General features: G+C 37.3%; 3 protein-coding genes and 1 non-coding gene across 34 annotated transcripts; 3 read left to right on the top strand and 1 right to left on the bottom strand.

Annotated features, from left to right (window-relative positions):
* Positions 1 to 5,373: 5,373 nt before the first annotated feature.
* POLK (DNA polymerase kappa) lies at positions 5,374 to 93,657 on the bottom strand. Of its 22 annotated transcripts, none has more exons than XR_012413751.1 (17): positions 93,627 to 93,657; positions 85,612 to 85,726; positions 64,743 to 64,892; positions 63,759 to 63,906; positions 52,156 to 52,275; positions 34,922 to 35,074; positions 30,660 to 30,791; positions 27,288 to 27,441; positions 22,757 to 22,996; positions 20,497 to 20,621; positions 18,983 to 19,149; positions 16,855 to 16,887; positions 13,223 to 13,319; positions 9,593 to 9,676; positions 6,249 to 7,208; positions 5,629 to 5,671; positions 5,374 to 5,484 (listed from the first exon to the last, which is right to left on the bottom strand). XR_012413751.1 is itself a non-coding variant. In XM_073993626.1 (17 exons), the coding sequence occupies exons 4-17, from the start codon at positions 63,891 to 63,893 to the stop codon at positions 5,403 to 5,405; spliced, it is 2,613 nt and encodes an 870-aa protein (XP_073849727.1). In that variant the 5' UTR covers positions 63,894 to 63,906; positions 64,743 to 64,892; positions 85,612 to 85,726; positions 93,627 to 93,657; the 3' UTR covers positions 5,374 to 5,402. The 22 variants fall into 22 exon arrangements, 14 of the variants coding, with proteins under 14 accessions (XP_073849727.1, XP_045249805.2, XP_065402457.1 ...); XM_073993626.1 differs by having other exon boundaries at positions 9,593 to 9,764; XR_012413750.1 differs by lacking the exon at positions 64,743 to 64,892.
* On the top strand, positions 31,483 to 31,854 carry LOC102128966 (large ribosomal subunit protein eL39-like). The gene has a single exon (XM_045393891.3). The coding sequence runs from the start codon at positions 31,506 to 31,508 to the stop codon at positions 31,659 to 31,661; it is 156 nt and encodes a 51-aa protein (XP_045249826.1). The 5' UTR covers positions 31,483 to 31,505; the 3' UTR covers positions 31,662 to 31,854.
* Positions 72,737 to 72,797, top strand: LOC123574257 (U7 small nuclear RNA). Its single transcript, XR_006699143.1, has one exon. It is a non-coding gene; the product is annotated as a U7 small nuclear RNA (small nuclear RNA).
* Positions 93,658 to 93,694: 37 nt separating the features above from the next.
* Positions 93,695 to 241,909, top strand: CERT1 (ceramide transporter 1). 10 transcript variants are annotated; one of them, XM_005557184.5, is made up of 19 exons: positions 93,695 to 93,782; positions 94,036 to 94,429; positions 99,413 to 99,547; positions 151,229 to 151,345; positions 181,822 to 181,929; positions 182,791 to 182,929; positions 191,337 to 191,420; positions 193,523 to 193,680; positions 199,434 to 199,526; positions 207,094 to 207,180; positions 209,841 to 209,933; positions 210,754 to 210,831; positions 221,102 to 221,197; positions 224,129 to 224,261; positions 225,442 to 225,512; positions 228,084 to 228,212; positions 228,962 to 229,091; positions 230,705 to 230,841; positions 236,214 to 239,294. In XM_005557184.5, exons 1-18 carry the CDS (start codon positions 93,697 to 93,699, stop codon positions 230,830 to 230,832), a joined length of 2,259 nt encoding a protein of 752 aa, XP_005557241.3. In that variant the 5' UTR covers positions 93,695 to 93,696; the 3' UTR covers positions 230,833 to 230,841; positions 236,214 to 239,294. The 10 variants fall into 10 exon arrangements, with proteins under 10 accessions (XP_005557241.3, XP_015307099.1, XP_045249809.1 ...); XM_015451613.3 differs by lacking the exons at positions 93,695 to 93,782; positions 236,214 to 239,294 and adding an exon at positions 241,739 to 241,909 and having other exon boundaries at positions 93,924 to 94,429; XM_045393874.2 differs by lacking the exons at positions 93,695 to 93,782; positions 210,754 to 210,831; positions 236,214 to 239,294 and adding an exon at positions 241,739 to 241,909 and having other exon boundaries at positions 93,924 to 94,429.
* Positions 241,910 to 245,502: the final 3,593 nt, after the last annotated feature.

The raw sequence follows: 245,502 nt of genomic DNA, 5'->3' as shown, positions 1-245,502 counted from the left end.
ACCCACGGTGATGCTGAAACTTCTTCCTCTAGAAGGTCACTTCTTCAGTGGGGACATTGACCTTGCGGATACTGCAATTCCCATGCTAACTTTAAAATAAAGCACTTCTGGGGGAGTGAATTAATTTATAAATACTTCTTATAATGTTACTTTTCCTACTATCACATAAGATTGAGGAAAGGTATATAGCTCTATATTACAGGGACAATGTAAAGACTGATATTAAAAAAGAGACCTTTGAACTACACTGAAGAGAGGATTATACACATGCAAAGAAATTATGTCATTTGTTGTTTTATACTCTAATATGCATACATTCCAAATGCATAGCCCATCCTCCTTGAGACCTCCTAAACATGTTATGAATTTGAAGTGTCTCTGCATTATTCAAGTGAGGCAGGAAAAAGTTACTCTAAGTGATCTTTCTTTTTTATATTTTATTTGAATACAATTCTAATAATTCGACATTTATGCAGTAAAGGGTTAACCCCGCAGCCTCAGGTTACTCAAGCCTTGCACTTTTCAAAGAGAGGTGTCTTCAGGTACTGGCCCTTCCTTAACTAGCTCCTGGGAAATGACCTGAGCCCTTGGAATTTCCAGTTTGATAATAGTGTTCTAGTATGCCTGAGGCCTTGGGCTGCATTTTGTTAGTTTGATGAGATAGTTTATGCTAACAGTATGACTCATGGTGAATGTCTGTTTTTGAATGGCTGAAGCCCTGGGCCATGAGGTATCACTACACCTCTGGGGTCTTGAGACTTAATAGGTAAGGTCAGTCACATGTGTGATGCGTGTCTGTGTGACTGACTTCCAGTAAAAACCTTGGACACCAAGGATTGGTTGAGCTTCCCTGGTTGGCAATATTTTACACATGCTGTCACACATTTCTGGGAGAATTAAGCATGTCCCCATGTGACTCAACGAGGAAGAGGCACCAGGAAACTTGTGACTGAACTGATAAAGTAATAGGGTACTGCAAATAACAAAGCCTAATATAACGAATTGACTTAGGGTTGGGGAGAAGACTTCAGGGAGTCGGGACACAAATATCACAGACTGGAAAACTGGTGACTTGTTTGGTGGTGTATTAGGGTTCTCTAGAGGGGCAGAACTAATAAGACAGATGTATATATGAAGGGGAGTTTCTTAGGAAAACTGACTCACACAATCACAAGGTGAAGTCCCATACAGGCTGTCTGCAAGCTGAGGAGCCAGGAAGCCAGTCTGAGTTCCAAAACTTCAAAAGTAGAGAAGCAGACAGTGCAGCCCTTCAGTCTGTGGCTGAAGGCCTCATAGTCCCTGGCAAGTCCAAGAGTCCAAAAGCTGAAGAACTTGAAGTGTGATGTTCCAGGGCAGAAAACATGCAGCACAGGAGAAAGATGGAGGCCAGAAGACTTAGCCAGTGTAGTCCTTCCACGTTCCTCTGCCTGCTTTTATCCTAGGTATGCTGGCAGCTGATCAGATGAGTGCCCAACTAGACTGAGGGTGGATCTGCCTCTTGAGCCCGCCGACTCAAATGTTAATCTTCTTTGGCAATACCCTCATAGACACACCCAGGAACAATATTTTGCATTATTTATTTTTTTTTTTTGAGACAGAGTCTTGCTCTGTCGCCCAGGCTGGGGTGCAGCGGCCGGATCTCAGCTCACTGCAAGCTCCGCCTCCCGGGTTTAGACCATTCTCCTGCCTCAGCCTCCCGAGTAGCTGGGACTACAGGTGCCCGCCACCTCGCCCGGCTAGTTTTTTGTATTTTTTAGTAGAGACGGGGTTTCACCGTGTTAGCCAGGATGGTCTCGATCTCCTGACCTCGTGATCCGCCCGTCTCGGCCTCCCAAAGTGCTGGGATTACAGGCTTGAGCCACCGCGCCCGGCCATATTTTGCATTATTTAATCCAATCAAGTTGACACTCAATATTAACCATCACAAGCGGTAACAAAATATTTGGTCAAACTGTCTACAGCTGTCTTTGGAAAGAAGACCAAATGCTGATTGAGGCGGTAGCCTTAGGGGAAATGCTAGGAGAAAAATTAAAAATTTGGCATGGGATGGCTCTTTCTTGCTGTGTTCAGCAAGGTCCTGGAAGAAAGAAATGTATTTTTTTCTTGACTGAAACTAGCTTGCAGAGATGGAGGAAAATATCATCTTGTTAATGAAAACACTTGCTTTTCTTTACAGTTTTATCACCCTTAAAACAATATAGTTGTTCAGTTTTTACTGTTTTAAACTTTATACAAATGGAATCATGTTGATGGCATCCCTCTGTGATTCGCTTCTTTTGCTCTATGCTATGTCTGTGATATTCATCCATGTTGTGGTTAGCTATTTCCTTCATTTTCACCATTGTGTAGAATTCTATTGTTTCAACACAAATGCCATGGTAGAATTTAACCATTCTACCATTGCTGAATAATTGGTTCATTTCTAACTTTTGGATATTGCAGTGCTGCTATGAACACTAAAAAATTTTTTTCTAGGCCACCTTCCTGACTGGGCAGAACTTTCTTGTACATGCTTTCTAGGATACATGTTCAGTAGTTTTCCCAAGGCATTGTATTAGTTAGGGTCGTGACAGGGCAAAAAATAACTGTAATGAAAGACAGCCTGCAAAGATGTATACTTCAGAGTGCAATTGCTGGGTTTTGAGCACGTTTATCTTTATTTACTGAAGGACAAATTTTTCCAGTGATTGTTTTCAATGTAAGAGCTGACATCATCACCAAAATTTAGTATCATTAGATCATTTCATTTTTGTAAATAAGGTAGAGATGTAATGATACCTCCTTGTAGTTTTATTTTTTACTTCCCAAATATTAATATGGCTGGGAATATTTTCATGTTTCTTGGTCATCTGGATTTCCTTTCATTTGAAATGCCATATAAAGTCTTTTGTACAAATTTCTATTGACTGTCTTTTTCTTAGTGATTCATAGGGATCATTTATATACTCTGGACACTAGTTTTTCACCAGTTATATATATTGCAAATATGGTGGTTCTTTATATTAGGTTTATATTAGGTTCACTAAGTAGGTAAAATTATGCATGCTTATTACCAGTCCTTGTAGTTTTGCTGTATTTTCTTCAAATGCCCCAAATCAAAATTATAATAAAAAGAAAATGGGTTGGATATAATAGACAAAACAGGTAGTAACGAATGTGAAGAAAATTCTGGGCAGAGAAAATAAAAATGAAGGCATAAGAGGGAGGAAGAGTGGGCCGGGCGCGGTGGCTCAAGCCTATAATCCCAGCACTTTGGGAGGCCGAGGCGGGTGGATCACGAGGTCAGGAGATCGAGACTATCCTGGCTAACATGGTGAAACCCCGTCTCTACTAAAAATACAAAAAACTAGCCGGGCGTGGTGGCGGGCGCCTGTAGTCTCAGCTACTTGGGAGGCTGAGGCGGGAGAATGGCGTGAACCCGGGAGGCGGAGCTTGCAGTGAGCCGAGATCAGGCCACTGCACTCCAGCCTGGGAGACACAGTGAGACTCCGTCTCAAAAAAAAAAAAAAAAAAAAAAAAAAAAAAAAAAAAAAAAAAAAGAGGGAGGAAGAGTGGAAAAGTAAGGAAACCATCTCTATTAGATCTATAAAAGTTTTAAATTTGATTTCAAATGATTATTAAATATTACTAAATGATTAACATTCAACTAAATAAATCCTTAAATGAAAATAATTTAGCATTTAATCTAATATTGAAGATAATAAAAATAAACTTAAGGCAAGACAGAAAATAATTCAATATGGTATTATTTACCTTTCAGTATATTAAATATTTCACTGAACTTAAATTTGTACAGAATTTACATAAGTAAATCACACGATCAAGAACCATAACACTACAACTTTGTATTTGCCACAGTGTATAATAACATCAGTCATGGGATTGGATTGGCATGCTAACAGGCATTAAGCCTAATTTAAACAATCTAGTAATTAAAAGTCCAGTTACCACTTTGCCAAAGTCTATGAGTTCTTAATTAAGCTATTCCTAAAATATTATAATATATAAAATATATATTTAGATCATAAGCTAAAATATGAAAAGCAAGAGGAGAGAAAACAAAAATATAAGAGAACAAAAGATTTAGCTCCTTAAAGAAGTAACATAAAATGGCTTCCAACTTCATGTTACAATTAAATAGTAATAATAACTATTATTATATTATTGAGACAGGGTCTTGCTCTTCATCCAGGCTGCAGTGTAGTGGCAAGATCTTGGCTGACTGCAGCCTCGACCTCCCAGGTTCAAGAGGTTCTCCTGCCTCAGCCATCTGAGTAGCTGGGATTACAGGCATGTGCCACCAAGCCTGGCTAATTTTTTTTTTTTTTTCGTTTTAGTAGAGATAGGGTCTTATCATGTTGGCCAGGCTGGTCTCAAACTCCTGACCTCAAGTGATCTGCCCACCTCAGCCTCCCAAAGTGCTGTCCTTACAGGTATGAGCCATTGTGCCTGGCCTAAATAATTATTTTTTGAGAAGAACTCATAGATAGCACAAAAGTATTTGGAGAAAATACTTAAGCTAACTACTATTAAGCTCTCTTCTTTCACAAATATTAATAAAAATGTTGATAGAAATGTAACTAAGATATGTAATGTGTTTTAATACACATTAATCTTTTGAATTACACATTTTCTCTTGAAGATTATTAAAAAATGACTGTACAATTCATCCTTCTTTATAGATTTGTGGAGAGTACCAACATAATTGACAAGAAATGAAATACTGCCATTTAAAGGTCCTGTATTAAAATAAAACTACTTTGAATCATCTTAAGACTAAATATTTTAAAAAGTGATTCAAGTGCTTATTCATAAGATAACGGAATTCTAAATAAGAAAAGTCAGATTAAAAATTGTATTTTAGGCAAAAACCATTTTAATGCAGATAATAACTGTGATATTTATTTTCCTGAAGAAAACCACTTGTACTAGTTATGTTAATACTCTTCACAGAACTTAAGATAAATTTTAATTATGAATGCTCATGAAGTATTTAGATACTAGGATCAATGCCAACAAAGTAGTTAAGTGCTGAAAAATTCTTATGATAATATAGGTTTGTGTAAATCTTTGAGAGCCCTTACAAATATGTTTTTATATTCAGTATAAAAATAATAAAAAAACACCACCTTCTTATCTCATTCCTAATTTCCCTTTTAAAAATTATCTCATAACAGGATTAATTTCCAATTGATGTATAATGGAAGTAAAATTCTCATGGTTATAAAAAAGATATACGGAATCAATATATATATATCTTAGAAAAGTAAACATCATCTGAGGAAGGATTATTGCACTTGCCTTCACTAAATAAATCTGCAAACTTAAAATCAGAAAGAACAAATTCATTGATTATAAAATAACAAGTTTCAATTTAAAGTTAATGATAAAATGTTCAATGTTTACTTAAAAAATATATCAAGGGTATGTTTGGGATTGTTTGGTTTTATTTTCTTTGATGAGTACTTTGTCATCAATCCTGGCCTAGAATTAAAAGGAACACACAATTAAAATGCAGGAAGAGATTCTAGAAAATAATTCATTTCTAACATTGATTACTTAATAATTTATAAAATGATTGAATTTTCATATTGTAGCCAGCTTTATTAAAGCTCTAATTAGCCATACCTTTTTGTTTTTGTTACAGCCTTCTGTACTCCACTTGAGCTACCTTTAGAGGAAAGAAAAGTCAAGAAATTCCATAATGAATAATATGAAATAATTTAAAAGTTGTACAAAAATTTAAAAAGTTAAAACTTATTGATTAAAGATAATAACTTTCGTGGTACTATATAGTTCATATGGAAACACACCAAAAACTATAATTTCTTTGTAATTTACTAATTTTATTAGCATTACACTTAATTTTATTGGTGAAATTTGGGTAGAGTCAGCACTACCAAAAAATAAGTTAAAGAGGCTTTCTGGTTATGCAGTTATAGTTAATTTACCACTGTGTCTTCGCAGATACTCTCTGAAGGAATTTCTTTTTTGATTAGATCACTCAGCTCCTTAAACCTTTGAGTTCATTCTGTGCTAAATCAAGATCAAACCAAAGTTTTCCCCAAATTCACAATCTATAGGCTTGAGTTAATTCTAACCTATGGCAAGGTAACCAACATTTCCCTAAATGGTGGCATACACAAACTACCCATTTAATAGTATATATTTCAGATTTAACAATCTCATTAATTTTAATAAAACATATTCCTAGAAAATCATGCAGTTTAAAACGACTACACACTCACCAGTACTTCTGGAGCTTTCTTTGGGTTGATTAACTGGGTTAACTTTGTCGTTTCTTAATTCTTGGATAAAACTTTTATTTAAGCAAACATCCACATGCACATTGAACAGGGTTAGATCTGAAGTCTTTTGTTCTACATTACAAACAGGACAAACTAGAGCTTGGCCTGTTATCACTTCACATAAGTAAGGCTGGCAGGATTCTTGTCTGCTTAATAATCCAACATCTTCGTTTTCCAACGAAACAGTGCAAGAAGAATTCTGATGACAGTGTTCAATATTAAAAGACTTGCCTGGGAGATTAGAACATTCTCCCTTGATATGCTTATTACTTAAAGCATCTATGCTTTCTGCTTTAGATGAGTTATCTATAGTATCTACTAAAGCTACACAATCTACTGAAGACACTTCTTTAATTTTTGGATGGGCTTCATAATCTTGCTTCTCACAAAGTGAAGAAGCAGGAACATTTTCTTTCTTGTTAACTCTGGTAGCAGAAACATGTGAACACGAGAACACTTTAGAGTTTTCACTGATTGAAGATCCATCAAGACATGCATCTACATGTTTATTAAAGGCTTCCAGACTGATGCACCCTTGTGCCCTAAAGCAAACAGGACAGGTAAATATCTGACAGTTATCTGAATTCTCTGATATTTCCAAATTCTCACTCATCTTCTTCTTTAAAACTTGGAATGGTTGTGATGTCTGGAAACTTTGTTTATTCACAGTTTCACATTTAAATGTATCTTGGTGACTCCATTTCCTTTCTGATCGTTTTTTATCAAAGAAACTCTTCTTATGAGACATTTCTAGAGGTTTTACAAACTGATCTTTGTCTGTTTTCTCTAGTATACACCCAGTGGCTGACAGGGCTTGGTTTCCAGCCTGTAAAAAGCCAATAATGCTCCTTTGTTGGTGTTTCCTGTCTTCTTCATTGGGAAAACTAGATATCCGAACACCTAAATTAAACCAATCACAATCAATTTCATATTGAACAAAGCCAATTCACTCATAATGCATAAAAACATTTTGTCTAGTGCTATGACATATGCAAAAGGTTGGCTAGAGAGAAAAAATAAGTCACATTTCAAAGCTGTTATTATAAGTACAAATTTACCTTCCTTTATAAAAGAATATCATTAAATATTAACTATCTATTTGGAGTTAGCATAATGATGTAGGATTTTAATTCATATATGACACATACCATTACATTAATACCAGTAACTAACCGGAGTCAACTATACAGACTCTTTAGCTCTTTTTTTTCTAATAAACTTTATTTTTTAGAGAAATTTTAGGTTCACAGCAAAATTGAGCAGAAGGTACAATGAGTTCCCATAGATTCCCTTCCCCTACACAAGCATACCCCTCCACCCCAACTATCAACATGTGGCACCAGAGTGGTACATTTGTTACAATCTACAAACCTACATTGCCACAACATTGTCATTCAAAGTCCATAGCTTACATAGGGTTCACCCTTGGAATACATTCTGTGTGCCTGGACAAATTTATAATGACGTGTCATTATAGAATCATACAGAATCATTTCATTGCCCTAAAATTCCTGTGTTTTTGCCTATTCATCTCTTCTTCTCCTCTTAACTCCTGACAATCAATTATTTTTTATGGTACTCATATTTGCCTTTTCCAGAATCTCATATGGTTGGAATCATACAGTATTTAGTTTTTTCAGATTGGCTTCTTTTTTTTTTTTTTTTTTTTGAGACGGAGTCTCGCTGTGTCTCCCAGGCTGGAGTGCAGTGGCGTGATCTCGGCTCACTGCAAGCTCCGCCTCCCGGGTTCACGCCATTCTCCCGCCTCAGCCTCCCAAGTAGCTGAGACTACAGGCGCCCGCCACCACGCCCGGCTAGTTTTTTGTATTTTTAGTAGAGACGGGGTTTCACCATGTTAGCCAGGATAGTCTCGATCTCCTGACCTTGTGATCCACCCGCCTCGGCCTCCCAAAGTGCTGGGATTACAGGCTTGAGCCACCGCGCCCGGCCCAGATTGGCTTCTTTTACTTAACATTATGCAGTTAAGTTTCATTCATGTCTTTTCATGAATTGATAATTCACTTCTTTTCTGTGCTGAATATTATTCCACTGTCTGTATGTACCACAGTTTATTTATCCATTCATGTACCGAAGGACATTTTGCCCAGGCTGGAGTGCAATGGTGTGATCTCAGCTCACTGCAACCTCCACTTCCCAGGTTCAAGCGATTCTCCTGCCTCTGCCTCTCGAGCAGCTGGGATTACAGGTGCCCACCACCGTGTCCAGCTAATTTTTTGTAGTTTTAGTACAGATGGGGTTTCACTATGTTGGCCAGGCTGGTCTCAAACTCCTGACCTCAGGCGATCCACCTGCCTTGGCCTCCCAAAGTGTTGGGATTACAGGTGTGAGACACCACGCCTGGCCTGGCTCTTTGAATTAACACTTTATTCAGTAGATTTCAGTGTGTGCTATATCTTTCATAAATGAAAGTATGGCTAGTGACCCACTCCTTACTAGTAAAATGTGCATTTGGAGTGCTGATCCATATACATACTTTCAACCAGTTCACTTTGGAAACATGGCTTGTTAGTTTTTACCATGTAATGGCTTGGAGATGTGATTTCACAATGTCACAATCCTTTATCTGTAATTCCAAAATCCAAAAAGTTCTGAAAATTGTAAGCAACAAGTGATACTTGATGACTAAATTAAAGTCATCAGTCTTTACAGTCTCTGAATATTTTGTTTTGCTATAGAAATATTAATATGTTTGAATAGGGGGTGTTGCCCCAGATCCACAAAGAAGTATTACAACATAATATACTCTACATGCACTGAATTTGCTTTCCAAAATCTGAAAAGTTTTGAATTTTGAAAGATACCTGGCCACAAGAATTTCATTAAGTTATGAGGAAAAGAACAACTTTAATTGGCTCTTACTGCAATTAAACTAATGATCATGGCTTCACACATCAGGGTCTAATAATTAAGATAAATGGCAGCAGCAAAGGAAGAACTTCCTAAACAGATTTAAGAAATAAAATGAAGGCGAGAATACAGGTGCTCATTGACTTACAATAGGATTGTATCCAGATAAACCCACTGTAAATTGAAAACATAATAAGTCAACTTACAATACTTTCAATTTATGACAGGTTTATCAGGATGTAACCACACTGTAAGTCAAAAGTGTACTGAAAGCATACAACTTTCCCACCATCGCAAAGTTGAAAAATCATTAAGTTGAACCATTGTTAAGTTGGGGGCCCCCTGTATTCCCAAAGTGAATTATTTAGGAAAACCTAGCAGATTTAAGGAAAAACAAAAAAATAAAAAAGTCATACCCATAAGTCTTAATCTCAAGGGATGCGGAAAATCAGCTTCAATTTCTGTTTTTAGCAATTCCTTAGCAATGGCAAATATTTCTTCTGCAGTAGAAACAACAGATGAAACTGTAGATGCACGAGTTTTTACTTCAAAATTCACATTCTTCAACTTAATGGTAACAGTTCTACCCTATAACATATACAATATGTTATTTATTTATTTATGAGACAGAGTCTCTCTCTGTTGTCCACGCTGGAGTGCGCTGGCACAGCTGTAGCTCACTGCAGCCTTCAACTTCTGGGCTCAAGTGATCCTCTTGCCTCAGCCTCCTGAGTAGCTAAGATTACAAGTGCATGTCACTACACCAGCTAATTTTTTATTTTTTGTAGAGATGGAGTCTCACTACGTTACCTAGGCTAGTCTCAAATTCCTGGCCTCAAGCGATCCTGGCCTTGCAAAGTGTTGCAATTATAGGCATGAGCTACTGCACCCACCAGAATACATTATTCTGTATGACTTCCTAACTTCTAGAAAAAAGTCATTTACATGTTAGAAAAATTCAGAAAGGTTTATGGACATAAGATTATGGAAGTATAACCAATTATTTATAAAACATGGTGATAAAAATACCACAAAGAATAAGAGGCCGGGCGTGGTGGCTCGCACCTGTAATCCCAGCACTTTGGGAGGCCGAGGCGGGCGGATCACGAGGTCAGGAGTTCAAGACCAGCCTGGCCAATATGGTGAAACCCTGTCTCTACTAAAAATACAAAAATTAGCTGGGCATGATGGCAGGCGCCTTTAATCCCAGTGACTGGGGAGACTGAGGCAGGAGAACAGTTTGAAGCTGGGAGGCAGAGGTTGCATTGAGCCGAGATCATACCATTGCACTCCAGCCTGGGTGACAGGGCAAGACTCCACCTCAAAAAAAAAAAAAAAAAAATTAAAACACCATTTCAGCCAAAAACTTTTACTCCCCTTTCCAAACACAAGCTGAAATCCCATTTTATTTTGTTTTTGAGATGGGGGTCTCGCTCTATTGCCCAGGCTGGAGTACAGTGGCATGATCATGGCTCACTGCAGCTTCGACCTCCCAGGCTCATGTTATCCTCCTGCCTCAGCCTCCCAAGTAGCTGGGACTACACGCTCGTGCCACCACGTCCAGCTAATTTTAAAATTTTTTTTGTAGAGACGTGATTTCACTGGGTTGTCCAGGCTGGTCTTGAACTCGTGGGCTCAAGCAATCTCTTGCCTCAGCTTCCTAATGTGCTGAGATTACAGCCATGAGCCACTATGCCTAACCTAAAATCCCATTTTAGCCAGTAATTATTATTCCCCTTCCCAACTGAATTTTTTTGTTTGTTTTTTGTTTTAGACAGAGTCTCACTCTGTTGCCCAGGCTGGAGTGCAGTGGTGGGATCTCGGCTCACTGCAGCCTCTGCCTTCCAGGTTCCAATGGTTCTCCTGCCTTAGCCTCCAGAGTAGCTGGGATTACAGGTGCCCGCCACCATTTTTAGTAGGGATGGGGTTTCACCATGTTGGCCAGGCTGATCTCAAACTCCTGACCTCAGGTGATCCACCCACCTCAGCCTCCCAAAAAGCTGGGATTACAGGAATGAGCCACTGTGCCTGGCCCCACAACTGAATTTTTATGAAAGGCCATTACATTAAGGGAAAGGTTAAATGATCACTTTTACTTTTACTGAATCTCTTTTGGAGGTTGATTCATTATCTACAAAGGAAGGAAAAAAATATTTCTAAAAGTGTCTCACTGAAAAGGACTTATGAATAGCTCACACTTATTGTGTGCCTTCTGCATTGTCAGATGCTATGCCAAACAATTTAAATGTAAGAATTCCTTTTACAGTTAAGTGTTTTATGAGTGCAGGGTTTCAGTGGAGACAATGAAACAGTTCTAGAGATGGGTGGTGGTGATGGTTATAAAACAGTATGAACTGTACACTCAAAAATGGTTAAAATGGTAAATTTTATGTTATGTATATTTTAGTATCCCCTGGAGGAGGAAGTTAATTCCTGCTCTCTCTCATCTCAGGGTAGATTAGATTTACTGACTTACTTCCAAAGGGAAAAACACTAACTTCACAGTGGAGAAGCCTAGCAAACAGTAACCAAGTAAGGAAAGTTAATATCATCCATGACATCATGTGGCTATTATATACCCCATGATAGGATGTTATGAGAAGGGCACTTCCTCTTTGTGATATTCTTTCTAAAAATCCATAACCCTGATCTAATTATGAGAAAATGATCAGACAAACCCAGATTGGGCGACATTCTGCAGAATACCTGTATGGTAATACCCAAGATTGTCGAGGTCATGAAAAAGAAGGAAAAACTAAGAACTATCACAGACCAGGAAACCGGAGAGACATGACAGCTAAATGCAATGTAGTCCCCTGGATTGAACTCTAGAAGGCAGGGAGGATATTAATGGAAAAATTAGTAAACTCCAAATAAAGTCTAGGGTTGACTTAATAATTGGCAATGAATGAAATATCAGTTTCTTACTTTTGACAAATGTACTCTGGTAATATGTTAATAATGGAGGAAACCAGGTGAGGAGTATGCTGAAATTCTATTATTTTTGTGACTTTTCTGGAAACCTAAAATGATCATAAAATTCAATGTTTATTAAACATTTTTTAAAAAGAAAATTATTTAAACTCAAGGTATGATAGAGAAGGACTATGAGAAAAATACTCATAAGATATCCCACTCTTGGTACTAATTTTTTTAAAACAAATTTTTCACTGATTAGCGTAATAGTTTTACTGATGCATTATATGAACATAGTAAGTTATCACATGTACCTCATAGTTTTGATCTTTGTAAAGATCAAATAAGTGTACTTGGGATATCTACCACCTTAAATATTTGCATTTTCTTTATGCTAGAAACATGCAAATTGTTCTCTTCTAGCTATTCTGATATGTAAAATAGATTACTGTACACTATAATCACTTTACTGATCTATTGAACACTAGGTCTCATTTCTTCTATCAAACCAGGTATTTGTACCTGTGTAGCAATTTAAAAATACCTTTTTATTACGCTTTGTACTGATTCTGCCTCTGGTTTGAGAGTGTTGGGAATACTCTAAATATAAATTGTTGTGAGTGAAGATTATAAAATAGCAAGTTCAAAGTCTTATAGGTTTTGTTGTCCTGTGTTAAGCAACCTGGATTACAAGCTTGAAACAAAATGGCTATTTTAGAAAGTCATTGTCTAAGTAAGAAAAACATTAAAGGATGATTGGAAAGACATTTGTAATATGTGAATACAATTCTCTGCAAATTCTTTCTTCTGCCTTATTCTCTAATGCCAGTGTAACTCTGGTTTTAACTTATTCAAATGTACTCCTGAGGTACAGAAGTAAAGTCCTCTGAATTATACTGAACCACACTATCCTCACAAGTTGCTTCTTCATAGAATCACCCCATCACAGACTCCAGATATAGGTCAGAATTGGATTTGTATCTGACTGTTGGTGATAGGACTGCACTATTCTGACATTTATTAATTTGTATTCACCTTTAAGAATAATGTGTAATCTAACTCTAGCTTTAAGGTAGCATTTTATTATTAAAAAACTTAAAAACTAAGGACACCATATCAAAATAAAGCACCTTAAGTCCTTCTTTCTGTAGATCTCGAGCAAGTTCACTGCAAAGTTCTTCACATAGGCTGTATTGTTCTTCCGCTTTATTTATCTCACTGAATGTCCTACAAAGATAAGAATAATTTTGGTGCACAAAGTAAACTATAATCCAGGATAATTTGGAAATGGTATGCATGTTTATATGGCTAGCATGAAGTTATATTTTCTGCAGTACAAAATAAAGTTTTCAAATGAACTAAAATTTAATTAAGTAAAAACATCTAAGATCTATATAAATAATGGAAACCCACTTAAACAGGAAAGCTTGAGTAGCAAAGAAACAATTTTATGCTGTTGCTCTATTATATCACAAAAAAGATAATTAAAATTACCAACAGATAACGGTAATGCCTCCAGAACTTAAAACAGATTAGGGTATATGTATATATAGACTTTGTTACAGAGGATTATGTTAAGAAAGTCCAAATGAGAACATCATTCCAATTACTGTACATGGATTTTCTGGATGAGAAACACCTTTAAGTAGATTTAAGGTGTTGGCTCATGGAACCTAGGCAGAGTTGTTTAATAGACAGCTGAAAATAGAAGGCTGATAAGACTAAATGTAGGTATTTTGAATTCATCTACAAAAGAGTGTTGAAATAAGTTGACAAGTGATATTAACATAAAAGAGGATAATACAAAGAGACCAGAATGATGAGTATGGACCCTGAGCAAGTAACTCTTCAGTAAAGAGTCCCCTTTCTACTTCTAACCTTAACCTCAGCTACTCAGTTCTCTTTCCTAGTGGCAACCAATGTGTCAGCTTCTTATTCTTATGAATTCCTTAGAAATATTCCACGTATACGGGCGCCTGTAGTCCCAGCTACTCGGGAGGCTGAGGCAGGAGAAGGGCGAGAACCCGGGAGGCGAAGCTTGCAGTGAGCTAAGATCATGCCACTGCACTCCAGCCTGGGCAACAGAGACTCCGTCTCAAAAAAAAAAAAAAAGAAATATTCCAAGTATATATATATATATATAAAATAAGCAAACCATTAGACATTTTCCTCTCATGTTTTACATAAACAGTAGAATTTTAGATACATTGTTTAATACCCTGCTTTTCTCAATTTATCATGGTGAGAGTTCCCCATGAGTAAATGATTTCCTCATTTTTATATAGCAGCATAATATTCTAATTTAATGATGTAAGGTAATTTAACCAATTCTCTTTTTTTTTTTTGAGACGGAGTCTCGCTCTGTCACCCAGGCTGGATTGCAGTGGCCCGATCTCAGCTCACTGTAAGCTCCGCCTCCCGGGTTCACGCCATTCTCCTGCCTCAGCCTCCCGAGTAGCTGGGACTACAGGCGCCTGCCACCTCGCCCGGCTAAGTTTTTGTATTTTTAGTAGAGACGGGGTTTCACTGTGTTACCCAGGATGGTCTCGATCTCCTGACCTCGTGATCCGCCCGTCTCGGCCTCCCAAAGTGCTGGGATTACAGGCTTGAGCCACCGCGCCCGGCCAATTTAACCAATTCTCTATTCATGGATATTACAGTTTTTTTCTATCATAAAAAATGCAATAAGTAACCCTGGATATATGTAAAATGACATGTGACTACATCTCTGGAATTAATTCTTAATAAAAGAATTATGGCATCAAATACATGTATCTGTGATTTTGACACATATTATCAAATTTCTTACCCCCTGTGGTAGGCTAGATAATGGTCCCTAAAAACGTCCACATCCTAATCCCTGAAATCTGTGAACCTAGTATCTTATATGACAAAAGGGACTTAGTAGATGTGATTAAATTCTGACTGAGGATTATTCTGGAATGTTCAGCTTTGCCCAATGTAATCCCAAGGGTCCTTATAAGAAGGAGGCAGGAGGGTTACAGTCAGAGAAAGAAGTTGCTGAGGCTATGAGCCAAAGCTTCTATGGCCTCTAGAACCTTTTCATAAAGAAATGGACTCTCTCCCAGAGCTTCTAGAAGAAATGGAGCTCTACCAATACATTAACTTTAGAACCACTGACTTTCAGAATGATAGAGAATAAATCTGTGTTGTTTTAAGCCACTAAATTTGTAGAAACTTGTTTTAATAGCAATAAAAAAAACCTAATGTACTCCCTCTAAAGTTTACACATTTTCATTCCTACAGTTTTGCCAACAGAGTATGTTAGAATCTTTGCCAACCTGATTAGTGAAAGAAGGGTATCTGAGAGAACTTTCAATCTGTATTTCTTTAATTATAAATGAAAATGGTAATATTTTCACTTGTTTTAAGAGCCATTTGTATTTCCTTTTCTGTTAATTAATTAGACCTTTGTTCATTTTTTCTGTTGGCTTACTGTCCCTTTTTTTATTGATTATAAGAGTTCCTTCTGTATTAGAGAAGTTAGTTTGTGATATAAATTGCAACCTCCTTTCCCCCAACTTCATACCAAATTTGATGTTATACTGCCCATTTTAAAAAGCCAAGAGGAGACAGTTTCCAGAAAAAAAAAAGTGGCGAACACATTCCTGTACATCAAATAGTGCTCCCAATAACAGAGAAAATGGCAGAGAAATTTATCAAATAGGGCAATACTATTTTGCTTTTGGATGCTTTTTTTAAAATCTCTCTTTGCTTGCTTTCATATGGACCAAAACCTAAAATAGCAATTTTTATCAAAGCCATTTATTATGCTGTCCTGTAAAAGTTATTCAGCTTTTCTGACCACAAATAACATATGTGGAATATGAACACAACCTTGTACTAGGTCAGTGTTTTGTTTTGTCTTGTTTTGATTTTGAGACAGAGTCTTACTCTGTCGCACAGGCTGCAGTGGAGTGGTGCCATCTCAGCTTACTGCAAACTCCGCCTCCCGGGTTCAAGCAATTCTCTTGCCTCAGCCACCCAAGTAGCTGACATTAAAGGTGTAAGCCACCATGCTGGGCTGATTTTTGTATTTTTAGTAGAGACAGGGTTTTGCCATGTTGGCCAGGCTCATCTAGAACTCCTGGCCTCAAGTGATCTGCCCACCTCAGCCTCCCAAAGTGCTGGGATTACAGGTGTGAGCCACCTTGCCGGGCCCTAGGTCATTGTTTCTTAAATGTCTCAGTGGAACCTTGCTGCTTTGAGGAGATAATTGAAGGACGTTTCAAACAATGACTTATTTCCCCAAACAGTAAGTTTCCATCATTATTTCGTTTGGTTTTCAAACAAGATTGTAAACCACTAAACTAGATCATCTTTAAGCTCTCTTTCATCAGTAATATTTTACTGTTTAAGCTTCTGCTTAATCATCAATATTGAAATAATTTTAGGAAGAATTCCAATTGTTACTTCTTAAATTTCTGAAGTAAATACTCAATTGTCCTTATAAACAAGCTAGAAATTAAGATATGAAATTCTAAAATGCTTGGTTTTCACTAGGTAGGATTAAAACCAACATTAAAAAATAGCTGAAGTTAATTTCTGAGATTATAGCAACTGAAAATAATAGTCTTATACCAAGGCATTTACTGCAGGGAGTGTAAACTACTAAAAATTGTTATAGTAATTTGCTAATAGATTTCTTATTTCAGTGATATTTACTAAAAATTAATTCAATATTAGTTTAAAATAACATGAATTATGCACAATTAAAAATAATTAATAAATAAAACATTACCTCTCAACGCTCATACTCTTCCTCTCTCCATCCCTTGAAATGAAAAAAAAAGACTTTATTTTTCAAAGACTGAGTTGTTTTTAGTTAACGAAGAGGATTTAACATATCAATTACCTTTTAGAGATCTCAAATTTTTTATTAAAATTTATACATCATGAAAAACAGATTTTTATCTAAAAATAAATCAGCAAAGAACATAGACAGGTAAGATGCTAATATGATTATGAATCAAGTCTATATCTATTGAAAAGAACAAACTTGAAAATAGGTAGATATTAGAAATTGCTTCTATTAAAAATCTGACTATCAAAAACCACAACTTATAAAAACAAATAGGAAGTGATAGTGTAATATCTTCCAGTTATAAAATATAATTGAATTTTAAATAATTTAAAATCAGTTATCTAGTTTTTGGCTTAGTATATTAACTTCTTTCTCCCACAGCCTATTCATTATTCATTTATACCACTATATAGAACCTCAGTCAGAATTTAGTACACAGCTATAGGATGAAGATTGGGAATCTGAACCACCTAGTTTGGCTGTATTCTAGCTGCTCTGACAGGATTAGTTAAAACCAAAAAGTTGAAATGACATGTAGAGTACTCATTTTCCAAATATTTAGTGAACCTATTATGATTCAAGCACTGTTCTAGAACTTGAGGATTCAGTAATGAAGGAAACAGACCAAGTACTTGCCCTTAGGAAATGTATATATCCCATTGGAGAGAGACAGATAAACAAATATAGTAGTAAATATGGAACGGGTTAGAAGGGGAGAAGTACTCTGATTAAAAAGCAAAGCAGAATAGGCGAATAGAGAATATGGGCAGAGGGAAAGGCAGGCTTTGTATTTTTTATTATAAATTACCTATGAATTTCATGTAAAAGCCTTACCTGCATCTCTAAATACCACAAGTTAATATATGTTATGTTACATCAGAACTATATTGTTTTCAAGCACTATGGAAATAAAAAAAATTTTGGATTAAAAATGAAGTTTTATTTCCTGCTATCTTCAAATATAATTATTTATGGTGCTGTGATATCTTTATCTTTCATTATGTCCACTGAAGATTAAAGTCAGCTAACTGTGGACTCAAAAGATTGAAGAGCAGGAAGAGACGAGAAAAGCAATACAACAAGCCTTGCACTCTCTGTAAAATTTAGTAGGCTTAATTGGTCCATCAATTTTACATGCATCCTCATTGATTTTTATTGTTGTCCTTCAGTTTAAATACAAGAATATAAAGGAGTCATTTTGAGGACAGGCTGACAAGGTGATGACAAAATTGTAAAAACAGTGCCCAGTGTTGACTTCCATGATTCCCAGTCTTTTAAAATTTCCTTCTTTTCACCTACTATCCCACAACAATTTACCTTCTACCTCTAGGGTTCCTCTTTTTAAGACCTACATGAAAGAGTGGCAGGGAAGAAAACCCAGGGTATTTCCTCCAGCTGTTCCCTCTTCTAGCCTTTGCATGGCAGGCTCCCTCAGGTCTCTCTGCCTTTGGATGATGGTTGCTAACCCTTCACACTTACTCCCCAGTCATTTTCTATGCCCTCACTCTGCTTTACAATTATTTTCTATCGCTCACACTAGTCTGTAAACTCCATGAGGGCAGGAATTTGTCCTATTCGCTGCTGTTATCCACAGTGCCTAGAATAGTACCTAACACAAAGTAAAGTACTCAGTACTAAATGAATGAATCATTTACAAATCTGGAAAAGAAAAGAAATGTAGTTTAAAGCTTTCAAAGAATCATTACATCTCCTTCCTTAAAGGGTGAATTACAGAATATGGCCATCTTTCTTTTCACAACAACCTGACTACTGGCATTTCTTAGGTTCTGAACAAAGAACAAGGTAGGGATAAAAAAGAAAGTAGCTATTATTCCTCTTGTCTCTCTACCCAATTGCTGACGCCACAACCTAGGAGTGATTCTTTATTCTTCTTTTCCTTTCCTCCTACATCCAATCTGTTGACTCTAATTCAAACATTATATTTTGAATTAAACTAGCCTGAAAGAATTTTAAAACATGTTATCCAGATAGCCTCATCTCAATGGTTAAAACTGATATTGCAGCAAACGTTAAGAAAAAGCAGAATGACAATACATACAGATACCTTGTCAGGTATGTTGAACCTAGACCCAAGGAGATATGAAGGAAATAATGCCAAGATGTTTCAGAGAAAAGGAGAGAAAGCAATGCCCTCTGTTGGTAAAGTTCCGTACATGTAATAATTCCAAGGGCCTTTAACATTTTCTCTGTAACTTTTCCTATTCCAGAAACCTAGAAAAGAATCAATATTTATTATTAATAGATTTTAAAGTTAAGCTAAAAATTGAGATTACAATCTCATTACACTTTTTTTTTTTTTTGGGCGGGGGAATTGGAGTCTCGGTCTTGTTGCCCAGGCTGGAGTGCAGTGGCGCCACGTCGGCAACCTCCGCCTCCTGGGTTGTTCAAGCGATTCTCCTGCCTTAGCCTCCTGAGTAGCTGGGATTGCAGACATGCGCCACCATACCCGGCTAATTTTGTATTTTTAGTAGAGATGGGGTTTCTCCATGTTGGTCAGGCTGGTCTCGAACTCCTGACCTCAGGTGATCCGCCCACCCTGGCTTCCCAAAGTGCTCATTTTATCTTTTATAATCGATAAAAGGTATGAATAATGTGACTATCTTCACAAGTCATGCAGGAAAACTGCTTTAATTACTTTTTGACCACATTTACTAAACTAGGGCTTCATGTAAGTTCAAAAGGCATTAAAAAAGGAGTGCTGTGTTCATATAAACTTGGGGAATGGTGGGATTAACAAATTTAAGTGAAACTTTTTATTCCAAGATTTATGAATCTTTAATATATTAATATGCATAGTGACACATCAAGAGTAGTACACTCCAAAGGTATTTGAACCCAGAACCTTTTTAAAGGGAATACCTATTCATACTTGAAAAACATTGGAAAACACGGCTTTGCAGCTACACCTTACATATACTAGTCAGTAATCACTATATATTACATACTGAGCACTGAAAAATATTTAAATTCATTCATGTACATTATGTTGAATGAGAAAAGAAAGTCCTAGATCATATACAGTAGTGTATGGTGCAATTATTGAAAAAAAAGTATATATATGCAGAAAAATCTAGAAGCTCCAAAAAATAATAAAGTATACACTTTCTGGAACCCCTGAGGGATAATTTTACCATTTTTAAAATGGCAAAATATTTTGGTTTATTCTTTGTCAAAAACAATTAAAATTCTAAATCTCTTTGAAGCATCATGCCCATTAATCTAGCAGCAATCTAGACTTTAGAACTAAGATAGCACTAAGTTACAGATGAAGGGACTGTTGGAAATATTCTTTTAATTTCTCTTCTCCTTGGCAGGAATTCACTTAAAAATCTGTGATTATTACTTTCTTAAAAGTTTACAGCAAATAAGCTAAATCTCACTTTCAGGGTTTCACAGAAAGGTTTCTTCAAGTTCAAATTCTATCACCCATTATAGTTCTTGCTTGTTATCTATTGTTTTAAAACATTTTAGCAAAGAATGATTAACTATTGACCTACATAGTATCTCTTCAGAATTCAGAGGACATATACAAAAATAAACTGTATGTAAAAATCTTACCTTTCTAATGGGTAAATCCTTGATGAAGTCCACCACAGCTTGTCTATTGGGAAGAATTTGGTATTGTCCATTTGGTTTATTCTTATCACTGCATACTTTTGCTAACATTGTATTTGGGGCAATGCCTTAAAAGAAGAATACTCTGATGACTCAAAGAAGTTGATATGTGTGACTTTTAAAAATGCAATAACAAAACAGAAAAAAATGTTAATTGCAAAAAATCTCAAATGATATATAACGGTACTTTAAAAATAACAATTGATTACCATCTATGTCCCCAGGGCTTGCTATGGTCTTAGGAAAAGAAATTGTACTAGTTATTGTGGCAGCAAAAATGAGAAATATTTAATTCTCCATGATATTTTAAAATGTAAGAGTAATTTCTGAGCTAAGTAATATTAAGTGTAATTATTAGTTTACTTACTACCTTTAGTAGGAATACAGAATTTTTTATTTTTCCAGATGGAGGCTTGCTCTGTCACCCAGGCTGGAGGCAGCGGCGCAATCTTGGCTCACTGTAACCTCCACCTCCTGGGTTCAAGTTATTCTCCTGTCTCAGCCTCCCAAGTAGCTGGGATTAGAGGCATGCACCACCACGCCTGGGTAATTTTTGTATTTTCAGTAGAGACGGGGGTTTCACCATATTGGTCACGCTGGTCTCGAACTCCTGACCTCAAGTGGTCCACCAGCTTTAGCCTCCCAAAGTGCTGGGATTACAGGCGTGAGCCATCATGCCCAGCCCAGATTGTTTTTATAGTGGTTCTATATCTACCTCTCAGAAAAGATCCAGAATATAATTTAGGGTGGATGTTTACTCTTCGAAAAGGTCTTTTGCATAGATTATCCACATAAAGCAAAAAATCGAAGATTCTGGTTATAGTATATTTAAAATAATAATTAGATTGGTGTATCCTTTTTATGTTATTCACAGAACAGATTACTAGTTTTCAGAAAGATGTTTTACAATTTCTAGGAATCCTGATTAAGATAATTTGAAATAGGTATATTCAAATAGATTCATTAAACAGTTCATGTCAATTGTTATATAGATCTTCCTAAAATGCATTATTCATTCTCATGTTTTGGTGTAGAAAGAAAAGATTTACCTAATCACAGTTTGGCTTTTACAAGATAGTTCAGGGTCCTCATGATGAAAAATAGTTATTATGCTAAGAGACAGTGATGGCCTCATGGGTTAACAACATATGTCAATTTGTTTTAACTTTACCAGATGATCCTGGATTGCTATGTTGCTAGTTAGTATTCCTTTTGTCTCCTACCTTGTGGCCATCCGGGTTCTCTCCTGCAATGTAATCTTGGACATCCCAAGGAAAAACTAATTATCAAGTATTACATGCAAAAACAATAAAAATATATTTTGTGCTAGAAAAAGATAGCTATATGAAATTTATGGGTCAGGCATGGTGGCTCACACCCGTAATCCAGCAGTTTGGGAGGCCAAGGTGGGTGGATCACGAGGTCAGGCGATCAAGACCATCCTGGCTAACATGGTGAAACCCCGTCTCTATTGAAAATACAAAAAATTAGCCGGGGCCGGGCGCGGTGGCTCAAGCCTGTAATCCCAGCACTTTGGGAGGCCGAGACGGGCGGATCACAAGGTCAGGAGATCGAGACCATCCTGGCTAACACAGTGAAACCCCGTCTCTACTAAAAAAAATACAAAAAACTAGCCGGGCGAGGTGGCGGACGCCTGTAGTCCCAGCTACTCGGGAGGCTGAGGCAGGAGAATGGCGTGAACCCGGGAGGTGGAGCTTGCAGTGAGCTGAGATCCGGCCACTGCACTCCAGCTTGGGTGACAGAGCGAGACTCCGTCTCAAAAAAAAAAAAAAAAAAAAAAAAATTAGCCGGGCATGGCGGCATGCGCCTATAGTCCCAGCTACTCAGGAGGCTGAGGCAGGAGAATTGCTTGAATCCAGGAGGCAGAGGCTGCAATAAGCTGAATGAGATTGCCCCACTGCACTCCAACCTGGGCGACAGAGCAAGACTCCATCTCAAAAAGAAAAAAAAAAAGAAAGAAATTTATAATCTCTTTTTTCTTCAGGCTCATAGTCTGCTTAACTCCAATTTACTTACTAGGTTCACAGCTATTCTGAATAGGTAAAGTCATTAGAAGTTGAATCAAAGACTAGATAAGTAAAATGTTACTAAATACTTTATAATGAGAAACTACTAATATTACACTTGAATTAGCCAGTCTGAAAATTATAACTATAGTGGCCACCAATACCCTTTTAAATACCTGCACTGGCTGTCAATGTTGTTTTTTGCTCGATTCTGAAACGAATTTCCTTTACCACTTCCTCGGCTGATGTTCCAAAAACAATTGAGTTTTGGAGTATTTGAGGACTGTTTTGTTCTTCAAAGTTCACTTGGAAAGGATCTCCTGGGGGCAGCAAATCAGAAGGACTCTCTTCAAAAAGTAGTGGAGAGATGGATCGTTCATGGTCACTCAGTTTATTAACTTCCTTTCCTGGATTATCTAAATCATAAACAGGAACAATAACTCACGTTTATTTTAAGAAGTATATACTTCATAAGTTAGGTTTCCCTACATTATTTCTGAAGACAAAAAAAAAAAAAAAATCTAGTTTAGCTTAGTTTCTAGGATCCAAGATCAGAAATGCCATCATTTATCATTTGCTGTTTTATAACTGTTAAAGAGAACACTGATTATGAATTTTTCCTAACAAGACTATTATCCATTTCCACAACATAAATATTAAAAGAAAATATTCTGTGTAAAACTCTTTAATGTTCGTACCTAAATTAATTGAAATTCAGAATTGGGTTTCAGTTCACATTACCTTTTCCTTAAAAAAGAAAAAAAAAAAAAAAGGAAATCTTTTCTTTATTCTCCTTTAGGAAGAAAAAGAATCTTCTAAAATTAGAATTTAGGAATGAGGAAAAAGGCATTTAAGCAATATATAATAATTACACCTGAAAATAAAGTTTTGTTTTTAGAAGGAAAAACACTTAACTTTTCTTCATTCATGGAAGAAAACTTTTAGATTTTAAAATAATCTGAATTTTCTTCTTTCAAATGCTGATTTTAATTTTGATTTGCTTGTTTATGAAGTATCACTTTGATTAAGGGCACATTTGTAATAAATAGAAATTACCTCTGAAAGTTATGCTTTGAATATACAAATTCTTAAGGTCTGATTGGATGGTCCAAGTTTAAGAAAAAGAGACGTTATTATTAATAGGCTATAAACTATTATTACAAAGTAAAGTAAAAATACCAATCTGGTTATTACCTCCTTATATTTATATTTTTCATAAATGGACTCTAAAATATACTTAAATCTATACTGATACTAAAAATGTCTCCATGAACAAATCTATTAAAGCCTATTTTCTGGGCTTAATGTAGAAGAAATACAATTTAAATGCATTTGTAACAACCAAGGTTAGCAAAAAAGCTTTCTGATCCCATCTCATAATTTTATTACATATAAATATTTTCCAAATTAAGGTAAATGCAGAAGCAAAAATTAAATTTCTAGTTTTAAGACACATATGAATGTATATTACTTGAAAAATGAACTTGGCTGTTTAGGAAAAAAATTTAAAAATAATATAAAATAAATATGACAGACATCTGATAAATTTAAAAATTTAAAATATGTAGTGTGAATTAAGTCATAGATGTTAATTCAGTCAGATGTTTTCCAAATCTGAATTCCCAGGGCACATACACAATAAGCCAATTTTCTTTCTCTCCATTTTTTTTTTTTTTTTTTTGAGACAGGGTCTCCCTCTTGCCCAGGCTGAAGTGTAGCTGGGACTACAGGCGCAAGCCAACACACCTAGTTAATTTTATACTTTTTTGGTAAAGATAGGGTTTCACAATCTTGCCCAGGGTGGTCTCCAACTCCTGGGCTCAACTGATCCTCCCACCTCAGCCTCCTAAAGTGCTAGGATTATAAATGTGAACCAACTTGCCTCGCCAATAAGCCTTATTTTCAAACTTACATTAGCTGATATTTATGTGCTTCAGTTCCTGTCACTTTTTAATATTCTGGTTTTAAAATGTAGAGCAATTCAGAGGGGAAACAGGCCAGGCACGGTGGCTCACGTCTGTAATCCCAGCACTTTGGGAGGCTGAGGCGAGCGGATCACCTGAGGTCAGGAGTTCAAGATCAGCCTGGCTAAGATGGCGAAACCCCATCTCTACTAAAAATACAAAAATGAGCCAGGCATGGTGGCGCACAGCTACTCAGGAGGCTGGAGCAGGAGAATTACTTCAACCCAGAAGGCAGAGGTTGCAGTGAGCTGAGACCATGCCACTGTACTCCAGCCTGGGTGACAGAGTGAGACTCCATCTCACAAAAAAAAAAAAAAAAAAAAAAAAAAAGACTGTGAAACAGTTGAAATGGTATCTACCTGGAGACCTTTTCCTCATCTGGATGGGTAGAAGTAAAGGTAAAGAGAGCTACAGAAAAACTGCAAACCAAATGAGTTATCTGTCACATTCATAAGTCCCTTCTGCCGAGTTTTTTATGCCATGTTTTGTACCTCATGCCTCAACCACCCAGCCCTCAGGTGAGTCACTGTGAGAGCAGAATTATACAGCAGGAAGCAAAGAATGCTGCCTTCTAGTACATTATCAGAGCTGCTGCAGAATGCTCAGGTATCTTTTCAATCTGAACTACATTCTACTTTTCTGTGAGGCCTGGTTGTGCAACCAACAGTTGGACTAGTTTCTTACTTGCTTTGTGTCAGAAACATCTTTATAATCCCCATAACTGAGGTAATCAGAATGTAACACTAGGATTAAAGCATTTCATTTGAACGACAAGCACTAAAAAGTGAATGGCATTTCAGTTTCTTTTATTATCTGGCACTCACCATCCAGATTTAGATGGGAGAGTAAACATTTAAAAATTTTATTTGTATGTAGAGATGGTAGTTAGCAATATATTTCCAAAGACAAACACCTTTTAGAAAATGGGGAAACAGCAAAAAAATGTCTTGGACTTTAGAGGAAGATATATCAATTGCCTGCCACAGTCAGTGCACTATTGACAATTTCCCATGGCATGATGTGAGATGAGACATGCCTGAAAGTCCAGCCCACAGGTATTTATACATGAGAAGAAAATTTAAACTATTCCAATTGCTTAGGAATATGAAAATACATGAAGAGGGCGCTGTACAAGTAAATATGTTAAAAGCAATAGATATTAAAAACTCACATACTCATAGTGAGTTTGGACATTATAAGAAATGAAAAGAACATTAGTAGGCCGGGCGTGGTGGCTCACGCCTGTAATCCTAGCACTTTGGGAGACTGAGGCGGGCAGATCACCTGAGGTCAGGAGTTTGAGACCAGCCTGGCCAACATGGTGAAACTCCGCCTCTACTAAAAATACAAAAAACTAGCCAGGTGTGGTGGCAGGCACCTCTAATTCCAGATACTCAGGAGGCTGAAGCAGGAGAACTGCTTGAATCCAGGAGGCAGAGACTGCAGTGAGCTGCGACCATGCCACTGCACTCCAGCCTGGGCAACAGAGTGAGACTCTATCTCAAAAAAAAAAAAAAATTAGTAGAAAATGAAAATATTTACTTTAATCCCAATGTAAAAATTTTAAAACATATCATGCAAGTAATTGTTATGGGAGGCCCTCAGGGGATGCTTTGACATAATTATTTAATGATATTCCCTCATTCTCTTGTGAAAGTAAGGAATTAGTAAAGTAAGATTTTATACAAAGTGACATCAGGCTTTATGTACCACATCCTCAAACAATAAAGTTAGACGAAATAAGGAAAACCTTTTGCTCTATGCCTCTGTGTCCAGAAATGATGATTATTATTTAATGTTCCTATAAAAGAAAAGAGAGACCAATCCCTTAGGGCTTTAAATAAGGTAATGAAGTTGTGACTTGGTGCCCATATTAAACTTGCTCCAAATGATGTGAGTCACAAACAATGTGAGAGAGTTAGATTAATGTCATTGGGGATCTACCATTTTTGCTTCAGGGAAAGTTACAAACAGGTCTCCCCAGCACTGTCTGGCCCGTCTGAAGCAGAGTTGTGCACATGAAATGTTCCTGTGGGTTGTGAGCAAACCCTTCTGTGTCACTTTTTCATCCAGGTGAACTTTGTTCAGGGGTCCAGGACATCTCAGATATAATCATACCTTTGACAAAATGTTGAAAGCAGTATATGTAATATCTGCATGTTTCTTGGCATTGCTTTTGGATAGGTAATAAAGGGATTTAAAAAAAAAAAACAAACCCTGGAGTCTTGAAATTATACAGTGTAAGGCAAAGAAGGGAGTGAGAAGTCATTAATTTTGGCAGAGTTAAAAACGTTATAATTGCTATAATAATTAGATTATTAGGAAAATTAGGAAAATGAAGAAAAATAGAATCATCCAATGTTTTGATATGCTTGAGGCTAGTCTTTTCTAACAACAACAAAAGGCCACTTTAAACAGATAACTTCCTCAGCTTCAATGCCATCCAAACTCTTAAGTTAGTTAGACCTTAGGAAAATAACTGCTATAAAATTACTTTGTTCAGGGATTCTGCAGACTCTTAAGCTTAGAGATTTAACAATCACATTTCGTTTATATGTGATATTCTACATGTTTAATGCAGAAAACCCACGGTATTTTTTAAATTTTCTGATTTTACATTTTTATAAAGGTACATCTATGCCTTCTACCTATACAGGCTAATAAATTAATTGGATCAATTCAAAGAGTTGTGGGTTTTTTTTTTCACTGCTTCTTGGTTTGATAGTCTTAATAAGTTGCTTACCATTTTCTACAGAGTTTCCCATTTTGATGAAATACTTTCTTTTATCCTCAGGCCAATTTTGTCTTTCTTCTAAGTGTTTTGTTATATTCAAGTAGGCTTCATCAAGACTCATGGCCATAAAATTGGGATCATAATCAGCAAGTATTTCCTTAACCTTCAAAGGAAACAAAAAGAAGTTTAAATTTTGCTGTGATAGCAAATTTCTTCTGTCATATGTAGCTGATAAGAAACGTTAATATTCTTAGTTTGCAACTACAGTAACAATCCTGCAGTCAATAGCTCATGGATTTAAGGAATAAATAATCCACTACCAGGGAATATTTTCTTTTTCTTTTTTTTTTTTTTTTGAGACGGAGTCTCGCTCTGTCACCCAGGCTGGAGTGCAGTGGCCCGATCTCAGCTCACTGCAAGCTCCACCTCCCGGGTTTATGCCATTCTCCTGCCTCAGCCTCCCGAGTAGCTGGGACTACAGGCGCCTGCCACCTCGCCCGGTTAAGTTTTTGTATTTTTAGTAGAGACGGGGTTTCACTGTGTTAGCCAGGATGGTCTCGATATCCTGACCTCGTGATCCGCCTGTCTCGGCCTCCCAAAGTGCTGGGATTACAGGCTTGAGCCACCGCGCCCGGCCTACCAGGGAATATTTTCAAAATTTCTTTTTGTATTAAAATAGACCATGAAGGCAGAAGACCACAAAATAGCTTCATTTGATACAATCTCTATTTAGCTACCTATATCTAGTGATAATAAGCAATTCAAATAAATCTCAGACAACATTATCTGGTAGGCACATATAAAAAAACGGTTAAGGTTAAATTTAGGTAGCTCGTCAGAAGCTGAAGTGGGAATGATAGGATTCTATTCCCTCCTGCCTTTTGTGATTTATTGTTTTTGGTTCATTTTAAAAAGGAATAATCTTATATAAAGGTACTATGTTGCTTTAGAAAATATTTCAATTAATTATAACATGCACATAAAAGTCCACTTAACATTAATTAATGCATTAATCCATACAGGAAAATGAATGTTCTCTATTTCCTGTTACTTATTAAGATCTGGAATGGAAAAAAATGACAAATCTATAGTGTACTTCCATGATTACCTTAAATGATGGGGAAAAGTCTGGAGTTACATCTTAGGATAAAAGAAATACATATAAAGATTAGAATTATAGTTGCTATAATTCAGAAACGCCTTTTATATAAGATAGTGTTCTTACATAAAACTATGACTTTTTTTTCTAACCACTTAAGTATTAGCTATAATTAGAGGCAATGGTTGTCAATATAATATGCATATTTTCCAGATTGGGTGACTGAGTGACACCGTGCCTCAAAAAAAAAATGTGTATTAGAAAATATATTTGCTGAATTATGCTATGCTTCCATTTAGCTTTTAAAACTGTCTACTGTATCACAAGAAAACTGTTTCTTGTTTTATAAAAAGAAAGCTTTTTAGCTTAATATAATTATGAACAGCTGAGTCAAAGGGAATTTTAGAAAATGGTGATATAAACTTGGCCAAGTTTTACTCAGAGAGTGCCTTAATTAGCTTTGTTCTTGTTATAATGTGCTCAAATAGAATCTTTCCAATGAAAATGAAACCCTGTGAAGTCTATAACTGGCAGCCAACTAAGATTCTGAATGAGAAGTACTCCCTAGAGACACTGTTGAGTATTTATTAACTTCCTTTACATAGGATATTGCTATAAGAATTAAAAGAGACATGTTCCAGTAAAAATCAAGCACTTAAAGCTCCAATATCTTGGATAAAACAAAAATGGCTAGCTGGGCATGGTGGCTCATGCCTGTAATCCCAGCACTTTGGGAGGCCTGGGCAAGATAATTTTCTGAGGCCAGGAGTTTAAACCTAGCCTGAGCAACATAGCGAAACCCTATCTCTGCAAAAAAATTTTAAAATTAGGAGGGTGTGGTGATGCATGCCTGTCATTCTAGCTACTCAGGAGGATAAGGCCAGAGGATTGCTTAATTCAAGAGTTTAAGGTTACAGTGAGGTATGATCGAGTCACAGCATTGAGCCTGGGCTATGGGGTGAGACCCTGTCTCAAAAAATAGGGAGGGCTTTTTCTTAAACTTTCTAACCAAGTCATGAATATTAATGTATCCATAGGCAGTGATGAATTTGTTCTATAGTTCATTTACACATAAGAACTCATTTGTTATCTGCAAATAAACTAGCTAGATTCGGCTCAAATTTGAAGAGTTCTCTGACTTACATAAGTAACCAGACTAAAATAACTAAAAACACTTTGGTTTTCACTGGCATACTGCCAGAAGTATTGCTGAGTTAAAGCACGACTTTAAAAAATGCCTTCTCTTACTAAATTTTTGTAGGATTTTTAAAACTTCTTAAAACGCTATATTTATGATTAGTATTTTATCTCTTTTTAATTAGGAATACAATGAAAGAGATAAACAGTAACCAAATGTGAGTGTGCTCCCCTCTCCTACACTGCCTTTTCAGAGGTATACACAAAGCACTTGCTGTCACAGACCGCCTTGGACAGAAAAAAAAACAAACCTGTGTTTAAACTTGGAATAGTGTCATTTCTCGGGAAAATGAGGTGGAATAAAAATAAGAGGGGTGAATTTAAAGACCCCTGGCATAACAAAAGAGTAATAAGTATTAGGCCACAGTTTTTTAAGTGTTTCCATTCAGACAGTAGTCTTAAACACATTTTACTACAGCAGTCTAAAAGTATTTGATATAGCAGTCTAAAATTTTATTCCAGCACTGCATGATAAACCACTTGTCATAAAAAATAGAAAAAAATGAAAATTTTCACATATGACAGTTTGGCAATTTTAGTAAATAATCAAATCTACTTCAAAGATTCTTTTCAAAGCAATGGATTACTCTCTTTTCAATTATCAGTCTTAGACAGTAAATGATTATAGGGCAAGAAAAGTAGGCTAATCAAAATACATGAATTTTGTCACTGTTTAACAACATTAACAAATAATTATTCAGATAATAGGTTGACATTAATGATGAGTAGATTCTGTAAGTTATTAATAAAATGTGGTTCTAGAAAAAATGTATATTGTATGTTAAGAAAAAAAAGCTAAATTTAATTTTATATTATCATTAAGGCAGTTCAAAGTTGGAGGAAATGGGAAGAGTTTTCTAAGCAAATGAAAACTGCATGGAAAGGCAAATAATTGGGAAAAAGAATGATGTATTCTGGATACTATATGCAGCTCAGTATTCAATATACAAGCTGAAGAAGTGATAGGAGGCTCGACTGAAAGCGTAAGCTAAGACCAAATCCTATGTGCTAAGGCACTCAGACTTGAGTCTGCAGGTGACAGGAAATCAGTGAAAGCCTAAAGTAGGGGTGAGACATTAACTTACCTCTTTACTCACAGCTCGGTATTTGTCAAAGTTTGGAGGCACTATTATAAGTTGTGGGCAGAGTCTCTTAGCAATAAATCCTGGCATGGCTGCACGAACACCAAACCTCCTTGCATGGTAATTTGAAGTAGACTGAAAGATATTGGACCACATGGAAAAAAATATACAAACCTAAATGGACATATTGATCAATGCATTCATAGGAAATACATTAATATGTGCCTTTTCAATTCAAGGACATTTCATTTATAGGCCTCTGTTTTAATCCAAGTTTTGACTTATTCTGTCACAGTATTTTGATACCATGACCCTCTCCCATTACTATCCCTATATTTATAATGCGATACCAGATATAAACAAGACTGTGCTAATAAAAAGATTTTTTTAAATTTCTACTAACTAAACGTCATTGGTTTGAAGGCATACTTGTTATAGAATGAATATCAAAGTTTGAATGATGGTGAGTTATGCTACATGAAAGTAATAATATACTAAGTTGTACAGAATAGTCATAAAATAATAGTATACAAATAGTAAAGACGTTACATTATAGAAAGTAATAGTATATTATACTATTATAGTATAGTATAATAGTAAACTTTTGGAATTTGCTCTATTTGGGATTTTGGAAACTTCATCTAGAACAAAAATAAAAGGTCTACTATGTGGTCAGCCAAATTAAGTCTCCAAAATGAAGTGATTAAAGCTTAAAATAAGTTTAGAAATTAAGGGTTTTTTCTTAAGGCTTAATTATCTTTTTTGCTGAAAACATTTTGACTAGGAGATGGAACTACAAAAGTATGAGAGTAAAAAGGAGAATATTGGTTCTTGCCTCCACTTCTCGCCATGTCTTCTCACAAGACTTTCAGGATTAAGCGATTCCTGGCCAAGAAACAAAAGCAAAATCGTCCCATTCCCCAGTGGATTCGGATGAAAACTGGAAATAAAATAAGGTACAACTCCAAAAGGAGACACTGGGGAAGAACCAAGCTGGGTCTATAAGGAATTGCACATGAGATGGCACATATATTTGTGCTGTCTGAAGGTCACGATCATATTACCATATCAAACTGAAAATGTCACCACTCTCTGGAGAGTTCGACATATTTTCCTCTCTGAATCTATTATGAATGCGTTGGTTAGCTGGGTTCAGTAATAAATATGTGAGGCCTTTCATTTCAAAAAAAAAAAAAAAGGAGAATATTGCTTATTAAATCCTGTTGATGATGATATCTGATGAAAGTCTATGTGAATGTGGTAGACTGTAGGACTATTTATAAAACAAATTCTATCACAAATTAAATCCTTATTTGGAATCTCAAGTGAAATTTCAAAGAAATGCAAAACAGAATCAAATGAAGGAATTATTTCACGATAATATGAATTTTCCTCTAATGATTTTCAAATGGCACTTAAAACATCTTGATAGTACTCAGAACTATACTAATCCTTAGTCAGTGTTCTGAAACAGAAAATGTAGATAGCACTAGAAACAAAACCAATGCTTTAGTAAATAAGTTTAATAGAATCGACATAAAAGCTAGATCTATAGTAGAGGAGAAACAAACTTTTAAATAAGAATTTCTCTAACTTTTAAATTTGTGGTATATTGTACATCACAGCCACAACACTTTACAGTTACTCTTATCAAAAGTGAGTTCTAGTTCCTCATGCCATGTGACTTGCCTTGTGACTTGGTTAGATGAAAATAATGTGAGGGAAGTGACACTGTGTTCCGAAACCTAAGTTTTTGCTTTTAGTAATCCAGCAACTATTGTAAATATTTCGGGGTAGATTACTCAATGTTGAAGCAACAATGGAGAGGAGAAAGTTCTGAAGCTGGAATCCATTCCGATCTCCTCAGTCCAAGTGCCAGACATGTGAATGAAGCCATCTTGGATTTTTTAACCTCAGTTAAATTGCCCTAGCCAAATCCAGGTAGAGCAGGGTTGAGCCATCGCCATTGCACTCTGCTCAAATTACAGAATCATGAGCTAATAAATTTTGGCTATCCACTAAATACTGCGGGAAGCTGTTATGCAGCAATAGATAACTGCTACACGATCTCAGTTGCAACTCTCAGTGCCAAGTTAGAACATTTCAAAAATCCATCAAATTCACCAAAAAAGAATTCTATCAGTAGGAATAATGAAACGACTCCCATTAATTTGTAGATATACTTTTATATGTTTAATAGGACAAAAAGTTATGCTTATTAGAAGGGAAACCGCCGGGCGCGGTGGCTCAAGCCTGTAATCCCAGCACTTTGGGAGGCCGAGACGGGCGGATCACGAGGTCAGGAGATCGAGACCATCCTGGGTAACACGGTGAAACCCCGTCTCTACTAAAAAATACAAAAAACTAGCCGGGCGAGGTGGCGGGCGCCTGTAGTCCCAGCTACACGGGAGGCTGAGGCAGGAGACTGGCGTAAACCCGGGAGGCGGAGCTTGCAGTGAGCCGAGATCGGGCCACTGCACTCCAGCCTGGGCGACAGAGCAAGACTCCGTCTCAAAAAAAAAAAAAAAAAGAAGGGAAACCTATTTGTTCAACATACAAAGGGAGTAATCTTTGTTTAAATATAACAAATAGTAATTTTGAATTTAGAAACAATAACTGATTTTTAGGAGGACAGAAACTGTAGGAAAGAAAATATTTTGTAGATTTCAAAAGCAGTCGGTTTAGCTTTAACATGGCTACAGCAAGTTTGTATGTATACACATACATAAACATACATATATTTATGGTGTTACATCTTAATAAAAGTAAATATATATTTTTGAAATATTTATTGATGATTTGTAGGAAAGGGGAGTTTCCTTTCAAAAAACAGTGGTTTGGAAACAGTTATCAGTTGCCTGCATACTCACAGAGGCAGAGATAAAAAACAAACAGATTATAGTTTTATAATAAAATAATCACTCAGTAAGAATTAGTTTTGTAGCTATCTAAGGCATGGGAAGGAGTTAGGAACAGAGAAGAACTCTTCTTGTTTATCTAATACTTTTTAAGTACCAAAGCCCATCTATTTCAGTTGCTACTTTTAATTCCCAACACACTTTCAGCCACACATAGCTATCCTGGTCATTTTTACCTTCTAAAGTTAGAGTGTAAAAAGGAACAGCAACACAGTAATCAGAAAAGCAAAGTTCTAAGTCATGGGAGAAACAATTTAACTGCATTCTAAATGTACTCTATTAATGAAATATGTTATTCCAGAACTAGGGTTGGCAAATCTTTTCTTTTCTGTGAAAGTCCAGATAGTAATCATTTTAGGCTTTGCAGATCATTGAATTATTGAACTCTGCTCTTTTAGTGCAACAATAGTAATAAATAAATGGGTGTGACTTTGCTCCAATAAAAAGCTGGATTTGGCCTGCAGACCAGTTTGAAAATCTCTATTAATACCTTATAATAACATTTCCTTTGCTTTCTTATTCAACTCTCTTTAACTAGAATGGTTACTTATGGAAAAATTTAATTTGCCATGGAAGTTACTAGGTTTGTAACTTTGGGCAAGTTATTAAGCATCTCTCTGAGTTTTCTTTTTTGCCAAATGGAAATAAAAACTAGTACCTTAAAGCAGCAGTTCCTAACCTTTTTGGCACCAGAGACTGGTTTTGTGGAAGACAATTTTTCCACGGACTGGTGGGGCGATGGTTTCGCGATGATTCAAGCATGTTACATTTATTGTGCACTTTATTCCTATTATAATTACATTGTAATATATAATGAAATAATTATACAACTCACCATGATATAGAATCAATTGGAGCCCTGAGCTTGTTTTCCTGCAATTAGACAATCCCATCTGGGGGTGATGGGAGACAGTGACAGATCATCAGGCATTTGATTCTCATAATGAGTATGTAACCTGGATCCCTCGCATGCGCAGTTCACAACAGGGTTTGTGCTCCTATGAGAATCCAGTGCCACAACTGATCTGACCGAGTTCGGGCATACTGCAAGTGATGGGAAATGGTTGTAAATACAGATGAAGCTTCGTTCGCTTGTCTGACGCTCACCTTCTGTTGCGAGGTCCAGTTTCCAACAGGCCATGGACCAATACCAATCTGTGAACCAGGGGCAGGAGTCCCCTGCCTTAAAGTATGTTGAAAGGATTCAGTAATTGAGTCATATATAAGGCACCCAGAAAAATACTCAGCAAACTGGTAGACCTCAATAAAGAATTCCCCCTTCGTGAAACAGTAAAGCTTACTTGAATATGTTATAAAATTTCCTTTTTGTGTTTGATCTTTACTTACCAGCATACTCATTGATCCTACAGCAATAGGTTTATCCTTCAATTCTGGATTGTCCCTCATTTCTACAGCTGCATAGAAAGCATCCATGTCAATGTGCACTATGGTATTGCTCAAATTTCGGCTCTGTTCTAATTCCATTGCAAATCTGTCAACCTTAATTTTTTAAAGAAGTTAACATACTTTTAGACAACATAATATTGAAACACCATTAACTACAACATTAATCTTAATTTATTAAGTGTCTATCAGTCTCTGTCCACACACCCATTCATCCATCCATCCATCCACCCATCCATTTACTTTTATGGGTGTGTATTTTGTTGTTCATGAGTGTTTACGGGTTTATATTTTATTACTATTTATAAGTGTTTATCTATGTATATTTTATTTTTAAATTAAAATTGGTAATTGCTTTTATTTTCATAGAGACAGCCTATCCTCAAATATCATTCCCTACCAACTCCTTCATCTCTCCATACCCTCAGGCACATAACAGGAACTTAATATTTAATGAATGAATGAGCTAATCCAACTGATTTTATTAAATGATTCTACTGCTTTATAAATTTGGAGTTCAATTCACTATAACTAAAAGCTTCAATGTAGGTAAAATAAACAACTGCCATTTGATTCATAATAATAATGTCTTTAAAAATCAACAAAGGAAATATACAACAAAAGATTATACCTCTTTGGCATATGATGTTTATGCTGAACAGTAAGGTACAACTGAAGATACTGAAGCATAATGTAAATGTTCCCTCTGTAGAATTGCTTTTATAATGCTAAAATTTGATGTTAATCTATACAAGTAAAATTTAAAACCCAAGCTGTAATTTATTCTTCATGAACTTTTATATGTCAAATATAATAGTGAAGATCCTTAATCTTTAAAGAATTTTAGTTTCTTCAGAGAAAAAGAGTTAGATTTACAAGAAAGAAATGAAAGAGGATAGACTAAACAAAGGAAGCAAGTAAGAAAAGTGATTATGTAGCAGACATACTCATTTCTAACTTCCATTTTTGTGGCCGGCCTCTACTATCAAGGCAAGAAAGGCTAAATACTCACTTACCCAGCTTACCCTGCAGCTGGGGGTGGCTGTGTAATAGCTGTGATCTATGCAACACAGGGAAGTTACCAAGACCATTAAAGTAAAATCGTAAGAGAAGAAAGCTATTAAATAAGCTGGAAAACATACAGAACATAGAACAGTACCTGGTACATGGCACAAGTTCAATAAATGCATCTATCACTAAAAGGATCAATGGATAGCTGCATAATAAAACATCAAAAACTGAGAGAAAAACAGCCAGCAATGAGCAACTGGGGTGATCTATGGAATGGAAATAACTTCTGTCATGTGGAGTTCCCTCTAGCAAGTTTTCTCAAAGGTGGAGAGCTATAGGTGTATATGTTTTTTCCCTCATGTTGGACTCCAGCTTTGCCTCCATTCTGCAGAACATTTTTTATGTCCTTCCTTCTTAGTGTTATAGAGACACCAGCTGCACACTAGTCGCAGGTTAAACCTATAACTCCTCTTTTAGAAGCAATCACCCTGACTCATGTTTGTCTCCAGGAGGTACAGTGAAATCTGTAGAAGGCTCCCCCTTGTTTAGGCTACAGCTCACTGAATGACCTGGGTTGCTCTATGCCTTCCTCAGGCTGTTCCTCTGTCTACATTGCCTTTCCGAGCTCTGTCACAAGCCTTCAAGGATCAGCTGAAATATATCTTGGTATCTTAATAGAATGTCTGTCCTCTGTGCCACAGAATTTAATATTCCTTGTTTCCCTGCTCTTGCATGGCATTATTGTGTTAGATACTAAATTGTCAGTTCCTTCAGAAGAAAGACCTTATCTGACTTCAAATTATTTTCTCACAAGAGAGATGGGGAGGGGAGACTAGAAGGAGAAAAATTATGAATTTACAGCAGTATATTAAAGTTGGTTTAAAAAGTGAAAGCAGTACTAGTAGAAAAATCTTGAAGAAGACTAACTTCCTACAGTAAAATCCCATACGTAATAAATGGAACCTTTCAACATTACTATAATTTAACATGCTAATTAAAACCTACTTCTTTTAGTACCTCAATTCTGAACCAGAGAATAGCATCATGACCACATGTAAACAAATTATGGAGATTAATAAAAACAAATGTAAACTAAAAACTACTCTATTTTAATCCAGAAAATATACCTAAGATATAACAGTCACATGAGAATAAGAAAGTGGCATCTGAAATACCTTGACATGGAATCATCTAGAAAAGAAAAAGATGATGAATAGAAAGCAAGTCAAATGGGAAAAAATTCTCCTCAGACTCATATATTAATGCTATAAAAATGTCTTCAGCAAGCTATTCTCTTTTTTTGTGTGCTTAAAGCAAGAGTAGTTGCCAAAAGGAAATCTCCCCACTGCATGACTCATACATTCTACTTTCCTTTTACTATCTCTCATTAGTCACCTTTGTCTGAACTCTTCTCTTTCTACATCAACCAGATGCATGCCACTACTGCTTTTAAAAGTTTCTTCAACTGAAATCCCCATTCATATTGTCCTTTCTTCCATTTTCCAATGACTTTCAAGTTCTTATCTGAGTCTCCAACACGTACATTGTTCTTTTTGCTACTGCTCAAAACTAGTGTGTGTCACACTGGTTAAGAGTAACGGCTTTTGGGATTCCCGGGCAAGATGGTCGAATAGGAACAGTTCCTGTCTGCAGCTCCCAGTGAGACCAAGGCAGAAGGTGGGTGATTTCTGCATTTCCACCTGAGGTATTCGGCTCATCTTATTGGGACTGATTAGAAAGTGGATGCAGGCCAAGAAAGGTTAGGAGAAGCAAGGTGGGATGTTGACCCACCCAGGAACCATGAGGGGTCTGGGAACTCCCTCCCCTAGCCAAGGGAAACCATGAGGGACTGTGCTGTTAGTGAGGGATGGTGCTATCCGGCCTAGATATTACGCTTTTCCCACTGTCTTCACAACCTGGAGACCAGGAGATTCCACTGGGTGCCTACACAACCAGGGCCCTGGGTTTCAAGCACAAAACTGGGTGGCCATTTGGGCAGACACTGAGCTAGCTGCAGGAGATTTCTTTCATACCCCAGTGGTGCTGGAACGCCAGAGAGAGAGAACTGTTCATTCCCCAGGAAACGGGGCTGAAGCCAGGGAGCCGAGTGGTCTAGCTCAGTGGATCCCATGCCCACAGAGCCCAGCAAGCTAAGATCCACTGGCTTGAAATTCTCGCTGCTGGCACAGCAGACTGAAGTCGACCTGGGATGCTCCAGCTTGGTGAAGGGAGGAGCATCTGCCATTACTGAGGCTTGTGTAGGAGGTTTTCCCCTCACAGCGTAAACAAAGCCAGCGGGAAGTTCGAACTGGGTGGAACCCACCACAGCTTGGCAAGGCCACTGTAGCCTGACTGCCTTTCTAGATTCCTCCTCTCTGGGCAGGGCATCTCTGAAAGAAAGGCAGCAACCCGTCAGGGGCTTATTGATAAAATTCCCATCTCCCTGGGACAGAGCACCTGGGGAAAGGGGCAGCTGTGGCGCAGTTTCAGCAGACTTAAACGTTCCTGCCTGCTGGTTCTGAAGACAGCAGCAGATTGCCCAGCAGAGCGCTCAAGCTCTGCTAAGGAACAGACTGCCTCCTCAAGTGGGTCCCTGATTCCAATGCTTCCTGATGGTAGGGGTCAACAGACACCTCATACAGGAGAGGTCCAGCTGGCATCTGGTGGTACCCCTCTGGGACAAAGCTTCCAGAGGAAGGAACAGGTAGCAATCTTTGCTGTTCTGCAGCCTCTGCTGGTGACACCCAGGCAAACAGGGTCTGGAGTAGACCTCCAGCAAACTCCAGCAGAACTTCAGAAGAGGGTCCTGCTAGAAGGAAAACTAAAAAACAGAAAGCAACAGCATCAACATCAACAAAGAGGATGACTACGCAAAAGCCCCATCCAAAGGTTACCAACATCGAAGACTAAAGGTGGATAAATCCACAAAGACGAGGAAAAAACAGTGCAAAAAGGCTGAAAATTCCAAAAAACAGAACATATCTTTTCCTCCAAAGGATCACAACTCCATGCCAGCAAGGAAATAAAACTGGATGGAGAATGAGTTTGACAAATTGACAGAAGTAGGCTTCAGAAGGTGGGTAATAACAGAGTCCTCCGAGCTAAAGGAGCATGTTCTAACCCAATGCAAGGAAGCTAAGAACCTTGATAAAAGGTTACAGGAACTGCTAACTAGAATAACCAGTTTTGAGAAGAATATAAATGACCTGATAGAGCTGAAAAACACAGCACAAAAACTTCGAGAAGCATACACAAGTATCAATAGCTGAATTGATGAGCGAAAGAAACGGTATCAGAGATTGAAGATCAATTTAATGAAATACAGTGTGAAGACAAGATTAGAGAAAAAGCATAAAAAGAACGAACAAAGCCTCAAGAAATATGGGACTATGTGAAAAGACCAAACCTACATTTGATTGGTGTACCTGAAAGTGATGGGGAGAATGGAACGAAGTTGGAAAACACTCTTCAGGATATTATCCAGGAGAACTTCCCCAACCTAGCAAGACAGGCCAACATTCAAAAGAAAACCGCAAAGATACTCCTTGAGAAGAGCAACCCCAAGACACATAATCATCAGATTCACCAAGGTTGAAATGAAGGAAAAAATGTTAAGGGTAGGCCAGAGACAAAGGTCGGGTTACAAAGAGAAGCCCATCAGAATAACAGCAGATCTCTTTACAGAAACCCTACAAGCCAGAAGAGAGTGGGGGCCAACATTCAACATTCTTAAAGAATTTTCAACCCAGAATTTCATATCCAGCCAAACTAAGCTTTATAAGTGAAGAAGAAACACAATTCTTTACAGACAAGCACCAGGCCTGCCTTACAAGAGCTCCTGAAGGAAGCACTAAATATGGAAAGGAAAAACTGATACCAGTCACTGCAAAAGCATACCAAAATGTAAAGACCACTGACACTTGAAGAACCTGTATCAACTAATGGGCAAAATAACCAGTTAGCATCATAATGACAGGATCAAAATAAATGCCCCAATTAAAAGACAAAGACTGGCAAATTGGATAAAGAGTCAAGACCCATCAGTGTGCTCTATTCAGGAGACCCATCCCACATGCAGAGACACACATAGGCTCAAAATAAAGAGATGGAGGAAGATTTACCAAGCAAATAGGAGGAAGAAGAGGAGGAGGAGGAGGAGGAGGAGGAGGAGGAGGAGGAGGAGGAGGAGAAGAAGAAGAAGAAGAAGAAGAAGAAGAAGAAGAAGAAGAAGAAGAAGAAGAAGAAGAAGAAGAAGAAAGAAGAAAGAAGAAAGAAGAAAGAAGAAAGAAGAAAGAAGAAAGAAGAAAGAAGAAAGAAGAAAGAAAGAAGGAAGAAGGAAGAAGGAAGAAGGAAGAAGGAAGAAGAAGAAAGAAGAAAGAAGAAGAAGAAGGAGGAGGAGGAGGAGGAGGAGGAAGAAGGAAGAAGAAGAAAGAAGAAGAAGAAGAAGAAGAAGAAGAAGGAGGAGGAGGAGGATGAGGAGGAGGAGGAGGAGGAAGAAGGAAGAAGGAAGAAGGAAGAAGGAAGAAGGAAGAAGAAGAAGAAGAAGAGGAGGAGGAAGGCAGGCATTGCAATCCCAGTCTCTGATTCTCTGATAAAACAGATTTTAAACCAACAAAGATGAAAAGAGACAAAGAAGGGCATTACATAATGGTAAAGGGATCGATGCAACAAGAAGAGCTAACTATCCTAAACATATATGTACCCAATACAATACCACCCAGATTCATAAAGCAAGTTCTCAGAGACCTACAAAGAGACTTAGACTCCCACACAATAACAGTGGGAGACTTTAACACTCCACTGACAATATTAGACAGACCATTGAGACAGAAAATTAACAAGGATATTCAGGACTTGAACTAAGCTCTGGACCAAGCAGACCTAATAGATATCTACAGAACTTTCCACCCAAATCAACATAATATACATTCTTCTCAGCACCACATCACAATTATTCTAAAATTGACCACATTATTGGAAGTAAAACACTCCTCAGCAAATGCAAAAGAACGGAAATCATAACAGTCTCTCAGACCACAATGCAATCAAATTAGAACTCAGGATTAAGAAACTCTCTCAGAATAGCACAACTACATGGAAACTGAACAATCTGCTCCTGAATGACTCCTGGATAAACACGAAATTAAGGCAGAAATAAGTAAGTTCTTTGAAATCAAAGATAACAAAGACACAACGTACCAGAATCTCCAGGACACAGCTAAAGCAGTGTTTAGAGGTAAATTTATAGCACTAAATGGCCACAGGAGAACACAGGAATGACCTAAAATTGACACCCTAACAATACAATTAAAATAACTAGAAAAGCAAGAGCAAACAAATTCAAAAGCTAGCAGAAGACAAGAAATAACTGAGATCACAGCAGAACTGAAGGAGATAGAGACACAAAAATCTCTTAAAATAATCAGTGAGTTCAGGAGCTAGTTTTTTGAAAAGATAAACAAAATAGGCAGACTGCTAGCCAGACTATGAACCAAAAAAGTCCAGGACCAGACAGATTCACAGCCAGGCATGGTGGCTCACGTGTGAAATCCCAGCACTTTGGGAGGCTGAAGTGGGCAGATCACCTGTGGTCGGGAGTTCAAGACCAGCCTGATCAACACGGAGAAACCCCATCTGTACAAAAATTCACAGCTGAATTCTACTAGAGGTTCAAAGAGGAGCTGGTACCACTCCTTCTAAAACTATTCCAAACAACAGAAAAAGACAGACTCCTCCCTAACTCATTTATGAGGCCAGCATCATCCTGATACCAAAAAAACCTGAGAGACACACAACAACAAAAAAATTTCAAGCCAATATCCCTGATGAACAAACATCAATGTGAAAATCCTCAATAAAATACTGGCAAACCGAATCCAGCAGTACATTAAAAAGCTTAACCACCACAATCAAGTCAGCTTCATCCCTGGGATGCAAGGGTGGTTCAACACATGCAATTCAATAAATGAAATCCATCACATAAACAGAACCAAAGACAAAAACCGCATGATTATCTCAATAGATGCAGAAAAGGCCTTCGAAAAAATTCAACATCCCTTCATGCTAAAAACTCTCACTAAACTAGGTATCGATGGAAGGTATCTCAAAATAAGAACTATTTATGACAAACCCACAGCCAATATCATACTGAATGGACAAAAGCTGGAAGCATTCCCTCTGAAAATCAGCACTAGACAAGGACGTCCTCTCTCACCACTCCTATTCAACACAGTATTGGAAGTTCTGGCCAGGGCAACCAGGCAAGAGAAAGAAATAAAGAGTATTCAATTAGGAAGACAGGGAGTCAAATTATCTCTGTTTGCAGATAACATGATTGTATATTTAGATAACCCCACTGTCTCAGCCCAAAATCTCCTTAAGCTGCTAAGCAACTTCAGCAAAGTCTCAGGATACAAAATCAATGTGCAAAAATCACAAACTTTCCTATACACCAATAGACAAACAGAGAGCCAAACCATGAGTGAACTCTCATTCACGATTGCTACAAAGAGAATAAATAAAATACCTAGGAATACAACTTACAAGGGATGTGAAGGACCTCTTCAAGGAGAGCTACAAACCACTGCTCAAGCAAATAAGAGAGGACACAAACAAATGGAAAAACATTCTATGCTCATGGATAGGAAGAATCAATATGGTAAAAATGGCCATACTGCCCAAAGTAATTTATAGATTCAATGCTATTCCCATTAAGGTACCACTGACTTTCTTCACAGAGTTAGAAAAAAATACTTTAAATTTCATATAGAACCAAAAAAAGAGCTTGTATAGCCAAGACAATCCTAAGCAAAAAGAACAAAGCTGAAGCCGTCATGCTACCTGGCTTCAAACTATACCACAAGGCTATAGTAACCAAAACAGCATGGTACAGGTAACAAAACAGATATATAGACCAATGAAACAGAACAGAGGCCTCAGAAATAACACCACACATCTACAACCATTTGATCTTTGACAAACCTGACAAAAACAAACAATGGGGAAAGGATTCTCTATTTAATAAATGGTGTTGGGAAAACTGGCTAGTCATATGCAGAAAACTGAAACTGGACCCCTTCCTTACACCTTATACAAAAATTAACTCAAGATAGATTAAAGACTTAAATATAAGACCTAAAACCATAAAAACCCTGGAGGAAAACTTAGGCAATACCATTCAGGACACAGGCATGGGCAAAGACTTCATGACTAAAACACTGAAAGCAATTGCAACAAAAGCCAAATTTGACAAATGGAATCTAATTAAACTAAAGAGCTTCTACACAGCAAAAGAAACTATCAGCAGAGTGAACAGGCAACCTACAGAATGGGAGAGAATTTTTGCAATCTATCCATGTGACAGAGAGCTAATATCCAGAATCTACAAGGAACTTAAACAAATCTACAAGAGAAAAACAACCCCATCAAAAGTGGGCAAAGGATATGAACAGACACTTTTCAAAAGAAGACCTTTATGTAGCCAACAAACAAAAAAGCACATCATCAATGGTCATTAGAGAAATGCAAATCAAAACCACAATGAGATACCATCTCATGCCAGCTAGAATGGTGATCATTAAAAAGTCAGGAAACAACAGATGCGGAGAGGATGTGGAGAAATAGGAACGCGTTTACACTGTTGGTGTGAGTGTAAATTAGTTCAACCATTGTGGAAGACAGTGTGGCAATTCCTCAAGGATCTAGAACCAGAAATACCATTTGACCCAGTAATGCCATTACTGGGTAGATACCCAAAGGATTATAAATCATTCTACTAATAAAGACACATGTACATGTATGTTTATTACAGCACTATTCACAATATCAGACTTGGAACCAACCCAAATGCCCATCAGTGACAGACTGGATAAAGAAAATGTGGCACATATATACCACGGAATACTATGCAGCCATAAAAAATGAATTCATGTCCTTTGCAGGGACATGGATGAAGCTGGAAAGCATCATTCTCAGCAAACACACACAGGAACAGAAAACCAAACACTGCATGTTCTCACTCATAAATAGGAGTTGAACAATGAGAACATATGGGCACAGGGAGGGGAATATCACACGTCAAGGCCCGTTGTGGGGTGGGGGACAAGGGAAGGGATAGCATTAGTAGAAATACCTAATGTAGATGATGGGTTGATGGGTGCAGCAGACCACCACGGCACATGTATACCTATGTAACAAACCTGCACATTCTACACATGTATCCCAGAACTTAAAGTATAATAATAATAATAGATTCTTTTAAAGAAACAAAAAACAGAATAACAGGTTTGGTTTGGGTCCTAGCACTGCAATTTAACTACATTAGTTACAGGACAGGGAGCAATTTAACCCCTTTCATGCTTACTTTCCTTATTTGTAAAGTGGTACTAAACCAACCTCAATAGGTTATTGAAAGAATTAAAAGACACACCCATATAATGCACCTATCTAGGGATACAATAAGGGCTTAATTATCTATAATTATAAAAGTAGAAGTTACATTTATTGAGTATATGTGTCATATAATATGCTAAGTGCTTTCTAAGTTAAATCATTTACTGGTCGTAATTCTGAGATCATAATTATTGTTCCCATTTTATAGATGAAACTAAAGCTCAGTAAGAGTAAGTAATTTGCCCTAAGTCATACAGCTAGTAAATGTTAGCACTAAACAGTGAAACCAAGTTACTCTGAAGTCTGTTTTTGATTATGTTATGATGCTTCCCTACAATAGATTTTTTAAAGTCTGTAATGTTGAAATACACTCAAATTGAACTGTAATGGTGTATTTTCTATCCATATTATGTCTTATTTTCTTTAAAAATCCCCCATTTCTATTACATTGAGAGACTCAGAAATAATGTGGTTTTTGTTGTTGTTGTTGTTTTCTTAAGTTAGTATTTCCCCAAGACTATTGAATAAATTTGAGTTAATAAAATCAATTGTTGGCCAGCCCCAGTGACTCATGCCTGTAACCCCTTTGGGACGCTTAAGTGGAAGGGTAGCTTGAGGCCAGGAGTTTGAGACTAGCCTGGGCAACATAGCGAGATCCCGTCTCTACAAAAAATTTAAAAAATTAACTGGGCATGAAAGTGTACACCTATAGTCCCACCTACTTGGGAGGCTGAGGCAGGAGGATTGTTTGAGCCCAGTAGTTGGAGGTTGTAGTGAGCCATGATGGCACCACTGCACTCCAGCCTGGGTGACAGAGAGAGATCCTGTCTCTTAAAAAAAAAAAAAAAACCCAAATCAATAAATTGCGAAAATGGTCAAAATGCACTGATTTGCTGTATAGCTGTCATGCAATGTAACATGAACATTTGTCTACTTGATTTACGAACCGATGTTCTTATACAACAATTTGTCAGTTACAAAAAAGAAAAAAAAAAGATTGTGCCTTTAAGAAGTCCACTGAGGTTGAGAAAGGGTGAAGTATACTTAAGAGAGGTTCTGAACACCCTGGGGGTTCATGCCTGTAGAAGTTGCTTACCTCAGCTCAACTAGCAATAGTTCATACTATCATATCACACATAATAAAATTAAGTACTTGGAAATTTTAAGACTCTAAAATAGAAACACATTTCCTATGGAAACAACTCTGTTCTCTCAGGCCTTCTTGATTCAAACTTCCTCAATCCCCTCCCATTTATACAACTTCTTTTGGAGGAAGCTCAACAAATGAAACAATTAAACAATCAACATAAAACACATTTCCTGCCATTCCTGTTGCAAAAGATGCCAGAGAGCCTCTGATGAAATAGTCAACCAACACTGGAACAAAATCTTATATTCTGCTACACAATGGAAGATACTTTCTATTCCTTCAGATTATTAGTATATTTAAGGATATGAACTTTAAAAATAGTATGAATAGCTAACAGTTGTTAGCATCACTTATATACTGTATCATTAAAACTGTTAAATATATTTGTAGGTTATAGATCAATAAAATGAAAACGTCCAGAAAGTACATTGCTTAAGGATTAATATCAATTTAAAAATAATACTATTATGGATAGAACTGATTTTTTTTAAAACCTTGATAAAATGATGCCTAAGTTTATTTGAAAGAAACATGCATGAGAAAAAAAAAATTTAAAGAAGCATTACAAGGGAGAATATTAAACTATATTCCTGCTGTTCAATAACTAAAACTGTATGTTACTGATACAAGAAAAGACTGAACTTATTAGAAGACAGTCCAGAAATAAATCAAAGAAAATTGAGAATTTTTTTATTTGGAAGTGCCTCATTTCAACTCAGTGAAGAAAGGATTCATGATTCAATAAATGGAGTTGGGACAAGTGAATCACCATTTCGGGAAAATAATACTATGTAGGGAAAATATAACACCATTTAAGAAAAACATACTTCACACCTTACATCAAAACAAATTCCAAATTGACTAAAGATATGAGTATGCCAAGAGCTATAAAAAAAATACTAAAAGAAGACACAGGCATGGCTGTGAGGAATAATCTTCCAAGTACAATACCAAGACCAAAAATTAAAAACAAAAAAACAAAAAAACAAAAAAACCATTATAAGAATACCGTTTCTGGAACCAGTAAGTGATAATAATCAGTTACAAGATATAAGGTTAATATACAAAAGTCAGTCACTTTCCTATATGCCACCAATGAACAAGTAAAATTTAAAATTTAAAACACATTAGAGGCCAAACATGGTGGCTCACACCTGTAATCCCAGCACTTTCAGAGGCTGAGGCGGGTGGATCACTTGAACTCAGGAGTTCAAGACCAGCCTGGCCAACATGGTGAAACCCTGTCTCAACCAAAAATACAAAAACTAGCTAGGCATGGTGGTGGGCACCTGTAATCGCAGCTACTTGGGAAGTGGAGGCAAGAGAATCGCTTAAACCCAGGAAGAGGAGGATGCAGTGAGCTGAGGTCATCCCACTGCACTGCAGCCTGGGTGACAGAGGCAGTCTCAAAAACAAAACAAAACAAAAAACACATTACGATTTATATTAAAACATCCAAAAATGAAATACTTAGGTACAAATGTAACAAAATAGGTACAAGATCAACATGAGGAAAACTACAAAGTCTGAAAAAAAGCAAAGAAGAACTAAATACAGTCTCTGGCCTATGATGGTTCAACTTAAGATTTTTCAGCTTTATGAAGGGTTTTTATCTGGACATAATCCCACCATTAAGTCAGGGAATATCTAGACTTATGATGGTTTGACTTACAATTTTTCAACTTTATAATGGGTTTATCCAAATGTAACTCCATTGTAAGCCAAGGAGCATCCTTAAATGGAGAGATATTCCATGTTCATGAAGGGGAAGACTCTATGATCAAATGCCAGTCAGTTCTTCCCAACTTCATCTATACACTCAATGCAATCCTAGTCAAAATCCCAGCAACTTATTTTGTGGATGTCAACAAACTGATTCTAAAATGTATATGGTGAGGCAAAAGATCCAATTAGCCAACACAATATTGAAGAACAAGAACAAAACTGAAGGACTGAAACTACTTGACTTCAAGACTTACTATAAAGTTACAGTAATTAAGATAGTGTGGTATTGGCAAAAGAACAGACAAATAGATCAATGAAACAGAATACAGAGCCCAGAAATAGACTCACATAAATACAGACAATTGGTCTTTGAAAAAGGAGCAATGACTCAGTAACACGGATAAGAGTTTCTTTTTTTTTTTTCTTTTTTCTTTTCTGGAGACTCATGCTGTTGCCCAGGCAGGAGTGCAATCATGGCTCACTGCCACCTCGACCTCCCAGGCGCAAACAATCTTCCCACCTTGGCCTCCCGAACAGCTAGGACCATGGGCCTGTGCCACCACTCCCAGTTATTTTTTTCTATTTTTTGTAGAAGCAGGGTTTTGCTATGTTGCCTAGACTGGTCTTGAACCCCTGGGCTCAAGTGATCTTCCCACCTTGGCCTCCCAAAGTGCTGGGATTACAGGCGTGAGCCGCCACACCTAGCAAGAAAAGTTTTTTTTTTTTTTAACAAATTGTGCTGGAACAATTGGATATCCACATGTTAAAAAAAAAAAAAAAAAAAAAGAGATGAACTTATATCCTCCACAAAAATGAACTCAAATGAATCACAGACCTAACTGTAAAGTGCAAAACTATAAAATTCCTAGAAGATAACACAAGAGAAAATATAGATGGACTTGGATTTAATGATGACTATTTAGATACAATACCAAAGGCACAATCCATGAAAGAAATAATTGATAAACTAGACTTCATTAAAATTAAAAATTTCCGCTCTGTGAAAGATACTGTCAATAGAATAAAAAGAAAAGCCACAGGTTGGGAAACAATATTTGCAAAAGACATATCTGATACAGGTCTGCTGTCCAAAATACACAAAGAACTCTTAAGAACCAAAAATAAGAAGGCAGACAACTTGATTATAAATGGTCAAGGACCTTAACAGACACCTCAACAAAGAAGATAAACAGATGGCAAATAAGCACATGAAAAGATGCTCCACATCATATGTCATCAGGGAAATGCAAATTAAAACAACAATGAGATACCACTATACATATATTAGAATAGCCAAAATTCACAATAGTGATAACACCAAATGATGGCAATGATATTCAGCAACAGGAATTCTCATTCATTGTTGGTGGGAAGACAAAATGGTATGGTCATTTTCGAAGACAGTTTGGCAGCTTCTTATAAAGCTAAACATAATTTAATTTTACCATATTATCCAGCGATTGCACTCCTTAGTATTTACCCAAAGGAGTTGAAAACTTATGTCCATACATAAGCCTGGCCATGGATATTTACAGCAGCTTTATTCATAATTCCCAAAACTTAGAAGCAACCAAAGTAACCTTCAGTAGGTAAATGGACAAATAGCTTGATAGCTCATTTATTTTATGTGCTGAATATTATTCAATTGTCTATGGTATGGCTCATACCTGTAATCCCAGAACTTTGGAAGGCTGAGGCGGGCGGATTACATGAGGCCAGGAGTTGGAGACCAGATTGGCCAACATGGTGAAACCCTGTCTCTACTAAAAAATGCAAAAATTAGCTAGGCATGGAGGTGGGCACTGGTTATCCCAGCTACTCGGGAGGCCAAGGGAGGAGAAAAGCTTGAACCTGGGAGGAGGAGGTTGCAGTGAGCCAAAATTGCACCACTGCACTCCAGCCTGGGCAACAAAGTGAGAGAGACTCCATCTCAAAAAAAAAAAAAAAAATTGTCTGTGGTACATCCAGACAATTGAATAACATTCAGTACATAAAATAAATGAACTATTAAGCTATGAAAAGACATGAAGGAAATGTAAATGTATGCATTTACACTGCATAAGTAAAAACAGTCAGTCTGAAAAGGCTATATCCTGTATGATTCTAATATATGACATTTAGAAAAGGGAAAACTATGGAGATAGTAAAAAGGTCAGTGATTGCCAGGGGTTACTGGGGGAGGGAGGGATGAATAGATGGAGCACCGAGTATTTTTTTAGGGCAGTGAAACTACTCTTTATGATACTATAATGGTGGATGCACCTCACTGTACATTTGTCGAAACCCACAGAATGTACACCACCAATATTGAACCCTAATGTAAACTATCAACTTTGGGTGATAAGGTGGTGTCAACGTAGGTTCATCAACTGTAACAAATGTACCCCTCTGGTGGGGGATGATGATAGCGGGGGAGGTTATGCCTGTGGGGAGAAAGGAGTATATGGAATATCTTTGTACCTTTTGTTCAATTTTGCTGTGAACCTAAAACCGCTTTGAAAAATATGGTCTTTTTATACATGCTTGTGTTTGTTCACTGCAGCACAATTCACAACAGCAAAGACACGGAATCAATCTAAATGCTCATCAATGATAGACTGGATAAAGAAAATTTTATACATATACACCATGGAATACCGTGCGGCAATAAAAAAGAATGAAATCATGTCTTTTGCAAGGACATGGATGGAGCTGGAGGCCATTATCCCTAGTAACTAACAAAGGAACAGAAACCACATACGGCATGTTCTCACTTGTAAGTGGGAGCTAAATCATGAAACCACATGGACACATAGAGGGGAACAACATACACTGGGGCCTACTGGAGGGTGGACCATGGGAGGAGGGAGAGGATCAGGAAGAATAACTAATGGGTAGTACTAGGCTTAATGCCTGGGTGACAAAATAATCTGTACAACAAACCCCCATGACACCAGTTTACTTATATAACAAACCTGCACATGTACCCCAAACTTAAAAGTTAAAAAAAATAAATTTTGAAGTGAAAGGAAGATATATACATATATATATATACAATTTTTTTTAAAGTCACTGGCTTTGATTACATAAATATTAAAAATTATATGGGAAAAACTGCAAAATTAAAAGATAATATATTGGAAAAATATTCAAAACAAATGGCAAGAAAAAATCTCTAATATATTAAGACCCTATAAATCAAGATAGATATAAACTCCCCTAAAAATGTGGGCAAAAAACATTGCTTCAGGCTGCTACTTGAATCCCAAAATCCATTCTTCCTTCCTTCCATAGTAATGAATTTTCAGCTGGGCACATGGGCACCCAGCTAAAGTTATAGCTTCTCTTGCAGTTAGGTGTGGCCATGTAACTTAAATTCTTGCCAAATAATGTCAGCTGAAGTAATGTGTGCAACTTCTTTTGCACTTGTTTAATAGCAAATTACTGTACTTGCCTTCAATTATTTCCCTTTCTTTCTTCCTTAACCAGGAGATGGAATATGGATGGAAAATAATTCAGTTTTGCTAATTCAGGTAAGGATAACACCAGGGGATGATGGAACAGCATGATTTAAAGAACCTGGGTCTCTAAATGATAATCAGAGTCACTCACCAGCTAGAACTACTCACTTATGTGAGAAAGAAAGCAGCTCTTATTTAAAATATTACATTTTTGGTTTCTTGTGCTAGCAACTTAGCATATATCCTCACAAATAGAATAAAAGAGGAAATTCTCACAATAAGGAAATATTAATGGCTTACAATTATGTGAGAAAATCAATACTCTCATGCTGAAAATGTAAAATGATACCATCTTTGATCAAAATAACAGCACTAGAGTACAAAGGTAAGAAGGATAATCACAGGGTTGTGTATGAAACAAAAACCTGAAATCAAGGTGGGATATGGTAAATAAATTATGGTACCTCCATACAGTGGAATGCTGTGAAGCATTAAAAATGATGATATGACAAATAGATCATCTTTCATCATAATAGAAGACCATGTAAAAATTATCTTGTGCTCTGAGAAGGCATATGTATCAAAAAATGACACATTATATAGTTTGGTAAAGAAAGCATAAAATTTATGATCTTTGAACTCTGTCACAAGAGAAGGATTTTGTAACATATTAGATTAATCTAATTTTACTGTTACCTTATAGACTAGAGCTTTGTTAACATTGGATCAGATTTTGATAAAGGGTAAACGCCTCTTGCCATGACTTGTTTTACTATCAGAAATTTGACTGCTTTGAGTTGTCAGTCTACCACACAGTGCCCTGCAACTTGGATATTCCCAAACTTTTCTCCTGAAATAACTTTTAATAGAAGAGGAAACTGAGTATTTACTTCCCGAGATCCTGGAGAAGGCAAAAACCTTCCAAGATTTTAGAAGTCTTGTGTTTTATCTTAAAAGTTCATGTACATTTGGCATTCTAATCTATAGTGTGACTTTTTATTTTACTATAACATGGTTATGTTTTAAGTTACTTTCCAATTTAATTAGTTAACATATTCCTCAAATATATTTTGCAACATCAGTATTGCAGAAACATGCCACATTTATCCTGTGGCCTTTTTCTAGCTGCGAAGTATGTATACAATAAAAAGAACACAGGCTTTGGATTAAATCCTCGTTTTGCCAACTACTTGTCCTATCAAGCTGGGCAAGTTACTCAACCTAATTAAGACTTCATTTATTCATCTGTATAACAGAGGTGACAATGTCTAGGTGTGGAGTCTTTATGTAAATGAGCAGAGCAACACTCAGAAAAGTATGTTCATTTGCTGAATATGTATGCTTTACAATATACTGAACATTTACATTTCATCTTGTTTTCAGTTATGACTTGATAATACATTTTAACTGTCAATTACTATTCTACCAGCTTCCACTTTATTTAACAATTTAACTAATACCTGTAATTGTGCTTTTCTTAGCTGTTGGCTGGTGATTTCAGCTTTTTGTTGCATCATATTTTCAATTCGTTGGTTGACCTGCTTTTCTTTCTTGAGTTCATTTCCATAAAATCTGGAGCCCTATGGAGGAAAACAAAACAAAACATAAGAAAAATATCTGAAAGAAAGCATCACTGTAGTATAACCTGGTGGCTAAGAGCACATACTCGGGAAACAGAAGATTAAATTTAAAACTTAGCTCTACTACTTACTAGATTGGTGACCCTAAAATTATTTAATCTTTCTACATCTCAGTTTATTTGTAAGATGAATTTATTAGTAGTTAATTAAATTACAGGATTGTTGTGAGGCAGTACTTAGCATAGTACAAGCTCTCTGAGATGAATTCAGATTTGCATTCAGAAAAGAACAGTATGTCCTAGGTAGGATCCACAGGGCATATAAAAGGCCTTAATGGGTTGGGTCATCAGTTATCTCTTGCATTAAAAAATACTCCTTACAAAGTATTTTCAAATATTTAATGTTAAGTCATTAAAGAAAATGTAGAAAATAATTTTAAAAACTGCCCATCATTTCATCACTGAACATAGTGTCCATCCATTTATCTGGTTGATAGACATTTAGCTTATTTTCACTTTTTGGCTACAGTGAAAAATGCTATCGTAAACATTTGTGGACAAGTTTTCATGTGGACATCCGTTGTCATTTCTCTCAGGTATGTACCTAGGAGTGGGGTTTCTGTGTCATATGGTACCTCTATACTCAACCTTTTGAGGAAATGCCAGTCCGTTTTCCAAAGTGGTTGAACCATTTTATAATCCCATCAGCAATGCAGGAAGGTTCCAATTTCTCCACATCCTTGCCAACATTTGTTACTGTGTCTTACTTATTATAGCTATTCTAAGCAATACTAGTATGAATGGCATCTCTTTGTGGTTTTTAAATTTGTATTTGCCTGATGACTAATGATACTGAGCATCTTTTCATGTGCCTAGAGCCATTTGTATATCTTCTTTACTTAAATGTTTATTCACATCTTTTGACCATTTTTTGATTCGGTTGCTTGTCTTATTGAGTTGTAGACCTTTTCTGTATATTCTGGATATAAGTCTTTTGTCACATATGTGTTTTACAAATATTTTACCCAAGGCACACTGATCTTTTTCTTTCTTTTTTTTTTTTTTTAAGAGATGGGAGGTCTCATTATGTTGCCCAGGATGGTCTCAAACTCCTGATCCTCCCACCTCAGCCTTCCAAAGTGTTAGGATTACAGGCATGAGCCACCACACCTGACCTTTTTATTTTTATTGCTGTCTTTTGAAGCGTAAACATTTTAAATTTTGATGAGGACCAATTCATCAACTTTCTTTTATTGACTGTGCTTTTAGTATCACATCTAAATTTCTGCCTAACTGAAGGTCTTAGAGGCTTTCTCAAATTTTCTCCTAAAAGTTGTATTGTTTTGGCTTTTTAAGTCTATTTTGAGTTAATTTTGTGTATGGTATAAGGGGTTTATTATTATTATTATTATACTTTAAGTTCTAGGGTACATGTGCATAACGTGCAGGTTTGTTACATATGTATACTTGTGCCATGTTGGCGTGCTGCACCCATCAACTCGTCAGCACCCATCAACTTGTCATTTACATCAGGTATAACTCCCAATGAATTCCCTCCCCTCTCCCCCCTCCCCATGATAGGCCCCTGTGTCTGATGTTCCCCTTCCTGAGTCCAGGTGATCTCATTGTTCAGTTCCCACCTATGAGTGAGAACATGTGGTGTTTGGTTTTCTGATCTTGCGATAGTTTGTTGAGAATGATGGTTTCCATCTGCATCCATGTCCCTACAAAGGACACGAACTCATCCTTTTTTATGGTTGCATAGTATTCCATGGTGTATATGTGCCACATTTTCTTAATCCAGTCTGTCACTGATGGACATTTGGGTTGATTCCAAGTCTTTGCTATTGTGAATAGTGCCACAATAAACATATGCGTGCATGTGTCTTTATAGCAGCATGATTTATAATCCTTTGGGTATATACTCAGTAATGGGATGGCTGGGTCATATGGTACTTCTAGTTCTAGATCCTTGAGGAATCGCCATACTGTTTTCCATAATGGTTGAACTAGTTTGCAATCCCAACATCAGTGTAAAAGTGTTCCTATTTCTCTACATCCTCTCCAGCACTTGTTGTTTCCTGACTTTTTAATGATTGCCATTCTAACTGGTGTGAGATGGTATCACATTGTGGTTTTGATTTGCATTTCTCTGATGGCGAGTGATGATGAGCATTTTTTCATCTGTCTGTTGGCTGTATGAATGTTTTCTTCTGAGAAATGTCTGTTCATATCCTTTGCCCACTTTTTGATGGGGTTGTTGTTTTTCTTGTAAATTTGCTTGAGTTCTTTGTAGGTTCTGGATATTAGCCCTTTGTCAGATGAGTAGATTGCAAAAATTTTCTCCCATTCTGTAGGTTGCCTGTTCACTCTGATGGTAGTTTATTTTGCTGTGCAGAAGCTCTTTAGTTTAATTAGATCCCATTTGTCAATTTTGGCTTTTGTTGCCGTTGCTTTTGCTGTTTTAGACATGAAGTCCTTGCCCATGCCTATGTCCTGAATGGTATTACCTAGGTTTTCTTCCAGGGTTTTTATGGTATTAGGTCTAACATTTAAGTCTCTAATCCATCTTGAATTAATTTTCGTATAAGGAGTAAGGAAAGGATCCAGTTTCAGCTTTCTACTTATGGCTAGCCAATTTTCCCAGCACCATTTATTAAATAGGGAATCCTTTCCCCATTTCTTGTTTTTCTCAGGTTTGTCAAAGATCAGATGGCTGTAGATGTGTGGTATTATTTCTGAGGACTCTGTTCTGTTCCATTGGTCGATATCTCTGTTTTGGTACCAGTACCATGCTGTTTTGGTTACTGTAGCCTTGTAGTATAGTTTGAAGTCAGGTAGTATGATGCCTCCAGCTTTGTTCTTTTGACTTAGGATTGTTTTGGCAATGTGGGCTCTTTTTTCATTCCATATGAAGTTTAAAGTAGTTTTTTCCAATTCTGTGAAGAATTTCATTGGTAGCTTGATGGGGATGGCATTGAATCTATAAATTACCTTGGGCAGTATGGCCATTTTCACAATATTGATTCTTCCTATCCATGAGCATGGTATGTTCTTCCATTTGTTTGTGTCCTCTTTTATTTCACTGAGCAGTGGTTTGTAGTTCTCCTTGAAGAGGTCCTTTACATCCCTTGTAAGTTGGATTCCTAGGTATTTTATTCTCTTTGAAGCAATTGTGAATGGAAGTTCATTCATGATTTGGCTCTCTGTCTGTTACTGGTGTATAAGAATGCTTGTGATTTTTGCACATTAATTTTATATCCTGAGACTTTGCTGAAGTTTCTTATCAGCTTAAGGAGATTTTGGGCTGAGACAATGTGGTTTTCTAAATATACAATCATGTCATCTGCAAACAGGGACAATTTGACTTCTTCTTTTCCTAACTGAATACCCTTGATTTCTTTCTCTTGCCTGATTGCCCTAGCCAGAACTTCCAACACTATGTTGAATAGGAGTGGTGAGAGAGGGCATCCCTGTCTTGTGCCAGTTTTCAAAGGGAATTTTTCCAGTTTTTGCCCATTCAGTATGATATTGCCTGTGGGTCTGTCATAAACAGCTCTTATTATTTTGAGATACGTTCCATCAATACCGAATTTATTGATAGTTTTTAGCATGAAGGGCTGTTGAATTTTGTCAAAGGCATTTTCTGCATCTATTGACATAATCATGTGGTTTTTGTCTTTGGTTCTGTTTATATGCTGGATTACATTTATTGATTTGCGTATGCTGAACCAGCCTTGCATCCCAGGGATGAAGCCCACTTGATCATGGTGGATAAGCTTTTTGATGTGCTGTTGGATCCGGTTTGCCAATATTTTATTGAGGATTTTTGCATCGATGTTCATCAGGGATATTGGTCTAAAACTCTCTTTTTTTGTTGTGTCTCTGCCAGGCTTTGGTATCAGGATGATGTTGGCCTCATAAAGTGAGTTAGGGAGGATTCTCTCTTTTTCTATTGATTGGAATAGTTTCAGAAGGAATGGTACCAGCTCCTCCTTGTACCTCTGGTAGAATTCAGCTGTGAATCCATCTGGTCCTGGACTTTTTTTGGTTGGTAGGCTATTAATTATTGCCTCAATTTCAGAGCCTGCTATTGGTCTATTCAGGGATTCAGCTTCTTCCTGGTTTAGTCTTGGGAGAGTGTAAGTGTCCAGGAAATTATCCATTTCTTCTAGGTTTTCTAGTTTATTTGTGTAGAGGTGTTTATAGTATTCTCTGATGGTAGTTTGTATTTCTCTGGGGTCAGTGGTGATATCCCGTTTATCATTTTTTATTGTATCTATTTGATTCTTCTCTCTTTTCTTCTTTATTAGTCTTGCTAGAGGTCTATCAATTTTGTTGATCTTTTCAAAAAACCAACTCCTGGATTCATTGATTTTTTGAAGGGTTTTTTGTGTCTCTATCTCCTTCAGTTCTGCTCTGATCTTAGTTATTTCTTGCCTTCTGCTAGCTTTTGAATGTGTTTGCTCTTGCTTCTCTAGTTCTTTTAATTGTGATGTTAGAGTGTCAATTTTAGATCTTTCCAGCTTTCTCTTGTGGGCATTTAGTGCTATAAATTTCCCTCTACACACTGCTTTAAATGTGTCCCAGAGATTCTGGTATGTTGTATCTTTGTTCTCATTGGTTTCAAAGAATATCTTTATTTCTGCCTTCATTTCGTTATGTACCCAGTAGTCATTCAGGAGCAGGTTATTCAGTTTCCATGTAGTTGAGCGGTTTTGATTGAGTTTCTAAATCCTGAGTTCTATTTTGATTGCACTGTGGTCTGAGAGACAGTTTGTTATAATTTCCATTCTTGTATATTTGCTGAGGAGTGCTTTACTTCCAATTATGTAGTCTATTTTGGAATGAGTGTGAAGTGGTGCTGAGAAGAATGTATATTCTGTTGATTTGGGGGGGAGAGTTCTGTAGATGTCTATTAGGTCCGCTTGGTGCAGAGATGAGTTCAGTTCCTGGATATCCTTGTTAATTTTCTGTCTTGTTGATCCGTCTAATGTTGACAGTGGGGTGTTGAAGTCTCCCATTATTATTGTATGAGAGTCTAAGTCTCTTTGTAAGTCTCCAAGGACTTGTTTTATGAATCTGGGTGCTCCTGTATTGGGTGCATATATATTTAGGATAGTTAGCTCTTCCTGTTGAATTGATCCCTTTACCATTATGTAATGGCCTTCTTTGTCTCTTTTGATCTTTGATGGTTTAAAGTCTGTTTTATCAGAGACTAGTATTGCAACCCCTGCTTTTTTTTGTTCTCCATTTGCTTGGTAGATCTTCTTCCATCCCTTTATTTTGAGCCTATGTATGTCTCTGCATGTGAGATGGGTCTCCTGAATACAGCAAACTGATGGGTCTTGACTCTTTATCCAGTTTCCCAGTCTGTGTCTTTTAATTGGAGCATTTAGTCCATTTACATTTAAAGTTAATATTGTTATGTGTGAACTTGATCCTGCCATTATGATATTAACTGGTTATTTTGCTCATTAGTTGATGCAGTTTCTTCCTAGCCTTGATGGTCTTTACATTTTGGCATGTTTTTGCAATGGCTGGTACCTGTTGTTCCTGTCCATGTTTAGTGCTTCCTTCAGGGTCTCTTGTAAGGCAGGCCTAGTGGTGACAAAATCTCTAAGCATTTGCTTATCTGTAAAGGATTTTATTTCTCCTTCACTTATGAAACTTAGTTTGGCTGGATATGAAATTCTGGGTTGAAAATTCTTTTCTTTAAGAATGTTGAATATTGGCCCCCACTCTCTTCTGGCTTGGAGAGTTTCTGCCGAGAGATCTGCTGTTAGTCTGATGGGCTTCCCTTTGTGGGTAACCCGACCTTTCTCTCTGGCTGCCCTTAACAGTTTTTCCTTCATTTCAACTTTGGTGAATCTGACAACTATGTGTCTTGCAGTTGCTCTTCTCAAGGAGTATCTTTGTGGCGTTCTCTGTATTTCCTGAATTTGAATGTTGGCCTGCCCTACTAGGTTGGGGAAGTTCTCCTGGATGATATCCTGAAGAGTGTTATCCAACTTGGTTCCATTTCCCCCCTCACTTTCAGGCACCCCAATCAGACGTAGATTTGGTCTTTTTACATAATCCCATACTTCTTGCAGGCTTTGTTCATTTCTTTTTCTTCTTTTTTCTTTAGATTTCTCTTCTCGCTTCATTTCATCCATTTGATCCTCAATCACTGATACTCTTTCTTCTAGTTGATCGAGTCGGTTACTGAAACTTGTGCATTTGTCACGTAATTCTCGTGTCATGGTTTTCATCTCTGTCAGTTCATTTATGGCCTTCTCTGCATTGATTATTCTAGTTATCAATTCTTCCACTCTTTTTTCAAGGTTTTTAGTTTCTTTGTGCTGGGTACGTAATTCCTCCTTTAGCTCTGAGAAGTTTGATGGACTGAAGCCTTCTTCTCTCATCTCGTCAAAGTCATTCTCCGTCCAGCTTTGATCCATTGCTGGCGATGAGCTGCGTTCCTTTCCAGGGGGAGATGTGCTCTTATTTTTTGAATTTCCAGCTTTTCTGCCCTGCTTTTTCCCCATCTTTGTGGTTTTATCTGCCTCTGGTCTTTGATGATGGTGATGTACTGATGGGGTTTTGGTGTGGGTGTCCTTCCTGTTTGTTAGTTTTCCTTCTAACAGTCAGGACCCTCAGCTGTAGGTCTGTTGGAGATTGTTTGAGGTCCACTCCAGACCCTGTTTGCCCGGGTATCAGCAGCAGAGTCTGCAGAAGATAGAATATTGCTGAACAGCGAGTGTACCTGTCTGATTCTTGCTTTGGAAGCTTCCTCTCAGGGGTGTACTCCACCGTGTGAGGTGTGCGGTGTCAGTCTGCTCCTAGTGGTGGATGTCTCCCAGTTAGGCTACTCAGGGGTCAGGGGCCCACTTGAGCAGGCAGTCTGTCCGTTCTCAGATCTCAGCCTCCGTGTTGGGAGATCCACTGCTCACTTCCAAGCTGTCAGACAGAGTCGTTTGCATCTGCAGAGGTTTCTGCTACTTTTGTTGTTGTTGTTGTTGTTGTTGTTGTTTAGCTGTGCCCTGTCCCCAGAGGTGGAGTCCACAGAGACTGACAGGCCTCCTTGAGCTGCTGTGAGCTCCACCCAGTTCCAGCGTCCCAGCAGCTTTGTTTACCCACTTAAGCCTCAGCAATGGCTGGCGCCCCTCCCCCAGCCTCACTGCTGCCTTGCCGTTAGATCGCAGACTGCTGTGCTAGCAATGAGGGAGGCTCCCTGGGCGTGGGACCCTCCCGGCCAAGTGTGGGATATAGTCTCCTGGTGTGCCCGTTTGCTAAGACCCTTGGTAAAGCACAGTATTGGGGTGGGAGTTACCCGATTTTCCAGGTGTTGTGTGTCTCAGTTCCCCTGGCTAGGAAAAGGGATTCCTTTCCCCCTTGCGCTTCCCAGGTGAGGCGATGCCTCGCCCTGCTTCAGCTCTCGCTGGTCGGGCTGCAGCAGCTGACCTACACCGGTGGCTGGCAATCCCTAGTGAGATGAACCCAGTACCTTGGTTGAAAATGCCGAAATCACCTGTCTTCTGTGTCGCTCGCGCTGGGAGCTGGAGACTGGAGCCGTTCCTATTTGGCCGTCTTGCTCCGCCCCCTTGTTTTGTTTTTAAAGACAGGGTCTCACTATGTTGCCCAGGCTGGTCTCAAACTCCTGGGCTCAAGTGATCCTCCTATCTCGGACTACCAAAGTGCTGGGATTACAGGTGTGAGTCACTGCACCTGGCCTTTTTCTTTATTTTTATTGTCTCACTGCACTGGTTAGAACTGTTAGGACTATGTTGAGTTGAAAAGGTGAGAGGGGACATTCTTGCCTTGTAATTTTAGGGAGAAAGTGTTCAATCTTCCACCATAAAGTATGATGTTTACTGTAGGTTTTTTTTTAAATAGATGTCCTTTACTAGATTGAGGAAGTACCCTTCTATTTCAAGTTTGTTAAGAGCTTTTAGCATGAATAGTGGTGGGATTTTATCAAATATGCTTTTTCTGAGTCTACTAATATGATTGTGTGGTTTTGTGCCCTTTATTTTAATATGATGTATTACATTAATTGATTTTCAGGTCTCTTTTTTTTTCTTTCCTTTTTCCGAGAAGGAGTCTTGCTCTGTTGCCCAGGCTGGAGTACACTGGCATGATCTTGGCTCACTGCAACCTCCACCTCCCGGATTCAAGCAATTCTCCTGTCTCAGCCTCCCGAGTAGCTGGGACTACAGGCATATGCCACCATGCCTGGCTCATTTTTTAATTTTTAGCAGAGATGTGGTTTCACCATATTGGTCACGCTGGTCTTGAACTCCTGACCTCAGGTGATCCACCCACCTCAGCCTCCCAAAGCGCTGGGGTCATAGGCATGAGCTTGGCCGATTTTTAGATCTTAAACCAACCTTGCTTTCCTAAGATAAATGCCATTTGGTTATGGTGCATAATCTTTTTGATATATTGTTTAAATCAATCCTCTAATATTTTGTTGAGGACTTTCGCATTCATAATGATGTATAACCTTGTGTTTGGCTTTGGTATCAGGGTGATACTGGCCTCATAGGAGTTGGGAAGTGTTCCATCCTTCTCTATTGTCTAGAAAAGCTTATGGAATATTGGTATCATTTCGTCTTTAAATATTTAATAAAATTCACCAGAGAAGCCAAATGGCCTGGTCTTTTTTCTTTGATGGGGAGATTTTTAATTACTAATTTATTTCCTTATTATATAGATCTATTTAGATTCTCTGTATCTTCTTGAGTCCATTTTGAAAATTGTAAACTTCTAGAAATGCATCAAATTTATTGGAATTTGTTTTAAAATACTCCACTCCTCCCTCCAAAAATCAGCAGGGGAAGGGTAAGATAGATAAAACTATATTTGCAAAAATGTTGGTAATTGTTGATGCTGGGTGATGATTATATGGGGATTTACTTTACTATTCTCTGTAATTTTCTATATATTTTAAATTTTCTGATAAGAGGTTTAAAAAAGTAAATTGTATTGCTATGGAATAGTAACAATTAGAAAATTCCAATTTAATCAAGATACCATTTATGATAAACTCACCTCATATGCTAGAGGAATATATATTATTCTATGTATTTTTATATAGCAATCATGTGATATGTGCCAAGTATATATGTACCTATATATTTTTGATATATATCACATAAAATTTATATGAAAGCAAAGCTTCAAGAATACTCAAGATATTCTTGAAAAAGAACAAAGTGTAAAAAAAAGAAATTGTGCTAGCAGATATCAAGGCTTATTATAAAGCATGATAATAAAAAACATGCTGTATACATGCAAACATAGGCAAATGATCCAGTGGAACAGAAGAGAAAGCACAGCAGGTCAGTAGGAAAAGGATGGACTATTTAATAAATTGTACTGGGATGCAGAGAATAGAGAGGGAGGATCAGATAGGGACATCTAGGGTAACCTACATATTCTATTTCTTAACCTAAAAACTAGATTCATAGGTTTTATTCTTTTTCTTCTTTTTGAACATTTTTATGATGAAAATATCAAAAAAGTCTCAAACGCAGAAAAAACATGAATACAATAAACACGTATAAAACTATCACTCAGATTTAACAGCTGTTAACATTTTACTGTATATGCTTCATTACAAGTGAAACATTTTAAATTATAAATATCAAGATACTTAGCCATTCCACAGAGGATTTCAGTATGCATTTAAAAATAAGGCCATTTTCCCACTTCATCACAGTAACATTTTCATAGCTAACAAAATTAATGGTAATTCCTTAACTTTTTATCTTGGAATTTTCAAAACTGCAAAAGGTGAAAAAATAGTACAATGAACACCTATATACCCTGACCTAGATTCATCAATTAATATCCTGCTACATTTGATTTCTTCCCCAACTTCCATGTATGTATGTGTGCATGAGTGTATACACACATACGCACACATACATACACACACACCTCTTTCCCCTCCTTTTGGCTAAACCATGTTAAAGTAAGTTGCTGTGGACATCACCATGCGTTTCCTAAGAATAAGGATATTCTCTTAAAGTTTACATCTTTCTACATGTATATTAATACATGTATTGTGTTTATTAATGTACATAACATATATAATACAACATACGAGTACACATTATATATTATGTATATATTATTAATGTACATTAATATTGATATACATTGATAATACACATAACACATTAATACATATATATTCATATGATATATAAATGAAACAAAAAAGTGGTAAAAAAATTAAAGAATTCTTTTATGACCTTAAAGCCATATGTAGTTGACATTCAACTACATAAAATGGAGCAAACAAAAAATTTCTGAACAGGAGAAACTACCATAAGCAAAGTCAAAAGATAACTAATTATTGAATGTGCATATGTATATAGAATACATAATCAGAGTTCATAAAAAATGAAATACAAGTAATTTTTAAAATATCAAAAGAGCGCCAGGCATGGTAGCTCATGCCTATAATCCCAGCACTTTGGGAACAGAGGGATTGCTTGAGGCCAGGAGTTCAAGACTAGCCTGGGCAACATAGTGAGACCTCATCTCAACAAAAAATAAAAAGTTAGCCAGACTTAGTGGCATGTGCCTATTGTCCTAGGTCTTCAAAGGCTGAGGTGAGAGGACCACTTGAGTCCAGGAGGGTGAGGCTATAATGAGTTATTATTGTGCTACTGGACTCCAGCCTGGGTGACAGAGTGAGACCCTGTCTCAAAAAAAAAGAAAAGATAAGCAACTAATTTTTCATAAAAGGAATACAAATTAATGCTATACTGTATTACCTCAGATTGACAAATACAAAAGTTTAGTAATACACTGTGTTAGCACAGTTTCAGTACGGTAATACACACATATTTGTGGTGGAAGTGTGAATTGACAGAAACACCATGGAGGGTAATTTGGCAATTCATAAAAATCACACATGCATATATTCTTTTGTGCTATGTGTAGTTGGTGAAACAATTCCACTTGTAGGAATCTCTTCTACAGTTAAACTTGCACATATAGAAAGTTATAAAATACAAAGTTATTCCCTACTTTACTAGTAATGTTTGTAAAAATAAAAGACTACAAATAACATATATTTATCTATAAACTTTTTGGCTGGTTCAATAAATTACATTATATCCACACACACAGGCATACAAAGAATGAAGATCTTTAATTACCTATACAGAAAGAGCTCCAAGTTATATTAACTGAAAAAAAAAAATCCAAATACCAAAACAATTTCTCCCATTGGGGTTAAACAAAAGAAAGGTGAAGAGGAACATGTACATTATTTTGGCTTTATATGCCTATTATATGCATGTGAAATAGAAACCTGGATGGTAGGAGCAACAGAATAGAAGGGAGATTATTCCATACTCTTTTGTAGTTTAAAAATAATATATATTGAAATATTAAATAAAAATGACATTCAAATGATTTTCTTTGAAACAGAAAGTTAAAAGGTCATTAAATTACACATATCAAAAGAAACAGGAAACATACCTTTGTGGCTTCCATTATAATTTTGTTAATTTTCTCTTTATCTAATCCTTCCATTCCTGCTTTATTATCATTAAGTCCCATCCTAAGCAGAAGATCATCTTTGTAACTGTCACACTTCTCCTTTATGCTATCCATGGTATAAACTTATCTGAAAAAGTATAAAGATAAACACTGCTTTTAAAACCATCTGTGGCCAGATGTGGTGGTTCATGCCTGTAATCCGACCACTTTGGGAGGCCGAGGCGGGCAGACTGAGCTCAGGAGTTCGAGACCAGCCTGGGTAACATGGTGGAACCCTGTCTCTACTAAAATACAAACAAAATTAGCCAGGTGTGACAGTGTGCGCCTGTACTCCCAGCTACTAGGGAGGCTGAGGCAGAAGAATTGCTTGAATCCAGGAGGCAGAGATTGCAGTGAGCCGAGACTGCACTACTGCACTACTGCACTCCAGCCTGGGCGACAGAGCGAGACTCTGTCTCCAAAAAACAAACAAAAAAACAGAGAAAAACTCCAAAAAACATGTGGGGGGTAGGGGGACAGGAGCACCACATACATCCATTATGCATCAATAAAAAAGTTTTTAAAACATTAAATGGTATAGAAATCAGCAAAACAAAATTTTTAAATGACAGTTAAGAATTTTTAGCTACTAAAAATTATTACTCAGACTTTAAAAATTACAGTTGACTCTTAGACAACACGGGTTTGAACTGAGAGCATCCACTTATATTTGAATTTCTTCCGCCTCTGCCACCCTTAAGACAGAAAGACCAACTCCATTGCTTTCTCTTCCTTAGTTTATTCAACATGAAGACAATGAGGATGAAGATCTTTACGATCTACTTCCACTTAATGAATAATAAATATATTCTGTCTCATTTATGATTTTCTTGATAACATTTTCCTTTCTCCGGCTTTCTTTATTGTAAAAATAGAGTACAGAACAAATATAACATACAAAATACATATTAATCAACTGCATACCTTATTAGTAAGGCTTCCAGTTAACAATAGACAGTAGTTACGTTCTTCAGGAGTCGAAAATTATATGTGAATTTTTGATTGTGCGTGGGCAGGGTCCCTAGCTCCTGTGGTGTTCAAGGGTCATCTGTATTATCACAAGATTATGATATTCTTGGAGAGAAGAAAGGAATTAGCATTTTCTGCATGCTCCATTCTAGCTACTATGCTTAGGGCACTATATGCGAGGGTCATAACAGCCCTGAAAGATAGGTACTATTCTCCATACAAAAAGATAACAAACCTGAGTCTTAGAACATGTCTATTGAGAAATTTGCTAACAAGTGGCAACACATGTGTTGGAACCCAGGCATGAGTACAGAACTTATGTTTCTACCCAGATTAAAACATGGTATAGAAATACAAAATAATACTTCCTCTACTACACATGTTAAGTTCAACTGCATTTTTTATCTACTATATGCAGATCTCCTTCTTAAGGCAATGAAAAAATACAGGAAAAAAAAAAAAAACCTAGAAAGTTAAGTCACCTCTAAGGTTAAGAAAAATCCTTTCAAATAATAAATCTTTAATATCTTTACATACTTTGTAGTTTACCTTCACATACCTTAGCTTTTAAAGATATTTACAACCATGCAAAACAGATCTGGTTATTTTCATATTAGGGAGAAAAAAAATGAGAACTTCAGCAAGATTGAATGAATTGCCATCATAACTGTTAGTAAGTGGAAGAATTGGGAGTTGAATGCAAGCCTTCTTACTTCAACTCTGATGCACTCCATGACATTACAGTTGCCTCCGATTTGGGGATCACGTATACTATAAATAAGTGGCCAGGTGAACAGTTGTCATGAATCTAAAATAAATTACAATTGTGACTTATTTGCATGATTTAGAGAGGGCGCCAATTTACTCTACTCTGCCTTGAGGATCTTCCCTTAACAATGTTGCTTCTTTTTTTGGCACTGGCAAAGAATAAAAAGAATTTTGGAAGGGACTCTGATTACTGTGCCTATTAGTGGTAGTTCCACTAGGAAAAAAAGTATACATCATGGTAGTTCTCAAACTTTGCTGCACATTAGGCCCACCTGGAGAGCTGTGACGCCAACGGTCCTCCCATACCAAATAAATCAGAAGGTCTGGGAGTAGTAGCCAGATAGGAGTATTTTAAAGAGATGCCCAGGTAATTTCAATGTGTCCCAAAGCATAGGAACCACTGGTACAGATGTTGTTTCGTAGTGCCCAGGGGGAATATAGGTTGGTTTTTTGTTATCATTTGAATTTTTTCCCTTCAACTATCACACTGAGCTAATATTACTCTACATTTTGCCTTACGCTTCATTAATCCAATTACTTGTCAGTTTCTAGTAAAGCAGGTGAATGTAATTCAGTCACAATTTCACCATACCTTCACTACTAGAGAGTGAAATGGCTAAATGCAAACATCCTACATTTAAGCTGTCTTGCCCATATGTTTCTGGGTTTGTCATTGTTGTTATTCACATTCACTCATTCATTCATTCATTCATTTATTCATTCAGAGATGAAGTCTCACTCTGTCACCCACGCTGGAGTGCAGTGGTGTGATCTCAGCTCACTGCAACCTCCACCTCCTAGGTTCAAGTGTTTCTCTGCCTCAGTCTCCCAAGAAGCTTGAACTACAGGCGCACACCACCACGCCTGGTTAATTTTTGTATTTTTAGTAAAGATGGGGTTTCGTCATGTTAGCCAGGCTGGTCTCGAACTACTCAAGTGATCCGTCTGCCCCAGTCTCCCAAAGAGCTGGGATTACAGGCCTGAGCCACTGCACCTGGCTGTTGTTTTTTAGAGACAGGGGTGGGTTGCCCAGGCTGGACTTGAATTCCTGGGCTCAAGAGATCCTCTCTCATCAGCCTCCCAAATAGCTGAGACTGAAGGCACATGCCACAACTCCTGGCTGCCTTGCCCTTTAAATGATGAAATGTATAAATGGAAAAGAAATATTATTGAATGCCTACTCTTTACATATGATATATTAATTGCTTAGCCAAAAAACTCTTGAGGAGAGACCGGGTACAGCATCTCATGACTGTAATCTTAGCATTTTGTGAGGCCAAGGCAGGAGGACTGGTTAAGCCCAGGAGTTCAACACCAGCCCTGGTAACACAGTGAGACTCCATGTCTACAAAAATAAAAGTAAAAAATTAGCCAGGTGTAGTGATGTGCACCTGTAGTCCAAGCTACTTGGAAGGCTGAGTTTGGAGTTTCACTTGAGCATGGGAGGTCAAGGCTACAGTAAGCCATGGTCATGCCACTGCACTTCGGCCAGGGCAACAGAGCAGGAAACTGCCTCAAAAGAACCAAACCAACCAAACAAACAAAAAAAACCTCTAAGAGTTGGTTTTGGTGCTTGAGTCAAAAGAACTGGACTATGGGCAATCCTGGGACAAGGCAAAATTGTGAGATAGGTAGAGTTAGTTTTTTGCTACCTTCCTGCTTATTGATACCTAATTATCATGAAACTTTTGTCCAGTTTCATAGGCATATGTTGACTATCATCCACATGCCAATGACTTACAGGTTTATAGCACCAGTCCAAATACCTGTTTGACATTTCAAGTTTAACATGTCCAAAAGTAATCTTTTCATCTGCCTCCATCCCCTCCAACCAGCTCTATTTACAGCCTTCCTGGTATCCACTGAGGGCAACTCTAATCTATTCCAGTTGCTCATGTAAATAACCCAGGAGTCATCCTTGACCCCTCTCTTTCTCATACACCCACATCCAAACTATCAGGAAATCCTGTGAGCTCTGCTTTCAAAATCACCTTGAATTTATTCAGGTTACTAGTTAAAAATATAAGGCACAGCTGGGAGCAGTGACTCATGCCTATAATCCCAGCACTTTGGGAGGCCGAGGTGGGTGGATCACCTGAAGTCAGGAGTTTGAGACCAGCCTGGCCAACATGGTGAAACCCTCTCTACTAAAAATACAAAATTTGCTGGGTATGGTGGCACATGCCTGTAGTCCCATCTACTCAGGAGGCTGAGACAGGAGAATTGCTTGAACCCGGGAGGCAGAGGCTTCTGTGGGCCGAGACTACACCACTGCACTCCAGCCTGGGCCAGAGCAAGACTCCATCTCAAAAATAAATAAATACATAAGTAAATAAACAAACAAATAAGGTTGGGCGTGGTGGCTCACGCCTGTAATCCCAGCACTTTGGGAGGCCGAGGTGGGTGGATCACCTGAGGTCAGGAGTTCAAGATCAGCCTGGCCAATATAGAGAAACCCCACGTCTACTAAAAATACAAACATTAGCTGGGTGTGGTGGTGCACACCTGTAGTCCCAGCTACTAGGTAGGCTGAGGCAGGAGAATCCCTGGAGCCTGGGAGGCAGAGGTTGCAGTGAACTGAGATCATGCCACTGTACTCCAGCCTGGGCCACAGAGCGAGACTCTCTCTCTCAAAAAAAAAAAAAAAAAAAAAGGAATGAAACAAAGAAGAACAAGGTCAGGGGTTCGAGACCAGCCTGGCCAATATGGTGAATCCCTATCTCTACTAAAAACATAAAAATTAGCTGGGCGCAGTGGCAGGTACCTGTAATCCCAGCTACTTGGGAGGCTGAGGCAGGAGAAGTGCTTGAAACCAGGAAGTGGCAGTTGCAGTGAGCCAGGTTGCAGTGAGCCAAGATCACATCACTGTACTGTAGCCTAGGCAACAGAGTAAGACTCTGTCTCAAAAAAAAAAAAAATATATATACACACACACACACACACACACACACACACACGTAAGGCAAACTTTTGCTTTTTGTAGTAATAAAGATGGAAACTTAGAATTTTTAAGAAGGAATTCTAAGGAAAAAGTTTTAGTGTGGTAGGGTTCCTTCCCACCTGTAAGAGGTAAACGAAGCTATATAAAAAATATCACACTGTGATCAAAGTCATCTGGAATTAATCTACCAGAAAATATGCAAAATATACCCAAAGTAGTAAGAGACAAGGGGAGGAGAAAGGCGATGGGGGAAAGGGAGGTGGGGGGGAGAGAGAGAGAGAGAGAAACAGAGAGAGAGAGAGAGAGAGGAATACAGAAAGCTAAACTAGAGTAAGTTCCTAGGTGGAGCTTGTTTCCTATTTCTAATATACTGTAAATAACCAAATGTAATAATTTCCTCAGAAAACCTTTATATACCTTAAGGACATATACTATTTTAAATCTCCCAAATATTCAAATATTTAATACTTTGAACAGATTAAGCACCCGGCACAAAATTTCAAACTGTGATTAAATGTTCATGTTATTCTCTATAAATTTAAATACAATGAATTGAATTGGGGATATTACTCTACATTAAAGTAGTAATTTTCAAACCAATACATCTTATATGATCTACTTTAAAATTTCCGTTTTCATTTTCATTTACTGTAAAAATACTTTTTTAAATTTCAAGAAAATAAAAAATCACAATTTCAAGACTTTAACAGATTATTTTTCCATGTTCTCCAATTATTTTACACACAGATACATGAAAACATACACTGAAACCATATGGCCACAATTTTTATATGACAAAAATGAAAGTATAGGTGCAACTTTGAATTTTTAGCTTTAAATATTTTTTGCAAAATACGAGGAAAAATCTTTCAAAAATATTTTAAACTGGATTTGAATGATTTTCTCATTTACATGTGTTACTGAGAGAAAGAAATATGAAACCCCACAGATCCTAAACCAAGAGTATATACGCTAAAAGAAAACTCAAGTTTCTCACCAGAGACAGAAGGCCTGCCTTCTGAGAACCATGCATGTATTCTCTTCTACCATGCATGTATTGCCTTTCTCCTTTTTAAAATTCATTTAATTGGTTCTAATGAAGAAGAATGGGACAGAGGGAAATTTAAAAACCTATACTCTACTTCATCCTAAAGACATTAAATTCATTCTTATAGAACAGTAAGCGGAAATTATCTTATTTTGACAGGATGAATAATATTCTGATATAAACATATTACCTACAGTGTCAATTCAAAGGTAAATTCCCCAAGCCCCAAGCTTTTTTTTTTTTTCTGAGACAGAAGACGGAGTTTCGGTCTTGTTGCCCAGGCTGGAGAGCAATGGCACAATATTGGCTCACAGCAACCTCTGCCTCCCAGGTTCAAGCGATTCTCCTGCCTCAGCCTCCCGAGTAGCTGGGGAGCTGGGATTACAGGCATGCGCCACCAGGCATGGCTAATTTTGTATTTTTAGTAGAGACGGGGTTTCTCCATGTTGTTCAGGCTGGTCTCAAACTCCTGACCTCAGGTGATCCGCCCACCTCAGTCTCCTAAAGTGCTGGGATTACAGGCGTGAGCCACTGTGCCCAGCCTCCAAGTTTTTAAGTTTCTATTTGGATGATGAGGTGCATATTTTATAAAAAGCCTTCCAGGTTCTTTAACAATGAAAACTTTAACTCAGAAATAAACATACTCAAGACATTTAATAAGTGTGAAAATCTAACTTTTTATCTTATAGGAGTTGATTGTTTCTTGGAATGTTGATCAACATGAAGGAGATAGGCTGGGAGTTTCTTTGGGCGCTAGTTATAGGCAAAAATATCTATCTATATAAAAGTGATGCTAAACAGACTAATTTTGTTTCATTGAAGTGCACAGGTCTTAAGGGACAGTTCATACTAATGTCCTTAGAAAAGGAGAAAACATTTCTCCTGGCTCAGGGTTGTGATTACAGCACTTTGGGAGGCCACGATGGAAGGATCATTTCAGGTTAAGAACTCAAGACCAGCATGGGCAACATCCTGAGACCCTGTCTACACAAAAAAACAGCCAGATGTGTTGACATGTGCCTGTAGTCCCAGCTCCTCGGGAGGCTGAGACAGGAGGATCACTTGAGCCCAGGAGTTCGAGGCCATGGTGAGCCATGATTATGCCACTGCACTCCAGCCTGGGCGGCAGAGCAAGACTTTTTAAGAGACAGGGCGACGAAGCCTGTGTCTTCTAAAAAAAAAAAAAAAAAAAAAAAACAGGCCGGGCGCGGTGGCTCAAGCCTGTAATCCCAGCACTTTGGGAGGCCGAAACGGGCGGATCATGAGGTCAGGAGCTCGAGACCATCCTGGCTAACATGGTGAAACCCCGTCTCTACTAAAAATACAAAAAGCTAGCCGGGCGTGGTGGCGGGCGCCTGTAGTCCCAGCTACTCGGGAGGCTGAGGCAGGAGAATGGCGTGAACCTGGGAGGCGGAGGTTGCAGTGAGCTGAGATCCAGCCACTGCACTCCAGCCTGGGCACAGAGCGAGACTCCGTCTCAAAAAAACAAAACAAAACAAAAAAAAACAAATTACAACAGAAGCCAGGATAATAAGGTAGGGTTACACTACAAATAAGAAATTGAGATACTGTGCTATTTATCTCTACACTACACTCCACACTATTGGAAGGAAAATATCTAATAAAATCAAAAAGAGTTGTGTAAGCTATTATTATTTTCCTGTCCTGGAAAAATGATCCTTTCAATTGTCCCCTTTGCCAAACTGCTCCTAAGTTTCTTCTGCGTTCTAACCGTGATATTGTTTCTTGATCCACTGCTCCTGACTTTTTAGTTTTCTTACAGCTCTAATAGTGTATGGCAGGGGTTTAAAACTCCTTAGCAACATAACCCCGTTCAAATGAAATTTTAGATAAAAATCTCAAGTATTTCCCTATATCTCTGTTCTACTAATGTTACTCTACAGCTCTTCTATAATTTTTTCATATGTATTCTATCACTAATTTAAAAGAATAAATGGGTAACCTACAAAAAAGGGAAAGCTCATAGTAAACTTCATTTATTTGATTCTCCAAATTCCTTCGAAATATTTATGTGAGTAGGGTGTGGTGGCTTATGCCTATAATCCCAGCCCTTTGGGGGGCCGAGGTGGGAGGATTGCTTGAGCCCAGGGTTTTGAGACCAGCCTGGGCAACACTGTGAGACCCCTGTCTCTACAAAAAAAATTTAAAGAGTAGCTTGGCTGTCCCAGCTACTTAGGAGGCTGAAGTAGGATCATCTCTCAGGCCTAGTAGGTCTAGGCTGCAGTAAACCATGATAGTGCCATTGCATTCCAGTCTGGGTGACAGAGATACTCTTTCTCAAAAAAAGAAAAGAAACAGAAAAAGAAATACTTGTGTGAACACTAACATACATTGCGATTGTTACCAACTCAAAGACTGCCAATAACAGTTGTTTACTACTGATGAATTTTAAAAGATGGTTTCCACAGCAAATAAGCTCTGAAAATCATTATTCTATTTTCTTCCTAGTCATATCATACATGCCTAAATACCAAAAACAAAAAAAATTAAACATCCCAAAAACACTGCTTTGGGACTTGCCAAACATGATTAAAAAACATCAGCAAGAGGTTGTGGTCTTGGAGTGATTAAGCCAAAATGACTTAGAAACATAATCACATACCTTCCCCCTGCCCAATAAATTGAAGAAAAAAAAATCCTTAATAATCTTTTTTTCTTTTAAGATTACACTGTTAAAAAGAGCTTTACTTTTAAAATATTGACAGTCCATTTGGAAACTATTATTAACAAATAACTACACTATAAAAATACACTTAAACAGCCGGGCACGTTGGCTCACACCTATAATCCCTGCACTTTGGGAGGCTGAGGTGGGTGAATCACCTGAGATCAGGAGTGTGAGACCAGCCTGGCCAACATGATGAAACCCCACCTTTACTAAAAATATAAAAAACTGGCTGGGCATGGTGGCGTACCCTGTAATCCCAGCTACTCAGGATGCTGAGGCAGGAGAACTGCTTGAACTCGGGAAGTGGAGGTTGCAGTGAGCTGAGATCGCACTGCTGCATTCCAGCCTAGGCAACAAGGGCACAACTCCATCTCAAAAATAAATAAATAAATAAATAATAGAACCACTTAAACATATATTATATAAAAAGCATCTGATAATAAACAACAGCATCTGGGATTTACACTAAATTAGTAAAAATAATTATTCTCAATTGATGAGATGAGTGTTACAGTTTTTCAGAATTTGTCTAACAGGTATTCCGGTCTTCACCAGAAAGCTTGATGAGATGATATCTCTCTCTCCTCTGAGATACTATAACTTGGTTTGCATTCAGTAATTTTTTTTTGACGTTTCAAAAAACACTAATGGAAGGTTTATGAAAGAAAGCATGGGTTAAAAAATATTGCAAAACACCGAGCTAGATTAGTTCATCAAACTATCACAATATGTGGTTTATGTTAGCTTAATTTTTTTCATAAAATAAAAAGCAGTCTAGACTTACCAGTAACTTTTTTTAAATTAATGAGATCTAAATATGCTGTTTATTTTAAGAAGGCTTAAAAAATGTGCACATGGTATACATAGCATTATGAAAATTCATAAAATGTTAACGGTAATTGCCAGCATATGAAGTACTTATTTCTATACTACAAAGTACACTAAAAAATAAAATTTGAACTGCAAATATACATTTTCTAACACTACTAAAATAGTTATTATAAAATATACATTTCCTAACACTACTAAAATAATTACTTTCAATAATACTTCACAGATGCTAGGAAAGCACAAAAGACACAACAAACTAATGTCATAATGTGTAATTAAGTGACCTGTTTCTAACAAATAGAATATAGCAGAAGTAGAAGTGATGGAATGTAACATCTAAAAATGGGTTAGGTTAGTGGGGCCAAGATGGCAGACTAAAAGCAGCTCATGTGCACTGCTCTCACAGAGAATAAGCAAAAGGGCTAGTGAACACTGACCCTGCAGACTGATCATCTGAGAAACAATGTTGGGATCTATCGAGGCAGCAGGGGAACACAGAGAGCACAGAGGAATGAAGCTGGGCACCAGCTTGTCTGGGCTGAGCACAGAGTCAGGAGAACCACACCTGAAAGGGTAAGTGAGAGCCCCCAGGGGGATTCACACTTTCCACAGGGACCTGTGCAAGACTGGGAATGGGAGAGTCCCCCTGGCCACCCTGTGCCCCCCATCCCCACGCTTCCAGACTGAGGCAGAGAGCCACTGGGATGTTTGGTGGAGGCAACTCTGAAGTCCAAGTGGACCTCTATAAGCCTTGGGCTCTGGAGCAGATCAGCACCAGTGTTACAGCCCCAGTAGAGGCCGCCACTGCAGTGCCTGAAAGCAGTATTTCTCCACTACTCCTTGCTGGATGGGGCTCAGCAACAGTCTCCAGCCCAGTGGTCCTGCTTCAGCCAGAATTTGGCTGGCCACTCCACCTACCCTTGCCACAGGTAGCCAGGCAGGCAATGCTTGCTAGAGCTTCTAGCCCAGCAGTCCTGTTTCTGTGTGAACTCAGCTGAAGGACGCAGCTTCCTGTCATCCCAAGAAACACCGGGACAGCAAATTACATGACCCTACCCGCCCCTGTCACTGGCAGTCAGGCCAGCAATGCTTGTGAGAACTTCCAGCCCAGGGGCTCCACATCTGTGTGAACTCAGCAGGAGGGTGCAGTTTCCTGTTGTCCCAGTAAACACCCAGACAAGAAAGCATGCCACCCTGCCCATCCCTGCCTCTGGCAGCTGGGGTGCAACACATGCTAGAGCTTCCGGCCCAGGGGTCCTGCGTCTGTGGGAACTAAACTGATGGGCACAGCCTCCTATTGTCCCAGCAAACACCCAGGGGGCAGGGTGGGTGCCTCCACCCACCCCCACCACTGGTAGCCAGGTGAGCCATGCCTGCTTTAGCTTCTGGACCAGTGGTCCTGCTTCTGCCTGAATGTGCCAAGGGGTGCAGCCTCTTTTTGCCATGGAAACAACCAGATAGCAGAGCAGGCAATTCTACCCACCCTGCCTCTTATAGCCAGATGGGCCACAACTACTAGAACTTCTAATCCAGGGTTCCCACTTCCACCTGAACTCTGCGGGCAGGCACAACCCCATGCTTCCCCAGGAAGCACACAGATAGTAGATTAGGGCTGATGTGGCAAGAATGCAGCCTCTCTGCCAACTGAGGACCCTGACTGAGGAAGCTCTGTGGACCAGAACACCCCCCCAAAAAATGCAGGCACAGAGAAAGTAATCAGAGGGCGCTCCTCCAAGACCCAGGAACAGACTAGAATCAAAGCTCGTCAACTGAATCCACCTTATATCATAATCAAATCCCCAAGGGCATCAAAGAAGAGAAGAGCAAAAAAATCCATCCAAAGGACAGCAACATCAAAAACTGAAGGAACATCAGCCCACACAAATGAGAAAGAACCAGCACAAGAACTCTAGCAACTCAAAAAGCCAGAGTGTCCTCTTACCTCCAAACAACCCACTAGTTCCCAGGCAATGGTTCTTAACTAGGCTGAAATGTCAGAGACAGAATTCAGAATATGGATAGAAACGAAGATCATCGATATAGAGGAGAAATACAAATAGATTCAGCTTTTTGAATACCCTGAAATGTGAGAAACATAAAGAAAAACACATTTGGGATCAACTGGAGATCTTCCCAGTAATCCAGAGGGTAATTTCTTCAATAATCATGGCATCTAAAACGGCTTATTTTCTCCAGACATTACCTAACCTAAAAACTGAAAAATCAACTATCAAGAAAATAGGGCCCTATATTTCTACTTAAAGGAAAAGGGAAAGTAAAGGGAAAGCATTATTCATAAAAAGTAAGTTTTTATTGTTCTTAGCCATTTCATGTGAATTTGAGTGAGCTAAGATTTACTGCAAAATTTGTGCTGATAGTTCTATTGTATCTCCTGGAACGTTAAGACTGGATATGAAGGGTACAATTTCATCTATGTGTATACGTTTATACTCAATTATATGTATGTACTTATATAATTGAAATGTATTAAGTATTTTTTTACACTATTTCAATCTAAAAGATCTCTACATACTCCAGTATACATTTTGATATGTTTATATATATATTACAAGATTATAATCTGTGTACTTGGCCTTTCATATCCATGGGTTCCACATCTGTGTATTCAACACACTGTATATAAAAAAAAATTTTTTTAATCTGTACTGAACATGTGCAGACATTTTTCCTTGTCCTTATTCTCTAAACAATAGTATAACAACTATTTATACCGCATTTACAACTATTTGTATAGCATATACTATGTAACAGTATAACAATTACTTATATAGCATCCAAACCATGCATCCATGGTTTGTGTGTGTTCCTCTCCAAATCTCATGTTGAAATGTGATCCCCAATGTTGGAGTGGGGCCTAGTGGGAGGTGTTTAGGTCACGGGGGTGGGTCATGGGGGTAGGTCATGACCTATGACCCTCATGAATGGCTTAGTGCCCTCCTTGTGTTAATAAGTGAGTTCTTGCTCTGAGTTCAGAGTTCACAAGAGATTTGGTTGTTAAAAAAAGTGTGGCACCTTCCCCCTCTCTCTTTTGCTCCTGCTCTCTCCATGTAATGTGCCTGCCTCCCCTTTGCCTTCTACCATGATTGGAAGTTTCCTGAGGCCCTCACCAAGAGCGGATGCTGGCCCCATGCTTCCTATATAGCCTGCAGAACCATGAGTCAAAATGAATCTCTTTTCTTTATAAATTACCCAGTCTCAGATATTCCTTTAAAGCAATGCAAATGGACTAACACAATTGGGTATTCTAAAGAATCTACAGATGATTTAAAGTCTATGGAAGACTATATAAAGGTTATATATAAATGCTATGCCATTTTATATCAGGGGCTTGAGCATTCATGGATTTTGGTGTCTGTGGGAGGTCCGGGAGCCAATCCCCCATGGATATCAAGGGATAACTATATTCACTTAATGTAATGAAAATACATAACTTTATATTTTATAATATCTATTTCATTATATTCTCTCTATTTTTGTTTAAGAGACAGGATCTTGCTTTGTTGCCCAGGTTGGAGTGCAGTGGCACAATCATAGCTCACTGTAACCTCAAACTTCTGGGCTCAAGTGATCCTTCTGACTCAGCCTCCAGAGCAGGTAGGACTACATGTATGTGCCACCTTGCCTGAATTTTTTTTTTTTTTTTTTTTTGGTAGAGTGGAGTTCTTGCTATGTTGCCCAAACTGGTCTCGAACTCCTGGCCTCATGTGATCCTCCTGCCTAGGCCTTTCAAAGTGCTGGAATTACAGACATGAGCCACCATGCTCCAACACACTCTAATTCTAATATAGCATCAATGTTTATTCCAATTATAAAAGTTCATGTTTGCTACAAAAAAATTTTATATCAGAATGCATAAAAGGGAAACAAAGATAATAAATATATCATGCAACAATCCAGAGAGAATGATCATTAATATAATATTTTGGGATACTTCATTACTTTCTTCTATGTCTATTTCCTCACATATTTTATACAAAAATGACATCATTGCTATTCATACTGCTTTGTAACCTTTTTCCCCCTCTTAATCATAGAATTATTTTTATTTAAATAATTATGGAACTATAGAATCATTTTTTCTTCCATATTTTTTCTACTTATATGGAGTATAAGTGTGTAATCTATACATTTTAGACATAGTTGATTTCATCCCACATATCGTTTTGCAGTCTGTGTTCTTTATTTAAGACTGTATGAAAGGAAATTTTCCATGCCATCATGATGTGTCTGGGTATCTGAATTTAGTTTGGCCATTTGGGGATGGTTGAACTTTAACTTCGTGCTTCAAAATCTTTGTCTGACAGTACCAATATTCTAATATTACTTTTAATGGCTGTGCAGTATTACACTGTATGGTTGAACTATATTTTATATAACAGCTCCTTAATGACAGCAGTTAGGTTGTTTCTAATTTTTCTCTATTATAAAAAATGCTGTGATGAATATCTGTGCCCATACATTTTTAGGCACTGGTCTTAATAAGACAGATATTTTAAGGAATACACAAGGAATTCTTTAACACTTAAGTGGTCTTCTTACCTATCAGCCTGCCTGGTTATCTATTCCTTTCCAAAAAGATTTTGAGATACCTTATAAAAAGAATTAAAAATTTAAGTGAAAGCAAAACTACCAGGTTAAGAGAAGAAAAGCAGGTATGTATGTCAACAGCAAAGTCCAAATAGTTGATCTAAGAATAAAACTACATATATATACACATACACATGTATATATATGTGTGTGTGTGTGTATATATATATATATATATTTTTTGAGACAGTGTCTCACTCTGTCACCCAGGCTGGAGTACAGTCACACAATCCTGCCACCTCAGCCTCTCAAGTAGCTGGGACCACAGGTGTGTACCACCAAAACTAGCTAATTTTATTTTATTTTTTTGCAGAGACAGTGTCTCACATGCCCAGGCTGCTCTAGAACTCCTGGGCTCAAGCAATCCTCCTGCCTTGCCCTCCCAAAGTGCTGAGATTAGGGGTGTGAACCATTGCACCTGGCCAAAACAACATCTTAAGATTTCCAACAACTGGAATTAAAAAAAAACATGTTTGATTATATAATTATTTTTAGAAGGAATAAAACAAAGCATAACCTCCTTGGAGACTTTTTTATGTAATGAATTATATTTAAAAGCCAAATTTAATACACAATATCCTTCACTACCATTCATATCAAATACAGAAACAAAGTCAAAAGGGGTATCTTATGGTTTATGCTTATGAACATTAAAACTCCAATCAGACTGAGAGATAAACTCCACATACCTAGCTGACTCTCTTTATCTATTTTAGATACCTCTATCTTTTACTTCAAAGGAAAATAAATGGTTTTAGGTATTAAAATATTCACATTAAGCCAGGTGCGGTGGCTCATGCCCATATCCCCAACACTTTGGGAGGCTGAGGCAGGTGGATCACTTGAGGCCAGGAGTTCGAGACCAGCCTGGCCAACATGGCAAAACACGTCTCTACTAAAAATACAAAAATTAGCTGGGTGTGGTGTTGCACATCTGTAATCCCAGCTACTCAGGAGGCTGAGGCATGAGAATCACTTAAACCTGGGAGGCGGAGGTTGCAGTGAGCCAAGATGGCACCACTGCACTCCAGCCTGGGCAACAGAGCAAGACTGTCTCCAAAAAAAAAAAAAAAGTCACATTAAATCAGAAGTTTATCTCCAACTGTTTAAATTATCATTTTAAAATACCATGAAAAATATTGAAAAAGAAAAGAAATAAGGAGACAAACCAAACAAAAGGGCACCAAATGGGACAAAGAATGACTGGATAACGCTTAATTTACATAGCAAAAATCTTATTAATTAGGTGCTGAGGGTATTGTTTTCTAGGACAGAAAAATGTCCCCTCTCATTTCCTTTTCTGAAAATAAGAGCTTCCTAAATTTTGTTTTTGCTGAAGTCAAAGCAGTAGTAAAAGTGATTTCTCTTTTACAATACTGTCAGTGGTTTCTTCCCTTTTTTCTTTTTTTTTTTTTTTTTTTTTTTTTTTGAGACGGAGTCTTGCTCTGTAGCCCGGGCTGGAGTGCAGTGACCGGATCTCAGCTCACTGCAAGCTCCGCCTCCCGGGTTTGCGCCATTCTCCTGCCTCAGCCTCCGGAGTAGCTGGGACTACAGGCGCCCGCCACCTCGCCCGCCTAGTTTTTTTTAAAGAGACGGAGTCTCGCCCTTCCCTTTTCAAGATAGAGCCAACCTCTCTAAAGTTGAACAAAAATGAAATAGATAAAAATAGAAAATACGAAATTCTATAAAGGTTGGTTATATTTACTATGAAAGCTAAAAACAGGCATATATAAATGGTAACTAATGTTTTCCAACAATTTACCATTTGCCAAGCAGATACTAAGTGCTTAGGAAGCATCCTCTCATTGCTACTCATGATTACTCATTAGTTTAGATATTTCATTAAAGTATCTTTAACACATAAGGAAATTGAGGTTAGAGAATTTGTATAATTCGCCCATGATCACAAGAGGTACTCAGGCTGAAACTCAAATCCAGATTCTGTCTCTGAAGCCCGCATTCTTAATCAGTATGCCAAATATACAACTACGCCTAAGATGCCAGTTTTATCTTCATTCTCAAAAGATATTTTCATCAGATTTAGAATTGAATCGACAGTTTTTTTTTTCTTTCAGTACTTTAAAGATGTTGCTCCACTGTTTTCTAGCCTCCATTATTTCTGCTAAGGCCATGATCACTGAAATTGTTGTTCCTCTATGTATGTTTTCCCTTTTTGAGACAGTTGTGGCCATTATGATTGTTTCTTCTTCTTCCTTTAATCTCTCTCTCATCTCCCTTTGGAGGTTCAATTACCTGTTACTCCTGTTATTACTCCTTTGCTATTGTTCCACAGGTACCTGAGTTTCCTTTTCTGTTGTTTTTTTTTTAATCTTTTCCCTTACTCTTCTTCATATTGGTTATTTTGTATTGCTATCTTCAAACTGACAGACCAATTCCTCTGTCATTTCCATTCTGCTATTAAGTCCATCTAGTAACATCATTTTGATTTCAGATACTGTATTTCTTAGTTCTACAGTTTCCATTTGATTTTTTATATTATCTTTTTTGCTGAGATTTCCTTTCTTTTTAGTGATACAAACATATTTCTTTACTTCATTAAGCACAGTTTTAATAGTTGGGTTAAAGTCTTTGTCAGATAGTTCCAACATCTGGATCATCTTGGGGTTATCATCTATTGACTTGTCTTTTCTTTGAAAATAGTTCACATTTCCCTGGCTCATATATCAAGTAATTGTATCCTGGATATTGTAAATGCTATGTTGTAAGAACTCTGGATTCTGGTTAATCTTTCTGAAGAGTGTTAATATTTTTGTTTTAGCAGGCAAATAAACCCTAACTGAAAACTCTCTATGTCTGGTGAGGAGAGAGACTCAGATCTCAGTTCAGATTGCTTTCAATTTGCCCTGGGCATGCATGTAGACTATGCCAGTCAGAAAGTCAGGTGAAGCTTTTATATGGCATTTAGAATTTCCATTCTCTGGCTCTCTCTTCTCTTGGGTTCCTTCCCTACTCTTTGGTAGCACTGGCCCCCTTTCCCTGGTTCTTTTGGACAGAATAATGAGGGGCTTCCTAGTGGAACATTAGTTGTGCCATACTGTGTCTGCCCTCAAGGCAAAGCTGCAAAGAATGAGAATCTCACTCTGTAAGGGTTGCTTTGTCAAAGTTTGATACCTTCCAAAATCTATCTGCTTTTTGTTCCAGACCCCACAAGTAACTGATGTTTGTATTTTTTTTCTAGGTTTTCAGTCATGTGCAGCTTACTTCTCCCTACTGGAAGAAGAAGTTTCTCAAAAATTTAAAAGCAAATAAACTTATACATAATTTACTTCATATTCCTAAAGTACTAAAATAACTTTTGCTCTCCAAAGTGCAGCTATTCCACATGTTTAAACAGATGTTTGCTGACAGCACTGACTTCTCCAAGATCCAAAGCGAGGAGAGCAGTCAATTAAACTCCAGTCTCTTCTAAAATTTTAATCCTAGGTTGGTTTCAGATGAGTTAACACAGTCATTCAACCCTCAAGTATTTAAGGGAGGCACCTGGAACTGACTCAGTTCCTAGATTTAAACCTGTTCAGTGAACTGTCCACCCCTATCTTCAAAGTACAGAGATAAAACAGGTTATCGTATTCTCTATGAGAACCTTCTCCTATTCCTGCTTCCTCTTATCTGCCCTTTTTACAATCTGAAAGGTTTTTTTTTTTTTTTTTTGAGATGGAGTCTCACTCTTGTCACCCAGGCTGGAATGCAGTGGCGCAATCTTGGCTCATTGAAACCTCCACCTCCTGGTTTCAAGTGATTCTCCTGCCTCAGCCTCCTGAGTAGCTGGGATTACAGGCGCCCGAAAGCACACCCAGCTAATTTTTGTATTTTTATTAGAGACAGGGTTTCACCATGTTGGTCAGGGTAGTCTTGAACTCCTGACCACAGGTAATCTGCCTGCCTCGGCCCGCAAAGTGCTGGGATTACAGTTTTAAGCCATGGCGCCCAGCCTACAATCTTAAAGTTTTATCTGTCTCTGACATGCAACATAGATGCCTTCCTCACCTCCCCAGAATCCTCATTATGCATATTTTAAATTGTTTTCTAGTTTTCAAAAAACACTCTTTAGTGAAAAACAAAAAAGCAAAAACAAACAAACAAAAAAAACAACCAAGGCTTTCCAAGGCTTTAAAAATTCCCAGGCCTTCTTTCAAGAACATAACCTACAAAACCTACCTTGAATCATGTACCTGTTTAACTTAATCACAAAACAGTTTGGGTTCTCATTCCACAATAAAACTAGCAATAATCCCTAGAAAGAAGCAAAGGTCTTTGTTTGCAGAAAGCCTTTGTATCTGGAGTTTACAGGTATTTCTTAACTTTACACATCTTTTCACATATCTGCATGGGGGCTACGGTAAATATTACTGCATATTAGTCATTGATCCCCTTGACTTTACTTTGGTTCTTGGTAATTCTCTTAGATTGCAATTTACACAGTATGGTTCTACTACGAACTGATTTCTATGGTGTGATCTACATGACAGACATACCTTTTTTATATGGAAACCTGAAAAATGATTTTAATATTTTAGGTATTTCTAACTAAAATGACATTTAGATATCCCAATGGATAAGTATTTAATAAATACACTCATATATAATATTTTCTATTTTGTAATGCAAAAAAATTTACTAGATTGGACAAAGATAAATCAACTAGCAGTATATTACGATGTGCTTTGACCTTTAAGATAAAGAGTATCTTATTTAGGCAAATTATTCTTATTTTGTAATGAATTACAACAGCTAACCCTGAGATGGGGAAGGAAATATAAACCAACTCAGGTTTGGTTGTAAAATAAAATTGAAGAATGTAGTTACACTAGCCCTTATATACCACCAGGGTCTTTTATTTCTGAGTTTCTTCTTTGAGCAACTTTATTTGTAAACATTAATATATCATATTTCTTAGAAGTTTTCCAAAGAAAAAAGGATTCTTTTTTTTTTTTAAAGAATAAAACTGATTCTATCCTACAATTACTATCTGAATGTATTCATCCTCTTTATTAATTTAAAATGCATAACAGAATCTTAGGGATCCTGTTTTTCCTATGCTCTGTATTTTAGTATTTCATCATCCTAGGGTTTATTTAACCATTACTCATGAATTATTTCTTGGGAGATATGCTAAAAATAAAATAATTAAAAAATAAAATGGAATCACCTAAAAAGATGATCCAATAGGAAATCATTTTTATATCATATTTCAGCTCTCATATTGTTTTCCACAGTATAACATCTTTGAAAGCAGAAAAGCATAGAAACCTCATTTTTGCAGTCTTCTTTTCAGTGGCTTTTATTAACACCATTAAGAGTTCTGAAACCAGTTTTGGGTTCCAAACGGTAAGTAGAAGTAAGCTGGCTTCATTCCCTCACTAGCGAAAACCAAAAACAAATATATGGTGCTGAGATTATTGCTAGCAATATCCCATAACTCAATTTGTAGATCAAACGGTTCCAAGGGACACAAAAAAGTGAAAAAAACTCCAAGCAGCCATAAAAAGAATCAGAATTCAGTATCTATGACACCCCTTCCCACAACCTGCCTGACACCAAGTATGTGGAAAATTTCCCTGACTCACAGTGTCTAAACTGGAAAAAGTGAGACTGAAGTAGACAACCAGTTTCCCTCACCATCTTGGGGTCCTGGTGGCCCATGGGGTCGCTGACTCAACCCATGGGAAGCATCATAAGTATGCAAAGGGAAAAATAGCCCTGAGGACACTCAGAGACAGAGGGGGAAGGGAGGACTATCACTCCCAGTCTTGGAAACTCTGCTCTTTTAACTTAGTCAAAGGAGACACCAAATCAGAGTACTTGTTCGGCAGGACCACTAGGCAGGAGGTACGTTCCACAGGTCCCCTGGGTACAAACCCCTAGCCAGCCTTTCTACACTGCTGAGATATCACCTTCGGGACCTCCTCAAATCCTAACAGGCAGCAATCTGATCCTTTACTAGGCTAGAGGCAAACCTGGAATCAAGGCTCCATCTAGTGCCAAAAAAGAGGCAGAGTGACGTAGCAAAAAAAAAAAAAAAAAAAAAGAAAAAGAAAGAAATTCAACAGGTAAGTTACAAAGAATCTCTAAGCAAACATGTCCAATAAAAACCAAACTAGTCAGAGAAGTCTAAAATAAGCAAATAATGTTTCAGTGCAAAGACATAGATTTACATCCAAAAGAAACAAGAGCAAACCATGATCTCCTCAAATGGACAAAGCAAGGAACCAGTGACTAACCCTAATGAGAGAGTGATTCGTGAACTCTTGGACCATGAATACAAAATAGTGATTTTATGGAAACTCGGTGACATCCAAAATAACACAAAAAATAAATTTAGAAATGTATCAGAGAAAATTATCAGAGTTTAAAACAATAAAAAATCAAACAAATCTTGGTGGAACTGAGAAATATGTTTGCTGAACTAAAAAAATCATTAGAGGCTCTCAACAACATAGTGGATCAATCAGAAAAAACAATCAGTGAGCTAGAAGACAGGCTATTTTAAAACACATAGATGAGGAAAAAAAATAATAAAAAGGAATGAAGATTGCCTAGAAGATACAGAAAATCACCTCAAAAGAGCAAATCTAAGAATTACTGGTATTCAAGGAGCTAAGCAAGAGCAGGAGTAGAAAGTTTATTCAAAAAAATAAAGCCTCCCAAAATCTAAGAAAAATTATCAATATTCAGGCCAGAGAACACCAAACAGATTTGACCTAAATAAAACTACCCCAAGGCATGTAATAATCAAACTCTCAAATGTCAAGGACAAAGAGAGGATCTTAACAGTAGCAAGTTAAAAGAAGCAAGTAACATATAAAGGAGCTTCAATTTGTTTGGCAACAGACTCCTCAATGGGAACCAAATAAGCCAGGAGGGAGTGCGGATGACATTTTCAAAGTGCTGAAAGAAAAAACTGCCATTCAAGAATATTATATTCAGCAAATCTATCCTTCAACTACAAAAAAAGAAAGATAGACTTTCCTAGACAAACAAGCACTGAGAAAATTCACCATCACCAGACTCATTTTACAAGAAATACTAAAGGGAGCTCTTCAATCTCAGAGAAAAAAAAATGTGCAAAAAGAAAACATTTAAAGGTATAAAACCCACTGCTAGTCTATTACAGGCACTGTGGTTCATGCCTGTAATACGAGCTACCTAGAAAGCTGAGTCAGCAGAGGACTGACTGAGGCTAGGAGTTTAAGACTATCCTGGGCAACATCATAAGACCTTATCTCTAAAAAAATTTCTTTTTTCTAATTACCTGAGCATGGTGGCAAATGCCTATCGTCCCAGATACTTAGGAGGCTAAGTTGGGAGAATCATTTGAGCCAGGAGTTCAAGACTACAGTGAGCTATGATTATGTCACTGCACTCCAGCCTGGGTGAAGAGGCAAGACCCTGTCTCTGAAAACAAAAATAAAATAAATGCACTGGTAAAAGTAAGTACACAGACAAACCCAGGATATTCTAATACTATAATTGTTGTTGGTCCTCTCATAATTCTAGTATGAAGTCTAAAAGACAAACTTGTTAAAAACAATAGTAGCTACAGCAACCTGTTAAGAGATAGGCAATATAAAAATAGGTAAGTTGAGACAATAAAAAGTCAAAATTTAGGGGCGATGAAGCTAAAGTGTAGAAGTTTTTAAGTTTCTTTCTTTGTTAGTTTCTATTTTTTTCTTCGTTATCTAAGATAAGTTTTCATTGTTTTAAAATAACTTGTCATAACTCTAAAACTTTTTAATAAACCTCATGGTAACCACAGTGCAAAAACCTGTAATAGATACACTAAAAATAAACGGCAATTAATTAAAACATACTATCAGAGAAAATCACTTAACCACAAAAGAACACACAAAGGAAAAGAGAGAAGTACAAAAGAACCAGAAAACAAGCAACAAAATGGCAATAATAAGTTCTTACTTACCAATATTAACACTGAATGTAAATGAACTCAAGTCTCCAATTAGAAGACACAGAGTAGCTGACTGGATAAAGAAGAAAGACCAAATCATACAATGCCCACAAGAAATCCACTTCACCTACAAAGACACATATAACACTATAAGTGAAGGAATGGAAAAAGATATTCCACGCAAGGGGAAACCAGAAAAGAACAGGAATAGTTAACACATCAAATAAAATATGACTATAAGTCAAAGACTCCAAAAAGTGACCAAGAAGGTCACTATATTATGATAAACAGGTCAATTCAGCAAAAGGATATAACAATTAATAATATCTAAGCACCCAATACCAGAATACTCAAGTCTATAAAGCAAATATTGAGAGACACAAAGGGAGAGAGAGAGTACAATATAATAATAGTAGGGAGACTTCAACACCCTACTCTCAGGAAAGGACAAATCATACAGACAAAGAATCAACAAAGAAACAGGGGAGTTAAACTAGACCAAATAGGCCTAATTGACATAAAAAATCTCACCCAACTGCTGCAGAACAGACAACCTTTTCATCAGCATATGAAACATTCTCCAGAACAGACCACATCTTAGGCCACAAAACAAGTCTCAACAAAGTCAATGAAGTAGAAATCATATCACATATCTTTTGTAACCACAATGGAAAAAAACTTGAAATCATTAACAAGAGGAACCTCGGAAACAATACAAAAAATTAATTAATTAATTGTTTGATTTAATTTCGAGCAAGTTCAAATCAAATGACTTGTTCCTGGCAGGGCAAGGTGGCTCATGCCTATAATCCCAGCACTTCGAGAGGTCAAGGCGGAAGGACCTTGTTTGAAGCCAAGTGTTTGAGTACCAGCCTGGGAAGCATAACAATACCTGGGTTGGCTGGGCTTGGTGGTGTGTGCCTAACGTCTTAGCTACTCAGGAGGCTGAGGCAGGAGCATCCCCTGAGCCAAGGAGATTGAAGATGCAGTGCGTCATGATCACACCACTGCACTCCAACCTAGGTGACAAAGTGAGACCCTGTCTCTATTTAAGAAGGGAATTTAAAAATATTCTGAATCAAATGACAATGGAAATACAAAATACCAAAATCTATGGGATACAGCAAAAGTAGCAGTACTAAGAGAGAAGTTTACAATAATAAATGTCTACATCAAAAAAGGAGAAAAATTTCAAATAAATAACCTAACAATGCATCTCAAAAACTAGAAAAGCAAGAACAATCCAAACTCAAAATTAGTAGAAGAAAATAAATAATAAAGGTAAGAACAGCAGTAAATAAAATTGAGACTAAAAAATATAGATCAACAAAAGTTTTTTTCAAAAGATGAAATTGACAAAACTTTAGACAAAGAAAAGAAAGAAAATTCAAATAAATAAAAACAGAAATGAAAAAGTAGACATAACAACTGAGACCACAGATATACAAAGAATCTTTATATACTGTTATGAGCAACTATATGCCAACAAATTGGAATAGCTAGAAGAAATGGATAAATTCCTGGACACTTACAACCTACCAAGATTGAAACAGGAATAAACTGAAAACCTGAACAGACCAGTAAGTAACAAGATGGAAGCTGCAATAAAAAGTCTTTCATTAAAGAAAAGCCTGGAACCTGATGGCTTCGCTGCTGAATTCTACCCAACATTTCGAGAAAAACTAATATCACTTCTACTCAAACTCTCCACCCCACAAAAATAAAAATAAAAATAAAAAAAATCAAAGAGGGAATACTTCCAAACTAATTCTACAAGGCCAGCATTACCCTGATATCAAAACCAAATAAGGACACAACAAAAAAAGAAAACTATAGGCCAATATTACTGATGAACATACATGCAAAAATTCTCAACAAAATACTAGCTAATCACATTAATAAGATCCTTCACCATGATCAAGTGGGATTCATCCAAGGGATGCAAGGACAGTTCAACATATTCAAATCAATAAACATGATACATCACATTAACAGAATCAAGAACAAAAAACATACGACCATTTTCATAGACACTGAAAAAGTATTGGACAAATTCATCATCTCTTTATGATAAAAACCCTCAGCCAACTGGAATAGCAGGAACATAATCCCAGATAATAAAGGCCACATATGATAAAACCACAGCTAGCATCATCCTGAATGGGGAAATATTGAAAGCCTTTCCTCTAAGATCTGGAACAAGACAAGGATGCCCACCTTCACCACTGTTACCTAACATAATACTGAAAGCCTTGGTCACAGCAATCAGACAAGAGAAAGAAATAAAGGGCATCTAAATTGCAAAGGAAGGACTCAAGTTATCTTTGTTGGTAGGCAACATAATCTTATATTTACAAAACCCCTAAAGACTCCACCAAAAAGTTGTTAAGAACTGATAAATTCAGTAAAGTTTCAGGATACAAAATTAACATACAAAAGTCAGTACAGACATTTTTTATTTAGATTGCTTTCTTGATTTCTTTTTCATATTGTTTGCTGCTAAAGTATAACATTTATAATAGTTACAAATAATATAAAATACCTAGGAATTACCTTAAGTGAAAGATTTATAAAAGAAAACTACAAAACACTGATGAAGAAAATTGAAGACACAAATAGAAGGAAAGATATTCCAAGCTTGTGGAATTGGAAGAATATTGTTAAAATGACAATACTACCCAAAACAATTTTCAGATTCAATGCAATCTCTATCAAAATACCAGTGACATTCTTCACAGAAATAGAAAAAGAATCCTAAAATGTATATAAAACCACAAAAGACTCTGAATAGCCAAAGCAGTCCTAAGGGAAAAGAACATAGCTGGGGGCATTACACTATCTGACTTCGAAATATACTACAAAGCTATAGTAAACAAATGACCATAATACTGGCAAGAAAATAGACACATGGACAAATGGAACAGAATAGAGAACGCAGATATAAATCCACACATTTACAACCAATAATTTTTGACAAAGCAATCAAGAACATATCATGGTAAAAGAATAGTCTCTTCAATAAATGGTGCGGGGAAAACTGGATAACCAGATGCAGAAGAATGAGACTATCTCTCAGATATTTCTTCCTCATCTCTTTTTGATTTTTGATACAGAAATCAAATCAAAATGGATTAGAAACCTAAATCTAAGATCTGAAACTATGAAACTACTAGAAAAACATATTTGGGAAATACTCCAGTACATAGGTCTGGCCAAATGCTGTTTTTTTGTTTTTTCGTTTTTTTTTTTTTTTTGGAGACAGGGTCTCTGTCACCTGGCTTTGAATGCAGTGGCGCAATCACAGCTTTCTATAGCCTTGACCTTCTGGGCTCAAGCGATCCTCCCACCTCAGCCTCCTGAGTAGCTGGGACCACAGGCGTGTGCGACCACAGGTGTGTGCTACCACATCCAGCTAATTTTATTTATTCATTTAACTTTATTTATTTTTAAACTTTTTAAACTTTTAATTTTTAAAATTTTTAATTTTATTTTATTTTTAATTTTTAAACTTTTAAAATTCTTTTTGCGAAAGTAGGGTCTCCCTGTGTTGTCCAGGCTGGTCTCAAACTCCTGGGGTCAAGCAATCCTGTGCCTCAGCCTCCCAAAGGGCTGGGATTATAGGCATGAGGCACAACTCCTGGCCTGGCCAAAGACTTCTCTGTGTAAGACCGCAAAAACACTGACAACCAAAGCAAATGTAGACAAATTAGATTATATCAAGCTAAAAAGCTTCTTCATGGCAGAGTGAATCATCAAGAAAGTGAAGGGACAGCCCACAGAACAGGAGAAAACGTTTGCAAACTATCCATCTGACAAGGGATTAATAACCAGAATACATAAGGAGCTCAAACAACTCAATAAAAGAAAAATAATTCGATTTAAAAATGGGCAAAATAGACATTTCTCAAAAGAAGGCATACTAATGGCCAAGAGTTAAATTAAAAAAATGTTCAACATCACTAATCATCATAGAAATGCAATTTAAAACCACAATGAGGTATCATCTTACCCCAGTCAAAATGGCTTAAAAATTTTTTTAAAGTATTATTATAATAGAGACGAGGTCTCACTATGTTGCCTAGGCTGGTTTTGAACTCCTGAGCAGCTCAAGTGATCCTCCCACCTCAGCCACCCAGAATGCTAGGATTACAGGCATGAGTCACCATGGGCAGCCTAAAATGGCTTTTATTAAAAAGATAGGGAATAATGGATGGTGGCAAGGATGTGGAGAAAGGGGAACCCTGCTACACTGTTGGTGGGAATGTAAATTAGTACAGTCACTATGGAATACAGTATGGAGGTTCCTCAGAAAACTTAAAATAGAACTACTATATGATCTAGCAATTCTACTACTAGATATATATCCAACAGGGAAATCAATATATTGAAGAGCTATCTGACCTCACATGTTTATTACAGCAGTAGTCACAATAGCTAAATTATGGAATCAACCATCAATGGATGAATGGATAAAGAAAATGTGGTCTATATACACAATGGAATTTAGCCATAGAGAAAAGAATATCGGGCCTGGCATGTTGGCTCATGTCAAATCTCAACACTTTGGGAGGCCAAGGCAGGAGGACTGCTTAAGGCCTCCCTATTTCAAGAATATATGGAATAAAAATTTGAGTTTGCTATATTTTTATTTTTATTATAATTTCTAATAAAGTTGTTTTTCCGCTATCCCTTTATTGCTGCTTCTCAGGACTATTCATAAAATGACCAAAAATATAAAAAATAAAATGATAGTAAATGACAATGACTATTTTTCTTGATAATACTAAATGTTAAAATCAACACGTTATTCCTTTTAGCAGCAACACAAGACAAGGTGATAGTTGCAAGAGGCTCCAGAGATCATTTAAATTATTTATGGGTAATTGGAACATATACTTGCTAGTACACACTAGCAAGAAAAGAATTGTAAACTGGCTCTTATGTTATTGTACCTTAAAAATGTATGTGGGTGAATTTTCTTTTAAGAAAACCGTTAAACTAAAGAAAAACTATGTAACACACCTAGAACGTAATCTATCTGGCTCTGACAGATTCTCAAATGTTTAATCATTTAAAATAATTTGGGATAATAGTGTTTTGGAAATTTTTTTTTTTTTTTTTTTTTTTTTTTGAGACAGGGTCTCACTTTGTCACCTACACTGGAGTACACTAGCACGATCACAGCTCACTATAGCCTCAAACCTCTGGGGTCAAGCTAGCCTGTCGCCTCAGCACCCCGAGCAGCTAGGACTACAGGTATGTACCATTATGCCTGAGTGACAATCTAAAATCAATTCTATACGTATTAAAAGTTATGTATTACAAGCGTCTAAGGTCCAAAGCCTGGACTAGACTATTCACTAGTGATGATCTGGGCAATTTACTTAACTTCTTTGAATGTTAATTTCCTCATGTGTAAAATAAGAATAATGTCTACCTTGCAGGATTTTTGTGAAGAGTGAATAAATCAAATGAACCTAAAACAATGTTTGACATTTTGTAGGCCTTTAGCAAATGACACTTGCTACTTACAAAAAGCTATGATGTTATTTGATTCTTTGGTCTCTGACTGATTTTAATCACGTTAGTGATTTTTTTCTTGGGCCCTGTTAATGGCAGTTCCTACAACTTCCCTTCAATTATCAACCAGGCTAAACTTATTTCATTCATCGGTTATTATTTACTGAAAACCTCCTACGTCACAGGCAATTTAAAATCTTTATTCACTTTCTACACATAATTATTGTCAGAATACCTAGACAGTAAAATGCTAGAAAACAATGACTCTACAGAAATGGTTTATATTTTACTTTTATAGTATCTCAGATGATCATATAGCAAGATCTTAATAAAGATCTTAAACAGGGATAAACTATATTTTCATAAGCTATCACCATAGCAACATGTATGCTCTATAGAAATATTTTTTCAACTTATTTGACTAAGAAGAAAAGGATTTGAAATTATAGAAGTGAAACAATAAAAGGGTTAGAAAAAAACAGGAAGCAAAACACGTTTACAAAATAACTATCATGATTCTACTGATACATAAGATACCACCACACTGCTTTATATAGTATGCCTTTAAAATATTAATAAAATAATTTCTCAATCTAACAGGAAAAGCAATTCAAAAGCTAAGCAAAATAAAAACGAAAGAAAGAACATGTGTACATGCCAAGAGTGGGCACTAATACTGTTCATCAGTGTACTGTACTGTGTGATTTTTAGACTAAAAGGTTTTTCAATGTTATAGTGAAGCCTATGAAATACCAACTACCCTAACAAGTTTTTATCCCATAAACCAAACAGATATGAGTAAAAGATAAGGGAATATATTTTTCAATTTCATTGAATAGTAAGAATATTTCTCCTTGAAACATTCCTAGCCTGGCTCTCATTTGTACAACAGGAAACAGAATAAAAAGGGTGGCCTACACACCCTTTGAAATTCCATTTCTGAAATCACTGTCTTATTCTCGAATGTTAGAACTTTTTGTGGGATCTGACATATTCTCAAGTAGCTGTGAAGTGCATTAAGGTATCAATGAGTACCCCCCATCTACCTCTTCCCTCCCACTTTTCCAAAAATACAGCTGCCTTTGGAACCTTAAATGGTAAAAATCAACAGATAAAGGAGTCTTAGACAGATATGCTAAGTCACCTTAAGGATCAAAGCTGCAGAATAAGACATGGCAGTATGAGCATAATACAGTAATAATTGACATTAGTAAAAGAATTCATCAATATAAATGGAGTGTGGATGGTCAGAAAAGGAAGTAAAAGAAAGCAAGATACATATTGGCAATGCCTACTTAAATATCCACTGCCACGATAGAGATAACCTAGCTTCATGCTACCAAACATTTAGAATCGTAATTAATCCCCCATTGAGGAAGTAAAAAATAGGAGACTGGGATATGGGAAAAGGTCATCAAGCCTAGATTTGAAACCAGGATATAAAGAGCTGGAATTACAGGCACCCGCCACCCTGCTCGGCTAATCTTTGTATTTTTAGTAGAGACGGGGTGGTCTCAAACTCCCGGCCTCAGGTGATCCACCCAACTCGGCCTCCCAAAGTGCTGGGATTACAGGCGTGAGCCACGGCACTCGGCTAGCGTTTTCCCTTAGACTCGAAATTTCGCTCCTATTGTCCCATCCTTGTAGTAAAAAAGGTATTCTTTCTAAGGCTTAATAACAAATTTTACTCTTGGCAATTATCAGGAACTCGACTATATTAAAATAGCTAACGAGAGGAAATTACTGAAGCTACAAAGTCAAAGGTCTCACCATCAAAGTTATCCTTGACAACTGACAAGAGCTGTTAGATCTTCTTTTGGTCTTTCTGCTAATTCAACCCTAGTCTTAAAAATAGCCACCTATTGCCTAATCCCCTAATCTCGTATTTCTAATACGAGAAAGTTTCTATATATCCAAACTTTCCTATCTTTGAGGGGCAGGCATGGTTAACGTGGTTCTCAGTAAGATATTCATTTACAACTAAGAGAAAATCCCAGGCTATCATCTGACATTCTTGTTTTACTTTAAAAACCTTTCTAACGTTATTTATTCTCTGACAACCTCAAAATTACTTTCCACAAAGAAAATTCTAGAAATCTAAAAATGCGAAGTGCGTGCTTGTCAGAAGGTACTAAGGAAATTCTTCCTTTAAACGTCAAATGTGAATTCTAACTTCTAATGGGTAAGACCCTCGAGATTTACAGCGGTGGTCTGGTGGAAAGAAAACCCCCTTGGCACTAGGAGCTCACAAAACCCCATCCCGTGGTTGAGGCGGAAGCGGCTACGCGCTCCCGGGCTTTCGACAAGCAGCCCTGCAACGCAGGCCCGTCATCTTCAGCAGAAAGCTCTCTCACGTCCTGGCCCGCAAGCCCGGAGGGTTCGTCATAAACACACAAGGCAAGGATAGAAGCGAGGCCAAGAGGCAGGTCACGCAACTGTCAAACGAAGCCCACCCACCGACTGACAAGTCCCCAAGGCGACAAGCGATCCCCGCGCGGGATACTCACCCGTTACCTCAGGATCGCGACTACAACTCCCAGGAGGCTGGGCGAGCGACGAACCAACGCCCTTCCCAGAATGCAGCACAGCGGCATCCCTATCCCGCCCTCTCCTTACTGCGCTCCTCCTACTTTTCTACCCCTCGTCATCCGGGAGAGCCGGAGGTAGGGTGCGGGAGGAGGATCCCGCACGCTTGGCGTGTCGCGTCAGACGCCGGGAGGGGGACGGGGCGGGGAGGAGGAGGGGAGAATGGGAGGACGAAGGGGAGGGGAAAGGACAGGGGAGGGGAGGGTAAATAGTGGGCCAGGCAGCAAGATGGCGGCGGTAGCGGAGGTGTGAGTGTACTCGGGTCTCAGCGGCCGGATTTTCTCTTCCCTTCTTCTCCCTTTTCCTTCGCTATTTGAAATTGGCATCGAGGGGTCTAAGTTCGGGTGGCAGCACCGGGCGCAACGCAGGGGTCCCGGCGACGGCGGCGGCGGCTGACGGCTGGAAGGGTAGGCTTCCTTCACCGCTCGTCCTCCTTCCCCGCTCCGCTCGGTGTCAGGCGCGGCGGCGGCGCGGCGAGCGGACTTCGTCCCTCCTCCTGCTCCCCCCCACAGCGGAGCTGGCACTCTTCGCTTCGCCATCCCCCGACCCTTCACCCCGAGGACTGGGCGCCTCCTCCGGCGCAGTTGAGGGAGCGGGGGCCGGTCTCCTGCTCGGCTGTCGCGCCTCCATGTCGGATAATCAGAGCTGGAACTCGTCGGGCTCGGAGGAGGATCCAGAGACGGAATCTGGGCCGCCTGTGGAGCGCTGCGGGGTCCTCAGTAAGGTGAGCAACCGGTGGTGCCAGGGGACCCCTGGCCAGACTCACCTGCCGCGAGGCAATCCGCTGAGGCGGTGGGGTGGGGCTGGCGGGAGGCGCGGAACGTGCCGGGGTGCGAGGCTGAGTACTGCTGCGGCGACTAGGGATGAGGCGGGGATATAGGGGGCCTGTCCTTGCTGCCCGAGGGCTCGTCGGGGGCAGCCGAGGACCAGGGAAAGGGTGTATCAACCGGGGATCCAGTTTGGGAGACCAGATGCGTGCCGTGCCTTGGGACCTAGGGCGGCAGCTGTCCCGGGTGTAAGGAATCCGGGTTGGGCTTCAGCGGTGTCCGAACGACTGGGCACGGGAGCGGTTCAAGTCGGACCTCTTAAAAGAGGTTGGTCTGTCTGAGGATGCCAAGCCGAGTAGGTTGGGGGGCACTGCGGACGCAGCTGTTTCGACAGAAGCCGGAGCGACTCAGCTTGGTGTTGAAATTTGAGGTGTTGAACTCGCCAGGTTAGATGTAGTGAGACAGATTAATGTGGAGGACTTTCTCCCTCACCCTGTACCTTAGTTCAGAATAGAGATATTGAATCGGCACGTGATGGGTACAGGAAATATTCATAGTAACTTGAAACATGTGAGAAAGGAGACTGATCTTTAGTCCAGGAAGAAGAGCATTATTTAATAATAAACTCTTTTTGCGGTAAGGGGTCCAGGGTAGGGAAAAGATGTTTTACCTTTTATGTATTTTTTAAAATCCGTGTATCAAAATTTTAGGAAAGCAGCCATTATAGAACTGCGGATGGGTGATCTCTTGATATTACATGGTTGGGATTTTTTTTTTTTTTAAGTTTTTGCTATAAGAAGATTCACATAGCCTTTTGGACTTCTCTCCCCCTTCCTGTTAAACTTTTTTAGAAATGGCTGGAGCTAGCAGTTAACTTGGAGAGGGGGAGCTGGGCCAGTCCCTCAACAAGCTGGTCATAAGATACTATGTCATGTGCAGCTACTGGCTATTAAGAAATCACCCTGTTTCCAGTATTCATACTTTGGCACATCACTTGGACATTATTTGTGGAATTGTTTAATATAATGCTTTTATAATGTCTGTAGAAAGCTAATGAGAAGGGAACTAGAAAAGGCATGAGTAGTCAGAACTAAGGATTGCAAGTGTTGACTTTTATTTGTATAGCCGAAAAATTAGTTGTATATTGATGCTGTGATCATTCTTGAAATTTCAATGCAAGGTTTTCAGTAACGAGAAGCTCCTCAGGATTTCTTTACATTAAATGTATCCTGTAATTTAGGAATCTCTATTGAACACATTGTGTAGTAGGTACACATTTTCAGTTGATAATAGGAAGTGGGTTACTTGCTTCTCAGTGATTTTGATAGTTTCATCACTGCTCATAAGATGGGAAGCTGACTGCCATATTAGTATTGTGATGTGTTGAGTATTTTACAAAACAAATTGTAATTTTGACCTACTGATAATTACTTTTTTGGGGGTTGGGGGAATGGAGTGACTGGGGGAAAAAGTCACCAGTGCTCTGAGTTTTACTTTATGTGGAGTAGGTATACTATAGATCAAAAAATGGAAGACCAATCTCGATATTTAAATGCATACAAATGCATTTGATCACCTCTGTGGAAGGTGAATAACTTAAATTTTGACTGTTGCTTCTTATGTAGAATGAATAGGAATACAGCTTTTGGTATTCTTGCTAATAGCTATGAAGGAAATTTTCCTGAGATTTACCAATTTATGGTTATATACAGTGTTTTCTGGAAACTTTTTAATCAAGGGTATTCTAAATTGAATATATATACTCATACTGAGTATGGTGCATGTTTTTAAATGTAAATTATATATTTTGAATTCTTCATATTCACCTGGTAATTTAAACAAGGATCAGAACTCGGCTTTTGTTCTTTTCCTTCCATTGAGTAATGTAAATAAGTCCCGGTACAATTTGTTTCGTTTGTCACCCAAAATGGGGTGGATTTGGAATGGGCTTGGGTAAATTTATATTAGAAATATACCAGTTCAAAGGGTATTTTCCATATGGTAATCTGAAATATATGGAAATACCTATGAAGCATATTTCTTATAAATCACTTAAGTGTATAGATTCCAAAAATACTTGATAGACAATAATTCTGTCTGGTTATAACAAGTATCGTGATGGATCATGGTGGGGAAAAGATGCATGCCTTAGTAGGACTTGAGAGCAACTAAGGCTGGATAAAATAATCTCATTCAATTTCTGAATTTCCTCCATCCTTCATGGTTTACCTTCTGTTTTTGCACACACCAAACTGTTTGAAATTCTGTCCATCCTTAAGAGTCCAAGTCAAATACTGTCCTTTCCGTAAAGCCTTTTTGTATTTTGCCATCATTCAAGACCTCCTTCACTTGAATTCCCATAGCATTTTGTTTTATTCTAAATATATATTTTTTTCTCTTGTGTTTGTGTTTGCTGGCCTGTTTGCCACAGTAACATTCAGTTCTCCTGCAATGTCTAGCATATTGCCTTGTCTGTATTTGTTAAATGGGGAAGAGTGAGGGAACATTATGAGAGCAGAGAAAAGACAAAAAACTTGTCTTCCAGGTGTCATAATAACAGCTAACAGCTTACTGAGAAAAGAGTCGTGAAGCTGATATAGTTTGTTCAGCCTCTTACAAGAACATAATATTGAATTACGGATACATAATTGCTGGGGTCCCTTCTCTAATATTGAAAGAGTTCTGTTCTAGTGAGAAATGCTGAAGGTTAAGCTTCATTAGCCATGTATAACTCTTCCTCAGATTCAGAAAATACTATGTCCAGGCACTGTTCTAAGTCTATTCTTGTTTAAACTTAACTCTGAGAGACAGAGTTTGACAAAGAAAAGAACACAGAGTAAGTAACTTGACCACTATCACAAAATTTAGCCTTATGAAGTGTGGTAATTATAAATGAGGTAAGATTAATCCATGGTGGGTCTTGAATGCCCTAAACAATTTGTATGACAGTCAGTGGGAAGTTGTCCATGTAAGTTTTGGAGCTGGAGACTCAATATGGTCAACATGTAAGAAAAGTAAGCAAACATGCTTAGTAAGTAAATAAGCTTGTGTAAATTATGAAAAACACAGAAGATACTAGAGAAAAGATTAAGTCCTGTAAGGAATACAGGAACTGGGTAATTTGATTGGAATAGTTGAAAATGAGAAGAGGAGGCAAATTTAAGGGTTTACTATGAAGGAAAGATAAGCAGGTTTTGGTGATGGGCTATAAATATTGAGAAGGAACACTTAGGAGTATCTTCTGTGACTATGCTAGGCATTTTCATTATTTTATTCAGCCATCAATCAACAGGCAAAGAAACTGAAGCTTACAAAAGTAACTTGTCAAAACTCTTCACGTGAGTTGTAGAGTAGTTGAGCCTGTTTAATCCTGTATACACTAATCTGTTTGTATATCTAATACACAGACTCTGAGCAGAAGTAGCAGGAAAGAAGAAGTAGGAAAATAGGAAGGAAGTACACCTTATAGAAGTAAATTCAGTTTTGTTGGTAACTATCATTTATTTCAACCCTTTGTCTAAGTGGTGGTACATCACAAGCGGTTAGAAGTAAGGAAGTGGTGATTAGGAGCCACTAGAATGAGTTAAATTGTCAGCTTGGATGAGTTCTCAGAGAGGGGTTGTAATGATGGGGCTTAGAAAAATTAAGAACTGGCTAGGGATGGTGGCTCACCTGTAGTCCCAGCACTTTGGGAGACCAAGGAAAACAGATCCTTGAGCCCAGGAGTTTGAAACCAGCCTTGGCACCATAGTGAAACCTCATCACTACAAAAAGTTAGCCAGACGTGGGGGCACGCACCTGTAGTCTCAATCACTTGGGAAGAGGAGGAAGGAAGATTGAGCCTGGGAGGTTGCAGTGAGCTGAGATGGTGCCACTGCACTCCATCCTGAGTGACAGAGTGAGACCCTGTCTCAAAAAAATACAAAATAAAAGAAAATTTAAGAACTGAATAAATCTCAAAAATGCTTAATTAGAGAATAGAAAAAGATTTCTCAGTGGATATAGAGCCTGAGCCAATGCAGTATATTTTGGCAATCCATTTTTAATTAGTTTTTGGAATTGGCAGATAGTTTTGAGATTTTTCTATACTTAAAACCCCAGAGCATAGAAAAAACATGCAAAAATAAGTAGTCCTGTAAAGGTTACATTTCTCCCTTTTCCAGTTTATTGTGATGTTCACTGTGCAGCAAGACTTTAGCAACACAGAAACTCTTTTAAGGTATTGAAGGCAATCCTATATGTTTTTGAAAACCAATTTTATTTTTGTTTTATTACTCTTGAGTTTGAAAAATATATGTTCAGAGAAACTTGGAAAATGAATTGGCCATTTTAAATATTATTCAGTTCTGTAGAGGAGAAGTTAAAGTTGATGCCAACTTACTAAAGATTATTATTTTTATTTTGATATAGTTATGACCATTATAAATTTTCATATGGGAATAACAACAAAAGTAGAGTTTAGTAATAATTGACTTTATACTTCCGTTGATTTAGAAGGCTTCATGCAGTCTTTGGTGTCAGAAAATGAGAGACTCCATACCTAACGGAACATACTTCTCTGTTGAATATGTTAATTATGACAAGGACCAAAACAAGTATCATGAAGGTACTTAGGAGAGGATGAAAGCACACAGAGAACAAACAATAATTTTAACCAAAATCTGGCTTTTGTTTTATTCTTCAAATGTTAGAAGAAAATGATATATTTTGTTTCTTAACAGTTTATTTATAATATTGTAAAAATTACTGAAAATCATTATGCAATCTAGAAAATCTCAACTTTTCACTTTCTGTAATCATTTTACTGTTTATGCCTAGAATTAAGTTGGACTTTTCACGTTTTGGTTTTAAAATTACATTGCTGTTTCAAAAAGTTTGGATTTCTAAAATACTTCTCTTTTTTGTTTTCTTCTCCCTTCCGTTCCCCTTCCCACTCCCAGTGGACAAACTACATTCATGGGTGGCAGGATCGTTGGGTAGTTTTGAAAAATAATGCTCTGAGTTACTACAAATCTGAAGACGAAACAGAGTATGGCTGCAGGGGATCCATCTGTCTTAGCAAGGCTGTCATCACAGTAAGTTCCTTTTCTTCTTCATTTAACAAATATTTACTGAGTGTCAGCCACGTACCAGGAACTGTTCTACATGTTCAGGATACATCTGTGAATAAGATAAAGATCCTTGCCCTTGAAGAATATACATTCTAATACTTTTTTCCATAAAATTATTTTACTGTGCTTTTTGCTACGTATTGTTATTTTGCATAGACAGGTAGTTTTTATCTAGTGGGTATATCAAACTGGTTTAAGGACTTTAGGGAAAAAAAAAGTTTGAAGGCTTTTTATTTGTTGAGGCTGGGACAGTTACTTTGTAGGTTACTGAAAATTTAAAAATAATACATCTTGTAGGTAACGTTCTAAAATTTTAACTTAAAAAATATAAACTTTTTAACATTGAGCTAATGCCATCTCTTTGTGGAGTTGAGAGAAGCTGTTCTTATATTCCTCACACATGATTTACTATTTGCAGTTTTGATATCTCTAACGTGGAATAAAAGTCTAAAGATAGCTTTTGAAAAACCCTAAGTATAGGCTCCTTCTAACTTTTTATGATTTCCCCTTATATTTTGCAGTTATGTCACTTTTATCTAATTCAACACCCTTTGAAAGAATAACTCACTTTTGTTGAGTCATTCTACTTAGTTTACATTTTGTTGTTCTTTTTTTGTTTTTTTGTTTTGTTTTTGAGACAGTCTTGCTCTGTCACCCAGGCTGGAGTGCAGTTCCGTGATCTCAGCTCACTGCAACCTCGACCTCCCAGGTTCAAGCAATTCTTCTGCCTCAGCCTCCCAAGTAGCTGTGTCTATAGCTGCGTGCCACTACGCCTGGCTAATTTTTGTATTTTTAGTAGAAATGGGGTTTCACTGTGTTGGCCAGGCTGGTCTCAAACTCCTGATCTCAAGTGATCCACCCACCTCAGCCTCCCAAAGTGGTGGGATTACAGGTGTGAGCCACCACACCCGGCCTACTTAATTTACATTTAACTTATTGTATAGAAACAACTGTTCCTTTTTGCACTCATAGTCATTAGACATAAATAATGTTTAAGATATGTAAGAACTATAACAAGTAAACGGACATAAACAGATTTGGGAACAACCAATGACTTGTTAAACTTGTAACCCAACTAGTTAGAAATGCCTGATTATACAAAAAATAGCATACTAGTTAAGAATGGTCAGCATGCCATGGGCAAAAAAAAAAAAAAGTGTTGGCTAAGGTCCGAGAATTAAATAGAGGTCAGTTAAGGGACCTATTGTAGTTAAAATCTGAAAATGGGTATGTTAAAACAAAAATACAGATTTTACTAACTCACTCAAAGAGAAGTCACATTTTGTGATAGAATTTATATGGCTTACAAAAGTTAGAGTATATATATATGTATGTAATACTTCAGATTTCTGTTAATATCTAATCCTAACTTAGCACACGTTTGTTATGCAGTTAGGGAAAATCTTACAGTATTTTTACATTATTTTTTATACATTATTTCCCCCCTTGTATATTCAAAGTTTGAAAACAAAAGTTTAGAATTGAATATCAAATTAGAGAAACACAGAAAAAGTGTTTGGAAGTGTCGATAATGAAACTACTACTCTCTATTCTTAGAGACAATTTTTAGGAAATAGCTTTAACATAAAGGCTCAGTATTTATTTTAATTGGTATGTGGTACATTGTAATGTGTTTAGAAATTGTATCTAGTTTAATATTTTGGGTGTTTTTCTTCTAAGATAGATCATTATTCATGTCAGGGGACAGAATAGTGGATTGAAATGTACCTTGCGATCTTGAAGTGTTTTTCCTTGATCCTCCACTCCCCTTCTTTTGCGTATTATTGGATGTTTATTAGTTTCAATGCTTAAGTGTTTGAAAGTAGCATAATGATTGATGTAAAAATGGGGAGGAATTAAATTTTATCTTTATTGTTCCCTAAGTAGTAGTATTCATGCTAGTTTCTGTGGATTTAGATACAGTTATTCTGTCTTGAATTATGGACTATAATAATATTGCCTGGCTTATTTCGAGAAAAGAAAATTTTAAATAAACATTTACATCCATCTTCTCAGGAAGAAAACTGTTACTTTATTGTAAATGATTTTTGTTACAGCTATATGTACATGCATAACTTTCATTGTAGTACATAGTAAAAGACATGAGTAGGAATGTGGAACAATTTGAATTCTTTAAAGGAGAGATAATAGAAGTAAAACTAAAAAGATGAATGAGGCAGCAAAATCTGTGTGGTAGTCTTAGATACAATGAAACAGATGATAGGAAAAAACACAAGCATTTATATTATTAACTTGAACTTTTCCTTGCCCTGTGGATTCACAGACTCCATATTACATATTTAAAGGAAATTGAAAATATAACTGAATTCAGTGAACTCAGGATGAAGTTTACAAATTAGAGTGTGTACTTTAGTTAAATAAATAAATGTAATAGTAATATTCCTCATTAAATACTAATCTCTTGGCATTTTTTTCCCTTAAATATGGGCTATTGCCTATATCACTTCATGTCAGAATACAAAGAATATAAATGTTTAATTTCTTTATATGGCACCCTTATGAAATTGATAACATTCACATACGAAGAAATCTGGGCTTGAAGAGTTGATGTGACTTTACTATAACCATTCATTACTATATTATTTGTTGGTGGATCTTGAGCCCTGAGGCCACATTTCTTGATAGAGCCTAATCCATTTTAAGCATCTAGCATCTGAGCCCACATTTCTTGATAGAGCTTGATCCATTTTAAGTTCATTCTTAGTTTAATGATTAAATCAGTCTTATAAAAAGAATGTTCTTTAGTTGTGTGATAATAAAGTGGGTGAAATAATTTCAAGGAAGAAAATATGTCTTGAGAGAATTTATTCCTTAATGTGAAAGAATTGACAGTAAGTAGGTGAGAGGAAAAATAGTATTCCCTTACTTTGTGTAAAAAGAGCTATTTGTATGTAGAATAAGTGTTTGTAGAAAGACAGTTGAATTCTTCAGTTATTATAGCTTGATACTTAGAAGACCCAGCCCCTGCTACAAAATTTGTCACATAGTAGATATTCTGAATATGTTAGTTGTAATTGTTTCAGTTAAAAGCAAATGTTTATGGAAAATTTACACTGTTTACTTTTTAAATTCTATTTTTTAAATAAAGTGCACATGATAAAAATTATAATTCATGGCATTAAAAAGTTTAAGAAGTACATGCTGATTTTTAGTCTTGCACTCAAGGGACAACCAAACTTAAATTTCTGGTCATCCTTTCAGAAAATGTGTGAGCCTATACAAGGATTTGTTTATATCTTTCATAAATATTTACACAAATGGTATCATATTAAGCGTTGCGTTCTGCACCTTGTTTTAATAAATCTTACACATTAACTATTATATTCTGTTGAATCGTATGGATATATTTATTTGCCTGGTCCTTGTTTTTGCACACTTAAATCATGCCAATTTTTATTACAGTCATTATTGAAACAAATATGTACTTTAAAATTTGTTTTTAGTTATTGTCAAATACTCCTTCAAAACAGTACCACTCCTCACTCCTACCAGTAGTGAATGAGTGCCTCTGTTTCTCCCTACCCGCAAGTATTGAGGAATTTGGGTGTTGGCAAATGTTAAAGTATTTGTCAAACTGCTACATTAAAATGGTATCTTACTATTTTAAATTGCACTTTTTATCCATGAGGTTGAGTAACTTAATAATTTATAGCCATTTTTATTTCTTTTTCCTTTTCCAGTTGCTTATGTACTTTTTTTGGTTTTTCTTGTTGGCTTGTGGAAACTCTTCATATGATAATTAGCCATTTGGCACATTTGTTGCAAATATTTTCCCCCACATTGTCACTTGTCTGTTCCTTCTTTGCTTGTTTTATGGTCTATATTAGGCCCTAGAGAAATCTTAGATTTTTACATACTCTTATTGGCATCTTTTATTATGGCTTCTATATTTACTTGTTTAGATAGGTGTTTCTCTGTCAAAGACTCTCTATATATAAATGTAGATATATTTTCATCTAAAATTTATACTTGAATTTTGATTCCTGTGAAAGTTATTTTAGTTTAAGGAGTTTAGTTTAAGGAGTTTAAGGATGTTTTTAATTTTTTTCCACATGACTAATTGTGTATCTGGGTAGCATTAATTAAATAACTCATCTTTTTCCAAGTGGTTTGAAACACCACTTTCATCATATGTTACGGTCCCATGTTTATTTAAGGTTGTTTCTGGACTGTCTTTTGGGCATTCGGCTTGTCCTCCTTCTTACCCTCTGTTTAAAATTATGTTGTGAGTATTTCTTCAACCAGTTCCTTAAACTGCTAATGATCCATTGGTGAAGATAAAAGTAATTTATTTGCAGTTACTAAAATTAAAACAGGTAGAAATTTTTGGTATAATATCTTCAGATAGAGTTGGTTTTCCTAAGTTCTGTAGTTTCATGTCTCACCTTAGGCATCTGCCTTTGTATACCTGATATCTTGTTGAACTTCTCAAATCACCAAATGAGTAGGATTCCTATTATTCTTATCATAGGTTGGTTTTAGGGAAATTTGCCAGTTTTATGTTTTAAAATTTTAGAAGGAAAACTGAAAGGTAATGAAAATGTTACTGTTGGATTAAAAAAAAAATTAAATCCAAATAGTAGTTAGGTAAGTTGGTGGGGTAGGGGCTTGCCACAAGAGTGGAAGTTGAAAGATCTTGGAAAAATTAAAGAAACTGATGGAACCCCATCTCTACATCAAAAAATACACAAATCAACTTGGCGTGGTGGTACATACCTGTAGTCTCAGCTACTTTGGAGGCTGAGGTGGGAGGATCAGTTACTTCAGCCTCGCAGTTGGAGCCAAGGTGATGCCACTGCCCTCCAGCCTGGGAGACAGAGTGAGACCCTGTCTAAAAAAAAGTACCCAAAAAACAAAAACCAGACAATGGAGATGTAAAAGCAAGGGAAGGAAGTGTTCAAAATTGAAGAGAACCACAAAAATAAACATAAATTTTGAAAGTGCCAGATAGTAGTCAGATCTAAAAGGTTTTTGAATGTGGAATTGTAAAATGAGAAATTACATTATGGAGATGAAGTTCAGCAAATTGGATATCACCAAAGATGATTAGTGCCTTAAGTAGTCATTATAAGGTCTCCAAATTAGTGAGAAATCCAAGAAGTTGGCCTTTTCTCAAGTGTGCAGTTTTACTATATTGAACTGTATTAGTGAGAACTAAAGGAAAGAGAGGAAGGTATGCAGCAAATAAAAGCACTAGATAAGAAACTAGTTGTTAATTCTCATTGGAGGGGCATTTGTCAGTGAATTTTTAAAGAAGTGAGACTCTCAATCTGCTAAGATTTATGCTTTGAGGAACTCATAATTTATCTGTTTAGCAGTTCATTTGAAAACAATATATTCCATCTTTCAATAACATGTGATTCAGATAATGTAACTCAGATAGCATGAAGTAGAAAGTACTTAAAATATTTGGTAAGAGGTCTTGGAAGAAGAAAAACATGAAAAAGGGCACCTGTTGAAATCTGGGGCTTAGAATGTAGAAATAACTTACAGAAAATTATATAATTTAAATTATATAATTATAAAATGTATTCATTTGCTAGGGTTGCCATAAGAAAGTACCACAAACTGGGTGACTTAAACAACAGAAATTTATTGTTTCACAGTTCCAGAGGCTGGAAATAGGATCAAGGTGTGGGCAGGGTTGGTTCCTTCTGTTGGCGGTGAGGAAGAAGCTGTTTCATGAGTTTCTCCTTACATTTGGTGGTTTGCTGACAATCTTTGGTACTCCATGGCTTGTGGATGCATCACTCCAGTCTCTGCCTGCATGTACACATGGCATTCTTTCTATGTATTTGTCTTTTTCCAGATTTCCCCTATTTATCAGGACACCAGTCATATTGGATTAGGGGCCCAACCTACTCCACTGTTATCTCATTCTAACTAATTAAATCCACAATGCTGCTATTTTCAAACAAGGTCACATTCAGAGGTACTGGGAGATAAGACTTGAACATATAATATGATTTTGAGGGGGGCACAGTTCAACCCATAACACAAAGTGTCTGTTAACTCAAGAACCCAAGTCTTTAGATTCCCATCTGTTATTTTATGACATCACTGGGCATAAGAAAATTGTATATGTGGTGCATTTTATTTTGTGTAGGGGTTGCAGGAACATGACTGTTAAATATTTATAAAGCAACTCTTAATTCCAAAGTGTTTAGAACATCATGCATGGGCTATGAAGTCAAATCTGGGTTCAGACCTTAACTGTGTGTATTAGTGCATTCTCATACTGCTATGAAGAAATGCCTGAGACTGGATAATTTATTAAAAAAGAGACTGAATTGACTCACAGTTCTTCATGGCTGGGGAGGCCTCAGGAAACTTCCAATCATGGCAGAAGGCACTTCACAGGGCGGCAGGTGACAGAATGTGAACCAGGCAAAGGGGGACAAGCTCTTTATAAAACCATCACTCCCGTGATTCAATTACCTCATAGCAGGTCCCTCCCACAACACGTGGGGATTATGGGAACTACAATTCAAGATGAGATTTGGGTGGGGACACAGCCAAACTGTATCATTCTGCCGCTGGAGCCTCCCACATCTCATGTCCTCACATTTCAAAACACAGTCATGCCTTTCCAACAGTCCCCCAAAGTCTCAGCTCATTCCAGCATTAACCCAAAAGTCCACGTCCAAAGTCTCATCTGAGACAAGGCAAGTCCCCTCCACCTGTGAACCTGTGAAAATAAAAGCAAATTAGTTCCTTCTTAGATGCATTGGGGGTACGGGCAGTGGGTAAATACACCCATTCCAAATGGGAGAAATTGGCAGGCAGCCAAATCTTAAAGCTCCAAAATGAGCTCCTTTGACTCCATGTCTTACATTCAGGTCACGCTTATGCAAGAGGTGGCTCCCATCGCCTTGGGCAGCTCCATCCCTGTGGCTTTGCAGAATACAAACCCCCCTCCTGGCTGCTTTCACAGGCTGGCATTGAGTGTCTGCAGCTTTTCCAGGTGCACAGTGCAAGTTATCAGTGGATCTACCATTCTGGGATCTGGAAGAAGGTGGCCCTCTTCTCACAGCTCTACTAGGTATTGCCCCAGTGAAGATTGTGTGTGGGGAGGCTTCAACCCCACATTTCCCTTCTGTACTGCCCTAGCAGAGGTTCTCCGTGAGGGCACCACTCCTGCAGCAAACTAATGCCTGGACATCCAGGTGTTTCCATACATCCTCTGAAATCTAGGCCGAGGTTCCTAAACCTCAGTTCTTGACTTCTTTACACTCACAGCCCCAACACGGGAAAGCCGCCAAGGCTTGGGGCTGGCACCCTCTGAAACAATGGCCTGAACTGTCCTCACAGTGGCCTTGACCCCTTTTAGCCACAGCTGGAGCTGAAGCAGCTGGGATACAGGGCACCATGTCCCAAGAATGCATGAAGCAGCAAGGCCCTGGGCCCAGCCCAGGAAACCCATTTTTCCCTCCTAGACCTCCAGGTATTTGATGGGAGGGGCTGCCATGAAGGTCTCTGACATGCCCTGGAGACATTTTCCCCATTGTCTTGATAACATTTGGCTCCTTGTTACTTATGCAAATTTTTGCAGTAGGCTTGAATTTCTCCCCAAAAAACGCGTCCTTCTTTTCTGTCACATCAACAGGCTGCAGATTTTCCAAACTTTTATGCTCTGCTTCATCTTGACTGCTTTGCCACCTAGAAATTTCTTCCGCCGGATACCTTAAATCATGTCTTTCAAGCTCAGAGTTCCATAGATCTCTAGGGCAGGAACAAAATGCCACCAGTCTCTTTGCTAAAGCTTAACAAGAGTCACCTTTGCTCCAGTTCCCAACAAGTTCCGCATCTCCATCCGAGGCCACCTCAGCCTGTACTTCATTGTCCATATCAGCATTTTGGTCAAAACCATTCAACAAGTCTCTAGGAAGTTCCAAACTTTCCCACATCTCCCTGTCTTCTGAGCCGTTCAAGTCTCTAGGAAATTCTAAACTTTCTCACGTTTTCCTGTGTTCTTCTGAACCTCCAAACTGTTTCAACCTCTGCCTGTTACTCAATTCCAGAGTCGCTTCCACATTTTCAGATATCCTTATAGCAGCACCCCACTCTCTACAGTACCATTTTACTGTATTAGTCTGTTCTCATGCTGCTATGAAGAAATACCTGAGACTGGGTATTTCTTTTTATAGAGAAAAGAGGTTTAATTGACTCACAGTTCTGCTTGGCTGGGGAGGTTCAGGAAACTTAAAATCATGGTGGAAGGCACTTCTTAACAGGGTGGCAGGAGAAAGAATGAGAGCCAAGCAAAGGGGGAAAAGCCCCTTATAAAACCATCACCTCCATGATTCAATTATCTCCCATGAGGTCCCTTCCACAACACATGGGGATTATAGGAACTCCAATTTAAGATAAGATTTGGGTGGGGACGTGCCCGAACCGTATCACTTTTTACAGCCAAAGGTACGTTTGGCAGATTACTAAATTTCTCTGAGCTTTCAGCTTCCTTAACTGATTGAACAAAGGGGATAATATCTAAGTATGGAATGATTATGTAATTAAAAGAACATAAAAAGTACTTTGTACAATTCTTGGCACATAATAGTAGGCTCTCAAATTTATTTTGTGAAATGTTTGTATTGGTAGTAAAGCCTACAGTTAAAAAATTAAAAGGACAGAAGTTGTCAAACCCTTTTATCAAAGGGGGACAAAGATGCAGTTGACTCATTAGAGCCAGGATATGTAGTGTGTCATGTTTGAATAGATTCTCATGCAACTGTGTTCAGAAATTTTCTTCCACCAAACAGTTCTATTTACCAACCTAAAAAAATAGTTAACTCTTTATATGTTTTCTGTGTATTCTAGATATTCTTTTTTTCTTTGTTCTGTTTATTGTTTTCTACCTTTTTTTGGTTTTCCTTATTCTATGTCTTTTTTTAAAAAAGAAATATGTTGTGCCTTTTAAAAAATCACATTTATTGAGATATAATTTACATACAGTAAAATTCACCCTTTTGAAGTATACAGTTATAGTTTTCACAAATACATACGGTCATATAGTCATTACCACATCCGTATATAAAATATTTCCATAATCCCAGATAGTTCTCTTCTGCTCCATTATAGTCAGTTACCTCTGTGTCCCCAACCTCTGGTAACCACTGTTCCAGCATGTTACATACATGGTATCTTATAGTATGCATCTCTTTGTGTCCGGCTTTTAACTTAACATAATGCTTTTACTACTTATCCATGTTGTTGCTTTTTCTTGTTGCTTTTTCTTGCTGAATACTGTTTCACTATAGAGATGTACCATATTTTGCTTATGCCTTCACCCGTTGATGGATATATGTTTGTTTCCAGTTTTGAGATACAATAAATAAGGCTGCTCTAAACATGTGCATGCAGGTCTTTGCATAAACATATTTTCATTTCTCCTGGGTAGATACGTACCAATGGGATTGCTAGGTTGTAAGGTAAGTATATGTTTAACTTTATGAGAAACTGTGTTTAACTTTGTAAGAAACTGTGAAACTGTTTTCCAAAGTGGCAGTACCAGTTTACCATCTCACTAGCATTGTGTGAGAATTCCATTTGCTTGGCATTTTTGTCAGCATTCGGTATTGTCACTTTTTTTTTTTTATCTTAACCATTCTAGTAGGTATGTAGTGATAGCTCATTGTGGTTTCCATTTGCATTTTCCTAATGACTAATGATGTTGCACATCTTTTCATTTGCTTATCTGTAGCTTTTGTGATGTTTGTTTAAATATCTTGTGTTTGTTGTCTTAATGTTGAGTTATGAGAATTCTTCATATGTATTATGGATACCATAACTTTTGTCAGGTACATGTTTGGCAAATATTTTCTCCCAATCTGAGAGACTGATTTTTGTCACTAACACTAAAAACTTATCTACAGTTAAGACCTATGTGAATGTGTATTTTGATGACTTTTTGCTCTGAGTTCTTAACAGCATTATTATTTACTTTTTTTCTATGTTATGTGTATAGACGCAACATTTCTCACTGTTTTTAAATTTTTATTTTTTACGTTGGGTCTACAGTGGCACTCTGTTGTTTAAAGTGACAAAGCCTTAACTTTAAAACTTGGTGACAACTCGTTATGTAGTGCATTCACCAGGGGAGCTGGTATTCCTATTTAGCTTCCTTGGAGTGAGTGCTGTGTAGGTTTGGTCTCTCTTTTTTTTTTTTTTTTTTTATGAGATAAGGTCTCACTCTGTTGCCCAGGCTGGAGTGCAGTGGTGTGATCTCGGTACACTGAAGCATCTACCTCCTGGGCTGAAGTGATTCTCCTATCTCAGCCCCCCGGGGTAGCCAAGACTACAGGCATGCGCCACCATTCCTGGCTAATTTTTGTGTGTTTTTGTAGAGATAGGGTTTGACCATATTGCCCAAGCTAGTCTTGCACTTCTGGACTCAAGCAATTTGCCTGCCTCAGCCTCCCAAAGTTCTGGGATTTCAGGCATGAGCCACTGCACCTGGTCATGTCTTTATTGAAGGAAGAAAATTGTGGCTGATAAAGAAAGCTGAGCTATTCTCTTGGGCTCCAATTTAGAGAATATATATTATCCAACAATTATGTATTTTAAAAATATACTTTCCCTCTAATGAGGATTCACCACTTGAAAAAGATTATTTATAAATTCATTATAAGGAACCAAAAGACTGAGAAGCCATGACCGGTTGAATCTTACCTAGATTTTAAGGCAGTCTGTAAAGTGATAATGTCTCGAGGATGGGAGATAAGAAAGGGTAATGATTCCTGAAAACTTACACATAAACCCAGTTTGATAAAGTAAAGTTGTCTCCTGTTGTGAAAGACATCAGATAGTTTCGCTTGGCTTTTTAAAAGGTAGGAATTTCATCCAGGTAAAGGTACATCTAGTTTATCTTCTTCTTTATGAAGAAAAGAAATGGGGCTAAAAACTGTTTAAATCCCAAAAGACAGAGTGGACAACAGAAGAGACTACAGAAGACAGCATTGTAGAAACTGGAAGTGGTCAAGTGCTAAGTGAGTTAGTAAACCTGAGAAACCCAGATCCTAAACTATCAGTTAGGGAAGCTCAAAACTAGATTTACATCATAATTATATAACATTGTAGCAGTTCTGGATACCTCCTGGAATGGGGTGTTGAGGGTGGAGAGTGTGTAAGGAGGATGAGTTATATGTCAATTTAAGAAACAATCAAATCTCGATATTTCCTCCCCACACTGGACCACTATAGAGAGAATAAAATCGTGGGTCTCTGGTCTTGGAGGGTAGAGGAGTAGGCACCAGATACAATTGAAATCAAGGTATCACATTGAATACAGATTCAGGAAGCAAGCAAACTAGCTACTGAGCCTTACACAACCCTATCCCTCCACTATTCCCTGACTTCCAAACTCTGGCCAACAAACTAATCCTCAGGATAGAAGGTTGCTGGGGTCTTTCCTAAGAATCTGAGCAGCATAAGAGTTTTGACCTGAAGATAACAATATAGCTTCCCTAATAAGGTAGCCCAACTGGATTATCCTGTGGTGAAGTCCATTTTTGGTAAACTCTATAAGTACAGCCTTTGGATTTCCAGTCAGAAGATTCCTTACTGTTAAAAATGAGCAGACAGCAAAGGACTGTCAGTCATATGAGGAAAGTTTCCAATATGAAAGAGATCAAGAGAATAAATGCAACACTGGGAAACACATTATTCAGATGTCCAACAAAAATAAAGAAGGAAATTTGTCAGCATTTTTAAAGAGATAAGAGTTTTTGAAATCATGAAAAAGTAAGTATACTATAAAAAAGGAAGAGGTTAAAAAAGAGCTCTTGGAAATTATAAATATGGTAGCAGTGATGAAAGAAATTAGAAGAGTTAGAAGGTAGAATTATAGACATTCCCTGAAAGTAAAGAAAAGGTTTTTGGTTTTTTAAAGGTAATAAATAGGACATAGGTAAAATTAAGGGAATGATCTAGGAGTTCTAACATCTGAACATAGGAGCTCCTGGCAGAGAGAGCAGAGCAAAAAGGGATTATCAGTGAAAGAATTTTAAAAAAAATTCACGGAAATAAAGGACAGGAGTTTTACACCGAAAGGGTCAAGCAATGTCCAGTATAATAGATTTTTTAAAAGACTCACGTTAAAGACACATTATGCTGAGTCAGACCACTGGGAAGAAGATCTTGGATGCTTCCAGAGGGGAAAAAACATCACAACAAAGGTTAAGGATTCAAAATGACTGTGGACTTCTCAAAAGCAGTGCTGGAAGCTAAGATGCAATGGATCATGCCTACATTCTTCTGAAGAATAATTATTTTCAACAATGAATTATATATACAGCCAGGTCACCAAGCGAGTATAAGGACAGACTGAAAACGTTTTAAAATATAGTCTCAACGAATTTACCTCTTGTTGTTTTAAAAATATTTTATTTTAGAGATGCATATTTGCATATCTACAGATGAAATAGTATGTTTAGAATTTGCTTCAGAATAATACCTTGGGAAGGATATGAATTGATGAGGATGTAGATTTAAAAAAAGAATAACCATGAGTTAAGAATTGTTGAAGCCAAATAGTGGTAAGAGGGTTCATTAATCTGTGTTTTTTTCATATATGTGAAATTTTTCATAATAAAAAGTAAAACACATCCACAGACACAGACGTCTGTCTTCTGCTGAAAGATATGCCCCATCAAAACGAGGAAGAATTAAATAAACAAGAGGAAGATGTGATAGAGGTTATTGTACTCAAAGTGTGATCTCCAAGGGCAGTAACATCAGTGTAAACTGGGAACTTGTTGGAAATGCAAATTCTCAGGCCCTGCCCCAGACCTAATGGATCAGAAACCTTGGATATGGAGTCCAGCATTCTGTCTTTAACAAACCCTTCAAATGATTCTAATGTATCCTAAAGTTTGAAAACCACTTTCCTAAAGCAGGAAAAATAGCTTTGCTCAAGTAAAGAATGGATATGACTGGTGTTTTGTATCATCTCATTTTCTTAACTGCTTGCTCTCTGGACTTTGATAGTTGCTCTGGCATCTAAATCAATTGAGTTGTTACACATAAAAAATACTGTATTGTGCTATTGGTTCTAACAATCTCAACAATGGATGTAAAAGTTCAGATTTAAGGAAACTCTTAAGTATAGTGATTGTATCAGAAATAGGAAGAGGTGTGAGGTGAACACATGAACACGCCTTGTACCAACCTGGCTGCTTGTCTAACTGGCACCTTGACATCCTTTGCTGAATTTGCCAATTGAAATTTTTATTAATCTGGAATGCCTTTTCCTCCTGTACTATCAAAAGCCTGTCTTTCCTCCTGGGCTCAACTAAACCACAGCTTTTCAATGAACCACTTTAGACCTCATTCTCATCTTTGTCTCTACCATCAAATTTTTAAAATTGTATTTATTTATTTTAAACAGGGCCTAATGCTGTCATCCAGGCTGGAATGCAGTGGTGCAATCATGGCTCACTGCCGCCTTGACCTCCTGGGCTCATGATCCTCCTGTCTCAGCCTCCATAGTAGCTGGGACTATAGGTGCACCACCACACCTGGCTGTTTTTTTGTTTTTTGTTTTTGTTTCTTGGTAGAGACTGAGTCTCGCTATGTTGCCCAGACCGGTTTCAAACTCCTCCAGCCTTGGCCTCTCAAACTGCTGGGATTACAGTGTGAGACACTGCACCTGGCCATTATTATCAGATTTTTTTAAATATAAATAAGGACTGAGCAACTGTAACATGCATTGTGCTAGCTATTTTATGTATTATCAGGAAAAAGGTGAAAATGGTTAGGGAGAGAGAAATAAAGGTGAGAAGAGCTACAACTGTTTTTCATATCAAACCTTGACTCAAAGAGTTTAGAATGATTTAACTCTTTAATTTGTGGGTTGGCTTCTGAGTAGTTGAAGACAGTGGTAGGTGGTAGGCTTGTGGTAAGCAGCATCCCAAAATGTTATCTCCCTAGAAGATATAAAATAACTTCACATCTGTATCATTTCTACATGAAATAACACCTTCAACATTACTTGTAGATAGATAATGCCAAAACTGCAAAATAATCATGTAAGAAAAAGGTAACACACTCCAGTGCAGTGATCCTACATGCTTTTACCCCATTGCCACAAGAGGACCCTGTGGCAAGGAAAATGAGACCAGGATATGTTCCTTGAGAAGACAGAAGGAGCACTAGTGAGGGAGAGCTGGAAGAACCACCAGAAAGATTAAATCTACCCTTTTTTTTTTTTTTTTTGTATTTTCAATGCAAAAAGTTAACCAGGCAGATCAGAGCAGGATTACAGGAAAAGAATTTCAAAGTATGAGTACTTTAAAGGGCTAGACAGCCATTTAAATGTGATATAAAGAGACAGACTTCTGAATGTATAACTTCTGGAAGACAGAAAAGGAAAACAGAAGAGTTCTTTGGAAATTGGATGGTCAAGGAAAAATTTTAAAGACCTGCAAGAAAAAAAGGAACCAAAAAATTAGAAGTCCCACAATCCTCTTGTCTACTATCAAAACAAAACTCCACTCAGGTATCTAGACTTTGGCAAACAACAGAAAGGAAAAGATGCCATTAAACTAAGGATATTGAAAAAATGCCCCCAAATCACAAAAAGAAACAAAAGGAAAATGAAATCCTTTCCTTTAGTTTATAAAATTAGAGACAATTTCATACAAATCAACTAAGGAAAATTCCTCTAATCCCATAAAACTGCTTACGAAGCAAATGAAAACTATTAGTATACACTCCAAATAGAACTCAAAGTATACAACACTTTGAAGATAAGAGGAACCACCTTGAGTCAGAAATTCAAAATCAAGAACAAAAATGGGCAAAAACCAGGTGAAAAATGAAAAAAAAGAATTGTACTCAAAGAGATGAAAGAAAATGACAATAGATTATCTTAAACGAACAAAAAAAGATACCAGATATTGAAAATAGAGTCAAATGAAAATTTAGTACAGATGTTGAAAGAGTAGACAACAACGAAGAGAATGAAAGTAAGATGAAAAGGATCAGAAAAATTACTGAAAATGGAAAACAGACAAGGACTAATTTTCGTATTACTAGAGTCTCTGAAGAAGAAAAAAAAAGGTTTTTTTTTTATTATACTTTAAGTTCTGGGATACATGTGCAGAATGTGCAGGTTTGTTACATTAGGTGTACATGTGCCGTGGTAGTTTATTGCAACCATCAACCCGTATCTACATCAGATATTTCTCCTAATGCTATCCCTCCTGTTGCTCCCAACCTCCTGACAGGCCCCGGTGTGTGATGCTCCCATCCTTGAGCCCATATGTTCTCATTGTTTACCTCCTACTTATGAGTGAGAACATACGGTGTTTGATTTTCTATTCATGTGTTAGTTTGCTGAGAATGATGGTTTCCAGCTTCATCCATGTCCTTGCAAAGGACACGAACTCATTCTTTTTTATGGCTGCGTAGTAGTCCATGGTGTGTATGTGCCACATTTTCTTTATCCAGGCTAACATTGATGGGCAATTGCTATTGTGAATAGTGTTGCAGTAAACATACTTGTGCATCTGTCTTTATAGTAGAGTGATTAATAGTCCTTTGGGTATATACCCAGTAATGGCATTGCTTTCTAGATCCTTGAGGAATTGCCACGCTGTCTTCCACAGTGGTTACTAATTTACACTCCCACCAGCAGTGTAAAAGTGTTCCTGTTTCTCCACATCCTCTCCAGAATCTGTTGTTTCCTGACTTTTTAATGATCTCCATTCTAACTGGCGTGAGACGATATCTCATTATGGTTTTGATTTGCGTTTCTCTAATGACCAGTGATGATGAGCTTTTTTTCATGTTTGTTGGCTGCATAAATGTCTTCCCTTGAAAAGTGTGTGTTCATATCCCTCGCCCACTTTTTGATGTGTTTTTTTTTCTTATAAATTTAAGTTCTTTGTGGATTCTGGATATCAACCCTTTGTCAGATGGGTACATTGTAAAAATTTTCTCCCATTCTGTAAGTTGCCTGTTCACTCTGATAGTAGTTTCTTTTGCTGTGCAGAAGTTCTTTAGTTTAATTAGATCCCGTTTTTCAATTTTGGCTTTTGTTCCCATTGCTTTTGGTGTTTTAGTCATGAAGCCTTTGCCCATGCCTATGTCCTGAATGATATTGCCTAGGTTTTCTTCTAGGGTTTTTATGGTTTTGGGTCTTAGGTTTAAATCTTTAATCCATCTTGAGTTAATTTTTGTATAAGGTGTAAGAATGGGGTCCAGTTTCAGTTTTCTGCATATGGCTAGCCAGTTTTCCCAACACCGTTTATTAAATATGGAATCCTTTCCCTATTGCTCATTTTTGTCAGGTTTGTCAAAGATCAGATGTTTGTAAATGTGTGTTGTTATTTCTGAGGCCTCTGTTCTGTTCTGGTCTATATATCTGTTTTGTTACCAGTACCATGCTGTTTTGGTTACTGTAGCCTTGTAATATAGTTTGAAGTCAAGCAGCATGATGCCTCCAGCTTTGTTCTTTTTGCTTATGATTGTCTTGGCTATATGGGCTCTGAAAAGAAAAAATTTTTAGTGAGGCATTATTTAAAACCATAATCAAGGAAAACTGTCTCAGAATAGAGAAAGAGGCTGGATGTACACATTGAGAAGGATACTGGGTACTTGGGAAAATTAACCCAGAATGATAAACTGTGAACAGTAAAACTGTTAGATCAAATATAAAATTCTTCAAGCAAAAGGAACAAATCATAAAAGCAAAAATAATTGGATTAGCACCACACTTTACAAAATTAAGAAAGAAGGCAACAGGGAGCAGCGTTTTTAAACTTAGAAAAAAAAATGTGGATCAAGGATTTTATATCTAACCAAGGAGTCCTTTAAATATCAATTCTTTAGAAAAGTGATTTTTAAAATAAGCTATGTACAACTTTGATAAAACTTAAAATTTAGAGTTTAGCAGTACTATATGAAGTATATTTGCTGAGAATTTATTAGTTTTTAAATTCACACTAGCGATAGACTTAACATTTGCAAGTTCTGTATAAAAATAAATCTTTTGAAAGAAACATCAACATTTTCAAGTTACTATTTTTGTTGTTTAGAAGACTTGAATTGGCAAGAATTCGTTTTTTTGTTTTTTTTAAAAACTGTTATGGGTACATAATGGTAGGTATTTATGGGGTAGATACGATATTTTGATATAGGCATACAGTGTGTAAGAATCACATCATGGTAAATGCAGCATCCACCACAAGCTTTTATCATTTCTTTGTGTTACAAACATTCTAATTATATTTTTAGTTACTTTTAAATGTATAGTAAATTTTTGTTCACTCTAGTCAGTGTGTTGTGCTGTCAAATACTAGATTCTTATTCATTCTATCTAACTATATTTTTGTACTTATTAAACCTCCGCACTCACTCCCTCTAATCTTCCCAGCCTCTGGTAACTAACCATTATTGTACTTTCTGTTTTCATGAGTTCATTTCTTTTCATCTTTACCTCACACAAATTAGTAAGAACACGCAAAGTTTGTCATTCTGTGCCTGGTTTATTTCAGTTGACATAATGTCCTCCAGTTCCATCCATGTTATTTGAAATGACAGGATCGCATCCTTTTTAATGGCCAAATAGTAGTCCATTGTGTATATCTACCACATTTTCTTTATTCGTTCGTCTGTTGACGGACACTTATAATGGCCATTATAAATGGGACGCGATAATATCTCATTGTGGTTTTCAGTTGCATTTCTGTCATTAGTGTTGTTGGACACCTTTTCTCATACCTGCTTGCCCAGTGTATGTTGTCTTTTGAGAAATGTCTATTCAGATCTTTCCACCATTTTTTTAAGTGGATTACTAGATTTCTTCTTGTAGACTTGTTTCGTCTTCTTGTATATTCTGGTTATTAATCCCTTGTCAGATGGTAAGCTTTCAAATATTTTTTCCCATTCTGTGGGTTGTCTCTTTGTTGATTGTTTCCTTTTCTGTAGAGAAGGACCTTTTAACTTGATGTGATCTCATTTGTCCATTTTTGCTCTGGTTGCCTGTGCGTATGTGGTATTACTCAAGAAATCTTTGACCAGTACAGTGTTCTGAAGTTTCCCCAGTGTTTTCTTTTAGTAATTTCGTAGTTTGAGGTCTTAGATTTAAGTATTTAATCCATTTTGATATGATTTTTGTGTATAGCAAAAGACAGGGGTCTAGTTTCATTCTTCTGCTTATGAATATCCACTTTTCCTAGCACTATTTATTGAAGAGACTGTCCTTTCCCCAATGTATGTTCTTGGCACTTTTCTCAAAAATGAGTTCACTGTAGGTGTATGGATTCGTTTCTGAGCTCTCTATTCTGTTTCACTGGTCTATATATATGTTTATATGCCAGTACCATACTGTTTTGGTTATATAGCTCTGTAGTATAATTTGAAGTCAGATAGTGGGATTCCTACAGTTTTGTTCTTTCTGCTTAGGATGTCTTTGGCTATTCTGGGTCTTTTGTGGTTCTCTATACACTTTAGGATTGTTTCTTGTGGTTTGGTAAACAATGTCATTGTTGTTTTGATAGGGATTGCATCAAATCTGTAGATTGTTTTGGGTAGTATGGACATTTTAACAATATTGATTCTTCCAGTCCGTGAATATGTGGTATCTTTCCATTGCTGTGTGTCCTCTTCAGTTTCTTGAATCACTGTTTTTTAGTTTTCATTGTAGAGATCTTTCACTTCTTTGCTTAAGTTTACTCCTAGGTATCATTTTATTTCTAGTTATTATAAATGAAATTGCTTTCTTGATTTCTTTTTGAGGTTTTTGTTGGTATATAGACATGCTCTTGATTTTTGTGTATTAATTTTTGTATCCTGCAACTTTACTGAATGTATGAGTTCTAATAGTTTTGGTGGAGTTTTTAGGTTGTTTCGAATATAAGGTCATATCATTTCCAATAAGGATCATTTGATTTCTTTCTTTCCAATTCATATACCCTTTATTTCTTTCTCTTTTCTGATTGCTCTAGCTGGAACTTTCAGTCCTATGTTGAATAGCAATGGTGAAGGTGAACATCCTTGTCTTTCGGATCTTACAGGGAAGGCTTTCACTTTTGTTCCATTTATTATGATACAGGCCATGGGTCTGTTGTGTATGACTTTTATTGTGTTGATGTATGTTCTTTCTATGCCCAATTTTGTGAGGGTTTTTATCATGAAAGGATGTTGAATTTTATCAGTTTTTCTCAGCATCAATTTAAATGACATTATGATTTTTGTCTTTCATTCTGTGAATATGATGTACCACATAGATTTGCATATGTTGAACTATCCTTGCATCCCTGGGATAAATTCCATGTGGTCATGATGAATGATCTTTTTAATGTGTTGTTGAATTCAGTTTGATAGTATTTTGTTGAGGATTTTTGTATTAATGTTTGCCAGGGATATTGGCCTGCAGTTTTCTTTTTTTGATGTGTCTTTGTCCGTTTTTGGTATCAGGGTAATACTAGCCTCATAGAATGAGTTTGGAAGTTATTTCCTGCTCTGTTTTTCAGAATAGTTTGAGTAGGATTGGTTTAGTTCTTCCTTCAGTGTTCAGTAAAATTCAACAGTGAAGCCATTGGGTCTCAGGCTTTTCTTTGCTGAGACTTTTTATTACAGCTTTGACCTTAACTTGTTATTGGTCTGTTAAGGTTTTAAATTTCTTCCTGGTTTAATATTGATAGGTTGTATGTGTCTAGGAATGTATTCATTTCTTCTAGGTTTTTCAGTTCTCGGCATATAGTTGCTTATAGTAGCCTCTAATAATCCTTTCAATTTCTGCAGTAGAAGTCATAATGTCTCCCTTTTCATCTCTGATTTTATCTGTTTGGGTCTTCTCTCTTTTTCTTAGGTTGTTGATCAAAGGTTTGTCAATTTTGTTTATCTTTTCAAAAAACCAGCTTTTCGTTTCATTGATCTTTTTGTATTTTTTTGTTACAATTTCATTTGGCTCTGCTCTGATCTTTATTATTTATTCTACTACTTTTGGGTTTGGTTTGCTCTTTAAGATGCATCATTGGTTTGTCTACTTGAAGGTTTTCTACATTTTTTATCTAAGTGCTTATTAATATAACTGCCCCTCTTAGTACTACTTTCAACGTATACCATCGGCTCTGTTTCTTGTGGTTTGGTACTTGATATGATTTCAGTTATTTTAAATTTTTAATTTATTTTGTGGCCTAACATATGGTCTATCCTTGAGAATGATCCATGTGCTGAGGAGAATGTGTCCTCTGCAACTGTTGTATAATATGTTCTGTAAATATCATTTAGGTCCATTTGGTCTATAGTATAGATTAAATCTGATGTTTCTTTCTTGATTTTTTTGTCTGAATGATCTGTCCAGTGCTGAAAGTGGGTGTTGAAGTCTCCAGCTATTGTATTATGGTCTGTCTGTTTAGTTCTGTTAATATTTGCTTTATATATCTGGGTGGTCTAGTGTTACATATATATTTACTATTATTATATCCTTTCTGAATTAACCCCTTTATCATTATATAATGACCTTCCTTATTTCTTGTTGATTTTGTCTTGAAATACTGTCTAAGTATAGCTAAGCCTGCTCTTTTTTGCTTTCTATTGGCATGGAATATCTTTTTCCATTCTTTTATTTTCAGTCTGTGTCTTTATAGATGACGTCTATTTCTTGTAGGCAACAGATCATTTGGTCTTGCTTTTTTTTTTTTTTAATCCATTCAGTCACTCTGTCTTTTGATTGGGGAATTTAGTCCATATACATTCATATTGTTATTAATAAGCAAGGACTTACTCCTGCCATTTTGTTATTTGTTTTCTGGTTGTTTTGTGGTCCTTTTTTTTTTCCTTCCTTCCTATTTTTTTTCTTTTTGTGTTCGTGTGCAGGTGATTCTCTCTGGTGGTATGTTTTAATTTCTTGCTTTTTGTCTCTTGGTTTTGTCTGTTGTCTGTTGTAGATTCGATGTCACCATGAGGTTTTCAAATAACAAGCCATTATTTTATACTCATGATAACTTAGCACTGGTTACTAAAAGAAGTGAAGAAGCAGAGAGAATTCTTAAAAACTCTATAATTTAATTTTATCACCCTCCAGTTTTAAACTTCGTATTGTTTCTCTTTATATGTTATACTGTCTGTGTCTTCAAAAGTTGATGTAGTTATCATTTTTTGTAGGTTCATCTTCTAGTCTTTCTATTCAAGATATGAGTAGTTTACACACCACAATTATGGTGTTTTATATTCTGTGATTGTGTACGTACTATTAATAGTGAGTTTTGTAACTTCAGGTGATTTCTTATTGCTTGTTAATGTCCTTTTTTTTTTTTTTTTTTTTTCCCAGACTGAAGAACTCCCTTTAGCATCTCTTATAAGACAGGTCTAGGCCGGGCGCGGTGGCTCAAGCCTGTAATCCCAGCACTTTGGGAGGCCGAGACGGGCGGATCACGAGGTCAGGAGATCGAGACCATCCTGGCTAACATGGTGAAACCCCGTCTCTACTAAGAAATACAAAAAACTAGCCGGGCGAGGTGGCGGGCGCCTGTAGTCCCAGCTACTCGGGAGGCTGAGGCCGGAGAATGGCGTGAACCCAGGAGGCGGAGCTTGCAGTGAGCTGAGATCCGGCCACTGCACTCCAGCCTGGGCTACAGAGCGAGACTCCGTCTCAAAAAAAAAAAAAAAAAAAAAGACAGGTCTAGTGTTGAAGTCCCTCAGCTTTTGCTTTTCTGTGAAAGTCTTTATTTCTCCATCATGTTTGAAGGATATTTGTGCTGGATATACTATTCTAAGATAAAATTTTTTTTTCTTTTTTTTACATTCTAGGGTACATGTGCACAATGTGCAGGTTTGTTACGTAGGTATACATGTGCCATGTTGGTGTGGTGCACCTGTCAACTCATCATTTACATTAGGTATATCTCCCAATGCCATCCTTCCCCCCTCCTCCTCCTCCCACCCCACGACAGTCCCCGTTGTGCGATACTCCCCACCCTGTGTCCAAGTGTTCTCATTGTTCAGTTCCCACCTATCAGTGAGAACATGAGGTGTTTGGTTTTCTGTCCTTGCGATAGTTTGCTCAGAATGATGGTTTCTAGCTTCATCCATGTCCCTACAAAGTACATGAACTCATCCTTTTTTATGGCTGTGTAGTATTCCATGGTGTATATGTACCACATTTTCTTAATCCAGTCTCTCATAGACATTTGGGTTGGTTCCAAGTCTTTGCTATTGTGAATAGTGCCACAATAAACATACGTGTGCATGTGTCTTTATAGCAATATGATTTATAATCCTTTGCATATATACCCAGTAATGGGATGGCTGGGTCAAATGGTATTTCTAGTTCTAGATCTTAAGGAATCACCACACTGTCTTCCACAATGGTTGAACTAGTTTACAGTCCCACCAACATTGTAAAAGTGTTCCTTTTTCTCCACATCCTCTCCAGCACCTGTTGTTTCCTGACTTTTTAATGATCGCCATTCTAATTGGTGTGAGATGGTATCTCATTGTGGTTTTGATTTACGTTTCTCTGATGGCGAGTGATGATGAGCATTTTTTCATGTGTCTGTTGGCTGCATAAATGTCTTCTGTTGAAAAGTGTGTGTTCATGTCCGTCGCCCACTTTTGGATAGGGTGGTTTGATTTTTTCTTGTAAATTGATTTAAGTTCTTTGTAGAGTCCGGATATAAGCCCTTTGTCAGATGGATAGATTGTAAAAATTTTCTCCCATTCTCTAGGTTGCCTTTTCACTCTGATGGTAGTTTATTTTGCTGTGCAGAAGCTCTTTAGTTTAATTAGATCCCATTTGTCAATTTTGGCTTTTGTTGCCATTGCTTTTGGTGTTTTAGACATGAAGTCCTTGCCCATGCCTATGTCCTGAATGCTATTGCCTAAGTTTTCTTCTAGAGTTTTTATGGTTTAAGTCTAACATTTAAGTCTTTAATCCATCTCGAATTAGTTTTTGTATAAGGTGTAAGAAAGAGATCCAATTTCAGCTTTCTACATATGGCTAGCCAGTTTTCCCAGCACCACTTATTAAATAGGGATTAAATTCTCTATTTCTTGTTTTTGTCAGGTTTGTCAAAGATCAGATGGTTGTAGATGTGTGGTATTATTTCTGAGGGCTCTATTCTGTTCCATTGGTCTATATCTCTGTTTTGGTATCCATACCATGCTGTTTTGGTTACTGTAGCCTTGTAGTATAGTTTGAAGTGAGGTAGTGTGATGCCTCCAGCTTTGTTCTTTTGGCTTAGGATTGTCTTGGCAATGTGGGCTCTTTTTTGGTTCCATATAAACTTTAAAGTAGTTTTTTTCCAATTCTGTGAAGAAAGTCATTGGTAGCTTGATGGGGAAGGCATTGAATCTATAAATTACCTTGGGCAGTATGGCCATTTTCATGATATTGATTCTTCCTATCCATGAGCATGGACTGTTCTTCCATTTGTTTGTGTCCTCTTTTATTTCGTTGATCAGTGGTTTATAGTCCTCCTTGAAGAGGTCCTTCACATCCCTTGTAAGTTAGATTCCTAGGTATTTTATTCTCTTTGAAGCAATTGTGAATGGGAGTTCACTCATGATTTGACTCTGCATTTGTCTGTTATTGGTGTATAGGAAGGCTTGTGATTTTTGCCTATTGATTTTGTATCCTGAGCCTTTGCTGAAGTTGCATATCAGCTTAAGGAGATTTTGGGCTGAGACGATGGGGTTTTCTAAATATACAGTCATGTCATCTGCAAACAGGGACAATTTGATTTCTTCTTTTCCTAATTGAATCCCTTTTATTTCTTTCTTTTGCCTGATTGCTCTGACCAGAACTTCCAACACTATGTTGAATAGGAGTGGTGAGAGAGGGCATCCCTGTCTTGTGCCAGTTTTCAAGGGGAATGCTTTCAGTTTTTGCCCATTCAGAAGCTGTGGGTTTGTCATAAATAGCTCTTACTATTTTGAGATATGTCCCATCAATACCTAGTTTATTGAGAGTTTTTAGCATGAAGGGCCGTTGAATTTTGTCAAAGGCTTTTTCTGCATCTATTGAGATAATCATGTGGTTTTTGTCTTTGGTTCTGTTTATATGATTGATTAGGTTTATTGATTTGCGTATGTTGAACCAGCCTTGCATCCCAGGGATGAAGCAAACTTGATTGTGGTGGATAAGCTTTTTGATGTGCTGCTGGATTCAGTTTGCCAGTATTTTATTAAGGATTTTTGCATCGATGTTCATCAGGGATATTTGTCTAAAATTCTCTTTTTTTGTTGTGTCTGTGCCAGGCTTTGGTATCAGGATGATGTTCGCCTCATAAAATGAATTAGGGGGGATTCCCTCTTTTTCTGTTGATTGGAATAGTTTCAGAAGGAATGGTACCAACTCCTGTTTGTACCTCTGGTAGAATTCGACTGTGAATCCATCTGGTCCTGGACTTTTTTTGTTGGTAGGCTATTAATTATTGCCTCAATTTTAGAACTTGTTATTGGTCTATTCAGGGATTCACCCTCTTCCTGGTTTAGTCTTGGTAGGTGTATGTGTCCAGGAATTTATCCATTTCTTCTAGGTTTTCTAGTTTATTTGCGTAGAGGTGTTTATAGTATTCTCTGATGGTAGTTTGCATCTCTGTGGGATTGGTGGTGATATCTCGTGTATCATTTTTTATTGTGTCTATATGATTCTTCTCTATTTTCTTCTTTATTAGTCTTGCTAGAGGTCTATCAATTTTGTTGATCTTTTCAACAAACCAGCTCCTGGATTCATTGATTTTTTTTTTAGAAGGGTGTTTGGTGTCTTCAGTTCTGCTCTGATCTTAGTTATTTCTTGCCTTATGCTAGTTTTTGAATGTGTTTGCTCTTGTTTCTCTAGTTCTTTTAATTGTGTTGTTAGGGTGTCAATTTTAGATCTTTCCTGCTTTCTCTTGTGGGCATTTAGTGCTATAAATTTCCCTCTACACACTGCTTTAAATGTGTCCCAGATATTCTGGTATGTTGTGTCTTTGTTCTCATTTGTTTCAAAGAACATCTTTATTTCTGCCTTCATTTTGTTATGTACCCAGTAGTCATTCAGGAGCAGGTTGTTCAGTTTCCATGTAGTTGAGCGGTTTTGAGTGAGTGGCTTTCTTTGTCTCTTTTGATCTTTGTTGGTTTAAAGTCTGTTTTATGAGAGACTAGGATTGCAACCCCTGCTTTTTTTTGTTTTCCATTTGCTTGGTAGATCTTCCTCCATCCCTTTGTTTTGAGCCTATGTGTGTGTCTGCACGTGAGATGGGTCTCCGGAATATAGCACACTGATGGATCTTGACTCTTTATCCAGTTTGCCGGTCTGTGTCTTTTAATTGGAGCATTTAGCCCATTTATATTTAAGGTTAATATTGTTATGTGTTAATTTGATCCTGTCATTATGATGTTAGCTAGTTATTTTGCTCGTTAGTTGATGCGGTTTCTTCCTAGCATTGATGGTCTACAATTTGGCATGTTTTTGCAGTGGCTGTTACCAGTTATTCCTTTCCATGCTTAGTGCTTCCTTCAGGAGCTCTTGTAAGGCAGGCCTGGTGGTGACAAAATCTCTCAGCATTTGCTTGTCTGTAAAGGATTTTATTTCTCCTTCACTTACGAAGCTTAGTTTGACTGGATATGAAATTCTGGGTTGTAAATTCTTTAAGAATGTTGAATATTGGCCCCCAATCTCTTCTGGCTTGTAGAGTTTCTGCCGAGAGTTCCACTGTTAGTCTGATGGGCTTCCCTTTGTGAGTAACCCGACCTTTCTCTCTGGCTGCCCTTAACATTTTTTTCTTCATTTCAACTTTGGTGAGTCTGACAATTATGTGTATTGGAGTTGCTCTTCTCGAGGAGTATCATTGTGGCATTCTCTGTATTTCCTGAATTTGAATTTTGTCCTGCCTTGCTAGGTTGGGAAAGTTCTCCTGGGTAATATCCTGCAGAGTGTTTTCCAACTTGGTTCTATTCTCCCTGTCACTTTCAGGTACAGCAATCAGATGTAGATTTGGTCTTTTCACATAGTTCCATATTTCTTGGAGGCTTTGTTCATTTCTTTTTACTCTTTTTTCTCTAAACTTCTCTTCTTGCTTCATTTCATTCATTTGATCTTCAATCATTGATAACCTTTCTTCCACTTGATCAGATTGGCTACTGAAGCTTGTGCTTGTGTCACGTAGTTCTTATGCCATGGTTTTCAGCTCCATCAGGTCATTTAAGGACTTCTCTGCACTGTTTAGTTAGCCATTTGTCTAATCTTTTTTCAAGGTTTTTGGCTTCTTTGCAATGGGTTCGAACATCCTCCTTTAGCTCGGAGAAGTTTGTTATTACCAATCGTCTGAAGCCTTCTTCTCTTAACTTATCAAAATCATTCTCCATCCAGCTTTGTTCCGTTGCTGGCGAGGAGCTGCGTTCCTTTGGAGGAGAAGAGGCACTCTGATATTTAGAATTTTCAGCTTTTCTGCTCTGGTTTCTCCCCATCTTTATGGTTTTATCTACCTTTGGTCTTTGATGATGGTGACGTACAGATGGGGTTTTGGTGTGGATGTCCTTTCTGTTAGTTTTTTTTCTAACAGTCAGGACCCTCAGCTGCAGGTCTACTGGAGTTTTCTGGAGGTCCACTCCAGACACTGTTTGCCTCGGTATCACCAGTGGAGGCTGCAGAACATCAAATGTTGCAGAATGGCAGATGTTGCTGCCTGATCCTTCCTCTGGAAGCTTCGTCTCAGAGGGGCGCCAGGCTGTATCAGGTGTCAGTTGGCCCCTACTAGGAGGTGTCTCCCAGTTAGGCTACTCGCAGGTCAGGGACTCATTTGAGTAGGCAGCCTGTCTGTTCTCAGATCTCCAGCTCCATGCTGGGAGAACCACTGCTCTCTTCAAAGCTGTCAGACAGGGACATTTAAGACTGCAGAAGTTTCTGCTGCCTTTTGTTCAGCTATGCCATGCCCCCAGAGGTAAAGTCTACATAGGCAGGCAGGCTTCCTTGAGCTGAGGTGGGCTCCATCCAGTTTGAGCTTCCTAGCCACTTTGTTTACCTACTCAAACCTCAGCAATGGTGGATGCCTCTCCCCAAGCTTCGCTGCCACCTTGCAGTTCAATCCCAGACTGCTGTGCTAGCAGTGAATGAGACTCCATGGGTGTGGGACCCTCCTAGCCAGGTGCAGGATATCATCTCCTGGTGTGCTGTTTGCTAAGGCTGTTGGAAAAGCGCAGTATTCGAGTGGGAATATCCCAATTCTCCAGGTGCCATCTGTCACGGCTTCCCTTTGCTATGAAAGGGAATTCCTGACCCCTTGCACTTCCTAAGTGAGGCGATGCCCCGCCCTGTTCCGTGGGCTGCACCCACTGTCTGACAAGCCCCAGTGAGATGAACCCAGCATTTCAGTTGGAAATACAGAAATCACCCGTCTTCTGTGTCGCTCACGCTGGGAGCTGCAGACTAGAGCTGTTCCTATTCAGCCGTCTTGGAACTTCGCTCCCTAAAAGATTTTTTTCAGCTCTTTATTTCATGTTCTATAATGTTTCTACTGAGAAGTCTTCTGCCAGATGTATTGGAGCTCCATTATATGTTGTTTCTTTTCTCTTGCTACTTTTAGGATCTTTATGCTTAATGTTAATGCCTTGATGTAGACTTATTTGGGTTAAATCTTGATGTTCTATAACCTTCTTATATGTTCATATTGATCTCCTTATCTGTGTTTATTAATTTCTCTGTTGTTATCGCTTTGAAAAAACTTTCTACCCTCACCTCACTTTCTATTTTCTCTTTAAGGCCAGTGACTCTTAGAGTTGCCCTTTTGAGGGTATTTTGTAGATCTTGTAGGCTTGCTACATTCTTAACTCTCTTTTTATCTCCTCTGACTCTCTATTTTCGAATAGCCTATCTTTGAGCTCACTCATTATATCTTCTGCATAATTAATTATGCTGTTGAGAGACCCTGATGCATATTTCATTTTATCAATTGGATTTTTCAGCTCTAGAATTTCTACTTGATTGTATTAAATTTGTACAGTTTGTTAAATTCAGAGATGAGTCTGAATTTCTTTTCTGTTTATCTTCAGCTTCATTGAGCTAACTCAAAATAGCTTTTTTGAATACCGTGTCTTAAAGGGCACATATCTCTGTCATTCTGGGATTTATCACTGGTGCCTTACTTAGTTTGTTTGGTAAGGTCATATTTTCCTGGATGTTCTTAATGCTATGGATGTTCATTGATTTCCGGTCATTGAAAAGTTAGGTGTTTATTATAGTCTTCGCACTGTGGGCTGCTTTGTACCCATTCTTCTTAAGAAGATTTTCCAAGTATTCAATGGGAACTGACTGGTGTGATCAAAGTCTCTAGTTGCTATAGCAGTATCTGCATTAGGTGGCACCCCAAGCCTAGTAATGCTGTGACTCTTGCAGACTCACAAGTAGAGGTACTGCCTTGCTGATCTTGGGTAAAATCCAAGAGAATTCCCTGGATTACCAGGCAGAAACTCTTGTTCTCTACCCTTTCCCCTAAATGGAGTTTCTTTGCTTTGAGCTGCCTGGAGCTGGGTAAAGGTGACACAAGTACCACTGTGGCCACTACCACTGGGACTATGCTGGGTCAGACCTACAGCCACCACAGCCCTAGGTCTTGCCCAAGGCCCACAGTGACTACCATCTGACTACTGCTGATGTTTACTCAAGGCCTGAGGGCTCTCCAGTAGGTGTCAGTCAGTAGGTGACAAATTTAGCCAGGCTTATGTCCTTCCCTTCATGTTGGCAAGCTACCCGCTGGGCCAGGGCCTGGAATCAGAACCCTTAGGTGTCTACTTGGTGCTCTATTCTACTATGGCTGAACTAGAACCCAAGCCACAAGTTCTTCCCACTCTTCTTTTACCTTTCCTCATGATAGAGTGTCTTCCTGTGTCAACCACCACCCCAGGCCTGTAATGAGTACTGCCTAGATACTGCCAATGTTCACTAAATGTCCTAGGGCTCTTTAGTCATCTTGTGGTGAATGCTACCAGGCCTAGGTCTCTCCTTTTAGGGTAGTGAGCTCCCTTCTGGCCCAGGGCTGGTCTAGAAATGGCATCCAGGAGCCAAGGCCTGGAATTTGGGACCCCAAGAGCCCATCTGGTGCTCTATACCAGGAAAGAAATAGTTTTAGATGCTAAGTTAAGGTCATTAAAATATGTTTTTATCAAGTAATTGTAATCAAATCAGTTCTGGTAAGGTCCTGTAACATTCCAGTATCATTGTAAAAATATATTTCGGGATCTCTGACATCCCATTATATTGTATGCTAGTCTTATTAAGTTGTGATTCTTACTAGAGGAGAGATCATATATAACCACAAAATTAGAATTTCCTTTTATTATCATTGTAGCCAAAAATTACAGCAATATTGTCAGTATCTGTGCCTTCATCTGAGAGCAAAAATTAAAAACAGGGTTTTATTTAGAGATTCTCAAAATTGAAGAGTTAAACGAATCAAGTGGATACATCAAGTCAATGTTATATGAAATAATTGGAAATGAATAATTAATAGTTATAATTAGCTTTCCTATATATTTTCCTGAAAAATTTGCAGTTAAGATTTACAAACAGAAAACAAATTGTTTAAGATATTTTACATTTGGGGATAATACAGTTATTCAGACTGACTTTGTCTGGAAGTCTGTTCCTCTTAGGCTGTTCGCACATTTTTATTAAGTAGCTTTTGTTATTTTAACATCTTTTATTGTAGGGTGGGCTGGGAAGGTTTCTCTGGCAAAGTATTACTGTATTTTAATGAGTTTGATGCCGCCAAATTTAAGTTGCACCATATAATTATATACTATAGTAACTGTTCAAATGTATATCATTTGTAAGATATATCCTTATTTCAGAGATATAAAACTGTGTGTGTTGGGGCAGTTTTTATAATGAGTGAAATGGGGAATTTGAGAAGCAGTCTGAGGGTGGGAAAGGAATGAGTCATGCCATTTAGAGGAAGTGGTGACCAGGTAAGAAGAAACAGCAGTTGTAAAGGACAACCAAAGCTAGTTAAAGAAGGCCAGTATGGCTGGAGCAGAGTAGACAGGGGGAAAGCAAAGCGGTAGTGAGGCCTGATTGTGGAGAGCCTTGTGGATCATCCATAAGGACTTTGACTTTAATGCTGAGTGAGATGGGAAGTTACTGGAGGCTTGAGCAGAGGAGTGATTTGATCCTTGCAACAGGATCACTTGGGCTGCTGTGTTAAGAATAGATTGTAGGAGGAAGGGATGGAAGCAGGGGAATAGAATCAGGCAGCCTTTGAAGGCTGTTGCAGGTAATCCAGATGAGAGATGCTGGTAGCTTGGACCAGAGTTACAGTGGTGGAGATTACGAAAAGCACTTGGGTTCTGGATTTCTTTTGAAGGCAGAGCTGACAAGATTTGCAGATTTGCTAATGAATTCCTATAGAGTGTGAGAGAAATAACAAATCAGGTGATTCAGGTCAAAGCAACTGTATTGTTACCGTTTCCAGAAATGTGGAAGCCTGCAGGAGAAGTTGAGGAAGGCAAATCAGATGATCAGTTTTGGATTATGTTGAGAAGCCTGTTAGGCATTACGAGAAGATAATAGAGCAACTGAGTAAAAGTCTGGAGATGAGGGAAGAGGGCCCAGTTGGAGTTATGTGTATGCGTGCACACATATGTGTGTATTATGTATGGCATGTATGCGTGTGAGTTTATCATTTGATTCTTGCATCATTATTGCTTCAGAATTCCATTTTTCCCCCTTGTGTTTAGTCTGTGATTTTATCATTAGAGGTTTTCTTCAAATGTCTGATGAGCTTTGGCTGTCTTTAACAATGAGATATAAGGAGAGATTAAGCAGCCAGCTTCTAAAAGGACTTTTGTGAGGGAAGGGAGAATAGAGTTGACCAATGGTGTATTTTTAAGTATCATTTTGGTTTTTAACTTTTTATTTTGAAATCTTTTCACATAGAAAAGTTGCAAGAATAATGTAGGTAACTCCTGTAAGTACCTAGGTTCAGAATATTATGTAAATGATGGAGTGTTTTTCTCAGGGCATCACATCAGAGACATAGATAGTGGACCCTTATTTGATAGTAATTTCAATAATCCAGCAAAGGGCCAAGGGGTTGTCTAGTTTTTCTGCTTTGTAGTTTCTGGATCTCCTTGAATCTAGAAGGTAAGGTCCATGGAATATATGTTAAGACTGAGTAAACCATAAGATACCATCTCACACCTGTCAGAATGGCGATTATTAAAAAATCAAAAAACAACAGATGCTGGCAGGGTTGCAGAGAAAAGGTAACACTTACATACTGTTGGTGGGAGCGTAAATTAGTTCAACCATTGTGGAAAGCAGTGTGGGGATTCCTCACAGAGCTAAAAGCAAAGCTACCATTCAACCCAGCAATCCCATTGCTGAGTATATACCCAGAGGAATATAAATCCTTCTGCCATAAAGACACGTGCACTCGAATGTCCATTGCAGCACTGTTCACAATAAAAAAAAAAGACATGGAGTCAACCTAAATGTCCATCAATGACAGATTGGATAAAGAAAATGTGGTACATAAACACCATGGAATACTATGCAGCCATAAAAAAGAGTGATGAGCTCGTGTCTTTTACAGGAACGTGGATGGAGCTGGAGACTATTATCCTTAGCACAGTAATGCAGGAACAGTACCACGTGCTCTCACAAGTGGGAACTAAATGGTGGGAACTCATTAACGCAAAGAAGGGAACAATGGACTCTGGGGTCTACTTGAGGGTAGAGGGTGAGAGGGAGAGGAGCAGAATAGATAACTATTGGGTACTGGGTTTAGTACCTGGGTGATGAAACAATCTGTACAACAAACCCCTATGGTGCGAGTTCATCTATCTAACAAACCTTCACACGTACCCCCGAACCTAAAATAAAAGTTAAAAGAAAAAAGACTGTAAAAATCTTATTCCCTCATCATCCTTTTCTCTTATTTAGCAATTATTTATGATGCCTGCCCCACCCAATCTTAGTTTAATAATGTTTGCAAAGTAGTGATTTTTTTAATGCTGCAAACATTGCAGATTTTATCAGCCAACATTTTACTATTAAAAACTCAACAAAACCCAGTCTTTTTTTTTTTTTTTTTGTCCCATTTAATAACATAGGGGACTTACCTATTTCTGCTTAATATTGAATGTTAAAATCCATTACTGTACTCATGTTTTGATGATCAAAATTGTCCTAGATTTGGCTAATGGAAGCACCTTCGAGCTGATTCCTTGGTCCATTTGACATACCCCTGTGGCTTTTTTTTTTTTCTTTTTCTTTTTTTTTCTTTTTTTTTTTTTTTGGTACTTACTTTCAAGCTCAAGATTTTCTGGATTCATCTTATCTTATACCTCACCTGCCCCAGTCCTGGACCATTTTTCTGAGGAGCCTTGATTGCTTTGGATGGGGAAATAGTATCAGATAGGGGGTAGGGGGTGACAGTTTCACTACTCAGTATAGGCTTTGCCTTGATCTTTCTGTTTTGAACCCTTTTCCTCAGCTTTCTTTGATAGTGCTTACTTTCAATTCAACATATCCAAATAGAAAAACTCTAGTCTTCTGCTAGAAGGGTAATTTGGTTATTTTTAGGGATAGTGTCTAAGCAGACTAATTGCTTCTTACTTTTAATCAGTTCTTCTGTTTATAGCTTCAGAGGAATCTGGAGTTTGAAATTGCTGATTCTCATTCTTTTTATTATTTCTGTGGTTCTTTGGCACAAATAAGATTGCATCTTATCTGTCCTTCCTCCCTGCACACTTAGGTTTCCCTAGTCACCTGTGACATCTTAATTTGCTCATTTGCTTTCAGATATCTAAAATTTGATTGAATTCTCTTTTTTTGTTGTTGTGCTATTTCTTTTCTTTTCTTTTTTCTTTTTCTTTCCTTTTTTTTTTTTGAGGCAGAATCTTGCTGTGTCACCCAGGCTGGAATGCAGCGGCATGATCTTGGCTCACTGCAACCTCCGCCTTTAGGGTTCAAGCAATTCTCCTGTCTCAGCCTCCCAAGTAGCTGGGATTATAGCTGCTGTGCCACCACACCTGGCTGATTTTTCTATTTTTAGTAGAGACGGGGTTTTGCCATGTTGGTCAGGCTGGTCTCAATTCCTGACCTCAGATGATCTGCCCCCCTTGGCCTCCCAAAGTGCTGAGATTACAGGTGTGAACCACGGTGCCCGGCATTTTCCTTCTAATTTTCTTATTTCTAGTTTAATGCTTTAATGCCTTTTTTTATCTTTTAAGTGGGGTTCGTTAACTGAAAGTGAATATATCAATCTGCCACCATAGTTGCCCACAGGTCTTATGTATTTTTAAATGAACTTTTTTTTTCCTTTGACGAAAGTATTATGTATGATTTATGGAAAATACAAGTAAACAAATGAAAACAATTAGCAAATGAAAACAGTTAGCCCTACTTATATAGTTTAGAGGTAGTTACTGTTAATCCTTGATGTGAATTTTTTTTTTTAATGTATACAAACTTGCTTATTAAAATAGCTGGGTAATATTCCATGGAGTAGGTATCATAGTAGGCTTTTTGTTGTTGTTGTTTGGTTGGTGGTTTTTTTTTTTTTTTTTTACGTCTTATTAGACTTTTACCCTCATTGAAGTGACCTTCTATGAACTTATTTGTGCTATCTATCATTATGGTTGGGACATGAGGGTAAGCAATAAGGCAGTTACAAAACCCCATAAATTTTTAGAAATAACACTAAGAGGTTTTAAAGACTATGCCAGGCCGGGCGCGGTGGCTCAAGCCTGTAATCCCAGCACTTTGGGAGGCCGAAACGGGCGGATCACAAGGTCAGGAGATCGAGACCATCCTAGCTAACAAGGTGAAACCCCGTCTCTACTGAAAAATACAAAAAAACTAGCGAGGTGAGGTGGCGGGCGCCTGTAGTCCCAGCTACTCGGGAGGCTTAGGCAGGAGAATGGCCTGAACCCGGGAGGTGGAGCTTGCAGTGAACTGAGATCCGGCCACTGCACTCCAGCCTGGGCAACAGAGCAAGACTCCATCTCAAAAAAAAAAAAGAAAAAAAGACTATGCCGGAGGAGATTTTGATAGTATCATAGTTCATGTTGTTCATGAACTAGGATGTAGTTTCATGGAAATACAACTGAGAGTAGAAAACCTAACCAATTTTACTGTATTTTATCTAAAAAAAAAAAAAAAAAAAAAAAAAAATGACTATTACTGTGTCACATACAGACTTTCAACCTGCACTTTTTTCAGCCCAGCTAGCTGTACCCTTGATGTTATGGATCAGAGAAAGCCAAGTAAGGGGAGAGCCAATAAGCAGTATCAAAATGAGGGAGACATTTAGAAATTTACTTACGAAGAAGGTTTACAAGAGAATATAGACTTCAGTAGAACCAACTCCCCAAATAAAAATGCTGTCAGTTTTAAAGGGGCGAAAATAAGATTCCGAAGTTTCCATCTAGTCTCTACATAGTAGGAAAAACAATGGTTTTTCATACTTTGCGTATGATTATCATATCTGCAAAGGTCATCATGTATCTTCAGATAACACCTTTGCAGAAGTCAAGGATAAAGGGGTTGTTAGGGAGTCATTAAGTCATGGGGGACTTACTTCACTACTGACATAGGGAGTCAGTAGTTAAAGGAACAGCTCAAGGTTTTGTTAATTTGGGAATTCGGGGCACTTTAAAACTAAGTAAATTGACTGGATTTTTTTTCCCCATCCCAGAGTACACTATTTTTCCCCTTGACTTTTGAATGTAATGTGCAGGCTTTTCCATAATTACACAGAACAAGGCATCAGTTTTGCCTCCAAGGAAGGGCATTATACATGGAAAAGAAAAACCTAAGTAGTTTTCACTGTCTCCAGTGTTGTTTAGGGTAGGGATTTCCCTGACTAGCAGAAGTATTTTATTATCCAGTTTTTATGGTTTTGATATATCCGACAAGTTACCATTTTGATTACCTAACTACCTTTGTTCTAGTTTCTTATTTTCAAGCCTTTAAATCGGATGGTAAGCATGTGTGAATAGGTGGGAGTTAGAGATTGAAATTTTAGACAAGGTGGCAAAGGAAGGGATTCACTTGAGTCAAGACCTTAAGGAAGTAACAGCTAAACAATGGATATATTTGGAGGAGAGTGTTCTAGGAAGAGGAAAGAGCGACTCTGAGGTTAAGTCAGGGGTATAGAATTTGTCATGGAGAGCATTGAAGGACTTTGAAGAGAGGAGTGACATGATTTGGTTTTCCTTTTAATAATCATTCTGTTATGTATACTAAATACATGGTAATAGGTAGTGATAGGTGCAAAAAAAAAAAATCATGATTTCTATGCTCTTCTTATATCTTAACAGAGTTGGGATACAGTTATCTGAAGCCCAGTGTTACAAATTGGAATCAAGAAAACAACCTCTTTAACTTACCATTTAATTCATCTACAACTTAAAATGTTTTATGCTGCCAGATTATCTAAAACATGTTTCTTTTTTCCACCTGTGTTTGTGTTTTTATGTTAAATAAATAATCCCTATGAATTGATAGAGACAGATGTTTTAGAGAAGCTTGTATTGTTTCAAAACTAGTGTTTTTTTAACTTGGTTTTTTTAATTGAATAAAAAATAGGTTTTTAAAAGTATATAGCTGACATTTGAGTGCTTTTGCTATTCCAAACATTGCTCAAAATGTTTTCACTATTTGCACATACAAAATGTGGATTATCACATTCTGTCCTCTCAGAAATCCAGTGAAATAAATTTTATTGTTACCCCTACATTCATAGATAAGGAATTGGAACTTCGGAGAGTTTAAGTAAATTGCCTAAGGTTACCAAAGTTTATATACCATCTCTGACCTTTGATAGACTGGAGAGTAACATAAGCGAGTTCTGTATATGAATATACTGATTCCAAGGAAAGCTAAATTAGTAATTGTTAAAAAAAGAAAAAAAACCGAAAGGCTAATATTAAGCTCCCAAGCAGTAAAACAAGTATCTGAAAGAACAGACCTTTGGCAAGTTTAAGAAAAGGCACCCCAGGAACAGTATAATTGTCAAAGGATATGTTAATTGTGGTTTTTCACCCTGTTTTGTGAAAATGCCTCAGGAGCCATTTGGTGAGAGTGGCAATGATCTTGAGGGGAAAAGAAAACGGTAGGGCTCTTCTTTCCTTCCCCATTCCCATACATGTAAACAATATATAGGTATTAAAGTTAAGATTTGGGAAGGTGGGGCAGCAGCAGATAGGGTTCTGTCACTTAAAATGGAAATTGGAAAGACATTACACTAAATTTGGTGCTACTGGTCACTAAAAGTCTTTTCACTCTCTCTATTTTTATCCCATGCTGAAACTTTTATATTTGATTTTTCTGGATAGGATTCTTACAAGGAGCACATTTACCAGGAAATTGAAATGTCTGGTTATCATGGCATTTGTTCCTTGCTATAAATCATTAAATTGTCAGTATGGTATGTTCATTGATACATTCCTAAATCTCATAGAAACATCGTAGGTTAGACTTAAGAATCTCTCTATTTCTGGGGCACGGACAAGATCTAGTTTCTAGAATTTGCAAAACTTTGTTTACATGCCTTGGACTGTGGGTATTTTCCCAAGATCATACCATGTATGTTAAGTACTGGATATAGCTAGTTGGCCTCCTTTAACACCACAGTCTTTATTGTGTCATTAGCCTGCCCAGTGGATGATAATGTCATGTGGTCTATTAGACTCCCTCAAATAGACTACATGAGATTATAAGACTCTACTAGAGGTCTCCTCTAGTAGAGGGAATCTAATATACTACATGAGACTGTCATCCACTGGGCAGGCTAAATTCGTTATTCTTCAGATTGGATTAGTGCCAAAAATCATTTATTTTTAACTGACTTTCATGATGTACTAAGAGAACAGCTCTTCTACTTGATTAAGGTATGGGTTCTACTGTCAGGTATTTTCATTACAACTTTATTTCACCAAACTATAACAATGATTAAGATTGACAGCCAGCCCTTTTATTTTAAAGTAACATTTTTTTTTACATTTTTAAAAAATCTATTAATTTTTAAAGTTGACATGTAACATGTATTTATTATATACAACATGCTTTTTTGAAGTATATATGCATTGTGAAATGGTTAAGTCTAGCTAACAAATATATTACCTCACATAGTTGTCATTTTTGCAGTGAGAATACTGAGCATCCACTCTCAGCATTTTTCAAGAACATAGTATGTAATCATTAACTATAGTCATCATGTTGTACAATTGATCTCTTAAACTTAATCCTCCTATATAACCATAAGTATGTGTCCTTTAACCAACATCTCGCTAACCCTCCTCACCTGCTAAACACTCCAGACTCTGGTAACTACCATTCTACTCTCTACTTCCAGGAGATCAACTTTTTTAAGATTCTACATATGAGGGAAATAATGTGTTATTTGTCTCTCTGTGCCAGGCTTATTTCATTTAATGCTCTCCAGCTTCATTTATATTGTCAAAAATGGCAGTATTTTTTTCTTTTAAATTCCTGAATCAGTCAGATTTGATGGCTCATGCCTATAATTCCAGCACTTTGGGAGGTCCAGACAGGAGGATCACTTGAAGCCAGGAGTTCAAGACAGCCTGAGTAGCATAGCATAGCAAGACCCTATCCCTACAAAAAATGTAAAAAATGAGCTAGGCATGGTAGAATGCGCCTGCAGTCCTAGCTACTGAGGTGGGGCGGGAGAATCACTTCACCTCAAGAGGTCAAGGTTGCAGTGAGCTATGATCATGCCACTGCACTCCAGCCTGGGCAACAGAGCAAGACCCTGTGTCTTAAAACAACAACAACAACAAAAATGGCTGCATAGTATTCCATTCTGTTCATATACTATATTTTCTTTATCCGTTCATCTGTTAATGGACACTGAGGTTGATTCCGTACCTTGGCTGTTGTGAATAGAGCTATAATGAAAGTAGGAAGTACAGATGTCTCTTCACCATGTGGATTTTATTTACTTTAGATGTATACCGAGCAGTGGCATTACTGAATGATATGGTAGTTCTATTTTTAATTTTTCAAGGAACCTCCATAGTGTTTTCCTTAGTGGCTCTACTAATTCACATTACCAACAAGTGTAGGAGGATTCCCTTTTCTCCACTCTTGCCAACACTTACTCTATTTTGTCTTTTTGCTAATAGCCATTCCAACAGGAGTGAGATAATATCTCATTATGGTTTTCATTTGCATTTGCTTGATGATTTATGACATTAAGCATTTTTTCATATACCTGTTGATAATTTGTATGTTTTCTTCTGAGAAATGTTTGTTCAGGTATTTGTGCATTTTTTTAATTGGGTTATTTGTTTTCTTGTTATTGAGTTGAGTTCCGGATATTTTTCAGATATTAATCCCTTATCAGATATATAGTTTGCATATATTTTCTCCCATTCTGTGGGTTTTCTCTTCACTTTGTTGATTGCTTCTTTTGCTGTGCAGCAGATTTGTTGAAATCTCATCTATTTTTTATTTTATTGCCTATGCTTTTGAGGTTTCAGTCAAAAAATTCTTGCCAGACCAATGTCATGGAGCATTGCTCCTATGCTTTCTACTAGTTTCATAGTTTTAGGTCTTATATTTCAGATTTTAATTCACTTTCAATTGAATTTTGCATATGGTGAGAAATAAGCATTTAATTTCATTCTTCTGCATGTGGATATCCAGTTTTCCTAACACTGTTTGTTAAAGAGACTATCCTTTCCCCAATGTGTGTTTTTCACATCTCGGTCAAAAATTAGTTGGTTGTAAATGCACGGATTTATTTCCGGGCTCTATTCTATTATATTGGTCTATGTGTCTATTTTTATGCTAGTTACTTGTTGATTTGATTCCTATAGTTTTGTGTAATATATTTTGAAGTCAGGTAGTGTGACCCCCTCCAGCATTGTTCTTCTTGATCAAGATTCCTTTGGCTATTTGGAGTCTTTTGTGGTTCCACATCAATTTTAGGATTACCTTTTCTGTTTTTATGAAAAATGTCATTGGTATCTTAAGAAGGATTGCATTGAATCTGGAGATTGCTTTGGGTAGTGTAGACATTTTAACAGTACAATCATATTTCACACAGTGATGTTTCAGTCATCAGCGTACCACTTCTTTTTTTTTTTTTTTTTTTTGAGACAAAGTCTCACTCTGTCACAAGGCTGGAGTGCAGTGGTCCAATCTCGGCTCACTGCAACCTCCACCTCCTGGGTTCAAGCAATTCTCCTACCTCAGCCTCCCAAGTAGCTGGGACTACAGGTGTGTGCCACCATGCCCAGCTAATTTTTGTATTTTCAGTGGAGATGGGGTTTCACCATGTTGGCCAGGATGGTCTTGGTCTCTTGACCTCATGATCTGCCTGCATCAGCCTCCCAAAGTGCTGGGATTACAGGCATGAGCCACCACGTCCGCCCAGCATACCACTTCTAAGCCAATAGTCTCACAAGGTCATAATGGGGCTGAACATTTTCTATTACTTAATGGTGATGTAGCCATCATAAGACCACAGCTTAATGCATAACGATTTCTATTTTTAGATACACAAATATTTTCCCTTGTATAATTATTGTCTACAGTATGCAGTATAGTAACCTGCCATCCAGGTTTGTAGCTTGGAAGCAATAAGCTATACTGTGTAGCTTAGGTGAGTAGTAGGAGTAGTAGGCTATACCATCTAGATATGTGTAGCTGACAGAATCACCAAACAGCATATTTCTCAGAACATATTCCCATTGCCAAGTGACACAAGACTGTATAAATTCTTCTAATTCATGAACATGGGATCTCGTTCCATTTATTTTTGTCTTCTGTTTCTTTCTTGAATGTTATATAGTTTTCAGTGTAGAGATCTTTCACTTCCTTGGTTAAATTTATTCCTAAGTATTTTATTTTCTTTTTGTAACTATTCTAAATGGGATTATTTTCTTCATTTTTTTCCCCAGATAGTTCACTGTTAGTGTGTAGAAACACTAATGATTTTTTTATGTTGACTTTATTCCCTGCAAGTTTACTGAATTCATTTATTAATTCTGACAGTAATTTGGTGGAGTCTTTAGGGTTTTCTATATATAAGGATCATGTAATCTGCAGACAGGGACAATTTATTTCTTTGTCTTGCCTAATCGGTCTGGCTAGGACTTCTAGTACTACGCTGAATAGAAGTTGTAAGAGTCAGCATTCTTGTCTTGTTCAGGATCTTGGAGGAAAAGCTCAACTTTGCCCTGTTCCGTGTATTAGCTGTGAGTTGTTGCATATGGCCTTTATTGTGTTGAGGTACATTTCTTCTATAACTAATTTGTTGAGTGTTTTTATCATGAAAGAATGTTGAATTTTGTCAAGTGCTTTTTTGCATCTATTGATCATATGATTTTTGTCCATCAATTCTGTTAATGTGATGTACATTTATTGATTTGTGTTGAACCATTGTTGAATCATTGCATCCCTTGATCACGATGTTTAATTTCCATGTATTTGTGAATTTTCCAAAGCTCTTCCTTTTATTGACTTCTAGGTTTATACTATTGTGGTCAGAAAAGATACTCTATATGATTTCAGTTTTCTTAAATTTGTTAAGATTTGTTTTGTGGTCTAGCATATGATCTATTGTGAGGAATGTCCCATATGTAGTTAAGAAGAATAATATATTCTGCAACTAAAATGTTCTGTATATATGTGTTAGGCCCATTTGGTCCAGAATATAGTTTAATTCTGATATTTTCTTGTTAATTTTCTCTCTAGATGATCTGTCCATTGCTGAAAGTGAGGTGTTGAATTCCCCTACTATTGTGTGTAGTCCTTCCAGATCTGTTAATATATGCTTTATATATTTAGATGTTCCGATGTTGGATGCATATTGTATTTATAATTGTGATATCATCTTGCTGAATTATCAACATATAATGACCTTTATCTCTTTTTTACAGTTTTTTACTTAAAGTCTATTTTATCTTAATAGAAGTATAGCTATTCCTGCTGTCTTTTGGTTTGAGTTGCATAGAATATCTTTTTCAATCTCTTTTCTTTCAGTATGTATATGTTGAAATGAGTCCCTTATAGGCAATATATAGATGGGTCTTTTTAAAAATCCAACCAATCACTCTGTATCCTTTGATTGGATAATTTCATCCATTTATATATAAGGTATTTATGTATTGATAGGTAAGGACTTAACTGCTGCCACTTGTTTCCTAATTGTTTTCCATTCTTACTGTCATTGTGGCTAAGTGATTTTCTCTAATAGTACATTTGATTCCTTGCTTTATATTTTTTTTTGTATTTATTGCAGGTTTTTGCTTTGTAATTACCATAAGGTTTACAAAAAACATTATTATTTTAAACTGATAACAACTGAAAAATAAACTCTTTTTACTACACTGTCCCTCAATGTTTTGAATTTTTGATGTTACAATTTACATCATTATTGCATATTCTTTACCAAATTTTGAATCCAAGTTTGCAGAGTTTTCTGTTCTTATTCTTTGAATAACCTTTCTACCTGTTTGCCTTTCTCTACTCCCTCTTGAACTCTAATGACTCAAAAATTTGCTCTTTTAATGCTATCTCATAAATTCCGTAAGCTTTCTTTTATTCCTTTTCAATCCTACGTCTTTTTTTCCTGACCATATATTTTCAAATAACCTGCCTTCAAGTTCACAGATTCTTTGCTGCTTTGATTTTGCTATTGATGTTCTTTATCGCATTTTTCATTTTATTCATTGTATTTTTCAGCTCCAGTATTTCTGTTTGGTTTTCTTTTAATTATTATTTCAATCCATTAATTTTCTCATTCTGGTCATTTACTATTTTCCTCATTTTGTTCAGTGTTTCTGTGTATTTTCTTGAAGTTCATTGAACTTCCTTAAAATAGCTATTTGAATTATTTGTCAGAGTTTTGAGACATCTCCATCTCTTTTAGGTTTGTCATTGGAAGTTTATTTTGTCTATTTGATAAGGTCATGTTTCCCTGATTGTTCTTAATCCTTGCTGTTGTGCATCTATATCTGCATGTTGAAGAAGTAGGTACTTACTGGAATGTTTGCAGCCTGGCTTTATCTGGCTCTTTATCAGTAAGCCTGTTGTTAGATCCTGGGCACGTCATCTGGTATGATCTCTAAGCCCATGACCATTGCAACTGTTACAGCATTAGGCTTTCTGCACCCAGAATTACCATGGTCAATATAACAAGAGACTAGAATCTGTTGTTACCATGGCTGGCACAGCTCTGGGGTGCATCTGAAAATCATGAGGCCTACTTGTTACTGAGGTTTAACTGAAATCTGAGGCTGCTGTCATCATCCAGCAGTGATGGGAGCCAGAGATTGAGTACATTTTGTGAGGGCTACAGTTTACCACCCGTCACTGGGATAGGTGAGAAGATTCAATTCACAGATACCAACCTGGATTCAGTCAGCATGGGGAGTCTGCCCGGCACTGGATTTTTACTGTGTCAGGCCCAGTATTAGGGACCAAGGGAAAATCCTACACTTCTCTTTTTTTCCCCAGGCAGAGGAGATATCTCTGCGTTCTGCTGAGTAGGATTGTGGGAGGGTTGACACAGATACTGTAAAATTATTGTTTCTACCCTCTTCAATGGGTATTTTCTTATTAGTATGCCATAAACAGGTATTATGAACTTTCACTTGGTTTTCTTAGCTCTTTTGAAGATGTTTTCATGCATGGATAGTTGTTCAAAATGATGTTTCTTGAGGGGATGATCACTGGAGAGTCCTCTTTCTCCATCTGGCTCTGCCTTCTTGTAATATTAATTTGTTTCATTACAAAAGTAATGCCTATCCATTATCAAACTCTTACCAAATATGAAAATTTCTAAAGAAGAAAACCACTTGTAATTCTGACACTAAGGGCCAACCGCTTTTTGCATTTTGTTGAATTTTTAAGTTTTTCACTTAAAATTTTGTAAAATTTTGAAGTAATTGTACATTGTTAAAATATTGTAAAAATGGAATAAATTGGTTCCATTTATTCATCCAGTTTCTATCTATGGTCTGATTTTACATAGCTATAGTAAAATATCAAAAACAGGACATTAACATTGGTACAACTCACTTTAATTTCTATTTTAACCACTTTTACATATACTCATCTGTGCATCTGTGTAGTTCTGTGCAATTTTATCACTTAGATTCTTGTAACAATCACAATCAAATTACAGAACTGTTTTATCGCCCCAGAAATTTCTTATGCTACCTTTTTTTTTTTTTTTTTTTTTTTTTTGGAGATAGGGTCTCACTCTGTTGCCCAGGCTGGAGTGCTATGGCACAATCTTGGCTCACTGCAGCCTCTGCCTCTCTGGTTCAAGCGGTCCTCTGGCCTCAGCCTCCCAAGTTGCTGGGACTACAGGCATGCACCACCATGCCCAGCTAATTTTTGTATTTTTGGTAGAGATGGGGTTTCGCCATGTTGACCAGGCTAGTCTTGAACTCCTGAACTCAAGCAATCTGCCTGCCTCAGCCTCCCAAAGTGCTAGGATTACAAGTGTGAGCTACCACGTCCAGCTTCTTATGCTACCTCTTTATAGTTACAACTTTCTACCTTCATTCTACTCTCTAATCCCTAACCACTGGAAACCACTAAGCTGTTCTGCAGTCCTGTGATTTTATTATCTTGAGGATTTTATAAAAGTGGAATCATACAGTATATAGCTTTTTGAGATTGGCTTATTTCACTCAGCATAATTTCCTTGAGAATCCACTAAGTTGTTGAATGTATCAATAATTGGTTCCTTTTTATTGCTGAGTAGTATTCCATCTCTATACCACAGTTTAGGCATTCACCAATTGAAGGACATTTGGGTTGTTTCCAGTTTGGGGCTGTTACAATAAAGCTTTTATGAATATTTTTCTGTATGTTTTTGTGTGGACATTAGTTTTCTGAATGTTATGCTCAGCATTCAATAAAGAGGGTCACCTGGAACCAAAAACCACATTAGGTATTTTAGCAGAAAGTGTTTAATATAGGAAATTATTCAAACAGTTGTGGGAGAAGTGAAATGATAAAAGAAAAACATTGAGGTAATATAGAAGTGATAATTGCAAGGACCAGCTTCTACTTCTTAGACTACAGGAACAAAGGGAAGTGGTTTGGGTTATCAGAACCCATAAGTCTGGAGGGATAGTCCTGCAGAGGTGGGACTCAGGAGAAAAGTTGCTGCCTGCTGGTGTTTGTACCATTACCTTAGGACCCTCCTGGAATGAGACTTAATAAACCTCTGAGCTGAAAAGGCCACCTAGCTGATGAGTACTTGTGAAACTCAGAGAAAGGATCTCTGAAGAGTTGAGGCTCGGCTGGAGAGGGTTGCTCTTTATCTGCTGTTTATCTCAGAAGCTTAAAGGAAATGCTTGGTGCAGCTGGGTCTCAGACATCTAGAAGGGGAATTATAGCTCGTGTAACTTATACTCTAATATCCCACTCATCTGTAAAGGAAATCTTGGGAGCGACACCTCATACAATTAAGAAGTGGCCCATGAGTAGCTGGTACTGGAACCTCTGAGGTGTCTAGATGAAGCTGGTCCAGGGAGTTTTAAAAGAATCTTTTGAGTGGAACTGACTGCCACTGCCAGGGCTAAGGACTTTTGCAGGGCAGATATTGATGGAAACAGTATGCAGACAGCAATGTGCAAGTTCCTTCTATCTTGTTCCTGGCTTCTAATCCTTATCTAATGTCCCACACTGACAGAACCTAATAAAAGGGGGCTGGCAAAGGAGAAATATAGTTTGCAGCATCCCAGTTCCAGTAGGACAAAACAGTATAGAAGGGTGGATTTAAGAGAGATCATAGGTTGTTAAGTGACATTCTTATCAAAATTCTCTTTTTGCTTTTGAGGAATTCCCCATGATATGAGTGGAAGGTCTCCTTCAAATGATCTATAAAGACCAGGTACTTAATTGCTTCCTCCATCCTACAATCTCCTATGTTGTTAACTCCCCTTAGTTAGGGCATATGGGCATATGAATTAGGCCTAACCTATCAGACAGTTGCGCTGTCCTTCTCTACCCCCCACCCCGCTTTTCCTTGTTTTCCTCTCCAGCCTTACTTTGATTCTGTAACAGGACCAATACAGAGAATCAAGAGACAGGAAGTTTTTCTTCTTATAGTGCTGGCAGCAGGAGCATGCAGTTTCCAGTAGAAGCAGTGCCAGTAGTGGCTTACAAGGTCCAGAAGTGGAAGCAGCCCTGTCCATACAAATGACACCTGTGGTGCAGTCCCAGCAGGAGTTTTGTTGCCTAGTCTACCCTGGCTCCTTTCCATTTTCTGATCTCAGTTCTTTGTATTTCTTAGCAATGTGAACTGCCTAATAACTTCTAAATGAATTCCTTTTCTTAAGTGAGCAAGAATCAATTTCTGTGGCTTACAATTTAGAGCACTGATTGATTCATCTTGTTTGAACCTAATAGGATTTATTTAACTGTCTCGTTGAATAAAGAAATTCTAATGCTTTGTGTTTATTTGTAAAAACAGAAAAGAGAGATGCTAGACTTGGACGGTTTTAAGTCTTTGGCCTTCACAAGTGTTTGGCAGGATATTTGGAAATTATCAGATATCCTACTGTCAGGGTAGAATCGGGTCAAATCTCCATTGTGATGGTGGTGCTAGGTATCTATAACTCTAACAGAAAAATCAGCCAACCATTTTTCTGACTGGTAGAACCTGGGAAAGTTACTTGCTGTAACCAAGGCTATTAGAAAGCAAGTTGAAAATTCGAAAAAAGGGAGAGCTAGAAGAAGGGATCTCAAAATTGTATATATAAACTCTCCAAGTCTCTTGCTGACTCCTGAACCACGCTTGTGTGCACCTGACTGAGAGCAGTCTGAACCATGATCTCAGTCACTGTCCATCATGGCAGAGATGTGAGAGAGCTAAAACTCCGTTAAAGAAAACCTGCCATCATTTTAGCTGTAGGAACCAGGCAAAAGAACCTAGATAGTAAGGAGATAATCCCAAATTACAGTGCCAGAGAAAGAGAACCTAAAATTCTAAGTATAAAACTGAGCCACATGCAGTGGCTTACCACCTGTAGTCCCAGCACTTTGGGAGGTCGAGGCAGGTGGGTTGTGTGAGTCCAGGAGCTTGAGACCAGTGCCTAGGCAACCTGGCAAGACCTTGTTTCTACAAAAATTACAGAAATTATCCAGGTGTAGTAGCATGCATCTGTGGTCTCAGCTACTCCAGAGACTGAGGTGGGAGGATCATGTGAGCCCAGGAGGTAGAAGTTGCAGTGAGCCAAAATTGCACTACTCCAGCCTAGGTGACAAAGTGAGACACTGTCCAAAAAAAAACAAACAAAAAAAGAAAAAAAAAAAAAAAGGAAAAAAAAAACACTGCTCAAGTCTTCACCAGACCTTTTGAGCCCTAGCCTTCTGGGTGCCAAGAAGGGGAAAGAGGCCTTTAATATGAAGACTTTTGTTTATCTGCTTCCCTTCACCCCCATCCCCCATAGCACCCTGTACCCTATTCTGTGTAAGAATGTCTGATTCAGTCTGTCTGGAGGGTGGAGAGTGGGGCCTCTAGTGTTACCATGTGGCGGTAGGTGAGTAGTCACCAGTGCTTGGGATGGGCATGTAGAGTTTCAGGGGTCTAGTTGCACCTTTTAATGACTCAATCAATTCTGGTCTCAGCTCCATCCATGCCTTAACCTCTAGTGCTACCTCATGCCCCCAGTTCCTTTACTTCTCCAATGTTGTGTGCAAATTGGCTTGATTCTTTTGTCTTCTTTTCCCTTGTAGATTTTTAATTTTCAGTTTTCTCAGGCCTGTGAAACTGATCCAGTTTTCCTATAGAACTAATGTTTATGGTTTCTTTTGCATAAACCTAGCACTTGACCTTTCTAGTTTTGAAACTTGAGAAAGTTACATTTGTCTTATCTGAATTCCTTTCTCAGGAAGCCAACCATCAGGCCTCCCAGGTGGTATCAAAGAACCGAAAACTTACCAGATCACTGCATCTGGACAATGAAATGCCAGAACTCTTACCTGGCATGAGTGCCTAACCAACCACCTGCTTCCTGTTGAGCAAGTCCTTTTCCTTACCCCTCCCTAATTCTTATGTTTCCACACATGGTTATATTTCTTCCCTGCTCTATAGACCCCTAATTTTAGTTAGTCAGGGAGATGGATTTGAGACCTCCCATCTCAACTTTAGCACCCTATTAAAGCCTTCTTCCCTGGCAGTAATCATTGTCTCAGTGATTGGCTTGCTGTGTTGTGAGCAGCAGGACCTAGACCAAACCCCTGGTATTTTGGTAACACCTTTTAAGTCATTTACCACATTCCAACTGTGAATTTTGCTGATAAGTTTTTTCTTTTTCTTTTGGACATTTATGTCTCTCTTGTTTCTATAAGGTTATTTTGGTAGGCAATGGATATAAGTGCCATGGATTTATTCACCTTTTGAAATTTTTTTGTCCTTAACAGTGAATGTTGACATGAGAAAATATGGAACCCACCTTTTTATAGATGTCTTTTTCCTGTAGCATGCATTCTTAGTGGTGGTGATACTTGGTTCTTGAGAAGGGGTGAAATCTTAGATAAAACAATGGTTTATGGCCCCCAAAATTCTAATGGACAAAAATCTTATCCTTAGTATTTAATTTTGGGGTACAGGGTGTGGTAATGCAAAAAGCTTGAGAAACTATCCTACAGCATTTCCTTTATTCTTGAAATTAATTAACCTTACAGAATATATATTCGCATTGATCTTTCTGTGTCTGTTTTTTCCTGGGCATAGTGTGTCTTTCTGTTATGTGTGTTATATTCTCATGTTTGAAAACACCAGCTAAAGTTATTTTATCTGCTTTATCTCCTTTGATACTCTACATTATTATATTTCTTTCATTTTGTGCTTTTCTCAAATCTGTTTAACATGTCCATTCCTTTTTTTTTTTTTTTTTTTTTTGAGACAGTCTTGCTCTGTCACCCAGGCTGGAGTGCAAGTGGCATGATCTCGGCTCACTGCAAGCACCGCCTCCCGGGTTCACGCCATTCTCCTGCCTCAGCCTCCTGAGTAACTGGGACTACAGGTGCCCGCCACCACGCCTGGCTAATTTTTGTATTTTTAGTAGAGATGGGGTTTCACCATGTTGTACAAGATGGTCTCGATCTCTTGACCTCGTGATCTGCCCACCTCGGCCTCCCAAAGTGCTGAGATTACAGGCGTGAGCCATCCATGACTTTTTAAACCTGGCTTTTTGTTGTTGCTTCCCCCATTTTTAACTGTTTTTTGTTTTGTTTTGTTTTGTTTTTTAACTTAGCTCTGTCAGCCCTCTTTTCATCACTTGTCACCTTAGTTCTTCTTTAAACTTTTTAGTCTTTTTTTCCTTTAGATGAGGGGTCCCCAAACCCCAGGCCACAGACCAGTACCAGTCCATGGAACCAGACCGCACAGCAGAAGATGAGTGGCAGACAAGCCAACATTACCTCCTGAGCTCTGCCTCCTGTCAGATCAGCAGCAACATTAGATACTCATAGGAGTGCGAACCCTATCGTGAACTGTGTATGCAAGGGATCTAGGTCGCACACTCCTTATGAGAATCTAATGCCTGATGATCAAGGTGGAACAGTTTCATCCCGAAACCATTCCCCGCAACCTGTCTGTGGAAAAACTGTCTTCCATGAAGCCGATCCCTGAGGCCAAAAAGTTTGTGGACTGCTGCCTTAGGTCATATCTTATATTTATCACCTCTCATTGTGTTCCGTCTAATTTTGGCCTCTATCCTACATTTGTTTCTTTCTGATAATTACCTGTCAGCACCAAGGCAAGGAGGATAAGACCAGTGAGGGACTTACCTCAATCACAAAATTTAAGGAAGCAAGAAAAAGCTCAATAATCAAGATAAATATTTTATTGCAATATTTTTTAAAGGACTAAATTACTGTGTAATGAGCAGAATATCAAAATTTTTAATAAAGATAGGAATGGTTATTGAATGAAACAATCTGTTATAAGTTTGGGGCACATACGTGTGTGTAATACAGTGATGTGAGCTTTATTGCGTAACACATCCTCTTAACCAAATCTGTCATTTCCTTTGCCCTGCAGACTCTTCTCTCGTTTTTTTTCCACTTTGTTGAGATGTAAAACTACTGTGTTATTCACAGACTTTCTACACCACTTACAATTCATGCTTTTCTCTTCTGTGCCACCTATGCTTCAGATCATTGATGGTAGAAATGGCTCCCTTGTCTGCATAGGAAGGTGTTTGCCAGAGAAAATGGTGAATTGTGAGCTGTATGTTCTTTTATTTTTCTAAAGCTTTAATAAGGATATTTAACAGTACAAAATGTGAAACATTTTGAGAAATACTGGCTGGAAATACAATGGGAATGATCATGGAGTAAAAGTTTAAAACTCCTGGGCTACTTATAGCAAGAGACAGATCATCTGCTTTACTTTCTTTATTTGGTTCTTTAGATCAGCATTTCCCAATCTTTTTGGCACCAGGGACCAGTTTCGTGGAAGTGGGGATGGTTTTGGAGTGAAACTCTTCCACCTCAGATCATCAGCCGTTAGATTCTCATAAGGAGCAAGCAAGCAACCTAGATCCTTTGTATGCACAGTTCATTGTAGGGTTCATGCTCCTATGAGGATCTAATGCTGCTGCTGATCTGACAGGAGGCAGAGCTCAGGTGGTAATGCTTGCTTGCCTGCTGCTTACCTCCTGCTGTGTGGCCCAGTTACCAACAGTCCATGGACTGGTACTGGTTTGTGACCCAGAGTTTGAGGACTCCTGCTTTACACAGCATATGTTTCGTTTCCTCCAAGATGCTATTCTCAATAATTAGACTTGATTCTTAAGATGCCCGGATATTTAGAATTAAGTTAAATTTATGATCATTATTTATGAATGTTGCTCGTTATTGCTTATGTCTTTCTGTATTTATAATTACTGAAGCAGGATATGCATTGTTTTTCCCTTTTGCTTCTTTCTAGCGCACTCTACTTCTCACTATAGTCTTATTATTGTCTAGCACATACTGATTCAGGAAATTTCACTTGAATCCTTTAATCAGAACCATGATTTCTTATCTTAATCTTAAAAGAGAAGTTGTTTCATAGCCTAAAGAAAATGGTAGAGTTAGTTTATATTGTTTTTGCTAAATAAACTGACGAGATAAAAAGTGGATGTTGTTAAGGGAGGGAGAGAATACACAATAAACACTGGAAGAAGTACAAGATGTAAATTGTGTTGAGCAAATAAGTTCACTGTTGTGTTGCCCAGAGCGGATTCTTTTCCCTCCAAGGTTAAGAATCTTTTCAGGAGAGGATATTGATTGTCTCTCTCTACGGTATCTGATGGAAAAAGAGGTGGTAAATGTGATGTATTCCTGTCATATTTTAATTCATTTGTTGAGATTAAAAACAAGGATGTAAAACACTCATTTTATATATTCTGAAGAGTCAAGAGCACTGAATCAAAAAGTTGACATTTTCACTAAATGTTTACACCTTTGGTGCAGAGTATTCTGTAGATAGCTCACATAGATCTTATGTAATATTCATTTTATTTTTTCCTTTAGCTGGAAGTGCTCTTGGTTGTTACTATCAAAGACATGTAAAAGCCTGGAAGTTAATTTTAGATACTTAAAGGGAAATGTTAACATTATTTTTATCTTGCTTTGTTAAATTTCATAAGATTTGATAAATAAGATATCAAGAATAATGAAATAAAATTATTAATGGGCGTTTACTCTTGAATAATGAAGTAAGAAAAAAGTAGTAAATCTATATTCTAAAACTTATTTTGGCCTTAAAAAAAATTCTGCTTTTAGCTCGGCACGGTAGCTCGTGCCTGTAACTGCAGCAACATGAGAGGCCAAGGTGGGAGGATTGTTTGAGGCCAGGAGTTTGAGACCAGCCTGGACAACATAGCAAGGCTCCGTTTTTTTTCTTTTTTTTCTTTTTTTTTTTGAGACATAGGTCTCGCTCTGTCACCTGGGCTGGAGAGCGGCGCAATCTTGGCTTACTGAAACCTCAGCCTCCCGGGTTTAAGCAATTCTCTGCCTCAGCCTCCCAAGCAGATGGGATTACAGACACCCATCACCATGCCCAGCTAATTTTTGTATTTTTAATAGAGACAGGGTTTCACCATCTTGGCTGGGCTGGTCGTGAATCCTGACCTCGTGATCCACCTGCCTTGGCCTCCCAAAGTGCTGGGATTACATGCGTGAGCCACCGCGCCTGGCCAGCAAGGCTCCATCTTTAAAAAATTTTAAAAATTTAGCAGGACATGGTGGTGTGTGCCAACAGTCCCAGTTGGGAAGCGTGAGGATCACCTGAGCCCCGGAGTTTGAGGCTGGAGTGAGCCTTTGTTCCTGCCATTGCACTCCAATGTGGGCAATAGAGCAAGACCCTCACCTCAAAAGTAAATAAAAAGTTATCCTTTTCATGGTGTTCTCACTAGTTAACTCAAAGCATTTGATGAAAATATTAGCTGTATTTTAGAAGTAGATGTTTGTAGCATATGTGACAACTCTTTTGTAAGAGTAGTGAGTGAAAAATGGCTTTTGGTAACTGTGCCTTTGTACATTCTTATCTGAGACATCTTCAGATAAGTTATTTGAATAGAAAAATAAAAAGTAACAAGTCTCCCACCACAGAATGAGTATGTTCATGTTTTGGCTTTGGGGTATAACACTTCTAAGGATATAATTAGCTTTGCTTTTCATTTTCTACTTTTTCTCCACAGCCTCATGATTTTGATGAATGTCGATTTGATATTAGTGTAAATGATAGTGTTTGGTATCTTCGTGCTCAGGATCCAGATCATAGACAGCAATGGATAGATGCCATTGAACAGCACAAGGTAAGATCCCTGATGTTTACCTGTCCGTGGAGGACTAGGTAAGAGATTGTTGACAGTGCCTTAAAAAAATATTGACATGTGACATTAGTTACTGAAACATTGAACATTACTTGGGTGGTAAAGATTAAAGCAGTTCATATGTAAATTTTTGAAATAATTTTATTTTTAACGCTTTAGTTGTACTAAGGGTATTTACTATGATAAATATTATTTGACTGGGCGTGGTGGCTCACGCCTGTGTTCCCAGCACTTTGGGAGGCCAGGGCAGGTGGATCAACTGAGGTCAGGAGTTCAAGACCAGCCTGGCCAACATGGTGAAACCCCCTTTCTACTAAAAATACAAAAATTAGCTGTGCTTAGTGGCGAGCACCAGTAATCCCACCTACTCAGGAGGCTGAGGCAGTAGAATTGCTTGAATTTGGGAGGCGGAGGTTTCAGTGAGCCGAGATTGCACTACTGCACTCCAGCCTGGGCGACACAGCAAGACTCCGTCTCAAAAAAAGAAAAGATAAAATATTGTTCATTGTTAACTAAAACAAAAATATGCTCTTTTTCATAAAACATATTTTGATTTTTTATTTATGATTTGCTTCATAATAAATACCTTTATGATCTAAAGAAAAGGATTTTTGAAATAACATTGGATTGTAAAACCCTAACTTGTAAAAGCTTCAATGTTTATTTTTGTTATAACTCTTTGGGTAAATTCTTAGTATGAACATTTGTAAATCGGTTATTCTTTGTAAATGTGAGGCTATCTAATGATAAACCTGTAGAAAGTATTATTATATAAATATATAAGGTACATTCATATAATTTAAAGCTTGTTTTTGACTTTTGTTAATAAATATTAAGTAGACTGAAGAAATACATTAATAAATATGTATTATTAGCTAATTCAGTAATACCATGATAAAACAAAGAACAGAGAAAGTTCTAAATCCACCATGTCATTCTTGAGTATGACTTTAGAGAAGTTTTGCTTGTTTACATACTTGCCTGTACTTGTTCGTTTGAGTTTCACAGAGTTGTAGTTGAAACACTACAACTGTTTTGGTTATTTTTAACAGGCACAAAACACACACACACACACCCCTACACCCATACACCCAAGAAAAACCAGTCTGGCCTGAAAAAGAAAAACTAACACAATTGATAAAGAAGTATGCGATTGTGAAATCTCTGGTACTGTTTTGGTTATTTTTAACAAGCGCAAAACACAACACACACACACACACACACACACACCTACACCCATACACCCAAGAAAAACCAGTCTCACCTGAGATTGCATACTTCTTTATCCAATCGTATTAGCTTTTCTTTCTTGGTTTATTAAGATTTCTACCAGCCTAAATAAAATTGACTGTTACCTGTCTTTTTTTGTTTTAGCTTTAGGGCTATATATTTAAACTTTAGTGTTAAGTTTTTAAAACATTTTCTAAGTCTTAGTTATCTTGGTAATGTTACTTCAGAAAAGTCTAAATATGGAAAAAAATTATTGTTTTTCTATTATTTAAAAGAGAAATGAGCTAGTATTCAAAAAATCTCAATGCTCTGGAGCCAGGCCATACATGCAGCCTCTGCCATGTATGACATGTGTGAGCTTGGCCATGGTAATTAACCTCTTCTTAGTGTTTATTCTCAGCTGTCAATGTTGGTACTTCTCAAAGTTGTAGTAAGACATAAATGAGATAATATGCAAAGTTTCTTACCAGAATGACTGATATATTTGCCCATTTATGGCATATAGGAAAAGCAAGAGATTTGGAGTCCCAACTAAATTTACTAAATTATACCATCTTGTTTCTGGATGAAGAGTTTTACATTAGGTGAGAGAAGCTAAATGTGCATATAAGGAGAACATCCTGTTTCATGTTATTTAATCAAGGCCAGCCATCTCACTAGTGATTAAAGATGTTATTAAGTAGAATTAATTTCTATATTTTTAATGGAGATGACCTTTAAGGGCTTAATCAGTTGATTTTTATTACAGGGCAAGTTTTTTTCTGTTTTAATTAAACATATTTTATTTTGCTCACTTTTCTCTGTTAAGTCCAATGACAGTTCCTTTGCAAGGTTCCTGTTTTGTGTTTTCTTCCTTTAGTGAAGATTAATGCGTGAAGCATATATTTCTCCTCTACTGTTGATTTCTTTACATCTTTGAACAATGGATAGATTTAATCTTTGGGTCTGTCTCAGAACAGTGGGATTTAAGCTGAGATAACAAATTTCGAGTGATTTTTAGTTCTTGAAAAAAATACTCAACTGCAGGGTTGTGATGCCTTGTACAAGCTTGCCGTTTCTTTCTTTTTTTTTTTTTTTTTGAGATGAGGTCACTCTGTCACCCAGCATGGAGTGTGATCTCGGTTCACTTCAGCCTCTGCCTCCTGGGCTCAAATGATCCTCTCACCTTAGCCTCCCAAATAGCTGGGACTACAGGCATGCACCACCATGCCTGGCTAATTAATTTTTTGTATTTTCAGTAGAGACAAGAGTTTTGCCATGTTGCCCAGGCTGATCTTGAACCCCTGAACTCAAGTGTTCTGCCCGCGTCAGCTTCCCAAAATGCTGGGATTACAGGTGTCAGCCTCGCACACAGCCACCCTTTCTTATTTTTAAAGATAGTTTATTCGTAGACAAGGAGAAATCTTTGTTAATTGTTGTTAATATTATTTAATGTACTAAAGTAAAATATGTGATGTATGCCAACTGAGCAGCCTATTAGTGAATATTTAAGTGAATTCATATTTAGAATATGAATTCTAAAAGTAAATTATTGAGTCATTTAATATGTAAGAGGGAGAAATTTCAAATGTTATCATTGTTTTTTTTCCCCCATAGACCAGGGCTAGTGAGATGTTTCTTGATTCATTCTTCAGTATCATTAAGGAATATTGACTGTAGAAGCTAAGTTTAGTAATTTTACTATTTAAGTATGCATTACTGTCTTGATACTCTATATAAAACTGTACAGGCATAATGATGATAATGATAGGAGCTACCACTTACTGAGAATCACCAAGTAGTAATCATTGTATTCAGTGCTTTGTGTGTTTTATTTTCTCCCTGCTATCCTGAAAAATAGAGTATTATTTTGCAGATGAGGAAACAAGTTTACATTAAAATTAAGGAATTTGCCTGAGACTGTACTGTCTTTTAGTTCATGATTTCTGAGTATTTGATTTTGTGTTAATTCACTTGTCTATCTGTTACCATTAATAAACTGATTTTTTATGAACAATTCCCATGAGTTCACCTCCTGCAAATTATGGTGTATAATCTGAGTTCTGCTATACCTATGCAAGATAAATATAAGCTCATTTTTCTTTTTGCCTATGGATTGTCAAACAGGACAGTGTATTATATTGGTAACTGTTTCAGTACTGGATTCTGGAGTCTGGCAAATGTGGATTTGAATCCTGGCACTACTGTATATTAGATAAGTGCAAAAGTAACTGTGGTTTTGGACCATGATTTTTAAATCATTTTAACTAGGCTAAAACACATCTCTATTAATCAAAATAGGAACCATTACAATCAACACATTTTTGCCAATAAGAAATAAGTTTGTTTATTCCTGTAGCATAAAAATCTGTGCTTTGGGATTCTCAAACTCTTGGAAAGCATTTTCTGCATCCTGCTGGTTGTGGAAGCATTTTCCCTGCAAAAAGTTGTCAAATTGCTTGAAGAAGTGGTAGTCAGTTGGCAAGAGGTCAGGTGAATATTGCGGATGAGGCAAAACTTTGTAGCCCAGTTTGTTCAACTTTTGAAACATTGGTTGTGCAACGTACAGTCAGACATTGTGAAGAAGAATTGGGCCCTTTCTATTGACCAGTGCTGGCTGTAGGCATTGCAGTTTTCTGTGCATCTCATCTATTTGCTGAGCATACTTTTCAGATGGAATGGTTTCACCGGGATTCAGAAAGCTGTAGTGGATCAGACTGGCACCTTTTTTTGGTGCAAGTTTGGCTCTGGGAAGTGCTTTGGAACTTCTTGGTCCAGCCACTAAGCTAGTGGTCACCAGTTACTGTATAAAATCCACTTTCGTCACATGTCACAATCTGATCGAGAAGTGGTTCTTTATTGTTGCGTAGAATAAGAGAAGATGACACTTCAAAACTGTGATTTTTTAAATTTTCACTCAGCTCATGAGGCACCCACTTAATCGAGTTTTTTCACCTTTCCAATTAGCTTCAAATCCCAAACAACTGTAGAATGGTCGACATTGAGTTCTTCGGCAACTTCTTGTGTAGTTGTAAGAGGATCAGCTTCCATCATTGGTCTTAGTTGGTCGTTGTCAACTTCTGATGGCCAGCTACTACGCTCCTCATCTTGAAGGCTCTCATCTCCTTTGCATATTTCTTGAAACACCACTGCACTGTACGTTCGTTAGCAGTTCCTGGGCCAAATGCGTTGTTGATGTTGCAAGTTGTCTCTGCTGCCTTATGACCCATTTTGCACTCAAATAAGAAAATCATTTGAATTTGCTTTATTTGCTTTTTGTCTAACATCAATTTTCATAGTCTAAAATAGATATAAACAGCAAGTAATAACATTAGCAAAAAACATAAAGCAAGAAATGCACATTAAAATAATGTATAATATAACCACATTTATTTAAGAATGTAATCCAGTATCAAACAGCAAATTTCAACAATGCAAAACCTGCAATTACATTAGCACCAACCTAATACTAGCTGAATGGCCTTGGTAAGTTATTTAGAGGAGGAAAAAATGATAGTTTACGGTACGCGTTACCATACCCTCAGCACCCCCGACAAAAATAAGCAAACAAAATAACCTATCCATGATAAACCAAGAGTATTATACTTTGTGGTTAGCCAGTTTATTCAGTTCATTTCACAGTTACTTCATCAGTGCACCACTTGCTATTAGTAGACCTGTACTTTTCTGTTCTGATGCCATTGGATGGGCTTTTAATACCTTTTCTTGTTGGCCTTTTGTTAGGGCTTACCTGGAACATTTCAGTTATTTTCAACATCTGGAGGAAGAGGTTGGGGGTTTCTTTTCCTTCCTTCCTAGGAGACCCTTACGCTGATGATAAATTCTTTGTATTGATCTATTACACCCATGCACATTCACGCACCCTCCACTTGCTCGCTCGCTTTCTCATACATACACGTGTGCAAGCAAAATGAGTTTTATTTTACAAGACTTCTAAGCAATAGTAATGGTGATGGTGATGAAGATAGCTAACATTTTTGAGGATTTATGTATGCCTAATATAATAAACTCTTTTATATATATTATCTCATTTTTTCCTCACTTTTATGAGATTAGCATTATTATCCTGTTTTTACAGATTAGGAAATTGGAGCATAGAGAGGTGAAGTAATTTGTCCAAGGTCAATCAACTAGTTAGTGAGGAAGCCAGCATTCAGACCTAGGTCTTTTCTGACCCAGAACCCGGGCTTTTGACCAGCACGCAATTCTGTGCTTTAAGTATGTATTTCTGTGAATTATGATTTGTTGACATAAATCATGGGCTTCTTGAATCACGATATTCTCATATTTTCTGTTTGTTCCTCACAACTATATTATTTAGACCATAACTTCTTGAAGACTCAGACATATTCTAATTAAACTTCTTTGTAGGAATCAGCAAAGCATTGGGCATGCAAATTTTTTATTTGAAATAATTTACAGTATTGTAAAACAGATTTTATGGGAGAAATTTGTGATATTTGAAGGCTTTTTACCCTTAAAATCCTCATGGTTTGTATTACAGTGATTACTAACAGAATACTTTCTGTCTAGCTTTACTGTTTTGACCTCCTTGGTATCCATTCTAGAATGGCTTGCTCACTACAAGAAAAGTTTTAACGAAATGACTGTATGATTTAAATATTCGCAATGTATTAGAAATCACGTAATTCGATGTGACGTTATACAGCAGCCCCTGCAGAAAAAAAGTTATTCCCAAGTCATTCTTAAATTCAAAAATTCTATTTCAATTTATAACATAGAAAAGGACATATGTATACCAGACCAGTAATTTTATTTAGGAATAATATGCTGGCTTTATTCTGTGGAGTCCATTAATATTCTGCATTTCTCCTTATGATTTTGAGACAACACTAAATTATTTTTAAAGATAGGGTTTTGTTTTAAATATCTTAGCCATCTTTCATGCTATCTTGAGTTCAGATGAGATAGTGTTTGTAAAAGTTCTTTAAAAAAACTGAAAGCTGTATGAATTAAAGTTAAGATTGTATAAAGCTAAGCTAACATTTTTGTAGTAAAGAGGTGCCTATTGTCAAAGGGCTCTGTGAGCATTTTCTATATAATTTATCAAAGATATATAATAAACCATCTTTTGATATTTTTTTAATTATAGGATTATTTTCAGAATCTTCTACAACTAGAATACATGTGATTTTGATTAAACAAAGTTTCTGCTTACTATGAAAAAAATGTACTCCCCCACTTCAACCCCTCAAATCCCTTAAACTAGCAAGAAGGCTTTCCTGACACTAGCAGATTTAAAAATCATCTTGAAAAAGTTAAGTTTCTTGCCTCTGACAGAGTTTATGGTAATCATATGACATTCTTATGTCCGTAAGATTTAGGATCTACCTTAGTAGATCCTAAAATGTTGGTGCCTGTGGGCCACACAGACTTTCCTCACATTGTGGAAATTATCCATGACACAAAGATTCATATGAAAATATAAAATTAGGGAGGAAGAATCCAAATGGTAATTTTTAGAGATGTTGATTTTCTGTAGTGGGAATCTAGAGGCAATTGTCTTGTCATTTAATATTTGTGGAATTGTTGTTACCCTTTGTGAAGGCCGAATTCATGTGTGAAGCATCAATGAACTTTGAAAGAAAGGTTCATTCACAACCTGAGAAGCTCAGAGATTTCTTTTTGAGAAAATTATATGGAAAACACTTTTTGAAGGGAACATATATTTTACTTGAAATAAAATGAAGTGTGAAAAAAGTCTTTTACCAAGAGAACCCCATTATTGAGCCATCTAAGTGAAGCTCAAGACCTACTTTAGAGATCTTTTAAAAATTTTGTTGCTTTTACCATAATGAAATATTTCCCCTGTGCTCTGTCAGAGTAAGTTTGATTTGCTGCTTTTTTTTTTTTCTAATTTTAGGAGCAATTTCTACTTAGTTGACACTTTCATTTTTTTGTCTTAAATTTGACATAATCTTAGGAAACTTCTAAAATAGCTAGATGGCAGAATTATTAACTCTTAGTAGTTTTTAAATAACAAGGTTATATAAAGTCGTACTGTTGGTGTGTGCCATTTTAAATCAGTATTAGATTTTAACAGATACCCTTTCTATACTCATCTGCTTTATAAATTATATAAAACTTAGCTTCACATTTGAATATGATTTAACTGGGAAGTGTTTAAGAATGCAAATATAACTTATTATTTTGAGTGTTTACTTCATATAAGTAATTTCATGAGTGTATTAGAACCAAGTCTCCATTTACCTATTTGCATCATATGATGATGACAGAGGATCAAATTTTACTTCCTCTTTACATTCAAGAGTTTTAAATTTTGAGGGAAGGACGAATATATAGTTCTCACAGTAGTCAGGGCTCTGCCATTTTCTCAAATTGTAGAAAAATAAGTACATAGAATCACAACTGACTTTTATTAACCAGCAAAGAAACTTCATGTTGTCTCTGGATGTTTCAGTCATTAAAATCAAGAATTTGGTTCCTAGTAATGGGAATTAACTGCCAAATTGCATGCAGTAATCCACACACCATTAGTAAATTTTTTTAAAACACCGCAATGTGGGTAGTATCAAACTACCAGCATTTTTGAGGTTGGTGAAATCAAAGAGGAAAACAAGATACCAACCAGCCCCCTTTAGTTTTTATAGTCTTCTGGAATAAAAATAATTCAGTTGTCAAGCGTTTATAAGTAACTTCGTATTTGTCATTTTTTCCTGCCTGCAGTATTTGAAAACTGGTATCTGAGACGTTAGAAGTTTATTTTGTCAAGGTTATGGATCATGACCCATGACACAGCCCTAGGAGGTCCTGAGAACATGTGCCCAAAGTTGTTGGGTTACAGCTTGGGTTATGTTTTAGGAGACATAAAACATCAACAGTACATGTGAGGCATACGTTAGTTCAGTCCAGAAAAGCAGGAAAACTTGGAAGGGGTGGGAAGCTTACAAGGTCATTGGGAGATTCAAAGATTTTCTGATTGGCAGTTTGTTGAGTTATTATCTAAAGGCTTAGAATCAATAGAAAGAAGTGGTTGGGTTAAGATAAGGGATTGTGGAGACCAGGGTTACTTCTTAGGTAAATGAAGTCTCATGGGTGGCTGCCCCACCAGAGGCAGTAGAAGGCAAACCTTTCCTATACAGATCCTGAAAATGTTCTAAACTCAGTCTCTTCAGGATCAGAAAAAGACCTGGATAGGGAAAGGCTCTCTATTCTCTATAGGAAGTAAGTTTCCCCTATAAGAGACAGTTTTGCGTGGCCATTTCAAAATATGTCAAAGAAATATGTTTTGGTGTAAAATACTTTGGTTTCTTTCAGGGCCCTACTATACTATACTAGAGTCAGGCTGGAATTTGGTATCTTCTTGCTGTAGAGTCTGTTCTGTTAGTCTTAGAATCTCTATTTTAATGTTATGCTGGTCAGCTCTGTGCCTGAACTCCCAAGGGAGGATAGTATAATGAGGCATGCCTGACCCACCTCTCTTCCAGTCATAGTCTGAACTAGTTTTTCAGGTTTAGTTGGGTCCCCTTGGCCAGGAGGAGGGTACATTCAGCCAGTTGGTGGGGCGCCTAGAATTTCATTTTTGGTTTACACCTAAATACTTCAAAAAATAAATCTTGGAGAGAGAGGAAAGGTCAGTGATTTTTCAGGTGGATTTTTCTGTCTCAGAAGGTGCTTAACTTTTACCAAGATGGTAAAAGGATTGGGAAGATTGTACATTGAATAGTGAAGGAAGAAGATATTTAGATAGCTAATCGTATTAACTAATATAACCAATCGAAGAGATGTAATTTAACAAGATACTATGTCAAAAAGACAGGGAGATTGTTACAAATCAATACAAAAAGTTTAGGAAATTCAATTAAGGGGGAAAAAGCCAGAAGATTTGACTGCTACTTCATAGTAGGATGCTCAGATGGGTAATAAACATAAATAAAGGTACTTCATGCTATTAATCATCAGAGAAGTACAAATTTAAACCTCAGTGAGATACCACCATATACCCACCAGAATGGCTTTAAAAAAAAAAAAAAAAGAAAAAAAAAAACACCAAGTGTTGGTGAGGACATGGAGCAACAAGTAATCTCATACATTGCTGATGTAAGTTGTAAATTGTGCACACACTTGGAAAACCATTTTTCAATATCTACTAAAGCTGAGCATAGATATCCCCTCTGCTCAGATGCATATTGAAAATTTGAAGCTCTCACAAGTATTGATGTCATAGGTCCATTCATTTTAATTAAGCTGTTTAGGTTATAGGGACTGGAGGCCAGCCTGTATTCCCTTGAGAAATGGGAAAATTCCCAGCAACCAAGAAAATTTAGAATACGCTACCTGCAAGGAAAGGTGGAATTGTGTACTTAACCCAAGTGCTCTTATTGTTAACAAAACTCCAATCACATGCCCTCAGCTACAGTTAATATATCTGTTTCATCCTATTATTTCTTTTCTCCTTTTTGAAATTCCTGTTTATTCATAACTTTTGCTCTCCTATCCTATTCTTAGTTTCTGTTTCCTCGGTTTGTCATTTTTCTGTCTTTTGATTTCAACCCCTAACTGCCTTAATCTCTTAGTATGTCCCAAAGTAAAAAGAAAAAAAAAAGTCTACTAGCATTTCACACCACATTACTATGAATTTGTTAATTATTTGTTGTTAAAGAAAGTTTAAAGGAAGGGGTAGGATTGGCAGTTATGCAAGTATAATGTCCTGAAAATGCATTTTATAATTTTGCATAGAGTTTACCAGATTTTCAAGTTTTTATAATGTTTACTACATGTTTACCACTAACAATTTAGGTTACTGTTACTAGATTTTCAGCTTAATTCTCTATCCTTTTTTCGTCTGTAATTTGTGAAATATTTATTTAGGTAACAAGTTATAAAAAAAAGTTAATCTAGAGTCGAATAACTGTTCCATATAATTCTTACAGAAGATATTAAAGAAAATGAGATTATATACTACAGAAGTTATTTCTGTACAATGCCCTAATGTGGTATTTAAATTTTTATTTAATGAAGAGGGAAGATTTCTGACAGTCACTGGGACACATGGGATTCTGCTTTTTTCTATATTTAATATGGAAAAGTAATGGTGGGAGACATGGCTTATACATATTGACAGCAATATAAACTGTTTTCCAGTTTTACTTGCTGAGTATTAGGACATTAGCTGGGAGAAAATGTTTCCTAAATTCTACATAGAACTGCTCTTTTTCATCAAATAAATCTTTTTAATAAAGGTATTATATTATCTTTATTGCTTGGTACATATTCTCACCTTGTCTGGTACTGAGAATGAAAAACAACATTGGGGTAGGAATAATAAAAAATAGATAGTAAAGTAAATTAGTATCCCATAGGTTAAAATATTACCCTAGCTGAAAACAGTTCAGTCACACGGGAACTCCATGTACTTCATAGGCAAATAATGATTAATATAGGAATGCTTATATTACTGTTCAGTTCTTAGCCCCTTGTTCTTCTTAATAGTACTCCTCTAATCTATAGAGGGATAGGAAGAATAATTCAGCACTTTAATGTGTTATTTAATTCTCCCAGAAACCCCCATTTTACATAAAAAATGAAATTGAATGGATTATGAGAACATTGATTATTGATTGGTATGTGGTAACATTATTATTTCAAGAGCAGCAACCTAAAATACTCATACAGTTAGCTCTAACAATGCTTATCAAGTCTTAAAACTATTTCTGCAAATTGTTGTATTACATAAATGTTATTGACTCCTCAACCATGGTTTTTTTTTTTTGTTTTTTTGTTTTTTTTTTTTGAGACGGAGTCTGGCTCTGTGGTCCAGACTGGAGTGCAGTGGTGTGATCTTGGCTCACTGCAAGCTCCGCCTCCCAGATTCACGCCATTCTCCTGCCTCAGCCTCCCGAGCAGCTGGGACTACAGGCGCTCGCCACCACGCCCGGCTAATTTTTTGTATTTTTTAGTAGAGACGGGGTTTCACCGTGTTAGCCAGGATGGTCTCAATCTCCTGACCTCGTGATCCACCCGCCTCGGCCTCCCAAAGTGCTGGAATTACAGGCGTGAGCCACCGCGCCCGACCAACCATGGTTTTTTAAAGTAATATTTGTTAATTATAAAGTAAGAAAATACAAGCTGGGCATGGTGGCACATGCCTGTAGTCCCATCTACTGGGCAACCTGAGTCAGGAGGATCATTTGAGCCTGGAGTTTGAGGCTACAGTGAGCTGTGATCACATTGTTGCACTTTAACCTGGGTAACACAATGAGACCTTGTCTCTTTAACAAAAAAAAAAAAAAAAAGGAAGAAAATGTAAAAACTACCTTCAGTCTTATAATCCAGACAATGGTGTATTTTTCTCTTCTGGGTACCTTTTCCTTCAAAAACATTATGGATGGAGATAGGATTTGGGGAAGATGGCAGAGCTGGAAGCACCAAGAATCTGTCTCCCCACCTAGACAACAATTACACTAGCCAGATATGTCTAATATAACTGTTTTGAAACTCTTGAGTCTACTAAAGGCTTGCAAGTTCCAGGGAAGGCTTGAGTGATAAATTGCTGTTAATTTCAGCTCTTAACACAGTAGTAGCTTCCTATACCTCTACCCATCCAAGCCGCATGGCAGGCAGCTGTACATGTGTTCCTAGAGCAATCCATACACAACTTGTGGGAGCCAGAGTGAGCACAAAGGATTCTCTGACTGCCAATTATGGCTTCTTATCACAGAGGGGCAGACAAAAAGTGGGTGACCATTGTTGTTGCAAGTCCCTTCCCCTCTGGCTGTAGTGATTTCCAGGGGACTTGAAGGGCCAGTGCCCTCTTTCTCCTTAACTTTTCTCTTTTTCCTTTTGGGAGCAAGACATTAAAGACTAGGACATGCATAAACAACTGCATATACAGGAAAAATTAGAAAGTGATGACTGTGCATGCTCAGGGAAAGGTGCAAGGCTAGAAAAGACCCTAAGAAGACCTTACCTTTCCACCTCAGGCTGGATCCTTGACCCAGAAATAGCCTACAACAATAAAAAATAACAAATAACAAACTATGAGGAAAAAAAGAACCTGATTTCCTGAGTTACCACACTAGTAAATTCAAAGGTCCAGTTTTCAACAAAAAAACAAAAGGCATAGAAGGAGACAGGAAAATGTGGCCTTTTCAAGGGAAAAATGTAGATCAACAGGAACTGTCCCTGAAAAAGACTTGATGGCTGATCTACTACACAAAGACTTTAAAGCAACTACCTTAATGATACTCAAATAACTAAAGGAAGATGTGGGGAAAGTTAAGAAAAAGATAAGTGAACAAAATAGAAATATCAATGAAGAAATAGAAAACCTGAAAAGAAGCCAAAAAGAAATTATGGAGCTAGAAACTTTAGTAACTGAAATGAAAAATTCACTAGAGGGATTCAAAGGCAGATTTTCACAAACAGAACAATCAGTGAACTTAAATATAGGACAGTGGATATGATTGAGTTTGAAGAACAGAAAGAAAAAAGATTGAAGTGAACAGAGCCTAAGAGAACTGTGGGACACATCAGGGGGACCTCAATACACATTTTGAGAGTGCCAGGAGAAAAAAAGAGCAGAGAGAATAATCAAAGAGATAATGGCCGAAAACTTCCCAAATTTGATGAAAGACATGAATATAAATGTGAGAAGTTTAACGAACTCCAAATAAGATAAAATCAGTGAGATTCACAGATATAATCAACTTTCAAAAGACTTATAGAGTATCCTGAAAGCAATCAGAAGCAGCTTATCATATAAAAGGAATCCTCAATATAATTATCAACAGATTTCTTGTCAGAAACTTTAGAAGCCAGAAGGTGTTGGGCCAATATATTCAAAGCGCTAAAAGGAAAGAACTGTCAACCAAGATTCCCGTATTTGTGGAACCAGGCATGGTGGCATTGCACCTGTAATCTCAGCCATTCAGGAGGCTGGGGCAGGTGTATCATTTGAAGCCAGAAGTTTGAGACCAACCTTGGCAACATAACAAGACCTCATCTCAGTAAAAACCCAATCCTATGTCTGACAAAAGTGTCCTTCAAAAGAGAAGGAGTTAGCAGGTGTGATGGTGTGTGCCTGTAGTCCTAGCTACTTGGAAGGCTGAGGCAGGAGAGTCACTTGAGTGCAGGAGTTTAAATTCAGCCTGGCAAAATACCAAGTCCTTGTCTCTTAAAGAAAGAGAGAAAGAAAAAAAATTAGTTTTCCAGCAGTAAAAAGAGGGGATAAAGTGAGGGAGAAATTTAAACATACCCAAGTAAACAAAAGCTAAGGGAGTTAGCTTTGCTATTTACCACTAGACCTGCACTGCAAGAAATGCTTAAGGGAATCCTCTGAAGTGAACTGTCAGCATACTGGACAATACCTCTAAGCTGTATGAAGAAATACAAATCTTAGTAAAAGTCAATGCATGAGCAATTATAAAAATTAGAATTATTGTAACAGTTTGTAATTCTGCTTTTTGTTTTCTACATGATTTAAGAAAACGATACATGTTTAAGAACACAGTTAGCCTAAAAGCTAGTAGCATTGTAACTGGTTTGTAATTGTAGATTTTTCTGTAGACTAATGGATTTCGAAGAATATTTGCTCATTTTTTTGGTCATATAGAATATAAAGATGTAATTTTGTGACATCAGCAACTGAAAGGGGTGAAGACAGAGCTGCAAAAGAATAGAGTTTTTGTATGTTACTGAAGTTAAGCTAGTGTAAGTTCAGATTATAGTGTTATAACTTCAGGATATCATCCAGATGATAACCACAAAAAAATAGCTATAGAAATACAGAAAAGGAAATATGAAAAAAAATCAAACATTTCACTATGAAAAATCAACTAGGCCGGGCGCAGTGGCTCACACCTGTAATCCCAGCACTTCAGGAGGCCGAGGCGGGCGTCTCACGAGGTCAAGAGATCAAGACCACCCTGGCCAACATGGTGAAACCCAGTCTCTACTAAAAATACAAAAATTAGCTGGGCCTGCTCACGTGGGCCTGTAGTCCCATCTACTCGGGAGGCTGAGGCAGGAGAATCTCTTGAACCCAGGAGGTGGAGGTTACAGTGAGCCAAGATTACACCACTGCACTCCAGCCTGGTGACAGAGTGAGAGACTGTCTCAAAAAAAAAAAAAAAGAAAAAAGAAAAAGAAAAATTAATTAAACCATGATAAACTAGACAGTGATGCAAGAAATGAGGGACAAAAATGCTAATAAAGCACATAGAAAATAGCGAAAAGAAGTAAGTTCTTCCTTATCAGTCATTACTTTAAATGTAAATGAATCAAATTCTTCAATTGAAAGATAGAGACTGACAGAATGAATTAAAAATACATGATCAGGCCAGGCGCAATGGCTCGCATTTGTAATCCCAGCACTTTGGGAGGCTGAGGCTGATGGATCACGAAGTCAGGAGTTCACGACCAGCCTGGCCAAGATGGTAAAACTTCACCTCTACTAAAACTATGAATATTAGCTGTGCACGGTGGCAGGTGCCTGTAATCCCAGCTACTCGGGAGGCTGAGGCAGGAGACTTGCTTGAACCTGGGCCGCAGAGGTTGCAGTGAGCCAAGATTGCACCACTGCACTCCTGCCTGGTTGACAGCAAAATAAAAAACATGATCAACTACATGCTGTCTATATGAGCCTTTAGATCCAAAGACAACAAACAGATTGAAAGTGAAAGAATAGAAGAAAATATTCATGCATATAGCAACCAAAAGAGAGCAGGGTTAGTTATAGTAATATCAGAGAAAATAGACTTTAAGTTAGAGAAGATTTTAAGAGACAAATAAGGACATTGTGTATTAATAAAAATCACTGCAGCAAGAAGACTGTAACAGTTAAAAACATTTACATACTAAGACAGACCATCAAAATAATATGAAACAAAAACAGAATTGAAAGGAGAAATAGACAGTTCTACAATAATAATTTAATGCCCCTTTACAGTAATAGACCAGACAGAATTAAGAAACAGTGAACTTAACGCAGTATACCAACTAGGCCTAAAAGACATATGCAGAACACTGTACCAAACTATAATATATACATTTTTCTCAAGTACACATGGGACATTTTCTGGGATAGATCATATATTAGGACACAGATTAAATCTTATTCCATTTCGAAAGATAAATACCATATAAAGTGTCCTCTCTGACCACAGCTGGGTGACTTGAGAAATTAGTAATAAGTAAAACTGGAAAATTTACGGGATCATGGAATAACTTCTAGTGGAGCAAAGAAGAAATTACAAGGGAAATTAGAAAATGCTAAGAGTTGAATAAAAACATACCAAAACTTAGGGGATGCAGCGAAAGCAGTGCTAAGGCGGAACTATAGCTATAAACACTACATTAGTAAACAAGACCTCAGATCAACAACATAGCTTTACAAATTAAAAAGGAAAATAATGTAAAGCCAAAGCTAGCAGAAGGAAGGAAATAATAGAGATGTGAGCTGAAATCAACAAAATGAGATTAGAAAAACAATAGAGAAAATCATTGAAACTAAAACTTGATTTAAAAGATCAAGAAATTTGACCAACCTTTAGCTAGATGGACGAAGGAAAAAAGGAACACTCAAATTACTAACATCAGGAATTAATGTAGGGATGTTATAGGAGTCCTGCCTTATTCACAAGGGGATATATTCCAAGACCCCCAGTGGATGCCTGAAACACCACAGATGGTACCGAACTCTCTATGTGTATATATACATTTTTTTCCTATGCATACATACTTACAATAAAGTTTATTTTAGAAATTTGGCACAGTAAGATTACCAACAATGACAAATAATAAAATAGAATGATTATAACAGTATACTGTAGGAAAAGTTATATGAATGTGAGCACATGTGCATGCTCACTCTGGCTCTTGTTCTCTCTTCTCTTCTCTCCCCCTGTTCCCCCCTCCCCTCAAAATATGTTACTGTACTATACTCACCTATTTTTGGATCAGAATTTCCCACAAGTAACTGAATCTATGCACATGAAACCATGGAAAAGAGAGGATTACTGTACTACTGACTATACAAAATAAAAATTGTAAGACATTATGAAAAATTGTATGCCATAAGATCGAGTAACCTAGATGAAATGGACAAATTCCTAGAAACACAACACTGACCAAGACTAAATCAGAAAGGCTGGGCACAGTGGCTCTTGCCTGTAATCCCAGCACTTTAGGAGGCAGTGGCAGGTGGATCGCTTGAACTCAGGAGTTTAAGACCAGCCTGGGCAACATATTGAGACCCCCATCTCTACAAAAAATACAAAAATTAGCTGGATGTGGTGGTGTGCACCTGTAGTCCCATCTTTTTGAGAGGCTAAGCTGTGAGTATTGCTTGAGTATGGGAGGCAGAGGTTGCAATGAGCTGAGATTATGCCACTGCACTCCAGCCTGAGTGACAGAGTCAAATTAATAGTATAATGAGATGCCACCTTAAACCCATTAGGGTGGCTATTATCAAATAAATAACAAGTGTTGGCAAGGATGTGAAGAAATTGGAACCCTTGTGCCCTGTTGATAGGAATATAAAATAGTACAGCCAGTGTGGAAAATAGTATGGCAGTTCCTCAAAAAATGAAAAATTGAATTAACATATGATCTACCACTTCTGGGTATTTACCTAAAAGCAATGAAATAAGGATCTTGAAGAGAGTTGTATACCCATGTTCCTGGTATGATTCACAGTTGCAGAAACATGGAAGCGACCTATGTGTACATAAATGGACAAATATATAAGCAAAATGTGGTATGTCCATTGAGTGGAATATCACTCAACCTTAAAAAATAAGGAAATTCTGCCACATGCTCCTGAAGTGTGAGGACACTATGCTAAGTGAAGCCAGTCACCAAAAGATAAATACTGTATGATTCCACTCATATTGGGTGCATAGAGTAGTCAAATTCATAGAGACAGAAAGTAGAATGGTGGTTGCCAGGGACAGGGGGAGTGAAAAATGGAATGTTGCTGTTTAATGGATATAGAGTTTCAGTTTTTATAAGCTGAAAAAGTTTTGGAGATTAATTGTACAATAAAGTGGATATGCTTAATACTACTGAACTGCAGTCTTAATGGTTAAGATAGTTCCACTGTTTCACAACGTAATATAGCCTTATAACAAATACCCACATTCTTAACAATAGGAATACATTCTGAGAAAAGCATAGTTTCGCGATTTTGTTGTTGTGCAAACATCATAGAGTGAACTTATATATAGATGGTATAGTCTATTACACACTTAGGCTATATGATAGAGCATATTGCTCCTAGGCTACAAACCTGTATAACATGCTATTGTACTGAATATTGTAGACAGTTGTAACACAGTGGTAATTATTTGTGTGTCAAAACATAGAAAAGGTACAATGAAAATATGCTATTATAATGCTATGGGACCACCATCATATATGTGGTCTGTCATTGACAAAAACATTATGCAGTGCATGATTGTATGTGCTGGAACAAAACACTGTTATACGCCAATACTGTTGTGACATATTTTAAATATTGGATACTAAATGAATATAGAGGCTGATAGTTAAGTGTAATTGTATTTCTACCTCTACCAAGACCTTAAGTGTAATTGTATTTCTACCTCTACCAAGACCTTATTAGCAATGCGTGGACTTGATCCTAAGAGAAACAGGAGCCATGGATGCAGGTATATGATATTATGGAATCAGAAGCCCTGAATTATAAGTGTAAGAAAAGAAGATTGAAACCAAGCAGAGAGTGGGGGCAGCTGTTATAGCCCTCTACTTCTATGGTACCATGTTATATTTGGGCTTATTTTTTGCTTTGGATGGTCATAAGCAATGTCTTACTCTCTTCTTCCCCTCTAGTAAACTTGTAACACTCAGCTTTTTAGTCCTGAGTTAGGTAAGTCATTGCTTAAGACACAGGAACTAGGGTGTATGATAGGCCCTGGTTAATTTTTCCAGCTTCTTCTCACTTCAGCATTTTGCCTATTCAGATATTTCTGTAAAGGAAAGTTTATCGCATGTTCTAGTTTAGTAAAAGAAAATGCCAAATGAATAACCAACTCCCATAAATGACCTTCAAATGAGTTGCTGTATTTGATACTAGTTTTTAAATTATGATGCAGGAATGACTAGGATTTGAAAAAGCTCTCCCGTGGTAGTTTATGGGCTAATTTTTACAAATGTTCTGATTTTCAGCGTGATTTGAGAAAAGTATCTTGAGGGTAAGCAAATAGTGCGCTCATTGAAGTTAATTGTACTGTACCTAGGTTTTAGACCATTGAAATATGATAAAAATCCTGTTTAATACTATTTGAAAATATATGTTTTAAAATTTTTTTGATTCATGAGTGAGTGGTTCAGTTCCTGGAAATCATTGTCAGTTGAGCCTTTTCTTATAAAGTTAGTTTTCTTGATGAATTGTATATTTTCTCTCTCCAACTGGATCCGCAAGGGACTGTCTTAACTTGGTTTCCACTGTATATGTACATTTTTAGCCTGAGTTTTGGTATTTAGGTTTAGTATAGAGAATTACACTTCTGGACTAGCCATACCATTTTAAAGATAAAATGAAGCCCAGGGAAGGTAATAAGTAATGTGTCTAATTATCTGTTACAGTGATTCAAAAGCCCATTTTTCTCACTCATATCCTTGTGGGGTTTTTGCTACAGACTGTAACTTCTCTAGTGGGGGACCCATAAGTATTTGAAAGCCTAAATAAATTTTAATATTAATGAGCATGAAATTGTCATGCTAAATTTTATCTCAGATAATATATTTATATTGACCTGGACAAGCTAAAATTGTTTCCATTGCGTATTTTAAATTACAATTTTATTGATTAAATTGCTCTCTTAGATATTGTATCTGGCTTCTCATGTGGTTTGTTTTAAAATAGTAATATTGAAGTTAAATGTATGGATGCTTACAACACAGTCAGCTTGTTTGATTTTATTATGGGTTTCAGAATTTTATTTTCAGAAAAATCCTTTATTGTGCTTATGTTAACATTTAATCTTGTATTTTCTCATTTTCCGTAATTAAAATAGAGACAGTGTAGTTTAAGTGGAGGGAGTGGGAGTGAGGAACTATGACATTAATAACTAGGTAATTTTTGACACCATGAGGAAGTTACTTAATTTCTCTCTCAATTTCTTTGCTGTGCTTCTTGCTACAGAGTGTTATTAGGAAAAGGAAGAAAGTTTTCAAAAGGCAGGTGCTATTTGTTTTTTTAAAGCCAACCTTTTAACTATATTTTATACCACTTTATTTGGAGGGTAGATAGACTGATGAACAAACTGTGCAGGATGGTAATGTATGAGTTTATCTTCCATATAATTAAACCAAGCTACCAAATTTAGTTGCAACTTTAAGGAGGTTTTTTGGCTTTTTCTTTTAGTTCAAATCAGTTTTTAAGCATTTCTGGTATTTTAATTGATAACTTTGAACTATGTTATTTAATTTGAAATGCTTTTAAATGTTCTCAAAACATCAAAGTCTAAAGCATAAAGGTATATATATTGGATTCAGTCTAAAGTTTACTATTTTTTTTTTTGACCAGTAGTAACCTTCATATTAGCTTTCATATTGAAAAATATTACTGACCTCCTCTAGTGGCCAAAAGATTGCCATTTAAAAAAAATGTTCAGGCTAGTATTGCTGTTAAAAAAAAAAAAAGTTATGTCCTAATATAACAAAGGTGTGGTCTCATTACTGTAGTATTCAGAAGTAGTAAACCTTGGTCTATGTAGGAGGTGTTTCAGTAAGTGCTTCATTGACCCAAGATGTTATTTTTCATCTATGTAGAACATGCTTAGGAATACTGCTTACAAACACTAACAAATTTGGGAAGCAATTTTTTTGCAAAACAGTTTGTATGAGGGATCTTAAAGTGGATATATTGAAATGGGAAAATACTCCTATAGTAACTATATTTGAATTCCAGATTATTAATTTTCATAGAATTTGGTGTTTTCAAAATAATGGATTGGTGATTAGAGGTTGTAAATGAGTTCACCTTCTTTTTTCTTGTGGAAGAGTAAGTGGAATTAAGAAAAAGCCAGCAGGCCTTTAAAATATTGTCCCCAAAACTCGTGCCATTGGGATTTTGAAAGCATGTTACAAGTTTTAAGAACATTTAACACTGTATCAGTTATGACCACTAAGTAATGTCTTCTCATTTTCATCCTTACTTCCTTAACCCTGCTTCACTCTCAAAAAGCAGACATTATAAATGCAAATAAAAACTGTCATTTTTCAAAGTGGGTATCTTGGGAAGCCAAAGAGATGTGTTAACAAATTTTTATCACTTTTTAGAATAGTTTGATAACTTATCTTTTAGAACTATTTTTGGTCCCTATCATACTTTTTAAAGGTACTGATATCTTTGATGATAGATTTGATTTTTGAGAGAAATTGAAAACTAATTCAGAGCCGTGTCATATAAATACAATCAACTTAAGCTCTTCCTTTAATATAATGAGACTTTTCTTTAATTTTTATTCTAAAATCACCAAAATGATTTGAAATAGCTCTATTTTGTGTAATGAATTGCTCTCAATATTCAGGAAATTTCACGCAATGACAGGATCATTAGCACAATTGTAGACATTACCAGAATGACTAATTTTTAAACAATGAGGGTATATTTGTGTGTCTATGTGTATTTGTTAAAAACTCAAAATTTTTATATTAGTAGTTATTGTAGTTACTGGAATAATGAACCCTCATTATTAAATTGAATAACAATGGAAGTAGGATTCATGAGTATACTATCTTTTCTTTTTTTTTTTTTTGTCTGAGACAGAGTCTCACTCTCTTGCGCAGGCTGGAGTGCAGTGGTGCGATTCTGGCTCACTGCAACCTCCGCCTCTCGGGTTCAAGCGAGTCTCCTGCCTCAGCCTCCCAAGTAGCTGGGATGATAGACGTGCACCACCGCACCCAGCTAGTTTTTATATTTTTAGTAGAGACTGGGTTTTGCCATGTTGACCAGGCTGGTCTCAAAACTCCTGACCTCAAGTAATCCACCCACCTTGGCCTCCCAAAGTGCTGGGATTACAAGTGTGAGCCACCACGCCTGACCTGTTTTCTTTTTCATTGCAATTATTTATAAAATCTATAATGAAACTTATGTAAATGAAATTTTATTAGACTTAGAAGTGTAAGTGTACTAAACTTGTAGCCTCCACATTTATCTGTTACCTATCACTTAAAATGTGTTGCATCGATTTTGCTGAAATGGAGTCTTGTTTTATCATGTCTTTGTTGTAAGATGATATTGCTTGTTTTGAAATACTGAACTTGAAGAAATACATAAGGGTATAAGACATATAGTGAAGACACCGTTAGTAAAGTATTTAATGTTTATATTTTGTTTTAAGATCATTTAAAAAATCAGTAGTTTTGACTTGCTCTGTTTAAGACTCATTGATACTGGACATGAATAGGGTGGATTCATTTGGATTTAAACTTCATACTGGGCCAGGTATAGTGGCTCCTGCCTGTAATCCCAGGACTTTGAGAGGCCAAGGTAGGAGGATCACTTGAGCCCAACAGTTTGAGACCAGCCTCGACAATGTAATAAGACCCGTCTTTATAAAAGTAAAAAATAAAAATAAATTAGCAGGGCATCTTGCTGCATGCCATTAGTCCCAGCATACAGCATACAGCATACTTGGGAGGCTGAGGTGGGAGGATTGTCTGAGCCTGGGAGATCGAGGCTGCAGTGAGCCATGACTACCACTGCACTCCAGCCTGGGTAACAGAGTGATGCCCTGTCTCAAAAGAAAAAATATGTATATTCAAACTGTTGAGTTTTAAATATTTTCGAATAAATGTCCAAAATGTGTGTTTAATAGTATGAAATATGGATTATAAGTTGTAGGGGATATTATTATATTTAAAAGAACAATCCAGATTTTGCTTAGAAATCAATCACACAAAGGTGTCTAAGTAATTTCTGAAATACCTTATATTTTCATCTGTTACAGAGAGATTCTTATTTTTAATTGTAGTCTCCCATATTTAGTAAAAGAAGGAAAAAAAAGAAAAGAGGGGAAGGGAAGGAAGGAAGGGAAGGAAGAAAAGGAAAGAAGGAAGGAGAGAGAGAAACCTTTACCAAAACCGGTATAAGAAATAGAGTACTACACTTACAAAGTTAACATTGTGTCTCAGAAAAGAAACTAGAGCCATTTTAGGTAAAGGACCTAACATGATACCTTTGCTCTAGGATTTTAATACACCTCATTCTTTCATAAGAATTTTTCACACAGGGACTTGCTGCTGCCCCAGCTGGCATGCATGCATGCAAAGACCCCTACAGGTACACAAATATATGAGGACACCTGCAGGTACCCTGCTGGTGTGCACACAAGTGAGGACCCCCACCGCCCCGCCTGTGCATATGTGCAGGGTGAGGGAGCCACCACCACCCTACCAGAGTGCTTTTGCCAGCAGCCCCCATCAGAGTGTTCTTACCAGCAGACTGGGAACACCTTATCCCTCCAGTACAGCGGCTAGTAATCCTGATCTCAGTCCCCCAAGATTAGAACACATCGCTAAGGAGTGCTGAACTAAGCCTTGGCCCCCTTAAAGTGACCAAAAACGAAACCAATCAACTAAATCCAACTTATACCATAGCCAATTCCTCAAGAGCCTCGAACAATATAAAAAAAGAAAGCCCAATCCAAAAGACAGCAGCTTCAAAGGTTAAAGGAACACCAGCCCACAGAGTTGAGAAAGAATTAGCACAAGAAGTCTAGCAACTCTAAAAGCCAGTGTCTTCTTACCTCCAGATGACCACACTAGCTCCCCAGCAATGGCTCTGAACCAGACTGAAATGGCTAAAATGACAGATAGAGAATTCAGAATCTGGATGGCAAGGAAGCTCGTTGACAAACAAGAGAAGGTTGAAATGCAGTCCAAGGAGCACAGTAAAACAGTCCAAGGGTGGAAAGATGACATAGCCATTTTAGGAAAGAACCAAACAGAACTTCTGGAAATGAAAAATTCACCACAGGAATTTCAGAACACAGTGGAAGTATTAATAGCAGAAAAGACCAAGCTGAAGAAAAAATCTCAGAGCTTGGAGACCACTCCTTTGAATCAGTGCAGAGAGACAAAAATAAGAGAGATAGAATTTTAAATAATGAACAAAACCTCCAAAAAATATGCCTACATCAAGAAGTTAGAATGATCACAAATTTATAACCTAACATCACCATGATGAACTAGAAAAACAAGACCAACCCCAAAGCTAGCAGGAGAAATCAAATAAAATGAGAGCTGATCTGAATGAAACTGAGACATGTAATCTATGCAGAAAATCAACAAAATGAAAACTTGGTTCTTTGGAAGAATAAGATTGATGGACTGCTAGCTAGACTAATGAAGAAAAGGAGATCCAAATAAACACACTTAGAAATGACAAAGGTGACATTACCACCCATCCCACAGAAATACAAAAAACCCTCAGAGATTAAACACCTCTGTGCACAAAAACTAGAAAATGGTGAATTCCTGGAAACAAAACCTTCCAAGGTTTGACCAGGAAGTATATGAAATCCTGAACAGACCAATAATAAGTTCAGAAATGGAATCAGTAATTTAAAAAAACAAAAAACCTACCAATCAGAAAAAGCCGTGGACCACATAGATTCATAGCTCTATTCTACCAGACATATAAAGAAGAACTGATACCAATGCTACTGAAATTATTCTGAAAAATATCAAGGAGTACATATTCCTCCCTAACTCATTCTGTGAGGTCAGCATCATTCTTATACCAAAACGTGGCAGAGAGACAACAAAAAAACAAAAACTTCAAGCAGATATCCCTGATGAACTTAGATGCAAAAATCCTCAGCAAAATATTAGCAAATTGAATATAGCAGCACGTCAAAACACCACCACAATCAAGTAGGCTTTATTCCTGGAATGTAAGGTTGTTTCACCATATGCAAATGAATAAATGTGATTCATCAGATAAACAGAACTAGAAACAAAAACGCATGATCATCTCAGTAGACACAGGAAAGGGCTTAGATAAAATTTAACATCCCCTCATGATTTAAAAAAAAAAAAAACGGAAAAGAAAAAAAAAACCTCAACAAACTAGGCATTGAAGGAACATACCTCAAAACAATATAAGCCATCTTTGAGAAACCCACAGCCAGTGTAATGCTGAACAGGCAAAAGCTGGAAGTACCCCTTGTGATAACCAGGAAAAGACAAGGATGTCCACCCTCACCACTCCTATTGAACATAATACTGGAAGTTCTTAGAACAATGAGGCAAGAGAAAAAAAATAAAAGGCATCTGGATTGGAAAAGAGGAAGTCAGACTATCTTCACGGACAATAAATACTATTCTATTCCTAGAAAACCCCATAGTCTCTGTCCAAAGGCTCCTAGAAGCAATAAACAAATTCAGGGTATAATATCAATGTACAAAATCAGTACCACAAGCCAAGCACCATGGCTCATGCCTGTAATCCCAGCCCTTTGGGAAGCTGAAGCAGAAGGATCACTTGAGCCCAGGAGTTGGAGACTAGATTGGGCAAAAAGAGTGAGATCCCATCTCTACAACAACTCAAAAAATTACCTGGGTGTAGTGGCATGCACTTGTAGTCCCAGCTACTTTGGAGGCTGAGGGAGGAGGACCACTGGAGCCTAGGAGATGGAGGTTGCAGTGAGCCATGATCACGCCACTGCACTCCAGCCTGGGTGAGAGCACAAGACCCTATCTCGATAAAACAAAAGTCAGTACCATTTCTATACACCAATAACGTCCAAGCTGAGAGTCAAATCAGGAGTGCAGTCCCATTCACAGTAACCACAAAATGAATTAAATACCCAGGAATACAGCTAACCAGGTAAGTGTGAAAGATCTCTACAATGAGAATTATAAAACACTGCTGAAGGAAATTGGAGATGACACAAACAAATGGAAAAACATTCCGTGCTTATGTAGTACCCAAAGCAGTTTACAGATTCATTGTCATTTCTATCAAACTACTAATGTCTTTTTTCACAGAATAAGAAAAAACTATTTTAAAATTCATATGGTACCAATAAAGTCCCAAATAGAACAATCCTCAGCAAAAAGAACAAAGCCAGAGGTATCACACTACCTAATTTTAAACTGTATTACAATGCTACCATAACCAAAACAGCATGGTACTGGTACACAAACAGACACATGACCAGTGGAATAGGTTAGATCACCCAGAAATAAAGCCTCACAACCACAAACATCTGTTCTTCGAAAAAGCTGACAAAAATAAGCAATAGGGAAAAGGCTCCCTATTTAATACATGGTGCTGGTGTAACAGGCTGGGCATATGCAGAAGATTGAAACTGGATGCCTTCCTCTCATCTTGTACAAAAATTAACTCAAGATGGATTAAAGACTTAAATGTAAGTTCTAAAACCATAAAAACCCAAGTAGAAAATCTAGGACATACTGTTCTAGGCATAGACCTTGGTGAAGATTTCATGAAGTCTCCAAAAGCAATTGCAACAAAAACAAAAATTGACAAGTAAAACCTAATTGAAGAGCATTTGCAAAGCAAAAGAAACTATCAACAGAGTAAACAGACAACCTACAGAAAGAAAGAATTTGCCAACTATGCATCCAACAAAGGTCTGATATCCAGAATATAAGGAACTTAAATCAAGCAAAACCCAAACAACCCCATTAAACAATGGGCAAAGGACAAGAACAGACACTTCTCAAAAGACATCCATGCTGTGCCATTAAGCATATGAAAAAGTGTTCAACATCACTGTTCATTAGAGAAATGTAAGTCAGAACCACAGTGTGATACCATCTCACCAATCAGAATGTCTATTATTAAAAATTCAGAAAATAACAGATGTTGGTGAGGTTGCAGAGAAAAGGGAATGCTTGGCCAAGCGCGGTGGCTCACGCCTGTAATCCCAGTACTTTGGGAGGCCGAGGCAGGCGGATTACGAGGTCAGGAGATCAACACCATCCTGGCTAACATGGCAAAACCCTGTCTCTACTAAAAATACAAAAAATTAGCCGGGTGTGGTGGCTGGTGCCTGTAGTCCCAGCTATTCGGGAGGCTGAGGCGGGAGAATGGTGTGAACCCTGGAGGTGGAGCTTGCAGTGAGCTTGCAGTGAGCTGAGATTGCACCCCTGTACTGCAGCCTGGGCGACAGAGCAAGTCTGTATCTCAAAAAAAAGGAATGCTTATACACAGCGGGTGGGAATGTAAATTAGTTCAGCCACCGTGGAATGTAGTTTGGTGATTTCTCAAACAACTTAAAACAGAACTACCATTTGGCCAGCAATTTCATTACTGCGTATACACCCAGAGGAATATAAATTATTCCTCCATAAAGACCACATGCATGTGTATGTTCATCACAACACTGTTTGCAATAGCAAAACCATGGAATGAACCTAAATGCCCATCAACAATAGACTGGATAATAAAATGTGGCACATATACCCCCATGGAATACTACACAACCATAAAAAGGAGTGAGATCATGTCCTTTGCAGCAACATGGATGGAACTAGTGGCCATTATCCTTAGTAAACTAATGCAGGAACAGAAAAACAAATACTGCACATTTTCATTTATAAGTGAGAGCGAAATAATGAGAACACGTGGGCCAAATCATGGAGCTTATCTAATAAGTTTATGTCCAACATTAGCTATAATTAGTTCATTTCCAACCCCATAACACAGGGAGGGAATCAGATGGGTGATGCCAAAAGTTCCTGCCATGGCAGGGCTCACATAGGGCCACTGAAGCATGGTTCATCCAAAGTGCTTCTTGAGTTCCCTCTGCCCGCTAGACCACCTCTTCAGTGTAGTGAGTCTGGAATGGGTGCTAATTCACTTCTTCATGAAATGGATGCAGCTGGGGGCCATTATCCTAAGTGAATTAACACAGGAACAGAAAACCAAATACCACATGTTCTCACTTAAAAGTGGGAGGTAAACATTCAGTACACACGGACACAAAGAGGGAAACAATAGACACCGGACCCTACTTGAGGGTGGAGGATGGGAGGAGGGCAAGGGACAAAAAAATACCTATCAGTTACTATGCTCACATCCTAGGTGATGAAATTATTTTACACCAAACTCCAGCAGCACGCAATTTACCCATGTAACAAACCTGCACATGTACTGCCTGAACCTAAAATTAAAATTGAAAAACAGTAAGTCTTTTGTTTGAGATAGTCTCTCTGTGTCACCCAGGCTGGAGTGCAGTGGCACAATCCTAGCTCAGTGCTATCTCGAACTTCTGGATGCAAGGGATCCTCCTGCCTCAGCCTTCCAAGTAACTGGAACTACAGGAGCACACCACAACGCCCCGCTAACTTTTAAAAAAAATTTGTAGAGATGGTGTCTTGCTTTATTGCTCAGGCTGTTCTTGAACTCCTGGGATTAAGCAGTCCTCCTGCCTTGGCCTCCAAAGTGCTGGGATTACAGGCATGAGCCTAGTAATGCACCTAGTCAAGGACTCCTTTTTTTGTGAACGGATTGCTGTAATTAGAATTCTATTTTGCTGTGATTCTGTTATGTTGAAACAAGGTTACATTTTTTTCTTTATCTTTATTGGAGTACAATTTACATTTACATTCTTAAAAAGTACCCATTTTAATTGTACAGTTTGAGTTTTGACAAATGTAGTCTACACTTCCCACATTTTCTTCTACCTCTTTGTGTTCAGTGCCCTTGTTGTACTCTGGCCTGCTCTTGTTTGTCATAGATTAGTTTTGTCTTTTTTAAAAATCCGTTTTCTTGAGGCATAATTTGCATACCATAAAGTACATGCTTTTGTTTACCTTTTCATTAATCGTTTTCCTGACTCCAGAACATTTATTTTCCTTCATCACTAAGATATTGCTTTGAGATGTGGAGTCATGTAAAGTCTTGGAGAAGAGCTTTGATTCCACCTTCTCTTAAAATTATATGTAATTTGTTAGTTAATTAAGAGTTGAGAACGTATTGAAGTACTTTTTATAGATGGAATGTTTTATAAGCAAGCATTATTTTAAAATGTGACCATTTTACTTTGACAGCTGGTAGGTGTTAGAAGTTTGAAATTTAGGAGGCTACTTGTTTTGATATGAATAAATTCCTAGTGTCTGCCTGAAGATGTCCATCTCTTTTTTCATGAGGAGTTTTGTTATTTTGGTTACAGATTCCTTTCCTCCTCTAGTCGTCTTTTTTTTTCCCCCGTTTTAACCAGATCCATCTGATTATTGATGTTGGGGGTGGGGACAAGTTTGCTCTTCCTTTGAGATTGTTGCTGTTGTACCTTCAGCAGAATTGTCCCTCTTTGTTGCCATTCCTTGCCATTGTTACTGCCACTTCTAATCTCTACTATTCTTTTTACCCTTGCTTTTCTTTTTCATTTTTTCTTACATTTGGATAAACTTATCTAGTTTCTGATAGCTTTTCTGAGATCCTAGAATATTAAAGTTAAGGTAAATGAAATGATACTAACTGGAAAATGTTTTAAACTAGTGCTGATATCACTTACATAAAAATGAGAACATAAAAATTTTATTTATTTAACTATAGAAGCTTAGTATTCTTATAGCTAAAAAGAATATTTTACAATTAGAATAATATCATGGGTAAACCAACAGCTATATAGGAAATGTAATGGATTTTCAGGAATTAGACCACAGAGGCTATAAAATGTCAATGGGTATATTTTCTATAACACATTGTATGTAATTTTGTTTCCTAATATTGATCTTGAAATTTGTGTAACTTTAAATAATTTTTCATTGTAACCATAGGTTTGACACTAAAAATAATTAGATATTATTTTACCACTTAAGTTTATTGAGTAGAATTAAAATTAAATACAATGTAGCTTTTTGTTCCTTTGTTTTCAGTATTGGTCTCTAAGTATTAAAAAAAATAATGTTTACTAAACCTAGGGATTTTTTCCCCCATTCAAATGAAGGAAAACTGTTCAATATAAATACTTATCTAGAACCATAATAGTACAGAGGAGCAGGATTGAAATCAATCAAACCATAATAGATATGACACGTTGTCAAAGGATATAATACAGATGCCTTGGTTTTTCCACACAAGCTTATGAATTCACTGTACTTTTTTTTTTTTTTTTTTTGAGACTGAGTCTTACTGTGTCACCCAGGCTGGAGTGCAGCAGTGTGATCTCAGCGCACAGCAACCTCCACTTCCCGGGTTCAGGCGATTCTCCTGCCTCAGCCTTCTAAGTAGCTGGGATTATAGGTGCCTGCCACCATGCCTGGCTAATTTTTGTATTTTTAGTAGAGACAGGGTTTCACCATGTTGGCCAGGATGGTGTCAAACTCCTGACCTCAAGCGATCCACCCATCTCGGCCTCCCAAAGTGCTGGTATTACAGGTGTGCGTGAGCCACCGTGCCTGGCCTAATTCATTGTACTTTTTAAAAGTAACAGTAGAAAATAATCAGAGATCCAAAATACCTGGTTTTAATTACTTTGAAGTTCAAATGTTCTATTCCTTTGTCTGTATTGTTATATTGCATTTGTATTAGAGAAGGTAAAATATAAAATTGATGCTCTGAAGAGTATCATCCCCATCAGTTATCTTCCATGGGATGCTAACTTAACAGACTAGCAAAATTGGAAACTTTGTGCCTTCAACTGTCGAGGTGGTTACAAAGATCAAAAAGATACAAGCTGCTTCCAAAAAGATCCAAGTCCAGTAGTAATAACAAAACACAAACTATTGTGAGTAGTAAATGCTGTAATTATGTTGTGTTAAGAATAGGTGAGAATACGTAAAATTTACCATTTTGACCACTATTAAGTATACAGTTCTATGGTATTAAGTACATTCACACTATTGTTCAACCATCACCATCATCCATCTTCAGAACTTTTTTATCTTCCCCAGCTGAAACTCTGTGTCCATTAAATAATAACTACCCGTTCTTCTTTTCCCTGCTTCTGGTAACAGCTATTCTACTTTCTGTCTATGAACTTGACTACTTTAGTTTTCCTATTATTAAACAGTCTTTGTGACCACTAGCCCAGCACATAGTAGGTATTCCATAAATTTCTAAATTAAATGGCATTTAGGAATTGAAAGGCATTGCTTATGTCAGTGGATTGACTATATATTTTATATGTACCCAAACTGCCAATTATTGTTATAATAACCTTGTTAATTCATAGAAAACCTTTTGTTTTCTCAAGTATTTTTTATTTAAATTCTTTTCACATAGTTTACCTTTTTTTTAGACTGAATCTGGATATGGATCTGAATCCAGCTTGCGTCGACATGGCTCAATGGTGTCCCTGGTGTCTGGAGCAAGTGGCTACTCTGCAACATCCACCTCTTCATTCAAGGTGTATAGTTAATGGATGCCTTAAGTTAAAGCAACATAAATTGAGCTTAGTATTGGATGTTGTGAACAGAATATACTTGATAATTTTTGAACAAGCTTTTTAATAATATAATTTATTTGAACTTATTAAAGAAAAACTTAAGGTATAAAATAATAACTCATACAAATGAACACGTCACTGATTTTATTTCATTCATTTATTAGGTAAAACATAAAAAAACTGGTTCAAAGGAAAATCTGAAGAACTGAAACGATTTGCAAATGTGTGCAAAACTGGTCAATATCCACAGATTAATAATCAGTGCTTCTGCACCAGACAAAATTCATTTGCATCTCTATGAACAAGAATTATTTATACTACTCAGTTTTTTACTAGAAGAGTTGTAAAATAGCTCAAATGCAGTGAAAGGCAAAAGTGTCTGTATGATCAAACAGTACTTTCCCAAGGGTACCATAAATGACAGCTCACCATTACTTTGAAAGGACACTAGTAATATTTTTGCCCATTTCAAAGTCTTTCACAGTTGTTCCTCACAATTTTGTTTAATTTGAAAATATCAAATGTTATATTTGCAAACTGTCAGGTGTTACTACTTTCTTGTTTTCTATAAAAAATAAGGCTTTTTTATAAGTGATATCACTTGCAAGGTTATCACTCCTAAGTGACTTATCACTATCAAGCCAATAGATTAGTCAGTTTCAAGCCTATTCCTAGAAGTATTATATTGAACTAGACAGCTCTCCTTATCCCATGCCCTCAGTTATAAGGTGCAGACCTTAAAAGTTGATGAAATACCATAGGACCAAATAAAATCCAGTTTTGTTTTACTTGAATTACATCTCCCTATTTTGTGTTTTGCAGAAAGGCCACAGTTTACGTGAGAAGTTGGCTGAAATGGAAACATTTAGAGACATCTTATGTAGACAAGTTGACACGCTACAGAAGTACTTTGATGCCTGTGCTGATGCTGTCTCTAAGGATGAACTTCAAAGGGATAAAGGTTAATTAGGCTATTACCACTATTTTTACTTGGAAAATGAATGGATTAAAAGCCTCTTGATCTCAAAGGGTAATGTCTTTAAGTGATAAAGGTATCTATAGTCATTTTTTGCTGCAAACCCCCAGTGAAACAGATTTCAGTGTCCTTGTAACTTGGGTACTTCAGTTACACATACTAATTCATTTTGATCATCCATACCAGATGCCATTGAAGACCTTTATTTTATTTATTTATTTTTTGTTGAGACATGGTCTCATTCTATAGCCCAGGCTGGAGTGCAGTGGCACGATCATAGCTTACTGCAGCCTCGAACTCTTGGCCTCAAGCAATCCTCCTACCTCAGCCACCCAAGTAGCTAGGACTACAGGTGTGCGTCACCACACCCAGCTAATTTATTTTTCTATTTTTTATAGAGATGGAGGTCTCACTATGTTGGTCAGGTTGGTCTTAAACTCCTGGCCTCAAATAGTCTTCCCACCTTGGCCTCCCAAAGTGCTGGAATTATAGGTGTGAGCCACTACACCAGGCAGAGATTTTCAAATGATACTCTTTATTCCATTAAAAAATGGTATCATCTTGGTAATACGGAGCATTTCACATTATTATTATGTCTGATAAATTTACCCCATGATGAGTCTTAGAGGAGATAAGTATATGTTAAATCCTTCAGGTCTGAAATCAGCCAGTTGATCTCTTTCTCCTTCTTCCTCTCGTTTCTCTTTTTCTCCCCTTTCCTTTCTTTTTGTCTTTTCCTCTCTCTCTCTTTTTTTTTTTTTCCTGAGACGGAGTCTCGCTCTGTCACCAGGCTGGAGTGCAGTGGCGTGATCTCAGCTCACTGCAACCTCCGACTCCCTGGTTCACGCGATTCTCCTGCCTCAGCCTCCCAAGTAGCTGGGATTACAGGCACGCACCACCATGCCCAGCTAATTTTTGTATTTTTAGTAGAGACTGGGTTTCACCGTATTGGCCAGAATGGTCTTAATCTCCTGACCTCGTGATCTGTCCACCTCGGCCGTCCAAAGTGCTGGGATTACAGGTGTGAGCCACTGCGCTTGGCCTCCTCTCTCTCTCAATCTCTCCCTTTCTCTACCCTTTTTCTCATAGAAGAAGAAATCAGTAATAGAAACCAAAATAATAATTGTATATACATTTAAAAATAATTTTATTGTTTTTATTTAAAAGAAACAAGATATCTTCAATTAACTTTTAGTGTTAGGTTTATAGTTTAACTTTCCTTTGTTAGTGCTGAAAATGCTGCTGATGTCAACATTGTTCTTCAGCTTTTCACTTAATTTATTGTGAACTACTTTACCATTATTACCAAATAGGACTAAGTTCATTCCCAGTATAACTAAGTGGCTTGACATGGTTTCATTTCTCTTTCTTATTAAATGTGTTTGATCTGGATCCAAGTTCTTTTTGTCTATTCTATATTCCCTTTTTCTGCCGCCTTTGGATGAAGTTTTTATATATATATAAAATTCCACTTTATCTCCTTTGTTGGCTTCTTAGCTATAACTCACGGTTTTATTATTTTATTGGCTACTTTAAGATTTATAGTTTGCATATTTAACTTACCTCAGTCTACCTTCAAGTAATATACCACTTTATGTGTAGTATCAGAACCTTCCAATAATGTATTTCTTTGTCCTCACTCCTGAGGCAAGAATCTTCTGAGTTCTCACCAATTCCCTGTGAATTACAAGGTTTTCCAGTCTGCATTATAAAGCAAATAATTTTCCCTGCTCCCATGTAAGCTTCAAGTGCTGTTTCTTGGAATCCTTTAAGAAGGTTCTATCCCTTGCCTTTATAGTTTGCTCACTTGCATGTGCTATCAGTACTCTGCAGAGTACTCAGGGGTAGCCTTCTGCCATTCTCCAGTGTTCTCTGTCTGTCAGTTCTCTCCTCTCCAGTACTCTGCCTTGTGAACTATTGCTAGTTGCCTTTGTCTCTGGGTGCTCAGCTTCATCTCATTTCAGGGAATCCAGAAGGCTCCTCCTGGGTTTCCTGTCCTTACTGTACAGTTTGGAAACTCCTAAAACAATGAGCTAGAGCAGACATAGAGTTCACTTCATTTGTTCCCCAACTATTAAGGATCACTGTCCTTTTTTGCCTGATAGCCAGTGTCTTGAAAAGCATTGTTTCATATATTTTGTCCAGTTTTTACTTTTATGCTAGAGAGTAAATTCAATCCTGGTTATTTCATCTCGAACAGAAGCAGAAATCTGTATTCCTTTTAAAGTTTCTCAATTTTGTGTACATTTAGTAGCCTGGAAGTTATTTTCTGTTTTTATTTATTTGTTTGTTTATTTATTTATTTTGTAGGCAGTCTCCTTCTGTTGCCCAAGCTAGAGTGCAGTGGAATGTTCATAGCGCCCTGTGACCTCAAACTCCTGGGCTCAAGTGATCCTCCTACCTCAACCTCCCAACTGGCTAGGACTACAGGCATATACCATCACATCTGGTTAATTTTTAAATTTTTTGTAGAGACGAGGTCTTGCTGTGTGGCCCAGGCTGGTCTTTAAACTCCCAGCCTCAAGGGATTCTCCCACCTCACCTGCCCAAAGTACTGGAATTACAGGCTTGAGCTATTGCGCCTGGCCTTGAAGTCCTTTCTATTTGTTAATATAAAAACTTTTATTAAAGATTTTGGTTCGTTAATGTGTGACTTTTTCCCCCTCTAAAAATAAAAAACACCTGAACTTCTGTTTCTCCTTCATTAAAAAAGAATACCTTTTAATCAATTTAAATGTTACAGATTAGCTTTATTATACTTGCAAGTAGTCCTTTAAACAAAAACAGGGCACATATAGAATATGATGCCTTGTTTATCTTTTTTTTTTTTTTTTTGAGGCGGAGTTTCATTCTTGTTGCCTAGGCTGGAGTGCAATGGCACAATCTCGGCTCACCGCAACCTCCGCCTCCCAGATTCAAGCGATTCTTCTGCCTCAGCCTCCCTGGTAGCTGGGATTATAGGCATGTTCCACCACACCTGGCCAATTTTGTATTTTTAGTAAAGACAGAGTTTCTCCATGTTGGTCAGGCTGGTCTCGAACTCCCGACTTCAAATGATCCGCCCGCCTCGGCCTCCCAAAGTGCTGGGATTACAGGTGTGAGCCACTGCGCCCGGCCAGTGTTTATCTTAATGGTCCATACCAATAGTGTATAGTATTAGAAGGACAAAAGTGATGGTGAAAAAGTAGAAGTTGGGATGCAGTGATAACCAGGTTGTGTAGATGACTTAAAAAATATTAGACATTACACTGAATCTTTTCTGCTACATGTTTAAATAAACAGCAAAATGTAGACTGATGTATTAGTTTGCTAGGGCTGCCATATCAAAGTACCACAGACTGGGTGGCTTAAACAACAGATTTATTTTCTCACAGTTCTGAGATAAAGGTATTGGCAGGGTTGGTTTCTTCAGAGGGCCATGAGGGAAAAACCTGTTCCAGGCCTCTCTTCTTGGCTTATAGGTAGCCAGCTTCTCCCTATATCTTCACATCATCATCTTTCCCTTTGTATGTATCTATGTCCAAATTTCCTCTGCATATTGTACAGTCATAGTGGATTAGTGCCCATCCTAATGACCCCATTTTAACTTAATTACTGCTTTACAAACCTTGGCTCCAAATAGCCATATTCTAAGGTACTGGAGATTAAGGACTTCAACATATGAATTTCTGAGACACAATTCAGCCCATAACAATTGATTTCCCTACAAATGTTATTTATGAGATACCAACTGATTGATTGATCCTTTGATTTTTATTTGAGACATGGTCTCCCTCTGTCACCCAGGCTGGAGTGCAGCGGCACAATCTCGGCTCACTGCAACCTCCACCCCCCAGGCCCAAGCAGTCCTCCCACCTCAGCTTCCCCAAGTGGTTAGGACTACGGGCGTGCACCACCACACCCAGCTAATTGTTGTATTTTTTGTAGAGACAGGGTTTTGCCATGTTGCCCAGGCTGGTCTCAGACTCCTGAGCTCAAGCAATCTGCTTACAAGCGTGAGCCACCTGCTAAGCCTGAAATACTGATGTTTTTAAGAATATATGCTGGGTATAAGGACATGGACCATAATTTCCTACTTGGCAGAGCAGAGTTGCTGACCTGAGTTTAAAGGATCTCTGTGGATATACTGTCATTAAATTATTAAAACTAAGTTTATGACTTAAATAATTTTAAGAATCACTGTCTGTCTTTATGTATATCATTCAGTAAGATTTAATTAACATTTTAAGTCTAGATACTCTGGGGATTACAGAAGTGGCAGACATCATCTCTTACCTAAACACATTGTTTAATTTTAAAAACAATACATATATACCACATTAAAAGTAAAATTTCTTCTAATCTTACTCTTCTATTTATTGTTTAATGACTTGAAGTAGATTTCTCAACATTTCTCAACACCTGTTTCCTCAGCTATAAAATGGTTATTATATCTAGCACCTGTGATTGTGAGAATTAAATGATAATGTATATGTTAGCACTGTGTTTAAAAGCAAAAACTCAAATAATAGCTGTTATTAATATAGTTAATTTGGATTATTGCTGGGGTGACAGGAAGCAGAAATGTACAAGATCCAAAGGGGGGATTTAGCCTAACAGACTTGAATGTTGGTAAGGGAGACCAGTGTGACTGGAATGGAGGAACTTTGTATTAGGATGATGGTTTCAAACCATGTGAGATATCCCTAAGAGTTCTGTAAAGTTGCCTCAAGGATGCACAAGGAGTTCTTTCGGGGAAAAAAAGGGAAGTCCACTCTTTTAGCTTATTTTCATCATTTTTATATATTACTGGCCTTAAAAATATCTTTTAAAAAGCTTTAAAAAGCTGAAAATCGCTGTTTGATGCTGGTAGGCTATTAGGTGGAGAATATTGAACACAGAAACAGTTGCGATTTAATCTAAAAAATAATGTTCACATTGGTAATTTGAAAAGTTACTGTTTAGGCAAGGATATAAGTTGAAGTTAATATTTTTAAAACATTAATCATTGTAGGTAATTGTAACATAGATTAGAATGGTGAAAGACTTTAGATAGGGGAAAATTATGTGGTAACCAATTGTAGCAATGTAAACATCTGTAAATGAGCCCCTAGATAAGCATGAAGAATAGAGGAAATCCATTAGAGGGGAGTTACCATGATTAATTTTTGTAATGTTTTATAGTATTCCCCATGTACTATGTTAAATACTTTAATTATCTGAATATAATTTTATAATAACATTATGTAGGTATAAGTATAATCCCTTTTTATAGACGAGAGAACTGCACAGAGAAGCTAATCAACAATGTTAGCATAGCTGGTTTGTTTATGGAACTACTTTTAGTAATAGACATTTCTTTAGAGAAATTGTATAGGAGATGTGAACCTAGTGTTAGTATAAGAAGTCACAGGAAAATAAGGAGTCATTAGCATAAAAATAGTTGGAGTCATAACAGTGAATAAATGCCCATGGGGTAGAAGGATAAATATCTGAGGAAGGAGACTTGAAGTTTGCCCACAGCTAAAGAGTAAAGGGAAATTTAATTTTTAAAACGAACATAATATAGGGTCATGTTAGCAAGATGTGAGAATCATCAAGGCTGTTTGGTCTTGTCAAGTAGAAATTTGACATGTAAGCATGAGCAGTGTCAAATACAAGCATAGGCGTCAAGAAAGAGATGGGAGCAAACCATAAAAACAGATTTTATTAAACAGTAGTTAACCTTTGAAAAACCTTTTGTTTTTGTTTTTGTTTTTTCTTTGAGACAGGGTCTTGTTCTATCGCCCAGACTGGAGTGCAGTGGTGCACTCATAGCTGCAGTCTCCAACTCCTGGGCTGTTTTGTAGAGATGAGGTCTTGCTGTTTCCCAGACTGGTCTCAAACTCCTGACGTCAAGTGATCCTCCCACTTAGGCCTCCCAAAGTGCTGGGATTACAGGCTTGAGCCACCACGCCCAGCCTGAAAAAACTATTCTGTATCTGTTTTGGGGGTGGAGGGTTACGGTAAAGGGGTAGAGGAAGATTTAATGTGCTGGTGGCTGAGAAATATTTGGGTGGCAAAAATAAATAGTAGTTTGGCTGATATTGTAATCATCTCGGGAAGCTTTAAAAAAGAAATAATTGTATCATACCCTTCACCGTAGTCTCAACTAAACCAGAATATTCAGGGGTTAAGGGGAGAGAGAGAGATTAAGGTTTTGTTCTTTAAAAGTTCCTTAATAGGTAGATAACCAAAAGTTCCTTGATACGTGGATACCCTCTCTAGTTATGAGCTAGCATTATAAACAAGCCTTCTGAAGGCAGAAGGAAAGCACAGCAGAAAGCGGAAAACAAATGCTATATAGAAGGCTTTTGAGTTTTCCAAGAAAACAAGTCCTTCAAATTGGGAGAATAGGTCAAATCTAGAGCAAACAAAATATCTGCTGCTACTGTAGAAAAGAATGCATGAAGGTAGAATTGAAGAGTGAGTAACAAACTGCTTTAATTTTTCATTGATATGATGCAAAAAAAGTAGGGAAATTTGAGAAGGCCCCGGGAAGTAAGGATCTCAAAAGGTACTTGAAGGTCATCTTTATGGGATTATGCCAGGGGACTAATTTAGGAATAGTCGTATTGTAACTTCAGCTGATGGTCAGCATGGTTTTTTATCTGAATATGGTTTAAAAATAATGTATCTAAAGACATTTCACAGCATATTTATTGAGCATATCAGATCTTACTCATCTTTGTATTTTCACTGGTAATCAAGGTATGCTCATATTGAAGTCTATAGGAATGATGGAAGTGGAAAAGAAAAAGAATTGAATATTGAGATCACAGCCAGGTAGAAATGAATACAAGGTATTAATAGATAATAGCAGTTTATGATTTGTAAAAGTTGTTATAGATGATTGGCAACATTTTCAAGTGATTATTAAAAAACGAAATAGTCCAGTAATTAGAAAATGGCAGTACAGAAGATTTTCTATGGTGATTCCTACCATTTAATCGAAGGAGGGAAATAAGGTATCAAATTGGGCTCTGCATCCATAAAAAGGACAGCTAAGATGGATGAGATGTTCCTTATAGAGCCATGGTGCTCCTGAGGTAAAAAGATAAAGGCAGTAAGTAAGACATTAGTTTAAAATGTAGATTCCTTCTTTATAAAGGGAGTTCCTCAAAAGATAGATAAAGGAGCCATGTAGGCTGGGTGCAGCAGCTTACACCTGTAATCCCAGCATTTTTAGAGTCAGAGGTGGGCAGATTGCTTGAGCTCAGGAGTTCGAAACCGGCCTGGGCAACATGGTGAAACCTCGTCTCTACAAAAATTAGCTGGGCTGGTGGTGTGCGAGGCTGGATTGCTTAAACCCGGGAGGTGGAGGTTGCAGTGAGCTGAGATCGTGCCACTGCACTCCAGCCTGGGCAACAGAGCCAGACACTGTCTCACAAACAAGAAGAAGAAGAAGCCGTGAAAAGCTTGATAAAAGCAGGAAATAATGTTGGGAGCTAAGATGCAGGAATTTGCATTATGATTGGAATGCATAGTACAGAGAATTAAAGTATGTGAGGTAGTAGAAGGGATAGCACGTAGAAGAAAGAGGTATGTTAAAGTAGAACAAAAGAGATTCTGTTTTTTCTGCAATTAGAGAAGCTAAAAGGGATGTCCGGGTACAGATATACACTGGGATGAATGAAAATTGATATCTGCAAGTCATTATATTTTCCCTGCACATCCAGAAATAGTATATTTAAGAACTCTCGGCTGGGTGTGGTCACTCACGCCTATAATCCCAGCACATCGGGGGGCTGAGGCGGGCAGATCACGAGTTCAGGAGTTTGAGACCAGCCTGGCCAACATAGTGAAACCCCTTCTCTACTAAAAATACAAAAATACTGGCTGGCTGTGGTGGAACACACCTGTAGTCCTAGCTACTTGGGAGACTGAGACAGGAGAATTGCTTGAACCTGGGAGGCAGAGGTTGCAGTGAGCAGAGACCATGCCACTGCACTCCAGCCTGGGTGACAGAGTGAGACTCCATCTACAAAAAAGAACTCTCAGAGGCAAGCTAAGGTGTCTTCTACATAGAAGGTACCTTTTATAGTCCTGCTCAGTCCTTCTGGTCCTGTTACAGAGTTGAAATGGCCCCATGTAAGGGAGCAAGATATAGGAAGACTACAGGGTGAAATAATTCATAACTCAGTAACCTTCCCTTACACAAATGAGAATGAATGTGGTTTAAAAATAATGTATCTAAAGACATTCCACCACATATTTATTGAGCATACCTTGATTACCAGTGAAAATACAAAGATGAGTAAGACTTCATACTCACAAAATCAGAATCCAGAGTAAAATGACTCAGTTGAACATAAGAATAGACATTAATTTCTGTTTCTTTTCATCCTAATTTCCTTAAATATATTTTATTTAGTGGTAGAAGATGATGAAGATGACTTTCCTACAACGCGTTCTGATGGCGACTTCTTGCATAATACCAACGGCAATAAAGAAAAGTGTAAGTAATACATTTTTCCCCTCAGCTGGATAAAGTATACTTTCAGAAGTTATGTAACAACTCACAAAGAATAATTACCTGATTGATTAATTTTTATAAAAGCAATAGAACTGCTGGAATCCAAGTGAAAATAGCTTCCAAGACATGTAGGTAAAAATCACATTCTGACATTATGTAATAATGGTGACATTTACATATGGATGTCCAGCTGTCCCAACATCATTTGCTGAAAGGACAATTTTTTTTTCCCTTGGCACCTTTGTGAAAAACTGATAGGCTATAAATGCGAGTGTTTATTTCTGCACGCTCAATTCTGGTGAGTTGATGTACGTGTCTATTCTTATTAAGAAAATACAAGCTTTAAAAAAGCTTTATTGAAATATAATTGACATACCATTTAAAGTGTATTATTTGACAAATTTGGATATTTTCATAAAACTATCAACACAATCAGTTCTTCTCATTGCTCAGTAGTGTTTTATTGTATAGATATACCATAGTTTGTGTATCTAGTCATTCACTGGTAGATATTTGGGTCAGTTACAGTTTTGACTATTAAAAATAAAACTGCTATGAGCATTCATATACAGTTCTTTTCATGGAAATTTATTTTATTTATTTTGGGTAAATACCTAGGAGTAGAATGTTCTAATCGTATGGCAGATATATATGTGTTTAATTTTTAAAGAAACTGCCGAACTGTTTTTTACCAGCCACATATGAGAGTTCCAGTTCCTCCACATCCCCACCGGCACTTAATATGGTCAGTCTTCAAATTTCAGTCATTCTAATAGGTGTGTAGGGATATGTCATTGTGGTTTTAATTTGCATTTCCATACTAACTAGTGATATTAAGCATCTTTTCATGTTTTTATTTGCCATTTATATCTTCTCTTCGGTGAAGTGTGTGTTCACATTTTTTGCTCATGTTGGGGTTGGTGTTTATTATTATTTTTTGTTTTTTATTTTTTTTTTGAGACGGAGTTTTGCTCTTGTTGCCCAGGCTGGAGTGCAGTGGGGTGATCTCGGCTCACTGCACCCTCCGCCTCCTGGTTTCAAGCGATTCTCCTGCTTCAGCCTCTTGAGTAGCTGGGATTATAGGCATACACCACCACACCTGGCTAATTTTGTATTTTTAGTGGAGACGGAGTTTCTGCATGTTTGTCAGGCTGGTCTCAAACTCCCAGCTTCAGGTGATCCGCCCACCTTGGCCTCCCAAAGTGCTGGGATTACAGGCGTGAGCCACCGCGTCCGGCCGTTGTTCATTATTAGTGAGTTTTGAGTTTACTTCATAATTCTGGATAGAAGTCCTTTATTAAACATACGCCACACAAGATTTTCTCCCAGTTTGTGGCTTATCTCTTTATCCTCTTAAGAGTATTTTCAAGAGCAGAAATTTTACATTTTGATGAGGTTTGACAGTTTGTTCTTTAATGGGTTATACCTTTACTGTCATATCTCTAATAGTTTTTAAAGTCAAAAGTGTCATTTCATTTATAAGGATTCTACTAAAATGATTTCTTATTAACTATAGAATATTACACTTTCTTGTTTGCATCTTTGAGTTTTAAGATTTTTTGTTTAATTCAAAAACTAACCATGAATTAAAATGATAAAATTGAAACATAAAAGGCATTGAGTTTAAGTAAGTGCATTGGTCCTGATTTAAATTTGTATGTTTATTTTTAAATTGTATATTATTTTATTAGGTTCTTTAGTTTATCTTCAGATATTTTTTAAGTTCTAGGTTTTTCAAAATATAAGGTAGTTCTTGCCATAATTAGGTCCTACTCTAAGCTGTCAGAATGTTATTGTTAAAGTATTGCTCCTCCTACCATTTGATTAATTGGGTGCAGCACAGCAAATAAATTTCAGGAAACAGAATCTAGAAAAAAAAAGGACTTGAAAGTACATATGCTGCCACAAAGCTTCTTTGCTCATAGAGCTTGCATAGGAGATTTTTAAATGTTGGCCTACAGGAGGAAAATTAAAATCCCAAAATCTGCTCTGACTTGCTAATTTTCTAAACATTTTCTAATCTTAAATTGTGATGAATTATTTCTTCATTAGAAATATTTTCAGTGAATAACTTTCATTTTCAGTATTTCCACATGTGACACCAAAAGGAATTAATGGTATAGACTTTAAAGGGGAAGCGATAACTTTTAAAGCAACTACTGCCGGAATCCTTGCAACACTTTCTCATTGTATTGAACTAATGGTTAAACGTGAGGACAGCTGGCAGAAGAGACTGGATAAGGTAAGACTAAGGTTTTTTTTCTTTTAAAAATAATCACACTTTAAGTTTTATGTATTGTTTGAATATGTAAACCAAGCTAACTTCTTAGGGAAAAATCTTGGGTTGATAGAAATAGCAGGTGATACTAGTACTCTGAAGCTTTATGGGCATCTTAAACTCGTTTGCCTAACAAGATTCACCAGTTACTTGTTTAATTACTATACAGTATGCTTTCTTGAAAGATTTGCTATAAAAGTTTTTGTGATGATGTTAGTAATGATTTGGAATAGAAGTGTTGAGCCATTTAACATTACCCACCTTCAAGTGTATGATGTATGAAACTGCATTTAAGGCATACGAACTAACTTATATGCCAATTTACAAAGTTAAACATTTACTTATTACAATAATACTCATGTGTTTTTTCCATGGTCAGTGATATCGTTTCACATACATTATGTTGTTTGAGCATTTGCCCTATGTTCACATTTTCCCACCTTTGTTTAAACTGCAGCACTGATAATATTACAGTATGACTCTTTAGTTTCTAGTGTGAAGTATGGCTCAGTGGATTTGTTAAGTAGGAAAACTTCTATTTATAATTCAGCTTTAGAAACATAGTAAAATATTAGAATTGAAACATACCTTAAAGTTCCAGTCCAATGCCATCATTTTATAGAAGAAGGAATTGAGGCCCAGAGGCTTGTCAAAAGGTGAAAAGTAACAGAGTTAGAGGCATTTTTCTCTATTTTTATGTATCAGCTCTGGATACCAGATTAGACATCAGCCAGAATCGTATTCATTCTGAGTTATATTGCTTGCAGAGTTTGAAGGCCTTTGAATTTGATCAGGACACTGAGGAAAGCAGTGTTAGCAGTATGTGTTTAGGAAGGTTCCCATGTTTTAGAAGAAAAGAGAACAGTTCAGAATGCACAAGTGCAGGTGAGAGTAAGCCATTTTGATTAGGAATATGTCTTCTTTTAAAACAGGCAATGAAAACATCCTTTTAAGGTATAGAAAATTTATTATCATCCTGGAGCCAGACTATTATATCTTCGAAGATTTCAACTCTGTACTCAGTGTGTATCAAATTGAATTATTAGAAGAGTCCCTGTTCACACAAAAAAACAATGTGTTGAAAAACATTAGACTGATGCCGGAATACATTAGACTGATGGTTCAAGAGTATCATTCAACTTCTCCAGACTAGCTTATTTCCAACTTTTTGGCAACTTTCTCTCTCTTTAGTCTCTTTTTCCTTCACTAAGAGATTGTATTATTTGGTCACATACTCTAACCACATTGCCTAAAATAAATTTTTTTAAACCTTTGCACGTTATATAACACGACTTCCTGATTTTTTTAGCATTCAAGTTTATTTGCCATGTTGAAAAGGGGAGATAGATTTTTGATTGCTTTCAGCATTGTTTATCTTACCAGTTCCCTTTCTTTATTGGGTAGCAATGAGCAGAGCAAACCAAAGATCTGCAGAAAAAAACTATTTTTATTGCTTCTCCATGCAACACTCTTCACCAAAGAACAGCCAGAAAATATGGCAGTATTGGTTAAAATCTGGACACTACTGTGTTTTATAGTCTTCTTACAAATCTATCTGATGTCAAATTTTATTAACTTTTTCCACTGTAATTTTTTCTCAAGGTTGAAATAACTGGATCCCAGTTACATTTTACATGGAATGTAAGTGTGTGTGTATTTGCACATGTGTGTACACACAGTATGTGTGTGTTCATATATATATATATAAAAAAAATATATGCAGGGTATGTGTGTATTTATTGGTAATCAACTCTATTCAAGAACTTTCTAATCTTTTGTATGTAGTGTGTGTGTGTGTATATATATACACACTAAAGACTAGAAAGTCCTTGAATAGAGAAAGTTGTTTATCAACAAATATGTTTTTCAGGTAATTCTTAGAATTGAGAAAGAAAGTACAATGATAGCAATATGGTTTCACTGAAATTGTTTCATTCAGGTGCTGTGTGCTTGACTCTAAGCTAGGAATGGGAAAACAGTGATGAGCAGGAAATAGTCTCTTTAGGGGCTTAAAATCTAATGAGAACAATTAAATCGGTGATAATAACAGCTACTATTAAATTCTACTATTTAATAGTAGAATTGTCTATATTATACTCTTATGTAGACTTATAATGTCAGTTCCAGGATTCTTTCAGCTAATTGAAAATACTATTTTGTAGTGATGATTTTTATTGGTTACCTATAATAATAATCCTTTCTACTGTAGAAGAAGTGTACTTAATTGTTAGCCAGTCATGTCCAGGAAGACCAAAAATTCTAAAATTAGGCAATTATGGTTAACAATGTTAAGGAGAGATAACCTGTTCATTGAAGATACATTTGCTTACGTTATTAGACTTACAGGTGTGTAATTTTACAGACATTTTCACTTTCCTGTAAGTCTTTAATATTTTCCTGTAAGTCTTTATTGCTGTGCTGTGCATTTTTGTTTTATTCATTTAAAATGTATTACATACATAGAAGGAAGTGTACCAATCTTAAGTATACTACTTGATTTTTTTAATGTTTGTATACACCCCTTTAACCATAGTCAGATCAAGATATGTAACTTTTCTAGCACCCTAGAAGGTAACTTCATGCTCCTTCCTATTCCATATCATACCACCACCCCAATAGGTGATCATATGGTTTTAACCTATGTCATTATAGATTAGTTTTGCCTGTTCTGGGACAACATATAAATTGAATCATACAATATACTTTTGAGTCAGGCCTTCTCTTTCCCTCAACATTGGCTGTGAGAGTCATTTATGTTGTTATATTTAATAGTAGTTTATTCTTTTTTATTGCTATACAGTATTTTATTATATGATAACTTTTTATTGTATGACTTCAATTTGCTTATCGCTTTTCCTGTTGGTGGACATTTAGGTTTTTTTCATTTTTTGGCTATCGTGAATAAAACTGCTATGAGAGTTCTTGGGGCATATCTTTAGGTATATTTCTCATACCTTGGAGTAGACTTATTTATCCATGGGGGTATATGCTTAACTTTAGTGAATACTAATGATTTTCGAAAGTGATTAAATTAATATTTCTACCAGCAATGGGTGAGGATTCCAATTACTTTTAATTCTTGACAGCACTTGGTATTGTTAGGGATGTGTGGGTGTATGGGTGTTGTTGATGTTCACTCTTGACTGTACTTGGTATTGTGTGTGTGTGTCTGTGTGTATGTGTGTGTGGTGTTGGTGGTGTTTGATTTTGGGGAGAGTCTTTCTTTTTTTGAGAGACAGGGTCTCACTGTGTTGTCCAGGCTGGAGTGCAATGACTATTCACAGGCACAGCCATTAGCACACTGAGCCTTGAAGTCCAGGGCTCGGGTGATCCTCCTGCGTCAGCCTCCTGAATGAGCAGGACTACAAGCACATGCCACTGCACCTGGCTTAGTCATTCTGGTGGATCTGTAGTCCCATTTTTTCTTTAGTACAAAAAAATCAATTAATGAAATCTTTGGGTCCAATGAACCCATCGATTCATTGATTTCCACTGTCTTTAATGCTGATGTGGTATTTAGAAGTAGTATGCTTTTTGTGAGTTCAGTTTAGACTTTAATTTAGCCATTAAGTATAGTTATACACTGCATAACGACATTTCCATCAGTGATGGACCACATATACAACTGTGGTCCCATAATATGATAATGGAGCTGAAAAATTCCTCTTGCCTAGTGACTTCTTGATGATCCTGACCCTGTGTAGGCCTAGGCTAATGTTTGTGTTGTCTCTTAGTTTATAACAAAAATGTTTAAATTGTAGAAAAATGCTTGTAGAATACAGTATAAAGAAAGAAAATATTTTTGTGCTGCTGTACAATATGTTTATGTGTTATCTTACTACAAAAGACTCAAAAAGTTTAAAAAATTAAGTTCATAAAGTAAAAGTTACAGTAAGCTAAGGTTATTATTGAAGAAGGAACATTGTTAAATAAATTTAGTGTAGCCTAAGTATGCAGTGTTTAAAAGTTTATGGTGGTGTGCAGTAATGTCCTGTGCCTTCACATTCATTCACTGTTCACTCACTGACTCACCCAGAGCAACTTCAAATCCTGCAAGCTCCATTCATAAGTGCCCTATACAAGTATACTGTTTTTTATCCTTTATATCATATTTTTCCTGTGCCTTTTCTGTTTAGATTCACAAATACTTACCATCATGTTAAAATTGCCTACAGTATTCAGTGCAGTCACATGCTGTAAATGTTTATAGCCTAGATGTGTAGGTAGGCTATACCATCTAGGTGTATATAAGTACACTCTATGATGTCTGTACAAGAATTAAGTCGTCAGTGACACATTTCTCAGACCGTATCCCCGTGGTGAAGTAACACGTGACAGTAAATTCATGTGGCTTTCATCAGCCTACTTTAGATCACAAGCATAATCTGTTTTATTATGATTTTTGATGATCATACTCTTCAGAGTAGTGTTTTTTTGGGAATAAGGGGAAATAGGAAGAGCTGTTGACATTTCCTATTGCCAGAGTGTCCATGAATCCTGGTTTGACCAAGGCAGTTCTTAATTCAGCAAAATTATTACTGACATTCCTTTTCACTTTCAGAAGTGTCATGCTTAGATTAGCCAATAGGGGGACCAAGCAAATCAGTCTTTTAGAAAATGGAATTTGGACAAGGTTAAAAAAAAAAGAAAGAAAGAAAGAAAAGAAAAAAGCCATATGACTGTACTTGAGGGAATAAAAGCATTAGATTATTTACAAACATAATGGACTCCAGTATCAGTTTTGACCCAGTGAACTCCATTGTTGTGGAAATAAGTTTTGTATGGCACCAGCCTTTGTTATTTTAAGTGTTGACCTTGGGTCTTTTAACCTTTTAGAGCTATAGACCCTATCATTAAAAGGAGAGTGTTAAAATAGACCTGAAGTATTTTTCAACTCCAAAATACAGTCTTAAGCAGCAGTGAGAAAGTATAAGAAGGTTTTCTTTCTTAGAATATCTTTTTAGAATTCATTGATCCCACCTACTGAGTTCTTTTCTGGTATTATTTGCTGTTTTTCTTCATACCAAAATAAATGTATCTCTTACTGGGGTTGGTGGGAAGGGGAAATATAAGAATGTATAATAGATATTTCTGATGCTAATTTACCTGGGTTTTTTTTTTTTCTTAAGTATACATGCAGTGACTTAATCATTTAAACACATAATCTACTTTTAAGATGATCTTAGTGATGATTTAAATTGTAGGTTGTGGCCAGGTGCAGTGGCTCACACCTGTAATCCCAGCACTTTGGGAGGCTGAGAAGGGTGGATCACGAGGTCAGGAGTTCGAGAAAAGCCTGGCAAACATAGTGAAACCCCATCTCCACTAAAAATAGCAAAGTTACCTGGGTGTGGTGGCACGCGCCTGTAATCCCAGCTACTTGGGAGGCTGAGGCACGAGAGATGCTTGAACCCAGGAGGCAGAGGTTGCAGTGGGCCGAGACCATGCCATTGCACTCCAGCCTGGGTGACAAAGTGAGACTCCATCTCAAAAAATACATACATCCATACATACATACATAGTAGGTTGTAAGTGATTTATAGCCTAGAGAAAAATGTTTTCTTGGGCAGAATAATACTCTCTATTTTTCACAGGAGTGTAATTTTTTTGTGTCAAATTATAAAATTTCAGTGAAATGTAGAGGAATTCCACCTAAAAGACTTCATTGTAATTAAAATACCTGCCTCAAATTACAAATTTTCACTTCTTTTTAATAGGAAACTGAGAAGAAAAGAAGAACAGAGGAAGCATATAAAAATGCAATGACAGAACTTAAGAAAAAATCCCACTTTGGAGGACCAGATTATGAAGTATGAATTTATATTTTGATCTTAGAGAAACACATAGGTCATGTCTATCACAAAAGTGATTTTTTAATAATAGTTTTGTAACTTTATTCTAAATATATAATTTTTTCCTCAGTGTTTATGTTAATTCAGTGTATATTTCGTGATATATAAATGCCAGGCATACTCAAATATATATTTCTTATTGCCTACAAAGTTTAGGCTTTAAAAGGCTTAGTATTAGGCCTGTTCACTTCATAAGACAAATTTGTATCTCCCTGTAAAGATCATTTTTAATGTTATCTACTTTTTTTTTTTAACATAAAAGGAAACTATAAAGGAAAACTCTGAGTGCTTTGCAGACAAAAGATTTTAGTCTGTACTATACTGTGAGATCTTATCCATAGCTGAACATAAACTGTTCTTATTGTCTTTGTTTGAAAATATCTGATGCCAGCTTTTTTCTCCTTGTGTTTATTTGTTAAACAGGTAATAAAATCTCCTTCTCCATGTATACACACACATATGTTAAAGTCTTACAAGCTATCTTTCTATATTAAGAGAAAAAAATGTGTAAGAAATATATTTGGTAATTGCCATTAAACAACGTTGAGACTAGGTGCACTGGCTCACGTCTGTAATCCCAGCACTTTGAGAGGCCAAGGCAGGAGGATTACTTGAGGCCAGAAGTTCAAGACCAACCTGGACAGCATAGCAAGACCTCATCTCTACAAAATAAAATATAAAAATTATCTGGGTGTAGTGGCACATGCCTGTAGTCCCAGCTACTGAGGAGCCCAAGACTGCAGTGAGCTGTGATTGCACCACTCCACTCCAGGCTGGGTGACAGAGCAAGACTTTGTCTCTTAAAAAAAAAAAGTGTTGGCCAGCACGGGTGGGTCACGCCTGTAGTCCCAGCACTTTGGGAGGCCGGGGCTAGGGGATCACAAGATCAAGAGCTCAAGACCAGCCTGGCCAATATGGTGAAACTCCATCCCTACTAAAAAAATACAAAAATTAGCCAGGCGTGGTGGCAAGTGACTGTCATCCCAGCTACTCTGGAAGCTGAGGCAGGAGAATCACTTAAACCCAGGAGACAGAGGTTGCAGTGAGCCGAGATTGTGCCGCTGTACTCCAGCCTGGGCAACAGAGCGAGACTCCGTCTCAAAAAAAAAAAAAGTGTTGCTATTTCTGAAATGAGCAGTTAAAAATGGGATATCAAGGAGTATCATTGAGGTGGAATAGAAGAATAAAGTAGTTGTTGTTATATTTATGAAAACAGAAGAAAAATTTCTTGCTACTTTTGCTCTAGAAAGGAAAACTAAACAGCTGCTCTGCTGTTGCTGAATTGTTTTATATTGGAATCAATTTCCAACTGTGATAGTACATTCTGATGAGACTTAAATTGCAATATTTTTTAATTGTTCTCAATTTATCCCTTCTAAAATGTATTAAAATTACATAATTAGCTATCCTCTGAGGTTTTAATATGAGGTATTATAATGATTATTTTTATTCTGAAACTAAACAAATTATTTTGCTATTTTAGGATTATTATTTTGGAAGAAATACCAACTTTTTAAAGTACCTTATTTTTTAATATTATAAATAAAATGTATATTCATTATAGGAAGATTATACAAATAAGCCAATAAAGCCCATGTTTTAAATTTAACAATAGTTGTACAGTTTATCATCTACCAGTAGTATGTAAGTATAATTTGTATACATATTTATCTCTGCTTCGATCAACACAGGTTTGTTTTTTTTTTTTTTTCCCAGGGGGAGAGGACGGGGTGGAGGGAAGAGGGGCCTTGTGCTAGGTACATGCATTTACTAGTTTCAAAGCCAAAAAATTGCTTTATGTATGTGATTGAGCATTTTAAAACTTATGTTTATCAGACATTCTTTTTTTTATTTTTAAATTTTATTTTACATTGGAAGTACACACAGATGTTTGTTACATGAGTATATTGCGTACTGGTAGAGATTGGGCTTCTAGTGTGCCCATTACCCAAATAGTGAACATTATACCAAATAGCTAATTTTTTAACTCTCACCCCTCCCTCCCACCCTTCCTTCTTTTAGAGTCCCTAGTGTCTGTCATTTCCATCTTTATGTCTGTGTGTACCTATTATTTAGCTCCCATTCATAAATGAGAACATGCAGTATTTGATTTTCTGTTTCTGAGTTAATTTGTTCCGGGACCAAACTGAGGGTCGGGTTGCTATTTCTGCGGCCCAATAGCAAGATGCAGATGAACTAGAGAGGAAGAGAGTTATTTCTGTAACCGGTTACAGGGAGAAGGCCTGTACATCATCAGCAGACCAACTCCAAATTACAAAGTTTTCCAGAGCTTATATACCTTCTAAGCTATATGTCTACCTGTAAGTGTGCATTCATCTAAAGACCTAAGTTATTAACTTCTTTTAATCTATAATTAAGGTCTGAGTCCTGAAGACCTTCCTTTGGAGCCTTGGAAAAGTGCTAGGGTGATTACCCTTATCATATCTCCTACTAAATCATGTAGATTTGAGGAGTTCTTTCAGACCGCTAATAAACTTGTTTGTGGAGGACTGGGGAGTTTCTTCAGACCCACGGTAAAACTTGTTTAATCCTAAGTGGGTCCTATTAAGAATTCCTTCATTATTTTGTCACGCTTTAAGGCCCAGGAAAGGCCTAGGCAAAACTCGTGATGGACTTTTGTTACATGCCAGCCTTTGTATAAGGGCACTGGCTTTTAATATTTAACTTAAACAGTCAGTACTGAAACAGTTGTTAGTGAGACCTGGCCTGTGAGAAGTTCACTTTGGATAATGGCCTCCAGCTCCATCCATGTTGCTGCAGAGGATACGATTTCATTCTTTTTTATGGCTGCCACATTTCTTTTTTAATGAATAACTTGTCCATGTCCTTTAGTGGTTTTGGGGGGGGGTTTTCCTATTGATTTAGAAGATGTATAGAATTTGCCTTTTTTTAATTTTATTTTTTTCTTTCATAACTTAAAAAGTTTGGTAGATTTTGCCATATAAAAGTTTTAAACCTTCGTGTAATTAACTCCTCAGTCCTTTGATCCACTTTTTTCCACATTTGGTATCATGCTTAGAAGGGCATTTTCTACTTCAAATCGTTATTTATATTTTCTCATTTTTTTATTTTCCAGTGGTCTCTTCTACATATATTAATACATCTGGAGTTTTTAAAATAATGGTACAATGTAGAAACCTATTTTATTCCACTAGCATTTGTTGAATAAACATCCTTTATTCACCTATTTGAAATGCACTTTACTCTTTCTTAGTGAAGAAACTGGTTAAGGGTACTTTATTTTTTTCTCACTAAGTTAAATTTACAATTCTTATGTAAACTGGGAACTGTTTTTACACTTCCCCTTCTTCCTTTTGGAGTTTTGAATCATCTATCTTTTCTTGTTATTGGTATTATAGTCGTATGGGTTTTAGACACTTATTTCAAACTATGACTCTTTTTGGTTATAATCAGACATTCATGATGTTCTAATTATAAAAAAAGATTTAAGTGTTTCTGACTTCTGTAGCCTCAGAAATTACTTTATAATCTTGAATTTATTCTGTAAGACTTACCATAATGTGACTGGGCACGGTAGCTCACATCTGTAATCCCAGCACTTTGGAAGGCTGAGGCGGGGAGACCACCTGGGGTCAGGAGTTCAAGACCAGCCTGGCCAACATGGTGAAACCCCATCTCTACTAAAAATACAAAAATTAGGCGGGCATGGTGGTGTGCACCTGTAGTCCCAGCTACTCAGAAGTTTGAAGCAGGGGAATTGCTTGAACCAGCAGGTGGAAGCTGCAGTGAGCTGAGACCTTACTCCTGCACTCCAGTCTGGGCGATGGACAGACTCCATCTAAAAAAAAAAAAAAAAAGACTTACCATAATATAGGGTACTGCACTAGGCTTGGAGAATACAAGAAACAAGGCTTATAAGGATCCTGCCTAAGGGCCCTACCTGAATGCATAATGGGAACAAAGACTAATAGACAATTATCATAACGCATGTCATGAAACACTTAAAGCAGGGAAGGTGTTGAATCAGAGATGTCTTTCCAGAGAAAAGAACCTCTTAGCAGAAACCTTAAGAATGAGTAAATTGAGTAGAGAGTGTTTTCCAGAAGTCAGAAGCCAAAGAGTATTTTTCCTCAGGCAACTGAAAGTAGTTCTCTTTGGAAGGTAGAGCCTCCACAAATTGAGAGGAAAGAATGGTTAAGAGACTGACTGTAAAGATCAACAAGAATTAGTTCAGATCCTGAGATAATAGGTTTTAATCAAGAAAATGACATTTTCAGATTTGCAGTTTAGAAAAGTCATTCTCCCTGCAGTAGAAAGAATGGATTGAAGGTAACAATTGTGACTGGGCACTTGGACACTTTCTGTATAACAGAGATGAGAGTTGAAGGTGGCCTAAATTAGAGCTAAAGCAGGAGGAATAGAGAGGCAATGACAAATTAGATATAGTAATCACCCCGTATCAGTGGTTGGGGGGATACATTACAAGACCCCCCCAGTAACTGCAGATAGTACTGAATCCTGTATACACTATGTTTTTTCCTATATGTACTGTTTTTTCCTATACATGTGTACCTGTGATAAAGTTTAATTTTTATTTTAACAATAACAAAATAGAATTGTAATACTGTATTATAGTAAAAAGTTACATGAATGTAGTCTCTTTCTCTCTCAAAGTATCTTATTGTATATAAACCACAGAAAACAAAACCACAGAGAGGGGAGACTATTGTATTTGGAAAGTAGAATTGAAGGGTGTGATGATTGAATGAGGGAAAAGGAAGGAATCCAAGATTAGGCCCAGGTTTCTGCAGATAGGTGTGGAGATCAGAGAAGAGGTGAGTCAAATGAGGAAGTCTTCTATGTTAGATACAAAGATCTAACCCTTAGAAGAGAGGTGGTCTGGCTGTGAATTTAAGAGTCATCAAAGGATGACTGAAGCATTGTATATAAGTAAGAATACTGTGTTTAGAGCAAGTGTGGAACCCTGAGGAACACCAACATTTAAAGGACAGGCAGAGAAGGGGAAACCTACAAAGGAGCCCCCCAACCACTGATACGGGGGGATTACTATATCTAATTTGTCATTGCCTCTCTATTCCTCCTGCTTTGGCTCTAATTTAGGCCACCTTCAACTCTCATCTCTATTATACAAAAAGTGTCCAAGTGCCCAGTCACAATTGTTACCTTCAATCCATTCTTTCTACTGCAGGGAGAATGACTTTTCTAAAAACTGCAAATCTGAAAATGTCATTTTCTTGATTAAAACCTGTTGTCTCAGGATGTGAACAAATTCTTTTTGATCTTTATAGTCAGAGAACTCGTCAAGGAGAGTTGTTAACATAAGAAATGCTGTGCTAAAGGGCAGATAAGTAGCTCCTGCCCTTAGTAAGCATGATGAGATAAAAGGAGTTTTTTTAAGTCTCTTTTAATAAAGAAAATTTTATGCCAATTACTTTAGTTCTTCTCCCAAAGGTTTGCCATTAAAGGAAAAACCATTTCATTTGGCAAAATACAATTTTTATTTTTATTTGTTTATTTATTTATTTATTTATTTTTGAGGCAGAGACTCGCTCTGTCGCCCAGACTGGAGTGCAGTGGTGCGATCTTGGCTCACTGCAACCTCTGCAACTTCCGCCTACCAGGTTCAAGCAATTATTATGCCTCATCCTCCCAGGTAGCTAGGTTTATAGACGTGCACCACCACACCCAGCTAATTTTTGTATTTTTAATAGAGACAGGTTTTCTTCATGTTGGCCAGTCTGGTCTAGAGCTCCTGGCCTCATGTGATCTGCCCTCCTCGATCTCCCCAAGTGCTGGGATTATAGGCATGAGCCACCACACCTGGCCAGAATTTTTAAATGCTTTAGTTTTCAATTAGACTCTTGAGGCTCTGACATGATTGTTTAAGGACTAGAAATCCACGTGTACTAAATCACTGTAGAGTGAATGAATGGTAATATTTTTTAAATGTAGATGTGGTTAAATAGTTTTTAAAATCATTAGAAAATATACTTGAGTTTGGATATTTTGTGTTTGATCAACAGAGAGCAAAGTTATCCTGCTGTCGTTTTACTGTCTTTGAAATGTTTTGACTTTATAAACAGAATCCTGAAGGAGGAAGGCCTCTAAAGTGTTGTTACTATTTTTTTCATGACCCTCTTGTCCCAGATGGTCATTAGATGGTTATATTCACTGTATGATACTTCACTGAGATATGCACTGTTCTGTATGTTTGTTGTATCTGAATAGAAAGGTGTTTTTGTTGTTGTGGTGGTGGGTTTTTTTTGTTTGTTTTTGTTTTTTATGAAGTAGGTTGTAGGGGACTGAGTCCTCATAACCCTAAAAGAAGAACTCCATTAAGTCAATTTTTCTTATATGCCAAATGACAAGAACGTTACCCCATACCTCCCACCCTTCCAGTATGGTTCCAGGTTATGGTGGGGTTAGGATGATGTTGCTAGATATTTTTTAATGGACTAATGATGACTTGGCGTTATGAGTTTAACTGGGAAGATTTCACCAATTGTTCATGTGTCTTATTTTATATATTTTAACATTTAAGAAATTCTAAACCCAAGCCTACCTTTTAGCCTCTACTTTTATCATAATACAAAGCTGTTGTTCCACTTACTGCCCACTTACTTGGTTCATCACAGCAGGAACATATGTTGATTGTTTACATTTTCTTATTGTTCTTTATATGTTTATTGTCTGGTGCTGCTGAGGTTCCACTTACATGGAAATCACTTGGGGGAATTATTAAACATGTATATGCCAAGGCTCCACTGAAGACCTACTGAGAAATAATTTCTGGGCATGGAGGCCTGGGAATTTTCATTGTAAGAGATCTCCCACACAATTCCCCAAGTGATTGATGGCCATTATTCTGCCATCTAGCCAGACTATCAGGCATCAACTCAACTTTTATTTCCTCATGAAACAATTACCCCTGCTTAGGAAGATCCCCCTCTGAATGCCTAGCCATACTTATTAGCTGTAGTTCTTGTGCACATTTTGACTTACCTCATTGCAATTTTATATCTCTGTTGTCTCTGTCATAAGTCTCAACTATGCTACTAAAGAAGCCCTAGATAATATATAGTTGAATGAGCATCACTGTTTTCCAATAAAACTTTAGGGACACCAAACTTTTAATTTCAAGTAATCCCCACATGTCATATTATTACTTTTATTTTTTCCAGCCATTTAAAAATGAAATTCTTAGCTCACAGGCTATACAAAAGTAAGCGGCAGACTGGATCTGGCCTGTGGGCCACAGTTTTTGCCAATCCCTGCTCTAGACTATTATCCCAACATAATATTGGTCAATATACAGTAAGTAAATATATGAGTACTAAGTGAATTAATTATAACACTTGTGATTTTACACAGAGCATACATATGATCTAGTTACTGACTGGTTTGTAAATATGTGTTCTATAAAAATGTTTATTAGGTCAATTTTCAACCTCAAGTTAGTACCAGAGTTATCAGTTTTCCGTTTCTTTAAATAAACTGCTTTTTTCCCCGTGTGTTGGAATAGGAAGGCCCTAACAGTCTGATTAATGAAGAAGAGTTCTTTGATGCTGTTGAAGCTGCTCTTGACAGACAAGATAAAATAGAAGAACAGGTATATCTATTATTGAAAATTCTAAGCTGAGATTTATTTTAACACTATAGGCATTCCTTGATGTATATTATTTCATGTAAATAGAATTTGAACATTGTGAACTTAGTAACCGACAAACTTAACTGTGAATATATTGAGTCACAAATGTAAAATATATATATATTTTTTTTTTGAGACGGAGTCTCGCTCTGTCACCCAGGCTAGAGTGCAGTGGCGCGATCTCAGCTTACTGCAACTTCCATCTCCTGGGTTCAAGCGATTCTTCTGCCTCAGCCTCCCGAGTAGCTGGGACTACAGGTGCACGCCACCAAGCCTGACTAAATTTTTTTTGTATTTTTAGTAGAGGTGGTGTTTTACCATATTGGCCAGGCTGGTCTCGAACTCCAGACCTCATGATCCACCTGCCTCAGCCTCCCGAAGTGCTGGGATTGATTACAGGCGTGAGCCATGGTACCGGCAGTAAAATAATCATTATAAGTCAGTTCCTTTATATGTGAATTTCCAAGCAGTAGAAAGAAAACCAATAATTGTTAAAAGGTATCATGCATAATTAACATGAACTTAAATAGAAATGTTCTTTTTGCTTTTTTCCTTTTAAGTGTCCAACTTAAACCATTCTTTTAATATAAAGCATATATTTAAGTAAAAAGCTTCTTTGAATTTTTCTTCACCAAGTATGATATGAAAAGGAAGATAACCAAAAACTTAAGGTTTTTTCATCTATATTAGTATCATTGTTTTTATTAACCCCTTTATTGCCTTCACTACTTCACCTTCAGTTTCCTTCTCACTTTTACTTTGTTCCGTGTTTTGTCATCATTATTGAATTTACAGTAGTTACACCTAGCTGCTGTGGAAATTAAAGAAAAGTATTTCTTAAACCCATTAACTCTAGCTTCAAGATTAACTTGATACTTTGTCTTCTTTAATTTGGCAACAATACAGTTACTGTATGTTACCACTAGATGGTACTTAAGGATGAATTTTGTTATTTCCTCCCTTTGTTTAAGCTATGCTCGTTATAGTGGAAACTTAACCTTTTTGGGGGGAAAGTATTAATAAACTGTGGCTACAGAGTATCTTGCCAAATAATCATGTATGTGTCAGTTTTATAGTACAAATGAATCTGCATGGAAAAGTTAGCTTGTTCATTTCCTGTCCTTGCTAAGGCAGTACATGGCTACTATGCTCTTATTGGTCTACCTAGCTAAGGGTAAATCACCTACAGTAGTAACTGCTTCTCATGTGTATCTTTCATTATTTTTAAAAAATTACTGATAAAAAGTTCATGTCACATTAATTTGTAAAGCTTATTGCTCATTTTTTTTTTAATACCCAAAAGATACTATGTACCACTCAAGAAGAGTGGGAACTTTCAGTTCCTAAATGGGCTCTACTTTTGGAAACCTAAAGTATTACCCGAAGCAGCATTATTTATTTGTTTCCCTTCGTTTTTGATCTAGGATGTGCTGTTTGGGGAAAAAGTAGTCAACGGGTCAAGACATCAGTCTTACTCTTAGTTTTACCTCTAACTAACTTTGTAGCTATGAACTTATCACTGAATTCTCTGGGCCTTGGTTTTCTAATCTGTGAAACAAAGTAGACAAGATGATTCAAAACATCTCTTCTCTCTAAAATGCTACTCTACTGAGTATCAGTGCGGTAATTGAGTTGGGTTTGAGAGAATTGATGAACCCTTCTGTAAGCTTTAGAAAAAGAAATATTCATGGGGCCATCCAATCAACTTCATTCTATTCTTGACACTGTTCTAGATGCTGTGCAAAATAGTCATTGAACAGTGCGTTGTTTTTGTTGCCTAATAGCCAGGCATGTTGATATGACAAAGATACAGTGTGGTAATATTCTATAGAGTAGTGAGAGCTTCAGAAATCCATAAAATCAGTTCCATAGATTTAGATCATTTCCCTCTTCATACTCAGTATATATTGCACAGATCTCTGAACAACACAGCCATTAAATAGATACTCTCCAGGTGACATATCACACATTTTTGAGTTTACGTTATTTGCAAACATAGGGAAGGAAAGATACATGCTGGTGCATGTGAAATGAGATCTTAGCAGTTGGTTGAAATAAATGAGAACAACCAAGGCAAACTGAAGAGGAAGAAGGAGGTCAAGTGGCATCTTAACAGGAGTAAGATGATGAGATGAAGGGCAGAATACCTTCATGGAGAGGAAGCAAAGTGATATACCTATGTTCTTAGGAACATGACTGAAGCAAACAGTGATATTATTTTCAATTTATATATAAACCTATGGGTCAGCCCTCCAGGGGCCTTATAAGGTAGAGTCATTGGAATGATTTGGCCAGGGTTTGGATAGGAGAGAATTGGCAGCAGTGTTAAGATTGACCTATAATAAATAATGCTATGCAGGTAGCAGGGAGTCTGACTAGGAGCAAAATCAAAGAACTTATCCCTTGCCTGACATAGTATCTGCGGAATTAGAAAGAAGAGGTTGGGATATCTGTGGCAAGTATCAGGATTTGCCATGTCTGTGAAGTAGTTTCATAATTCTAATGGTTATAAGCACTAAGGCGTTCACTAATCGAATGTTGGTAGTTCCAGGTTATATTATCCATTCTTCAATTGCAAAATACACTTTAAAACCTTCCCATCTTAACATATGTTTTTTTAGTCACAGAGTGAAAAGGTGAGATTACATTGGCCTACATCCTTGCCATCTGGAGATGCCTTTTCTTCTGTGGGGACACATAGATTTGTCCAAAAGGTAAGCTAATGTCAGAGTTTACTAAAAGTACACCTTGTATTGTTCTTCACTGTTGGTGGAAATATATTTTATTTGAGATGGAGTCTCGCTCTGTCGCCAGACTGGAGTGCAGTGGCGCTATCTCAGCTCACTACAGTCTCTGCCTCCTGGGCTCAAGAGATTCTCGTGCCTCAGCCTCCCTAGTAGCTGGGATTACAGGCATGCGCCACCACACCCAGCTAATTTTTGTATTTTTAGTAGAGTCAGGGTTTCCCCACGTTGGCCAGGATGGTCTTGATCTCCTGACCTTGTGATCCGCCCACCTCGGCCTCCCAAAGTGCTGGGATTACAGGCGTGAGCCACCATGCCCAGCCAGAAATATCTTGTAGTATAAGTTTTCTCCCTTTTTCATGAATTTAAGTAATGAGATTGTTTTTGATTTTATATATTGTATTCCATATACAGCCTCCAAAACAGTTAGAAATCTTGTTCTGAAAATAAAGTTCTTTCATTTTTATTTAAGGGGAAAGTGGGGGGTGGGCAAATTAGGAGTGGCTAATCCAAAATAGTTAACCAGAAATATATCCAGTTATACTAAATCTCTCTCTTCTTTGGGATTAAATGGTATTTCTTTGTATTAGTGGAAGCACTGCATTCTTTTTTGGAATGATTTTGGAACATAATACATAATAGGTGCATGAAGTCAGCAGTTGCTGCTGTGCTTGTTTCATATAGTGCTTTGTTTTCTTTTCCCTTTATCTTGTGTTTGGAAGTTGGTACTGAATGCTCTGTTGTGCCTTTGTTCTGATTACTTGGTTTTTTCTTTGTCTGTCTCTGGTAGCCCTATAGTCGCTCTTCCTCCATGTCTTCCATTGATCTAGTCAGTGCCTCTGATGATGTTCACAGATTCAGCTCCCAGGTACTGTATGAATGTATAGAGTGGACTTGAGTCTTTCTGTGCTATATTTCAGCCTGCTTTCCCAGTTCCTAGAAATCTTTTGGTTAGGCCACTGATTTTAGTTTTGAATTTTAAATAGTAACATTAAGCATTAAAAAGGTCTTCCTTGTCTACTAAATAGTTTCTCTGTCAGGTTTGCATGTGTCCTTTACTATTCACAGCTTGGAATTTTTTCATATAGGAGGTACTCCAGAAAGATTTTCAAACTGAATTGAAACAAATAGAAGATACTGGGTTTTGGTATCATGTAATATCTGTTTCTTCAGTCAGGATTTAGCAGTTTTGATGGATGTGGTCTATATGATATGTTATAGCAGAAAAGCAGATTTCAGCAGTCTCACTTTTAAGCTAATTTAAAGTATCTCCAAATTATATTCAGCAAAGAAATCACTTTTTAATAATATGTTTCATTTCCATTATAATACTAAGCTCCATTGAGCAGACTGTGTTTTCCTTATACAAATTACCTTTGGGTATTATAAATGAATATTTCTGTTCATATGCTAAATCTATGGAAATTTGTTTTAATTTTTAACATTGGTAAGGGTTTGGGAATTTAAGACAGGAAGCTGGATGCTTGCAGTCTCTACCCTCAAAATAAAATCAAATTACCATTGGAGGAAGTTTTTTTTAGTGTCAGCATTGGTTCTTTTTTAAATTTTCTTAATCTTCACATCTTTGCCATTCAACTTTTTATCTTTCTGGTTATTGCATTTTATTGGATTAGATTATATTATGTTAATCCTATATTAAAGACCTGAGCACTCTAGTTGGAATGACTAAGTTTAAATCCTGGTTAGCTGTATGATCCCAGTAAGTTTTCTAACTTTTCTGTGCTTCATTTTTGTGATTTAGCTAGAACCTGACACATAATAAGTGCTCAATAAATGTTAGCTTTTATTGCTATTATAACATAATTTATTTGAGCTAATAAAAGTTTGCATCATTATTTTTACTCTATGAGAGTATTGCTATAAAAGTTTTTAAAAGTCAAAAGAGATTTCTATTATTTTTATGTATATAAATAAAGTTTACATTAGTTTTTAACCTGCCATAGAGAAGAATATGGCATGGTGTTTTTCTGACTTGTACAGTTTTTTTCTCCTTGAATACTTTTAAGAAAAAGATTTAGCAACTCTGGATCAGAAATCATCCATAACCAAATGTACTACAGTTTATTTTACCTTTTGCCTGTCCATTTATGCATTTTTTTAAAAAAATTTTACTTATTTATTTTCGAGACAGGGTCTTGCTCTGTTGCCCAGGCTGGAGTGCAGTGGCATGATCTGGGTTCACTGCAACCTCCACCTCCCAGGTTCAAGCAATTCTCCTGCCTCAGCTTCACAAGTAGCTGGGATTTTAGGCACATGCCACTACGCCTCGCTAATTTTTGTATTCTTAGTAAAGACGGGGTTTCACCATGTAGGCCAGCCTGGTCTCGCACTCCTGACCTCGTGATGTCCCCACCTTGGCCTCCCAAAGTGCTGGGATTACAGGTGTGAACCACCGTGCCTGGCTCCACATATTTTTTAAAAAAGAGATCCATTCATAATGAATCTGTGACAAAACTACATAATACTAGGAGACTTTGGTTTATTATGCTAAGCTCCACATTGCACTAAAATAATATCACAGACTAATCAAGAATATAGGCATACATAGGCTATAAATGAAAAAAAATATAATGACAGCAAGGAAAGAATGTAAGCCAGTAATAAAGAATGCCTAAGAATTAGGGGTTCAGAACCCAAACCAGGGCCCTTATGGTAGTGCTGTAGAACAGCTGAATTGCCTTTAAGTACAGGTAACTGTATCACTGAGAAGCAGGTGCCTATATTTTTACAAAATTTTGCTGAATTACAGCTTACTTCTTCATAATATTAACTTTTTGTAAAGCTCACATATGTAACAAGAGAAATCTTGCTGAATTTTTTTTCTAATATATTTTGCACATGATTGATCCGATCCTGTTTTAACTTTTGATTATGTACTGTTTTGTATGCCAGCCGAGGTAAAAATGAAGAAAATTACATTAAGGTCTTCAAGTATTTACTGTCCTTGCTAAAGCATTAGTTGTCATTAGCAGATATGGACTCTAGCAGTTAACTATTGTGATTAAATTGTGTACCTTATGTTTGGCAGTTCCTTTAGAATGATGACTAATTCCCAATTGTAAGAGTTTCTGTTTCAGAGGATGTTACACTGCCTTATCACCCATTATCAAAGGATCTAGCAAGTTGATTCTGTACAGTCACACTTGAGAATATAGCATTGGATGTAGATCTGAAGTTAATATTAGCTGAGAAACATTGTGTTATCTGGAAAACTCTTCTAGTTCAACACAGTGTAAAATTATAGTAGTGACTATGCAGTAGTGTTACATTTTACAGTTCTCACACCCTACAGAGACTTTTGTATTAAGCAAAGTAAGAGGCTCAAAGGTTATTCATTAACATTAGAAACACTTGTTATATTACATCGATTTTTTATTTTTATTTTTGTTTTATTTTATTTTATTTTTTTGAGACGGAGTTTAGCTTTTGTCGCCCAGGCTGGAGTGCAATGGTGCAATCTTGGCTCACTGCACCCTCCGCCCACTGGGTTCAAGCGATTCTCTTGCCTCAGCCACCTGAGTAACTGGGATTACAGGCGCCTGCCACCACTCCCAGCTAAATTTTTTGCATTTTTAGTAGAGACGGAGTTTCACCATATTGGCCAGGCTGGTCTCGAACTCCTGACCTCAGGTAATCTGCCTGCCTCGGCCTCCCAAAGTGCTGAGATTACAGGCGTGAGCCACCACACCTGGCCTACATTGTTCTTAATACACAAATACACATCAGTTGCTCTACAACACTTGAAATATTGGAAGTAGCCAAATTCTTTGTTTTGTAAGATCTTCATAATTAATTTAAAAACCAAGTCAGCATTTTTAATCACCTTTAATAATTTGCCAAAATATTATATAAGCATAATATAATCCTTATTTACTCCAACAAACTTTAAAAGTCCAGATACATGTATCATACCTAGTTTCTTGATCATTTATATCAGCTCCCATACAGAAGCCTTCTAAATCTCTGGTAATTTGACTTTGCTGTTTACGTAAGTGTTGGCTCATGACTACCTTGTTCTTGTTGAAATGGTATTTTATAGTCTTGAATTGGCTGAAATAATCAAGTGTACAACTCAGAGATGCCCTGAAAATAGCTTAAAATAAAATATATAAATCTACCAGGAAATTAGTACCAACACATGAATCTGTCTGATGGGCAGATACTAGGAACAAAGTCACTCCAGATCTGAGAAATTAAAGTTGTAAAGGACTACAGGTTCTGTGTTTTGTTGTTGTTGTTGTTGTTGTTGTTTGTTTTTTCATTTTTGTTTTTTTGGTTTTTTTGAGACAGTCTCACTCTGTCACCCAGGCTGTAGTGCAGTGGCACGATCTTGACTCATTGCAACCTCCACCTCCCAGGTTCAAGCGATTCTCCTGTCTCAGCTGGGATTACAGGCACACGCTATCATACCCAGCTAATTTTTGTATTTTTAGTAGAGACAGGATTTCACCATGTTAGCCAGGCTGGTCTTGAACTCCTGACCTCAAGTGATCTGCCCATCTCAGCCTCCCAAAGTGTTGGGATTACAGGCCTGGGACACCATGCCCAGCCTTTTTTATTTTCATTTTTATTTTTTTAAGGAGACAAGGTCTCACCTGTTGTCCAGGCTGAGTGCAGTGGCACAATCATAGCTCTGTAACCTGACCTCTGACCTCCTGGACACAAGTGATCCTCCTGTCTCTCAGCCTCCCAAGTAGCTGGGACTACAGGCATTCCACCACACCCAACTAATTGTTTTTATTTTTTGTAGAGACAGGGCCTTGCTGTGTTGCCCAGGCTGGCAAGTTCTTGAAATAATGACTGTAGCCACAAACCAGAAAATAATTTTCAGGTGTACAGAGAATAGAAAGAATTTAGATTCATAAATTGATCATTTTGGTCACATTTATTTGCATAACAGTTCACATTTAAAGGTGTCACCTTAGAAATCAAAGGGGGAAGAACATCATCCTCAGTTGAAAAAGAAAGAAATCAAAGGATGTACAGTACATTTGCAGCTTAATCTATAGGGAGCATCATTGCAAAAAAATGGTTCTGTGTGAGGCTTTTTCCCACCTTTTGTCCGTAGGAGCACATTATTGTTGTGGTAATTATTTCACCCCTCTCACTTTTTTAGTGTACAAGTGATGCATGCTAATTTTAGCAGAATTTGAAAGTAGAATAAATAAAATTAAAATAATAGTTTACTAATATTCCATTTATCTTCTGTCATGTATATGAGATAAATATTAAGGTGTATGTAATTATCCATATGTGCCAGATTTTTAAAAATCTTCTACCAAAATAGGTAACTCTATATAAACTGTTTTATAATCTTTATTTTTAACTTATATATAGGCCCATCTTCCCATCAGTAAATATAAGTCTGTATGTCTTTGTCTATGCATATGCATGGCTGAATTTACCTACTCACCTAATATTGAACATTTAGCTTATTTTTGATTTTTCTCTGTTGTATATAGTGCTACAGAGAGCATCCTTTTATATACATCTTTGCACCCTTTTCTAATTATTTCCTTAGAATGTATTCCTAGAAGCATAATTGTGGGAACGAAGGCCATGAACATTTTCAAGTGTTTATTATATTATATTATTTTATTTTTATTAATTTTAATACAGGGTTTTGCTTTGTTCCCCAGACTGGAGTGCAGTGGTGAGATCACAGTCACTGCACCTTGATCCTGGACTCAAGCGATCCACCTACCTCAGTCTCCTGAGTAGCTGGAACTGAGGACTACAGGCACACGCCCCCATGCCCAGCTAATTTTTTTATTTGTAACAGAGATGAGGTCTCACTATGTTGCCCAGGCTGGTATTTTATTTATTTTTTAAGAGATAAGGTCTCATTCTGTCATCCAGGCTGGAATGCAGTGGCACGATCATAGCTCATTGAAGCCTCAAGTGATCTTTGCCTCAGCCTCTTGAGTAGCTGGGACTACAGGTATGCGCTACCATTCTCAGCTGATTTTTTATTTTTTGTAGATACGGGAGTCTCACTGTGTTGCCTAGGCTGGTCTTGAACCCCTAGCCTCAAGTGATCTTCCCACCTCAGCCTCCCAAAGTGCTAGGATTACACGCCACAGGCCTCAGCCAAGTTTTAAAAATTTTTACTGCCAAACTCTTAATTAGAAAAGTTGAACCAGCTTACGTTCCCAGGTCAGTTTTCTATTGATATAGTAGCACTGAATATTGTAATTCAGTTAACTTTTGTCAATATGGTAGACTAAAAGTGCTATGTTCTTAACCATCTCTCTTTTGGGTTAACAGTACACTATTAATTTGTTATTAATAATTGTTCTATCTAACAAGCCCCTCTATGGTTTTGTGAGTTTGTAGTAAGCGTAGTTGTATTTTTTTTCTTTTTTTGAGATAGAGTCTCACTATGTTGCCCAGGCTGGAGTGCAGTGGCGCGATCTCAGCTCTCTGCACACTCCACCTCCCGGGTTCAAATGATTCTCCTGCCTCAGCCTCCTGAGTAGCTAAGACTACAGGCATGCACCACAATGCCTGGCTAATTTTTTGTATTTTTAGTAGAGAGGGGGGTTCACTGTATTATCCAATCCAGGATGGTCTCGATCTCCTGACCACATGATCCACCCACCTCGGCCTCCCAAAGTGCTGTGATTACAGGCATGAGCCACCGTGCCTGACCAACATAGTTGTATTTCTTTTACATGCATAAGAGAAAGAGATCTGAGCTGTTTTTGAGCCCTTCTAGACTCTTTTTTTTTTTTTAAGTAGATGAGGTCTTGCTATGTTGCCAAGACTAACCTCAAACTCCTGGGCCCAAGCGATCCTCCCAAGCTGCTGCGACTATAGGCATGAACCACCATGCCCAACTTAGACTTTTATTGTGCTATCAAAAGGCAATTTTCTTTTCAGATTTCTGGGTAATAGTGTTAGAAAAATCCTGCTTGGTAGCCTTCAGAAATGGCATCATACTGAGTGATTTAGATATGAGATGGAAGAAAAGGTTAGAATTGGAGCAAATGTCCCCCTATCTCAAATTTTTTTTTTTTTTTTTTTTTTTTGAGACGGAGTCTCGGTCTGTAGCCCAGGCTGGAGTGCAGTGGCGCAATCTCGGCTCACTGCAAGCTCGCGCCTCCCAGGTTCACATCATTCTCCTGCCTCAGCCTCCTGAGTAGCTGGGACCACAGGTGCCCGCCACCACGCCCAGCTAATTTTCTGTATCAAATGTATTTTATCTCCATGTTGTTTCATAGTTTATTAATTTGAAGATGCTTTGTGTGTCAGCTAATCATTTTCAACTCTAGGTCTGGAAAAATCAAGGGCATGATTTCTGAAATTACACTTATCCTAAATAAAACTTAGAAACACTGTTCACCTTCTTCAATGTTTTTGACTGAGTCTTTTTCATTTATAAGTGACAGGAGGTGTTACTATAATATTATTTCCTAGAATGTCAAATTTTGAGCCTAACAGCATGGTAAATTTGGCTATATTTGTTTATTGTTTGTTTGTTTTATGAAACAGTATTTGCTTGTTTCCCACTTCATTTTTTTTTTTTTTTTTTTTTTTGGAGACAGAGTCTTGCTCTGTCGCCCAGGCTGGAGTGCAGTGGCGTGATCTCGGCTCACTGCAAGCTCTGTCTCCCAGGTTCATGCCATTCTCCTGCCTCAGCCTCCCGAGTAGCTGTGACTACAGGTGCCCGCCACAACGCCTGGCTAATTTTTTTGTATTTTTAGTAGAGACGGGGTTTCATCGTGTTAGGCAGGATGGTCTCGAATTTGTGACCTTGTGATCTGCCGGCCTTGGCCTCCCAAAGTGCTGGGATTACAGGTGTGAGCCACCACGCCCAGCTTCCCACTTCTTTTTAATATGTAGTGTCATAACTGAACAGTAAAGTGAGCAGATTATTAGGTTAGATCTGAAGTGTCAGTCTGGTCACCAGTGCCCAAGTCACTGCCCCTATGGTAATATTGGTTACTTCATATTTTCCTACAGCAAACATAAAATTTATTATAGTGAGATTTTTACCTGTATACCTCTCTTCTTAACTTTAATGTTATTACCTCAAGGAAGATATTATAATGAATGAAGATTCCATGATGAAAGCTTTGCAGAGTTTATTACAGTAATTTAGTACTTCATTAGATCTTTAGTTTTTTAGGAGCATAGCACTGAATGTTTGTTTCTTTGTTGAACCTTTTGAAAACTGGTTTTCCATTGATGCAGTGTAGCTATTACAGGAATATTATTTTTAAAACATTTTTATACAGCATGGCTGAAAATTGAACCTGGACCTGCCTCATGGCCTACCGTTGAAGGAATAGCATTTTTTGCCTACCTAGAAAGACAATGTTAAATATGCTTTCTATATATTTTTTGACTTGTGCTACCTACTGTGCGTTTATGTTTGTGGAATCTGGTTTCTTTTGGACAAAACCACAAATCAAAAACACCTCATTTCTTAGGCATTTGAAATCCCTAATTCAGAATAATCTCCCCAACAGAAACACAACTACCTGCGTTGTTTTTAACAAAAGAGCTAAGTAGCATTAAAAAATTATTTTAGGCCAGGCATGGTGGCTCACGCCTGTAATCCCAGCACTTTGGGAGGCCGAGGCGGGTGGATCATGAGGTCAGTAGATCGAGACTATCCTGGCTAACGCGGTGCAACCCTGTCTCTATTAAAACTACAAAAAATTAGCCAGTCGTGATGGTGGGTGCCTGTAGTCCCAGCTACTTGGGAGACTGAGGCAGGAGAATGGCTTGGGCCCAGGAGGCGGAGCTTGCAGTGAGCCAAGATCACGCCACTGCACTCCAGCCTGGGCAACAGTGCAAGACTCCATCTCCAAAAAAAAAAAAATTTTTTTTTTGAACCCGATTCTGTTTTTTAACAGGATAAAATTCTTCTGTTCTTCACTTTCTTCTTTCACAAGTAACGTATTGAAAGTAGGGTTTATTTGGGGGTAGCATTTCTTTCTGTCTCTTATCTCATAATAAATACAGGTGTGCTTAACTGCTAGTTTCCTACCTCAAAGCACATACTCAAATCTAAAGATTTTTAAGATTTTGGAATCTGAAGAGTGTAAACATTTCTCCTAATCACAGTGTGACACAGACAAATGAATCAAGCCAATGCTACTTTTATTTATGCATAGTAATTGGGACTTTTCATTTTGGAAATCAGATACATTTTGTATGTATTAGTAACTTGGAATCCTGCATTAGTTATCCTTGCTCTCTCAAAGCAGATGTTGAAATTATAAAGGTGCACAGTTTCTCCATGCAACACTGAAAGTTATATTTTCCAAGGCTTTGTAAAATTGTAGAATGTCCTGTTAAATTTCTGTCAAATCAGTAACTCACACTGTTTTGAGAATTATGAATAAAGGAATAAAATATTGTTAGTGTTTATTTAGTATAAAAGTAGATTATAGAATCTCAGCATTTTTATCAAAAATATTCTTTGTGATGGTTGATGTATCAGGAGACACTTAAGGCCATATCTGCTTTCAGTAATCAAAAATGCATTTAAGATGTACAAACTCGAGGTAGCAGAAGTATACATCACTATAACATATTGATAACATCCTTTGGTATAGAAAATTATATTCCCAGAGTGAGTTTCTTTTTTAAAACCGTTAATGAGGCCAAGGTGGGAAGATGACTTCAAGACCAGCCTGGGCAAGATGGCGAGACCCTGTCTCTACAAAAAATTAACTGGGTGTGGTGTTGTACTCCTGTAATCCCACCTACTCAGAGTCTGAGGCAGGAGGATCCCCTGAGCCCAGGAAATTGTAGTGGCAGTGAGCTATGATCATATTACTGTACTCCAGTCTGGGCCACGAAGTGAGACCCTGTCTCTTAAAAAAAAAAAAAAAAAAATTAGCTGGGCATGGTGGCATAGGCCTGTAGTTTTAGCTACTTACGAGGCTGAGGCAGGAGGATCACTTGAGTCCAGAAGTTCAAGATTACAGTGAGTTATGATTGTGCCGCTGCACTCCAACCTGTGTGACAGAATAACCCTGTCTCTTGGGTGGGGGGTGGGGAGTTGATTATTTACTTTGAAATATGTTCAAAACTGATTCCTGTTCTATATTCCTAATGAACAGAATAGACTTTATATAAAACAAACGAACTTTAGGATAAAATTTAATGGAAGTATGATATATATGTGTGTGTGTATATATATATATTTTCCAGCTCTTCTGTCTTCTAATATATTTATTACATAAAATGAAATTACTTTGTTTCCACTTTGTATCACTTCAGTTCTCCAATAAATCTGAGAATTCTGGTAGTGTGAAATATTCAACTTTGCTTATTTACATAAAATGTATAAGGACAATTTGTGATAGGTAAGAGTTATATTTAAATATCAGTAAAAAGTTGTTATAAATTCAAATTTAAAATTTTTTAAAGGAAATTGTTAGAAATTTTAAAATGAACTAAAAGGTGATTATGTGTAAATGCTTGAATATATGAATATTAGCATTGTCCCTGAAAGAATTTAGAACAAAGAAATTGGAATCAAATAAATAAGGGTTTGATTATTTTTAAATTGGCTTATATTCCATTGTAAAACAGGTTTATCAGTGGCATAAGGAAGGTTTTTCACCTTTTTTGTATTGAAATCTTTAACATATACATATATATCTTTGCTAATCTTTGCTCATATGAGAGCAAAGATGTGCTCTCTCTATATATGTCTTTGTTCATATCAGACCTTCCTGATATCTCTACATAGTCTTAAATATAGAAACATTGGACGGGATGATCTCTGTGCCCCTTTTATCTATACTGTTCCATTATTTTATACTTTAACACATTATCTCTGTTTTATGATATAGAATGGAATATTTCTTTTTTCCAGAAAATGCTTATTGGTCACTTGATACACATTAGGCCAATATGTGTTACTTGAGTGACCCATCTTCCTTCTTTTCATTTCTGTCTCCTGTCATTAACCTGGATATCTGGAATGTGGACCAAACTCTTCAAACGCTATGTAAAACCTCCTCACCTTTGTCCATTTGGTTGCTCAGCTACTAAGAGCACCATTTCTGAACTGAAGTTAACTGAATACCATTCTGTTTTAGAGATTATGACATACCTATTGGATTCTCATGCCTTTTTCCTCCCCTCACAAGGTTGAAGAGATGGTGCAGAACCACATGACTTACTCATTACAGGATGTAGGCGGAGATGCCAATTGGCAGTTGGTTGTAGAAGAAGGAGAAATGAAGGTAATTCCCCCTGAAAAGTTGTAGATTGCCAAAGGCATCTCTGTTTCAGTCATATTATCATTACTATTGATATGAATAAGGATAGCACTTTCAACTTACCTTTAAAACAAATTATTACATGTGATCAAAGCAGTATCATATATGGAGCAATAGCATGTCTTTTTGCTTTTCTGGCTTTGCCTTTACTAAAATTTCTTTATGATTGTAATATAAATATATGATTAAACCTTTCTGTTTTGACTGGGCCATGAAGAAAATAAAATTTGGAGAATTAGATATGAAAGGTCACAATTAGCTGATGGTCCTGTATTTGGATATTTCCTTTTGTTTTTTTTTTTTTAACATACTGAATGTTGTGCCTAGATGACACTTTGTTTCTCTCCCTTTTTGGTCTATACCCTCCTTTTCTTTTCTCTTACTGCACCTTTATTTGATGTTCAGACATTGGTCAGTTAATCTTGTTTACATCCCTAAACACAGGGACGGAAAATAAGAGCAAGGAATGAGAGAAGAAAAAGAATATTGACATTTAAAAGGTACTATTGGCCAGGCACAGTGGCTCATACCCGTAATCCCAGCACTTTAGGAGGACATGGCAGGTGGATTACTTGAGCTCAGGGGTTCAAGTCAAACCTGGGCAACACGGTGAAACCCCATCTCTACAAAAAATACAAAAATTAGCCAGGTGCAGTGCCACACACCTGTGGTCCTAGCTACTCAGGAGGCTGAGGCGAAAGATCCCTTGAGCCAGGGAGGTCAGGGCTGCAATGAGCCACATTTGTGCCACTGCACTCTAGCCTGGGTGACAAACTAAGACCCTGTCTAAAAAAATAGTATATATATATATGTGTGTATGCATGCTATTACTTGGCCCCATCTGATAACGTACTGAGTGAAGGGTACAGATGAGTGGTGGAGAAAATCAGAAAAGAAAGATCTCTGTGATTTGAAACAATTAGATTGTTTTACAATGCAGAGAAGCATTTGAACTGCATCTGGAAATAATAACAAAATTGTTTTTATTAATTTATTAATAATGATGTGAGCAAAAACTTGAAAGCAAACTTTTTAGTCGGGATTTTTGCATAATCTGTGTTGACCAGAATTATTCTAGCAAATAAGATATAATATTAGATGCTGAGATCTCCTCTCATCTTGAATAAGGAACAAATTAAGACATAAAATAAAAGAGACAGATAAATGAGTTACCAGAATGTTAGCTATAATTCTGATAAGGTGATTGTAGAAAATAGTTTGAGATCAGCTGCTACAGGGTCTTGTTATTCCAGAATTAAGCATGTTCCTGGCATTGCTGGATAATCACAAACCTTCACTACAGAAGCAGGCCAGGATGTATGCTCTTTGCGGAAGAAAGGGTTGAGCCACACCTGCCTTATTTGTTCTGTAGTCATCATTCAGTCACGGTAGAGTCACCTACCTCTAAGGAGGAGGAAGTGAAGCACTGAAGAGAAGCCAGGAGTGATGGTCTAGATGAAGTCTCTCCAGCTGGAACAAGGAATAGAAAATAAGTACTCCTACAGCCCACAGTGTTAGAGAAATTGGACCTAGATTATGGGAAGCATAAAGTTACTCTCTAAAGAGAATAGTCATTGTCTATAACAATTGTCTGTAACAGTAGATTAGCCACTGTATGAAAAGTATCTTTTTTTTTTTTTTTTTTTTTTTTTTTTTTGGTAATCCCGACTAACTGGGATTACAGGCACCCACCACTATGCTGGGCTAGTTTTTGTATTTTTAGTAGAGATGGGGTTTCACCGTATTGGCTTGGCTGGTTTCAAACTCCTGACCTCAGGTGATACGCCCACCTCAGCCTCCCAAAGTGCTGGGATAGAAAAGTATAATTTTAAGAAGATCAAGCTGATAGGGAAGAAACTGGAGAACAAGCAGACTACTTAAAAGAGTCAGGCACAAAGTGATAGCTGGACATAGTGGCTGGCGCCTGTAATCCCAGCTACTCAGGAAGCTAGACAGGAGAATCGTTTGAACCTGGGAGGCGGAGGTTGCAGTGAGCCAAGATGGCGCCATTGCACTCCAGCCTGGGCAAGAAGAGCGAAACTCCATCTCAAAAAAAAAAAAGAAGAAGAATAGTAAAAAGCTTACTAGCTGTGTGAACTGTAAAGGGAGGAATCAAAAGTCTAGAGTTTCTAGTTTGGGTAGCTGGGAAAACGGTGGTCCCAATGATATGAGTAATAAATCTGTAGGGGAAGGTAGTCTGTTGAGAGATGCTGTAATAGAAACTATGTGAAATGTCTAGCCCCATAGGTCCTTCATAAATTGGCACTTGGTTCTCCCCCATGATACATGTTTCTTCATTTCTCAAAAGTATTTATCACATAATTATCTAAAGTAGCAAACTATAATTTTAAAATAATTAATTTTACTTAGCATTTAAGGTATATAACCTCAGTATTTAAAGTAAGATAGATCTGTTATTTATGTTTTTGCCATCTTAGCTTTCAGCCATTGATTTAACAAATAACCGAGTGCCTACTGTGTTTCAGATACATCTATTCTAGATGTTGGGATACAGCATTGAACAAAGCAACCTTAATTTAGTATCTTTAAGGAGAATATATTCTAGCCAGGTTTATTTGGTTTTCTTAGCCATGTTAAACAGTCTTTGAGAATGTTTGGTAAATAATGCCTAATTCAAATTAATACATTTATTTTTAAACAACTCACAGTAAGTTATTTATCACATACGCATGTTTTTTATGAAGTTTACCTTGGATTTATAATTTTCAGTACTTTTTGTTAGTTTGAAATTTTTAATTTTCTTTTAGCAGAATATGTTCTATAAATAGATTTTCATAAAAATCTAAAGAGCAGCCATATTTAAAAGCATGTTTTCATGCTTTTATGGACTTGATTTTTAATTTTCAAACAGTTTTGGAATTATGTTATCTTTAGGTATACAGAAGAGAAGTAGAAGAAAATGGGATTGTTCTGGATCCTTTAAAAGCTACCCATGCAGTTAAAGGCGTCACAGGACATGAGGTCTGCAATTATTTCTGGAATGTTGACGTTCGCAATGACTGGGAAAGTAAGCTGTCATTATTAATATATTTTAATCTAATTATTATTTTGAATTTAATATCAAATCCAGCCTAGTTTTCTGCATCTCATACATAGTTCACAAAATCAACTTAGAAAGTATTTGGAAAATCATGTAGAGGACTAACAATACATTTATGTGGAACTTTTCAGTGTACAAAATGCTTCCTACTATGTAATTTGATCCAATAACCTCAGTAATCCTACAATGATAAGTAGTTATTATTGCTTATTTTACATACAAATTAAGTAAAATTCAGATAGGCAAAGTGACTTGTCAAAGGCAACAAGGTGGAGAAGCCAAGACTGAAATTGAAGATTTCTGTTTCATCATCTACTTTTTCCTAAACTGTTTCCATGGTAAATCCTAGGTGAATCCTTTTGTGATTACTTTAGAATTATTATTTTTTTTTAGACGGAGTTTTGCTCTTGTTGCCCAGGCTGGAGTACAATGACGTGATCTCAGCTCCCTGCAACCTTTACCTCCCCAGTTCAAGTGATTCTTCTGCCTCAGCCTCCCAAGTAGCTGGGATTACAGGTGTACACCATCACGCCCAGCTAATTTTTGCATTTTTTAGTAGAGACAGGGTTTCACCATGTTGGCCAGGCTAGTCTCGAACTCCTTACCTGAGGTGATCCACCCGCCTCGGCCTCCCAAAGTGCTGGGATTACAGACATGAGCCACCGCGCCCAGCCTAGAGTTACTCTTAGTGTGTATTCCCCTTAGACACACAATCTCCTAAGTATAGATACTTCTCAACATCATGTTTATCATTGGCAGTCTGACATCCCTTTTTCACAGAAATAGCCACCTAAGATTAGATATAACAATTTATTTAACATCAATAAATTAGGGAAAAAGGGAACAGTTTTAGTGTTAGGGAACTATTTGTGCCTGAGTGATGCAGTAGTGATTAGAATTGCTTTCTTGCTGTGGGAGATAGATATTGGGCCAAAGAAAATGAGGCTTCCTGGTGATCAGACCTCACATCCCTCATCTGTAACCACAATGCTAAGTGTTAGCTACCTTCCATTTGGACGTAGCCTAGATAGGGCAGGATCTTGTTCAATTGACCATACTGTCCATTCGTACGTGACTTTCATCATAAGTTAATTGATCACATTCTAGGAAAAGATAATTTATCTTTTTATTATTCTCTTCATTTCAGCAACTATAGAAAACTTTCATGTGGTGGAAACATTAGCTGATAATGCAATCATCATTTATCAAACACACAAGGTAAAGATCTCTTCATTCATCCTAAAAGGACTTCAATGTAGTTCAAACACAGACATGCAGATTCCCTAAAGTAAAATTGGGGAGGTTATTAAAAGGCACAAAAATCCAAAGACTTTATTAATGATTCATGAATGTCATATATTTGAAAGGTGTATCAACCTGTTCAGAGCAGAAATGTGTGCAGGCAAGAATCTGAGAGAGACAATCTAGAAATAGAGTGCTTGATAAAGATCAACAGTTAGTTCCCTTGATGCGGTTTTTATTTTTGAAGAGACAGGGTCTTGCTATGTTTCCCAGGCTAGGCTCAAACTCCTGAGCTCAAGTGATCCTCCTGCCTCAGCCTCCCAAGTAATTGGAACTATAGGTGTATGCCACGCTCTCAGCTTTCTTTATACACATTTTAAGTCTAGAAAAGAGCCTTCTGAAATACTGAAATACATTTAAATACCTTTCTAGTATCTAGTCTCTATTAAGAGGTAAATGATAGTTACCAAATATGAATGTGAATTATAGCTTCCTGTGACAACAACAATAAGGGTAATGGCTAGTATGGTATTAGCCTATGTTAAGACTAATAGATATAAAAGTAAGTGGATTATCTGAAGGCAAAGAAAAATCGCAGAGCATGACTTGAGAGGTTAGTCATACACCAGAGCACACAGAAATATAAATTAGTTCCCTTTCACCTTATTTCTTCTGCTGCTATTCTTGATATTTAAAATTATAGAATTAATATTTCTCTTGCCTTATTCTGCTGTTTCTTTTCTGAAAACTGCCCAATAACATAATGTGTATATCATAATAAAAGGAATTAAAATTTTGGAGAGATCCACCAAAAACAATATTAAACATTATAAAAGAAATATAATGATTTAATAGATACTTTGTTTTTCCAATTCAGTGAGTACTTCATTTTTCTTTTTTAAATGGTTTTTGAGTGCATTGTATGAAAACATTAGTCTGTTTTGTATTAAGCTCAGTCTTGTCATCTGAGACATCTTGTATCTAATAATTAGGAGCCATACTTAATTTTACATGATAGCTGCTCAGAAATGCATAACAGTTAAGATTCTGTTTTAGCATACAAATTTTGAAGTCTAATTTGAAATCTAAAATTTAGTAAATGTCAGAATATTAATAAGTCGCCCTATAATTGGGAATGAAGATAAATAACCAATAATTTAGAACCAAAAGAGCCTTATTATCTGAAAATAATCCATCATGGAAAACAATCTGCTGAAGGTATTCTACTAGATAAATAGTAGATGGAGAGAGGGTCATATAAGTTGTATCAGGATTGAAAAATAAAACTAAAAATTATTAAAATCTTATATGTAACAAAATGTGTTACAGTTATAATTATTTGCCAATTCTTGGAATAAACAAATTGTCCTGGAATAATTTTTCCAAGAAAATCACATTACATTCACAATGTATGTAACCATACCACTAACACTATATCTGAAATTTATCATCACCCCAGACAGAAACTCCGTACTCATTTAAGCAACAACTCTCCATTCCCCTCTCCTCACATTCCATGATAATGTTCTGCTTAGACTCAAAGTCTATAGTGTTATTTACACTACAATATTTTTCCCTTTAAATTTGACTTCTTTTACAGTATGGTCTTAAAAGAGGGCTACTGGTCTCTTGATGTTTAAGTCATTCTCATTCTTTAAATTTCTATCTTATCATCCTGTGGATTTGTATTCATTAGGTCTAAATTTGCCAAATCTTCATGTATTACTGTCCCCACACAATTTGCCCAACATTGTGTTCGTCAACTGCATGAAATTTTGTATCTTTAAAAAATGAATCATTTCATCTTGCAAATGATTTGTATTGTATGCTATTTATTACTCTCAGTAATCAAGAATGACACTGCATAATAAGGACTAGTCCAGGTACATATATGAGATAATCAAAACAGAAGTAACAAACAGGATAAAAGATTTGTGTTGGGTTTTTTTTGTTTTTGTTTTTTTCTCATTTAAAGGAGTCCCATTTATTGAAGACCTAGGCTCCATGTCATTCCCAGAGTATATGTTTCCCCTTGCATACCTTAATATTGAAATACTCAATCTAAGTGACTTAGAATTCTTTCTAATGTGATTTGATTCAAAGAAGTCTTTTTTCTTTAAATCTTTGAATCTAAGCGGACCATAATCATGGAGTATGAGGAGAGAGGAATGGAAAGTTGTTGCTTAATGGGTACAGAATTTCTGTTTGGGATGATAATAAATTTCAGAGATAGCCGTATGGTTACACAGCACTGTGAATGTAATTAATGTCCCTGAATTGTACCTTAAAAATTAGTTAAAATGGCAAATTATATGTGTATATATTTTACTATAATTTAAGAAATAGAACATTATTCCTTTTATTATATTGTTCTGCAAAGCTATTAACTCTGTTCATAATTAATCATTTGGTAGATATCATCAGATGCTTTCTGTTTAAAATTTGAGAGATTTTACCTTCAATTAAGACATTTATTGGCATTACATTTGTTTGTCCTGTTAGTTCCATGTTAGATCTGTTTTTCAGAAGATTTTTACTTCTCCACAGAGGGTGTGGCCTGCTTCTCAGCGAGACGTATTATATCTTTCTGCCATTCGAAAGATATCAGCCTTGACTGAAAATGACCCTGAAACTTGGATAGTTTGTAATTTTTCTGTGGATCATGACAGTGCTCCTGTAAGTACAATATATATAAATGTGTATAATTAAACAATATAAAGCTAAATACACAATGCAGGATAAAGACGATAAACACATCCCACACACAATACTTGATTTGATAATGCTTCTTATTGTGTTAGATTGACTGCTAGCAATAGTATAGCCCATGTGTTGTCTGAGGGCAACAGTCATGGCTATGAACATTCCACCAGGGCCATTTACCTTTCCTTCTAAGGTTTGGTGAAACAGCCAAAAGGGCAGTACGTACCCTGGGCAATAGGCTACTTCCCACAGTTATCTCTTAAGCCATTATCAACTACCAGCCAAACCTCTGTGGTTTACCACAATTTAGCTCCATTTACCACTTAAGAGGAGGGAAGCCTGGGCAACATGGTTAGACCCCACCTCTATTAAAGAAAAATTTTGTTTTTCTTTTTTTTTAATTAGCCAGGCCTGGTGACGTGTACCTGTGGTCCCAGCTACTCTGGAGGTTGAGGCAGGAGGATTGCTTGAGCCCAGGAGTTTGAGGCTGCAGTGAACTATGATGGCGCCACTGCACTCCAGAGTGGGCAACAGAGCAAGACCCTGTCCCCGAAAAAAGTGGGTGGGGAGGAATCCTGGTGTCATATCAGCTTGGTGCTTATAAGATTTCACTGGAGATAGTTTTTAAGAGTTATGATTTTGGTTAACCTAATATGAGACTAGACCAGCAGAGTTTACAAAATACTGGGTATCTACTGATGCTTTGTTTTTTGTTTTGGCAGCTAAACAACCGATGTGTCCGTGCCAAAATAAATGTTGCTATGATTTGTCAAACCTTGGTAAGCCCACCAGAGGGAAACCAGGAAATTAGCAGGGATAACATTCTATGCAAGATTACATATGTAGCTAATGGTATGTATTTTATTGTTTTTGCTCTTTGATAATGTGGCTGTTCTTGATCATGACCTATATGACAACAGTTTGGACAAATGCCTTTTTCTTATCCATTAGTTTACTGAATTTTAATTTGGAGAAAGGTATATCAGAATTACTAGAGAATCTTTGAAAATACAGATGTCTGAATTTCACCCTGGAGCTACTACTATATGAGTATTTCTGAAGCTAGAGGTGGATAAGTAAATTTTAAAACTTTATCCCTAGGTCACTGTCATATACCCTTCTTTTTTTTTTTTTTTTTTTCTGAGATGGAGTCTCGCTATGTTGCCCAGGCTGGAGTGCAATGGTGCAATCTCAGCTCACTGCAACTTCTGCCTCCCAGGTTCGAGCGTTTCTCTGCCTCAGCCTCCCCAGTAGCTGAGATTACAGGTGCCCACCACCATGCCCAGCTAATTTTTTGTATTTTTAGTAGAGACAGGGTTTCACCATCTTGGCAAGGCTGGTCTTGAACTCCTGACCTCGTGATCCACCCACCTTGGCCTCCCAGAGTGCTGGGATTCCAGGCGTGAGCCACTGCACCCGGCCTAGCCTTCATTTTTAAGCACCATTTTCTTAGATATTTGCCTAATAGAATGTGTTTATAATTAGGAATATAAGCAACAGTGGGGAAGGAAATTAAGAGTTCTTTTACTCATTGTCAGCCTTTTTAACTTTCTGAATCAGGGCTCCCCTAACCTTATTTGTTGCTAGTTACATATTTATTTCTCTTTGGCATTCATCGTCAGGCTTTTTGTTTTCTGAGTCAGCGCTTCCCTAGTCCTTATTAGTTGCTAGTTACCTATTTCTTTCGCTTTGAATAGGCCTTTTCATTGCTTGCTTTGGGTCCTTGCTTTACCTACTTTGCACCTGCAGTAATCATTGCAACCTCTCTCATCAAAAGTCAAGCCTTCTTTATATAGGGCCATAACTGCTAGTATGTTTAAAGAAACAGTTGTACCTGAGTAAGTTACTATTTAATTACAGTACAGATTTATGAATAAATCTGCCTTAAATAACCTTAAGTGGTGCTATAGTAATTTTTACAGGTAATTTCGGGAACCAAGAACATTGTAGAAAGGTTATAAATGCTTTCTTATTTGCTGTCTGATTATGTCTGATGGATAGTGTTAAGGAATGAAAGGTTGGGACTTAAAAAATGCTAATTAGTCCGGCCAGGTACAGTGACTTATGCCTGTAATCCCAGCACCTTGGGAGGCTGAGACGGGCGGATCATGAGGTCAAGAGTTCGAGACCATCCTGGCCAACATGGTGAAACCCTGTCTCTACTAAAAATACAAAAATTAGCTGGGCATGGTGGTGTGCACCTGTAATCCCAGCTACTCAGGAGGCTGAGGCAGGAGAATTCACTTGAACCCCAGAGGCGGAGGTTGCAGTGAGCCAAGATCACACCACTGCACTCCACCCTGGCAACAGAGCGAGACTCTGTCTCGAAAAAAAAAAAAGAAAAAAAGAAGATGCAAATTGGTCCAATGTGAGGAATATTTTAAAAGCAAGGGAACAAATTAAGTGCTTCACATATGTTTGGAGAATTGTATCTTAATACATTTTAATTTTCCTTTATCTTACAGTGAACCCTGGTGGATGGGCACCAGCCTCAGTGTTAAGGGCAGTGGCAAAGCGAGAGTATCCTAAATTTCTAAAACGTTTTACTTCTTACGTCCAAGAAAAAACTGCAGGAAAGCCTATTTTGTTCTAGTATTAACAGGTACTAGAAGATATGTTTTACCTTTTTTTTTTTTTAACTTTATTTGACTAATATGACTCTGTCGATACCAAAATTTAGTTGTTGAAAGTATTTGCTGTGTTTTTTGATGTTCCCCTATAGAGTATTGTTTCGTTGGTTTTTGTTGTTGTCATTGTTGTTGTTTTAAACAGGGTCTTGCTCTGTTGCCTAAGCTGGAGTGCAGTGACATCATCACAGCTCACTGCAACCTCGACCTCTGGCATCAAGCGATCCTCTCATCTCAGCCTTCACAGTAGCTGGAAGTCCCCGCAGGCATGTGCCACCACACTCAGCTAATTTTTTTTTTTTGTAGAGATAAGGGTCTTGCTATGTTACCCAAGTTGGTCTTGAACTCCTGGCCTCAAACAATCATCCTGCCTCAGTCTCCCAAAGTGCTGGGATTACAGACATGAGTCACCATGCCTGGCCTTGGGAATTGCAGTTTATAGCCTTTAAAACTTAATTTTTTTATTGTTTCCTTTTTCTTCTAATGCTTATGTAAAGAAATTTTGATATTATAGAACTGTAGAATTGCAGAAGGGCAAACTTCCTGTATGTATTGTTTCCTTTCCTCGAAACTGTTATTTTTGTTGTATAATCTTCCAGATTTTTCTTTGTATATACTGACATATTTTTGAGAGTTAAAATGTTTATACTTACTATTATAACAAAATTCTTGTTTTATAGCCTGTTTTTTTTCACTTAACAATGTATCTTGACTATCTATATTTATAAGACATTAGATGTGTAAAATATCTCATTCTTTTAACATCTGTTACATGCGTGTTGCAGAATTTATTAACTAGTCCCACATTAATGTCTGAGTTGGTTCCGTATTTTTACTGTCAACCAGTACAGCACTGAACACCTCTATGCAAAGAGGTAGAATCTTTAACCTTTTTTGTTGTTGTTGAGACAACATTTCTCTCTTGCTGCCCAGGCTGGGGTGCAGTGGCGCAATCTCAGCTCACTGCAACCTCTGCCTCCCAGGTTCAAGCGATTCTCCTGCCTCAGCCTCCTGAGTAGCTGGGATTACAGGCGTCCACCACCATGCCCAGCCTATTTTTGTATTTTTAGTAGAGACGGGGTTTCGCCGTGTTGGCCAGGCTGGTCTCGAACTCTGACCTCAGGTGACCTGCTCTCCTGGGCCTCCCAAATTGCTGGGTTTACAGGCGTGAGCCACTGCGCCTGGCCCAGAATCTTTAACTTTTTAAAGTAAGTGATACATTAACATGATTAAAAGTCAAAAGTGACCAGGCGCAGTGGGTCACACCTGTAATCCCATCACTTTTTGGGAGACCAAGGTGGGAGAATGGCTTGAGGCCAGGAGTTCAAGTCTAGCCTGGGTAACACAGCAAGGTTCCATCTTGACAAAAAAAAAAAATTAGGCGTGGTGGCATACACGTATAGTCCTAGTTACTTGGGAGGCTGAAGCAGGAAGATCGCTTTGTCCGGGAGTTTTAGGCTGCAGTGAGCTGTGGTTATACGACTGCACTCCAGCCTGGACAGGTAATGTCTCTTAAAAAAAAAAAAGAAGTATGAAAAAGTTCTGAGATGGGCGGATCACGAGGTCAGGAGATTGAGACCATCCTGGCTAACCTGGTGAAACCCCGTCTCTACTAAACAATACAGAAAACTAGCCGGGCGAGGTGGCGGGCAGCTGTAGTCCCAGCTACTCGGGAGGGTGAGGCAGGAGAATGGCATAAACCCGGGAGGCGGAGCTTGCAGTGAGGTGAAATTTAGCCAGTGCACTTCAGCCTGGGCAGCAGAGCGAGACTCCATCTCAAAAAAACAACAAAAAAAAGAAGTATGAAAAAGTTACACAGTAAAATTTATCCTGTCTTGCATTTGCCATATACTATTAACTATTACTATATGCTATTACTAGTTTTTTCCAGAAAGTTTTTAATGCTTGAATGAACAAATACTAGTGTATTTTCTACACACATACACTTTTTTTGTTGTTAGAGAAGCAGCAGCATACTGTAAACACTGTTCAACATCTTATATTCGCATTTTATCTTGAAGGTCTCACATATTTATAAGGAGCTTCCTCATTTTGATGGTTATACAGTAGTCCATTGTGTAGATACACATAATTTGTTTAATCATTTCTGCATTGGTGAATATTACAGTTTCCAATTTTTGCTAAAACCGTGTTTTAATTGTATCCATATGTCATTTTGTACTTGCAAGTTTATATGTGGGAAAAATTAATAGATGTGGTACTAGTGGCCCTGCTAGGGGTTTGTGCATTTATAATTTAGATACTACTTTTCATAGAGGTTATAGTAATTGACCATCTCAACAGCAATAATGAATTGCAGTGCCTGTGTCCCATAATTTTTCATACAATGCGTAAAACAAAACTTTGTAACTTTCCCAACTCATTAGGTGAAAAATACTCTGTCAGTGTAGTTTTAATTGTATTCTTCTTATGACCGAGTTTAAGCCTGCTTTGTTCCATTGAGAATCTTTTGTATAATACTATTTCTATAAATTCTATTTTGTAATAACATTTAAAATATTACTAGGTATTGCCAATTGTGATACACAAATGGTAAGCAGTAACACGTGAATATCTTCTCATTCTCACCTATACTGAATGTTAAGTAATTGGCTGAGAAATGTATATTCTTGAGTCCTTTTCTTTAGCTAAAAATAATAGTCAATTATATAATGAAATAATGTTAAACAAATCTGATTTCTAATGATGTTTATAGTATGTCTTTCTTTTAAAAAAATGCAAAGGCTAAATTTATTGTCCGATACTAACTAATATCCCATATTAACATAAGGTGTATTACATTGATGTCTTATTTAGCTTTTTCCCAGGAAAAAGGGTATTTGAAAATAGTGTTTTGTAATATAGCCTGACTCTTTAGGGATTCTCTCCTCAGGCACATGTGCACTGCATTAAGTGTGCTCACGATTTTTATAGTATCTTGTACTTTAGAATTGTTATAGCTAGATCTGGATGCATTACTTCTTATTGTTTCTGAGTCTGTGCCATATTTATCAAATAAACCAGAAAACTGATGGCACGTGACAGAAACAGGCTTATCACCCTGCTTAGTGATATGTCTGTTTGCCATAGCCACTAGGTTTTTAAAGTGGTGCTGTTTCACTCTATCCAAGACCAGATTTTGTTTCACTCTGTCTTCTCTCTTCACCATGACCTCGCTGAAACAGCCTCCCTCTTGATGCTTTATATGACTTCCTTACCAAAGGGGCTCAGATATTCAACTAAACAAGACAGAAAATATAACTTTGTATTAAAGCAAAAGAAATCAGAATGCAGTTCTGTGTAAAACATGCTCTCAATTATATTTGAGAAGAATAACTTTTTGAAACATTTGAAAGATACATGGTAGGATATTAGCAACATTTGCATCTAGACTGTTGGATTTAGAGCAGTGTTTTATTGACTGTCTGTGTGTGTGTATGTATATGTGCACAGATTTTTCATTTATGGACCTAGGAGGGAGGAGCTTGGAATCTTAAAAACGTCTCTGGGGAAGAGAGGTCTATTGTTTGTGGATACATGTATATGTGTGCAAAGATACAACTGAAAAGATTCATTGGCCCAAACTCAAATCTGGCTTTTTGAGTCCAGATTGAGTTTCTTTCTAACAAAGATCCAAATTCAAACCTTAATGTGAAAAAATCTTTGTTACTGTAACATGATTCTTTTTTCTTACAATAATTATGGAAGATAAATGTATGAAGTCAAACCCAGCATTGAAACCCTAGGAAAGCGAACATTCTTAATTTTGGTGATGGAAAAAATAGTAACATTAAATAGTGTGTATATCACCTTTAGACAAAGTTCTGTAAAGAGTTAATAAGATCCAAAGTTGTTTAACAGTAAAAACTATATATATATATAGATTTTTTTTTAAAGACAGCGTCTCACTCCTGTCGCCCAGGCTGGAGTGTACTGGAGCAATCTCAGCTCACTGCAGCCTCAACTTTCCAAGTTCAGGTGTTCCTCCTACCTCAGCCTCCTGAGTAGCTGGGACTACAGGCACACACCACCATGCCCGGCTAATTTTTTGTACTTTTAGTAGAGTTGGGGTTTCACCATGTTTCCCAGGCTGGTCTCAAACTCCTGAGCTCAGGCAATCCGCCTGCCTCAACCTCCCAAAGTGCTGGGATTACAGGCGTGGGCCACTAACCCAGCCAGTAAAAACTTTTAAACTCATTTGACAAAGAGTTCAGAGCATGTTTGTTGATATAAATAAGGCAAGCGTCTCTCTCATAGCTTGAATACATTTTTTAAATTCTTGATAAATAGTATTGTATGTCATAATTTTTATTGCAGGCTAAGAAAAGAAATGCCATGTTGTGGGGTAAAAATCAGGAGACCTTTCACTGATCCCCTCTGCTTGCCTATATTGCCCTTTTTTTTTTTTCAGATGCCTAACCCCCTTTATTTCACACACCTATGCAAATTGTGAGGCCGAGGATGTGACTACAAACAGTTAAGATTTGATTTACATAAATAAGCTTTCTCCCTCATGAAAATACACTGTGTCACTTCACACTTGGTCTGACACACACAAAAAATTCTCACCCTATGTGGCACAAATACACTGAGCATGCAATATTAAGTACACTTTCCATTTTATTTTTCTCCAGAGAATGGTCCATCTTCAGTCTTTAAGGACGCAGCTCCTTACATGGGCTTTGGTGGGGGTCAAGGGGCAGCACCCACAGATCTAAACTGGGGTGGAGGTATTTGATTCTTCTCCATGAGATCAATTCCTGACTACTTTGTTGTGAATTGCACAACTCACACAGTAATGCAGCTTCACATACAGCTTGGGAAGCACTCACACAGTAATGTAGCTTCACATACAGCTTGGGAAGCACTCACACAGTAATGTAGCTTCACATACAGCTTGGGAAGCACATAGACATCACAGACGCTTGCTTCGGAAATGTCCCTGACTGCTGTGGCCTTCACTGTGTATCAAATGACGAATTTCTTAATGGCCTTGTCCTTGAGCACGCATAGGGCACAGTTGGTGCAGCAAACAGGCTGCACGTGGCAGCGGCCCTTTTTGGCACAACCATTGTTCCTTCTTTTCTTTGTCATCTTGGAGGCCCAGACCGTAGAGAGGACTATTCCCCTAACTTTTGAAAAATTCCATATACCTTCGATTCCTTGCTGATAGGATAAGTTCAAATTTGTAAGGTTAATAATTTTGCATTCATAATGATAAATTTTAATAGAGATTCTGTGCATTCCATGAATATGGAGGGTGGGAGAACTGTGTTCTGGTAGTCTTGCAGCTGTTAGTAACAAACATACTGCTGAGTTTTTTACTTGTCTTTTTTTTTTCCTTCAGTGACTGAAGCAAGGCTGTGTGACATTCCATGTTGGAGAAAAAAAGAAAAAAAAAAAGCTGAATGCTCTAAGCTGGAACGTAGGATCTATAGCCTCGTCTGTGGCCCAAGACCTTGGCCTTGTGTACAAAAATGACAAAATATTGCAATAGCAAAGCTGAACATCTAACACTAGCTATCTCCTGCTAGATCTCCTTGCTCAGCATATAACTATAAATACATGTAAAATTACATGTATATGGCTATATTTTTATTTGCTTGCTCCTAGAAGAGAAAAAAAAATCAACTTTGAATCACAACTAGGAATTGATGCTTTAATTTTTGGATACTTTTTCAGAATTTTTAATTTACTATGGTCCAGCCTAAGATCCTCTGTTGTATCAGGTTTTGTGCACAAAAGAAAAGCACAAAAGTTGAACGCACATGGGGCATGTGCTTTCTGTGCAGCAAATAATCTGGATGAGGTTCTTTTTTCAGGCCTACAGTCAAATCTGTGTCCAGAATTTTTTGACTTTTTTGCTTTGTATAATCATAGAATTCGTTGCTGCTGATTTCTATAATGATTCATGTTGTGTGTGTCTTAATAACTGAGGGCTGTCAATAACCTGTGATTTTGCCTTTTCTATAGTCTTACTCCCATGAAGAACTTTGGTTCTGATGGAGAAAGTGAAAAGCTTTATTTCTTCCCCCAGATATCTTTATATTTCTATTATATTTTTTAGTTGTGTACTGTGTGCTAGACATTTTTTTCAGTTTATTACAAACACAATTTGGTAATCCCTAAATTGGTTCTGCCTGTCTCCAAACAGAAATATCTGTACAAATCTTGTTGGTATAGACTACTTTCTGGAAAATGGTCAAGATAAATTCATGTTTTCTTTAAATTTCTAAGGTAGTATATGGTATAACTTGTTTAAAGCAAATCAGACTGAGTTTGACATTTAATTCAATATTTCTGGTATTCAGTAACGGGTATATATGTTTGTTCTTCCAGTTTGGGTCAGTTTAAAAGATAGGTTGCAAAGTATACATGGAAAATGTGAGCAATGCCTCTCTGCCTCTTGATCAGAAACTTCAGCAGAGCAGTAAAGATTCCACATGATTCAAACTGAAATGCATTTCTTTGTTGCTATATGAACTTAAAATGTAAAATACCTTTTTCAGTTTAAGTCTTGTGAACAACATTGAAGCATGGAGATGAGGCAAGGAATAGTGCTCACTGAAGTTGAAATGACTGCCCACTTCAAAATCTTCATTGTGTTTACACACCAGTGTATTTATACAAATCAGAGGCATTTTGTAGATGCTTCGCTGACTTGTTCAGCTCTGTAAAAACACAGAAATCGGACCCATTTTGTAAAGCAGAAAGTCATGTCACATGGAACATGTCCTGTATATATCACATACATGGTAATGGAGTCTTAATGATAAGTGCAAGATAATAATTTAATGATGGGATTAGTCTGATCGCTTAATATGCACAATCCTGGAAGTGAATTACTTGCATCAGATATAGTGATATTTATTATTCTGTACAGAGAGAAAAATACATATAAAACATATGCTTACATTACATGCACGCAGATTTCACGCTCCATAATCTTTTCTATTTTTTAATTTACCTTTCTGTAAATGATGTGCATGGAATATGCCTTATAGAAAAATGCTGTTCATAATTTGACTACGTGGAAAAGTGCCTATATGGTGGTAATGCTAGTAAGGCAAATAAGACAAATTATCATGTTGGTTTACTACATCACCAGTTAACATTTTATATTGTGATGTTTAAAAAAGAAAAGTTTATACCTCAAATGTGTATTTTATTTTACAATCAGCTGTGGGTTATGGGGTTGGGATGGGAGAATGGGAGGGTTGGGGAGGGCAGGTTTATTCACCATAGCCACTGATAAGAATCTTCAAAAAAATTCTGTATGCTCACTATAAATGTTTCTCTGTTTGCCATTTCTGGTAACTGTCATGAACACAGACAGTTAACTCTTTCATTACTAAATTGGATAGCTTTATTTTACAGAAGTATGGAAAGTTTACAAAGCAATATCTAAATCTAATTATCACTAGTTGCATTTGGACTAAATGTGATGATATACTTTTGCAATTGATTCTGTAAATAAAATGATTACACTAAAATATTTGTATTAAGAGAAGAAAAGATAACATTTTACCTTTAGATAACTGCACTTTTACTTCACTAGAGTTAATTCCACCCAATCAGATTGAGAAATAAATTGGTGAATATGGAAAGAGTCCAAAAGAGGTCAGAATTTGGAGAGGTACTGGCCTTATGGACAACATTTAGATCCTCTAGAATTATTTTCATTAAGCTGATTCCTACATCCTGAATATTCATGTTTTCTCATCTACAGATAATTTGTCTTCCTCCAAACCAAAAGAAAAAACTACCCTTTACTCTCTTTTCTACTCAGTTTATCTTTTGTGCTATGTTAGAAACTTGAAATCTATTGGTGATGTGGGGTTTTATCCCTGACTGCCACTGCACAGGACAAGAGAGCACAGTGTTTCCGCTGGAATTCAGGACTCCTGGTTTTGAGGTAGAGGATGATCACTGCAGTACTTGGTTTGGTATTGCCACAGGGGTAACTAAACCAAAGGAGGGTTATATCTGCAAGGGAGGTGTAAGAAGGCAAAATAAGGAAAAGGAGGAATGGGTTTTCTCTTTGTTCAGTTTCATCAACTAATTTATACACCTAATACAACGTCAGTGTCAATTGCTATTAAGAAATTTTTAGTTGGGCTGAGCTGGTTCTCTTGTGAAATTGTGCTGGTTATCTTTAAGCTTATCAGTTATTTGTCCAATTAAACACTTTTCACCAGTATTTAGTCCGAGTTGTACAGACGATGTATTTGGATTTTGTCATGGTTCATCTACAGACTCAAAACATAATCATTTTAAAGTACCTTGGGAGTGTGTAGAGTAACTTCTATAATAGCTTTATGATCCTGATGATGTTTTTTAAACATAATAAAGTTGGATCTTCCATGTTACAATCACAAAATTAAAACCAGTATTTAAAGTGGAAAAGTATTAAAATATTATGGACAAATATGCTGGCTTGATTTGTTTTCCTTAACCCTGAGATATTGCCCTACTCTGAGTAGTTAAGAGCTTGAAATTCAGTGTTCTTCCTGTAACCCAGTTAGGGATCAAGAAAACAAAGTTGCAGCCGACATTTTTATTTTGTTTTTTTTTTTTTTTTTTTTTGAGACAGAGTCTTGCTCTGTCACCTAGGCTTTGAGTGCAATGGCACGATCTTGGCTCACTGCAACCTCCATCTCGCAGGTTTAAGCGATTCTTGTGCCTCAGCCTCCCAAGTGGCTGTGATCACAGGCGTGAGGCACTACGCCCGGCTACTTTTTGTATTTTTAGTAGAGACAGGGTTTCGCCATGTTGGCCAGGATGGTCTCGAACTCCTGACCTCAGATGATCCACCAACCTGGGCCTCCCAAAATGCTGGGATTACAGACATGAGCCAGTGCCCAGCCCGATTTTTTTTTAACAAAATATAACAGTGGAATATATCAAGTATATGACATGTAATAAATATTTTGTATGTATTTTGTCATATGTATTATACATATGTGTGTAGTGGGTTACAGTTTACAATGAATTTCTTACTGTGGATCACGTCCAGAAGTTTTAAAAGATTGCTAGAGAATTAAGCTATATTCACTTGGGTGTTTCTAAAATGGAAGCACAGCGCTGGCGAATGATACACATTTATTTTGTAATTGATCTCTATGCACTTAACCATAAATAAATCATCTCATTTATTTAAATCTCATTTAAATAATCTCAGCTCCACTTGTTGCACTCAGGGAATTTATGCCCTAGAACAACCATGAAATGGGAAGTGTGAACTTGCAGTTCACTCAGCCAGTGGATTCGTATTGAAAGGCACTGAGCATATTTCTTTCCTAGTGTTCAAAAATACATGACATCCAAACAATGTAATCTGTAAATAAAAACCAACTACTTAATCTGGTGGGATGCTGGAGGGAAAATCTGACTTGTGTTGAATTTGTTGACAGAGAAATATGTGGTCCTCATTCCTAGAGGGATTTTCTAGGGCAGTTTTAACTGCAGGTTTTGCTTTAGGCTTGACTTTGGAATATAACCTACTAATAAGGTGTAGTTCTACCTAGCAGTTTCAAATGGGGTTGCTTTTATAGGCTCTTCCAGATTTTCTTGCCATTATTTGAACTTGGTTACTACAGAGTTCATACTATCATTTACATTGTCTGCCTATTAAGACACATTTTCTGTGAACTTTCCACATCTGTATCCTTTGAATAGCCTTGCACAGATATCATAAGTGAAGCTACTTTATTTGGCCTCTTCATTCTTTCTTTGTATAGAGTTGTGTGAGGTTAGTACTAGAACAAATCTTTAATACCTCTGAAGTTATTAGAAGATGCCAAACCACGATGTTCCTGTCACCCAGGCTCTGTGGTTGATGAGGTGTTGTGTGAGGGTATCTCCGTCGTGTCTGTACCAGGCCCTGTGCCTGCTTTTTCTGACTCCTCCCCACTCAGCAGTCCAGTGAGGTGATAGTGGTGATTGGTGATACCACCCCTCTTTTACAGAGGAGGGAACAGGTTGGGGTTCCAAACCTACTGATTGACTCAAGTTTGTTTTCTTCCCATTAGACTTTACTTTTTAATGCCTATGTGTAATATCTAGAATATAGTGTTTGATGGACTGGAAAGAACCAACATGCTTGAAGACTAGCAATTTTGGTGTATGGGTCTTAGTCCCACACTTCAATATTGGCTTCACAAAATTCCAAATACACGTGGTTCCTTAACAATGGTTCGATTTATGATTGTTTGACTTTATACAAAGCACTACAAATACAGTACACTCCAACTTGCCATGGGGCTGTGTTCCAGTAAACCAATCATATGCGGAAAATACTGTAAGTCAAAAGTACATTTTCAGCCAGGGGCAGTGGCTCACACCTGTAATCCCAGAACTTTGGGAGACTGAAGCGGGTGGATCACCTGAACTCAGGAGTTGGAGACCAGCCTGTCCAACATAATGAAACCCTGTCTCTACTAAAAATAAAAAAGTTAGCTGGGTGTGGTGGCACACACCTGTAATCCCAGCTACTCAGGAGACTGAGGCAGGAGAATTGCTTGATCCCGGGAGGTGGATGTTGCAGTGAGCTGAGACTGTACCACTGTACTCCAGCTTGGGTGACACAGCAAGACTCTGTCTCAAAAAAAAAAAGTTTTCAGCTTACGGTATTTTCAACTTGGAATGGGCTTATCAGTACATAGCCACATCGTAAGTCGAGGTGCTTCTGTCGAAATGCGTTATTATTTTAACTTATTTTCAACTTACAGTGGGGCTTATCAATATGTGGTCCCATCACAAGGGGCTTTTGTAACGATGTGTCTTATAAAATCCTACCAGATACAGAAAGGAGGTCAGTAAAGATGAAATTTGATCACGATTTGGTGCTTAAACTTTCTTCCTGTCCTCCAGCTCAGATGAAACAGGAAACTGAGTCATAAAACATTACTACAAACAAGCCCAAGGATTTTATCCCAGATTTTCAACCCAAGGATGAGCTGCAATATAACTATCACTGTTTTGTTGGCTGCCTACCACAGAATGATCACTGAGGAAATAAACCAAGCTTTGGATTCACTGTAACTTGGTTTACTGTGGTTCTTTTCTGTATTATTGTTAGGATTGAGAGGTTTAAATGGTAACTGGGTCCAGCAGCAGGGAATCCGTGTGCAGCAGCTAAATCAAGGTGTAGTCAATGTACAAAACACTTTAGCAAATTGGATATCAGTAATTCCCCAGCACCCTAAAACAGTTCCCAAAACAAGAATTTATTGAACTACTACATGCCATAAAGGATTGGAGATACAGCAATAACCAGCATGTAGCCTTCATTGTTTTTGTCATAACCAAGCTTTTAAGAAATGTATCCAAAGTTAAAGGAAATAGGCTGGGCCGGGCATGGTGGCTCACACGTGTAATCCCAGCACTTTGGGAGGCCAAGAGGTCAGGAGTTCGAGACCAGCCTGGCCAACATGGTGAAACCCCATCTCTACTAAAAATACAAAAGTTAGCTGGGCGTGGTGGTGAGCACCGTAATCCCAGCTACTCGGGAGGCTGCGGCAGGAGAATTGTTTGAACCCAGGAGGCAGAGGTTACAATGAGCCGAGATTGCACCATTGTACTCCAGCCTGGGCGATGGGGCAAGACTGTGTCTCAAAAAAATAAAGGAAATAGGCTTTGAGATCAGAAGCATTTGAATAAGGTACATTGAACTTACATTGTGACTTGGCCACAGTTGAGATGTACAGAAGTGTTTTTAATTCTTGGTTCTCAGTTCTCAAAAGGTAGATAGGAAATGGGCTGTTGCTGTGTTTTAAGTTCACCAGCCTCTGTACATTGATAGCACCATATTAATGGTATTCATTTTAATTTAAAACTACAATTTATAGTCTGTGACTCACTTTTCATTCCTAGCATCCAGTAGGTTTTTTGTTGTTATTTCTAAGTAAATTTCCAAGTCCCTGGTACCATGTATTCAACATACTGAGAAAGAATGAGACTTAGGAAGACCAGAGGTTCTCTTGCTCTCTCACTTGAACAGCTTTTATCTTGGGCAAATCATTTTAATGTGTCTAAGTCTATTGTAATCTTCTATAAAATTATACAAAGCCACCTACTATGGCTGCATCACAGGGTTGTTTGGGGAAGAGCAAGATAATGTATTTTAAAGCACTATGCAAATATTAAGGAAATACACAACTGCAAATATGTGCTAGGTGCTGGGTTTTGAATGGTAGAAATAGGAAGATGAGCAAGAGACAGGAATAATGACAAGTTGCAAACATTTGGGGGCTTTGAGCAGAACCGTAAGTTACTTGGCTTGTCTGGGGTTTAGTCTACCTCCAGGACATAACCAGTAAGGGAGAAGACTAGGGGGAGAGGCACAGGCAGTTGGTTGAAAACCTTGAAGTCTATAAAGTTTGATCTTTGTTCTGCCAGCAGTGGGAGACACTGAAGGACTTTTTGGAGCATTATTATTGTACACATTTTAGAAATATCTGTGGGTCTTGCTGCCTGGTTTCGTTTGAATAGGGAATAAGTCAAATGATTTGGGTTTTGTTTTTTTGATACAGAGTCTCGCTTTGTCATCCAGGCTGGAGGCGTGATCTTCCACTGCAACCTCCGCCTCCCTGGTTCAAGTGGTTCTCGTGCCTCAGCCTCCCGAGTAGCTGGGATTAAAGGCATGCACCACCATGCCAGACTAATTTTTTTATTTTTAGTAGAGACGGGGGTTTCTCCATGTTGGCCAGGCTGGTCTTGAACTCCTGGCCTCAAGTGATCCACCTGCCTCTGCCTCCCAAAATGCTGGGATTACAATATAAGCCACCGTGCCCAGCCTGATGGTTTTGTTGTTGTTTTGAGGTGGTTTTTTGCTCTTGTTACCCAGGCCAGAGTACAATGGCATGATCTCGGCTCACCGCAACCTCCGCCTCCCGGGTTCAAGCGATTGTCCTGCCTCAGCCTCTTGCTAAATGTTTCAATAGTGCCCTTATCTCCAAGAGTGAGTCCACACTCCTTGACTTCAGTCTCATATCAAAGGCATCTTTTAGTAGTTTGGCCTTACTCCATCTTACCAGCCTGACTCCTTGGTCCTCTATACAGATAAATTGTCACAGCCAGGTAGATTTACTGTGTCACTCAGCAATCCATGCTTACCTTCTAAGGAAATGCCTGCTATCCTCCCCTTAGTCAATAGCTAAAACCTACTTCAGGGTCCCAACTTCTGAACTTACTTATATCAACCCCCTCAACTGCTATTCAGTTCTATTGTATGTCCTTTTCCTTTGTATTTGGATTATATAACTACTATGATATTGCTTGTTGTATTAGTCTAGAAACTCTGCTAATAAGCTAGGCTCTAGCTTATCAACTCAACTGACCAGTAGAACACAAGGCCCCACCTAAAGTCAGAGAGCAGTTTCAATAGAGTGTATGTTTAAGGTGGCAAAAAAGTGAAAAAATATATATGGATAGGTTGTGAATAGAAGGAGCAAATGAAACTGGAGGGGCAGAAGAGATTTTAACTTCAATGAGAAGGTGCAAGGATGAGATCCGGGAAAAGGAACACCATTATCTTCTTTTCCCCTAGGACTTAAGCTTTATAAAGAGATGCCAACTCTCCCAGCCAGAGATAGTGGCAGATGAGCAGAGTCAAAAGAAATGCCAGGAGCCCACAGCAGGTCTGGGCTGCAAAGGGTTATGGATAGTTAGCTGTGCAGCTGCTGAGGAGCGATGATGGAAACAAAGATTGACTGAGTCACCTCTGCTAACAATCCCTGTGGTGCTCTGTGGAAGGTACTGGGCTCTTCCCTGAAGTATCAATACACATGAGATTCATATCATCCACTATAAAAAGGTATCATGTTTCCGTCTTTGGATGATAAACCGATTCTGTGTTTATATGAGGACACCATAAATATGGCATTTCATAGACTACGTAGAGCTAGATACCTTCTTAGAAGCCAGCGAAGCCAACTGTCTCATTTCACAATTAAGGAAACTGAAGACAAGATAGGAAATGAATAGCATAAAGTCTCACAGCAAGGACTGCAATGGAGGTCTCTGGATTTCCAGCTCCCTCAACACTTCCTGCCTCTGTTGTGACTGTTTTCTGTTTGGTATGAGTGCTAAGTATATTGACTTGTTGCCTCGACCATTCAACAAACTTAGAGGACCTTTTAATGTAAGGCACTTGTTGAAGGTAACAAGAAAAGACATAGTCCCTGCCCATCAGAGACCTCAGTCTGGAGAAAAATGTGGGCAAGATTTATCTCTGCAGTACAGAATTAAAAAATCTTTGGCTTTTTTTAAACATGTTTTTATCATTTAATTTTTTGTTTGATAATGTATGTAATTCCTCAAGAAATAAATATTAACAGCCTGGCCAACATGGTGAAACTCCGTCTCTACTAAAAATAGAAAAATTAGCCAGGCGGTGGTACATGCCTGTAATCCCAGCTACTTGGGAGGCTTGAGGCAGGAGAATCACTTGAACCTGGGAGACGGAGGTTGCAGTGAGCTGAGATTGTGTCACTGCACTCCAGCCTGGGTGACAGAGTGAGACTCTGTCTCAAAAAACAAAAAATTATTGGAGGTGCGTTTCCAAAACTTTTTCTGATGGGGTGTTCAAGGTTTGAGTTCTACTGGCATAGGTAAGTGCTGTCCTGAGCAAGTTA

The sequence above is a fragment of the Macaca fascicularis genome, chromosome 6, assembly GCF_037993035.2.
Source record: "Macaca fascicularis isolate 582-1 chromosome 6, T2T-MFA8v1.1".
Taxonomy (NCBI): domain Eukaryota; kingdom Metazoa; phylum Chordata; class Mammalia; order Primates; family Cercopithecidae; genus Macaca; species Macaca fascicularis.
Note: the sequence above shows the minus strand (reverse complement) of the source record. Positions and strands in the feature narration are given on the sequence as shown.

Coding starts and splice junctions, on each gene's coding strand:
- LOC102128966 (XM_045393891.3), top strand. CDS start 31,506: ATGTCTTCTCACAAGACTTTCAGGATTAAGCGATTCCTGGCCAAGAAA.
- POLK (XM_045393870.3), bottom strand. CDS start 63,893: ATGGATAGCATAAAGGAGAAGTGTGACAGTTACAAAGATGATCTTCTG. Junction 19,150..20,496: donor AGGATTTACCCATTAGAAAG/GTAAGATTTTTA, acceptor ATTCTTTTCTAG/GTTTCTGGAATAGGAAAAGT. Junction 9,765..13,222: donor TACAGAAAGAAGGACTTAAG/GTGCTTTATTTT, acceptor TATATGTTATAG/GGTAGAACTGTTACCATTAA.
- CERT1 (XM_005557184.5), top strand. CDS start 93,697: ATGCAGCACAGCGGCATCCCTATCCCGCCCTCTCCTTACTGCGCTCCT. Junction 221,198..224,128: donor TAGAAGAAGGAGAAATGAAG/GTAATTCCCCCT, acceptor TGTTATCTTTAG/GTATACAGAAGAGAAGTAGA. Junction 228,213..228,961: donor TGGATCATGACAGTGCTCCT/GTAAGTACAATA, acceptor TTGTTTTGGCAG/CTAAACAACCGATGTGTCCG.